Source organism: Myotis nattereri (genome assembly GCF_964212035.1).
Source record: "Myotis nattereri genome assembly, chromosome: 1".
Classification (NCBI taxonomy): domain Eukaryota; kingdom Metazoa; phylum Chordata; class Mammalia; order Chiroptera; family Vespertilionidae; genus Myotis; species Myotis nattereri.
The window spans coordinates 167,278,206-167,566,563 of record NC_138075.1 but is presented as its reverse complement, the minus strand read 5'-3'; the positions used below and the strand labels follow the sequence as shown (position 1 = coordinate 167,566,563).

The window sequence follows — 288,358 nt, the reverse complement described above, 5'->3', positions numbered from 1 at the left end:
TGTTCCTTTGGACATTCCACCTCAGTTTGTCTTGAAGTTTATCTTGCTCTTTGAATGTTGGTCTCCTTCATGTTTCAAGCCTATTCTTGTAGTCACTTACATTCACCACAGATAGTTTCATGCATGCTCAGGGTTTTAATTACAGTATATGCTGATGACTCTCAAATCTTTATCTGGAACCTGAATTCTCTCCATATCCACATATATAACTATTAATATGCCTGCCATTCACCTGTTGTCCTGCTTAGAATTATAAACATCATCTTTTAATCTCTCTCTCTCTCTCTCTCTCTCTCTCTCTCTCTCTCATCATTACCAAATCTTTTAGAATCCACTTCTTAAATCTCTTTCATATCTGTCAACTTCTCTCCATCCCTTGATTTAAATCTTCATCATTCTTGCTTGGACCACTGCAATAGCTTCTTTTTAAAAATATATATTTTTATTGATTTCAGAGAGGAAGCGAGGGGGAGAGAGAGATGGAAACTGTGGGGCGCGGGTACAGTGTTTTGGCCGGGTTCAAGCCTCAGACTAATGAAAGGACAGGGTCCTCTCATTGACACGTGCAAGTCCCAGCTGGAGGGCAGGGCCCTCCCAGCACAATCATAGCCAACGGCTGTGGTTGTAAGCTTGACCCTATGGTCCGAACACGTAGCCCCACGTGCCTTGTGCTAGAGTTCAGGTGCATATAGTTGAATGAGGTTGAAACATGAGAATGCTGTAAACAACGTGATCACACCCCTACTTTGCCTCGTGGCATCTGCTATAAAATAAAGACACGGCTTGTGGGCGCTGTCGTTGTCTCCTCATCAGGGAGCAGCGTCCCACCGTCCCACCGAGACCCAGCTATTATTCTCTTATCTGTCTTTCCTTAAATCCTTTCACCCCCCCACTCGGGAATCACCCTTGGTCCTGCTGGCGTGGCACAGGAAACATCAATGACGAGAGAGAATCATTGACCGGCTGCTTCCTGCATGCCCCCTACTGGAGATGGAGCCTGCAACCTGGGCATGTGCCCTTGACCAGAATTGAACCTGAGACCCTTCAGTCCACAAGCTGACGCTCTATGCACTGAGCCAAACCCGCTAGGGCAATAGCTTCCTAACTATACAGCTGACCCTTGAACAGCAGGGGCTTGAACTCCATTGGTATGTGGATTTTTTTTTTCCAATAAATATACAGCCAACCCTCCATACATCCAGGTTTCACATCTTCCCAATTCAGCCAGCCGCAGATGGAGAACAGTAGTTTTGACCTGCGGTTGGGAACCCACGATGGGGAGGAGCGATTGTATGCATTGTGCCACACCATTTTACAGACGAGACCTGAGCATCTGTGGAGTTTGGTACCCGTGTGGGTCCTGGAGCCAACCCCTTGCAGGAACAGTTAAGTTTTCAGGGAGGCAAAAGTTATATGTGGATTTTCCACTGCGGGGGTGGAGCGGTTGGCGCCCCCAACCCGTGCTGTTCAAGGGCCAACTGTATTTCCAACAATACTTCATTGCTCCGATCCATTTCCAAATGCAGACAGGGTGATTTCAATTTTGCCTGCCCCTACTTATAAAAATATATAATGGCTCCCCATTGCCTTCAGCATAACGCTCCAAATTCTAACAAGGATGGGAGCTGCCTTCAGTATTTGACATGGGCAAGCTCATCTCTTCTCCCTCCACCCTAGTGTCTAGGCCAGCCGTGGGCAAACTACGGCCCGTTTGAAATGAATAAAACTAAAAAAAAAAAAAAAAAAAAAAAAAGACCGTACCCTTTATGTAATGATGTTTACTTTGAATTTATATTAGTTCACACAAACACTCCATCCATGCTTTTGTTCCGGCCCTCCGGTCCAGTTTAAGAACCCATTGTGGCCCTCGAGTCAAAAAGTTTGCCCACCCCTGGTCTAGGCTCACATCAGGCTGTCTCTAATTTTTGGGGTCTTGCTCATGCTGGTACCTCTCACTGAAATATTTTTCCGTCTTTTCCTTGCCCCTTCTTCCCCCCTCATTCCTGGTTTTCAGTGCTTTATTCCTACTGTTCTTCAGTTCTTAGCTCAGATATTACTTTCTCTGGGAAATTTCCTTGTTCCAAAGGTTAGGTTGTGTGGCTCTTCTATATGCTTTTATAGCACTTGGTACTTAATCTTGACCTTTATAAAATTTAACCTGTTGAGATTAATAGAACTCATATTCTTTCATTTAAAGGGTAGTATATCTATAAGATGTGAACAAATGTAAATGGGATAATGAATCGCTTCTTTCTTCTTAAGTAAATATAAAATATTAAAACAATGTTTCAGGCTGCATAGGGGGAAAAATCTCCCTAATAGATACAAGGATATATTAAGCTTCATTTATAGAGGTTTATAATTATTTAGAAGTTCTTATTTAGTAGGTAAGAGAATTTGCCTTTTCCAGTTCCTAAGTAAATACATACTAGAGGCCTGATGCACGAAATTCATGTAAGAGTAGGCCTTCCTTCCCCCTCCTGCTGGCATCGGCTTCCCTCTGGCTCCCGGAACCCAGGCTTCCCTCACAGCCCTGGCTTCATCTGGAAGGTTTTCCGGAAGGATGTCCGGTCTAATTAGCATATTATGCTTTTATTATTATAGATTGTTATAGATGGTTGATTAATAGAAATTGATTAGCAAAGGAGAAGGGGATGCTAATGCAAGCTTGAAGTTTAAGACTTTCACTTAAAACCTAATTAGTATAAGCCCCATCTGTCGTTTTTGGTCATCACCTCTGCTCTATAAATAGGAAGAAACCAAGACATACTTCATCACTTCCAACCAGTGACAGTCTGGAGTGCTAAGGAATGGAGCTGACCCAGGGACAGTTCATTGCAAGGCATCTGGGCTCAGTCAGAAAGGGTAAAACGTATTTTAAAATAAGAATCATTATGACTCAGTTATCTCATTTATACAAGAAAAAAATCACAGAAACACAAAAAAATCAGATTTTTGAGAATTTCAAGAGAAACATTTCCTCCCTCCACCCAAGTTTAAATTACAGTATAAATATTTTAAAATCTAATTCAGGAATTTTATTTGTTTCTTAAGAGAGCATTCCTCTTTGTGTACTTTCTATAATAGCTCTATGTTATAGTTACTAGAGCTACGTGCTTTGCACTTGTTTTTGGTAAGAGAGTTCTCACGCAAATGTGCTCTGATCATGATTTTGTTAACTGAAGCTGAGTAACAGTCCTGGTGCTTTGAGAGCTGTTTGCCTGGATAGTAGGAGAAGGCAAAGGAAGACTTTATCTTATCTGTGGCCAAGTTTTCCATCCGCAATGGAAAGCACAGCATATCTTTAAAGAAGAAAGTCCTATTTCAACCAGAATTGATCTTTATTTTATTTGATCTTTATTTAACCAATCATTTTATTAGCAAAGCTTTACATCTCTATCTTTGAATTCAATGCTTTCATTTAAGAATATCTAGGAAGAGAGCCACGATTTTAACTGAGTCCAATCTATCATGTAGATTAAAATTACATAAAATTAATTCACCTTGTAAAGCTGCACCAAAATCAATACTTTGAAAAAAGATGTTAAAGTCAATACCAAAACTGCCTAAAATACTTATCCTCTTACAGTATTTGGAACTAAACATTTGGAGTTTTTCAGACTGTTTTGCTTGTTTTAGTTGTGCATTTTAAGTGAAATCGTATCTTTAACATCTTGTAACTAATGATTAAATTGCCTGCTGTGAAAAAATTTTTCTGAAATAGTAAATATCTCACATTTTTTTGTAGCAATCGTTTTTCCAGAAATTGCTGGTTTTGCCTATTTGTACACATTACAGTGGTAAAGAAGTCGGGGAGCCTGGCTGATGTGGCTCAGTGGTTGAGTGTCCACCCATGAGCCTGAGATCACAGTTCAATTCTCAGTCAGGGCACAAGTCCAGGTTACAGGCTTGATCCCCAGTGGCGGGTGTGCAGGAGGCAGCAGATGGATGATTCTTTCTCATCATTGATGTTTCTATCTCTCTCTCTCCCTCTCTGAAATAAAAAAAAAAAACATACTTAAAAGAAAAAAATAGAAATCAGAGAATTTCAGAGAAATTTTAACTGGGGTCACTGTGCTGAATCCCTGAGGATGCCATAGCTCAGTCTGCAGAATAAAGTACTCCGAACGATGTACGTTTCAGTTCTGGGTCTCTCTCCTAAAGGAAAGAATAGCAGTGCAACCTCTCTCCTCTTTCATCAGTTCCTACTTGCAAAGTAAACCGCTCTCCACCACAGTGAGGCTCTGAGGGTGGGATCACAGGTCAGCGCTACACTATTTTTAGGAACAATATTGGGAGTAATTTGTTCTTGTAAATTTTGTATACATTAGAAGAACTGGCAAGCCTGAAGGTTCCCAAGTATTTTTTCTGGCCCCTCGGTCTACCACACACACTGAACACTTCCCGTCTTCCCTCCCCGGTCCTTCGTCATGGACTAGAGAGCAAATTCCTGAAGAAAATGAATGATGACAGCAGAGTTGATAGAGTAGCTGGAAGCTCATTCTTAGTGTCCAACAGACCTTCCATTTTAAACAAGCGACCTACACCTTTTATAAATTAAAATGTTTAATTGCTTGGTGAGTAGTGGCTCTTACATCTTTTTTTCTTACTTTCTATTTTGAACAAAAATTCCAAATATATTAAAAAAGTACAAGGATAGTATAATGAGTCCCCTATTACCGTTCACCTAGGAGTCACCAGATTCCTAGCCTTTTGCCATACCTGTTCTCTTTCTATCTCTTCCCCCATCCCCTCTCACTATACACTTATTAGTCGTAATTGTATTACTACATATATGTAGATATGAACTTATTAGTAGTAAATTTAGTACTAGTATTTTTGTTCAATTATTCTTCTATATAACCCCAATATAATTATAAAATTTAGGAAATTTTACATTGATAAATTACTGTTTTCTAATATTCAGTCCAAATTTAGATCTTGCCAATTGTCTCAGTATCATTCTTTATAGAATTTTTAAAAAAATCTAATGTCTGTAGAAAAAAATAGTGTTTTTCTTTAAAAAATAAATAAATGAGTAAGAATAAAATAAAATTGGTACTTTAAATAAAAAATCTAAAGTCCAATCCAAGATTAAACTTATCATGAATTCTATATATATATTTTTTAATCTATCTTATTGATTTTTTACAGAGAGGAAGGGAGAGAGATAGAGAGCTAGAAACATCGATGAGAGAGAAACGTCGATCAGCTGCCTCCTGCACATCTCCACTGGGGATGTGCCCGCAACCCAGGTACATGCCCTTGACCGGAATCAAACCTGGGACCTTTCAGTCCCCAGGCTGACGCTCTATCCACTGAGCCAAACCAGTTTCGGCATGAATTCTATATTTTAAAAATTATTTTATTCTGCCTAAAATTAGAAAATGCAAGTTATGTCATTGTGTGGAAAGATTAGTAATTTAATCCTTATGGTATCAATGAAATAATATTAAAATTATTAGAGGAAATTTTAAATCAAATTTTCAATGCAATGTCAGTTAGTATCTACGCTGTCTAAAATCCTGAAGATTTCACAAAAGATTTTATGGTTCTTGCTCTCAAGTAACTCATAGTGTAGATGCTTAAACAGATGTAATACCCAACTAAAAACTGGCTAATAAAAGCCATTATATCATTTAGTTTTTGTTACACAACAAACCACTCTTAAATGCAGTGACTTAAAACAACAATCTTTCCTTAAATTTTTATTTTTCAATTACAGTTTGCATTCAATATTATTTTATATTAGTTTCAGGTGTACAGCATAATGGTTAGACAATCATATACTTTACAAAGTGGTCTTCCTGATATTTCAAATACCCACCTGGCACCATACGCCATTATTACAATACTATTAACCACAATCTTTTATTTCCGTTTAGCTAGCAACTCTGTGAGTTGGCAGTGCCAGCTGGTAATGTCAGTTGGCCAGTTCTGTTGGTCTTGCCTAGGCTCAGTGATACAACTGCACTGTGTTGGTGGGGTTGTCTGGGGGCTAGTGGTTCTAGGATAGCCACACTCATGTGCCTGGCAGTTAGTACTGGCTGCTGGTTGGTAATGACCCTGAATTAGGGAAGAGGGTTGAGTGGGCCACATGTCTCCATCAGGATAGCCTAAGCTCCCTCACATGGTTGGTCTTAGGGTTCCCAAGATCAGCAAAAGTGCATAAGCCCTAGAGCACAACATTTTTCAAGTCTCTTTCGCATTGCATTTGCTTGTTACCTCTTTGGCTAAATTATGTCAAATGGCCTAGTCCACAGTCATTATATGAGAATCTTTTGAAGACATATAAGGACGCAGAGATAAATTGGGGTCATCACTGTAACAATCTAACCCAATAGTATAAAATTTTCCTAGAATGAGATCCACGTGCAATACCATGGAATAAGTATTATTTTCTAACTACACCTTACTAAAAAAATCAGGTACTAAAGCATAGTTAAAATATGCTTTGAGAATCCTATATAATAAAAGCCTAATATGCAAATTGACCAAACAGAACGACTGGAAGAATGACCAGTCACTATGACTCACACTGACCACCAGGGGGCAGATGCTCAACGCAGGAGCTGCCCCTAGCTCGCAGGCCCCAGGCCACCCAAGACTGGTGTGAGCGGGGACCCCCGATCACACCACCAGTTGCCTCACAGATTGGCCCTGATCGCCAGTCAGGCCTAGGGACCCTACCGTGCACAAATTTTGGGTACCAGGCCTCTAGTTATGATATAAAATTATTGTGCTAGAATAGTTTAAGAATACCTTCAAGAAAAGAATGGCATGTAAGGTTCTCAAAGAATGGATAGGAGTTCAATGCATCTGGTTACAAATAAAGGGTTAGGAGTGGGTAACTGAGAAATATAACTCAAGAAAAGGCATGGAACTGACAAAGAATATGACATATATGTTGGATAGTGAAGAAACAACTTAAATTGAGTAGATGGCCCATCAGAAATAGTAGCATATAATATTAAAGGGTAAAATAGGCATAAATTATAAATGGGAGCACTAAAGGTCAGCCATATTCAGAACTGTTGTATCTCCATGACATCAACAATATTTTAAATAGAATCATTTAGTAACAGCATTAAGATAGTTGAGGTCAGGGGTGAGCAGTAAAAACAAAATAAATATTTATTAGAATAATCCAAAATAAACTACTAACATTGAGAATACAGCATCTGGAACAAATCTAGGAGACATTAAATGAAAAGAAAGGAAGATACAAATTTGAGATATAATTATATAGAAAATAGTGGAATTTTAATTTGTTGATATCATTAAATTCTGATACCCACACTAGAATGCGATACCTCATATGTGCCTGACCGGGACAGAGTGCAGTATGATCTCAATATTATACTTATATTAATGCAGTTGATGTCTATATTACATATTTTTTCTGAGATATCACATGATCAGTTCATATTTATCCTGTAAAATCAACTAAATTTTCCATGAGGTTATTCAAAGTCAGACTATCTTCAGAATAATTTTCATTCAAATGTTTTTACACATTATGCTCCAAAAATATTTTAAAATTATAGCTATTCAAAATTTAAAGGAAACTCATAGACATGGTCAAACTTTTAAAAATACTTAAGGTTATTTTTTAATCTGTAAAAGTGCCTTTTTAAAGTATTACTTGACTGCCATTACATGGTCCTATAATCCAGCAATTTTCAACTGGACTGGTGTGCTACAAGAATTTTTAAAACATGCAATCTCTGACTAGTCAGGGGCACTGACTCCTTTTCTCTTAGATTGTAAAAAAAAAAAAAAAAAAAAAAAAAAAAGACAACAATTCACACAACAATAGCCGTCCGGTATGAATGAATCAAAATCATGCCTATTTTTTTTTTCAGATCAGCTAAAGAGTTTTAGAAATTAGTTTATGTATGTCATGAGATGGAAAATTAATGTGTGGGCCCACATTAAAATGTATGATTTAGTACAAATTATATTCTTTTATTTGTATGGTAAGAATTTACTGAACATGGTTATAGAAACAATTCTAAATCCTCTATCCCGGTTCCTAACATACAACTTTATCCCTAGAGAGCAAGGAATCTGAAGTCATGAGGTATAATTTCACTGGGAGGCCAGACATTTTCTAGAAACTCATGTGTGAGACAATGTGCTAAATGTGGCATTACAATGACAATTTGGCCTTTAATGTTCTCTTAATGGCCTGGGAAAGGAAACCATCAGGAATGGCTTACCAGCCTTTCATCTTCTACCAAGACAGGAAACAAGTAAATATGACAGTTTAAGGTCAGGAATAAATACAAGACACAACCAAGACAAGGATATATTCCTTCCCCTGCTTCATCATCCCCCGTCATACACCTATTCTAATTTTATTTAACATTGTAACTCTTCTAGCATTATAATCTTGTTTTTAATAAATTTGCTAAACACTGAAAATCATCTCATTTCAATGACCAATGAATGAGTCAAGCACATAAGATCAAATAATTATTTTTCTAATAAATAAAACATTATTAAATGTTCTGTATGGTAAAAAGTTTTTACTATAAATTTAATTTTAGTACATATCCTCTTTTGTATTAAAAATTTCTTCAGGAGTAAGAATGATCTTGTAGCCCTAGCTGGTTTAGCTCAGTGTCTAGAGCATCAGCCTGCAGACTGAAGGGTCCTGGGTTTGATTCCAGTCAAGGATACATGCCTGGGTTTTGGTCTCCATCCCCAGTAGGGGGCGTGCAGGAGGCAGCCGGTCAATGATTCTCTTTCATCATTGATGTTTCTCTCTCTCTCCCTCTCTCTTCCTCTCTAAAATCCATAAAAATATATTTTAAGAAAAAAGAATGATCTTGTACTTGTTTTGTGGATAGTTGCATTTGGTGGTTTCATAACAGATATTCAACAAATATTTTTTGTTAAATGTCAAAATCTACGATAGCAACAAAACCCACTATTATATAAAAATATGTATGAGTGTGTGCCTTTCAGCAAGGGAGATGAAACCTTTTAGAATATGAAAATTATATTGGGAGACTTCCAGTCAAGGTGGTGAACCAGGCAAGTGCTGTGCTCGCCTGCTCCTAACACCACATCAAAATTACAAATTATATCTTGGGGTCCAGCCCTAGCAGGTCCAGGGGTTCCCAGAGGTGTGGACAGAGTCGGCAAAGAAGGAATGACATGAAGACAGTGTTCAGTTGATCAGCAGCCTAGCCAGGTTCTCTAGCCAGGTTCTATCCAGGTTCTCCAGCCAGGTTCGGTCTTTATTGTCCTGTTACATCTGTATTTATACCAGTTGATTTTAATCATATCCATTCTATTCCAAAGGTTAGGGCGTTTGTTAATCTAGTTCTGTTGAGTTTAATCCTGTCTAGGTTAATCTCTGTGTTCCATTATAAGGGCTATTCCAAGGTTACTGCTCTACTGATAGGCTACAAGGAAGTGACTGAAGGAGATTATCCTACCCAGTAAAGGTTATGTCCTCCCAGCCTCACTGCTTGCCTTCCCTGGGACTGCCCTGTGTCGGTGGGTCTCTGGGGGTATAGGCTTTGGTGCTTTCCCTGGTGGGCAGACCCCTGGGGATGTGGGCCCAACAAGTCCCACATTTATTGCCAACAGTCTTAGTCCAAGTTCTTCATAAGTAGCACATGATATTTCTGTAACAATAAGGCGTTTCACTGCTTTATTATCTTCCTTAGTCCTGTTAATCCCTAACTCCAGGGAAAAATCCTCACCTGGGGAAACAACCTTTCTCAGGGAGGTGGTCCTGTTTAAAACACATAGTGCTAAGAGAGGGAGCAAACATATGCCATATACGCAAGGTCCCTTGAAACATAAGCTGTGCAGATGTTTCTTCCCTGCAGCGACTGTGTCAAGCAGCAAGGATGGACCGGCTTCTGGCAATTATAGAGCAACCATCACTGAGAACCACCTGAAGTCTAGCTGAACAGGACTCCTATAACTAAGGATATACAGAGGAAGCCACATTGAGTCTGCTAGGCGGGTCAGAGACACAGAACAGACAGGCCCCACACTCGTAATGGAATATTACTCAGCCATAAAAAAGAATAAAATCTTGCCATTTGTGCAACATCGATTGACCTAGACCAGCCGTGGGCAAACTATGGCCCGTGGGCCAGATCCGGCCCCTTCGGCTGTTCTATCCGGCCCGCGGAGCCGAATGAGCGGAGGGTTCTCTTGCTCTCCCCTCCGCTCCTTCACCAGCAGCAGTGTTAACATGGCAACGTCGGGAAACACGGCCGCAGCTCCTTCTTCTGAGTCAGTTTAAGAACCCATTGTGGCCCTCGAGTCAAAAAGTTTGCCCACCCCTGCTATGCTTATGTATACCTGAAACTAAGATATTGTGCATCTGTTGTATTTGTAAAATAAAAATTATTTTAAAAACAAGATTATATTGGCAAGCCTTTGGTTTCTTTGTTTTGTTTTGTTTTAATGATTGTACTCTGAATAAGTGGAAGCTTCCCAGAGAAGGCTAAGGTGCTTGAGGTGAGAGAGAGGGCACCACTAGAGGGCAGTAGTCCCCTCACTTGCATAACTAAAGTTTCATTTAAGAATAACTTAGCTGTTTAATATTTCTTCCAGCTAATACTTGACAATTTTCTTCCTCTCACAGTAATATCTGTTATGTAGTTTCAGTAACTGAAATCCTAGTAATTTAGAGGTGTAAGATCAAATAAAACATCTAAAATATGTTGTTTTTATCGTTATTTTGGTCTAGTAACTCAAAAATAAGGTGACACCTTGAATTTGGTAGAAAAATAATTTTTCACACCAAACACCATTCTTACAACTAAAATCTGGTCTGACCTTTTGAATGGTAATTAAGATTGCTTCTTCTCAAGGCACATTTTGTCTTTTATCACAGCACACAAGCAGCTGCAAGAGAGCCCCTTTGCCAAAAATAGCTCTCCACCAGGCTGTCACTCTACCTGAAATCCATTTAGATACTGGTTCCCAACCTTTCAAAGTGGGGGCCCTTTACAAACAAAATTTCATAGTCCATCTCCCATGTAATAACTCTTGAACTTTTAAGATCAGTATGTTAAAACATAAAAAGATACTGTGAAAAGATACCGTAACTTCACTGGCATGTTTTAATGAATTAATATTGTATTAGCCACAATAATGTATGTTTAAAAGATATCAGTATACTAGTAAATATACAAAGAATTTTATTCAGTAAGTCAACAGCTAAGGCTCTTTGCCTAAATAAGTTCATGAACCCCTTAATATAAACCTATAACATACCCCTTACCTACAACATCTGGTCTGGGACATGAAAGAAGAGAATCATTGAAATTGTGTGTTATACCACTCAACCTCCACTTTTGAGAGGGAAACATTATATTTTCTGGTTACATATTTTTTAAACTTCACCAACTCTTTCTGCATCCCACTAAGAAATGCCACAGTTCCTGTCATTCACCAAGCAATACACCTGACATCAGTGTGTGTATATAGTTCCCCATAGGTGTTCTACCTGTGATTTTTACCAAGGTTAAAGTTTTAAAAATATTAATGGAAGCTTGACCTCTCAAAGACGTCAATTCCAAATACAGTTTGTCTGTTTGACCTGAGCAACTTTCTGTGGTGCCCTGCTGAGTACATAACATACATTCTTAGCTCAAATGTTCTGCGAGTTTTGACATCATGGATGAAATATCTCCTGGCACTATTAAAAGAGTATCTGGCATCAGGTAGCTCTGGAGAGAGCCAGGATGTCACCGCTCATGTTAGATGACAGTGAAACTCCACCGCTCAATTCTGGAATAAGTCAAATCACATGTTTTACAAAAGTAAACTTATTGTACAGTTTGCTCCTGCTTCTCATTGGAATTGGTCAACCAAAGAACAACATTTCAATTAAATAAAATACATAATTATACATCCATGGTAGTTTACCTATTATCAGGGAAAGGTACCAAATATAATAAAAAGTATATATATATATATATTACTAAACTGAAGAAAACAGACTTACTCAAAAGATATAATTAAGAAGCCACTCTATAATATGAAGGAAATTAATTGATTATACTTTTCTAGGCCTCAGGGTTATATTAATGTAAAATAGAAGTGATTATTCTTTTCTTTTCTTTTTTTTGTTTGTTTTGTTAATCCTCACCCAAGGATATTTTTCCATTGAATTTTAGAGAAAGTGGAGGGAGAGGGAGCAATAGAGAGAAACATCCATGTGAGAGAGACACATTGGTTGCCTCCTGCACACACCCCAACCAGGGCTGGGGAATCTGCAATCAAGGTACATGCCCTTGACCAGAATCGAACCAATGCTCTAACCACTAAGCAAACCGGCTAGGGCGATTATTCTTGCTCTTGTCAAATATTCTTACTTTTGTCAAATGTAGATGAAGGGTCTATGAGTCAAAAGATAAGAGAGACATAGAAGCTTACCCATAACCTGTGCCAGAGTTTCTCTCCTTTATCAACAGTCCTCTTTGGAACATTATAACTCCACAATATCCCACCTGTAGTGGTAGCACACAGTCAGACAATTCTGGGTTGCATATGCATTTGTGGGCCCTTAGCAGTAGACAGGCCCCTCCAGAATTTGAGGGCTAACCTTCATTTTCTGAGGTCCATCGAGATGAAGCAATTTGTATAATTCACGAGGGTCAGCTAGAACTAAAATACAAGTCTCTTCATCTTTGTCTCATACAATTTCCACTATGTCAGCATAAAAGTACAGAGAGTCATTGAAAGAAGATTTCTATGCTAATTCAGAGTACTATATACCAGTATTCAGGCAAATCTATCAGCTAAGTGCTGAGAGCACTACACACTCCCCATCTGGAAGCACAGAAGGGCGCTCAGGAAATGAAAATAGAACGGTTACAAATGGTTTGATGTCAGACTCAAGACATAAATAATGTTTAGCAGGTGTCAGATCAAGGCCTGGTTCAGTTTGATATTCTCGTCAGTGACCTAGATAACACATTGGCAACCTAGAGTGTCCAAATCTCTCAAAAGAATTTTACATTTTAGGAAGCCTTCTAGTGTCTCCTGCCCAGATTCACTATTCCTCTTCTCCCATAAGCAAGTTTCATCCCCAGCGCTCCACTCATCTCACCTAGGAGTTACATTACTTAATTAATTACCACTAAACTGAGTGACTGATGTGACATCTTCCAAAAGTCTTAGCGACCTTTCACTTTTTAAAAATCTGTTTATTTATCCAAATGAATACTATTTAGTGGGTGGAGATATGCACCTCTGTGCAGCTTACCCTCTAGAACATTTCTTTTCGCCAAATATAACTGTAACTTCCCTAAATTCATTAACATTCAAAAAAATGCTTGAAGATTTCAAAATCAAACACTCTTTCTTGTGGAGCCATTAACCAAACCTCTGATGCCTTGTCAACGTGATTCTCTCTGCAGCCGCTAGCAGTTGAGCAATGAGAATTGATCGGCACATGCAATAAAACATATTTGTCATTCCTGATCTATATGATGTGAGTAGATTCCTGCCTGGAAGTAGAGAACAGTATTTTATATCCTCTCAAAACACCTCCTCCACTATTGCTCATTTTATGAAAATGGTATGGTTACATTTCTTTTCTTTGCTCTCCAGTTAAACATGCTGAAGCTTGGAGAAGAACATAGCAGCCCTGGTTTGTATGAAAGAGAAAGCAGATCCTTTTCCAAGATCACTTAGATCTGAAAATTATTTCTAGAAGTAACCAAAATGCCCGCAGAGACATGGAATTATGTAAAGTGGCATTTTAGCTATATGTAGTATATTTTAATACACACACTACTTCATTTAAAAAAAAAATAAAAATGATGCCAATTTTGAAGGGAAAAACCCAGAAGCAAGGGCTTACAAATGGGGCTACTTAGAAACAGAGCAGCCACAAGCGTCTGACAGGTCAAGAAAGTAGACGATCTCATCCAGGCTTTGCTGTTAAAAATACCCCAGTGATGTATTTTTACAGGCAGGCGAGGGAAAATGTCCATAAATAGTTCTATTAAGTTTAGCCAAAAACTTAAGTTGCCACTAAAAGTATATATTGACCATCATTAGAAATATTTCTAATTTAGTTAATACTCAAAAGGCAAAAATGAGAACTGAATTATAGCAATATTTGTTTGTAGAAATATTTTGTGTTGTGTTTTGTAGTTTTCTAATTTTTTTCCATTGTTTCTTTCCCATTTCCATAGTCTATGATTTTCTTTACCCCAAACTTTATTTTTATTCATCATGGTTTTAAGTATTTTATTTCTTTTCTGTTCCAAAGTGGGGGATATTTTCACCTTATTCTGGAAACATTCTCCTCTGCATTTCAAATGTTCACTGCCAATTTCTTATTAAGGAAGAGAACATTTAAATAGGTGACGTGGGTTGAGAGAGAGAACTTCACCTCCTGACACTGGTAATCCATCTCAATAAGATGTCCTTCATCCTGATATAGGCTCTCCTGAGTGTCGGCCATGAACTATGACTTGGCATCTGTGATGTCTAATCCTAACTCAGGTTTGTGAAGTTTCACAATTTTTTCCCTTGAGAACAGCCAGTACTGAGCTGACACAATACCACCAAGCACAGGTCTTTGAAGACTGCTCTCATCAAGTCCACATAAAAAATATGGTACTTGGGCTCGAGCTGGTTTGTCGTCCTGCAGACTGAAGGGTCCTGGGTTCGATTCAGGTCAAGGGCAGGTACCTCGGTTGCAGGCTCAATCCCTGGCCCTGGTCCAGGTTCATGTGGGAGGCAACCAATCGATGTGTCTCTTTTACATGGATGTTTCTCTCTCTCTGTCTCTCCCCCTCCCTTCCACTATCTCTAAAAATAAATGAAAAGTTATCCTCAGGTGAGGATTAACAAGGAAAAAAAAGAAGAAATATGGTACTTGGTCATGGCAGCTTTTCCTAATTCGATAGCATGCCTGATAGTGAGGAGGAGGCTTTGCAGCCGCTCTCAAATAGCCTTCTCCCGCATTAACTGGAGAAAGAACTAAAAAGAAACTATGACTTTAGTCGACAACATTTAATGGTAGTCTGATCATGGTGGCTCCTAACTTATTAAGAAAGACAAATATTTGTGAACATGAAAAAACAATTACTGGGACAACGACAGCTGATTACAAACTTACAAATTGAAAAGCTTCGCCCTAGCCAGTATTGCTCAGTGGGTAGAGCATCACCCTGCGGACTGCAGGGTCCTGGGTTCGATTCTAGCCAAGTGCACATGCCCAGATGGCAGGCTCCATCCCCAGGGTGGGGCGTGCAAGAGGCAGCCAATCAATGATTATCTCTCATCATTGATGTTTCTATCTCTCTCTCCCTCTCCCTTCCTTTCTGAAATCAATAAAAATATATTTTAAAAAAGAAAAGAAAAGCTTCTTTAACTCCCTCCTCTGATAAATTTAGAGGAGTGACTTCAGTCCTTCATTTATGCCTGAGTTCAGGAAAAAGCAAGGAGCAGGAAGAGGAAGAGGGCCAGAGCTCAGAAGCAGGATCAGGGACTCGCTTGAGTCATCTTTCCAGTCTTTTTGGGTTTTGAGAGCTACCTCATTTGTATTTTCTTTAGACACAGACAATATGCTCCCATGTCCTAAGGTGTACGTTCTTGTCCTGGCTAACAGAATATTTAATCTATTAAACTTGCAATTTCTCCTTATATTCCAATTGTCTTTAGGCCTCCACACTCACAGTTCTTTACTGTTTACTACAATAGAGCTCATGTTAACTAGCAATTTTAAAGAACACATTACATTTAAATGTAAAAACATCTTTCCCAAAAGTCTTCCAACAAATGACCCATGTCATGCCTTCTGATACTCAGCCACTGAAAGCGACAAAAGAGGTTAAGTGTCGACAAAAGGCTGCTTTTCCTGTTTTTCTCCCAGTTGCAGTGTCAAATTCTTACTGGGAATTTCAATGTAAACAAGGAAGAGATTGCATTGATTTTCACATGTTCTCTGAAACCTCTGAGCCTCATAGACATCCCTACGGTTATGGAGAGGTATGTAGCATGATCACAGCTGGATGTAATTTATTCTCCCCATTTTTTCTGTAGCCTAACTTAGTGAGATTGAGGTTCAGGCACATGGAAAATTGGCCTTCGGATTTGGAAACACTGCTCAAGTTACATGTGCTCAGTAGAAGAAGACCATTTCACAACTCGCTGCCAATTCCTCTGGGACACACTGGGTCCCTCAGAGGGAACTACGTTAGTCTTCGAGGCAGAATAAGGAAACGTTGGGTTGCCGGTTTGCTTTTGGCAAAACCTGTTCATTTGATACAGATGACAGGAGGGAGAAGAGGGAGGCTCTTCAGTGGGGTTTCTGCTCTTTCGGCAAGCATACCAAAGGCTAAGACAGCCCTTTGGGGGTTTAATTTCCAAAGCAATGTCATATAGAAATTGAAATGCACCACCAGTTGATTAGAAAAAAACACACGGAATTGTTGGGTGTGAACGCTGCTTAGTTCACACGCAAATTGTGTCCAGCAAACAATACTGGGAGCTGAGCCAAGAAATGTTATTTCTCTCACGTCGGCTTTCATAACAAGTCTCCATCCCCAAACGCTCGCCCTGTTGCATCCTCTGACTAATCCACCCACTCCAAATCCTTCCTGTTTACACTGCAGAAGAATGGCATTTTAAAAAAAACCATCCCCCTCAACCAGTCCCCAAAAGAGAGCCTTTCACATAGGAGCATGTCATAAATGTCACTTAGAAATCTTTAAAATAGATATATTTTTAAATGAATTTCTTTGATCATGAAAAGAAGTAACTTCCAGTTAAACCCAGCAAATGGCATTTCATTATAAAATTGCTGCTGTCGGACAGCCCTGGAACCTGAGAGCAATATTTAAACTCTTAAAGATTTTGCTTTAATTAGCATACAAGTTCCTCAGTCCTCTAATGCACTGAATCAATGTCAGCATTTCAGAAAAGTCAGTCCTGGCTTGGCAGAACCTCTGATTTTTCCTAGTTTGTGAAATCAATTCTCCCGTGACCTAGCTTATTGTACTTTGTAACAGGCATTCTTAGGCATGAGCTCACATGTACTCCTGCAACCTGAATACAAAACAAACATTGACGCGCACAGTAGGTGACGATCCAAAGTCATTTCCCTTATATAAACAAACTGTCCAGAAACATCTTTAAGTGATAGTATCTGCAAAAGGTCAACTTAGAATTTACTGTCTTCCCTTTGGGGGAATTTTAGAAACCAACATATATTTTTTAAAAAGTCAGGAATTGTTTGGATGACTCACTAGAGCAGCGGTTCTCAACCTGTGGGTCGCGACCCCTTTGTGGGTCAAAAGACCCTTTCACAGGGGTCGCCCAAGACCATCAGAAAAAACATATATAATTACATATTGTTTTTGTGATTAATCACTATGCTTTAATTATGTGCAGTTTGTAACAATGAAAATACATCCTGCATATCAAATATTTACATTACGATTCATAACAGTAGCAACATTACAGTTATGAAGTAGCAATGAAAATAATTTTATGGTTGGGGGTCACCACAACATGAGGAACTGTATGAAAGGGTCGCGGCATTAGGAAGGTTGAGAACCACTGCACTAGAGGCATTGCATCGATGCAGTAACATTGTTTTCACTTTCCCTCAATGGAGGGAGCTGTTCTCATCCTGTGGTATCAGCAAATGTTTAGAAAGATATTCAAATACGTCTGCTTGTCTTGTTTTCTATCTCCAACATAATCCCAATTCTGCCGTGGGGAGCACAAATTTTACTGCATCAGCTTTAGTCCCCATCACATGTGAACTGTTATAAAACGGTCCAGCCGTTACCTGTTATAAAACCTCAAAGTCACTTGACTGCCCCTAGTTATATTACCGTTGTCCGTTGTGGTTTCCAGAGCTTGCTGGTTCTCTTTATAGGCAACTCTCTGAGGCGCACCAATTTCCATTCAGACCAGTTCCTTTTACAAGCCTTAGTAATTCACCAATTGAGTATCATAATCTTTTGCCCTTTGGCTTCCTTCACCTTGAATCATCCTAAATTGCTATATGTCTTATCGTAATATATAAGAAAACAATTGTAGCTATGCTACAGTAACAATAAATGCAAGGTATCATTACTGTACAATATTAAGTAATTAACATTAACCTTTGTTCTTACTCTCTGACACCCGACACACCTGGGGCCAGGGCTCGGAAGGTAAAAGTCTGGGCACTTATCTTCCTGCCCAGCCTGGGCTGGCCCCCGTTGAGGAGCCCCATGAGGAAGGTCATTCCTGAGGTCAGACCAAAAACTCAGTCCATAACACAGATGAGTGACTGCACTGAGCCCGGAGGAAGTCAACCCAGGAGTCTGCTCAAAGAAGTGAGGGGACAAATACAAGTAGAGCGAGGCAGCAACAGGATCCAGCAAAATCAGAATAAGATGAAGCAAGGGTGAGCCATAAAACAGAAGAGATAGGAGGACTTGTAAAAGAATAGGGCAGCCCACCATTTGAATACCCTACACTTTTGTAGCTTCTCTGGACCTTTGTTTTACTACCACCCACTCAGCCTGGATGTTTAATTCAAAAAATTTTGTTTCCCCACCTCCTTTCTTCCTCTTTCTCTCCCTCTTTATTATGTTGATCTACCAGCGGGTCTGGCTTTGTAGTTATTGTTTTTAAGCTTGCGGTTTACTTTGCCGTTCTCCTAATTCAACAAAAACAAAACCCAACATCCAGTTTAACAAATCCTCAGCTCTGGAGAGTAGCAGGGAAGATCAGGAATTCGTGTCCCTACTGTACTTTACTGTCTTGAATTGTTTCTAATTCTTGTTTCAAGTCCTGGTATATTAATTTACTTCCTCAGTTGAACCAAACATTTTTGAGAAAGAAGATCGTCTAACTCTTCTTACTTTTGTTTGTTCCTCTTGTTGGCCGATAACAGCCACTTAAAGCTACTTGATCAATGCGCGTATAAGATATATTTGTGTTATAAATGTGTCAACATGTTTAGAGGGGTTTTACTATATGTGCTACTGAACACTTAGCAGAAAAAAGCGGTTGGAGCAAGTGAAAAATTGTGGACTATAGTATGAAACTTAAAAAGTCAGGTGTAAACCCTGACTGGTTTGGCTCAGTGGATAGAGTGCCGGCTTGCAGACTGAGGGGTCCTGGGTTCGATTCCGGTCAAGGGCATGTACCTTGGTTGCCCGCACATCCCCAGTAGGAGATGTATAGGAGGCAGATGATTGATGTTTCTTTCTCATTGATGTTTCTAACTCTCTATCCCTCTTCCTTCCTCTCTATAAAAAAATCAATAAAATATATATATTTTTAAAAAGTCAGGTGTAAAAGAAAAATATGTGAAACAATTATTTGTAAAAAAGAATTTTATTTCCAAGAATTTTATGTAATGTAGTACATTACTGGGGGTTCTTGCTCTGAGCTGGTTATTTTTCTAGCTGCTTTACATGTAATATCTCATTTATTCTTCACAACAATAACAACAGTATGAGGTAGGGACTGTTATTATTGCTAATTTACTACTCAAGAATCAAAGCATAGCAATAGCTTGTTCAGGGCCTACCCGGGAATAAGTTAGGGAGGCAGGATTCTAACACAGACATTTTCACGCTTAGCTCATGTTATAACTGCCCACGGCACTGCCACTTCAATGCAGGGACACTTGACTGGAGAAACTGTGACCAAAAACTCCATTTATTATTCTTATGATGCTTAATGTTATGTGTCAACTTGACTGGGCCAGAGTACCCAGATATGTGGTCAAACAATATTCTGGGTGTTTCTGTGAGGGTATTTTTGGATAAGTTTACCATTTAAATAGGTGGATTGAGTAAAGCAGCTCACCCTTCTTAATCTGAATGGGTTTTATCCAATCAAAGGCTTGAATAGGAAAAAAAAAATAGCTGATCCTCCCCCAAGTAAGAAAGAATTCCTGCTTCTCCAGCCTGCTCACCTCTGGACTGGAACGACACCACCAACACCCTGGGTCTCTAGCTATGGACTCACCCTGTAATATTAGGACTTAATCAGCCTCCAAAATCATGTAAATCAATTTCATATAATAAATCCAAACACACACACACACACACATTAGTTCTGTTTCTCTAGAGAACCCTAACTAATATAATACTTCATCTGTGTGATTCCATAAAAAAAAGGTTCTTTTTTGAGATCCTTGGATTTTCTCTTAAGGAAAATGAGAAAACTTTTCATTATTATTTCCATAATACATGAAGACATTGTTTACATTACCTTCTGTCATAACTTACTGCTTGAGATTAATGGTCTTAGATGTTCACATAAAAAATGACTTTGAACTTTAATTTTCAAGGGATCAACTTAAAAACTTAGGAGCTCAACAATGGATACTCATATCTCAGTTTAGTTACATAATAAATGTGACTCTAGAAACCCAATTTTAGTTCTGGCTTGTTGTGACCTGTTTAAAACCACTAAAATGTGGAAATAATTTAGGATTTTTAGCTGTCAATTTATAGCAGTTTCTTTTCATGGGAAAAGTTGTTGTTTTTATTCATTATGTTCTTCCTCTAAACCATTGAATCTACTTTTCTCTACTTTGATTTTGCTCTTAGTCCCAAATGGAAATATTACACTCATTTTTTTCTTCTTAAGCATGTATCAATTATTCCCACTTACTTTGCAGTTTTTAATTATAGGTTTGATCGCATATGAGTTTTTGTAGTTAATTTTTCAAGTTAGGAATCTTAAATGTGGGAGGTGTACATTCATGAAAACAATTAAGTATATAGTCTCGCATTGAAATAACACCTCCAGTTTCAACAACCTGTGATTTAGTTCCTTATGTAGCAATTTTAAGATAATCGGTTTCTCCTATTGATAAGTAAGTCTTAACATGGAACTTGTTTTTCATGGTTAGCCGTTTAAAGTCTACATTAGATAAAAGACCAGTTATTGCCTTTACTTTATGGCCCCTTAAAAATTGCTATTTGAAACATGAAAACTAGCTAAATCCCAATCAAAAGCATCAAAGTGGAACTCCTCAGGAATATAAACCAATATGTTTATGGTTTCCGAACGTTTTTATTTCTTGAACACAATAATATTTATGAACGGGAAGCCTCTCAGTTCTGATTACTCCCATTTTTGTGTTTTTAAAGTTAAATCAAATGAAAGTCTTCCTTATATTTTGAAACATTTAGATCACCACCTCCCCTAATAACAGAAGTAGTTCAAAGTGAAGGGTTTGCTTGACTGTATAAAGTCCATGTTAAAACAACTAGGGCCAGGCAGTGGAATTGCTTTAATCACCTTAATATTAGAAAAAGTAGAAAGAAAAACATCCTGCTTCTATGATAATAAACAGCAACCTTCTGTACAGTTGGTTGGCCTCACCCTGGATTTGTGAGTTTTTTACCTTATTTACCTGTCTGAACAACTTCATAAAATTATAAGCATATATAACTGATTAACTGATAGTTGAATATTTATGAGATCTAGTCTAAAAGAAAGTAATTATTAAAAGTAAAAAGTCTCCCTCCCACTTAACTGCTGAATTATTTGAATGACTCCCCAATTATTTGGAGGGAAGAATATCTACAGAAGTTAGGGTAGACTTTTATGAAACCTTTCTAATTACATAAAGAAATCCAAATTACATAAATGTTTATTGTTACTAGTTGATTACTTTAGTATTTCAGTCTCTCCATATAAAAGTTATAGAAAATGTGTGTTCAATAACAAGCATACAATCTTCAGTGTGCTCTTATTTTCTTTCAGTCACAATTTTTAAAGATTTGATTCCTTTATAATTCATTCATATTCTCTATCCCTCTCTCTTCCTCCAGCTCCCCACCCCCTTCCCCCCCCATACATGCAAACACCAAAAAAGCTACATCCTGAACTTTACCTTCTCTGAGGAGCATATCTTTTCATCATTTTCCTTCTGGTGCAATTTGTTTACTCCATAACCTATGTAACTAAGTTGTTTTTCATTTGCAGGTCCCATGTAATAGCTAGATAAAAACTTAATAGCAATATTAAAAACACTCATGTACATGTGTGCTAAGGATACAGCTGTAATTTTTCTTCTAAGTTGTTTTGTGTGGTGTTCAGTTTAAGAAAGTGGTCTGCAATAGCTAAGATCTGGAAACAGCCCAAGTGCCCATCAGCAGATGAGTGGATGAAAAAGCTGTGGCAGATTTACACCATGGTATACTATGCAGTTGTAAAAAAGAAAGATTTCTGAGCCTGCGCACCGCCATCGCTGTTATGCTGGGTGCCACCATTGTAGCAGTCGCTGCAGCCTCCTGAGCCAGCTCTTTAGGCACCCTGTACCTCCCCCCGCCCCCAACCCCCACCCCCACCCCCACCCCTGCCTCGGCCCGCCCGGGTATCCAGTCAGTTCGCTGCTACTCTGCTGGGTCACATGAGACAGATGAGGAATCGGATGCTTGCTGGGTGACATACTTCAACAAGCCAGATACTGATGCTCAGAAATTGTGTAAAGGGATGAACACGCTTGTTGGCTATGATCTGGTTCCAGAACCCAAAATCATTGATGCTGCTCGGTGGGCATGCATACGGTTAAAAGATTTCGCTAGTGCTGTTCGCATCCTAGAAGTTGTTAAGGACAAGCAGGACCGCATAAGGAAATCTACCCTATGTCATCCAGGAACTTAGACCAGCTTTAAATGAACTGGGAATCTCCACTCCAGAGGAACTGGGCCTTGACAGAGTATAAACCCCATCCATAGGCTTCCCAAGGATTTACTGATGATACTACTTGGGTGTAAACAATCACCTGGAAATACTGATGACAACATATTACCTTATTTGAACAAGTTTTCCTTTACTGAGTACCAAACCATGTAATGGTAACTTGAATGTTAATAAAAAGGAAATGAGTTTGAACTGAAATTAGGTTTTGTTCCATGTGTTTGCACTGAAGAACAGAAAATGAACTATTTACTATAGGTCCATTGTATCATAGTTCTGTTGTCACCTTACGTGCTGAGGAAACTTACATTTTCTGGAAGTCACGCTATGTAAACATATTTGGGTACGCTGGCTGGTAAAATAGCTAAAGGCTAAAAGTCATTTATGTAGCATTTCCTTGTTGATAGGGCCAGCAAACCCTGGGCTTAGGGAATTGGTTGTCTGGGGATAGATCAAATTGCGTACCTTCCCAAAACAGGTGAAATAAAGTTTAAAAGTGGTCACTGAGACAGTTTTGAGGATGTGCTGTAGGGTGGCCAGCCCTTTCTTAGTGCCCCTTCCCTTCCCTGCCGGGTCTTCCCTGACAGTGTGGTACTAACTTTAGACATCAAAGAATTTGCTCTTGTAGATTTGGAGGCTTTCAGAATTAATAAAATAAACAAATCCTGTCTTTAGAAGCCCCGTAATACTGGATATCAGCTGCTGGATAAAGAGGTTCTAGGCCTGACTGACTTCTACTACAGCCAGTTCAGACTGCAGCGTCCAGGAAATAGGGTTAATGTTCAGGTGAATTTTTTTTTTTTTATCATTTGTATCTTTACACTTTTATTTTGCTATATAGTTTATTTTAATCTGGAAAAGTGAAAATAAGATTTTTCTTTCAATATGTTCAAGTTTATGCCCCAATCTCATTATCACAGAATGTGCTGATACACAGTGTGGGGAGTATAAAAATGGGGAGAAAACCCATAATCACACCTGTAAATGTTAAATTATTTTTTTCCATTTTTTAAAATTTAAATTCTTTATTCTTTTTTATTTATTTATTTATTTATTTTTATTGCTTAAAGTATTACAAAGGGTATTACATATGTGTCCATTTTATCCCCCCGCCCTAGACAGTCCCCTAGCCTCCCCTATCCCCCAGTGTCTTATGTCCATTGGTTATGCTTATATGCATGCATACAAGTCCTTTAGTTGATCTCTTACCCCCCTACCTCCTGCCCCCCAACCCTCCCCGGCCTTCCCGCTGCAGTTTGACAATCTGTTTGAGGCAGCTCTGCCTCTGTATCTATTATTGTTCAAAAGTTTATAATGGTCTCTATTATCCATGAATGAGTGAGATTATGTGGTATGTTTCCTTCATTGACTGGCTTATTTCACTTAGCATAATGCTCTCCAGTTCCATCCATGCCATTGCAAATGGTAAGAGTTCCTTCCTTTTTAGAGCAGCATAGTATTCCATCGTGTAGATGTACCACAGTTTTCTAATCCATTCATCTACTGATGGACACTTAGGCTGTTTCCAGATCTTAGCTATGGTGAAATTCTTTATTCTTTAAAGTATTACATGGGGCTTCTTTTTCCCCTATTGACCTCTCCCGGGCCAACCCCACCCCGCAGCACATGCTCTTCCGCCTCCTCTCCCTCTCCCCCGATCTGTGTCCATTGGTTATGCCCATATGCATACATACAAGTCCTTTGGTTGATCTCTTACCCCCTCACCCCCCTGCCTTCCCTCATAGGTTGGAGAGTCTGTTCAATGCTTCTTTGACTCTGGTTCTATTTTTGTTCATCAGTTTATGTTGTTCATTATATTCCACAAATGAGTGAGATCATGTGATATTTATCTTTCTCTGACTGGTTTGTTTCACTTAGCATGATGCTCTCCAGTTCCATCCATGCTGTTGCAAAGGTAAGAATTCCTTATTTTTTACAGCAGCATACTAGTAGTATTCCATTGTGTAGGTGTAGCATAGTTTTCTAACAGTTGAAATTTTGATGTCTTTTCTCCTAAAACCATTGGAAGGGAATGTTAGTAAATGTTTGGGTATGATTTTAACAAATGCTGACTCCCTACCAAAAAGCTCCCTTTCCCCTATTTTAAGAAGTATAAATGTGAAATAAAGTAAAACAGCGTCATGCATCTAAAAAAAAAAAAAAAAAGAAAAGAAAGAAAGAGAGATTTCTCACCCTTTGAGATAGCGTGGACAGACCTGAAGAGTATTATGCTAAGTGAAATAAGCCAGTCAGAGAAAGACAAGTGTCACATGATCTCACTTGTATGTGGAATCTAATGAACAAAGTAAACTGATGAACAAAATAGATCCAGAGACATAGAAGCATAGGAAAGAATGCAGAATCTGAGAAGGAAGGCAGGGGTGAGTCAGTGGGAAGAGATTAACCAAGGAACTTACATGCATATATACTTAACCCAGGTAAAAGCCTGTGGGGGGATGGGGGAGAGGAGGGGAGAGTACGGGCTAGAAGGGGTCAGTGGGGAAAAAAAGAGTACAATAAAGATAAAATTTTTAAAAGAAAATGGGTTAAATAATTACTCTAGTTCATTAGCTTAGAATTGGATACCTTCTTACTAGTAAGTCACAGAGGAATGGATCCAGTATTGGAAATGAAATGAATGTTTTAATGTGATTAATAGGAACAGAGTGATAAGCTTGACTATTAAAAACACATTTTAAATGTAGGAATGGAGGCCTAGACTCAGTCCTGTAGAGCTCATGTAGAGATAGTTTAGAAAAATATTAGGGCAGTTTAACTATAACTATGGAGTTTTCAAACATTTCATAGGACTTTAATCTTAAGAACTTAGGCACTTTGTCAGACACTTTTTAAGATAAGACCCATTAATATTATTATAACTTGAAGGCAAGAGCACAGAAACACTTCTTCACTCTGGCTATCTCTTCTCTGACAAGATTAAGTGGGCCTTTGGGGGCCAAGTGATCCTTTGAATTGAAACACAACTCAGAGCGCTAACCACAGGGTTAATATTACATCGGAACTTCCCTCTTCATTTTAAAATGGATAATACCTAGGGATTTCTATGAAAGAGAGATTTATTCCTTTACTTTATTAGTGACTCATCTAAAATTAACCTTGTTACAATCTGTGTAGAAAATATTCTGGTATATTTTCACAAAGAAATGATTAATGAAAAGTTATAAACTATGATGAACTCTTTAGTGGTGGCATATCTGAGTTGTGATAGAACACTTTTTAAATGATTAAGTGGACTACATCAACAACATATAGAAGACAGAATGATAGCACATGCAACTTTTTATTCTTACTGTGTCAGACACTGAGCAAAGCGTTCTCTGTGTAGCACCGTACAGCAGCCTCATAAATACCCTCTAAGGTAGAGCTTATATTCTGATTGTACAGATTAGAAAATATCTGGTCACACAGTTAGTACGAGGTCAGTCAGGGACTCCCACTAAGGTCTGATTGACTCCCAAGCCTATGCTTGTAACTGTACCCTGCTCTGCCTTATCACATTAAATGTTCTCAACATCAGTCGTATAAATAAACAGATTTAACAGAAAGAATGCAAAACTTTGCAGTTTTGAAATACAGCTCATTTGTTTGAGTGGCTGTAAAGAAACGAGGAGTTGTTTGAGGGAAGAACAGTATACTAAGGTAGCACTAACTTAAGTACCGGACAAATCCCCACAAACCAGTGGCTTTCGCATAATGGTTTGTGTTCATTGTCTTGCTTACATAAAGTCAAAACAGGGATTCCTGACACCTGGACAGCTTGACTGCAAGTGGTCACTCAGTTCCTTCCTTCTCGTTACTTTGCCGTTTCCAATACGTGGTATTCAAGGGCACCTCGATGGATGGAAAAGCACAGGGGGTTGTGAATGGAGCTTTGCATGGTCCAGGCCTGATAGTGGCACATGTCTCTTCTGCTGATTTTCCACTGGCAAAAATTCAGTCTCTTTGTTACACATCACTCCAAGGACGGTTGACAAATAGTCTATTTATGTGGTCACAAAAATTTTTTAAAAGACCAAGTTTGGTGCTATGGCTTGCTGTTCTGGAATATAAGACGTAATTTGGGAGTAAAGAAAAACTATTGACCACTTGCAGAGTGAAACCACCCTTATCTTTAATTCTCTTTACTTATTCTTGTTAAAGTTCGCCTCTTTTTCAGTATTTAACTTTTACTTTTTAGGTACGGAGAGGGAGCCACAAACTAATTTCAAAATATCAAAATGCACAAGGGCTGTGTATATGAGTGCATGCTTGTGTATTTGAATTTGTCAGAGTTGCATTAATCAAATTAAGACCTGTTTGTGTTTTGGTTATTGCAGGTTTTTTCTTTTTCACATGGCGTACAAATGTGTTAATTGTAAATGTACTGAGTTATTTTATAGCAATAAAAGAATTAATGGAACTTATGCTTCCAAATAGGATAGAGCAACAGGGACAACATTTGCTTTTCTTCTTTTTTTTTTTTTTTTGCTTTTCTTCTTAACCTAAAACTGGACAATATATATATGAAACGATGCCTTTCAACACTGGACAACAACAACGTAGGACTGTCATTCCTGATAGAAGGAAATGAATAAGGTGAGCCTTATAATTGCCCCAGCTTAATGTCTGGAGGCATTTTTCAAGCCATGGCTCAGGGAAATGAAACCCAATAAGAGCTCAGAGTTGTCAGTGAATGAGGAGAGATCAATGTTCTGCGAGACCAAGGTAGTTAAATTTGTAAGGCAGGAGCCAGCTGCACAGAGAGAGCCCTAGAGATTCACAGAAGGCTCTCCTGAACGCTTTGGCTGAGAAGAAACTACTTACTCATGGCTTGGGAAAGGCCTATTAGAAAGCTGTAAACCAAATAATTCCTGTGGTTCAGACAGAGGTGGTAACAGTTTGTGTTCCCACCAGCCTGAATGGAACAACTTCTAATACATAGGCATTGGATAAACATCACCTTAATAGTGGAGATAACTTATACTTAGATGATAGACTGCTCTAAACACATGCTAACAAAGCTTTAAAAACAAGCTTGTGAGGATTAAGTGAATTCTAAGTAATTTAACTGTGTCTGAGAACAATTCCTATATTACTTAAAGGGATACAACAAAATACGGCACCCATCAGTGTAAAATCCACAGTGTTCATCAGTCAATCAACAATTACTAGTCATGCAAAGAAGCAGGAAGATATGACCCATAGCAGGAGAAATTTTCACTCAATAGAAACAGACCCATAAATGACAGAGATGATTAAAGAGATAAGAACATCAAAGAGCTATTATAAATATTTCTTTATCTGCTCAAGAAGGTAAAGGAAAACATGAACATGGTGCAAAGAGAAATTAGAGATATTTTAAAAGATCTACATGAAACTTCTAGAGATTAGATATATACTATCGGAAATAAAAAAATTATACTCCATGTGATTAAGAACAAATTAGACACCACAGAGAAGATAAGTAAACATAAAGATGTAATAATACACAAAATGATGATGAACAGGGGGGGAAACCAGAAAATAAGGAGCAGAGTGTCATGACATAAAGGACAGTATTTATTGAGTGTTCTGAATACATGGAAACACTGTACACATGAGTCTGAGAATATGGAGTGAAGCACAGGAAACTGAAGAAGCAATGGCTGAGAGATTTCCAAGTTCATTAAAATTATAAACCCATGGATCACAGAACATCAACAAACCCCAAGCAAAAGAAACACAAAGAAAACCACTCCACAGCATATCAAAACTGCCTTGCTTCAATGTCCTGATGAAGACAAAGATCTTGAAGGTTGCCTAAGGGAGAAATACAAAGAAAACACAGGGAAACAAAGATAAGGAGGACAACAGAAATTTGCCAGAAACTATGCAAACCAAAAGACATGAAACAACATCTTTAAAGTACTGGAAGGAAAAAAAGGCAAACAAACAAAACCTACCAACCTAAGACTGATACTTAGTGAAAATTTTCAAAATGAAAGCGAGACGAAGACATTTGCAAGCAAATAAAAGCCAAGAAAATTCATTGCAAGCATACCTAACACTACAAAAAAGGTCAAAATAAGAACAAAAGAAAAATAATACCAGATGGAAACTTGGATCCGGACAAAGAATAAAGATCCCCAGAAAGGGTTAAGAGATGAAAAATTACAGCAAGCATTTTTCTTCTATTTTAAATCTCTTTAAAAGAATATTTACTAATTAGAGCAAAAATAATGGTGTATTGTGAAGTGAAGATATAATATATGTAGAAATAAGAAATACGATAAATACAGCACAAAGGAGGAGACAAAATGGAAGAATACTATGTAAGTTTATTATGTGGCAAGCAGTATAATATTGTTTTCATAAATGCTGTGCTAAGTTTAAAAACATGTGTATAGTTGATCCTCTGAGAAACCATTAAAAAATAGCTGAAGCTAATAAACAAATATGAAGATAAAATGGAATGCTAAAAATGATTAATACAAAAGAATGCAGGAGAAGAGGGGGTGTGGGGGAAGAACAGGAAACAAATGGGACAAATAGAAAACAAATAGTAAAAGGGTAGATTAAACCCAACTTGGCCATCCTACTTCTTGGTATTTCCTCAAATTAAATGAAACATATGTTCGCACAAAAACTTATAACCAAGTTTAGAAACTTTTATTTTTTAAAATCTTTATTGTTGAAAGTATTACATATGTCCCCTTTTTTCTCCATTGACCCCTTATAGCCCACCACTGCCTCCCACCCCATATAAACTTTTTATAAGTTTATGTAAGCTATAAATTACTGAAATATCTGTCAACTACTGAATGAATAAGTAAAATCTGCTATCTATAATAATAAAAGCGTAATATGCTAATTAGGCCAGATGGCCGAACAGTGGAACGACTGTCTGGATGACCTTCTGGATGAAGCCAGGACTGCGAGGGCCGAGGCAGGTGGGGCTGCAAGTGCTGAGCACCATGCACGAATTTTGTGCATCAGGCCTCTAGTATTCATATAATAAACTACCTATACATCTGAAATGACATGGATGAATCTCAAAAGTATTATGCAAAGGGAATGAAGCCATCCAGGAAAAACTACATACTATATTATTCCATTTATAAAAATTTCTAGAAAAGACAAAACTACAGCAAAAGAAAGCAGGTCCATGGTCAAGGAGAGAATGGACTACAGAGGGGCAATGAAGGAACTTTCTATATCTTGATTGTCATTGTGGTTATACAACTGTATAGATTTGTAAGACTTGTTGAATTGTACATTTAAAATTACCCCCAATAAAGCTGACATTACATTGAATTAATGATTTGACAATCACATTTTAAAAATAGCAAGTTGATCTTATAAATGAGCTAGTGAATGCCCTTGAAATAAGACCCCAGTGTGGAGAGAAGGATAACTCATTGGAAGAATGTGAAGGGAAAAGTTCAGTAGAATGGCCCATGTTCCAAGAATCCTGGGACTGAGTGTATTAATAGAGATCCTAATCCCTTCTCCATAGGAGCCTATTAAAATATGCCTGGGAGCTTTAGCTACTCTCTTAAACAGAAAGAGTGACTTCATGACAGCTAGTATGCTAACTGATTTCATGTGGAAAGCATCAGGTAATATGGCAAGTCGGGATATACTTGTATTTGCTACCCAGTCCACAGAGCAAACAAACAGGGCTCGTTTAGCTAATTGAGGCCATTTGGTTTGGTCTTGAGCAGTCACTGGATTAGGACAAATGGCAAATGCTTTTGAGATAGATAGGCATAAACCATTTTAGAGCCGGAGGCAGGGCATATCATACTACAAATGCAGCAGCATAAGGCATCACTGGGGAAAGAAAGCAAACTTTAAACTAAGAAACAAGTTGATATCAGTGCCAAATGTAAAGCTAGAAGGGGGAGCTGAAGATGCACCTGTTGGCCGCTGAACCTCATTAAAGGTTTTAGAGGTTGGATAGATTTATAGCAGGTAAATTCAGTTCACTTTTTCTTCTGCCTGTTTACTATATAACCTCTAATTTAACGAATTACTTCTTATTAACTTATTGGTATATTAAAATTTTTTACAATAAAAGTAATATACAAACAAGATTTTTAAAAAAGCTTTGAACAAGCACAGGAATGTATAAAAAAGAAAACTGAAAGCATCTCTTCCCAATACCCTTGTCTATTTTCTTTTAGAAACATGTTACATTAAAAAGTCTCCAGACTTTTGAATAAATGTGATCTTTATGATGTAGTGCCTAAGATTTGGAGAATTCTTATTTCTAATTCTTTTACATATTTATATCATCAAGCATCACTCTGATTTTCCTTTAAAAACTTTTGCTCTCCCCTTTTCCTTGACCTCTCTTCACATCTCAGTAAATAGCACCCTCATTCATTCATATGCTCATGGCAAAATGTTGGAGTAAGTCTTGTTTCCTCTTTTTTATTAAAAAAAGATATTAAACTCCATATCTAAGTTGCCAGCAAATATTTTCAGATCCACTCCCAAAGTGTTTATAATATTCCACAACTTCTAAACATATCTACTCATATCTACTACTGTTGTGCCTACATTCAAGCTACCCTCCCTCTCCTAATGGTTTCCCTGATTCACTTTTACCTTTAAAAATCTGTGTTTGTGGAATTATGTCCTCTTCTAATTACTTTCTGGAAACTGGAATGAAATCCAGACTTTTTCATGGGTTACAAAGCCTGACATCTGGCCTTTGGCTACTTCTCTGATCTCCTATCAGGCATCTCTCCCTCAAGTTCTTTTTACTCCTGCAAAACTTGCCTCCTTGCTGTTCTGAAAGCCAAATGAATGCATTTCCTTCTCAAGATCTGTTTTTGTTTATTTTTTGCTTTTTATTCTACATGAAATGTTCTTTCTCAGTTATTGGTGTGGAACACAGTAGACTGCTTAAATATTACCTCTTCAAAAAGCTCTTGCCCTAATATATCACCCAATCCATCACACCATTTCTCACAGTCCCTTTATCCTGCTTTGTCAGTCTTTACAGCATTTATCACCACTTGAAAATAATGTCTTTACCTATTTTATTGCCTATCAGACACACTAAAACATTAACTCCGTGAGGGCACAAACTTAGTGTATTTATCTCAATAGTTACTGCCCTTAGAACACTGTCCTTAGAACAGTGCCTGTCATGGAGCATGCACTCAATAAATATTTTCTGAATGAATGAATGAACTTTCAGCATCGTTAGCTATCTAGATAGTTTAATGAAGTGCTTCCCACTTCATTTCACTGTGATCACCCAGCCCAGCCCAACTGGAAATATCTGTTATTTTTCTCCATCAGAGATGTAAAGAAAGAGTTAACCAAAAATAACTGAAGTTCAGCACTGATTTTTAATATATTATCAATAATTTAACACATTAGACTGGGTGATTAATTATAAGTTAGAATCTTTGCCTCAAAGTAGATAAAGAAAAAATAAGGAAAATACTATTAATTTTTGTATATTTCAGAAACTATTGATGTATTCTTTTTAGATGCACAATCTCTCATTCCTCGGGAAATCTCAACAGATGTCTCCCAGGGGAAGGTTGGGTTCATAAGCGATAATCACATTCCTTTGCTCCAGACATTATGGTGGATTTCACAATTCTTCAGGGCTGCCGTGTTCTCTAGTCAGCTGGATCGCTCTGATGCAGCTGGCTCTGGAACACTGCCAAAGCCATGGACACCTTCAAAGGCCTTCGTAAAATTGCAGGGTGAAACCTTGTTCTCTGAGAGCTTGTGTTCTTCATGATAGAGATGATGATTTTTCTTAACTTTGAACAGCATTGTTAATAGATGGATTTAATCTGTTTAGATGTACAGGAATAACTATATAATTAAAAAAGGAAAACTTTAAACACTTCTTATGTTCCCCAATTAAACCAATGAGATATGCGATTCAAAACTTATTAACAGCTTTCACAGAAAATAAAAGGTAAATTTACTCAATGAGTAGTGGAGTGGTGGAGTTACCATGAAAAGTTCTTAGCAATGTTATTTTGAAGAACAGAAAAAAATTCCATTAGAAAAAACCATCAATTTTGGCCAAATAAATAGTTATTTTCCACTATATAAAAGGTGACCTCTCTTTCAATAAGATTCTACTGTTCTTCTTATGTCAAGGTATTTCATGGTTTATAGAGATTAAGTAGTGGGTACCACTTGGAACTCTTGGGCAGGCCTCAAAATAAGGAATTATTCTGAAGGAAAAAGAGTTTAGTTTAGTTGATCCATGATTGTATTTTTTATTGTTTATTTAAGGACCTATGGGCAAATATGAAAATGGTTTCCTCCGCTATGTGAGTAAATGCAATTACTCTCTATACTAATTTTATAAACCAATCGTCACTGAGTTTTGAAAAAAATCATGACCTTAAATCATGATTCAATATAAAGATTTTTCAATTAAGTCAACATGTATTTATGGAGTACCCACCTACTTATATAGCAGATACCCTTTCAAGCCTTGTGGAGATTATATTTTGTGGGGAACAAGATTTATCTTGAGCCCTGCTTAAAAGGGATTAGTTGCATAACTACCTAAAGAATTTCTGTAAAAATGCCATCAACTAGCTTATTTTCTAGCAGAGCCTCTGAAAAATAGCAGTGCTACTTCAATATAATGTGCAGATATAGCATAATAAAGTGATTCAATGATATCATAGCTTGCTTAATAGTCTTAACCCCCTACAACAGATTTCAGAAAATAAAGGCTGAATAATATGAACGTTGCAGATCTTACTGAAGACTGTGATAATAAAGAATCAAAAGTATGAGATAAGCCTCTCCACAAAATGCATTATTAGTAAGAGAGTAACTTTATAGAGACAAAGTGATAGCTTCTCAGCCTGTAAAATATTTATGGGAGACCCCCGGCTTCCTAACCAAGATGATTTCAAATTAAACAGAAATAATATTTTCAAAACCATTTTTCAAAAATGATATAGGCACTATCTTCCTGAAGGGAATGCTGGTGTTCCAGAAATTACAGATTTTGACATACCTTGATATATTACTATTAAAAAATATACAGCACTTTCTTTGGTTGCATGGGGCCTTCTTGGCTCTTCCCTCTAACTTCTTGTGCTATTATTTCTGTTTTTCTTGGTACTCTTAGGAAAAAACAAAATAAATAAATAAATAAAAGCAAAAATATTATTTGTCTCTTTGAACCCATGGAAATTCGGATATCATTTTAAATAGCTATGTAGGTAACACATGGACATGGAAATAAAAAGTTTGAAATATTTTCATTTAACCCATAGACATAAAAGCCAAAACGTTATAATCAGGATCTGTTAAGCAGGAATCAAAGTGAAAGAATCTGACACTGAATTTTGACACTGAATTATTTTTTGTAAAAGTGGGGGTTTCCCTTTCCCACTTCTCCCAGTGTTGGTATAACATTAATTAATAAAAATCAGAAGAGATTACTCTTTGGGGAAAAAATGACATAAGATTTTCCTTGCGTTTTTTTTATTTCCTAAATTTCTGTAGCAACCAAATGTCAACCACTAACCAGGTAACCTTGGACAAGTTACTTAACCCTTCTAAACTTCAGTGTCCTCACTGCAGTGTGATTTAAAATTGTAGCCACCTCATAGGGTTGTTGTGAGAATATGCAGTAAATCACCTAACCTAGTACACTGTACGCAGTAGGCACACAATAAGGAGAGCCATTATTATTTGTGATTCTTCTTAAGCCAGATAAGCAAAAACTTACGTGGTCATCCTGAGAAACGTATCTATTTAACTATTAAATAAATAATTGTTGAACACCTAATATGGGCCAATCACTGTGGTAGGTGCTGGGGATATGTTAGTGAACACGGTAAACAAATTCTGCCCTTATGGTGCTTCTGGTCTGGAAGGCAACAGTGACATTCAACAGTCCAGGGTGGGGCAAAAGTAGGTTTGCAGTTGTGAGTACTCAAAATACAGTTTATTCTTGTATTATTATTTATTAATTATTGTATTATTTTCCATATGAGCAACTGTGAACGTACTGTTGCCCCACCCTGTAATTTACTCAAATTACTATATAATTACTATCATAACAAGGACTAGGAGGGAAAAGCGCAGGTGCTATGAAAGTATAAATACAGTGTGTGGGGGTGGATACCTTACTCTGAAGTCACAGAAGCCTGCCCTGGGGACATGACATTTAAACTGAGATCCAGAGTCAACAAGACACATTTGTAGAAGTGGCACTAAGGGAATATAGTGAAGTTAAGTCAAATGTATAAATAAAACCACAAAAATTCTCATTTCGAAGACTCTTTTTCTTAAAGATGATAGAAGAAAATGTTCTAAGGGATCATACCCTTTGAAATTGTTATTATAAGTCATTACTAGATTATTAGACTAACTATGAAAATTAAGGAAATTTTGTTTAGCAAAATACATGTAAATGGATCAATTTGTTCCAAACTCAGGTGTTGTATATTTTAAAAGCTAGAATTTAAAAAAATTAATCTTACTTAACTTTGGGCTTCCAAGATGTGGCTTACAACATGGAAATGGATAAGGTTTTATTTGCTTTAGGGAGTTTTTTATTTGTTTGTATTTTTAGGCATCGTGAAGTGGAAAGAACACTGAATCTGACGTCAGGAGGTCTGGGTTCTATTTCTGACTTTTATTCACTCACTGGGGAGCCGTAGGCAAGGCATTTAGACTACAGCTTCCTCTGTTGTGAAAGGGGACATTGCTTACAAACCCCTGCATTACAGAAGCTTAGCAGAGGAGTGCTGTTAACTCAGGAGACGACGTGATGGGTCAAAGGGTTCCTGAAACTTCATTATTCTTTCACCTAAACATCTGCTTGCTCCTCTTTCTGCCTTTATGACAGTAAAGGAACAGGAGTCTCATTACTTTAAGATTGAAAGGGAAGGCAGAGAAAAAAAAAAGAAAAAATGAACAGCTTTTGGTAACAGAAATAGAACAAATAACTAATAGGAGCCAAAGTTAACTTGAGCATAAAAAGTTCATGTTGAAAACTGAATATTTATCACTGCAGGACATGTGAGTCTTTTATCTGCAGAGTGCTGCTTGGGGTCCTGTTGCCATAAACAACCACACTGCTATGAGAACCAACCCAACTGTTCCTCTCAGAATTTCTCCTTCTCGGTCTCCCTCCTCCTCCTCCTCCTCCTCCTCCTCCTCCTCCTCCTCCTCCTCCTCCTCCTCCTCCTCCTCCTTCTCCTCTTCTTTCTTCTTCTGGAGACATATGTCTGTCTCCTTCTCACACCCAGAAACTGACAAGAGGACTAATTCACTCTTCTTTCTAAAGAACATTCTGCCTTCTCCTGTTCTATACTTTCTTTTTCAAATTCTTTGTCCTTTCTTCTTTGTGTTCCTTATCTTCTCTCTTGTATTCTTTCCCCCTGCTTTTTACTTCCTTTCTATTGCTTCATCCCAAAATAACACAATAATTAGTTAGCCCTTAGTAACTGCACTAGCTGGTTTGGCTTAGTTGTTGGAGTGTCCACCTGTGGACTGAAAGCTCATGGTTTCGATTTTGGTCAAGGGCATGTACCTGGATTGCAGGTTCAATCCCTGGCCTGGGTTGGGGCTCAAGCGGGAGGCAACAAATTGATGTGTCTCTCTCACATTGATGTTTCTCTCTCTCTCTCTGTCTCTCTCACTCCTTTCAACTCTAAAAATCAATGGAAAAAATAACCTTGGGTGAGGGTTAACAAACAAATACACACACACACACACACACACACACACACACACACTTAGTAATCAAAGCAGAGGTGCATATCAATAAAAGCCTGAAAAATTATTATCAGTTGTTATAATTCCATAGTATAATAAACTTGTCAACAAATTATATTTAAAGGTCATTCCTCATGTCACCCAGTTCTACTTGCAAGGTTCCATTTACAAGAAAGTCATATGCCACCACTCACAATGTGGCACTTACAGGTTTTCAAGGAAAAATGTGAAGAATGGAAAGCATTGTATTTATGCTCAATGAGTAGGCCATCTGAGCTAAAGCTATTATGTTCTTATATTGTCAGATAATTTTATTGTAATTTTACAGCTGAGGTCTTCAAAGAAATCACTTGTCAATCCATAATTGTTGCAATTAATAGATGAGCAAATAAAAACAGGTACATAAATCTGAAGGAAACAAATAAATTGTATTAGCTTTTGTGGAACTAATGAGGGAATTTAAAAAATATTTTTATTGAATTCAGAAAGGAAGGGAGAGGGAGAGAGAGACAGAAACATCAATGATGAGAGAGAATCATTGCCTGTCTCCTGCATGCCCCCCACTGGGGTCCAGCCCGCAACCTAGACAAGTGCCCTGACCAAGAACCAAACCTTGACCTCCTGGTTCACAGGTTGATGCTCAACCACTGAGCAACACCGGCAGGACATGGAATTTTTAAAAAACTTGAAACTGAAAGTAAATTGTTTTGATAAAGTGATTTATACCCAACATTATATTTGCATATAAAATAACTAAGTATCATTATTTCAGAGATGTTACTAATACCTAAATGCTACAGCAAGGAAATTCCTTAGCATCCCACTATTTATCACTGTAAGGTCTACTGGTCAACTGTCTTGGAACAAACTAACAGAGGAGGAAACTGCTCTTTACAAACCCCAGAATCAGAATGTGTTGGCAATCTTCAAGGGTACAATGGGTTTTCCATTAGTTTCTAGTGAACTTTATTATTATCAGGAGTCAACCGCCCTCCAATATAACTCTTTTGGTTGAAAATAATTTTTAAGAATTCATATCAGTAGACAGGCAGTTTGATTAAGTCAACTTCTTAATGACTGGCTAGGGTTGGGTTAAAAAGGAAGCCACTTAGAACAAATGAAGGAAATCATGAAACGTCTGGCTCTGTCGACTAAAGCGTCTCATGTACTCCTCTGTTACTTAGTAAGAGAGTGAGCTAATGAAACAACTTTTAATTCTATAATCTGAGAACTCTTGAAATTGTTGCAAACCTTTGATAAAAAAAAAAGCTAACAGTAATAATATATTGGTAGCAGGTGCATGGTGCACAAAGAAGAAAGACTGTGTTATTAATCTTACAGAGAAACAAATTTGAAAAGAATCAACAAGCTTGTAAAAAGATGGAAAAAAGTATTCTGATGTTCTAGTTGAAAATCTGAGAACTCTTACTTTTTAGAAGTCCTCCCATAGAGATTGGGTTATAGGCTAGTCTTTCTTAACAAACCCAGGAAAAAAAGTCAAAGTCCTTTCTCTGAAAGCTGTAAAAACAGGAAAAATCTGTACACAATTTGTTTGCCAGTATTCAAGTCTGCATGTCCTGTGGGGTGGTAGATAGCACATCCAGGAGTCAATAGTTTCTAAGTAGACTGCTTAGAAACTTCAGCAAGGGACCTAGGAGTTTTCCCCAAATGGAAGACAGTAATTTAAAATGGTACTCAGGTAGGTAAACTATAATCTTAGAAAGTATACATCTTCATGCTAAGTGTTTTAGAAATAGAAAAAAAAGGAGTTAAGGAACTTTAACAAGAAAGAGTTTGAAAGTGAGTCCTTATTAGTGCTCTCCAACACTGGTGTGGGGGAGGTGTGTTAGGAGCACCCTAAGTCACCTACTAAATAAAGTAAGCACCCAACAAAGGAAGGGCCACCTTAATATCCCAATAGGGTGAGGTTCTCCTTAACTTTATCCCCCTCTTTAGACTCTGGTTCTATTCTTAATAAGCAAACTTCTAACCTAAATTTTATTTTTCTATTAGACTTTTTCCAGAAATAAAATGAACTGAACATTCCAGATTGCTTTCTTTGTTATGAATTAACAATAACTTCTGGGTTTTCCATTAGCTTCTAGCAAGCTTTATTGTTAGCATGAATGCGTCTCCAAGAGTCTGTCTATTCTGTAGTTGAAATAATAAAAGTGGTTTTCTGAACATTCTCAGTTTTAATTGATGGAATCCTCATAAAAATGTATTTGCCCTGAGAGTTTCTATCTGAAAAATACACACACAAAACAGCAAAGTTCCCAACTGCTTTCTTTCTCTCTTACCATATCTTTTAAAAAATATATATTTTTATTGATTCAGAGAGTAAGGGAGAGGGAGAGAGAGATAGAAACATCAATGATGAGAATCATTGATCCGCCGCCTCCTGCACGCCCTGCACTGGGGATGAGCCCCCAACCCAGGTATGTGCCCTGACCAGGAATTGAACCATGACTTCCTGGGTCATAGGTCAATGACCAACCACTGAGCCAAGCTGGCCAGGCTCTTACCATATCCCTAAAGGCAACATGGATGAACAAAAGCCCATACCCCATATAACCTGAAAAATAGTTTGTGAAGTCATGCCATATATAAACTTTATCTTTGTTTAAAACCAGCGGTTCTCAACCTGTGGGTCGCGACCCCTTTGGGGTGGAACAACCCTTTCACAGGGGTGACCTAAGACCATCGGAAAACACATATATAATTACATATTGTTTTTGTGATTAATCACTATGCTTTAATTATGTTCCATTTGTAACAATGAAATTGGGGGTCACCACAACATGAGGAACTGTATTAAAGGGTCGTGGCATTAGGAAGGTTGAGAACCACTGGTTTAAAACTATGCATAAAACTTGAAAATTATATTAATGATGGTAATTGTTGAGACTGGGTGATGGATGCATTGGGAGTTCATTACATTATTCTTTCTCTTTTGCGAATGGTTGAAAATTCTACAATAAAAGGCAAAACAAAAAGCAAACAAAAAGACAAGTCAGGAGATTTAAAATCTATCTTCACGAACTTTCTAAAATTGAGGTAATGTGATGTCTTTGCTGCCTGGATTTTCAGTGTATTAGTCTCCACAACAAGCAAAACTCTAGCTCAGGTTACTCGGGCAATGCTATCAGGTGTCTCTCCACCAGCTTGCCTTTCGCTGTGTGCTCTTTCTTTGCCAGGAGGCACTATATTTGGATCTATGGGTAACAGTTGATACTTTGGCTCAAGTTGTAATGAATCAACTCATTTCTTTTTTAGGAGGGATTGATACTTGCTTATTTCAGTTGATCAAATTAAAATATACGTGAAATAGATAGGACTTTAGTTTTCCTAGGGGTGTTTCTGCTTTCTTGGTAAAAGCAGAAGTTCTCCTTGTTCTTCAAGGTCTCTGTCCTCTTATACAAGCAGGATCTCTTGGTTAAAATTTATATACATTCCTGTTTGGGGGCCAGAAACACTTTAGTGTTACAGAGGCTAAATTCTGAAATGATAATTCTTATATATAATTTATATAACTTATATTAAATTTAATAAATTTATCAAATGTTATATATTTAGTAAATAGTATAAGTAACTTATAAGTATTATAAAGTTATATTAAATATAACAAGACTATGGGAATTTTGTCAAGGAATCATACCGGATAGATATAAAGAAAAGTAAGGATGCCCTCAGTTTTTCCCCTAAAGATTAAATCCTTCATAGAAAGATTTAGCCTAATATATTTCCTTCAATGAGATGTTCAGGTGATTTTAGTTCGGAAAATGTGCCTCACTTACTTCACTGTAAGAAGTTGGTCTAATTTCATTTTTTGCTTGTATCTGTCTAATTTTTCCAAACCATTTATTTAATAGACTATTTTTATCCAATTGCCTCCTTTGTCATAAATTAATTGACTATATAGTGTGGGTTTATTTCTGAGCTCTCTATTCTGTTCTATTGAGCTATGTGTGTATTTTTATGCCAATACCATGCTGTTTTGATGACTATACCCTCATAGTATAGTTTGATAGCAGATAGGGTGATATCACCAACTTTGTTCTTCTTTCTCAAGATTACTGTGTCTTATTGTGGTCTTTTGTTGTTCCATATAAATTTTTGGATTATTTGTTCTAGTTCTGTGAAATAAGCCATACGTATTTTTTTAGGTGTTGCACTGAATCTATATATTGCTTTGGGTAGTATGGACATTTTAATGATGTTAATTCTTCCTATCCAAGAGCCCAGTATATGTTTTTCATTTTTTTTTATCTTCTTCAATTTTTTTTAATGCCTAATAATTTTCTGTGTATAGTTTTTTTTTTTTTTATCTCCTTGGTTAAATTTATCCTGGGTATTTTCTTTTCATATAATTGTAAGTGGAATTATGTCTTAGTTTCTCTTTCTGATATTTCATTATTGGATATTCATTTTGTATCCTGCTAATTTACTGAATTCACTTATCAGTTCTAATATCTTTTTTGTTTGATTTTTAATCCTCACCCGAGGATATTTTTTCCACTGATTTTAAAAAAATATATTTTATTGATTTTTTACAGAGAAGGGAGAGGAATAGAGAGTTAGAAACATTGATGAGAGAGAAACATCAATCAGCTGCCTCCTGCACACCCGCTACTGGGGATGTGCCTGCAACCAAGGTACATGCCCTTGACCGGAATCGAACCTGGGACTCTTCAGTCCCCAGGCCAATGCTCTATCCTGTGAGCCAAACAGGCTAGGGCTCCACTGATTTTTTTTAGAGAGAATGGAAGGTAGGGGGAGAGGCAGAGAGAGAAACATCAATGTGAGGGAGACACATCGATTGGTTGCCTTCTGTACATTCCAACCATGGCTGGCAATCGAACCTGCAAATAAGGTACATGCCTTTGACCAGAATTGATCCCAGGACCCTTCATTCAGTACATAGGCTGATGCTCTATCCACTGAGCCAAACTGGCTAGGGCTGTTTGATCTTTTTAATGTATTGTTGGATTCAGTTTGCTAATATTTTGTTGAGAATTTTTGGATCTATGTTCATCAGGGATATTGGCCTAGAATTTTCTTTCTTTGTAGTATCTTTATCTGGTTTTGGAATCAGGATAATGCTGTCCTCATAAAATAAACTTGGGAGTCTTCCCTTCTCTTGAATTTTTCGGGTTTGAGAAGAATAGGTTTCAATTCTTTGAATGTTTGGTCAAATTCACTTGTGAAGCCATCTATGCCAGGACTTTTGTTTCTTGGGAAATTTTTTATTATTCCTTCATTTTTATTGTTTGTAATCGGTCTGGTTTTCTGTGTCTTTGAGAGGGTTAACTTGAAATGCAGTCAGAAAAGGCAGGGGCCCGGTGGAAAACAAAGGCAGGTGGGACATAGGCAGAGGCAGACACCGAAGTCTGAGCCAGCCTGACCACAGGAACCAACCCAGCAGAAATAATAAGATGTTTCTGGACTCAAAGCAGGAGGCATGTGAAAAAAAGGGAGAGCCTGCAGTCACAAGGTGTACGAACACATAGAAACAGAGAAAGTTCAGCACAGGAACGGAGAAAGAACGCATAGAAACAGGGAAAGTTCAGGTCCGTTACTGAGCAAAAACAATTGAGGGAATCAATCAGGTGATGACACGGATAGACATAGAGCAGGCTTGTAGCAAATATATAACCCTGGACTACAAGGCTGAAGAGGGGGCAGCCCGAATCTTGCCTGCTTTTCACACTACTTTCCATCATATTACTTTTTTTTCCTTTTCAGTTTTTCAGGGTTTTTTTTTTTTTTTTAAAGTTTTTCCATCATATTACTTTAACCGGTGTGTTAAATGTATTTGGTTAAAAAATAATCAAAATTTTCTCTTAACATTTAATATAGTTTTTATTAAGATTGCTATACTAAGATTGATTAAGGCATATCTATATCAAGTTCCTTGTGAAAAGAAAAAAATACAATAAAATTAGATATTTATTACTGCTTGTAATAAATTTCCACACTTTTGCTTAAATCTTCTGGTCCTTGGAGCTCATTCTTCGGTGTCGAGGAACAGGACCCAGGGGAAAAACCTCCACTCACCACTCTGGTTATCAGCTTCTTGATTCAGTCTTATAAGGTTGTATGTTTCTATAAATGTATCAATTTCTTCCTGATTGCCCAACTTGTTGGCATATAATTGTTCACTATATTTTCTTATAACTCTTCTTTTGTAGTTCTGTGGTGTCAGTTGTCATTTATCCTCTTTTTTTATTTTATTTATTTGGATCCTCTCTCTTTTTCTCTGGATGAGTCTGGTTAAGTTTATCAGGCTTGTTTATCTTTTCACAAAACCAGCTCTTTCATCTTCATTTATCTTTTTGTATTGTTTATTTTTAGACTCTATTTCATTTATTTCTCCTCTCATCTTTATTATTTCCTTCCTTCTATTTACATTAGGCTTTGTTTGTTGTTATTTTTCTAGTTCCTATAAGTATAAGGCTGGATTATTGAGAGTTTTCTTGTCTCTTTAGGTTAGGCCTGTGTTGCTATGAATTTCCTTCTTAGCTTTTGCTATGACCCATAGAGAGTCTGTATTGTTGTGCGTTCATTTTCATTTGTCTCAAGGTAACTTTTGAGTTCTTCCTTGATCTCATTGTTAACCCACTCATTGTTTAGTAACATTTTAATTAGCCTCCATGTGTTTGTGTGTTTTTCATATTTCTAGTTTCATACCACTGTGATCATAGAAATTGCTTAATAGGATTTCAATCTTTTTAAATTTATTGAGACCTATTTTATGTCCTAACATGTTGTCTATCCTAGAAAATGTTCCATGTGCACTTATAAAGAACATATATTCTTCTGCTTTGGGGCGAAATGCTCTGAAAATATCAATTAAATCCATCTGTCTAGTGTGTTCTTTAAAGCTGATCTATTCTTGTTGATTTTTTTGTCTGGAAGGCCTAGCCACTGATGTCAATGGGATGTTAAGCTTCCCTACTATGACTGCATTACTGTTGATCTCTTCCTTTATGTCCATCAAAATTTGCTTTATGTATTTAGGTGCTCCTACGTTGGGTGCACAATTGTTTACAAGGGTTACATCCTCTTGTTAGTTTGATCCCTTTATGGTATTATTATGTAATGTCGTTCCTTGTCTCTTATTATAACATGTTTTAAAGTCTATCTTGTCTGATATAAGTATTGCTACCTCAGCTTTTTTTTTTTTTCATTTCCATGTGCATGAAATATCTTTTTTCATCTCTTTATTTTCAGTCTGTGTGTATCTAATTATGAGGTGGGTCTCTTGGAGACAGCATATGTGTGGGTCTTGTTTTCTTATCCACTTAGCTATACCATGAATTTTGATTGGAGCATTTAACCACTTACATTTAAAGTGATTATTGATAGGTATGTATTTATTGCTCCTTTATTCTTTATAACTATATTTCTCTTTTTAATCTTTCTTCTCTTTAAGGAAGACCCTTTAACATTTCTTGCAATGCTGGTTTGCTGGTAATGAACTCCTTTAGCCTTTCTTTGGTCTGGGAAGCTTTTTCTTTCACCTTCAATTAGCTTGGTGGATGAAGTAGTCTTGGTTTTAGGTCCTTGCTTCTCAATACTTTGAATACTTCAGGTCAATCCCTTCTGGCCTGAAGTGTTTCTATTGAAAAATTAGCGGACAGCCTTATGGTAATTCCATGTACGTAACTAACTGTTTCTTTCTCATGACCTTTAAGATTCTCCTTTTGTCTTTAACCTTTTGTTCTTGTTTTTTAATTAAAAATTTTTATTTTATTTTATTTTATAGAATGTTTATTAAAGCTGGGGACAATGAAAGGGGAAGGGCTGGGGAAATTGGCCTAGGCTGGTCTGCTTTGGCTCAGTAAGAAGTCAGAAAAAATGGAGTCTTGGGACAGGTTCAGGGGTTTGCTTGGGATGAACAGCCACTGACCATTGCTGCCCTGGTTGCAGCCTTGTGGGTCCCTGAGAGTTTAGAAGATGCATGCTTGTGGGAAAAGAAGGTTGGGGGGAAGATGCAGGCATGCTCCTGGGAGGAAGAGCGCACCATGCTGGGGCCTTTGTTTTGATAGCTTATTTTTAAAAATATTTTTTTATTTTTATTAAAAATAATTTCTTATTGATTTCAGGGAGGAAGGGAGAGGGAGAGAAAGATTTAAACATCAATAATGAGAGAGCATTATATACTGGGGACTGAGACCTCCTCATTCATAGGTTGATTCTCAACCAGTGAACCATGACAGGTGGGTCGTTTTGAGGGCTTTTAAAGGAGGACCAATGAATATTTATCAGTTTATGTTGATGTTCCAAAATAAGATTTACTCTCTTAACTACATCTGTCCTTGGGTGTGGTTAATGAATGGCACTATTTGGATTTCTGCTATCTGTCTTCTTGAGTGGGGTGATTTAAGCTTTTTACCCTCTGGCTGGGGAGGAGAAGTGCAACCATTTACTCTCAAGTGTCCTTGGCATAGTGTTTCAGTTATATTAGCTGTCCTTTCGTTTCCTCATCTGAAAACAATAGTACCTGGAGCCTAAGATTGCTGAGGATAATATATATAAATACATATAAAGGAGTCAGAAGAGTATCTAGTTATTAGTGGTTAATAAGTAATGATTATTATTTATAATTTCAATTTGTTCCAAAAGTATTTGTTGTGTGTATATGCCAACATATATATAATATTATGTGCATTAATATGTACTAAAAATGCTACTCCTGATTTTCAATTTATTATAAAAGTAAATTATAAAAATTCCACCAAGTTTCACTGCCCAGAAGCAACCATTAATAACATTTATACCTTAAAAAAAAAAATAACATTTATCCCTAGACTTTTTTCATGAATTTTAAAATGAAAATTTTAACATTTAAAGTACTAATATTTTAGTAAAAATAGAAGAATTTTGTTATTTATACATCACAAAACTGTAGTTATTTTGTTAAAGCTTTTAAATTCTGAGAAGATGCAGGCATAAAACATTGGCTAAAGTGTAGTATAAAAATATGCTGTTGTGTGAAATAATCAGATTATGAAAATATTTAAAAATTCCAGTTTCATATCTCATAGTTTTGGGTTTTTTTTTTTAAGTCTTGCTTACTTTCTTCATTAGTTAACCTTCCACAGCTGGCAGAAAGTGAATTTGAGGAATTTCCCATAATTAATTTTATGAAACTAAATACCAAAAGGTAGGTGCATATTACACACTGGCAGAATTGTATGTGGTGTGTAAAATTAAGTATAGTTTTGCTTTATGTTATTCATCTATATTCCTTTAAATCATTCCTTATCTTAAAAACAATTGTACACTTTAATCGGATATTTTATGAATTGATTTATCACTCTTCGTACTACATCCCTTACATTTTGGCTAGGAGTGCATTTTGGCCTTAATGCATTCCACTATGTCTACACATGTGGATAACTTCCAATGAAAATATTAGTTTCCTTGCTTTTCCCAGAGTACGTACAAAGATTTTATAAACACTTAGTAGAGGTACTGTCTTTTGGGTGGAGAGAGTTTATTGAAAATAAAGTATGTTAAGATTAGTTCCCCAAGGATCTTTCCAATCCAAAATACCACTTGTTTAAATGGCCTTATTTGTACACTTGTTTCATTAATAATTATGTCTTCATAGTTCCAGCACTGATGGGGAGATACATGAAAAAGTCATTAAAAATTCTAAACCCAGCCCAGCCAGTATGGCTCAGTGGTTGAGCATCAGCCTATGAAATAGGAGGTCACAGTTGACTCCTGGTCAGGGCACATGCCTGGGTTGTGGCCTTCATCCTCAGTGTTTCTATCCCTCTCTCCCTCTCTGTTCCTCTCTGAAATCAATAAAAAAAATATGTTTTAAAAATTCTAAACCCAGACAATGCAAAAGACCACCTAATGGATCAGTAGAGATTAATCAATCATTTGGGAGAAAACCATGCTTAAAGAAATTGAGATTTAAAAATCAATTAATTAAAAATTAATGTGAGACTAATATAAATTTATGTTACCATGATGAATGTAGTCAATTCATATAGTTGTGTTTTGTTTTGTTTTTAATCCTTATCTGAGGATATATTTATTGACTTGAGAGAGAAAGAGGAAGAAAGAGAGAGAGAGAGAGAGAGAGAGAGAGAGAGAGAGAGAGAGGAAGAAAGAGAGAGAGAAAGAGAGAAAGAGAAACATCAATCATCTGCCTCCTGTGCATCCTGACTGGGAATCAAACCTGCAACCTTTTTGTACTGGAGGATGCTTCAACCAACTGAGTCACCCAGTTAGGGTTCATACAGTTTTTTTAAAAAAAACACACACAAATGGTGTTGCTTTATTCTTATTATAGATATCATACACATTTTCTAAAATTAGAAATATGGAAAACTATAAAGTGAAAAATTAACAGCTTTATAATCCATCTCCCAGAGATAACTGCTACTAATACTTTACTAAAAAATAATTAAAAATTATCATCATTAATGTGTCTCTCTCTCTCCCTCTCCCTTCCTCTCTGAAATCAATGAAAATACATTTAAAAAAAGACTCTAATGATCTTTTAAAAAAATTTTGCTATATATACATAGACAAGGTCTTGATTTAAGACATTTTATTTGTGATTCAGAATAATCACAATTTTTACTAACTCCTTCATTGGTTATAAAGTAGGCAATATGAAAAGAAAACATTTGTTTCCAGGTTCTAAGAGATGGTGGTGATACTACACTTTAATCTGATGGAAATGCTTGTAAAAACCCTAAGATGCCTAGCTTAAAAAGTCATCAATTTTAGAAATTCAAAAAGCAAAAAATTCAATTTTTCCCCCAGAAAATGAATCTGCTTTTAAAATCACTCATATCAACAGAGTTGAGGCATGATAAGCACTCAGAAAAGAAGTGTGCATAGCATCTTAACGATTTATGCTGAGGTATTGATGATTCTAAGTGACCATTTTCACAGTGAACATTCTAAATCATCTTTTGTCCCATTACCCTTAACTCATCCTATCTAATAAAAGAGAAACATGGTCATTAGCATATGTCCGCTACCCTTCCCATTGGCTACTCAGGGCGATGTGCAAATTAACTGCCAGCCAAGATGGCGGCCAGCAGCCAGGCTGCTGGAAGCTAACATGAGGCTTGCTTGCTTCAGTGACGGAGGACTGCAACGTTCCCCGCCTGCCTTGCCGGGCTCTGAGCTTGCAGTTTGAAACATTGTTACAAATATAGAAGCTAAACAAAACCCCAGAAACCAGCTTTCAGCAAGCCGGGATCTCAGAGCAGGAGTTGATACAGAGTTTTGATTATAGAACACAAACAAACCAGATACCTGCTTTCAGCAGCTGAGGCCTCAGAGCTGGAGCCAAGCCTCAGAGCTAAAGCTGGCCCAGAATAAAAAAGAAAAAAGAAAAAAAGGAGCAGTTGGGAGCTTCAGTCCCAGCCTGAAAACAGCCCTCAGCCCCTCACCCAGACTGGCCAGGCACCCCAGTGGGGACCCCAACCCTGAAGGGTGTGTGACCAGCTGCAAACAGTCATCATCCCCTCATCCAGGCTGGCCAGGCACCCCAGTGGGGACCCCCACCATGATCCAGGACACCCTTTAGGGCAAACCAGCCAGCCCCCACCCATGCATCAGGCCTCTATTCTATATAGTAAAAGGGTAATATGCCTCCCAGCACCGGGATCAGTGTGACAGGGGGCAGCGCCCAAACTCCCTGATCGCCCTGCGGCTCTGTGTGTGACAGGGGGCAGGGCCACAACTTCCCTATCCACCCTGCCCTGAGTGTGAGAGTGGCGGCGCCCCAACCCCCTGATTGGCCCTGCTCTGTGCGTGACAGGGGGTGGCGCCGCAACCTCCCCATCAACCCTGCCTTGAGTGTGACAGGGGGCGGTGCCCCAACCCCCCAATCGGCCCTACCCTGAGCGTGACTGAGGGTGGCATCGCAACCTCCCAATCCGCCCTGCTCTGTGCATGACAGGGGGCCCTAATTCCCCAATCGGCCCTGCTCTGAGCCCGACCAGGGGCTGCACCTAGGGATTAAGCCTGCCCTCTGCCACCCAGGAGCAGGCCTAAGCCAGCAGGTCGTTATCTCCTGAGGGGTCCCAGACTGTGAGAGGGCACAGGCCGGGCTGAGTGAGCCCCTCCTCCCCCCTGAGTGCACAAATTTTTGTGCACCGGGCCTCTAGTCCTATATAATAAAAGGCTAATATGCAAATTGACCAAATGGAGGAATGCCCAGTCGCTATGATGCGCACTGACCACCAGGGGGCAGATGCTCAATGCAGGAGCTGCCCCCTGGTGGTTAGTGCACTCCCACAGGGGGAGCGCCACTCAGCCAGAAGCCAGTCTCACAGCTGGCGAGCTCAGTAGCTTGGCAGGAGCCCCTCCCGCCTCCACGGCAGTTGACATCCCCCAAGGGTTCCCAGACTGCGAAAGGGTAATACGGGTGCCCTAGCCGGTTTGTCTCAGTGTATAGAGTGCCAGCCTGTGGACTCAAGGGTCCCAGGTTCAATTCCGGTCAAGGGCACATGCCTGGGTTGTGGGCTCGGTCCCTAGTAGGGGGCGTGCAAGAGGTAGCCAATCAATGATTCCCTCTCATCATTGATGTTTCTCTCTCCCTCTCCCTTCCTCTCTGAAATCAATAAAAATATATTAAAAAAAGAAAGAAAGAAAGGGTGCAGGCTGGGCTGAGGGCCTCTAGTTTACTGTAAATGTGCGAGACATTATAATGAGTACATGAAAAGCTGACACTTTCTTACTTTATCTCTTTTTGGTTTCCTATCCCAGTGCTTCCCAACTCATTTTACATGAAGGCAAACTTGGAAACTGAAGAAAATGGAAAAAGCTTCTTTCCAGCCTGTCCTGAATCCCAGGCTGAGGAGATTAATTTCTTGGCCAAGTAATTGGGAAGCAGTGCCCAGGCCTATTTCTTACTTTCTTCACTTTCTTCAAATAACATCTTTCTTCATATACTAAACTTTTGCAATGGCTGACCTACATATTTGTTTCTATCTCATCTCTAAATTCACACAGTCTCTGTCCTAATAACTACCCACAATGATTCAATATAAGTAAAACATAAGTCTGGCAAAACCTGGATCTTATTATGGGTAATAGTCCTCCCTTCTGAAATCTCAAACTTGGAGCTTCCCCGTACTTTTCTCAGTTACTATCTACCTTTCCTATTCATACCCCTCACTTACCAATCAGCTTTTTTTTTTCTTACTAGAAACTGCCAGTGAAATGCATAGCCCAGCCGTGGGCAAACTATGGCCCGCGGGCTGGATCCGGCCTGTTCGGCTGTTCTATCCGCCCGCGGAGCCAAAAGAGCGGAGGGTTCTCTTGCTCTCCCCTCTGCTCCTTCACCAGCAGCAGTGTTAACATGTATTAGTTCACACAAACACTCCATCCATACTTTTGTTCCGGCCCTCCGGTCCAGTTTAAGAACCCACTGTGGCCCTCGAGTCAAAAAGTTTGCCCACCGCTGGCATAGCCCCTTCAAACATGCTCCTCTTCCTTCAGTTCCAGTCATTAATAGCACCCACAAAAACTGAAGTTGAAACTTTGAACATGATTGTATTTTCTTAAAATATATTTTTATTGATTTCAGAGAGGAAGGGAGAGGAAGAGACAGATAGAAACATGACTGATGGCAGAGAATCATTGATTCATCGGCTGCCTCCTGCATGCCCCCGTCTGGGGATCAAGCCCGCAACTTGGGCTTATGCCCTGACTGGGAATTGAACCGTGACCTTCTGGTTCACAGGTCAACGTTCAACCACTGAGCCATGCTGGCTGGGCTTGAATTTAATTTTAAAAAGTTTAGACTTCTTTTTAACTTCTTCCTCAATCACACATTTGGCTAGGCTTCATGGGTCTGTTCTTAGAGCCTTTCTCATCCATTTATTTCTTTGTAGTCTATGCCTGCTTTAGTTCTGGCCTCCTCCCAGAATTCTGTACTAACTTTAAAATGACACCATGCCTTCAGTCTCTTTCTCCCCAGATTAGCAAATGTTTCTTTAGGTGTGAGCATAGTTAATACTTCCTCTCCATTCTAGATTTGAAACATTAAATAATCATACCTATGAGTGGTTTATTTACTTTTTAGGATTAGGACTTAAAAGATAAATTGACTTAGAGTAATGTAGGGACTTTTTAAAGGCTGGTACTTTATAGTTTATTGGGTGAAACTGTAAAAACTTGTCACAGCATACCATTTTGCAATTAAAAGTTTCTGTTATTTTTGAAGTACTGCAAGAGGATTCTGAGTCATGCATTGGATAGTAAAATGTTAGAACAAACATTTATACACTTAGGTAAATACTGTTTAGGTGGATTATTCTTTAAAAATATTCCTGATGCCGAAACCGGTTTGGCTCAGTGGATGGAGTGTCGGCCTGCGGACTGAAGGGTCCCGGGTTCGATTCCGGTCAAGGGCATGTGCCTGGGTTGCGGGCGCATCCCCAGTGGGAGATGTGCAGGAGGCGGCTGTTCGATGTTTCTCTCTCATCGATGTTTCTGGCTCTCTATCTCTCTCCCTTCCTCTCTGTGAAAAATCAATAAAATATATTAAAAAAAAATATTCCTGCTAAATCAGTTAATATTTTGATGTATTTTTTCTTTTCTATTTTAGCTTTTTGTGCTCTGGTTATGATAAAGTGAAGACTTTAATATAATTTTCTTTATGGCAAGGCCTCATTGCCTAGCAGGCAGAGTTAACAAGGCTAAGGACATTGATCTGATTTCCCAATGGATCGGTTGTCTTCCTGTTAGTCTGTACTCACAGACTGTCCTTCAAAATATGGACAACCATTTCAAAGATGTGAGTCAAGAGTGAAACAGAGAAGGGGAGTCAGAATGGCTCAGTGGAGATTGATTCTAAACAAGTTAAGGCACATGCCCCTACAGCAGTGGCTGAGCAGTCTCATCCTTGCTCTTATACAAACAACTCAGCATTTATTGTATTTCTATAGTCTGCTATAGAGTCTACCTCTTTGGCCTTCAACAGTGTTGCTATAGCTTTCTCTGGTCTTTAAAGCTGGGTGGCTTATTGAATTTACTGAGAGGCAGTGTGTTGAAATGAAAAGGATATGGTTTTTGGAGTCAGACCCTCTGGTCTACTTCTATCACTAATCAGTTGTGTGGCCTTGGTTAAATTTCTTAATCTCCAAGTCTCTCTTCTTCCTTTGAAAACATACCTACTTTATATTGGTGTAAGCATTAAATAAGATAATGTACTTAAGTCACGAAGAACAAAGTGCATGCATAATGAATGTTAAAGTTGCGTACTTGTCTTTTGTGATACATGAATAAATCTAATCAATTGGTTAGTAAAGTTTCATTTGGATACCATTTATTTAACATCTACTCGGGGCCAAGTATGTTGTGTGGTACTTTACATATATTATCTCCACCCCTCATTTTAGCCTCAAAAGGTTATTTATAATTATCTTTTTTTTTTTTTTTAAGATGAAGAAACTGAAATAAGTTACTGCTATCTGGGATGCATGGTTCTCACCTAAGCACAATACACAGTAAACTTGGGACATAGAAATATTTATAGGAAACTGGTTTTTAAATATTGTAGTTTAATAGTTACCTAGGGGTGGAGTTGGGGAGTGGGGATGGAGTGTTTGTTACAAAGATCCTGGGTCTGGTTGGGGCCTGGAAAATGCAATTTTAACAAGCTGCCCATGTCCTTTTAATGCAGTTGGTTCTTTGGAGAATACTTGGGTAAATATTGGTCTATACATCACACCTTAATTTGATTCATTTATTCTATACCCCAAGCTTTAAACTGTAGTAGTAGGAGGAGTATTCAGAGGCAGGCTAGCATCTGTAGGTTAAAACTGAATTTGCCTAAGTAAGCAACACTTCCCTCACTCTTAACTCTTCTTCATCACCTCAAGATGCTTACCCTCTGGTAGAACCTTCACATCCCACCTGCGATGATTATTATTTTTTTAAAAAAATATTTTTATTGATTTCAGAGAGGAAGGAAGAGGGAGAGTGAGATAGAAACATCAATGATGAGAGAGCATCATTGATCAGCTGCCTCCTTGCACATCCCATACTGGGCTTTGCGCCCACAACCTGGGCATGTGCTCTGACTGAGAATTGAACCATGACCTCCTGGTTCATAGGTCAAAGCTCAACCACTGAGCCACACTGGTCGGGCCCACCTGATTATTGATGTAATTAGTCAACTTTTGTTGATACAGGCTCAAATTGACTGTATCAGCAGCGAACAGAGAAGGCGCAGAGAAGTAACTGTGACCATTGTCCTGCAAACATGGTAGGTATTTGTAAAAGGCAGCTACTGTTATTACTTATTTAATTTGGGTGAGATGTCAAACATGATGACATATATTAAAGCACTATGTAGTCCCCCACTCTCACACTAGGAAATCCTTCCCTCCAACATAATCTTTTGGAGAATGTGATGAAAGCTACGGACCAGCACGGTCCAATGAAAATATAATGCTAGTCACATATGTAATTTTAAATTTTTTAGTATTCACATTAAAAAAGGTGAAATTAACTTAATAATACATTCAACCAAGTATATGAATCTAATAATTTTAACATGTAATTAATGTAAAATATTATTGAAGTATTTTACATTATATTTTTCATACCAAGTCTTCAAAATCTAGTGTGCATTTTTACACTTCCATCACATGTCAGTTTAGGCACTAAATTTCAATGGTAAAGTGAAATGTAGTCCTACCCAGGCAATAAAGTTGTGTTTAATGGAAATAGATTACTCTGCTTCTGTTTTTAAATTCAAATTAATGGAAGTTATATAAAACAAAACATTCAGTGTCTCAGTTGCAGTAGCAACATTTGAAATGTTCAGTAGCCACATGTGGCTCATGGGCTACCATTTTGGACAGAGCAGTTTTGGACCTCCTCTAGAATTTTATTTGTACGTCTAAGGAACACACGGACCCCTTGAGGTTGACCTTGCTTTATGTGTGCCTTGGGTAGGAATTGTCCTTTTCACATCTTATAAGCTAACTCAGAGTTCAAAAAAGTCAAGTGACTTTCCATCCTATATAATTAAAGGCTAATATGCAAATTGTCCTCTTGGGAGTGCCACGGGCAGTTCAATCCCTCGCTATGACCTGTGCTGACCACAAGGGGGCAGCGCAGAACATGGGGGGGTGGCCAACTGTGGGAGGTGCTGAGGGAGGAGGGAAGGGGGAGGCAGGGAAGCAGAGAACCTGATGGTCCTGATCACTGGCCAGGCCTAGGGACCCTACCTGTGCACAAATTTCGTGCACCAGGCCTCTAGTATGTTCAATAAATATTATTTAAGTTTATTTATGAATAACTTCCTTATGTTAACTCAAGCAACTTTATAGAAACTGGACTATTAAAACTGTATTGAAAGTGGACTATTATTGATTTGGATTTAGAAAAATAAGTTAAGGCTATGGTAATTGAACTTTGATCACTGCCTTCTGGTGTGATCACAGGGTTAAACTTCTAGAGATCAAAGTGACTGATTTTCACTTTCCTGTCAAGCAAACTTGAGGGTTTGCGTTTCTCAGGGCATATAAAGCTCTTTCTCAGAACAACAACAAACAGGCAGTAGCCACTGAACTTGCACAGATAGGGATTTATCCAAAGTCCCCTTCTATTTTTAGCCAGAGCAACTGCTTGCCAATTCAGTTTCTGCGGAGAGAAATGCATCCAATGCAAAATAAACTCGCGGAGCAGACCTTTGCTGGGCACTGCCGAAACCCCAAGACTACTCTCACCAAAACTCGGTTCGCAGCGCAACTGTTTTCCGCGGAGGCTTCAGCTCGCCCCAGCAAGCCCGAGCGCTGGGCTCCGCGGGTCCTTCCCCGCCCGCGCGGCGCGGCGCGGCCCGGCCCAGCCCCAGGGCGAGGCCGCGGGAGAAGGTGGCGGGGCCTGAAGCGAAGGGGGCGTGCCCAGGAGCGGGGGCGGGGCCTGCAGCGCGAGGAGGCGGAAGTTCCCGCGGCTGGTGAGGGCGGCGCACGCACCGCGAATCATTTGTCAGCGCTCGTCTGAGGCGGAGGCAACGCCGCGCGGGACCCGAGGTGAGTGGCCACCCGCAGGGGATGCGCGGCTGTGATTCCCCGTCGGGAGGAGGGGAAGTGAGCGGCTGGCGGGCTCCGCCGGGCGCGAGGGAAGCCCAGCTGGGAAGGCAGAGGGGGCGCATCTCGCGCGGGGCGCTTTCTCAGGTGCTTTCTGGACGCGGAGCGGCGGAGGTGGCAGAGCGCCGGGGGGAGAGGAGCGCCCGGGAACGGGCGGCGCGGGAGTGGGCGCGGGGCCAGTGGACGAGCCTGGGGAGTCCCTGGAGTCCGGCCGGCCGGGACGAGCGCGGCAAAGGCGCGGACGCGGGAGCGGAGCGCCCTGGACGGCGAGGGTGGGCGCGGAGAGGCCCCCGCGCGCCCTGCACCGGCCCGCCGGCTGCTCCGGGCGTTTCCAGGCACCCGCCTGGGCGTCCGCGTCCACCCGCGTCCTGCGCGAACCTCTCTCGGGGGTGCGGAGAGGAAGCGGGATTCCCTGGGAATGGCGTGTTACTTTTTGTTTCCTCGCCCGCGACTGAGAAGCATTGATTTCCCCCGCAGATAATGTAGGCTATTTTGTAACCTGTTGGGGGAAAACTTCCCGAAATAAAGCTCGTTTAAAAAAACAGATCTGCCGCGAACGCCAGACTTGTGAACACTGGTGTGCTTGTTGGGGCTTTTCTATGACGGTGCCTTCGGGGCGTTGGACAATCAGTGGGGAAAGGAGGGGCAGAGCTTGGGAAGAGAATTCGTGGTGGCGCTGGGCAGGGCCGGTCCAGGGTGTGAGCGCCGGATCCTCTCCCGAGTCCGCCCTCCCGACCGCGGGGACGTCGGGACGCGCCCGCCGCGCAAGCAGCCGGCGCGCAGCCTTATTTGGCAGCGGGGCAGGGCGAGAACATCTGCCGGGACCCTGGCTCGCTGGCCGCTCTCATCCCTGCCCGTGGCCTCGGTTTGCAGCTCTGCCTCCACTGTCGCTCAGCCTGGGGGACAAGAGGATCTCAGGATAATACTGCTCTTTCATTTCAGACCCAGGAATTCTTGATACCCTGAGCAGTTGGCCAGGCATTCTCTTTCCCCCCATTCCCACCCGTCGGAGAGAGTATGATAGGAGTGTGGGAAATAACCAAGCCTCCCTCCCAGGGACCAGGGCGAGTACACGGTGTAGCCGTTCGTTCCCTAAGAGAAAATCCAGAGCTATACAGAAGTGCCAACATTTTCCCCGAGTTTGAAAGCAGAATAGGCTGCGATTTCCTGCCTGCTTGGTATTTTAGGAAGAGTTTGGGCACTCGGAGCCAGATGGAGGAGATCTGGAAAAGGCCAGAAATATTACCATTGCGTAGGGAAGCGGTTCTCAACCTGTGGGTCGCGACCCCTTTGGGGGTCGAGCGACCCTTTCACAGGGGTCACCTAAGACCATCGAAAAACACATAATTACATATTGTTTTGGTGATTAATCGCTATGCTTTCATTGTGTTCAATTTGTAACAAATGAAAATTCATCCTGCATATCAGATATTTACATTACGATTCATAACAGTAGCAACATTACAGTTATGAAGTAGCAACGAAAATAATTTTATGGTTGGGGGTCACCACAGCATGAGGAACATTAGGAAGGTTGAGAACCACTGGCTTAGGGGGTTAGACTATTTTAAGAAAAATGAAGGGAGCAGAGGGAGAATGCTGGAAACGACACTGACTAGAAACGTAGTGTGGTTATGACTTTGCCAGTGCTAGAAATTTTAATAACAAATGGGGTAAGTCGGGAAGGGAACTCCCAAATAAAAAAAAGGTTGCATGTACACGGGTGGATACATAAGTACATTTTCCTCTAGGGAACAGTGGGGCCAGGAGAAGTTGAGCCTGACTTAAACACTCTTCTCTTGACAAAGATTAAAGATTAAAAAAGAAGGAAGGACAGGCTGACCGTGAATACCTGTTGGCTTTATAAACCTCTGATTTGCATGATGGGTGTCTGTATCAAAAGAGTCTTTTCTAGTTCTATGAAAATCTTCTTTATTATAGGGGGAAGGATTTAAATTACAGGTGGCTCTTTATTATCCCCCTACTATTTGTTTTCATGTGTATTTAACCGTTTTGCTTCTGGTTTGGCCTTTGGCCTTTTTAATGCCCTGTCTATACATCAGTATTGAAGTAATATATTTTCACTTAGTACTTCAGTGTACTACTCATTTAGTTTCTGGGTAGATGCCACGTCGATTTTCACTAATTTAATTTTTCAAGAACCGGACTCATTTTAAAGTTTTGCCTCATTTTCTTCTTATGAAAAGATGGAATCTATTTGCTTTTAATATACCCAGTGGTTCTAATATCTACATCTGCCACTGTCAATTTGGTGTGATGGCATAGAAATTTTGAATGGGTTAAAGAAATATTGTAAGACAGGTAATACAAGGTGATGATTTGGTTAAACAGCATAGATTTTCTAAGTGTGTCTTAAAAGCTTTTTTGAAAATGTAGTTTTAAAATTATTAAATTATACATGTGTTATATTATTAATATTTTTAAATAAAGAGGGAAATATTATGTTTCTTAGTATTACATCTTAGAAAATCTCCATTTCTCCCATTTTCTCCCACCCACACATAACCACCATAACAACCAACCCCAGACTCCAACTCGTACTTTTTTACTTTAGTTTTTTGTTATGTGAAAGTGCTGCCATGCCTGGCCAGTGTGGTTCAGTAGTTGAGCATCGACCTATGACCCAGGAGGTCAGGGTTCGATTCCCGGTCAGGGCACATAACCAGGTTTCAGGCTGGATCCCAGTAGGGGATGTGCAGAAGGCAGCTGATCATGGCTTCTCTCTCATCATTGATGTTTCTATCTCTCCCTCTCTTTTCCTCTCTCAAATCAATAAAAATATATTTTAAAACCAGAGGCCCGGTGCACAAAATTCGTGCACTGGAGGGGTTTCCCTCAGCCCAGTCAGCACCCTCTCACGATCCGGGACTGCTGGCACCTAACCATTTCTGCCTGCCAGCGCGATCGCCCCCAACTGGCCTCCCCAGCCAGCCCGATCACCCCCAACTGCCCTCCCCAGCCAGCCCAATTGCCCCCAACTGCCCTCCCCCGCCGGCCCCATTGCCCCCAACTGCCCTCCCCAGCCAGCCCGATTGCCCCCAACTGCCCTCCCCAGCCGGCCCCATCGCCCCCAACTGCCCTCCCCAGCCGGCCCCATCGCTCCCAACTGCCCTCCCCCGCCAGCCCCATCGCCCCCAACTGCCCTCCCCAGCCGGCCCGATCGCCCACAACTGCCCTCCCCAGCCGGCCCGATCGCCCCCAACTGCCCTCCCCTGCTGGCCCGATCACCCACAACTGCCCTCCCCCGCCGGCCTGATCGCCCACAACTGCCCTCCCCCGCTGGCCCGATCGCCCCCAGCTGCCCTCCCCAGCCGGCCTGATCGCCCCCAACTGCCCTCCCCAGCCGGCCCGATCGCCCACAACTGCCCTCCCCAGCCGGCCCGATTGCCCACAGCTGCCCTCCCCAGTCGGCCCGATCGCCCACAACTGCCCTCCCCCGCTGGCCCGATCGCCCACAGCTGCCCTCTCCCCCGCTGGCCCAATCACCCACAACTGCCCTCCCCTGCCAGCCATCTTGTGGTGGCCATTTTGTTGTGGCCATCTTGTGACTACATGGGGGTGGCCATCTTGTGACGAGATGGGGGCCACCATCTTGTGATGAGGTGAGGGCGTGACGGTCACCTAGGCTTTTATTAGTATAGATCTGCTACCATGGGATTCCTTACAAGCGCACTTAGAGCAAAACACAAAAAAGAAGGCAATGAAGTTCTGTTTGTTTTCTAAAGCTCTTATTCCCTTTCGTTCATTAAGATTATACTCCTACCACATTTTGTCAGTCTGACTATGTGGTAAATGCTCACCCTCTACTTTGCCTGATGAGGTGTGTGTAGAAACAAAAAGGTTCTGATTAAAGTATCACTGTGCTAGAGTGTTGCCTATCATGGCCTTTCTGAAGAAAAAATAAATGCTACTCCAAGTGTGGAATATATCACATTCCTATAAGAGGAAATCCAAGTTATAGTTTATGATTGGGGAGAATAGTTTTGTACATGAAAAACACTAATTTTAAAGAATTTAGTAAGCATGAATGAGAGTCTGTGAATTAGCAGTCCTTTTCATATGTTAGAGTAATTTAGAATTTAAGTAAGTGAAATTGAAGATCTTTTGCCAAGTGCAGGCAAAAGAATGCATGAGGTAGAGGGAAGAGAAAATCATATTGAATTAAATATGAAATAAAATCTCGTTCTTTCTTCTATATATATAACAGTGTTGTAAAGTACTTGGAGTTAAAGTTTGTATGTAAGAAGCCACAGATTGTAGCAAGTTGTAAAACTGATCAAGTGTCTAGAAATATATTCTAATGTGGGATTTTTATACTATGGAAATTGGCGTGAGTTTAGAAATTGTATGTTAGGTCATATATTCCTTTTCTTAGACTGAAATGAGAACTTAATATAGACTTATGCTCTATAGTCCCTCAAACCCCCAAAACAAAATACTGAGCATAATTTAGTTGGGTTTATATTAAATACATTTAAATATGTAATAGGGCTTCAAGTAAATATTTTTTTAACTATCTGATTTTCTTTTCACAGTTTCACACTCTGGGATTGGACTCTGAACCACTAAAACCATGAGCAACTACAGTGTGTCCTTGGTTGGCCCAGCTCCTTGGGGTTTCCGGCTGCAAGGTGGCAAGGATTTCAACATGCCTCTGACAATCTCTAGTGTAAGCAAACTTTACAGATTTTATTACAGATGTTTATTCAATGCTTAATCCTGGAAACCTCAGGACTAAGTCTCTGGATGACCTGTTCTCTACTTACTACAATTGCATATGGGATTTGATCTCAACAGACTTAGTTACCTGAAATAAAGGATGTAGTGGGAGGGAAGTTAACAAGGATAATTGATTTCAATTTTTGTTTATTTTCAGTTTCCCTTCATCACCTTAAAGATAAAATGCAAAGCATTTATCTAGGGGGTAGACTTCAGATCTTTGAACTGTAACTAATTTGGGGAATTTTCTGGATCTTAGTTTCTTCAGATGTAATATTAGAAGGTTGTATTAATGGAATTTTTCATGTTCCTTTCAGTTCCAAAGCTATTTATTAAAAACTGTTGATCAGCATTAATGAAATGACTCTTTTTGGTGTTATTTCCTCAGCTTACTTTCTGGTGAAGGTGATGGCCAACAGTAAAATGGCCCAAAGCTACTTACCTTTGAAGAAGAAATGAAAGACTTGGATCTCCAACTAGATAGTCAGTCTATGAATATTTGAGACTTGGCTGCTTCCCTCAGTATGAATGAATTCTGTGTATACATTTTAAGGATACATTTCCTGATGATGATGATGAGGGGAGTAATTATAGCTTTCATTTATTAGGGCTTGACTGTGGCAGGTACTATTTCAATTACATCACATGTAGGTAATTATTGCTATTAATTATTTGTGTGAATTTCCAGGGGTTTTTTTTTGTATATTCAAATAAATGTGAACATCTACTCCCCTTTTACTTATATGTTAGCGTATTCCATACCTTGCTTTTTTTCTAAACAGTTTACCTTGAAGAACTTTCTCTATTAATATAGGATTTTCCCCTATTAATAGGGTTTTTTGTTGTGTGTGTTTTAAACAACTGTATAGAATTCTCTTGTAGAGGAGTAACATTTATTTAACCATCACCTGTGGAAGGGTATTTATATTGTTTCCAATATTGCTATCACAAACAGTGCTGCAGCAGATACCACATATGCGTAGTTTTGCATATATACGTATATAATTTTGATAGGTTGTTTAATTTACACTTGAAATAGTGGTATTATTTCCATTGTCCAGAACTGTCTATTAGTTCATATGACAAATAGACATGTGTGGAAGAGATGGCTTTCAAGCAATTATGTTATGCTTCTCCCTAATAATAAATTTTATCTTAAACTTAAGTAGATTGTTTCTATAATCAGATATTTAGGTTATTATTTTCTTTCATTACATATATAAGTATACATATATGTACATGCTGCTTCTTACAATATATATTCAACTTGACTTTTAAAGTTTTTTTCTCCTACTGAAGGAAGATCTATTATGAGGAAAGGAACAATATTTGAATACTGTGTGTTTTTATGTACTATTAACATTATATTAAGATTGAATATCCTACTTTATGATAATGGACTAAAAAAACCCATTTTTTAGTTAGCAATACTTCCATTTGTGCTGAAAAAAAAATCCAGAAATAATTGAAGCCTAAATGAAACAAACTTAATCATCACTTTGTTGTTTGGTAATGGAAATGCAAATAGGTATGTAAATATGTGGTACTGTGCCTTTTAAAAAGTTTTCTGTGCTTCAGTTCCCTGGCAGACAGTTTGAGGCGCTAGCTCCATTTGTGATGCTGATAAAACAGAACATGGTGTACATATATATGTGCCCTCCCCAGGCACAGAAGAAATGCTTTCCTTGTGTAGACAGAGTGCTAATTAAAGGATTTTGAACACACTGATTCAGAGAAAGCACGGTAACAAAGCTGCTGAGTTATTTCTGTTCTCTTACAAAAGTCTCTGCCATCTCCTGTGACCTTTTTGGGCCTTGTGCAGTGGGGCATGCAGTTCATTCTGGATTGGAGAGGATGGGGAGGGAGGGGGAGGAGAGAAGGGAATGTTGGCTCAACTGTGCTGCTAAGCTGTTGGCTTTTCATTGTAGTTATTTTTAACCCCTTGTGCGGTTCAAACATGCCTAGTAACATTGCCTAATAAAGATGTATGCCTAGGAACTAATTTATATTGTAGTAAGATTATTAATGTTACACCTCATCTTAATTACTTCTCTGGTTATATTTATTCTGCCTTTATGTAATATATTTCAGTGGTCACCAGATTAATAGTTATCAAGAAGCAATTAAAACCTGAACGCATGCTTTAAAACATGTAATTTAGTGATTTTTTATTTTAATAGTGTGTATGAAATTCTTCGCAAGTTCTGGAACATAGTATTCTCTCAGTTATCTGTTACCATAATATCATTATAAAATTAAAAAGAAAAAAATTATTTAGAGACTTGAAACATCAAATCTCCAATAATTGTAGGAAACATAGCAGTTACGATTTTTTACCTTATAGTCTGTTGGAACTGAAAAAAAAAATCACAAGTTTGTCCTTAGATAGGAAGCTGCATCTTTAGAGTTCAAAAGTATACAGCTTTTCCTTGGGTCAGGTATTATTATTTTGAACTACAAAGGGCTATTTATGTGCCCTTATAACATTTGAACTCTATGATATGGAATGTATTTGAGATAAACAAGCCATTGGCGGGGACTTGAGCATTCTGTTTTCTTGAGATTTTGTTGTTACCAGCATATGAATATGCTGAACATGACTTGTATCTTAAAGCATATGAACTGTAAAAATTTTAATATTTCACCCAAATTTGTTCATCACCTATATTATATGAATTATGCATTCCCTTTTAGTATGTTGATTTCTAAGATAAGATTGGTAATTTCTGCAAACTCTTAAGAGAGTCTCAGATTGCCATTAACTGCATCATCATGAGAGCCATTGTCTTCAGTTTCCTATTCTTGAAATGGAGTGCTGGCTACAGGAGTTTGCAGGCTCTTTTTATGACCCTGCATTTATGGAATTGCCTTGAAACCATGGAATGTGGGGATGGGTTTTATTGTAGCTGTGTGGGTTTGTTGGTCTTTGCCAGCATATTTTATAAGAAGAAATAGGAGACCTGTTTTACAATTCAAGACCATATTTTGGAAAATTGATGTTTCTCATGATGGAATTACAAGAAGAATAACATTTTTTGTGAATAACATCTTTTTAATACCGTATTGTAGACTTGAAGTACTCTGCTGCATGTTATTTTCTGATGTATGAAAATAACATGCAGTTATTTAAGTAAGAGTATTTAACTTAAATGCCAGTATTTGGATTTTCTGAGGATCTCCCATTTTTTCATAAAAACATCTACAATGTTTCTTTAGTAGATAAGAATGAGGTCATGCATTTTATTTATTTTTATTAATTATTTAAAAAATTTTTACTGTTGAAAGCATTACAGATGTCCCCTGTGGTGTTTTCCCCTCCCATGGACACCCGCCTCTCTGCAGCCACGTCTCACAAGCCTTTGCCACACTATTGTCTGTGTCCTTGTGCTCTGGGTATCCTATGAAATAAAGAGGGAATATGCTAATTGACCCTCATGCCATCACAAAAGATGGCGGTGCCCACAGCCAATAAGGAGGGAATATGCTAATTGACTGCCACGCCCTCAAAAATGGTGGCGCCCACAGCCAATAAGGAGGAAATATGCTAATTGACTGCCCCGTCCTCAAAAGATGGCAGTGCCCACAGCCAATATGGAGGGAATATGCTAATTGACTGCCACACCCTCAAAAATGGTGGTGCCCACAGCCAATGGAGGAATATGCAAATTGCCACACCCTCAAAGATGGCAGCACCCACAGCCACAAGATGGTGGCACCCAGTCCCCTCAGCCCCGCTGGGGCTCCTGCCTCTGGAGTCCCCCAGTCCCCTCAGCTCCCTACCACCCAGGGCCGCCCAAGGCTCAGGTAACCAGGGCCGGCTGAGGTTTGCGCTACCGGCAGTGGAAGCAGCAGAGGTGTGATGGGGGCGTCGCCTTCCCCTGATCACCAGGTTGCCTCCCACCCCTGAGGGCTTCTGGACTGTGAGAGGGGGCAGGTCGGGCTGAGGGACACCTTCCATCCCCCTCACCCCCCGTGCACGAATTTCGTGCACCAGGCTTCTAGTATGCATATAATATTCCTGGGTAATTTCTCCCTCCCCCTCTGAAATTCATCTGTCTGTTCATGGTTCTGTGTCTCTGGATCTATTTTGTTCATCAGTTTATTTTGTTCATTAGATTCCACATACGAGTGAGATCATGTTATATTTATCTTTCTCTGACTGGCTTATTTCGCTTACTGTAATACCCTCCAGTTCCATCCATGCTGTTGCAAATGGTAAGAATTCCTTCTTTTTTACAGCAGTGTAGTATTCCATTGTGTAGATGTACCACAATTTTTTTTATCCACTCATCTGCTGATGGGTACTTAGGCTGTTTCCAAATCTTAGCTATTGTAAATTGTGCTGCTATGAACACAGGGGTGCATATATCCTTTCTGATTGGTGTTTCTGTTTTCTTAGGATATATTCCTAGAAGTGGGATCGCTGGGTCAAATGGGAGTTCCATTTTTAATTTTTTGAGGAAACTTCATTCTGTTTTCCACAGTGGCTGCGTTCCCACCAGCAGTGCATGAGAGTTCCTTTTTCTCCACATCCTCTCCAGCACTTGTCATGTTTTGTTGATGGTAGCCATTCTGACAGGTGTGAGGTGATACCCCATTGTCGTTTTAATTTGCATCTCTTGGATGATTTGTGACTTTGAGCATTTTTTCACATGTCTCTTGGCCTCCTCCTTGTATGTCCACTTTGGAGAAGTGTTGGTTCAGGTTCTTTTCTCATTTTTTATTTGGATTGTTTATCTTCCTTTTGATAAGTTGTATGAATTCCTTATATATTTTGGAAATTTACCCCTTACTGGGTGTATCATTGGCAAATATGTTCTCCCATGCAATGGGCTCTCTTCACTTCGTTGATGGTTTCTTTTGCTGTACAGAGAGGTCAGGCATTTTAATACTCAAATAATAACTGATTCTCAAGAGTTAGGGGAGCATCAATTGTTACCAGCTTCGACTCGATTTTAGTTGGATTTGAACAGCAGGAGATATTTACTGTTTCCTGGAGTATGGATTCCTGTTTGGGAGTGTGACATAGAACAGAGAAAGACACACCCTGAAATATTTTGCTGGGAATTCATTTAACCAGCAGTTAAAGGAATACTTCCTAGAAGCCATTGAAGTAATGGAGCATACAAAGGTTGGAGAGAAAATAAATACGTACAGTACTAGACAGTGTCCTAAGACCTGTCACAAGACAGTGTTTGATGAAATGGCAAAGATACAGATAAGTGTTCCTCATTTTCTGTGAGCATAGATCTTTTGTATTTCTCCAGTTTACTGCAGGAGAAATGAATTGAACTGGTCCTTGAAGAATGAAATTTGAACACTTCGAAGTCAACATTTCTCTGTGTTGGTTCAGTGCAAATTGAAGAAGACCTTTCTTGCTATTCCTTGACTGAGTGAAGCTGTGAATATAGTCGAGTGATTCTCCAGCCGGGCCAGCTGCAGTTTCCCTCCTAGAGGAGGATAGAAAGAGATTTTCAGTCCTCTCACGCTGAAATGGGAGAACCATCCTACCTTGAATAAATGAGCCCATTGTTAATTTTAAGCTGTTGAGTATTTTCCTTCTCATTCCCTCCCAACTAATCTGTCATTATGCCAAGTTGGAAAGTTAATAATTTAGTTTGTGTAACTTCATAATATATATTTCACAAGTGTGCTCACTCTGCTTTTAAAATACCAATTACCTTTTGTGTGGCAGTTTTCTATCATTCTGATCAAAAGGGTCTGGAATGTCAAGATAATTCTGAAGATGTTTTTCTGGTCTCTTATTTGTAAAGAAATGAAAAATCTTCTCACTATGTTTTATTATAAATTAATAGTTTCAGGGAAAAGGACTTTTATAGAGTTTGATGAATTTTGAGCATTTTTTAAGTTATTTGTTAAAATGAGAGGAATTTTACTAGCATGCAGGACTTCTGAATCTGCTAAAGGAAACAATATTGTAGAGATTGGGTGAAGTAAGAATAGCACTTTAAAAAAGGGGACATATGCATTAGTTTCAACAATAAAGATAAAAAAAATAATAGCATTTTAGACCTAAGCAAAGGAGATTTTATTTATTTCAATTGTTCTTTTTGTTTTTAGCAAAGGAGAGTTTCATATACCCTATTCATCTACTTATGAATATTATTTAGTTACTATAATATTGAGTTACTAAAACTGAGAATACTGAAGCCTATGGACTTACTTTCTTATCAGTTATTTTTTAGAACTTTCAAGGCAAAGAGCTTTTTAAAATAATGGTTGTTGGTCAGGCTGCAGTGTGAATATACAGTTGAGGTGACTGTCCAGAACATCATGTTTGCAGTAGGTCTTACCCAGATTCCCATTTCTACAGGATCAGTCATGACCTTTTCCCCCAGTTACAACTGCATGGAGGAGAAATCTGATATGAGTTAGTTAATCCAGAGGCAAATATTGCTCTGGACAAGGAAGAGATGAGAAATAATGAGTACATAATATAAAGTGACAAAACAAAACTCTAGCATATTTAATATATAGAGGTTGGCAAAAGTAGGTAAACAGTTGTGAGTACATGAAACAGTTTAAACTTGTATTATTATTTATTGTATTATTTGTATTATAACTGTAAACCTACTTTTGCCCATCCCCTGTGTATACTTTGTAAACACGTGACATAATAATGGAAATGAAAAGAGAAAACATTGGTTTAAGCATCTAATGAGCTGTGACCATGATGACCCTTGATTTAGGTATTCTAGGTGCAGAGCCACTCTGTAGCCCTTCTGGGAGTGTAAGTTTAGATTTTAATTACAGAGTGGAAAAGTCACTTTTCATTAAGATTTTTTTAGGTAATATTTATGAGTGGACTTGATAATATTGAATGAGCGTTTAAAATTAGTTTGGAAGAATTTTTTATAATGTTGTTAAAACTAAATCTCTTAGCCCTAGTTGGTTTGGCTCAGTGGATAGAGTGTCGGCCTGCAGACTAAAGGATCCTAGGTTCGATTCTGGCCAAGAGCACATGCCGGGGTTGCGGGCTTCATCCCCAGTAGGGGTTGGGCAGGAGGCAGCCAATCAAAGATTCTCTCTCATCATTGATGTTTCTATCTCTCTATCCTTCTCCCTTTCTCTCTGAAATATATAAAATATATATATATATATATCTGAAAAAACTAAGTCTCTCAAATCTTAGTCACTTTCCCTTCTTCCCTCAGCTTATTTTCTTTCTTTCTGTTGCATAAGTGGAGTTATCTACCCTTCTGTAAATACTCAGATCTCTTTTACAGCTGATGTTGTTGCCCATTTTGTGTTAGAATTACTGGAACAAAGTTCATCAACCTTGTTGGCAAATAGTACTCCCAGCTGGGCTAAGCAGTGGCAGCAAATGTCCCTGATAGGTCTGAATGGAGAAGACTAAAATTACCTGGGACAGTTGACAGGAGGGAACGAAAAAGAACAAGTTAGACGGAAGGAGAAGAGAAAGGGGCAATTTAAAAATGGTCAAAATGGGAACAGTTATTTGCTGGGTCAGATTTATTACTTAAGAAATCTTAACCCTTCTCCCTTTTCCCTTTTAAAGTTTGATTAATTTATGTTTTTCTTTAGGTAAGACATTCATATGGTTTGAAATTTAAAAGATACAATATGGTTTACAGGAACAGGTCTCCTGTTGCCCTGCCATTCACTTCCTCTTCCTGGAAGCAACCAGTGTTATCAGCTTCTTGTGTGTACTTCCAGAAATAATTTGTATAGATATATGTAAATGCATATATATTCTCACAATCCAGCTTTTCAACAAAAATATACTTACATTTTTGCATTTTGCTTTTTTCATTAACTCAAAATCAGTAAATATATCTTTTTTTCGTACAGCTACATTGTATTTGGCTTTATCATGATTTATTTAACCAGTTTTTATTGATGAGCAATTATATATATATGTGTGTGTAATTTTTGCACATATATATATTTTGCATGTACATGAGATATCTGTCAGATATATTCCTAGAAATGGAATTGCTTAAAGGGCTGTTTGCATTTGTAATTTTGATTGATATTGCCAAATATCTCTATAGAGACACGCCTCCTCACAATATGAGAATGCTGGTTTCCTCATACCTGTGCTAGCACACATTTCAACAGACTTTGATCTTTTCCAATCAGATGGGCTTATTTCCATCTTTCTCCTTTTTGTAGGTCTTAGTTACAGGTAGTCTACCAAAGACTCTTATGTTTTTAAGTGGTTCATTGTTTTCCATTTTGCCTGAGAATACACAAAATAAAAGTGTAATGGCTTTTAAATGATTTTATTAATTTATAGGGTTGCTATTATTTGAACTTTTTCACCCGGAGCTTTGGTTAATAAATACCTCTATAATTTGTTTCTATTTCAAAATGGATTTTTTCTTTCTGTTAATATATTACTTTCAATAACATGGCGAAAGACTTTTTTGTGTTTTTTTTTGTAGAACAGTTTTTGGCATACTGCCCTGTTGTAGACTTTATGAAAAATTTAGCAAATTACATTTAATAAATTGATTTGTGTGTAACTTTGAATCCCACTCTTCTCTAGCTCCCTCTCAATGATGTGGTAAAGAGACTGGCTATGGTGAGGCATGGTCCTGAGACAGTGAAATTCACCCTTAGGAGCCTCACTGTGTTTTCATATCAACCTTTATTAGTCAGTGAAACTTAAATGAAATCACAAAGGTTTGTATAGTGTTCTGTAGCATAGTGAGTCACACATTTTGAAGGTGTGTACTAAAGTGTGGCACAGTATATTTCTTCATCTTACCTGGGTGTAAACAGCAGAGGTATATGTTGTTAACTTTGATGACAAAAAGAGTGAGAATACCAGGATGTTTATATATTATGTGCTTAAAAATGAAGGAGGCCCTAGCCGTTTGGCTCAGTGGATAGAGCGTCAGCCTGTGGACTGAAGGGTCCCTGGTTCAATTCTGGTCAAGGGCACCATGCCTGGGTTGTGCGCTCAATTCCCAATGGGGGACATGCAGGAGGCAGCTGATCAATGATTCTGTCTTATTGATGTTTCTATTTCTCTCCTTTCCTCTCTGGAATAAAAATACACACACACACACACACACACACACACACACACGCACTAGAGGCCCAGTTGCCCGAATTTGTGCATGGGGTGGCGAGGGGGGCGGACTGCAGGAGGTTGGCCGGCCAGCCCCAAGGAGGGAGCTGGCCCTCAGCCCCCCTGGGTAAGGGGCCGTGTCCACCACCACCCATCCCTGGTTCCTCGACCCAGCTGGGCCCGAGGGCCCCAGTTGGGTTGGGAGAGGAGGCAACAGTCGCCGGGCTGGGTGCGGGAGGAACGGACACTGTCGGCGCCCTGCCGCTGCACGATTCCCTGCCTCCCACCCTCCTCCTTCCCTTGCCGCCACTGTGGCGGATGGGTGGCCCCCAGGGAAGGGAGAGGACAGGAGTGAGACAAATCCTTGTGTTGAGGGCTGATTTTGAATAGATCTCAGTGAGGGAGCTGCTTTGCTACATATGAAACCCCGACCCAGAAGCAAGTCTCTACGAATGGTTTAGCACCAGGGGCCAATGGGGGCCGGCCAGCCGTAGGGAGGGGCCATGAGAGGTTGGCTGTGGGAGCTCACTGACCACCAGGGGGCAGCTCCTGCGTTGAGCATCTGCCCCCTGGTGGTCATTGTGCATCATAGCAACTGGTTGACCAGTTGTTCTGGTCGTTTGGTCATAATGGTTGCTTAGGCTTTTGTATATGGAGAGGTGTGTGTGTGTGTGTGTGTGTGTGTGTGTGTGTGTGTGTGTGTGGTGTGTGTGTATTTGTGTATATGTATATACTACAGGCCTGGTGTACAAAATTCGTGCACTGGGGGGGAGTGTCCCTCAGCTCAGCCTACACCCTATCTAATCTGGGACCCCTCAGGGGACGTCCGACTGCTGGTTTAGGCCTGATCCTACAGGGATCAGGCATCAGACATCCCTCACAATCAGACATCCCTTTCACAATCCAGGACTGCTGGCTCCTAACCACTCACCTGCCTGATTGCCCCTAACCGCTTCTGCCTGCCAGCCTGATCACCCCCTAACCCAGCTGTGGGCAAACTATGGCCCGCGGGCCAGATCCGGCCCGTTTGAAATGAATAAAACTAAAAAAAAAGAAAAAAGACCATGCCCTTTTATGTAATGATGTTTACTTTGAATTTATATTAGTTCACACAAACACTCCATCCATGCTTTTGTTCCAGCCCTCTGGTCCAGTTTAAGAACCCATTGTGGCCCTTGAGTCAAAAAGTTTGCCCACCCCTGCCCTAGCCGCTCCTCTGCCGGCCTGATTGACAATTAACTGTTCGCCTGCTGGCCCGATTGCCCCCAACTGCCCTCCCCTGCAGGCCTGGTCCCCCCCCCAACTGCCCTCCCCTACTGGCCATCTTGTGACAATGTGGGGGCAGCCATCTAGTGATGACGTGGGGCAGCCATCTTGTGATGATGTGGGGGTGGCCATCTTGTGATGATGTGGGGTGGTGATCTTTTTTTTTTTTTTAAATATATTTTATTGATTTTTTACAGAGAGAAAGGGAGAGGGATAGAGAGTTAGAAACATTGATGAGAGAGAAACATCGATCAGCTGCCTCCTGCACACCCCCCACTGCGGATGTGCCCGCAACCCAGGTACATGCCCTTGACCGGAAACGAACCCGGGACCTCTCAGTCCGCAGGCCGACGCTCCATCCACTGAGCCAGACTGGTTTTGGCGTGGGGCGGCCATCTTGTGATGACGTGGGGTGGCCATCTTGTGATGCAAGGGTGTGAGGGTCAATTTGCATATTACGTATTTATTATATAGGATATACTAGAGGTCCAGTGCACGAATTCATGCACAGGTGGGGTCTGGTTGGCCCGGCCCAATCAGCTGGGGGGAGGGGATGCGAGAAGTTGGCCAGCCAGCCCCACTCCCGGTTGGGGTGGGGGCCCCATTGGGGGTGGAGCCAGCTGAGGGGAGGGATCGAGGATGGTTGGCCGGCTGGCCCCCGCCCCCTGGTCAAACTCCTGGTTGAACTCCTGGTTGAGGGGGCAGTTTGCGTATTAAGCTTTTATTATACAGGATGAGCACATAATCTTAAAAAAAAAGATGGAGGAATTTTCCTGTAGTGTGTTGCTGTAAATTTTTAAATATGTGAAAAGAGTTTGGAACTAAATAAGAATTTTTACCTTATTTTACCAGTAGTCACTGTTCATGATAATTGTCTTGGGGAAATTTTAATTTATCAAAAGAAGTGGTTATTTTAATGAATTAACAATTGAATGCCATTTTGATTCCATCAGGGATTTAGCTGTGATTTGGTTCCATTGAAAAGCCAATTATTAGCACAGTATTTCTAAAATGATTTTTGAGATTATTAACATTTAGAGATGGTAAAAATAAAAATAAAATTAGTAAGGTTGTATAATGGTAGCTGGAAGAAATTATAGATGAGTTCTGAAAGTATTTTTCTTTTTGAGAAAAGGTGCTGGAGGGAAAATGTTCTTTAGGAAAAAAAATGCTTTATCTGTTAACTACGAATGCTTAGGGATGTTCTGGAGAGAAAAATTTATAAATACAAGTATTGTTACATATGTCATTTTCATGATTTTGGACATTCTCCTGAAATATCTCTACGTTGCTAACTTCCAGGTAGTCTACAGATGGTTCTTTTGATCTTTTTGTACTACGAATTTCTGTTTATATGTACCTTTATCTATTCTGAAAGATTCTAGTATGTTGGCATCCAATTCTCTGTGTGATACTTTGATATTTTAATAAGCAAAGGTGTCTTTAAACTTCCTCAATGGCTTATCTCCTCCTTAGGCTAATTCCTCATCCTCAAGCTGGCACCTTGCCCAGGCAGGGGTTATAAAATCCTACATTTAATACATTACTGCCCTATTTAAGAATTATAAGGGCTTCCTGTTATCTGTTGAGTTATTGCTTAACTTCTCAGTCTGGCATTTGGGCTGCATATAAATAGGCCTACTTAATACAACTGAATTTATCGTCTAAAATGCCCAATTTGAACCCTGAAGTTCTTGATCTCTTTATTCTTATGCATAGTACCTTTATTTCCTATCATCTCTACAGCCCTGTCCATCCTTCAAGGCACATTCATATACCAGGTGTTTTTTGTAATGTTTGACTGCTGTAGCTCACTTAGATGTCCTTTCTTTCCTATGTTAAATAATAAAAATGGAAATATGCTAACATTTATTGAGCCCTTATTATTTTCTAGGCTCTGCTCTAGGTATTTGTACATGTTTGAATCCTCATAACAACCCTCTGAGGGAGTAAGATTTTAAATCTCCGATTTACAGATGAGAATTGAGAAACAGAGAAGTTAAAAAACATGTCTGAAGTTGTACACAACTAGTAGTTGGTTAGGCTTAGGGTTCGAAACCAGTCAAACTGAGTAATCCTCCTATATAATATAAGGCTAATATGCAAATAGACTGAACGGCGGAACAACCGAACAACCACTCGCTATGACATGCGCTGACCACCAGGGGACGTGCGTGAAACATGGTGTGTGTCGGCCATGGTGGGATGGTGGAGTAGGTGAACGGGGACGCCAGACCAAGGCGAGGCACCAGTTGCTGTCATTGGGGTGAGCCTCTGGGGTTACTGAAAATTCTTTGCTCCTGTGCGCTGAGGTCCCGCCTGGTGCTGCACCTGCTGCCAGCACCGGCCCTGCTCACACCTGCTGCTGGCGCCAGAGCCGCCGCTCGCACCTACTGCCAGTGCTTGGCGCCGGCCCTGATTGCTCGGTGCTGTCAGCAGGTGCGAGTGGCGGCTGCCAGCCCCAATCGCCCCTCAGGGCTTCTCCACCTCCCACTGCTCCTGCGGGGAGATCGGGACCAGCAGCTGCCTCTTGCACCCGCCACCGGTACGGCCCTGCTCGTACCTGCTGCTGGTGCTGGAGCTGCCACTCACACTCACTGCCCGTGCTGGAGCCACTGCCGGTGCCCGGTACCAGTCCCGATCACTTGGCGCCATCAGCAGATATGAGTGATGGCTGCCAGCCTGACCACCCCTGAGGGCTTCCCAACCTCCCCCTGCTCCTGAGGGGCGATTGGGGCAGTAGCTGCCGCTCACACCCGCTGCTGGCACCGGCCCCAGTTGCTTCGCACTTTCAGTGGGTGCAAGCCGGGCTGCTGGCAGACAGGTGACTGGGGTTGTGTTGCAGGAGGGGCTGGGCAGGGGCATGGAGGATGGGCTGAGACCCGCCCCTGTGCCTACTGCAGCCTCGTGGCCCACGATTTCTTTCAAGGTGCACGAATTCGTTCACTGGACCCCTAATAATAAGTAATGCTCTTAACCAGTACACTCTGTTTTCTGGGAATAGATGGAAGTTTTCCCTACTGACAGTCAGGTTTGTGTGTATGTTTCTTAAAGAGAGAACACATGCTATGGAATCAAAGACTTGTATGTATGGAAATAACTGAAATTATTAAGAAAAAAATATGACTGGGTTTCAAGCTAATCATCAGAATCATCAATGAGATTTTTAAAAATGTAGATTCCAGGCTCCAGACTTTGAATTCAGTATGTTTAGGGATTCTCACATGCTTTCTAGATGTTTCTTATGTACCATTTTAGTTCCATTTGTAAACTAAGGTTTGGGAACCATATGTAGCTTTGATTCAAAAAAATATTTTTATTATGGATCTTTGTTACTTAGATCATTTCAGCAAAAAGATTAAGGCTAAGTTACAATGGAACTGTCATTGACTAAATGTGACAAATCTGCTTGCTCCAACCACCAATCTTTTCCTATTTCTCATTGTGCAGTCACTGTAGGTAGAATTCTTTAAGGAAATAAATGTCAGTTTTAATAATATGTGATATCAGACTTTAGTCTATTTACAGTGCTGTATTTTTGTGACAAAATTTAGAGGACTTTGAAGTTGGTGATACTATTATCATTTAATAATGAATGTTAAATTTACCAAAGACTTATGGAGAAATCTTTGACTATACTATGCTTTGTTTCACACCTCAGTATTATTGTTATTATTATTTAAAAAATATTTTTGCTGATTTCGGAGATGAAGGGAGAGGGAGAGGGAGATAGAAACATCAATGATGATAGAAAATCATTGATCGGCTGCCTCCTGCATGCCCCCTACTGGGGATCGAGCCCACAACCTGGGCATGTGCCCTTTACCGGAATCGAACTTGGGACCTATCAGTCCACAGACGGGCACTCTATCCATTGAGCTAAACCAGCTAGAGCTCACACCTCATTATTAGGCTAAATTGGTAACATTTAAGTTAAAAAGAACTAGTCAACAGTCTTTTTAAGTCCATGGACCAGGGATCAGTTAAAATGTTTGGTCTTCATATTAGCTTTCACAGCAGTGCAGCTTAACTACACATAGATACATATAAATAGGTTGTATACTTTGTTAAATCATGAATGTCTCACCAGGAAAAATAGACCCTACACCAGTGATGGCGAACCTTTTGAGCTCGGCGTGTCAGCATTTTGAAAAACCCTAACTTAACTCTGGTGCCGTGTCACATATAGAAATTTTTTGATATTTGCAACCATAGTAAAACAAAGACTTAGATTTTTGATATTTATTTTATATATTTAAATGCCATTTAACAAAGAAAAATCAACCAAAAAAATGAGTTCGCGTGTCTCCTCTGACACGCGTGTCATAGGTTCGCCATCACTGCCCTACACTGTGGGTCTTATTTACTCAAGATCATATTCGAATTCCCAGTAACTCTTCAGTAAGTGTTGACCGATTATCATAATAAAAACAGAGACTAAATGGTGGCAATTGCAGTCGAGTTTCTTCTACATTTGTTTTGTTAATTTACATGATTGATAGAATTAACTGATGAAACATTTTGGTTTTCTTTGTTTTTTAATTTCATTGAGAGTTTAAGTTTCTAGGAAAAATGCCCCAGAGGTTACATTGTGTGATAGCTCCCTGCTTCCAAGGTAGTCTTCCACAGGTCACCTAGAATTTGTTTTCTGTATATTTGACCCAAGGATCCTACTTCTGTCCTTTAGTGTCATGCACAACAAAGAATGACCCTGTCACATGATAGCTTTTCAAATAGGTGACTGAGCTATGTTTTCATTCAAGTCCTGTGGATATTCTGTTGGAAGCTATGTTTCAATCATGACACATTATATGAATGTGTCCCTTAGCATTTGCCTTTAAAAGTACCAAAGTCAGTTTTTAAATGTCTTTTTATAACTCCTAGAACTGAAATGTTAGACATATTAAGCCCAATGCAGAAATACAGTTTGTAGTAAGAAAACTAATTTTGTGTGTGACTGAAGTGCAGGATTTAGAATCTGCTCTGGGCAATGAGCTTGTTGGAACTTTCATTGTTTTCTCTGTCTACTTTTATACTGTTTGAAATTCTTGCAGTATGTATGTCTTCTATTTAAAAAGAGAAAGAAAACGAAAACTAGCCTATGCTTTATACATGTGCCAACTCAGGCTTGTCTGGACATATATGGTAGTAGAGCCTAAGAGGGGCAAGTGTGTGTGTGTGTGTGTGTGTGTGTGTGTGTGTGTGTGTGTTGCGCGCGTTGAGTTTGCATTGTATGCATGAAAGATAAGGAACCTCATGGGAAGAAATTCAAGGTTAGTTTTTGGAGATTTACTATCATTATTTTAGGAGAGATGGGTACATTCTTGGGACAGCTACCCTTCTGAATGACTTACGCCACAAATCTGAGAGGAGAAGGTGTTAGTCAACACATTTATTGATCTCTTACTGTGTGCTAGGCCTTGAGGGTGGTTCTCTATTTTCTGACCCAGAGGCACATGGGAAATGATCGGATATATAGGAAGGAGTTTGGTAGTGGGAGAGGACATTTAAGTATTCAGATACAGGAAAAGACGATAAGGTAATGTGTACTTAGATTATTCAGCCCCTTTAAGGATAGCAGGGAAATTCCAGACTAGCTCTGTAGAATCCATGGAGGAGACACAAGTAGCAGTGGCAGACAGAATTTTCTGTACTTAAACTGGGCATGGACTTATTTATTTAGTGTCATTATTGAGCACCTACCATATGCTCAGTATTGATTTAGGCACTGATATCAATATTGAGCTTATGGTAGGTGCTCAATAATGACACTAAATAAATAACAAGCTCTTAGTGTTAGGGACCTCATATTCTAGTAAGAAGGACTGATGCCTTACAAATCTATAATAATAAAAGCATAATATGCTAATTAGACCAGACAGCCAAACGACCTTCCGGATGTCCTTCCAGATGTCCTTCCGGACAAAGCCGCGGGGTCGGTCAGGCAGGAAGGTGAGCAGTTAGGGGCGATGAGGCAGGCAATTGAGCGGTTGGGGGGGTGATCAGGCAGGCAGGTGAGCAGTTAAGGGTGATCCGACAGGCAGGTGAGCAGTTAGGGGCGATCAGGCAGACAGGCAGGCGAGTGGTTAGGAGCCAGCAGTCCAGGATTGCGAGAAGGCACAGGCTGGGCTGAGGGACCTTCCCTACTCCTCCGTGCACAAATTTTGTGCACTGGGCCTCTAATTTATAAATAAATAAGCAATGCAGTTTTAATAAGGTAATGTGCAAGGAAATAATTGGAGTATCAGGATTAGTGTATTGGGGATATAGAGGTTTTAGTTAGATTGGTTGGTCCAGACAAGCTGTTTTGACTGAGGAGACAACATTGACTTAACAAGATTAAGAAACCTTGACTCCTTGGTCATGGAAAGAACAAGGAGAACAGCATTGCTGACATAATGAACAGTAAGTGCAAAGGCCTTGAGGTAGGTAAGAGTTTAGTGTGTTCAAGGAATAGAAGGGAGGCCATTGTGGCAGGAGTGCAGTGAGCAAGGAGGGAAACAGTGACATCAGGGAAGGGAAGTATATCTGGTTCCAGATGAGAGAAGGAGGTTCGAGGTAGTGAGGAAGATAACATTGGGGTGATGGTGGGAAAACTCTTGGGATTTGAGAGAGCTTTTGATTCCTCTAGAGCAGGCTTGGGGAAACTTTCTTCTGCTAAGGGCTGTTTGGATATTTATAACATCATTCTTGGGCCATACAAAATTATCAACTGAAAAATTAGCCTGAGATATTTGGTCAAACATTTAATTAACTCACCTCTAATGGCTTGGCAGGGCCAGACCACATGATTGCAGGCCTGCAGGCCGGACGTTACCCATCACTGCTCTAGAGAGAGTGGGTTGCTGTTGTGATTTTTACCATATCTGCAGACTGGTGTGTTTTTAAATTAGTTTTGGTAGGCATTTCAGTGGAAGAATTAAAAAAAATTAAAAAAATTTTTGAGCAAAAGAATAACCATATAGCCTTCCAATATGGCTACTTGGAAGTAATTTACCCATTTTAATATTGTTTGTTTGTTTTAAAAAGTTATATATAATTAAATCACACACATGATTATTTTTTATTGTTTATCCACTGATTACATTTTTTCTATTTTATTCTCCTCAAGATTTTTTTATTATCGCTCTATGAAGCAGCTTGTGTCCCAGATGGCTTCTGTTTTCATTTCCTTGTGATGTTATGACCTTTTCTACTTTAATAAAGAAATGTTGTGTACACATTCAGGAGTTGTTTACAAATTATGCTGGTAGCACTTTCGTTCGAGTCTGCCTCAAAGATGATGTAAGTGTTAGGATGTTTATTCTAGGTCAGATAAGTTGAGCTGAAAAAGGTTTTAAAATGTGTCTATTCTTAAAATGAATGTTCTTGCCTATTGGTTGGTTAATGCACCCACTGCCAAAAGTTATGTTTTCGACCCTCTTATTATTTCAAGTGGAGGGAATTTATGAGATTTAATGTTTTTCATTTCTGAACTTTTCAGAGAGGTCATTTGAGCAGATTAACATCTAATAAGGGAAGGCTGACAATTGACTCTGTATTATCAGATTTTCATGCCTAAACCTATTGTTAATGGATAAAAGTGTCATCAATATCTTATACAGCTGCAGGTCTGCTGTAATAAATCATAATGCCATAGCAAATGATGTAACTTCAGATTTAAGGTCAGCTTTTATAAATTCAGGGGGGAAAAAGAGTTTGCCTATGATTTTGGGGATATAGTTGCAAAATAATGCTTTATAACCAATTTAAGAATTATCTATATTAAATATTATAAAATAATATACTAGTATAAAAGTAATATTACTTTAGCTATGGTTTATTTCTTTTTTTGGATTAATTTTCTTTTTAAATTATCTTTTTTTTCATTTATAGTTTATGTATAATATTATATTGGTTTTAGGTGTACAACCTAGTGATTAGACATTTATATAACTTACGAAGTGATCATCTCGATAAATCTAGCCACCTATATGACACCATGAATAGTTATTACACAGATAGAGTTTTCTTAATGACTTTATCTTAAGATTTAAAGTATTCTAATGGCAATTAACATGTAGCCTTAAAAAAACTCTTCAGGCCCTTGTGATTATAAAATGATAAGTGGTCAAACATCTGTGAACACTGTATTATCAAAGCTAATATATTAGTATTCTTTTTATTTTTTAGTTTTTTACAGTGATTCTTTTAGGGTTATTTTCTCCCAACAAACTATTTTAAGATTATGATTTTAGTGGACACTATTCTATGTGCTGTTTTTGTAGTTATTATAAGTATAAGCTCTGGAGCTCAATATGTTGGTGTGAATCCTGGCTCTGTAATTTACTAGTTATTTGTATATTTAGACAAATTACTCAAATGTGCCCCAGGTTCTTCAACTGCCAAATGAAGGTAAAAATAATATTTACATCATAGTATTGTTGATTTAAATAAATTGATACATGTAAAGTATCTGGCACATAGAAGTACTCAGTGAAGTTTACCTAATAATAAAGATTACCTTATAGTAATAAATATTGTAAAAATATATTTTAAGATCTGTCCCTTGTTAGATAACTTCATCTTCAAAATCCATATCCTGGTTTTCATTTTGTAGGTTTTTATATAGGATTCTTTTGAAACATCCTTCAGTGTGTGCGTACACACATGCACGCACACGTAACATACACAGACCCTGTAGTTAGAATTATTTCACTAAGCATATTTTTTTTAATAGAAGATACATAATAAATATTTGTTGAATGAATGGGGCATTTTCTTCTTCCACCTGTCTTGACCTGGCATAAATTTGAAATGATTTGAAAGGAGGGTTGGTACCAGTAGTACCTCTAGTTGCTATTCACTATGTGTTTTTTTTTAAACTTTTTAAAAGTGACATGATAAACTGTATTGCTGGCGAGAGACACTTGCTCTAGGGAACAATTTTCTTCTCCGTTGAAGAGTACATGTGATTATAAGAGAAAATTTATAAGTGGGATGTAGAGGAGACAAGCCAAGCACTGTGTCTGTCATTTGAACTGTCTCTTTCTAGGAATTATTATAACATCAATAGCCTTTATGTGTAGGTCTGAGTGCTCCTTATCTTGCCCTCATGCTTCTCTGGCCATAGCAAACTAGACCTGGGAAGGCTGCCTGACCCAAATGTAGTCATTTGCATACAAAGTTAGCAGCAGATCTGTATGTGATCATACTATTTACAAGCTCTATAATTTTTATGAAATATAAAATTTAACTACTCAGAACTTGAGTGATACAAATAAATGTAAATTGTTGTTCACTCATTGATTTATTTGCTTATTCCACAAACATTTATTGAATATCTTTTATATGCCAGGCACTGTGCTAGGCACTGTGGATATAATGGTGTGATGAAACAAAGTCTATTCTCTCTCAGACCTGTATTTTAGGTGAGTGAAGAAGTAAACAAATAAAAATATCTAGTGATAAATAGTAAGGGGCAAAACAAAAAAGTACAGGGAAAGGGAGTGGTGGGTGGATAGGGGTTACCAACTTATAGAAGATGAGCAAACAAGGCATCGCAGATAAGGTGACATTTGAGCAGAGACTTGGATGAAGCGGGGGAAGAACTCTTGGTGCAGTGGGTGAAAACCCTAGGATGAGTATTTGTGTGGCATGTTTGAGGAAGAGCAAGTTTCAATGCCTAAGGAAGATGGAGGGGGAGAGTGGTGGAAGATGTTTTTAGAGAGTTAAGGGTAGTTATTTCCCAATATTGAAATTTACAGCAGATTAGTTGATAGGACAGAAACGTTTTGCCTTGAAATTAAAATAAGACCTTGTCAACTTAGATTTTTTTGTTGGTTTTTGGAACACAGTACCAGGGTACTGTGGTACAGGCCATTACTTTCTCTGAAGACTGAAAAGTCATTGCAGTGTTATTTCACTCAGGACCTTAGTAGTATTTAAGGTTTAACATGTAATAAATACTGGGTATTTGTATTCATACTATGGTTATTTTTGTAGGAAGAGTAACTGGTTATAATGAGAGGTGGGATCAGATTAAATATAATGTTCAGTGATGATAACTTTTATGGAGTAGTGACTACTTATTTAATTTCATTGCCATCACCCTTTCAATAATATTCACTTTCATGGTAAGGCGAAACAAAAATTATTTTTGCCCTTATTCTAAGATTTTGGCTTAACCCTTATTTTTCAGCTTTATAACAGAGATTGAAAAATTTTAGTATCTGCATAATCACTGAAGAAACGTGTACACTGTTGAGGCATATTAAAAGGTGAAATGATTAGTTATATTTAGGGATTTGTCAAATAATATTTGAAATAATCTTTTAAGGTTTGTTTTCAGAAACATTTTCTGGGAAGCTTTGGTCTCAATACAATGGATGATCATTAAAACATTTCATTTAAACTTGGCAGGAATGACCTTTTGAAGTCAGCTAACTTATCAGGTGATCTAGTAACCATGATCTAGTAACCATAGTTCAATCTTCTTGGCTTTTACAGTCGCTGGGATTGTGTTTCTGTTCAATTTTTAAATAAAAATAGCTAAATATTTTCTTGGGGAGGGGCAGTTTTTCAAAGTGTTTTTATTTTATCATCATCATTAATCTTCATTCTTTTTAAGGCTTAAGTTTTATTGTCACTAGACAGCTATCTAAATTATCCTAATTAAAAGTTTCATAATCAGCTGAATTACCTTCTTGTCAACGAAGCCCTACCCTTTTTATTTGCCTGAAGGAGAGGTAAGAAATATTATAAACAGCCGAAACTGGTTTGGCTCAGTGGATAGAGCGTCGGCCTGCGGACTGAAAGGTCCCGGGTTCGATTCCGGTCGGGGGCATGTGCCAGGGTTGCGGGCACATCCCCAGTGGGAGATGTGCAGGAGGCAGCTGATCGATGTTTCTCTCTCATCGATGTTTCCAACTCTCTATCTCTCTCCCTTCCTCTCTGTAAAAAAATCAATAAAATATATTTAAAAAAAAAAAAGAAATGTTATAAACAAATTTTCTCATCAAGGGAAATTGCTATGTAAAGGACAGACTTATTTAATGGAGAGCTTCTTTCTAAATTCAGTCTAATGATAAAGCTCTGTATGTAATATAGATGATATGCCCCTCTAGAGTTGCTTACAGTTTTAAAACTTATTTTTCAGTGATTTTGTGAAACAAGTAGTTTCTTCAACAAAATTCGGAAGTTGATTTAGGCTGGTTAAATAAGGTCTTGTGCTTGTTCAGTTTGTGATAATTCAGGTTTTTTTGCAAATGTATCTGGCTTGAGTTTCATGATCGAATTTGGCCTTCACTGGTAATGAGGATTATTTGCATTGGGGTTAATTTTTTTAACCTTAATAAAGTTAATAGTGTTTCTTTAAGAAGGAAAATAAAAATAACCAATAGGATAAAAGTAGAATGGTGGCAATGGGGCATTAGTGGGAGATGGATATGGGAAATTATTTAATAGGATTGGGTTTCAGTCTTGCAAGATGAAAAAGTTCTGCAGCTCTGTTGCCCAACAATGTGAATATATTTTACCAGTACTGAACTGCAGACTTAAGAATGGTTAAGATGGCTTAAAAAATTGGAGAAAAAATAGTGGCATATTGAGCTGCTATGATGATTTAAAAAATCATCATAAATATCACATACAGGACTACACAAGTTATGTGACTTTATTTTGGTCAACAGAACATTATCAGCTTATAAACCTTTGTTATTTCTTATAGACATTACAAATACACATTCTAGAAAAATATTTTTTCTTCAATTTGCCAAAGATTTTGATAGCATTTAGATAAGAATGAACAGAGAGCAAATTATTATTGACTTTGCAAAATATATTTTTATTGATTTTAGAGAGAGGGGAAAGGAGAGGGACAGAGATAGAAACATCGATGAGAGAGAAACATCAATTGGCTGCCTCCTGCACCACCCCCACTGGAGATGGAGTCTGCAATTCAGGCATGTGCACTGCTGGCCAGTAATGGAGCCTGTGACCTCCTGGCTCATGGGTTAACGCACAACCACTGCGCCACCCCAGCTAGGCTATTAATGACTTTTACTTGAAGTTGTAGGAACTAAAACTTAACTGCAGGGATTGGTGTAACTGTGGTAATGTAATTTCTTAACTAAATTGAACAGATTTACTAGGGAATATCCTCTAAAGACAGTGGAAAGTTTGGCAGAATTGGCAAACTGCCTCCCAGTTTAGTAACTTTAAGGCAATTCAATTCTGCCTTCTCTTTAAACACACATATGTACCACAAATGTTGCATATATATTGCTCCCAGATCTTTTAAACTATTAGGTAGCTCTTGAAGTTGTATGATATGTAAACTAAAAAAAAAAGTCATAATTATGGTCACATATTTCATGAGTGTGAACTTGGATATATACCTGACAATTTACTATACTGGTGAACACACTGAAAACCTGGTTTTTCACATATTTATAGTTCTTCACATAACATACACATATATGAGGAAGCCAGTGTTGTGTTTTACTTATAACCATCTGGAGTCATTCCCTTTGTTTCTTTTATAGTTTTATAGTATTATTTCTGATTGGATTTTTTTACAATTTCGATATTTTGAATGTTTTAGCTTAGGTGGATAAGATTTTTCACTTCATTTTTTACATAAGTCAATCTCTCTTTCCACCTAAAAGTACAGTCTGTAGAATTATGAAGAATTGCTGTATTTTAATTAAGCGTTGTTCGCTCTCTTTTTTTTGTAAGTAGTAATTGGTAACTATAAATTTCAAGAGGAAACAACTTACTTTGAGTATAAACATTTGAAAAATTTTATTAAAAAAATATATACACACATTCCATTTGAAACTGCGTAGGAACAATGACAATAAAAAGCTAAAACAAAACAAACATGAAATCCAGTTACCCAGAAAACTACCGTGGACATTTTCATGAATATCTTTAAGAACAGCCATGTCACTGACTTTAGGTAGCAATGCATCTTGGATCTTCTTGCATCATTAGTATAAAAATACTTTTATCATCTTTTTGTTTGTGTGTTTTATATTTTTTTACTCTTTTGGTTTCATACTTAAAATTTTTTTAGTTTATGTATTGATGATTTAGAAGCAGTGTAACAAATACAGAGGCAGGAGGATATCACAGTGCTTAGGAAGGAGTATGTACTTTGGAGCCAGCTGTCTATCAGGTGTTCAAATCCTAATACCAACACTTTATTTCTCTGTGACCTTGAGCAAGTTATAAAAACTCATCTGGGACTCTGCTTTCTTATCTGTAAAATGGAGTTATTAATAGTATACTTACATTATAGGATTGCTGTGAAGATTTAGTTTATATATTTTAAGTACTTGAAATACTTAAAAAAGAGTGCATGCAACATCAGTATAAACTAGGGGTCCTCAAACTACGGCCCGTGGGCCACATGCAAATACAAATATTGTATTTGTTCCTGTTTTGTTTTTTTTACTTAAAAATAAGATATGTGCAGTGTGCATAGGAATTTGTTCATAGTTTTTTTTAAACTATAGTCTGGCCCTCCAACGGTCTGAGGGACAGTGAACTGGCCCCCTGTTTAAAAAGTTTGAGGACCCCTGGTATAAACCATTTTTGTTGTTACTATGGAGTTGTGGTTGCTAATAGTTTAGGATAGAGGTGTGTTTCAAATGATCAGATTTTAGTCCAAGCATCCATGCATATTTCCTTGCAAGTTAGTTCCTTGTCTGTTCAAAATTTTCTGCACATTATTTTGTGTCTGTTGGATGGAGGTAGAGTGAGAGGAGGATGGTAGAAAGGAAGTTTTGGGTTTCAGAGCCCTGGATAGAGTTACTGTTGGCAATTATCCATGCTTTTCTGGCCATATCGCCTTTGGCATATCATGGGTGGCCTTTGACTAGAACTGTTCTAAGAACCAGCCCTGCTATATCCTAGAATCTAGGGAATTGCTATAAAAGTTCTCAACCCAGGGCCAGTAAAAGGCAGTTTAATATGCGTTACTGAATTTTGGCGTGTAGTCTAGCCTGGAGATGCACTCTGCAACCTTCCTGAACTTTACTTGATTTGTGTGTTTAAGCATTCTTAAAGCATTAATAGTGGGCTGTGTTATTTGAGAGACACTTCCTTTTTTGGAAATGGCCTTTTCGACTTCTCCATTTTTATAGTTGTTGTTTTTTTTTTTAAGTTGAAATTTAGAGGAAAGGAGAGAAGCTGTGACTTTTAGTTTTAAACTTTAAGGTGTTTTTTTAAAAAAATGGATTGGAATAGAATACATGCAATGAAACAAAATATTTGAGAATATTTGGCCTGTGCTTACATATATTTGTAACATTTTATTTTGGTATAGTTTTCTGTGAACCTCCTTAAAGTCAGTGAAAAGTTATTAATCAAATGAACTTATTTTCTACTTGTCATGGCTTCATTTTCTTGTAAGTATACATGTAAAACAATGTTTGATTTCTGATTACTAATTTTTATGTATATTCCACTTTTGATAATTAAGTCAGGCACATGGGAAGTTAAAGACCAGTAGAAAATGGTTTAGTGTACTATTACAACTAAAGCAGGTCATAGTGAAGTTCAGTCTGGCTGGGAGCGTTAGGCCACTTGTTGAAATTTATAGTGTTGGTGATTTCTGGAGAGATTGGTGTGTTTCATTTTATAAAACATACCAAACAAAAAGAAAGCATGCTTTTTTTTTTTACATTTTTCTTAATTATTTCCCAAAATGACTCTTTAAAGGAGTTTGATGAATAGATACACAAAGTATATTGGATTGTTTTCAAGGTAAACCATGATGAATAGCTAAATTATTATTAGATTATTCTGTCTTATATTAAGATAGAATAAAGATAAAATATTCTGTCTTATCTTGCGAAATCTTTCACATACATACTGTTTATTCCAATCCATGTTGTCATCATTTACGGTATTTGTCTTTGCTTTGGTTCTGATTTTTTAATCCTGGCAGAAATATATTGGCAAAGGTTGTTGTAAGTCTAAGTTTTAAGCTTCTGTTTAAAACTTTCCACTGCCTTTCACCAGCTTTTGAATTTTTCCTGTTCTTGGAGAAAATGTCACTGGGGCGAGGGGTGGGGAGGGGTAAGGGGGAAGAAGAAAAAAGTTGAGAGTTTTAGAGGAGGCTAGAGCTAGTTGGTCATTAAATCAGCAACCATCTTTTAATTTAATTTATTCTTTAAACATTTTTAAACACTACTTCTTTTACTCATCATGATGACTTTTTAGATAAACATGGGCCACAAAGAGTCATTAGTGTTAAGTAATTCTGGATCATGGATAATTTATACATCATAATTTTCTGTTTCAATGCACATAAAAAGTAAGATACAATAAGTTTTATTTTGAATTACCTACCTCCTTTGTTGAAATATCCCATCCTATGAAGGCCTTGATTTTAGGAACAGAATGACTTTAGGAACTAAATGAAACACTTTAGGTGTTATAAACAGGAAATTTTAATACAAGGAATTGGTGAACAAGTTTTGGTAGAGTAGAGAAGTCAAACTGGGTATGGCAGGACAGTCTAGAGGTGAGCAACAGCAGGAAACCATTGTCATCCTTAGGACCAAGAGACTGTAGGAAGATGTGTTACTAGAGCCTGGACAGAGGGAGGGGCTCTCTGACAAGAGCTAAAACCATAGAGAGGGTCCTGGTCTAGAATTGGGACCTTGGAGCACAGGGCCAACTCAATAGGTGTGAAATCACAGAGAAGATGTAGAAAGGGGGGAAATACCAAGTCTTTTCTCCTCTTTCTACCCCCCAGGCCTCTGCCATTGTGTCCCTTACTGCTGGAACCTATCCAGATAGCCAGAGCAAGGGAGCATGGGGAATATAGTTCCTTGCCATACCGAGAGGACAATGAAGGGCAGGGACTTGAACTGAGAGCAAATAGATAAATGACCCCCATAAACAATACAAAACATGCTGATTTTTTTCCTTCTGGAAACAGATATGATTAGTGCTTTCATATTTTATTCTAAGACACTCCTCTTTCTCCAGATCCCTTGTAAAATAATGGAAATAATTATGATGTATATGATCTCAAGTTTTCAGGAACCATTTATGTTTAATGGAATTAAACTGTTACTACATTTGCCGCATGCACTTTGCCAGTCTCTTTTCATTTTTGTTGTTTATTTTGGACAAAGTGTATCATTTTCATTTGTTCAAAAATTTTCCTTTATTTTTTAACATTTCCTCATAGATAAGAAAGTCAGTTCCCTTGAGATATTTAATAAGTATTCTATCCTGTCATCTGCTTTTTCTAGCATTTCAACATTTTAAACTCTTAATCCATCTGGAATTAATTTTGGTTTGGGTTGATATGTTATTTTAGAGACAGTTAATCAGTTTTTAATGATTACCGATGCTTTGAGAATCTTTATCTCTTCTTTTTCAATTGCCTTGTCTGTGTTGGATTTCTTTAAATTTAGTAGATAGTGATACATAGTAATATTTCAAATTTTACTTGAAGTATCATTTTTTGCTAATCCCTTAACTTATTGACTAAAATGTACTTCCATTTTTTTTTTTTTTTTTTTGCTTTTGTTTTTTGTTAATCCTCACCTGAGGATATTTTTTCATTGACTTTTAGGGAGAGTGGAAGAGAGAGAGAAAGACAGAGAGAAACATTGATGTGAGACGAACACATCGATTGGTTGCCTCCTGCATGAGACCTGACCAGGGACTGGGCAGGGGAGGAGCTTGCAACCAAGGTACATGCCCTTGACTGGAATCGAATCCAGGACCCTTTGGTCCACAGGCCAATGCTCTACCCACTGAGCCAAACTGGCTAGGGCTGTACTTCCATTTTTAAACATGTTCAAAGTGACAATCTAAAGGCATCTTACCTCCTTTTTTTCCCCATTTGCCATGATTCTAAGACAGCAAAACTATGCATTTTATTTTTTAATTTTTAAAAATTTATTCTGTTAAGCACACTTAACATAAGATCTACCTTCTTAAAAATTTTTTAAGTGTACAATACTGAGAGTTGTGAGCTCCTAGTCACCATGCCTTCTTAGACCATGGCTGATATACCAGGCCACCATGCTCAAGAAAAAGAAAAGAGTATATTTATTTTTTCTTTATTGGTTAAGGTATTACATATGTGTCCTTATCCCCCCCATTGCCCTCCCATCCTCCCACTTGGGCCCTTACCCCCCTGGTGTCTGTGTCCATTGGTTAGGCTTATATGCATGCATATAAGTCCTTTGGTTGATCTCTCCCCCTTACCCCGACCCCCCCTACCTTCCCTCTGAGGTTTGACGGTCTGATCGATGCTTCTGTGTCTCTGGACCTGTTTTTGTTCATCAGTTTATGTTATTTATTATATTCCACAAATGAGTGAGATGAAAATGTTTAGGATGTCATGTTGTGATTTGGGTTAATTTTAATACCTTTGGATATTAAGTAACAAATAGGTACAAATTCAGTATTGATGCATGCATCTCTGTTTATTGCTTTCTATGTGCAGGTCCAGAAAAGACTGCTGTGGCATCCTATTTTATGTTTTAAATTTACTTTAGTTGTGGGAGAGTAAGGTGACCATGTTGAGTAGTGATTGTCTAATGTATTTTGAACTTGGCCTTTTAAAATCAGTTGCTATAATCATATTAATTAGGTAATTGTGGTATGGAGCATTGTCTAACTTTAGTAGACAGGTAAAAGTCAAAATGTGAAGAGTAAGTGAGGCTAGATTACTTAATTCCTAACTCCTTACCTTTTTCCTTGGTGAATTTATTGACTTGTATTGAGGATATTGGAACACTGAAAATCTCTAAATAGAGAGGTCATCACTTTTTATTTATTTTATTTGCTTCTGAAATGTAGTGCATCATTATAAAGTATTTGTACAATGATAGATGGTTATTTTATTTTATTTGCTTCTGGAATGTAATGCATCATTATAAAGTATTTGTACAATGACAGAATGGTTATTTTATTTTATTGATTTGTTTGTAAGGGAGAGAGGGAAAGAGAAACAGTAGTTTGTTTTCTCATCTATCCATGTACTTGGTTGCCTCCTGCATGTGCCCTGACTGGGGAACTGAACCTGCAACGCAACCTTGGAATGTTGGGACGATGCTCCAACCAACTGAGCTACCCGGCCAGGGTCTATAAATTTCTTAAATCTGTAACTTCCTCTTCCACAGGCCTGTATTTCTTAAAATTTTATGTTAAAGAAACTAGATCATTTTTGTTATAAAAACCATTTTACTTGAAGGAAAACATTGCTAAGAAATATAGTTCAACATGTGTTTTCTAGATTTGTAATTTGTTTACTATGTTCATGATTTTTGCCATATCCTAGATTTGTTTTTTGCTTAATATTTGCATGGTTATTGTCCTGCTTTAAAACCAAAATTCATACTTTATTATCATTCTAATTATTTACATTAATGAAATCATGGATTTGTGTCTTTTTATATTTTAAACTGCATGTTAAAATGAATTTAACTATTAGGACAAACCTCTTTATTCGTGTACCATTTAAAATTATCTTGAATACCACATACTAGGAAAACACTGCTTTAATGTTAATGCTTCTTCTTATTCCCTCCACTCATCTTCTGTGTTGAAATTTAATGTTACCCCAAGAGGGACCAATTTGAAACCTTAGATGTATTTCCTGCATGTCTCCACAAACATAGTACATTCTGTGCACAGTATGGTTTTATTAGTACACTGCTAGTGAGGTGTGTTACCAATCTGAGATCATGGTCTAGCCAGCTCAGCATTCTTAATCTTTCAGGTTCAGATTCCATTACAAGTGACATGTAATTTTATAGAGGAAGGAAAAAACACACACGCTAGGAACCTGGTTCTGAATTGTCATTGAAATCTTCAGTTTATTGTTGATAAATGGCTGAAGATATTTCTCTTTCTATTGAATATGAATGAACTTTTAGGGAAAGTTTAATTTGAAGATTATAGATTAAGAAAACAATGATTTTACTTAAGTGTCTAAAAATTTGTGGAGAAGGCATTTCAGTAAAATAATTTGTTTAAAAATATGAATGGAGAAAATGGGATTTATTAATTTACTTTGTGTAGATTAATATGTTTAACTAGGTTTTATATGTAAGGAATATTCTTGTTCCTATATCTAAATAAATTTGCTGTAAATAACTTACAAAGCTCTTTTATATGCATTCTTAATTGTATCTTGTTATTCTATAAAGGAGTTATGATTCTTATTTTATAAACTAGGAAGCTCAGGGAAGTTCAAAGAAATCTTGTGACTTGCCCATAGACACACAGCTAGTCAAAGTTGATAAGGAGAACTATGTAGAGATTTGTTTTATACCATAGTGAAGACACTGGGCTTGAAGTCAGATGTTCTGGATCCATTGCTATTTATTAGCTAAGCTGTGTAAGCTTGGATAACTTATTTCAAGTAACTAAGGAGCAATCATTCTCATTGTAAGTTAGAATAATTTGCTACAGAACTTTCTTGAGAATGAAATTAGATGTGTTAGTAAAAGCAATGTGAAATTTAAAAAAATTACAAAATAAGTTCATATTAATATCATTTTATTCATTTTAGTAACATAATCCTATATAATAATAGACAAACATGGTAATCGACCATACCTCCGCTATGCCTCCCATTGGCTAATCAGCGCGATATGCAAATTAACCCAACCAAGATGGCGGCCGGCAGCCACGCAGCTGAAGTGAGCAAGAGGCTTGCTTGCTCCAGTAATGGAGGAAGCCAAGGTTCCCCGCCTGCTGTGGCCTGGCTCTGAGCTCCGAAAGCAACAACGTTTCAATTATAGAAGCTAAACAAGCCCCAGATACGTGCTTTCAGCAGGCCGTGGCCACAGAGCTGGAGCAAGCAGGAGCCTGGCTCTCAGCTCCAGTGACGGCAACAAAGTTTCAATTATAGAAGGTAAATAAATCCCAGAATAAAAAAGAAAAAAGAAAAAAAGGACAGGCTGGGAGCTTCAGTCGCCGGCCAGCCTGAAAACGGCCCTCAGCCCCTCGCCCAGAGTGGCCAGGCACCCCAGTGGGGACCCCCACCCTGAAGGGGGTGTGACCAGCTGCAAACAGCCATCAGCTCCTTACCCAGGCTGGCCAGGCACCCCAGCGGGACCCCCACCCTGATCCGGGACACCCTTCGGGGCAAACCAGCCGGCCCCCACCCATGCAACAGGCCTCTATCCTATATAATAAAAGGGTAATATGCAAACTGACCCTAACAACAGAAAGACTGGGAATGACTGGTCACTATGACACACACTGACCACCAGGAGGCAGATGCTCAATGCAGGAGCTGCCCTCTGGTGGTCAGTGTGCTCCCACATGGGGGAGCTCTGCTCAGCCACAAGCCAGGCTGATGGCTGCCAGTACAGCGGTGGTGGTGGCAGCCTCTCCTGCCTCCTCAGCAGTGCTAAGGATGTCCGACTGCAGCTTAGGTCTGCTCCCCGCTGGCAAGTGGACATCCCCTGAGGGCTGCCGGGCTGCCAGAGGGATGTCTGATTGCCAACTTAGGCCCAATCCCCTGGGGAGCGGGCCTAAGCCAGTAGGTGGTCATCTCCCGAGGGGTCCCAGACTGTGAGAGGGCACAGGCTGGGCTGAGGACCCCCCCCACCCCCCGGAGTGCACAAATTTCTGTGCACTGGGCCTCTAGTCTTTAATAAATACTTAGAAATAAAGATTCATTCATTGCCTTTTAAAAAAAAGTTTTCATAGGAATCTAATAAAACTAACTGGAAGGCATTGCTATATGTTTTCTATCATAATTTGCTTTCTGTGGAGCTCTTTTTCTATAATTGGGAAATTCAATGTGCATTTTATTCAGTTGGTGAATTTTGATAGGCTCTGGGAATGCAAAATGAATAAGATATACTTTATTTCCTTGAAGAGATCATAGTCATGTGGGAGATACAGACTTAAAGGAACAAGTGATTTTCAGCAGAGCACGCAAATGCTTTATTAGGGGATTGGAGTGTGCCATGAGAGTATTGGGGAGAGATCAGTTATGACTGTATGATATTATGTATAGGAGAAGACTCATATGCCTAATGTGTACCTAGACCAGGAGTTTATGCCCATGTGGGGCTGTTGGACAATGTGTTATCATGGGTGGCTTTGTTGAAGATAAAAGGGATAGATACGAGGGAGTTCACTTGAGTGCCAGGGGTCTTCCCCTACCAGATGTGTCTCAGCTATTAAGAGGAGGGTGCTTTGTGAAGTAAAGGAATGGAAGGGAAAGAAGCTAATGTTTTAAGAGTGGAGTCACAGGTGAATACGTAAATGGACATCTGTGACTTGATAGCAGGACAGAAGAAAGTATAAATCTGTACTTTTGCCTGTTTGACTCTAGCCAAATCCTATTTCTCTCCTGTTATCCATCTTTGCTAGTTTTCAAAGTTATTTCTCTTAGGCTTATTCACTTAGTCATGTTAGCACTCTAGGATTCTAACAGTAATATATCTCCCTTTGGTTACGTGTTATTGTACCAGAGCTATGTCATTAAGTGATATGATAAAAATGTTCTATAAAAAAAAGCATTTGTTTCACATACTGCCTGGCCAGTGTACAGGGTGGGACCAAAGTAGGTTAACAGTTGTGACTATGTGAAACACAAAATTTATTCTTATATTATTTATTAGTTACTGTCTTATTTTCCATATGAACAACTGTAAACTGACTTTTGCCCCACCCGTATAATGCAGTTGGGAAATTATGTGGTTGAAGTGAATTAGTACATTAGTCTTATGCTTAAGAAATATTGTTACCTCCAATGGCTCTTCTACCTCTTAAAAAAGAAATCATGTGACATCTGTGTGGTGAAAGGCCAAAAGGTTATTAATCCGGGCTAAGGATGTTTAGGAGGTCTCAAAGGTCCTCCTCAGGATCAGGAATGCAGAACTGGGGTGTCAATGTGTTTCTGTGAGATCTCTTAGATTCACCTCTCAAATCCTATACAACTAAATTGTATCACCATTATATTAGTTAGATTTTTTATGCTCTAGTCACTCATACAGATCTATAGATTACTGCCTGTAAATATCTAGCTTAGTGCAAGCATTTCTTTCCTTAAAATGGTCTTAATTTTTATTTCTTTTGTATTTTGAAACACATAATCAAATAATAAAGGATTCTATTAGATAAGGATCCTTTATTTTTAAATATATTTTTATTGATTTTCAGAGAGGAAGGGAAAGGGAGAGAGAGACAGAAACATTAATGATGAGAGAGAATCATTGATTGGCTGCCTCCTGCATGCCCCACACAGGGGATCAAGCCCACAATCCAGGCATGTGCCCTTGACCGGAATTGAACCTGGGACCCTTCAGTCTACAGGCCAATGCTCTATCCACTGAGCCAAACTGAGTCTAGGGCAGTTCTTTCAGCTTTTGATAAATTATGTAATGTTTTATATGTGGCCTGTAGATAAAAATGCTGTACTTGTTTATAGGGTTGAGGCTCTAGGAGATAAAAGGTAGCTCTTGTGAGTAGGATATATTGAATGTTAGACTGTAAGCTACCTAGACCAGTGGTTCTCAACCTTCCTAATGCCGCGACCCTTTAATACAGTTCCTCATGTTGTGGTGACCCCCAATTTCATTGTTACAAATTGAACATAATTAAAGCATAGTGATTAATCACAAAAACAATATGTAATTATATATGTGTTTTCCGATGGTCTTGGGCAACCCCTGTGAAAGGGCCATTCAACCCGCAAAGGGGTCGCGACCCACAGGTTGAGAACCACTGCTCTAGACTAAAGTGCTGAGATGACTTTTCTTATGAGAAAGTTTTGGGTGACAAACACTGCAATTGTCCTATTCAGTACTTTTCATGCTCCTTTTCTATTACTACCAGTACCATCTTTTTTGGAGGGGGAATAACAATGAGCCCAGCTAAGAGATTGCCTTTGTAGACTCATTGCAGTATAGTCTAAGTAATGCTTGCTAGGCTTTTTATCTATCTATCTATCTATCTATCTATCTATCTATCTATCTAGAAGCCTAAGTGACTGTTGCGACCGAACGACTGAAATGACCAGTTGCTATGACACGCACTGACCACCAGGGGGCAGATGCTCCATGCAGGAGCTGCCCCCTGGTAGTCAGTGTGCTCCCACAGCCAGCTGCCCGCGGTCCCCCCCCCCCCCCCCAAGCTGGCCAACCTCCCTTGGCCCCTCCCCCCTTCCTGCCCCTGGCCCGCAGGCCCTGATCGGCCTGGACCCAATGGGCCCTGATTGCTGGTCAGGCCTAGGGACCTCACCCATACACGAATTTGTGCACCGGCCTCTAGTATTTCTATATTTTCCTTGAGTCAGGAGCACCGCCCACCCTGCTCAACCCCATTCCCTATTAATTTCCTTTTTGTCCTTATCAGGAAAATGGATATGGTGCTTGGACTTTCTTGCTATCACTTGTGACAATTAAAAAGTAGAAGAAATCTATGTATATGGATGACTGAGGGTAAAGATTGAAGGAGCCTGGGGTAGTGATGTTACTGTGGAATGGCCTCAGACTGCCTGCCTATCTGTGCGCTTCTCTTTATGAAGAAAATAATTTCTTTTTCATTAAAACTACTGTAGAAGGGTTTTTTGGTATGTGCAGCTGAATACAGTCCAAACTTTGCTGCATAAGAATCATTTTGTTTTATCTCATTCAGAGCCTTGGTTACTAAAAGCTTTTAGTACCCCACAGATACTTTGTTAGTGAACTTGGAGCAGTGTAGAACCTGATCAGTTCAGGTGAAGAAGTTGTAAGAAAAAACACACACATATTGGCATGTAATTTGCACATATTTTATCACCAAGAACCATGATTCACGACTGTTCTCCTGAATAATAAATTGAAAACTTTGGATCCAGATTAAGTTCTTGTAGTTTGGTTTCTGTGAGTTGCTTGCAACTTTCTTACCTCTTGCAGCCTGACCATTTCTTAAAAGACATAGCAACTAAGACGGATGGTGAATGGCACACTTCCAAGCTAAAGACACAAGTAAACAGACCTTTCTATGAAAGTGAATTTAGACATCTTTAAAATAGAACAAGTGCACATTTTAAAGTGTTTGTTCATTTTCAGTCAGTTCTTTAGCAATGCCAATTTCAGTTTAGCTAGTAGCATTTTTGAGGCCTCCTGGTTAAGCATATGTTTTGCATTCTCTCTCTTTATTGGGCTGTTTCATTCGTCATAAAATACCTTGCCTTTTACTAATCCAAATGCCATAAAGAATTTGCCTTAAGGGCAGTTATCTCTCCATGAGTTAAGTTGTAAGAGTATAAGGAAGTGAAATAAACAGAGAATACAGCTCATCTCCTTTTATGGAAAACAATTTTGCAGGAAGAATTACTTTGTACACCTCCCATTGAGAGTCAGGCATTTCAGAAGATGTCACTTTTGGAGTGGTCATAAAGGTGTGTTTTCACCTGTTGAGGAAGTAAAAGTAATCCTAGAAGATTTGGCAGTTCTTTAGTCTCAGATAGTATGTGGACTCTTTTTAGTCATGGGGAAATAGGATAGATCAGAGGTCGGCAAACTCATTAGTCAACAGAGCCAAATATCAACAATACAATGATTGAAATTTCTTTTGAGAGCCAAATTTTTTAAACTTAAACCATATAGGTAGGTACATTGTTATTAACTTAATTAGGGTACTCCTAAGCTGGCCTTTGCTAAAAACGTCCTCAATCTGATTGAGGTACGTTCGCTGAGGTTGACCCCTTCCAACTTTCGCATCAACACTCGTCTTGTATACTTGTTTCGTCTATCTCCTTTCCGAAAACCGACTTCTGCGTATGGGCCACAAAGTTTCAGTCGCACTGTTACGTGTGGGCCCGCACGTGGTTTTTTGTGGAAGAGCCACACTCAAGGGGCCAAAGTGCCGCATGTGGCTTGCGAGCTGTGGTTTGCCGACCACTGGGATAGACAGTTGAGACAAGTGATGGTTCTAGCAGCTGTGAACCAGGCACAGATCAGTCTGGGACACCCTGTCCCAGGTTCTAGAACTTCTAGGCTGATTGGGAATGTTTGATCATCTTAGGTTATATAACATGCAGTTCCCATGAATGCATATGCATGTATATTATTTATACTCTGGACAGACATTTGTATATGAATGATAAATGTCATATAAATTATGAATTCATTCTTGAGTTTGGCTATCAAGTAGTTAAAATTTGTTGCTTTTATGGTTTTGGTCATAATATGAACCTTACTAGTTGTAGAATGCCAAAAATATTGACTAAGTATCTGTAACATCTTTTAAAACACCAATTTTTTAATCTAAAAATTAAAGCTTAATGATACTTGTCAAATATTCAAATAATATGAAAATGTACAAAAGATAAAATAAAATTCCCCAGCCCCTTCCAACCTCCTTTCTTTCCAGGTGTAATATTTTCAACTTTTACTCTTCCTTTCTGTGTTCTAAATAGGCATCAGTTTCCTCCCACAAATAAATGTTGTTCAGCAACTTTCCTTAAAAAAGAAAAAAACATATCATGAATACGTTTCCAGATTAATACATATAGACATTTATCATTGGTACATAATTTATGTATCAAAGTGTTTGATGTAATTATTTTTTAGGTCCAGAAGTTTTTTTTAAAACAAATGTTTGCTTATTTACTTCCCAATACATATGTTTATGTGGCTGTTAATAACAAAAAAGTAAAATACAGATTGTGGGTAATTTTATTAATGAGTGTTATGATGAGTTATATGCACATTTCAATTAAAGTTAATTAAGAATTTGAAAAATTACTTAAACATCTTTGTAAGTAATGATTAAAATATTATAAACTGTTTATGATATTTTTCTATGTACTTCATTCTGTGTAAAATAATATATGAAAGATTTAGATTATACTTTAAATATTTTAAAACTTTGACATATATACCTTCTATTCAGTTTTTTTCAAAATTAAAAATATGTAACTGATACAGTGTTATGTCAATTATACCTCAATAAAAATGTGTATTTAAAGATTTATAAGTATACTAGTGAGAATTGAAACCCCATATCCTATATATTATTTATTTATTGTACTTAAAATTCCTGACCATGTCCTTCCATATAACAGTAGATAAAGAATTGGTGAGATGACACGAAGGAGTAGATGATCAAAATTAATTTATTATGGACACATTATATTTTATCTTTCTAAAATTTCTCTTTATAATATTTTGATATTCATAATCCTGTTTTATGTAGGCTGATATTAAAATGTTAGTGTTTCTGGAAATTGTACAAATGGTAAATGGCAACCAATACTAAATTTTTAAGCCAGTTTAGATTAAAAAAAGTTGTGACTGGTCTGCTAATCATAATCCATATGTGAACGTTTGAAAGATGATTTTCAAGAAGTGATGACTCATGAAGGTAAATGATTCTTTTAGATTACCATTTTTTTTTAAATATATTTTATTGATTTTTTACAGAGAGGAAGGGAGAGAGATAGAGAGTTAGAAACATCGATGAGAGAGAAACATCGATCAGCTGCCTCCTGCACATCTCCTACTGGGGATGTGCCCGCAACCCAGGTACATGCCCTTGACCGGAATCGAACCTGGGACCCTTCAGTCCGCAAGCCGACGCTCTATCCACCGAGCCAAACCGGTTTCGGCTAGATTACCATTTTTATAAATTACAATGTTGTAGGGATAAGTAAGTGAGTAAATTAATTTAAATTCTACCCAGAAGAAGGTAGACCATTGGCATGGACCAATGTCTCTGTGGACATTTTGGACAGGACCAAATATCTGCTAATCATCCTGAGGTATACACATACATATTATAAAATGGTCACCAGAATAAGGTTAGTTAACACCTCTATCACCTCACATAATTATTTTTTTTTGTGTGGTGAGAATATTTAATATCTCTCTTAGCAACTTTCAAGTGTATAATATAGTATTGTTAACTATAGTCACCATGCTGTATATTAGGTCACCTGAATCTGTTCATCTTATAACTGGACTAGAGGCCCCGTGCACAAGTTTGTGCACCAGTGGGGGGTCCCTTGGCCTGGCCTGTGGGATCGGGCTGAAACTGGCTGAAACGGGCTCTCTGACATGCCCGAAGGGGTCCTGGATTGCGAGAGGGTGCAGGCCAGGCCGAGGAACCCCAGTGGTGTACAATCGGGCCGGGAAGGGATGCAGGAGGTTGGCCAGCCGGAGAGGGACTGTGGGAGGGCTCCAGGGTGTATTAGGCCCATCTTGCTCAGTCCCAATTGCCCGGACCCCACCAGCAAACTAACCTATCAGTCGGAGTGTCTGTCCCCTGGTGGTCAGTGCATATCATAGCAACTGGTCAATCAGTCAACTGTCTTCCCCCTGGTGGTCATTGTATGTCATAGCAAGCTGTTGAGCAGCCTCAGCGTATCATTAGCATGTTACACTTTGATTGGTTGAACGGATGACCGGATGACCAGACACTTAGCATATTAGGCTTTTATTATATAGGACTGAATATCTTCATTTGCTTTTTTGCTATTTGTATATTTTCTTTAGTGATGTGTCTTCTACTTTTTTCACCTAACAATATTCCATTAAGAATAAAGGTCATATATTTATTGACATTGAAAGAGATATAATTCCATAATTATTTTAATTATGGAATAGTATTTAATTTCATGAGGGTATTATAATTTTTCAAAAATCCAAACCTTAAAGATGGCCATTTACCATTATAAAAGCTGCTGTTCTAAAATAAACATCTTGCACTCTTTTTTTGAGTAAGTACTTAGAGATATTACTGTGGCCACAGTTTATGGAATTTTAAGGTTTTCAATAATTATTGACAAATTTTCCTCAAGAAAACTTTTACTCCAAAAGTGGAAGCATTTGAGAGGAACAGAAAAACCATTAGAAGCATGCATTGATCATAGAATATCGTAATCTACCTTCTCATTCTACACAATAGGTCTTGACTTTCTTGTCTGTAGGTCATTGAAACTTTTCTCCCTCTAATACATGTCTTTTTGTATATTATTAAGACTTTTAGCCCTAACTGGTTTGGCTCAGTGGATAGAGCGTTGGCCTTCAGACTAAAGGGTCCCAGGTTCGATTCCGGTCAAGGGCATGTACCTTGGTTGCGGGCACAACCCCAGTAGCGGATGTGCAGGAGGCAGCTGATCCATGTTTCTCTCTCATGGATGTTTCTAACTCTCTATTTCTCTCCCTTCCTCTCTGTAAAAAATCAGTAAAATATATATATATATATATTTAAAAAAAGACTTTTATAGCTACATCTCTGTGTGCTTTTCTGCTCTGTATGCCTAAATATTCCCACACATTTTTTAGAGCTGAAACTAATGTAGCCCTCCTCAGTGAATTCTTTCTCAATTTCAGTCCCATAGTGTAAGTTTATTCTAAGCATGCACTACATTTTAAATATTTGTTTTTGAATTCCAGAAGCTGCCATTATGCTTGGCATATAGAAATGGTTTTCCTCAATATACTGATTAGTTAAATTATGCCTGGATCAAATCGGGTTATTATCTGTATTATATTCTACAGTTTGTATTAATGCTATAGTCAAAGATAATTGATGTGATTATATCCCTAACTACTAACATACTAAAGATCCCACTTCGGTTTGAGAATGTAGATGACACCAACATATATATATATATATATATATATATATATATATATATATTTAAAATATATTTTATTGACTTTTTACAGAGAGGAAGGGAGAGAGATAGAGAGTTGGAAACATCGATGAGAGAGAAACATCGATCAGCTGCCTCCTGCACATCTCCTACTAGGGATGTGCCCGCAACCCAGGTACATGCCCTTGACCGGAATCGAACCTGGGACCTTTCAGTCCACAGGCCGACACTCTATCCACTGAGCCAAACCGGTTTCGGCAACACATATATTAAAGTATTTTATTATAATCTCAAGTGACCCAACTGTATAAACATAGTCTTATTTTACTATTTAGGATTTCAGAATAAAATATTTTGTTAAACTTTAAGCTTAAGGTTTTCTATTAAGTTATGGTAACCTATAATTATGGTTTAATTAAGGTTGTGTTATAAGTTGACCTTCACATCTTCTGTTAGGCAGCTTGGCAAACATTAAAATAGAACTTAGTTTTTTTGTGTGTGTTTTTTTTAAAGATTCAGCATTGTAGTTATTTGTCTATCTCCTCTAGGCTTATAGATTTGTCCATCAAGCAGTGAAAACATAATTTTCATATAATGAACCATCTAGGATATTTTTAAAAAATTAAAATCTTTTGACTATTAAGTGGAAATTACTAAGTAGTTGTATTACTTGCTGCGTAGGTAAAAACAGGAACGACTATTCTGTTGCCAGTAATAGAATTTTTGTGGTAGTCTTACTGAATTGAGGAATATGTAAGAGGACATTTTTATGAAGATCAGTACAAGCTGTTTTCCAGTAAAGTCTGGGGAAATGTTTTATTTTTGCAATTTGAACAATACTAATGCAGCAGTTGAAGTATTGTGGGGCTTCTTTGGCCAACACAGTGATGCCCAGAAAATGTCTGGACTGATGGCTTGCCAGATGCACATCTGACCTAATGAAGGTGAAACCAACCAACCACTCACTGCCAATTTCAGGTTCCATTTGACTTAATCCTAAACACTAGAGCAGCGTTTCTCAACCTGTGGGTCGCAACCCCTTTGGGGGTCGAACGACCCTTTCACAGGGGTCACCTAAGACCATCGGAAAACATATATATAATTACATATTGTTTTTGTGATTAATCACTATGCTTTAATTATGTTCAATTTGTAACAATGAAATTGGGGCTCACCACAACATGAGGAACTGTATTAAAGGGTCGCAGCATTAGGAAGGTTGAGAACCACTGCACTAGAGCATAAATAGGTAACAGCCTACAGATTCAGTTAGTTTCAGAAAAGTCAGATTTATCTAAAATTATATCTCATTGTAGTTCCTCTGTAAATGTTCACTGATGGTTAAATAATAAGCATTTACATTTACTTTCTGATTTCAGAAGCCTAGCAGGTTTGATACTTTCAAGCTCATACTAAATTAGTGAATTGTGATTTAATATTTGCTTAAGAATATGCACTGATGCAGGCCCACCCCCCCCCCCCAAAGACTAGTTTATGTATGATTCTTTGCCATAGGTATTATTTTTCCCAAAGGAAGGCATTGTCAATGGATTTAGTTGAATTAAATCCTGTGATGTTACTGTCTTTCTAGTGATATTGCTGAACATAGGTAGGCATGACTTAACAACAACATATTTAGTGTCAATAAAATCTCTTTGTATTTTAAAGTTGAGAAGATAATTGATTTTTTATCAATTGCCTTTTATTTAAAGAAGTGAAAATAATCTAGACATATAACATCAGTATCCTAATACTATAGGAAAAAAGGTAAAGGAACATCTGATACGAAGTGAACTGTATAAAACATGATATGATCATGATAGATAAATAGTTACCAGTTGCATGATACAAAATTCATTTTGGAAAGATAATGAATTTACCTACTGTGTTCATTTAAGGTGTGTTTGTGTGTGTGTGTGTGTGTGTGTGTGTGTGTGTGTTGGTTTTTTTTTGTGTTTTTTTTTGGCGATTACTTGGATGTTCCTCTCAAATAAAGTGGGAAAACACCTTTGTGAGTTATTTTGGAGTTCAGCTTAAAGCTTGCTTATAGTGTGGCTTCTCTGCTACATATCACAAGGACATGAAACAACTTCATTTAATAAAATGGAAATCTGTTTTGTGTTAACTATATATGTTATTGCCACATAGAAGAATGTGAATCTAGAGTGCTGGCCTTAAGTTTTAAATCATAGATTTTGGACCACTGTTAGCACCAGCACTTTTCTCTTTGAAGCTGCCAGACTAAGTGTGTAGCTACGTGCACTGAGGGAGTTTTAACTTGCTAGATAGCCTGAGAGGAAATTATTCAAGACTCCTTCTTGGAGAACTAAAATGGTTATTTTGCTACTGCTTAGCTAAACCTACATTTTCAGCCAGTAATCCAAATGAAGAGTGACCTGGGCTTTGAGATCAGGGCGCTAAGCATTGGGAAACCAAATGTGTGTCTTTTAAAAAGTAGGCTCATTTGGATTGTACCTGCAGAGAAATACTACTTTCACATTTATTCTCCACTCAAAATCAGTGGCTAAATCAACAGATACTTTTGTGTTTTCATATATTTCATTGACTTTTTATATATTTTGCTATTGTAATGATGTATTCCCAACTCAGAATCTTCATACTACTGATCTTTTTTTTTTAAAAAAGAACAGTTTATTGATTTTTAGAGAGAGAGGAAGGGCCAGAGAGAGAGAGAGAGAGAGAGAGAGAGAGAGACATTGATGTGAGAGCAGAACATCACCTCACTGCCTCCTGAATGCCCCCATACTCTCTGGGCATGTGCTCTGACCAGGAATCTGACTAGGAATCGGACCTGTAATCCTTGGTGCTCAGATAACGCCCAACCAACTGAACCACACTGGCCAGGGCCATACTGATCTTTTTGAAATTCTCTCTGCCTGGCTAACACCTGGACTTTGTCACCTGGTTGACATCTACAGTGGATGAGATATCCATATTATTTATTCTCATGATTCCTTACATTTAAGAAGGTAGTACATTTATGAGAGTTGTATTGCAGTACCATAATTTTGCTAATTATTATTTATTCTACTTTCTGTGCTACACAAAGATAGAAACTATATTTTTGTTATTGTTGTTCACGGCTGTATTGCCTGTTTCTCATTGCCTACTTATGCTTAATGGATACATATAGGATGAATGAATACATGCATGTATCCATTGTAAGATGAGGAAGGGGAAACTGAATTAGGAGGGAAGATCTCTGAATAATATATATATATATATATATATATATACTTTTGAGGTTCTTTTTATCTTATAGCTGTGTTTGGAAATAAGTTTTTAAATCCTTAATGTGTGACTTTTCACGAAGTAATTATGTGTTTTTGATTAAAGCTGTTTCTCTTCATTATGTGACTTCATAATTATAACTGTCTGATAGCTCAAACGATAGGTATAAAATCTGTTGGTGGTGTAAATACAGGGAGAAGAAACTTTACACAAAGGTTGTTTTTTTGTTTTTTTGTTTTGTTTTTTTTTTAAAAAAACTAAACAGTTTAGTTAAGCAAAGAAACAGTTCACTCATTTCTTCCACTCCACTCCCCACCCCCCTCCTCTGGAAAATCCAGTTTGTTCTCTCTCTATGAACTTTTTTTTTTTTTTCTTTTTCTTTAGATTCCATGAATAAATAAAGAGAGCATATGGTAATTGTCTTTCTCTGTCTGAGTTACACTCTTTTTGATTATTGATTCAACCTCCTTATTATTAACAGCCTGTTCAGATTTCCTATTTCATTATGAGTTAGTCTTGGTAAGTTGTATGTTTCTAGGAATTTATCCATTTCTTCTAGCTTGTTCAATTTGTTATATAATTGGTCACAGTAGTCTCTCATGATCCTTTGTGTTTCTGTGGTATCAGTTGTAACATCTCTTTTATTTCTGATTTTATTTATTTGAATCCGTAGGTTTTTATTGCAAATTATTTTTCATGGAATTGCTTAGGGCAGGGCATTGTGGTATACTTTAGTAAATGGACCATATATGAGTGAGTGCTTGAACACTTTAAAAATAATCTTGAACACTTTAAAAATAATTTGAAATAAGATTGATTAGACCAAGTGTTCACCACAATATACTTTGTGTTAATAGATGTTTCTGAAAAAAGTGAAGCCATCTCTGTAGAAGATTATTTTTATGGTCAAGAAGTATATAAATTATTATCTTTTTATATTGCTATGATCACAAGTCTTTTGTTGTTGTTGTTAATCCTCATCCAAGGATTTCCATTGATTTTTAGAGAGAGTGGGGGGGTGGGGGGGAGACGAGAGAAACATCGATGTGAAAGAGACACATCGACTGGTTGCCTCCCACATGAGCCCAGACCAGAGATCGAGCCTGCAACTGAGGTACATGCCCCTGATCGGAATCGAACCCAGGCCCCTTCCATCTATCCACTCGATCTACTGAGCCAAACCAGCTAGGGCAGCATAAGTCTTTATTCAGTTGTAGGAGATGAAACATAAAACAGAGGAAGAGCCGAAACCGGTTTGGCTCAGTGGATAGAGCGTCAGCCTGCGGACTGAGAGGTCCCGGGTTTGATTCCGGTCAAGGGCATGTACCTGGGTTGCGGGCACATCCCCGGTGGGGGATGTGCAAGAGGCAGCTGATCGATGTTTCTCTCTCATCGATGTTTCTAACTCTCTCTATCTCTCTCCCTTCCTCTCTGTGAAAAATCAATAAAATATATTAAAAAAAAAAAAAACAGAGGAAGAAAATAATTATTCATATATTTTCTTCCCCTTTCTTAACAGTAAACTTAAACTTTAATTCCTTTATTTGTTTATTGAATAAGTAATACATTTATGTGGTTTATATATAAAAAAACAGTATACAGACAGGTATGGTACATAATAATTTCTTTGTTACCACTGTCTGCTCTGCTCTGTTCCAAATGAGTGACTTCTTACCTCTCTCTCTGTCTCCTGTGTAGCCAGCCTCCAGATGAGTAACTGTGGTTAATAGTTTTTTGGGATTATTTCAGAAATATTTTTAGGTACAGATATGAATTTATGTTTATTTTCCATTTTTCTCATACAAATGGCAGCATTTTGCAGACACTGTTCTGTGCCTCATTTTTTAAAAATGTAATCTGTGCAATGTATAGATTCTGCTTTGTCATTACTTAAAGGCTTCCTAATTTTTCAGCTTTATTGAGGTATAATTGACAATTTCTCATTTTTCCCTACAATTGCAAAGAATCCCACTGTGTAGATGTCATATAACTTAACAATTATTACAGGCCGTTGGTTCTACTAACATGTTATTTTGAAAAACAAGAGTTTATCAACACAATTGACATATCAGGGAGCAATTTGAGCATAATGTTACTTTTGCATTGCTTATGTGTGATTTAGTCTGGGAGAAAGAAACACTAGGCGAACATAGAAACATGCTCCCAGTTGAACCGAACAACTTAGGAATACATAAAACACACACACCTCAAACATATACTGAGTTCATTGAATGGTTATGAGCTACCTCCATCAATATCTGCTGTTACAACTTTCCATCTGATTTCAGGCAATCCTCCTTCCATCACATCACATCACAATCACCAACTCCCAAGCTATAGCCCACTTATACTAGTAAACTCTGGTCTTTTTCAAGGTGCAGTCTCAGAGTGTTATGCCTTTAACCCTATTGCCTCATTAGCCATATTTCCCCCATAAAGTTCTTATAGCATGATTTTGCACAGTGACTTTTAGGAACACATATCTTGCATTATAGCAGAAATGATTATACATGATTTCACTCGTGTGAAGATATTTATAGTATAAACTAGAGGCCCGGTGCACAAAAATTTGTGCACTCCAGGGGGAGGGGGGTCCCTCAGCCCGGCCTGTGCCCTCTCGCAGTCTGGGACCCCTCAGGAGATAACGACCTGCTGGCTTAGGCCTGCTCCCGGGTGGCAGAGGGCAGGCCCAGTCCCTAGGTGCAGCCCCTGGTCGGGCTCAGAGCAGGGCCGATTGGGGAGTTGGGGTGCCGCCCCGTCATGCACAGAGCAGGGCAGATTGGGAGGTTGTGATGCCACCCTCAGTCACGCTCAGGGTAGGGCCAATTGGGGGGTTGGGGCACCATCCCCTGTCACACTCAAGGCAGGGTCGATGGGGAGGTTGCAGTGCCACCCCCTGTCACGCACAGAGCAGGGCCAATCCGGGGGTTGGGGCGCTGCCCCCATCACATACAGAGCAGAGCCCATCAGGGGGTTGGGGCACTGCCCTCTATCACCCACAGAGCAGGGCCGATCAGGGGGTTGGGGTGCCGCCACTCTCACACTCAGGGCAGGGCCGATGGGGAGGTTATGGCTCTACCCCATCACACACAGAGCAGGGCCCGTTGGGGGGGGGGGAGTTGGGGAGCTCCCCCCTATCAGGCACAGAGCCGGGCTGCTCAGGGGGTTTGGGCGCTGCCCCCTGTCACGCTGATCCTGGTGCCGGGAGGCATATTACCCTTTTACTATATAGGGTAGAGGCCTGGTGCATGGGTGGGGCTGGCTGGTTTGCCCTGAAGGGTGTCCTGGATCAGGGTGGGGGTCCCCACTGGGGTGCCTGGCCAGTCTGGGTGAGGGGCTGAGGGCTGTTTTCAGGCTGGGAGTGACTGAAGTTCCCAACCGCTCCTTTTTTTCTTTTCTTTTTTTTTTAATTCTGGGCCAGCTTTACCTTGAGGCTTGGCTCCAGCTCTTAGGCCTCCCTCCGGTGCTGAAAGTAGGTTTCTGGCCTTTGCTTACAATGTTGCGAATCTGCTGGCTGAAGTCCGGCAGTATTTGTTACAATGTTTCTTAAACTGCCCGCTCAGAGGCCTGCAGCTGCAGGTGGGGAACGTTGGTTTCCTCCAACGATCCTCCCCCACTGAGGCAAGCAAGCCTCATGTTAGTTTCAAGCTGCCTGGCTTCCGGCCGCCATCTTGGCTGACAGTTAATTTGCATATCTCGCTGATTAGCCAATGAAAAGGGTAGAGGTCGTACGCCAATTACCATGTTTCTCTTTTATTAGTGTAGATTCCCAGAGGTAGAATGGCTACATCGAAAAGTATATATACGCATTTGTAATTTTAACATGTTGCCAAATTGCCCACTTGTAATGTGTGAATGTGCCTGTTTCCTTATACCCTGGCAGCATGCAGTTACCACATTTATAGGTTAGCTTTCTGATAGGTGAAAAATATTCTTAGTTTTTACATACTTTTTATGTTTTAAGAACTATATATGTTTTCTTTTGTGGCGCAAAGTCTTTTAATATAAAAGACTTTTATACATAGTAGAGGATCTAAAACTATATTACTTTGACAGTGATGACTATTTGCATCTGAATAACTGAAAAGTATAATTTTTTTCTCTGAATAAGTTACTGTGCCTGTCAGCAAAAGTAACTCCTTTTAGAGTACTTAAAACCTTGAAAGACTATTTGAAGTCATGAATTTTTTTTTTAAAATATATTTTATTGATTTTTTACAGGAGGAAGGGAGAGGGATAGAGAGTTAGAAACATCGATGAGAGAGAAACATCAATCAGCTGCCTCCAGCACACTCCTCACTGGGGATGTGCCCACAACCAAGGCACATGCCCCTGACTGGAATCAAACCTGGGACCCTTGAGTCCGCAGGCTGACGCTCTATCCACTGAGCCAAACCGGCCAGGGCTGAAGTCATGAATTTTATTACCGTGAGAATTCTTTCATTAATTTTTAGCCAAAAGGACATGTGTAAACACAGTTAACTTTTTAATAGATCTTCCAAAGTTGGGGATTAATATCCAGCCTAAGGAAATTTTATATAAGTTATGCATATATATATATATATATATATATATACACACACATATATATACATATATATATGTTTACATTGGGGACTGAAGGCTGGGTAAAGAAAGGAAGGAGAATATTAAAAAAGATACAAAATAAAAAATGATGTTTTGCTATTCATGCTTTAATATGCTATAAATAAAATAAGTTGTAGCAACTGAAATATTGTAAAATTTTTATTTACTTCTCTTAATTTTTAAAATATAGAGGATAAAGAATAAAAATTTTAAATTTGCCCATAACTATATTACCCTTCTGTTAATTCCTATTAACAATGAGAAAAAAACATTATTTTGAAGTTTCTAAAAACATTTTAGCTCTTACAAAATGTATTTAGGGCATGGAAAGTGGTCTTTGATTTTTTTAAAAAAATATATTTTATTGATTTTTTACAGAGAGGAAAGGAGAGGGATAGAGAGTTAGAAACATCGATGAGAGAGAAACATCGATCAGCTGCCTCCTGCACACTCCCCACTGGGGATGTGCCCGCAACCAAGGAATCGAACCTGGCACCCTTGAGTCCGCAGGCCGATGCTCTATCCACTGAGCCAAACTGGTTAGGGCTGGTCTTTGATTTTTTTAATACAGTGTTAGTCAAAGTGTTGTCCATGGAGTTGTCAATTTGTGATAACATAAGTTCAGAAATTGAGAGTATTTACAAATTTTTATAGCAATTTGACCTAATAATTTCATGTCTCTGGAATCAGATAATAAAAATTGGGGCTTATATATATTTTTAAAATTAATTTTTTGAATAACATTTTTGTTGCTGTATATTTACTAAAATATTGTTCTGAAACAGATTTGACATTTTTTTTAAAAAAAATTAGTTCTTCTTAGATACTTTGAGAAGCCATACTCTATATTATGTCATTGATAAATTATATTGAGCTGGTCTTATTCCTCCACTCGACTCCTCAATGAGAGGCTTTCATCATCATTCAAGGACATGCTGCTCACCAACATAAAAATGCTAGGAGGTAATGCCCCATTCTGGGAGGTAGAACTGTGCAGGCTGACTTCTTCACCAGAGGAGCCTATCAATTAGATTTTGCAGTAAGGTTAATTCAGGGATTTTTAAATGAATAAAGATTTTGGGAGCTCCATTATTTTCTGCCACTTTTCCTCTCTTCCTTCACTTTCTCTTTTTTCTTTCTTCTCCTTCTTCCTCCTCCCTTTTCTTCTTCTTCTACTTACTCTATTTCTCTTTCTTTTTGGTTTGGGTGGTTAGAAATTTTGACTGAGGAACTCTTTTTTAAAAACTTGTGATGTTAAATACCTGTGTTCCTACGGGAAGCTAGATGAGGCTTAGAGAGAGTTAACCAGGGTAGCAATTTAGAGGTAAGCTTAAAGTGAGAGATATTTCCCTCTTGCTTTATCCAGTCTAGTTTATCTAAGTGGGAGGAACAGATTACTGGGATTTAGGGAATAAACTGTTCAAGGATAAACAGTGCATTTGGCTAGATGTGTGATGTGTTATCTCAGGAGGGAGAGTGTCAGGTGATGTGCCGTGTGGGAGGGCAGCCCATCTGGTGGTCATGAGATGGACTTTGGAATCATGCTTCCTGGATTCCAACCCCAGCACTATGACTTCTAACTCTGGGGCCTTAGGCTTGTAATATAAGCTCTCTCTGCCTTAGTTTCCTCACTTGTAAATTGGGAATGCTGGTACTTTGCAGTGTTTTGTTGAGGTTAAATGACTTAATACATGCAAAATATCGATACGCTGCAATGTTGTTTTCCCTTCCTTCCTCTACTTCCCTGTTATTGGTGTCAAGCCTGTCTGTACTAGCTATCATGTTGAAATAGATATCTTTGTGGGTGTTGCCACTGGTGTGGGTCCCAGCCAAATATATTACAGGATGGGCACATGGTGAGGTTTCTTCCTTTCTAGTTTGCCATTTTGGAAGTTAGGGCTGGGTCCTGTCTACCAGTTTTGGTTTTTTTGGTTTTTTTTTGTTCTTTTTATGTTTTATATTGCTTTAAGGGAAAAAGTTTTTGGTTTGCAAATCATTTTGGAAGGCAAAATGCCCAGTGTTCCTTCTTCCTTTCTTGTTTCTTCCAAACAAAATACATATAACAAAAGAAAAATAATACTTATTTGAAAAAATCTTTACTCTTGAAACTAGCTATATAACTCTTTAGAGAATTCTCAGTAAAAAAATTTATGTTTTTATTCCATTGGTTTAGTGCCAGAACAATTTATAGTTCACGAAGTGTGCCTGTGATTCAAGGATCTGTTGCAAGGAGTGTATTTCTTACCTGTTGCAAGGAATGTGTTTCTGAGAGATTAGACATTACATGTGAGCACATTGTTCTCTAGTTTATGGACGGTGTAACTGGAGAACTCATAGACTAATTAGAAGATTTTTCTCCTGGATTCAGAATTTTCTAACTCAAATAATATTGTATACTATTTTCCACCTTGCTTGGAAGTTGAGGAAATGGTTTATAATAATTGGCAGCAGAGAGTAATAGCTAAGCTAACAAGGGCTTGCTAGATTTTCTTGGTAATATATTCTTAATGTTTAACTTTTTGAATACATGTTTGCATACATCAAAATATCAAGGTGAAATGTTAACCTGTGAGATCGAAGAACAAAAGCAGCATTTTTATCTGTTATTTGACCTTTGTCATTTTACATGTAGAAATGGAAGGTTTTGTGAAAAGAAAAAGTAGAAAAGTATGTCTAGCATAGTGCCTGGTTTGTAGTGAGTACTCAATAAATTGTAGTTAGTCTTATAAATATTAGTGTTTTTTAAAAAAATATATATTTATTGATTTTAGAGAGGAAGGGAGAGGGAGAGAGAGATGGAAACACCGATGATGAGAGAGAATCATTGATTGGCTGCCTCCTGCATGCCCCACACTGGGGATTGAGTCTTAAACCTTGGCATGTGACCTGATTGGGAATCGAACCATGACCTCCTGGTTCATAGGATGACACTCAACCACTGAGCCATGCCAGCTGAGCTAAATATTAGTTTTTAATTACACATTTTTAACAATTAAAAAGTATAACACTATGTTACCTCCCCCTCCATGCCCCAAATCCCCAGAAGATACCTTATGTGCTGGTGTATACCATGTATTCATTAACCATTTTCTGAAAGACGGGATCTCATGTCAGCTACTCTAACATAATTCAAATACTTTAAGTAAAATTGAAGTATAGTTGTGCCGGGGTCCAACCCCAGCAGGTCCAGGGGTCCCCAAAGGTGTGGACGGAGTTGGCGAAGAAGGAAGGACATGGAGACAGTGTTCAGTTGATCAGCAGCCTAGCCAGGATGTCCAGCCAGGATCTCCAGCCAAGTTCTGGTCTGGATCTCCAGAGAGGTTCTGCTCTGGATCTCCAGCCAGGTTCTGTGTCCATGTTCTCTTGTTAGGTTCTCCAGGTTCTCCAGCCAGGCTCTGTAGCCATGTTCCCTCGCTAGGTTCTCCAGTCAGGTTCTGTCCAGGTTCTCCAGCCAGGTTCAGTCACCAGGTTCTAGTCAGGTTCTCTTGCCAATTTCTGTAGTCAGGTTCAGTCCAGGATCTTTTGCCAAGTCTGGTTCAGTCCAAGATCTTTTGCCATGTTCTCTCGCTAGGTTCTGTCTCTAGGTTCTGAGGCCAGTTTCTGTCCAGGATCTTTTGCCATGTTCTCTCCAGCGAAGTTCTTCTGTCCCTAGAGAACGTTCTGTGTAGGTTCTGTGCCTAGGTTCTGTCTCTCTCTCTGTCTCTTGCTGTCTTGTTACATCTGTATTTATACCAGTTGATTCAATCCTATCAATCTCTATTACAAAGGTTAGGGCGTTTCTTATCTTCATTCCAGGGAGTAAAGATTATGTAGCTTAAGCATGATTGTTCATAGTTAAAGTGATTAATTACCCACCTGGCACTTAGTTAAGAGGTTTTATTCCCTCCCTAACTTCAGGGGGAAATCCCTACCTGGGGAAACAACCTTTCTCGGAGAGGTGACCTTGGTTAAAACACAGCGCCAAGAAGGTGAGCAAACATATTAAGAACAGCATGCCATATATGCCAGGTCCCTTGAAACAGCAAGGATGGACCGGCTCCCGGCATAGTTGTAAACTGATCAGTATTGACAGGTTTTGATTGACACAAGAAAAGCTCTTTATAGATCCTAGACTACCTTCTGCTAGTAAATTCTTGTTTTCTCTAACAATAGTGGATTTAGTCTTCTCTTTATATATAAGTGACTCTGGGCTCTTACTCTGATGAGAAGAGATGGTTTGATTAATCAAAGGGGTAATGTCATGAGTGGATACAGAGTGAAATGAAACAGCAGACAGTATGCATCAGGCATATTCTACCAGGCAAATCAAAATTTTAGCCCCCTCCGCTGCCTCACTTCCACCCCTGTGCTGACTGGACAACTGGGAGCAGGGACATTGCTTGATATTTCCCTAGCTGCCATCAGCACCCTGCCCCCTGTCATGTCCCTGTTACCCTGAGTTCAGAAGCATATGGTGTACCAACTGCACCAGAACAAGGCTCATTAGTGTTGCTCCAGTCTCTTTTACGCTTAATTAAAAAAATGAAAAGGAACACCAAAACAGTGGCACTGACGTAAGAACATTTCCTTTCCATTTCTAGCTGCCTTTTTTGATTGTGCATTTGCTGTCTGTGGAGGAAGTGAAACATCTAGAATAAATCAGTGTTTTGTGACTAGAGACCAGAATGCTTGAAGTCATCTACTAGCATGTGGTGCTATCCTGATAAAAGCCAACTATGGCTAGAGCAGGGGTGGGGAACCTTTTTTCTGCTATGTTTCCAAGGGCCATTTGGATGTTTATAACATGATTCGTGGGCTATACAAAATTATCAACTTAAAAATTAGCCTGCTATATTTGATCAAACATTTAATTAACTCAGCCCTAATGCCTTGGCAGGGCCAGACATTCCCCACCCCTGGTTTAGAGTTTAAAGGGACCCTAGAACATTTGATCTAACTTCCTTGTATAGCTGAGCAGAATGAGGCCAGAGATGTACATAAGTTGCCCAGGGTCACAGGATTTATTAGTGGTAAAGCTAGAATTATCCTCAGGTTTTTTTTATAATACTAAGAGTTGCAAGGGTATGAATAACAGACACTTTCTTACACAGTTTGCAGAATTATTAATGGCCACAGATAGCCCTGTGGCAGTCTAGTGTCATGAATCAAAACTTAATGTGCATACCTTTTTAAAAACAACTTCCAAAAAAAAATCGGATAAGTGTGCCAAAATAAATTTATAATTAATCACGTTATGTTTAACATAAGAGTAAAACAAATTGGAAATGAGTTAAATTACTAAATAATAGCCTATGTATTAAATACCTTTCATTCCAGTGTGGTAATTAATCAATTGTTTATATTTTGTATTATGTTTCAGTCCATGTATAATGGACCTAAAGAGAAATATAGTCATTGCCTAGAAGGAGCATCCTTGCTGGTCTAATGGTTATAGTTTGAGATGAAATAAGGACAGAAGAAATGAAGAATAAGTATCTAGAAACTTTTGTAGTGTGACAGTAATTTTATGTCTACTGAATCTGATAATAAAAAATTTGATCTTATATTTTATCTGATTAATTTAAATTTTGTTTTTCCAGTAATTTATCATTATTATAGGTTACAGAACAATTGATATGTGGCAGAGTTGGGGGGGGGGTGACTTTCACCACAGATAGTGTCTTCCACCACAGATGGTTTGAGGAACCCCACTTTATGGAGAGTTGCATGCACATGTGAAAGGTTAAATAGTATAAAACAGTAGATGAGGAAAAGGGCCATGCCCATTCTTTTAGCCTTTTCTATGACTCAGTATTGAATCTAGTGGCTTATTGAAATAGGTCAGTGATTTTCAAACTTTTTCATCTCATGGCACACACAAACTAATTACTAAACTTCTGCCGTACACCAAAACCTATATTTTTTGCCTGCTGACCAAAAATAGGTATAATTTTGATCATTCACACCAGAGGGCTTTTATTATGTTGACTGTTGTCATTTTTTTATTTGACAAAGAGGTCAGTGCCCCTGACTTAATGGTCAGGTATGGCATGCTTTAAAAATACTTGTGGCATACCAGTTGAAAATCTCTACAATAGGCCTTATTAAATGTTAATAAATTACACTGAATATTTTGAAAGTTTCTTAAAAGCAAGTAAATTTTTTAAGCTACACTTATCTTCCACTAACATGTGAAATCATGATTTTGCGCCATTTTGAATAAATATTAATTCTGCTTTGAGTTCTTAAATTTTCTTGATGTTAATGGATTTTTGTTTGTTTTGAAACATCTTACTCTTGTGGATATTGAAGGGTTTGTGATTTTATTTTTATTTTATTATTTTATATTTTTGCTAGAAGTATGCTGCAATAGTGGTCTAGAAACCACATTTTGAGAAGCACTGGTCTAAGGTTTCATTAAATCATTAGTTCTTAATATTTTTTGGTCACAGATGCCTTTGGGAATTTGGGGAAAGCTATGCATACTTACACACAATTTCAAGGAATTCATCTCATCACTGAAATGTGTGGATTTCAGTTTTAATCTCTTTACAGGTAAACTAGAGTTCACCAATTCATTTTTAACCATTGTAGCTATCTAATTTTTTTCTTTACTGTTTTCCTTACAGAGAAACACTAATTTCTCTTTCATTAACAAGTTTGCTTGACTTTGAGATGTTTGTAGATATGTTTTTTTGTTTTGTTTTTAACTAACCACCATACTTTTTACTTTTTACATTTCTGGTAAAATTATAGTCAAACATTAACTGAAAAGCACATTAAATCTTTGGGCTTAAACACATGGATTAGCTATAAAATGAATGTGTTATGTGGCATCTTAATAGTGAATTATAGTTTAAGAAGGCATGTGTCAATTTTGGTAGGATGTTGGTAGAGAAAAATAAAGATGTTATTTCAAAAAAGAAGGGCTCATCTTGGGTAATGCATTTAGACAACTGGGACAAACTATGAGCAGAAGGCCTGTGTTTAAACTAGGTAGCCCAGTGGCTACATAGGGAAAGAGGCCTAATCATCGGCTTACTTCCTTTGGTTTTGTAAGGCACAATGACATATACTTTGAGGTATTTGCCCCATTGCTACCATATAAGGTATATGCTCAGACTTTTGGGTAAAACTGACTACAGTTTGACTCATAAGCCAAAAAATAAAGCCCTTAGTTAAAGTAACCAGTGCTTACATGAGTCAGGATTTTACAGATGCACTCACAAACAGACATCAGTAATTGCTTGTGCTATCTCACCATTCTAACCTACAAAATGCCAAATCATTTTATTTCACAGAAAAGGGTATTAAAATGAATGCAGAGTAGCCTCCAATTTTATTTTATTCATTTTTATCCTCACCCGAGGATATGTTTATTGATTTGAGAGAGAGAAACTGTGATGTGAGTGAGAAACATCTATCAGTTGCCTTCTGTATGCACCCTGAATGGGGATGTGCCCTGACCTGTAACTGAACCCATAACCTTTTGGGTGTACAGGACAGTGCTCCAACCAACTGAGCTACTGGCCAGGGCGTAGCCTCAAGTTTTTAAGGGGCATGTTCACATTAGGCATCCAAGCCAGAGATTGGCATTTTATATATAGTTGAGTAGCATTCACAGGCTGGTCAAGGCACCAACATTGTATAGCAATAAATAGCTCAAGAACAATTTTAAGAGCTAAATAATATTGTGGGGCTGATTAATAAGCACCAGAGTGATAGTAAATAAATTGGGATTTGAAGAAAGCTTTAAAGGGTATGTTTGGGGGCGGGGGGAATTCAGCACTTCTCAAATGTTTTTTACTTTTCTCTTTAGTGGCTAAAAACTTCACCACTTTTGTTCATTTGTGATACTTGGTAGTGAATGAGTAGCACTCATCATTCAGCAGGAAAGCAAGAGTTGTGAGTTCTCTATTTTGGTGTAATGCTCCTAAGTTCTTGCGTGTTTTGGGGGTGGAGGGTGTGTGCAAAAGTCACACTCATGGTTTTCTGGGAAGTATGTGGGAGATAAACACCTAGAGACTTTCAACCATAGGCTTATATGTCTGGATTCAAATTTTTATTCTTAAGTAGGTACTAGAAAATAACATTCTAAAACAAAATTAAAGATTGACCATTAATCAGGTGTTTTTTAAAATAAGACTTTTCTCAGTGCATCCTCTGTCTCAAGAAAATTCTGTTGGTCAGAGTGGTATAATTTAGTATATTTCTCCAAATTTTAGTAACATCACTGTTAGAAAAACAATAGCTTTTATTTTCCCATGGTTTAGTTCCCATGGTTTTCGGACATGGGAAATTTCTGTTAGTGTTTCCTTCTGTAGATGTCATATTTATATATTCCTTTTTCACATTTACTAAGTCTGAGAGCATTCCTGACATGCCCATGTTGTTAGGGTCATACATTTCCAAGCAGTCCATATTTGTTGAAAACATGCAGAAGGTTGAAAACTTGTACACTGGTAGTGGCTCATTTTATAGGTATTTGTCTCCAACTTGCTACCCATAGTATGTGATCAGATAAGTACTAAAGTCAATTTCTTTTCAACCAGCATAGATCATTCTTAGTGAACATCTAACTATTAAAATGGTGTTATCTACATTATAAAATGATCTCTGTAATATACTTGGGCATGTATATCTTCAATAAATCATTTCTATTGCTGATACCTACTTTTTGAAGTTTGTAACTGCTGGGTCATTTCCAAGGGAGGGAAAATAGAAGGTTTGGGGTGCATATTGAGAATTCTCTATGATTTGGAAGGATACAATTCATTAGAGAATTTTAAGACAGTGTTGGAATTGCTGCTATGGCTAAACATTTTGCCTTTTTTTGAAAAAGCTTAGGGCAATATAGCAGCTGTTTTAAATAGTTATTTTAAAGAGAAATATTAGGCAGCTTGAGTTATTTAAAATAATATCTGCTGCCGGAAGCCGGTCCATCCTTGCTGCTTGACACAGTCGCTGCAGGAAAGAAACGTCTGCACAGCATATGTTTCAAGGGACCTGGCGTATATAGCATACTGTTCTTAATATGTTTGCTGCCCTTAGCGCTGTGTGTTTTAACCAAGGTCACCTCTCCGAGAAAGGTTGTTTCCCCAGGTAGGAATTTTTCCCTGAAGTCAGGGAGGGGATGCCTCTCCTAGAAAGGTTGTTTCCCCAGGTAGGAATTTTTCCCTGAAGTCAAGGAGGGGATGAAACTCCTTAACTAAGTGCCAGGCGGGTAGTTAATCACTACAAACAATCATGCTTAAGCTACATAATCTTTACTCCCTGGAATGGAGATAAGAAACGCCCTAACCTTTGTAATAGAGATTGATAGGATTGAATCAACTGGGATAAATACGGACGTAACAAGACAATAAACAGCAGAACCTCTCTGGAGATCCAGACCAGAACTTGGCTGGAGATCCTGGCTAGGCTGCTGACCAACTGAACGCTGTCTCCGTGTCCTTCCTTCTTCGCCGACTCCGTCCACACCTTTGGGGACCCCTGGGCCCGCTGGGGCTGGACCCCGGCAGTCTGCCACACTGGGTTCTTTTAAAAATGAAAACTCCATAGTGCTTTCATTGATTTTATTGTTTGTTTGTTTTGCTATGAGTCCAGTGATTGGTTTGTTTCTGTGATGTGTTGTCAAGAGGTAATAGTTACAGGAAGGGTTAACCTAGTAGGTATATATCTAAGCCCTTACGAATCCAAATAGCATACTTTTTTGATGATAAGATACATTTTTTATTTAGTATAATTTTTAGATCTTTGTCTAAGAGGAATGCTATCTTGAGATACTAATATTTTATTTTCCGAGCAGTTTTATAAGTATGTAGTGCTACTTTTCTTTTCATTAAAAAGTTTTAAGAAGACCCCTAGCCGGATAGCTCAGTTGTTTGGAGCATTGCCCAGGTATGCCAAGATTGTGGGTTTGATCCCACAATCCAAGAATCCACCAATGAATGCATAAATAAGTAGAATAACAAACCGGAGTCTCTCTTTCTCTCATCAATAAATAACAACTAAAAAATATTTTTAACGGAATGCTGCTGGAACTACACATTTATATGCAGACTAAGCATTTGGGAAAAGTTTAATTATTAATTTTATTTAAGTACAGGGAAGTTACTGACCTGTTTAATGATACACATAAGTAATACTGTGAGTTAATTGGCTCTAAATTGTAGTTATTAATTATAGTCATTTAGATTATTTTAGTTAATTCAAATCAAAATGCAACATCTTTCTTTTATAATGAGTTATTGTTTTGATGTTCTGTTCAATTTAAATATATATATATATTTTTAAACATATTTTATTGATTTTTTACAGAGAGGAAGGGAGAGGGATAGAGAGTTAGAAACATCGATGAGAGAGAAACAACGATCAGCTGCCTCCTGCACATCTCCCACTGGGGATGTGCCCGCAACCCAGGTACATGCCCTTGACCGGAATCGAACCTGGGACCCTTCAGTCCGCAGGCAGACGCTCTATCCACTGAGCCAAACCGGCTCTGGCTCAATTTAAATATTATTTTGTGTATATGCACACAGATGGATAACACACCTAGAGATAAGGCCAGAATCTAGCTTACCAAGCCTGGGATACTCCTGACCCTTTCTGCCCTCATGGTCTTGTTCCCTGTTCCACTCCCTCCCTATACCAGTACCCTCCTGTGTTCCCCTTGTTGTGTGTTCTCTTGTTTTCTTTCCTTCCTGTCCTTCTCTGACCCCCAAATTCAAGTCTCTTCATGAATATCACCTTATTGATTCTTATCCTTTGGCTCTTAGTACAATGTCAACACCTAACTCCTGGGAAGTGGTGATATGAGGTCACCATTCTGTGGGAATGGAGTTTGGAAAATTCAGACTTAGATAGTGGTAGACAGAGGACACGATCAGCTGGTTTCCTAATTCTGTGGCATATTGAACTCTATTGCTGAGTGAGGGGAAGGTGTTTAGGCTTAGAGAGGCAGAGAGAAGAGAATGAAGAGGAATATTTGGTCTTCATTTAAGGAGAGAAGGGAAAAGCCAGAAGGTCTGGCTGGTCATTTTGAAAAACTGTCTTCCTGTCCCTAAGGTCCTTGAAGCAGGTGTCCAACCTGTGTGAATTGGTGGCATTCTATAATTAACTAGCGGCCCAGTGCATGAATTTGTTCACTGGTGGGGTCCAGCCGCCTGCCCCAATGAGAGCCGATCAGGGCTGGGGTGGGGGTGGGGGGAGGGGATGTGGGAGGTTGGCTGGCTGGCCCCACCCTCAATTGAAGTGTGGAGGGCCGATTGGGAGCAGGGCTGGTCAGGGGGAGGGGCTATGGGCAGTTGGCTGGCTGGCCCTTCCCCCTATCAGGGTGTGGGGGCCGGGGCTGCGGGAGGTTGGGGGGGGGGGGCAATCAGGGCCCCAATAAGGCTGATTGGCCGCTGCAGTGAGCATCATAGTGACTGGTCGTTTCGGTCGTTCCGTTGTTCCGGTCACTTGGCTTTTATATATATAGATAATAATAATAAAACAGTTACTGTGCATTGTATGATATGTGCTGTGCTGGTATTTTATTTAATCTGCTCAACAGCACTGTGAGGCAGGTGGGATTATAGTCCCCATTTTCAAGGAGAGATAGCTGAAATTTAGGCCTATTAAATTCACGTCACACAGTTAATAGATGGCAGAGCATGAATATGAACTCATGTTTGCCTAACTTTAAAGCCTCTGCTAAGTCCTGTGTTTTTACTTGCTATGTGGATGTAGGTAAGTCATTTAATCTCTTTGAAGCTCCCTTTCCCCATCTGTAAAAATTTTGACAGTGGTAGAAAGGATGATAAAGGGCCTCCAAAGTCCCTGACGCACTGTTGGTGCTCCGTAAATAGTCCAGTTTACTTTCTCTGGGTCATTTCTTTCTCAGGGCAGAAAAGACTATGTGAGAGGAGCTCCCCTCTAAAACGACTGAAGAAAATTTATCTTTGGGCATTTTCTAGTTAGAGTAAAGTGGGAGAAGCCTAAGTCTATGATGTATTTTTTCCCTTATAGTCTCCCCTGCATCCTCCCTCTCCCCCCCCCCCCCACCAACACACACACACACAGTCTACCCATCTGCATCAATAAACAGAAGCTCAGTGGTAGTTCCAACATGTGCCGCCATGTATGCCTGCAACTTAAGGGAGACCACAAAGCAGTGCTTTTAAAGAAGCATACAGCTATAGTTAAGTTTATGGAAAATTGGACAGCAGCACTGAAAAATGCATTTAAAGATCAAAAGAGAAGCATTTGCTTCTGATTAGTTTGATTTATACCGGGCTTGACCCAGGAGCTTCCCACAACTGTTTCCTTCCTACAAATTGTGCATTTATGAAATACACACACCCTTATGGCTGTCATATAACATGTACAAGATTTACTGATGACAGAAACTTGTTACTGCTTCAAACAAATGCAAGCTATTTAGACTTGTACAAACAAAGGAAAAATGAATTATGCAAATAATGAGTGACCTTGTCGTTTTTCCTTAGCCGCTCACAATTCATAAGAATGCTGCATAATACCCAATTAAGGGGGGGAATCTATCTTTGTAATGAGTTCATGGCTTGGGGAAATGGTTCTGAGGATAAGTGAAGCTTAGGAGTATTCAGTGATATGCGACCTATACAAGTCTTAAATTTGTCTCTAGGCATTGGTCCTTTCCCACTATACATACAGCATTAGTTCAGGCTCTTCATGATCTTTAGTTTTAATCATGTGCTACAAAGCCTGAGCATTGAATAATTTAGAGATTAACAAAAAAAATTAATGTAAAAAAGCCAAGATAATATTACTTAGTTAAAAAAACTGTAGGCAAAAATGAGTTTGACCGTTTAATAATAAAAGATGATACAGATGGTGGTGGGTATTTGTTTCCATGTCGATAATTTATTGAGAAAGGGTTGAGATTAAATATAATTAAACTCTTTCTAATACTCAATAAAGTTACCAAGGGGTATTGTGATCCTAGGAAAAATATGTTACTAACTATCCAAACTGGATTTACTTTGTCCTATTGGAAATGTGGTTTGATTTTTTACCTTACTTAAGTCAGTTCAGCCTAATGATTAATTGAAGATAATCATTTTCAGATTAGAATATATTTTTCTCTCTTTGGTGAATTAAGTATTCTTCTAGAATTGAGTATATTAAACTGATGTACTGATTTATTGATTTCTCCTTTATTATGATTTAATCAGATATTCTAATATCTGCAGTAATCAAGGCTCTTGGAGAAAAGCAAATTATTTTAAAACATGATTCCCGACCTTATGGTGCTTGTTTTAAAATTAGAAACCAGTGGTGACAAATTATAGATGGCATGTATTTCAGGGCTACGGCTTTATTCTGCATTGTAAGAAGAAGATATTTGGAGATTTTTCACCCTTATTTTAACATGATTGGAGTCCCAGTGTGAAATAGTAGTAGGGCCACCATTATGAAATGTGAAGATGGAGGAGTGGGGAGGAATATGGAGCTTCTTGCAATAGGCTTTAGGCAAGATCAGGGTGACAGATGATCATGGTGTGGACTAGCATGGGAGGGGAATGAAATTTAGTAGCTTCCCTAGATGTGGTACTTGGAAGAGGCATAATTCACAGGAGTTATAGGATTTCTGTGCTCCACTATCTGCAAATAAGAGGGTGGCAGAGTAAAAGCAGCCCTAAAAAGGTAACTTTGAGAAGTTGGTTTTGAACATCTTGAGGTCATAGGATCTTAGAATCTAGTGAGGCAACTAGAACAATGGGGTAAGAAAAATTTTATCTAGTAATGACACTGGATTTGATAATTTTCTTTCTACATTGTTCATTATCTTTATATTATTACAAGACTGGGAGTATTTAAATTGCTTTTGTTGGGTACATTTAGAAAAATGTTCCATAGGTTTCAGTGTTTCTATATTAAGGCTACTTTATGTTAAAAATGGTCATGTAATTTAGCTATGTTCTGTTTTTTATTTTTATTCTTTTTATGCTTGCCTTTCTTGGCTAAAGTAAAATCTAGGATAAATTATATTTATACTTTCTCTTTATTCAGTATTCAAACTTTAATTCATTTGTTGATTTTAATAGGGAGTAGATGTTCCTTTGTACTGTCATCAAAGTCTTCAGATTTGACTCCTATTTTGGGATTAGACCTATACACCCTTTGTGCATGCAGATAGCTGACAAATATGTAAACTTTTAAAACTGGAAGGGATCCTAGGAGGGCCTTTGAGATCATCTAGTACAGCACCCATGTTTCTCAGATTAATAATCTGAGCTCAAGAGAATAGTAATAATGCCAACATTTATTGAGTTGTAATCTCACATAGTCATTATAATAATCCTGTGAATAAGTCCCATAGAAAACTATTGACTTGAACTATTTTCTTTGCAAATGTCTTTTACAATTTAAACAATTTAGTTCTGTACATTAGAGAAGAGCAATTATTATTTCTGTGTTAAATTAAAATCGTATATCTGTTAGATTTTACATATTTTACATAATTTTAAGATATTTAAATTAATAAAAAGAAATGCTAATTATTAAATGATGGGCCACATCTATTATTTAATACAGCGGTTCTCAATCTGTGGGTCGCGACCCCTATGCTTTAATTATGTTCAATATGTAACAATGAAAATACATCCTGCATATCAAATATTTACATTACGATTCATAACAGTAGCAAAATTACAGTTATGAAGTAGCAATGAAAATAATTTTATGGTTGGGGGTCACCACAACATGAGGAACTGTATTAAAAGGTCGCGGCATTAGGAAGGTTGAGAACCACTGATTTAATATATAGCCATGCGCTGCTTAACAACTGGGATCCGTTTTAAAAAATGCTTTGTTAGGTGATTACATTGTTGGGGAGAATGCCATAGAGTGCACAAACCCATATGGTATAGCCTACCACACACCTAGGATGTGTGGTGTAACCTATTGCTCCCAGGCTACAAGCCTTTACAGCAGCAAGCATGTCAAACTCAAAGGCTAACACGGGCCAAATAAACAAGGTTTAAGTTTATGTGGACCACAAAAAAAAAAAAAGCTTCAATTTTCATAGAAATGTAGGTTTACTTCGATAGAGACATGCTGAATACAAAGGGCTGAAATAAATGAGTAATCGTTAAAATAATAGAACATTTTAATAAAAATTAATATTTTTCTTGCACATTAACTTACGAGACACTGAATAACTGCACAAATTAATAAGCGTAATGCAAATAAGCCTATTTTTCTTGTTCTCTGAAAGTGAAATATTTCCTGTTGGGCACATCAAACAAGTCAGCACAAGACTAATTAATTACTTGGCAATCGGCTGCTAAAATACTCACTGCTAGTATTAATGGAGAGAAATGGTGCACCTTCACGGAAGGTGCATAAGGGAAATGAATACAACACAATTATAGTAATCAGTCATTAGCGAACATTGTAGCTCGTTATTAATAATTATGCATAACAGGATATTGTAAAAATTAAGTTATGAAATTTTTATTGAAATGTTTCTTACATACCATTATTTTGGCTGGGCCACAAAAATATACGTTGTGGGCCACATGCGGCTGTGGGCCGCGAGTTTGACATGCTTGCTTTACAGCATGTTACTGTACAAAACTACACAAGGTTAAGTTAACCCTTTGAGTGCCAACCAATATCCTAGGAACTATGCTAAAATTGCCAAGGCATTTTTGCTAATTTTACAGCAGTTTAGGAAAAAAATTATGAATCGCAAGTAAATGAAGTTACATATTCAAAAACTTAAGGAAACCTTTACTACATTGACATATTTAGCAATATCATCATCACTAATAAAAGCAGACTTAGACCTGGACACCATTTCGAAGCTTTGATAGCGCTCCCAGCACTTTTGGCGAAAGACAGGAGGAGTGCGATTGCGCTCCCTGGCATTCTAGGGGTTAAATCAAGCACAAAAGAAAGAGATACATGCAGTCAAGACACTGGTAAACATGAGATACATGAAGCTGCTACTTCCCTAATCTGGCATAATATTTTACAACAAACTCTTTAGTATAAATAAAAAGAATAGAATCAAACAAAAAGTGTAGTACAGTAAATACATATGATTATCAAGTATTACATAGAGTACATAATTGTATGTGCTGTACTTTTATAAGACTGGCTGCACAGTAGGTTTGTTTTCACCAGCATCACCGCCAACACATGAATAATGGGTTGGGCTACAGTGTTACCACAGCAATGATGTTACTAGGCGATAGGAATTTTTTAGTTTCATTATAATCTTATAGGACCACTGCTGTATATACAGTCGTTGTTGACAGAAATATTCTTACGCAGTGCACGACTGTAGTAAAACCATGTCACTTAATGTACTTGTTAATAAAAGACTTTTTCCTAAATCCAAAATAGACATATTCCTTTTATATTTTAAAAATACTGCTGAAAAGGTATTTTTAAAAATATATAATAAAGTTCTATCTTAATTCTTTTATTCTTGATCCTGTGATCCTGAAATTCAATTCATTTAATTTTCATTAAATTTCGAAACTACTTCGACAGCCATACAATGTATGTAATAAATGGTGTGTATATGTATACATACATACATACATACATATATATATAATATAGTTATGTTGTTAAGTTGTATGTGAGTTAAATTTTGATCTGTTTTGTTAGTCTGGAAATTTTATTTCTCTAGTGTCAACATTTTATTAATTTTTCTTTACCTTCAAATATCTGGGCAGCTGAAAGGAATTGTTTTTTTCTATTAGTACTAAAAGGAAAACAAAATCACTATACTGTGTATATGAAAGAATGTTTCATTTGAGAAGTTTGAAATATTTTTTGTATCTTATAGCTGTTAGATTTTACATATCCTTGCTCAAATAGATATTTTTTCTAGTAGAATATTTTACAGAGAAGGGCAGAAAGATTGGAGATTAAAGACTGTAGTACACAAAAAAAAGTCTGACAGTCTCAAACACACTGGTTTCCTTCCCCGCCTAAGTGCCTGGAGCAGGAAACACATCAGTAGAAAAGATATTTGGGCCTGTGATCTAAAAGAATTCACCCCCCCCCCCCCCGCCCCCCCAGCACTGGATGTGATTTGGACTCAACAGGAAGGATTGTTCAGTAGATCCTCCACTTGTATTACTTTTTGTGCTCAAACAAAAATGCAGCTGTCTAAAGAATTTTAAAATTACTTTTAAAAGCTAATATTAAATACCGTATTAAGCTTACGGTCTTTTTCTTTTGCTAATATGTAGTTTTCTTCACTACTTCTCTTCTTCATTTGTAACAGTCACACATTACTGTTACACAATAAAGAAATGGAGAAATTATCAGGGAACCTTTCTCATAAAATGATTTTAGTTATATAGAGCAGATAAGAATTTAAGAACATAAACATGAGTGTTATTTAATTTTTAACTTTACCTGTTAAACAAGATAATTTTTACTTTATTAGTTTATTAATATATATTTCTTTTGATGTAAGCAAAAGTATAATTTTCATCTGTGTATATTATTTATTTCTTAACAAGTGACACTCCTAATTAAATTTATTTATTACAGTTAAAAGATGGTGGCAAAGCATCTCAGGCAAATGTGAGAATAGGCGACGTGCTTCTTAGCATTGATGGAATAAGTGCCCATGGAATGACTCACCTTGAAGCCCAGAACAAGATTAAGGGTTGTACAGGCTCTTTGAATATGACTCTGCAAAGGTAAGTTGCTTTTTGTTTGGTTCTGAGACAGAAAGCAACTCAGGAATGTGTGTTCATGTATCTGACTCATGGTGTTAATTAAAAAGCACTTTTTACTAGCCTTTTTTCAGGTAAATAAAAAATATGATGGCTCAAATTGAGTTATCGAGCAGTATAAGAATTAGTAAAAGCTTTGGATTATTTCTCCATAAGAAGGCATGTATTCTTTTTTTTTTTTTTTTAAATATATTTTATTGGTTTTTCAGAGAGGAAGGGAGAGGGATAGAGAGCCAGAAACATCGATGAGAGAGAAACATCGATCAGCTGCCTCCTGCACATCTCCCACTGGGGATGTGCCCGCAAACCAGGTACATGCCCTTGACCGGAATCGAACCTGGGACCCCTCAGTCCGCAGGCCGACGCTCATCCACTGAGCCAAACCGGTCTCGGCAGAAGGCATGTATTCTTATAGTGACAAAAATTGTGTATAGCTCAGTAAGTTTAAGAAGTCCTGACATTTCAATGGAGTGCAGGCTAAGAATCCTTATTATATTTGAGAGTATTCTTTTAAGCTATGATTTGACTTTTCTTAGTATGTCTTTTTTCTTTGTTTCCTGGGTGCAAAGTAAATTTTTAATATACTCTTATGAAGTTCAGATTTTCTGAACTTCCTTTTGTTTTTTAAAGTTACCTGTCCTTAAGTATAAAATAGCTAATCACTCTTTGATGATGATGTGTGAGGCATTTTGAATATCTCAACATTTGACCTACATTGAAATCACCTGGATTGCTTGTTAAAAATACTGATAGGATTCAGAATATCTGCAAGAAAGAACCAAGAATTTTATATATATTTATTAAATTTTATCAATCCTCACCCGAGAAAGAAAGAGAAAGAGAAACATTGATGTGAGAGAGAACATCTATTGGTTGCCTTCCGTATGCTCCCCAACTGGGACCAAACGCACAACCTAGGTATGTGCCCTACCTGGGAATCGAACCTGCAACCTTTCAGTATACAGGATGTTGCTCCAACTAACTAAGCCACACCATCCGGGGACAAGAACTATCTATCCTATCTAATAAAAGAGAAACATGGTAATTAGCATATGACCGCTCCCCTTCCCATTGGCTAATCAGGGCGATATGCAAATTAACTGCCAGCCAAGATGGCGGCCAGCAGCCAGGCAGCTTGAAACTAACATGAGGCTTGCTTGCTTCAGTGACGGAGGAAACCAACGTTCCCCGCCTGCCTTGCCGGCCTCTGAGCTTGCAGTTTGAAACATTGTTACAAATATAGAAGCTAAACAAAACCCCAGAAACCTGCTTTTAGCAAGCCGGGATCTCAGAGCTGGAGTTGATACAGTGTTTCGATTATAGAACACAAACAAACCAGATACCTGCTTTCAGCAGCAGAGGCCTCAGAGCTGGAGTCAGAGCTAAAGCTGGCCCAGAATAAAAAAAGAAAAAAAAGAGCAGTTGGGAGCTTCAGTCACCCGCCAGCCTGAAAACAGCCCTCAGCCCCTCACCCAGACTGGCCAGGCAGCCCAGTGGGGACCCTCACCCTGAAGGGTGTGTGACCAGCTGCAAACAGCCATCATCCCCTCATCCAGGCTGGCCGGGCACCCCAGTGGGGACCCCCACCATGATCGGGGACACCCTTCAGGGCAAACCAGCTGGCCCCCACCCATGCACCAGGCCTCTATCCTATATAGTAAAAGGGTAATATGCCTCCCAGCACCAGGATCAGTGGAGCCGCGAGGCCTCCTGGCACCGGGATCAGCGTGACAGGGGGCAGTGCCCAAACCCCCTGATCGCCCTGCGGCTCTGTGTGTGACAGGGGGCGGGGCCACAACCTCCCTATCCATCCTGCTCTGTTCATGACAGGGGAAGGCGCTCCAACCCCCTGATCAGCCCTGCTCTGTGCCTGATAGGGGGGAGCTCCCCAACCCCCTGATCGCCCTGCAGCTCTGTGTGTGACAGCGTGCGGCGCCCCAACCCCCTGATAGGCCCTGCTCTGTGTGTGACAGGGTAGAGCCATAACCTCCCCATCGGCCCTGCCCTGAGTGTGACAGTGGCGGTGCCCCAACCCCCAGATTGGCCCTGCTCTGTGGGTGATAGAGGGCGGTGCCCCAACCCCCTGATCCGCCCTGCTCTGTGTGTGACAGGGGTGGTGCCCCAACTCCCCTATTAGCCCTACTCTGTGAGTGACGGGGGGAGCTCCCCAACCCCCTGATTGACCCTGCTCTGTGTGTGACAGGGTACGGAGCCCCAACCCCCCTGATGGGCCCTGCTCTGTGCGTGACAGGGGGTGGCGCTGCAACCTCCCCATCGAACCTGCCTTGAGTGTGACAGGGGGCGGTGCCCCAACCCCCCAATTGGCCCTACCCTGAGCATGACTGAGGGTGGCATCACAACCTCCCAATCCGCCCTGCTCTGTGCATGACGGGGCGGCGCCCCAACTCCCCAATCGGCCCTGCTCTGAGCCCGACCAGGGGCTGCACCTAGGGATTGGGCCTGCCCTCTGCCACCCGGGAGCAGGCCTAAGCCAGCAGGTCGTTATCTCCCGAGGGGTCCCAGACTGCGAGAGGGCACAGGCCGGGCTGAGGGACCCTTCTCCCCCGCCCCCCCCCCCCGAGTGCACAAATTTTTGTGCACCGGGCCTCTAGTATATATATAAAAGCCTAAGCGACCGCCTGGCCATTTGACTGTATGCTATGATGTGCAATGACCACCAGGGGGCAGACAATCAATTCAGAGGCATGGAAACTTGGAACAGATTGATGAATCTCATAGGCAAGGGGGTCAGGGGGAAGGCCAGAAAAGATTAACCAAAAATCTTATATGCATACTAGAGGCCCTGGTGTACGGATTCGTGCACAGGTGGGGTCCCTCGGTCTGGCCTGCGGGGATCGGGCTGTGACTGGCAGTCTGAATCCCCTGATGGGTCCCGGATTCCCAGAGGGTGCAGGCCAGGCCGAGGGACCCCACCAGTGCACGAATCCGTGCACCAGGCCTCCTCTAGTACTTTAATAAATTCCTTGTGATTATTATGAATTGTAAAGTTAGAAGCACTGCAGTATCTTGGCTATGGGAAGGAGAAAGAAGGAATGAAGAGAGGGTGATTGAGTGTAGCTTTGAACCTTTAGGTTTATAAGGAAGGTGGCTGTCATTTACCATGTGGCTATGGAAAGTTTTAAACAAGTCTTGTTTTTAATGATTCCAAAAGTGTTTCTAATCTATAAAATTTGGAAAACACCTTTACTCCCCCTAACATCTCAAAGTCTCCCATAAATTATCTTGTGTATTGTAAATCTTTTAAGAGGGGAATAACATGTGGTGCCTTCCAAACGTATTTAGCTGTGGCCGCTTTTTTGAGTCTCTCCTGGGACTATTTAAAGGATATATACAGGGTAAATTATATGTACTTGTCTGGAGTATCGATTTGGTCTTAAAACTAAATAGTAAAATTTTTTATGAACTTAGACTTACAGATTTACTTTGATGTATCATGATTTTCTAACCAGTTTCTTTTTCCCCCCCTTGAGATAAATTCCTTTCAGTAGGACTGTTGAGTCAAAGGTTGTGCGAATTTAAATTTTGATAACTATTAGTTATACATTTCAATGCGTATAAAAGTAGTCAATGTGAAGTACAACCTTGCTAAAAAGTTCTGTTTTGATAGTATCCTTTCTGCCCATAAATGAAAGTACTCATTTTTATTTATGGGCATTTTTACTAAGTATGATTTTGAAAGGGAATCAAGAAGTCAAGAAGCTTAACTTGCGTGAGATATTAACAAAGCAAAACAAATACAGATGAAGGTGGTTTGTTTCTCAAATTCTAAAGCTGAAAGTTTATGTAGAATATAAGCTCTTTTCTTGGGCTGTATATCATTTCTTTCAAACCAGCCTACTTGTTTTCATATTGTGCTCCCTATTTTATGTCTCAGGACCTAGTATTTATTTTCTACTAGAGGCCTGGTGCACGAAATTCGTGCACTTGGCGGAGGGGGGGCAGGTCCCCTCAGCCTTCCCTGCACCCTCTCGCTGTCTGGGAGCCTTTGGGGGATGTTAGACTGCCGGCAGTCAGACAGTCAGACATCCTTAGTGCTGCCGTGGAGGCAGGAGAGGCTTACACCACTGCTACTGTGCTCTTCAGCCATGAGCCTGGCTTCTGACTGAGTGGTGTGCCCCCTGTAGGAGAACACTGACCACCAGGGAGCAGCTCCTGCATTGAGCGTCTGCCTCCTGGTGGTCAGTGCGCATCATAACGACCGGTTGTTCAGCCGTTCGGTCAATTTGCATATTAGCCTTTTATTATATAGGATTGAAACCATTTCTAGGTCCCATAAGAACAGATGAAAACCAGAGGTTATCCTGTTTGGATACCTTTCCAGTTTGAGTAGTAATCTGCTGTTGCCTCTAATAAAGATTCTTTTAAGCTACTTAAATACATTAATTTTGTCTTCATATTTCTGAATATCCAGGGACCCAAAATACGAGAGAGAATTTTAGGGTGCTGTTGTAACTCATTGTAATTCTTCTCAAGTTTTTGAGTGCTTCTTGTGTTAGGTAATGTCAGCTTCAGTTATTTTTTTGCCTCTGAACTCCTATGACAAGTTTATACCATTTCATTCAGTATTTAAATATGCACTAGGCATAACAAGTCAGATTCCATGATCTATATACAAATAAACCTAATTAGTTAATAGTCATACCTAATATTGCCTATGTAATTAACTAATTACTCCCTGTGTATTAGTTCTATTTCTCCAGCCAGGCTTCTTGAAAGCAAAGACCATGCTTTTTGCATTATTTGTATTTGTTTAGTTTTGTATTTTTAATGTCTAATAAATATTTGATGGGTTTTCCCCCCAAACTGGAATCATTTATTTATTCCACAAATATTTTTTGAGCTCTTGCTTAGTGCCAGGCATTGTTACAGATCCTGGGGACCACCATTGGACAGAACAGATAAAAATTTCTGCCTTCTTGGTGCTGACTTTTATATTGCAGAGGCATACAAGAAGTAGAAATGTGTAGTAAATCACGTGGAGATAAGTGCCATGGGGAAAAATGAAGCCCATAATGGAGATAGGAAATGCAAGGGTAGGGAATTGCAATGGAAAACAGAGTGGTCAGGAAAGCCTCAGTGAGAAGGTGATTGGATATCTGGGTCCTGAGTGTCCCAGGCAGATGGAAGAGCCTGTGCAGCAGTGGCCCTGCCAGGGAGGCTGGTGTGCCTGGAGTGAAGCAAGTGAAGGCAGACTGGTAAGAAGTGAGGCCAGAGAGGTAGCAGGAAATGGGTGGGATGTTGTGTAGGGCCTCTGGGTTATTGTAATATTTATAATCAAATTTCAGTGTTCCTGGGCTTATAAAACAATTGTGAGAAAGACTTGGAGAGTTCCAGCTGCTTGGACAGGGTTTGGAAGAGAAATGACTTCATTATTGGAAAGAGGGGCTCAAAGAAGGAGCAGACTAAGCCTGTCCCAGTCTTTTTTTTTTTTTTTTTTGTTCCAGTCTTAATAGTGGCAGCTCTGCCTTTTCCTGTAGAAACACTGGCTGCTTACCACTTCTGTGGCATTCCTGCTCACCTCCACCAAAGAATTCCAAGGGGAGAATATAAGAGAGAAAACCCATTTTTGTTTTTCAAAATGAACACTGCTGGCAATTTTGTTTTGTGAATTTTTTGCATAAATATTGTTATCTATCTATTAATTTACAAAAATCATGGTGATTACCAGAGGGAAAAGGGGTGGAGTGAGGTAGAAAAGGGTAAAGGGGTAATAAATGGTGATGGAAGGAGACTTGACTTGGGGTGGTGAACACACAACATAAAAACAGATAATGTATTATAGAATTGTACACCTGAAATCTATATTATTTTATGAACCAACTAGAGGCCCGGTGCACGAAATTCGTGCACTGGGGGAGGGGGGTGTCCCTCAGCTCGGCCTGCGCCCTCTTGCAGTCCGGGAGCCCTCAGGGGTTGTCTGACCTAAGCCGGCAGTCAGACATCCTTAGCGCTGCCACGGAGGCGGGAGAGGCTCCTGCCACCACCTCTGCACTCGCCAGCCGTGAGGGCTTCTGGCTGAGTGGCCACCAGTGGGCAGCTCCTGCATTGAGCATCTACTCCCTGGTGGTCAGTGCCTATCATAGCAACTGGTCGTTCTGCCATTCAGTTGATTTGCATATTAGCCTTTTATTATATAGGATGTCACCCCAATAAATTCAATAAAAATTAAAAATCTATCTCTGCTTTAGGTCCAATCTCAGTATCCTAAATAGAATTTAAGAGGGAAAAAGTAAAATGAAGATACTTGATTAAGGTTATTTATAACATTTTTTTCTATCTAGGGATATGTAATAAACCAAACATTATCTCTCTTTGATATCCTAAAACAATAAGACTTGACTCACTACACTCTGGATAGCTAATGAATGCAGAGGTTTAGAAGTTTTCATTTTGATTTGTCTTTTATCCTTGAAAAGGATTTGGGGGAAAAAATTTCTGCAACTGGTACTGATTCTTTTTATTTTTTTTTAGTCCTCACCTGAGGACATGCTAGGGGAGAGAGAGATAGGGAGGGAAAGGGATAGAGAGAGAGGGGAACATTGAACAGTTGCCTTCTGTATGTGCCCTGACCCAGGGTTGGACCTGCAACCCAGGTATGTGCTTCTGATCAGGGACGATGCTTCAACCAACTGAGCCACTCCAGCCAGGCTGGAACTGATTCTTGAGTACTATAGTTTACAATGAAAAATTCTATTTGGAATTATTTGTCCTCTTGTGCAAATTAGGCAAATAGCAATGTGCTTATTTTTAAATATCGAAACTCATTTTACCTATGCTTTTGATCTGAGTCAAGGTGGATCATTTAAAAAACTATATTATTTTAGCTAATAAAAGAAGAAAATACCTTTTTAAAGCTTTTCTTTCTTTCCCCCTCTTTCTCTGTTTCTCTGCCTCTCTCCTTCCTTCTTTCGTTTGTTTGTTTGTTTGTTTTGTTAATCCTCACCCAGGGATATTTTTCCATTGCTTTTTAGAGAGAGTGGAAGGTAGGAGGAGAGACAGAGAGAGAGAGAGAGAGAGAAATCTATACGAGAGAGACATCGATTGGTTGCCTCCCCCACACCCTGACCAGGGCTGGGGATCAAGCCTGCAACTGAGGTATGTGCCCTTGACTAGAATCAAACCCAGGACCCTTCAGTCCATAGGCCAACATTCTATCCTCTGAGCCAAATCAGCTAGGGCACCTTTTTAAAACTTTGATGTCCAACAACTCTGTTAACTATATATTAGAGTTTGAGTCTATGAGTAAGATTTTTTACTATTTCAATCTATTTCCATAATTCTCCACATGACAGAAAAACTTGCTAGTAGCTTACTGTATGAATTGGGGCAAGATGCTAAACATCAGGGCCTTAATTTTCTTGACCATAAAATGAGGTCATGGGTGATTTCTAACTTCCTTTAAATTCGGATTCTTGTTCTGGTTTTTTAGCTGTAAAATGATAAGTTCCCTAGAGCTTGGTATTAGATCAAACCAACTTAAGTTTGCTTATTTTGGCTGAGAGAATCAGGAAATTGGACTTTCTTCATTGTAGTTATCTTAAACTGTGCCAGGTTAGCAAAGTGACTTGTACTATTCTGCTGACTTTAAGATGAAAGCTTGGTCATATGGATATTCAAAAAGCATGAAATCATTTAAAAATACTTTATATATTTGTTCTTATTTTATATTTTTAAATTAATTCTGTTAGAATCACAGAGAATGAATATAGCTTTACTAATCTTCCTTGTTTTTTACATTATTGGTATTGGCATATCCGTGTTTTGTTTTGTTTTTGTTCCTTAGAATTCATTTAGTGTGTACCTTGTTATGATTGGAAATGAAAGATGTAGAAGGATTGAGTTTTGCAAAATATTGATGTACTCCCCCTTCTCCCTTATCCTTCAAACAACAACAGAGAAAATTGTCAGAGGTCCAGTAACTACTACTAATGAATGACAGCTTGGAATAATTTAATAGGTACATTTTGTTACGATAAAAAAGAAAAAGTAGCCCTTGTACAGTCTGAGGCTCTTAGCCGTCTTTTGTTTCATTTTAATGATTGCTTAACATTCTATTGCTGTTAGCTTTATGAGTTCAACTGTGCTCTTTCACTAATAGCATAGAGGCCAGACTTCAGAAAGTATTCTTTTTTAAAATCAAAATTTTCAGTTATATCTGGGATATTTCAATTCATACGAATTAAAAGATGTTTAGTTCAGTTTTCTTTTCATTGGAGTTGGATGTTATTCCATTTCAGGTTACTTTTTCCCCTGGGTATTTTACATGGTTTCCTAAATGTCTGCTCTACAGTTTAGGTTTTACTGTTTTTTGTTTGCTTGTTTTTTGTTTATTTTTGGTCTTAGTTTTAGTTTTGGTTTTTAATTCTTTGGTTGGAGGATGACTATTTTTCAGTAGGATTGAGTTTGATTGCATCCTCCCCCATTATTAAAATTAGAAGTGCTACTTAGGAAAGGAGAAGACAAGCACACACTGACATCTCTTTGTGCAAGACTTTTAACATATATCATGTAATTCTTATATCAGTTCATTGAGGAAGGAGTTAACATGCCCATTTTCCAGATGAGTACATTATGGCTTTGAGAATTTATGTTACTTGCCTAACAAACCCAAAACAGTTCAAAGCCTATGCCCTTCCTACTTTCTCTGTGTAGCAAGGGGCTTAGTGACTGTAGTTTCTTAATAAAATTTGGTAAGATAGACTCTTTGACTCTTGTACTTGTAAACAACAGCATGCCTGTCCAAAATGTACTTTACATTTTCAGTCTTACCTGTCAGTATTCTATAATAAATATTATACCTAAATTATTTTCTATGTGCTTCATAGACCCTATATATTAGAATGAAAGTAAGAGAAAAAAAGGAGGTTTAATAGGCTTGTGGGCCACCAGATAGGAACATTCATTTGGATACTGACTTATGTATATGGCTGCTGACCTTTATCATAATGTACTTTTTTATTTTTCCCTCCCAAATTTATAAGCCTATTGACTATATTTGCTAATTTATTTTCAAATTTAAAGTTTAAAGACTTAGTTTTTCAGTAGGCTTCTGTCATTGGGTTCCATGAGTAATTAAGGATAGAGGCAGGAATTTTTGCTCAATAATGACACTCTAGAAAAGAGACTGTCGATCAACAAATCAATCAGCATGTGTAGAAGTATTTATCTGATATCTCTTTTTCTTTTATTCAGTGTGGATAAAAATTTTTAAAAAGAACTTGAAGGCTCATGCTAGTTCATCTTTTTTGATAATCTGTAGTAATTTGAACATAGCAGATTTGGCAAACATAGGTTTGTCAAGGTGGACTTTACATTTTGAAATTTTTTCTTTTGAACTTTGCATCTTGAAAGTGTTTGGTTATTTTTTAACATAAAAGTCTTATCCTCTGAAGGAAAAATTATTTCAATGTGTAATCTTTGGGGAAACAATCCTAGGAAGCATTAAAAAATCTGTTTAATTTTAAAGCTTTATTGTAAAATTTTAACCTGCACAATTTTTTTCGTATGTGAAGAATTTTTAAGTAAGTTCCCAAAATGGAAATATAAGGAAGGAGAATGGTAATAACACTGGCTTTGAAATAAGGCAAACTTGGTGCAAACCTTGGTTCCACCACTGTTTAGCTGTGTGACCTTAGGCAAGTTATGTAGCTGACCTTCAGTTAGCCATTTGTATAGTAATAACTACCTTAAAGGGCTATTATAAAGATAAAGTGAAATAGCACATGTAAAGAACCTAGGACATAATAAAGATAAGTTTTCTCTCCTTTCCTCCTACTTCTCTCCTCAGTTGACATGTGAGTTTTAATAAGAATATGCATCGTAAAGTTACTTCCGGAAAACCATATTTATTTTATTTCTTAGCAACAAAATGGGTGTGACTAGAGAAAATGAGAGGGCAGTGTGGTAAGTAGTTATCTGAGAAAGTCAGATGATGATCAAGTGTTAGAAGAAAGGCTTGTTTAGTCGAGTGAGTGATTTTGATCATACAATTGTAATTAAAGCTTTTTAAAAGAGTGGTTACAAACATTATGTTTACTGCCTGCTAACTGTACTTTCATTTAAAATTACTGTCTTATCCTGTGATTTATGGCAGCAAAGAGAAACCAGGACACACCTAGTCTTGTTTGTTCTGCTGATTCCTCTTGTTCTCAGAGGAACCAGGCAGATGTAATTCTCTTAAACTGAGATTAGTTAAGTTAGAATGCCCCCCTCCCCCCAAAAAACGTTTTCTCTTACTCTCTCATCCAAATTCATGTCTATTCCCTTTAATTCCCAGAGTAACATTAAAATCAAGTTAAAATATTGACTTTTGGACTGTTTTTAATACTTTTAGAAATTTTTCTTTACATTTCATCAGTACTTTCAGTAATTCCAAAATTTTTAAAGTTGGACTTTTCCTCTAGATTTACCTTATGACTAGCAGTCATAAGGGGTAGATATAATGAGTATGATTTATGATTTTTGCCTTTTAGGAATTTATATCTTTTCATTGGGATTAGCACAGACAGAAAGCACTACAGGCTGTCCAGGAGGGCAACACTCCATTCCAATGGAAAGGTTTCCTGTGGGTGCTGAAACTTGGGCTCATCTTTGAAAGATGAGGAGGACATCTCAGGTGGAGAATACCCCTGAGGGAGTGTGGAGGTGGCCATTCCCCAGCATATGTTGGATTGAGCATGTTGATATTGACCAATTGGGAACAGAGACAAGAATAAACGGAAAGTTAGGTTAGAATAGTGCTTTGCAGGATCTTGGACACTGAGTAATAAAAGTTTTGATCAGAAAAGTGGCATTTTAAGGATGATATTTAGAGAGACTTTGGAAGAAGGTAGAGAGACCCTAGAGACAGGGAGGCTGGTGAGGCAAGTATTCCAGCGACTTGGCTTAGTGTGGGCTTGAAATGGAAAACAGGAGAAATGAGAAAAATTAGAACGTGTGAACAGTAATTCTACAAGCCACAGTAATGGTGTGGATATGAGGAAAGAGGGAAGAGCCAAAGATCGTTCAGGTTTTAGCTGCTAGACTCAGGCCTCTGCTCTTTCACTCTCTCCCTGCTCTTCTACTTACTAGTGTCTGGCTTCTCCTCCTGTCTTGTCACTGGAACTACTTCACACTTGCATGTCTCACAAATTCTTCAAACTCAACAAGGTCAAAACTGAGCTCAACACCTTGAATCACCAATTTGCACCTCCTGCTGAATTTATCTTGGTGAATGGCCCACCAGCCGCCCCATTAACCAAGATCAGAAACACCAATTCCTTGCCTGAACCTCCCACGTTCATCTCTAACCACCTGTTAGGTAGCTTGTATATGTCTTAAAACAGAGAATAGAATAGAATAAATTAGCATGGCTTCAGGCTGTGGTGGTGGGAAGAGACACAGCTCCTAGTCATAATGCCTATATCTTAAACAGAAATGTTTAAGATTCATTTGTTAGCATCTACTAATTGAATACTTGCTGAACTGATTGATCCCTGGGGATAGAAAGGAAGTCCTCACTCCTGCCCTCAAAGAGCTCACAGGGTGGACCCCTCATTTCTAACCTTCAATAAGGGCCTTAAAAAAAAAATCAAATATTTCTTGGGCAAGCCTTCCCCCACCACATTAATAATTGCAATTTTAGTAACTGCAGATTTTACAAATATTATATTGCCATTTTAAATGAAGAGGAAGATTTTTTACATCTGTGTACAGGAATCTGCTTTTATTTAAAAATCCAAATTAAATGCATGATTTAAGCAGATTTTAAACAGAGTTTGCTACATAGATGAATTTGTGGATCACTTGTGAAAACTTAAAACTATGTTACCTGCTTCAGGTATGGTTCACAGATTGGGAACCACTGGCCAAAAACATTTTAAGCCATCTGAAAGTAGACAGGGAAGCAGAGACATCCACAGGGAAGGTGAGACTGAGGAGAGACAGCCTGAGGGTGTGGAGGGAACTGGAGCCGGACATAGACAGCAGGACAGCTGGAGGAGTAGAGTAACATGAGAAGATTCTCCTGGTCATGCCTGTTTAATAGATTAAAAGGACCATGATTCCACAGCATTGAATTATACCAAATTAACCTTCATTATCATTTTAAGAAAGAAAAAAAAAAATTCAGAGATTTAAAATGAGAAGCATGCAGTGTGTCCTTGTATGAAAAGGAATAGCTGAGTAAGATGTAATGTGAACACTGATTAAATGGCAAGAAGGTCACGCCTGACTCCTGAAGGGTAGAAATAACGTTCTATTTATTACATTCTCCAGTGCCTACCACCATGTTTTGGACATAGAAGATAATAAATATTCATTACCTTGAGTTGTAGAGCATTTAAAAACCAAGTATATCTGCTACTTTTGCCTGAGAAATTTAGAAATAATTCACAAGCAGTTTATTAGTGAGATAGAGTGACAAACTGGTCATTCTTGTGTATTTAATGACAGCAGTCTCCTTGGAGTTCCAAATAAAAAATTTTGTTCAGAGCTTTTGAAAGGATTGAAATTCAAGTCACTCCCAACTGTTCCCAGTGGCTGTTGTTGCTATTAAGGGTTTCAGAGACTGAAATAGCTTAGGCTTTATATGAGTTTAAAAGTAAATGGGAGTGGTTGACTGTGTAAAGCACAGATGTGGCAGAGTATTTACACTGTCAAACTTTGCAGCTTACTTTTTCTTTAATGTATTGTAAAGCCTGCATTTTCATAGTAAGACAGCTTTATGAACAGTTTTCTCAGTGTCTCTAGTCCCAATAATTTCTTTTACCAGCCATGAACAGTTTTTCTTTGAATTTAAATGGATACAAAAAACAGTCTTTTGTTCATCTGTTTTTTGGGTGTGTATGAATTTTAGTTTCTTGGGTAGTACAGCAAGGCTTCATTTCTGCATTACAACAAAAATCTATGATAATCCTGAATTCAGTGACCTCCCTTACAGTTGAGTCTACCTTTGTCTTGATTGTTTTGGCTGAAGTGTATACTACTGTTTTCCCATGTAATTCCTCCTGTTACAATGAACATGAGGGACTTTCCAGATTCTTTTGTTTTACTGGAATTATGTTATATAGATTGTGCTTGGAAACAATGGATTATTCATTAGTTCAGAATATTTTTATTATCCTGAAAATATGTTTGGTTACCAAATTATCCTTAAAAGTAAGAAAATATTTTTGTATTTGAAAAATAAGCAAGTTAACTGCTTTTTTCAAAGTAGCATTTTAAGCTCTTGACACCTTGGATTATAGAGCAATATCTCTTTTCCAGATTCATAAATTCTCTAATGTTCATTTAGATTTCATTTTCTAATGAGAAGCCTATTCACTCTAGTGAGGCAAAGAATTTTCTCCAAGGGGTCAAAGTGAATTGTTCCTTTATTGAAATTTGCTGTGATGTTTTTAATTTTTGCTGTTGTTATATATTTACAGTGAGATTATTTTAGTAATTGCAGAAAAGAGGTCCTTTTTATTTATTCAAAGAAGCTTATATTGGTTATAAAAATACTGATGTTTCCAAGAAATTTAGATAATAGTTTTTCTTCTGAGATATCTGATGGAAAAAGTGTTACAGTTACTAGGGAAGCAATTTTTGTCTTGTTTCTTCGTACACACAGTAGGAATTCAGTAAATAAAACATATTAAAAATAAATTAGCATTTTAAATTCTTACTCTAACAAGTTACTGAGCTAGGAACTTTATATTCTTTAGTCATTTAATCTTCATAGCAATTATTGTGGCAGAAATTATCACCCCACTTTACAAAGAGGTCAAGTAAGTACTTCAGAGTCATACAACTTGTAAGTAAGCGAGCCAGAATTCAAGCTCAGGTCTGCTTCCCTCCTAACATAATGGTTTTTCTACAATATCACATTGTCTCTTTAAATAAAGGAATTAAAAATATTTTTATTGTGTAGTCATTGTAATGCCTTGGTCTAAAAGTTCATTTTGCTCTTCCTAATACACCACAAAAGAATTTTTACCATTAAATTTGTTCCATAGGAGGCAGAGCAAGAGGCAATTATGGAGACATTTGTTTGCTATTCCAGTAATTTCAAATGCCATGGAAAATACTAGCAAGAAGGCAATGAATGCTCTTTGAAAAATTTGATGTTTTCAAAGCTCACAAAATATTCCAGGAGTAATATTACCTCATTCATTCCTTTAGCAGCGCCAATGTATGCATTCTCTGGATAAATTAAAGCAGCTTTAAAAGTAACTTCATCTGTAAAACTGTTTTGCAGTTGAATTAAAATGCATGGCCAAATTCAAATATAGAGAACAGACTTGATATTTTCATAGCATTTTAGAGTTTGAAGCAACTCCAACTATCAACCAGTAGAGCTCTTAGTCCATCCATCTATGCCATTTGTCTGTATTTATACTTGGAAATTTCTTCTTGACCTGTGTAAAAATATACTGACAGTGACAACTCTGTGACAGTAGTGACACTGGGACTGGAGTTGTGCAGCAGAGGAGAAAAGGAAGAACAGACAGGTGTTAGCCTACAAGTTCATTAACCTTCTCACCTGACATGCCTGTTTCCTGCTGTATTCTCTCTCTCTCTCTCTCTCTCTCTCTCTCTCTCTCTCTCTCTCTTTCTCTCTCTCTGAAGGAAATATTTTTTTTTGGATATATTTTTTATTGATTTCAGAGAGGGAGAGAGAGATAGAAACATCAGTGATCAGAGAGAATCATTGATCGGCTGTCTCCTGCACTCCCTACACTGGGGATCGAGCCCACAACCCGGGCATGTGCCCTGACTGAGAATCTAACCAATACCTCCTGGTCCATAGATGGACGCTCAACCACTGAGCCATGCCAGCCTACTCCTACATGTGGCCTGTACTCTTCTCCATCTATTGGTGGCCTAATTACAATGTTCTTTTAGGTATCTTATGCTGAGAGTGGGAAATATGCTGGACTTAGTGGTAAATTGGTTCTAGCAAATACTGTGAATGTTAAACCAATATGTTTTCTCTTACCTTCTACTTTCTTTAAGTTGCTCATTTTCCTTCATTCCTTGCTTCCTTGCTTCCTTCCTTCCTTCCTCTCTCTCTCTCTCTCTCTCTCTCTCTCGCCCTCCCTCCCTCCCTCCCTCCCTCCCTTCTTTCTTTTCTTGCAGTGGTTCTCAACCTTCCTAATGCCGCGACCCTTTAATGCAGTTCCTCATGTTGTGGTGACCCCCAACCATAAAATTATTTTCGTTGCTACTTCATAACTGTAATTTGCTACTGTTATGAATCGTAATGTAAATATTTGATATGCAGGATGTATTTTCATTGTTACAAATTGAACATATAAAGCATAGTGATTAATCACAAAGACAATATGTAATTATATATGTGTTTTCCAACGGTCTTAGGCGACCCCTGTGAAAGGGTCGTTCGACCCCCAAAGGGGTCGTGACCCACTGGTTGAGAACCGCTGCTTTAGAGCATTGAAACCCTTCCACTTTAAAGTATCAAAAATGTCTTCTCCAAATGATACATGTCTAGAGCTTGAATAAACCATATGTAATTGAATTACATATAATAGAAAAAATATTTGTTAATTTCAGTGGACAGAGAGACCTAGAGACCTTAAAAATATGAAGTACAGCCACCTCTCCTCTCACTTCCCCCAAACATACACAGGTGGGATGAATGTGATGGCAGGAAGGAGTAGAGTAGCATTGTTCAGTCACCTGAAGTTTGAAGTTCTAAAAAGGAAGACCTATTTAGACTAAGGACAGTGAGAAAGTTTGCCAGGATCTGAGAGAAGAGAGGGCCTAGTTCAGAGTGATCCCATGCTTACATCCATAGCAAGTTAAAAGTTAGTACAGAAAGTACTCAGTTTTTCCAAGAATCAAAAGAGATGAGCTGGGCTGGAGGTTGGGATAAAGCACAAATTAAGAAGCTTGAAAGTATTGTAAAAACCTTGGCAATATATAAATGAGTCACAAGAGGTACAAAGTTTTCTGTGAAAATATATATATTTTCACAAGTGACCGCTTGACCAATTACTATGAGGTGCACTGACCACCTCTTGGTCCCTTTCCCCAGCCAGCAGGCTCCTATTGCCTGATGGCGAACAGGGACCCAGGGGTGGGGCCGGCAAGTGGGCGGGACTGGCCGACCTCTTGGTCTCTCCCCTCAGCCGTCAGGCTCTGATCGCCCAATGGCGCATGGGGAACCGGGGTGGGTGGCGGCGGGGCGGGTTGGGGGGGAGCTGGACTGGCGAGCGGGCAGAACAGCCGACCTCTCAGTCCCTCCCTCTGGCGTGCAGGCTCCGATCTCCTGATGGTGCACAGGGACCCGGGGTGGGTCACAGGGGATGCGGGTGGTGCCAGGCCAAGGCCCCTGCCCCACCGGTCGCCCCCCACACAGAGGGTGATCCGCGATGGGGGCGGGACCCCTCTTGGTCTCCCCCCCCCACCCTTCGGCCATCAGGCTCCAATTGCCTGATGGCAAGGTGGGAACCCGGGTGGGTGGCAGTGGGGGGTGGGATCAGCAGCTGGGAAAGATGACCCTGATCGCAGGCTAGGCCTAGGGATCGTACCTGTGCATGAATTTCGTGTGCTGGGCCTCTAGTTTAACTATAATGGGGTGCCAGTAACTATGCTAGGACCAGGGAATAAGCACCTAATGGGAAGAAACAGACATTTTCATTTATTTATTTATATTTACTTTTTTTTTTTTTAATCCTCACCTGAGGATAGTTTTTCCATTGATTTTTAGAGAGAGTAGAAGGGAGGGAGGAAAAGAGAGAGAGAGAAACATTGATGTGAGAGAGACACATCTATTGGTTGCTTCCTGCACTTGTCCCAAATGAGGCTGGGGATAAAACATGCAACCCAGTTTTGTTCCTTTGACTGAGAATCAAACCCAAGAACCTTTGGTGCGCAGGTTGATGCTCTGTCCACTGAGCCACACCGGCCAGGGCAGAAACATACATTTTTATAATACAGGTTGATGATTATTAGAATATGGGTATGCATCTAGAGCAGGGGTGGGCAAACTTTTTGACTTGAGGGCCACAATGGGTTCTTAAACTGGACCGGAGGGCCGGAACAAAAGCATGGATGGAGTGTTTGTGTGAACTAATATAAATTCAAAGTAAACATCATTACATAAAAGGGTACGGTCTTTTTTATTTTTAGTTTTATTCATTTCAAATGGGCTGGATCTGGCCCGCGGGCCGTAGTTTGCCCATGGCTGGTGTAGACGAAGGAGGCAAAAAAGATGTCCCACAAGGGGAAGCTTAAATATTGAATGGGAGTTTGCCAGGTGCTCAAAAGTATGAGTTAAGAGGGTATTCTAGGCAGAGGGACAGATTAGTGAAAGCACAAATCTGTTCTGAGAACCTGTCAGTAGTTCACTGTGGCTGAACTGTAGTTTTTGAGAGAACAGGACAGTGAGAGATGATTCAGATTATTATAAAGCATCTCAGCTACTGTAAATAGAAATTTGAATTTTGGTTCTTAGTTGATGGGAAACTACTGAAGAGCTGTTTTATAATAACACTAGTGACCCGGTACAAGGATTCATGCACATTGAAAGGAAATTAATTTGAAGGTGGCCGGCTGGGCAGGACTGGACACACCCTTGAGCCAACCTTCCTCATCCCTCCAGCAGGTGGGGTGCCTCCACCTGGACTGCAGGGATCGGGCTGAAACTGGCTCTCTGACATCCCCAAGTGGTCCCGGAGTGCGAGAGGGCACTCTGCAAAGTTGCTGTCGTACAGGATGTGGAACGCAAGTGTGCAGTAAACCAGATTCAGGGCCGACAGTGCCCCAGCCACAACATAACCCACGGCCGAAGGTGGAATCGTGTGGGCCCACAAGAATCATGCTCCTTCCTCTCTGGTTTCGGGGTGCATCACTCAAAAACCGCTGCTGCCAAGTCACTGCAGCTCGGCAGCTCCTGTATTGAGTCTGCCCCTTAGTGGTAAGTGTGTGTCATAGCGACCGGTCCGATGGTCAGACACTTAGCACATAGTATATATATATATATATATATATATATATATATATATATAGATATAGATATATATAGATATATATAGATACACACACACACACACACACACACACACACATATATACATACACACACACATATACAGATATAATAATAGTTAACATGTATTGAACAGGTAGTATGTGTCACACATTCTTTTAAATGCTTTACATATGACTCATGTAATCCTTTCAAGAACTCTGTGAAGTATGGATGCTTTTACGAGTCTCCTATGAAAGATAAAGATAAGGAAGTGAAGGGAAACAATACCTAAGGTCAACCACCTGGATGACAAGCCCAGGTATTCTGGCTGAGCTACTGTGTGTAGGGCGGAGACAGGAGACCAGGTAGGAGACTATTTCACAACTCTTTGTGGGAACTGATGTAGCCCTGGGCTAGGACAGAGGTGGGGTGGAGTAGTGAGAGTTCTGATGAAGGCTGAAGGTTCCAAAACTGGTTGAGTAACTTTCTGTTGAGCAGCTGTGCTGATCCATGTCCTACTGCCTCCTTTCTATTGCTTATCTCCATTGAAAACTCTGTCCTTTCCTTCCATTTAGTTTTTCTCTCTCCCATTAGTAACACTTACTTACTCATTCTCTTAACAAATGTGTATCTGGTTTTTAGTTGGTGTGAGTCTGCATTAGTGTAATTACAGAAAAGACATAGTTCTTGCCTTAAAGGGGAGATTTGATGTAGTATGACCAGTAAGATTAAATATAGAACCTGTAATTCAAGTCAGCGTGAGAGAGGTCAGAGAAATGATACAAGCTTCTGGGAGAGCTGTGTTCCCCATTTGTATTTCTAAAGCTTTTTGAGGTATTCAGCTGGGCCGGTGAGGCTTACCGCTCCTAAAGGTGGGAGCTGGGTCCCTCAGTGTTCTCTACACACACCCCACATACCCCTTCCATATTCCCCAACATGGTGGCCTTAAGAGAAGAAAATCTCATTAATGTAAAGTGTCACTCACATTTGCTGCTGGACTGTAAATTCCTAAGGGCAAAGGCCTTACCTATCCATGTATCAGTAGTATGTCCTGACCTTTTTTATAGCCTTGCCTCAGGGTGTGTGCAAAACTATTTGTTGAGAACTGCATCTGAGAGTGAAAGTTTACTTAAATATTTTACCAATAATTAGCACATGAAAGCACACAAAAGTTCAGAAATGAGTTAGGCTTTGAACACAAGTTTGTGATGCCAAATAATAAATACTGCACTAAGTCGTAGCTGCTGATTGGTAAGAACAGCTTTGTGGGGCAGCCCCACATGCCGTGTCCCTCTCTGGGGAGCCGTACTTTAATGTCTACCTTTTTAGATCTTGATTATATATTCAGTCCCTCTTTAGTCCATTACTAGCTGGGGAGTGAGGTAATTTATTCTCCTTCCTACTGCCTCTGTGTATTGTGAGAACAGAACTTCCATTCACATCTTATCTGCCCACCTGAGAGGGGCTGATGTACAATGCAACTTCTGCCCATCCAGATCAGCTCCTCTCCTGGGAGTTGGAGTCTGTGCCTCATTGGTCCTAATATGATAGTCAGTTGGCCACATTTACCAACAAGGGAATAAACTGTCCCATAGGAGGGTTATAGCTCTGAGTTCCACTTCTTCACCTTCTCACCTCAGGTGTGGCAGGTGCCTGGACAGGGGAGAGGCCTGCTGTTCTCTCTCACTTCCTGTTTCTTTTTTATCTATTGTTTTGATAATGGAGTCAAGGAGATGGAATTTAAAATAAGAGAGTCCCCTCTTTGCTCCAACACAAAACAGAAGCCCTGCATTTTGGGCCTTAAAGGGGGCTTGCACTTATAAAGGTCTTACCTTTACTTCCCACTTACCAACCAGTCTTTGGTAGGTCGTAGCCCTTCAGAGGAGATTGCAGTAACACACCTACTTTCTAGGTGAGAGGAGGTTTGGGGCTGGTGTGTCTCTTTGGGTCAGGAGAAGAAATCGTTGTGCTTCAGTAGTTATACACTGACTAAAGCAATATTTCACTTGTTGGGTAATGAGTCTTTTTCCTTTCTTTTGTTAAATCATTCAGCCTAATTTTATAATTCCAACTATTTCCAATGGTATAAAATAACTTTATTTCATCTACTTAATAGGTTAAGAGTAATGGTACTTTTTCTAAGGCTACTGTAATTTTAACTTTAGCCTAAGTTAGTGAAATAAATGAGAAAAATCATTAAAGGAGGAAAAACTATTTGTCTTTCCTAGAAACAAAGCTTAATGGTGTCAAGTTCTAATTTTTAAAATGTATTTACTGGGGCACAAGGTACATTTTGGCAGTTCATTTCACTATGAAGAAAGAAATAGGTGATATTTTCCACATTGGGAAAATGCAAAAACAGATATTTGCTTGTAAAATGGCCGCCCCACATATATTCATTAATAGTAATTGCTAATACAGACAGTCCTCGGGTTACGTCAGACTCCACATGCGTCGTGTTTGCGTCGCCATCTCCTATTTATTTATAAAGAAAAAAAAAAGTTCCGTCATTTTGACGTATGTACATATGTGGTTTATGTTTTTTATTATTTACCACAAGTAAAGGTCAGGAATTGTTATCTTTCTTTCAATCTTTTACTGCTTCACTTCATTACTGCTGTGTATGTGCTCCATGTGAGTGACGTAGGTGCTTATGTAAGTGGATTCCAACTTATGGCGAAAATTGCATTACTTCGCACCGTAGGAACGGATCTCCGAGGACATCTGCCTCTATACTAGAGGCCCGATGCACAAAATTCATGCAAGAGGCTCGGTCCTCGCAACTGCGGCTTCATCCAGAAGGTCGTCCGAAAGGTTGTTCGGCTGTCTGGTCTAATTAGCATATTATGCTTTTATTATTATAGGTAGATATCAAAGTGCTTTGCATACACTCCTGAAATCCTTTCAACACTGTTTTGTTACTTAAGCATTTCCTGTGGCAGATGTAACAAACTAACGGCAAACTGTGTTACTTAAAACAACGGAAATTTATTCTCTCTCAGTTTGGGAGACCAGAAGTCTGAACTCAAGGTGGCAGAAAGGCTGCACTCCTTTGGAAGCTCTAAGGAATAATCCTTCCTTTCCCCTTCCAGCTTCCGGTGGCTGTGGGCATTCCTCACTCCAGGATTAGTCTTCATAGTCACTTTATCTCCTCCTCTTCATGCGTGTCTGTGTCTTCTCCACTTCTGTCTCTTTTCAGGAGATTAGTCCTTGGCTTTATGGTCTACTCTACGTCCAGGATGATCTCATCTCAAGATCTTTAATTAATAGATAATATTCACAGGATTTGGGTATTGGGTCATGAACATATCTTTTTGGGGACCACTATCCAACCCCCTACAAGTACATACTCTTGTTATCCCCATTTTCCAGGGAGACATTAAGTGGTGAATCTTAAGTACAGGAGCTGTGCCTCTCTACTACCGCACTAGTAGTAGAGATGCCATGCTGATTTATTCAGCTCTATTTGTAAATGATCTGTTTTGAGGAATTACTTGTATATTTAGTCCTTTTAACTAGGAATGGACTCATACCTGCTAAGTTTTTTCTACTTACTGCATAGTGTGTGTTTTGGAAAGGATATGCATAAGATTCATTGATGAATTTTCTTGGTGCACACACAGGCGTTACTTGGCTGTGGTTAACTCCAGCAGAAGAAAAGTCAGCTCACTACTTTGACAGCAGGGTGATCTTGTTTTCTGGTACAGGAAAAACAACCAGAAATATCAAGAGTTCTAATCCTCACTTCATCACTTACTGACTCTAGGCGTATGAGCAAGTTATTTCAATTCTTAGAACTTCAGTTTACTTACTGATACATTAGGGATCCCTATTTTGTAGAGCAGTTAGATTACTTGAAAATGTTAAATATGAGCATTTAATAAGTAAGTTGCTTAAATTATGCATATAAATGCTTTTAAAAATAATTCCAATGTCTATGAATTTCTTCAGGCTTATTTTGGCATCTTTAACTAGTAATAAAGTTATACCTTTAAAACAGTTCTCTATATCACAAATGATGAAGCTTGTTCCTTTAAAAAATTTATCGGTCAGCATCTTGCATTATCCATGTACATATATGGTATCTTTTTTAAAGCCCAAATAATATTTACTTTGTCTGTCTGTGTTATCTCCTTCAACACATGTTGCTTTTATTGTTTGTGTATGTTTAAGAAAAAAGAAAAAAAAGGATCACTCCTTTTACCAAGTGCCAGACACATATACCAAACAAGGAAAAATTATCAGAAAGAATGTTATATCTCATCATCATAGTTTCAGAATTTGTCAGTGACAGCTCCTTTCTAAAGAGACATTCTAATTAAGGTTGGTCACTGTTTCTTTTTAAGAGCACTGTGTTCCATTTCTGAATAATATTTTCTAGACAGGAAACATGACCATCCTTTATTTTATTGTCCTTTATAGCAGATGTTTGTAGAGAGAACTGGATGTTGATAAAACAAATTGCCCCAGTCTAGTTGTTCTTACTTGTTCTTGTTTGTCTTTCGTGGTTGCATACGCCTATTGGATAAGGTGATGGTAGTTGGATATAGTTTCACTTTTTTTTTTTTTGACATTTGAATATATTTTTATTAGGAAGTGAATTTGACATTATTGAGAAACCTTCCATCTTTTAAAATTTTTATCTTTATTGTTGAAAGCATTACATACATTCCCCCACTCTTGCCACCTTCCCTTTGTGATTCAATAGTCTGTTGCATGCTTCTATGTCTCTGGATCTGTTTTGTTCATAAGTTTATTTTGTTAATTGGATTCCACACATGTGTGAGATCATGTGATACCTGTCTTTCTCTGACTGGCTTATTTTGCAAGACTCATCTTAATGTAATTTATTTTATTTTGAGTACATGGAACATAGAATTCATTCTTGTATTATTATTCATTGTACTAGAGGCCTGGTGCGTGGATTCGTGCACTGGTGGGGTCCCTCGGCCTGGCCTGTGGGGATCGGGCAAAAACCGGCTCTCTGACATCCCTTGAGGAATCCCGGATTGTGAGAGGGCACAGGCCAGGCCGAGGGACCCCACCGGTGCATGATCTGGGCCAGGGAGGGACTGTGGGAGGGCTCCAGGGCGTGTCTGGCTCATCTCGCCCCTCCCGATCAGCCGGACCCCAGCAGCAAGCTAACCTAACAGTTGGAGCATCTGCTCCCTGGTGGTCAGTGCGCGTCATAGCGACTGGTCAAATGGTCAAATGAATGTTGGACACTTAGCATATTTGGCTTTTATTAATTAGGATTAGAAGCCCGATGCACGAAATTCATGCAAGAGTAGGCCTTTCTTCCCCTGGCTGCTGGCACCTGCTGAAGGCAGGCACCTGGGACCTGGGCTTTCCTTGCATCCCCGGCTTTTATTATTATAGATTATTTCCTTTTTTTGTCTCACTTTTTTTAAAATTTAAATTCTTTATTGTTTAAAGTATTACATATGTCTCCTTTTTACCCCATTGACCTTTCCTTGGCCACTTCCACCCCCCAGCACATGCCCTCACCTCCCTACTGTCTGTGTCCATTGGTTATGCTTATATGCATGCATATAAGTCTCTTTGTTGATCTCTTACCCTCCCTCCCCCCCACCTTCCCTCTGAGGTTTGATGGTCTGTTAGATGCTTCTATGTCTCTGGATCTATTTTTGTCCATCAGTTTATGTTGTTCATTATATTCCACAAATGAGTGAGATCATGTGATATTTTTCTTTCTCCGACTGGCTTTTTTTGCTTAGCATTATGCTCTCTGGGTCCATCCATGCTGTTGTGAATGGTAAGAATTCTTTTTTACAGCAGCATAGTATTCCATTGTATAGATGTACTACTGTTTTTTAATCCACTCATCTGCTGATGGGCACTTAGGCTGTTTCCAAATCTTAGCTATGATGAATTGTGCTGCTATGAACATAGGGGTTCATATATCTTTTGTGACTGGTGTTTCTTGTTTCTTGGTATATAGTCCTAGAAGTGGGATTACTGGGTCAAATGGAAGTTCCATTTTTAATTTTCTGAGGAAATTCTATACTGTTTCCACAGTGGCTGCACCAGTCTGTATTCCCACCAGTAGTGCACGAGGGTTCCTTTTCCTCTGCATCCTTGCCAACACTGTCGTTTGTTGATTTGCATTCTGACAGGTGTGAAATGGTACATCATTGTTGTTTTGATTTGCATCTCTCAGATGATTAGTGACTTTGAGCATGTTTTCATATGTCTCTTGGCCTTCTGTATGTCCACTTCAAAAAGTGTCTATTTAGGTCCTTTGCCCATTTTTTTGATTGGGTTGTTTATTTTCCTTTTTATAAGTTGTATGAGTTCCCTGTAAATTTTGGAGTTAATGTAATTTATTTTAAACTAGAGGCCCGATGCACACATTCTTGCATGGGTGGGGTCCCTCTGAGTGGCCTGCAGGGATTGGGGCGAAATCCACAGTCCAACGCCACCTGCAGCTCCTACCTGCCACTCTACTATTTACTTCCTCCTGGAGTAGAAAATGACTTATTCCTACAACAACCCATTTAAACATAAGGACCTCCACATCCATGTGCATATACTCACATTTCTATTCAAAGCATAATAGTTTCAAATTGAAAATAATAATGTAGAAAAAAGAAGATAAACTTTACCTAGAGAAGTATATATAAGTGGTATTTTTCCTCTTTGTATTTACTTTTTTTTTAATATCAAACCAAAGCTATTTGGAAATCTTTGGAAGGCTCTGTGAAAAGGTCTGTTCTGTTTCCTGATACTTTTACTCTTTAGGGAAATACTGTGTTTGTTTATATTATACTAAATATAAACAATTAATAGATAATTGATGGATGCTTTGAGACATATGTATATGTAGGTGTTCTTGATTTTTATAATATCTCAGGTAAAATTTGAAGTCACTTTTAAAATATAAAGCTAATTTTAATCTATAGTAAAAGGTATGAAAACATCAGCCATGTCAAATTTTTAAACTTTAATATGTTAGTGTACATATTATAATTTTTACTTGATATATTCAACTCTAATATTCCTTTGGCAACAGGCCATTGTTTTAAAAAATTTTTAGTGGATTTAAGTTATTAGAAATCACATCTGGGTTATGCTGTTTTTATCTCAATTAGCATAATACCATCTAGGTATATAGTAAACTGTTAGCGATTTTAGGCTTAAGAAGTAAAAGCATTTATCTAAAGTCGGTGGTAAAGCTTGTTATCCCGAAAACTTCAGGGCATGGCTAATTCTGAATACCTGAAATTTCTAGTTAAATAATCATTGAATACCTCAATTCTTTAAAATTATTACTATAACATTTTCATAAAAGTCTTTCAAAAATTATTTTTTTGTATTAGTTTCCCATTGCTGCTATAACAAATTACTGCACATGTAGTAGCAGAAAACCCCTCACAAATGTATTATCCTATAATTCTGGAGGTCAGAAGTCCAAAATGGATCTCAGTGGGCTGAACTTAAGGTGTCTGCAGGGTTGTCTTCCTTTCTGGAGGCTCCCTGGGAGAATCTGTTCTGCCTTTTTCACCTTCCAGAGACTGTCTGCCTTCTTTGGCTCCCCTTCTTTTCACCTTCAAAGGTGGCAAATGCTATTGAGTCTGTTACATCACATCATTCTAACATTTTAGGACCCTTGTCATTACATTGGGCCCACTGGATAACCCAGGATAACCTCCGTATTTTAAGGTCATCTGAGTAGTAGTTTAAATTCCATTTTAAAGTACCTTAATTTCGAGCTGCCATGTAATTTAGCATTATTTACAAATCTGGAGATTAGGACAGGGACATCTTTGGGAGGCCATTGTTCTGCCTACCACACTTTGCCTTTATAAAAGGGTTGAATTATGTATTCTGAACTGACTGAAGCTATGTAGATTGCATGAGATAGTAGGACTTATTTTATCACCATCTATTACCCAGGAGTGAAATTAAATATCCCTTTAGGGTTTCCCCTCAGCTGTGTTTGGTGGGCTTCTTTGTGGTTCTCTGGTATTTTTTGTAGGTTACTATACTTCGACAAACACAGTAGAGATTTTCTAAACCAGAATCATTAAGGGCTATTGTTGGGATGAAGATCAGTGTTTAACACCCCTTCTCCCTCCTGAGAAGTAATCTTTTATTTGTTTACTCTCTTTATTACCTAAAAAAAGTCTCTTCCCATCTTACATCTCTCACTATTACCACAGTTGATATGTCTGCCTCCTGGTCACTTAGGGTGACAAGTTTTTTGAAACATCTGATCTTGATTAGATTCTAGTCTTGCCCTAGTCTTTTTAATGTCTGCTGCCCCACCCTTTGTTCTTTCACACTTTTTTCTTTATACAAGAGTACTTTTTTTTTTTTTTTTTAAGATGAAGAAATGGAAGTTTGAGTAACTACACAAGGTTATTCATCAATGGCTGTTTCAGGAGTTGAACCCAGGTTACTTAATCCAGGAGAGCCCATGCTTATCACGCGACTGAATTGCTATCCAACATTCATTCCAGGCCCTGAGCCTTTTCTTTTGAAATCCATTTATCTTAACATTTTATTTTATTTATTTATTTATTTTTCTAAATATATTTTATTGATTTTTTACAGAGAGGAAGGGAGAGAGATAGAGAGTTAGAAACATCGATGAGAGAGAAACATCGATCAGCTGCCTCCTGCACATCTCCTACTGGGAATATGCCCACAACCCAGGTACATGCCCTTGACCGGAATCGAACCTGGGACCTTTCAGTCCGCAGGCCGACGCTCTATCCACTGAGCCAAACCGGTTTCGGCTATCTTAACATTTTAATAAAGAGGCCTTTGCAACTAGAAGGGAGACCCTTACATTGAATGTAAATTACATTAATGCCAGGAAGATAGTAAAATGGAATACTTTTCACTCTGCAGGACCCCTGTAGAGGGAGTCCAAGGTATAATGCCTATGTTTTAGTAGATGCAGTAGAAACAGTTCATATACTGGTACACCCAATTTTCATTTTAGGAGGAGATAAGGAATTGGGCTGTTTTCATGACCTTTTAAAGGGAAGATAAGAGAGGAAATGGAAGGGTGAACCAAAGACATCAGGATTTAAAGTGCCTGTTTACTCCCTGTGAGTCACTCACATTATTCTGCTTTAAAAACATGTTAGGAATTCATCTAATCTTCTTCATGGCACACCCACTTCCCTGTAAGCCCAGTATAGTTCATGGATAAAGTGGTCTTACTCCTCTCACCACTTTTGCTATGCAGTCACCTTGCCAGCGGTGATTTGATGTCCTGCCACTGGCCAAATTCTTCCTGTTCTCAGTTTCTTCCTTACACAGATGAGTGCCTGACTAACAAATATTCCACCAAATCCTAAACTTTCCATTGGCTTGGCAATGCTTCTCGGAGCTGGAAAAAAAAATCTAAGGTTCTAAGTACATAATGATACTCATTTTTTCCTTTAATTCATGTTTTGCTTTCATTGGCTACTCTTCTTAGTTTTCTACATTCTTGGTTTTCACAAATAATTATTTGCAGAAAACATACCTTTTATACATATTTGTTCTGTCCTAAAGTTTAGGACACTTCATTTATACCAGTATGACAGTACTCTGGGGCATTGTGCCTGCAAGCTTCATATTCTTATGTACATACAGTGCAGGGATTTTTTACTGAGTAATATATGGTTAGTTGCTAAATCATTTCTATACTCTTTTATCTCTATCTGACTACTAGAGGCCCCGTGTAAGAAATTCGTGCACTGGGTGGGGGGTGTCCCTCAGCCCAGCCTGCACCCTCTCCAATCTGGGACCCCTTGGGCAGTCGGACATCCCTTTTACAATCCAGGGCTGCTGGCTCCCAACTGCTCGCCTGCCTGCCTGCCTGATTGCCCCTAACTGCTTCTGCCTGCTCGCCTGATCACCCCCTAAGCACTCCTCTGCCAGCCTGATCGATGCCTAACTGTTCCCCTGCTGGCCCGATCGCCTCTACCTGCCCTCCCCTGCAGGCCCAATCACCCCCAACTGCCCTCCCCTGCTGGCCTGATCCCCCCAAACTGCCCTCCTCTGCCTGCCTGATTACCCCTAACTGCCCTCTCCTGCACACCGAGTCGCCCCCAACTGCCCTTCCCTGCAGGCCCTGTTGCCCCTAACTGCCCTCCCCTACAGGCCTGATTGCCCCCAACTGCCCTCCCCTGCAGGCCATCTTGTGGCCACATTGGTGCAGCCATCTTGTGTGTTGGAGTGATGGTTAATTTGCACACTGGTTGTGACTAATTAGCATATCAGGGCTAATTAGCATATCCCTCTCATTTTGTGTTGGAGTGGTGGTCAATTTGCATACTGAATGTGGCTAATTAGCATATTTGGTCATGCCTAATTAGCATATCTGGTCGTGACTGAGGGCATCGTGACTAATTTGCATATTACCCTTTTATTAGTATAGATATGCATTTTCATTCTCCTATTTGTATATATTCTTAGAAAAGGCACTTGATGGATATGAGCTTAGACAATGGGAATTTATATTTTAACATATTTACATTACTTTAGAATTTTTCTTTTTGTAGAAGAGAATATGTAAAAAAATATTCTCGCCCAGCTGGTGTGGTGAGGTTATAGTTCAGTTCCTGGTCAGGGCACACTCCGGGTTGTGGGCTTGATCCCCAGTAGGAGTGTGCAGAAGGCAGCCAATCAGTGATTCTCTCTCATCATTGATGTTTCTCTCTCTCTCCTTCTCTCTTCTTTGAAATCAATAAAAAAAAAAAAATCTTAAATTAGAAAATCCTGTATTAGAAATCAGGATTCTTGTTCTTTGCTTTTTTGTCAACTCTTTCAGAGAGATCTAGAAATCTTTTATGCCTCATTGGTTAAACCACAACAGTGACTGAAGTTACAGAGGTTTGGCATCTATCTGACTGGTCTGAACTGTTCAAATCAATATCCTACAAGCAGCTACTGCCTCTATCAAAAGTGTTTTGAAAAAATATATATGCTAATTTGGGGCTTAGAAAATTCAATTAAAATCTAAGAAAATTTCTTGGCTATAGCAAATTATTACTATCAGAGTCTCCTGGATAAATGAATTATTCTTTTTAGCTGAAGGAGAACACATGATACAATAGAAAGAACATGGGCTTCAGTGTCAGGCAGAGCTGTAAGTATATTCTGGTAACATTGACTTGGTTTCTATATTAGAACGTGCATGGTTTAACATTTCTGACAGAAGATTATATAAGTAACATTTATTATAAGGTGCCAGAGATATAGTTGTAGAAGGCAGCATGGTGTAATGAAAAATTTTCATCTGGCTGTAAGTCCAAGATTTAGTTCTCTGTTCTGTCCTTTACTAGCTGTGGGACAGTGGTTCTCAACCTTCCTAATGCCGCGACACTTTAATACAGTTCCTCATGTTGTGGTGACCCCATTTCATTGTTACAAATTGAACATAATTAAAGCATAGTGATTAATCACAAAACATATGTAATTATATTCGTGTTTTCCTATGGTCTTAGGCGACCCCTGTGAAAGGGTCATTCGACCCCCAAAGGGGTCGCGACCCACAGGTTGAGAACCGCTGCTGTGGGACTTTAGGAAAAATTTTTTTCTTCTTTTTTTAAAAGGCAAAATTTTGTTAATTAATTTTTGAATGAGTAATATGTTCATACTCTTCAAAACCCAAAAGATACAAAGCTTCTTAAATGAAAATTCTTCTCCCTCTTGTCCCATAGTCATTCATTTCTTATCTTTAGAGCATCCAATAGGAGACAGTTAAGTATATTTTGATACAACCATATATTGAAACACTATGCAGCTATCTCTTCACAAATATTTTATGCATATAAGAATAAGACATATGTATATTTCCTCTTTTTCTACAAATGGTAGATTCTGTGCATACTGTCTCATCTTTTTTAAAAAATATATATTTTATTGATTTTTTACAGAGAGGAAGGGAGAGGGATAGAGAGTTAGAAACATTGATGAGCGAGAAACATTGATCAGCTGCCTCCTGCACACTCCCCACTGGGGATGTGCCTGCAACCAAGGCACATGCCCTTGACCAGAATCAAACCTGGGACCCTTCAGTCCGAAGACCGACGCTCTATCCACTGAGCCAAACCGGTTAGGGCTGTCTCATATCTTTTTAAACTTTTTAAACATAGCTTATCTTGGGGCTCTTTCTATATCAATAATAAAAACTTGCTCACTTAAAAAATAGGTACATAATGTTCTGTTATATGGATCTACCAACATACATTGAACTGGTTTCCTATTATAAACATTCATTTTGCTTTGAACAGTACTTTAATGGTTTACTTTATGCGTCATTTCATACATGTGCAAGTATATCAGTGGGGTAAATATCTAGAAATGGAATTGGTAGGTCAGAGGGTATGTCCATCCTTCATCTTTAGAAGGGAACAGACCCTGCAGACATCAGAGTGCTGTCTGGATAGTGTTTTTTTTGTTCTCAAATAACGTTGCTTCTCTGTTGTCCCTCCTGTAGCAAGCACAGGATATTGTGGGGCATGGGTCAGCCGAATGCAAGTTGTGTCTAGCTTTTTGAGATGTCATGAATGTCAGCATTATTGTTGCTTTTAATATGCCTCTACTCATAGAATAAGCCCTTTGGATTTTGTTATGTGGTTGCCCTCCCCTAGAAGTAGTTGGTGTTTCAGAGATAGAAGCAAACATTTCCAAAATATCTTTCTCCTTAAAAATAATTAATTCTTTAAAGTTACATTATGTTCTTTGACATGTCATCATATCATGCCAAGACTGAAAACACTATCTTTGATGTTTTTAAAATCTCACTATCACAGTGGAAAACAGGCACTTTCTTATAAGCTTTACTTGCAATGTGAGTTTTGTTGGAGTGCATTCTTGATGAGCATAAGAATTTAGGCTCACCTTTATTTATTCAAGTGCTTGCAAATTTTCCTCAGGCTTCAGAAGATGCACTTCTTCTGCTTTTGACATGTAACCATATCACAAAAATCTTGAGCATTTGCAAAAATTTTATTTTCTTGTTTGAATTGAATTCTTGATATTAGGCCCATTAACATTTTATAATAGTCTGAGAGTTTTGCATTTCACCTGTATGAATGAACTTTTCTGATAACATTCATTGTCTGAGGCACACCTTGCTGCTGGGTTTAGAGGAAGATGGTAAAAACGAAAACAAGAACCGTGTCCTGGAATGCCTGTCACATAATTAATAATAGCTAAATGATTGTTCTAACTAATTTATATAGAGAAATTCATATAATACAGCATCTTCCCTCTCCCCTTAATATATGAGCATAGTAAAGTACAGAAAGATTAGGTAACTTGGCTGAGGTTACCCCTGTAGTAGATGGCAGCAACCTACCTTGAACCCAGGCAGCCTGGCTACAGAGTCCATAGTCCCTATAGTATACTACCTTTATTTAGCAGATGCATCTGTAATGTGGTAGTTTGGTGCTCTTAAGGACTCCTGAAATCTAAATGGCTATCAGCTTCCTCCTATTGCCTATCTCTACCTGCGTGCTCTCCCCTCACGCTGTCTTGCGCAAACACAGGTGCTGCACAAATGCCCTATGGCCAAAGTGCTATTGTGGTACTAAATTTAGATTTGTACTTTCACTCACATTTTTATTCTCTGTTATTTTTTCTGAAGTGAATGCCTGGTGGTGGTGGTGTTTTTGCCACCCTGTCTCTTGTCACTGTTAATGTGGCTTATTACCCTCCAGTATTGTTCTTCTTTTTGAATTCTTTCTTAAATCTTTAACACCTGTTACTAACCAGTTTTGTGCAGGAGCTGTAAATCCATTAGAGCACTTCTCTCTTTTGGCTCAGTCACTTTTCTCAGCTATATTTAATAGCTCTGGTTATCAGAGGAGGAGTTTTATTATTAAAACTTGGAGGAGGAGTTTTTGCTAGTTACTTTACACATTAACTCTTAAATACTTATTAAGTATCTCTTGGGCCACTTTCTTTACAATTGCTAGGAAAATTGAGTTTGGTAAATTGTACCATGAACAGAAGGTTTGGAGTCTTGAGAGGTCTTATACATATCTTGATTCTAAATTTTTCAGTAAATCTTCAGGAATATAAATCGCCAGTGAAATGATAATGATACCATTAGCTTCTATTTGCATGATAATTTGTAGATAAAGCTTCTTTTTATGTGTTTCCTTGTTGAAGTCAGTGGTACAATATCCAACATACATAAAATATATACACACATATTAATTATATGGGAATTATATTATCATGTAGTATACTTAATTATATAATGATTCAATAGAATTGTAAACTGATACATTTTCTGTTTGCTTTTTTTATAAAGTTTGATTTAAGATATCTCTGTAGTGTTAAATTTATCATTCTTGTCCTAATCAATGATTGCATATGAATTATTTTTCTATATAAAAATCCATTTTATTCTCACTTTTTGTATTCAAAATTAAGTTGTTTCAGAAAAATATCTGCATTATTTAGTAGAAACCTTTCAGTTACTTTCTAATATGTAAAAACTAAATGAATCACGAAGATGAGGAATTTAAGACTTGTTAGCAAGTGTTTAACATGTGCTATTGTCCTTGTAAAGCTATTTTAAGCTCTATCTGTTGTCACACACTGGAAGATGCAGGAAACAATGTGACTTTGGCTAGAGCTTATCACTTCTCAGAATAACTTTCGTGTATTATCTTCAGTGGTGTTTTAGCTTAGTTGGCCCACTTCAAAATATCCATCAGACACACAGCAGATTGACTTAAGCTTTGACTTGCAGTTCCATAAATGTCCACTTCTGGAAAAGAGTTTGAATGCTAAAGCTCTACTTTTGATATTTTAAAGTGTTTGATAGCAGTTCTCTCATTTAAGAAGAAAAGGGAATAGTTCTGATATTTATAATTAATGCTTTTATTGTTTCTCTTATTAAAAATTACCCATCTTATTTGCACAAGTATTACTAGCAAGAAATCTATGAAAATAGTGTGTAACCTTTCTTAGAAGTACACACCACCTGAGCTATGAGGTTGAAGTCCTTGTTGGAATAAAATTAGATACAGAAAGAAGAGAATGAGAAATACCAAAGGAAAAGAAAAAAAAAAAGAATAAAAGCTTGAACTTAACACACAAATTTAAAAATCCAAATGGAAGAGCAGATACTCAAGAAGAGTTTAGAAAATTTTGAAGAACAAGGTGAGAGGATTACTGTACCATGTATCACAATGTAAAGCTAAGAGCAGTGCAGACTTGGTGATATGAAACTGTAAAATCATTTTAATACTTCCACTAGAAAAGATCATTCCCATCTCAGAGCTTTCTAGCTAGTCTGTTTCCAGCTTAGGTAAGCCCACAGTCTTTTTAAAATTACAATTATTTAATTTATTAACCAGCATTTATTTAGTAAACTGTTGTGCACCTGTTTTATGCCAACAATTCTGCCAAATGCTAAGGATAGAAAAATTAGTGATCTGACTGGAGAGTGTTGGATTTACTGTTTGCAAGGGGTTCCGTAAACTACTTGTGTTAAAGCTGGATCCTAATGAACTTATGAGTGTTCAGTAAATCCAAGGGTTTCCCTTAGATTCTCTAAAATCAAGGCCCTGAAACTTTATTGAATTTAAAAATGCTTGAAGCAGATTACTGGGTACCATCCCCAGAGATTTTGATTCTAAGACTCAAGTCTTTCTCATTCCACAGCCCAAATATTTAACCATTGGCCCTTACTGTTTGTTTCTATTTCATCTCCCCAAATAAATGTTAAGATCTTTGAAGGAAAGATTAATTTTTTATTCAGCTATGTGATATCTCCTACAATACCCATAATGTTCTTACCACACTGAAATATGCATAAACAAGAATTAAATCCAGGCAACATAGTGATTTACCTATGTAGCCACTATATCCAGTATCTGACTCATAAAGGAAAAAATGATAACAATTGAGGTTAGCTCAGAAAGGGAAGTCTTCCTGGACAGCTGAGTGAGTATAAATTGTTCTCCAACAGGAAATGCAGTTGTGGAAGAAGTGTCCTTTCTTTTCACTTTAGAAAATAATGTTATTCCTTCTCTACAGAAGGACTGGTTGACTTTTTCCTTACATAAGGACTGATTATTTTTTATACATTAAATAGGCAAAGATATTGTAAAGTTTGCTTAATTAAGGTAAGACTTTTAACCCTGCCCAACAATTTGAAAGTTGACTTAATCACTGTTCTGGTAGCTATTTAATGCCTAGCGAGAGTTTGCTTCTCTAGCTGAGATGACCTGTAGATAATATGTCCATGTGTTTTCCTGCAGTTGTAAAACAAACACTTTGATGATTAATTTTTATGCATCATTAAAGTTAGCTATTTTCAGAATTTGAGGTGTTTAATCTCCATTACAAGTCATTTATTCCATTTAGCACCAACTGTTCCTTGACAGTGTAATATATACTGTAGTATAATTTTAAAATATATCCACAAGTTGTCAGGTTGAGTGGCTGAGAGATTTGTTTAAAGAATAGTGGGCAACATTCTTGTGGTTGGGAAAAATAGGGAGAAAATGAAAGTATTGTTTAAAAGATTTTTTAAAAGCTTGTATTATGAAATGGCTTATAGCTAAGATTTAGAGTCTGTTTTTAAAAATGAAAACAGTCTAAATTCTAATTCTGTAAATATTGTTTAAATAGAAGTCTCTTAAAGAGACAGTATTAAAATTAATTTCTGATACTGCTTTCTGTGCTCAGTTAGACTGTTGACTGAATAAAAAATAGATATAAAAATCTCTTAAGTATATCAAAGTTTACTCTAGATAAAATTTTGTCTTAGTATATACTACTAATATTATATGAATATGTCAGAATATGACATTTTCCATAAGAAAAAATTTAAGAAAGAATAGAATCACAGAGGAGGAAAAGATAAAACAAAACAAAATAAAATCTAAGGGAAAAATATTTTAGAGGTCTTATTTTTAAAAATATATATTTTTATTGATTTCAAAGAAGAAGGGAGAGGGAGAGGGAGATAGAAAGAATACAGAGGTGAACCAGCTAGTCATGTGTATAGACGTAGATATGAACAAGACCAACTCCATTTCTGTCCTGGATTTAAGTTTCATGCTGTGACCTTTGGCCAACTTCACTGTTCTTAGCAAGCATATCAAAGATTTCTAGTTCATAATTATCTGTGTTCCTTAAAATGTAGCCATAAATATTTTTGTTAGTAGCAGCCAGAATGGCATGACAACCCAGGTAAATATCAAACTAGTGATAGTATTTATTACAAATAATTGTCTATCATAAAACCACCAGGAGGTATGGCCCCTGGCACTATTGCATTCTTTGTTCCTTTGCTCTGTCGGTCATTGGTCATTAGTATCTAGGTACACTATTTAAAACGTTCTATAACAGGGGCGGGCAACCTTTTTGTGAGTGCGTGCCAAAACCAGCAAAATCTCTGACTCAAAATTCTTCTGTGTGCCAATCCTAATTTTTTGAGAACATGTTATGCCTACTTGATATCTCTTAAGGTGTATGTATGTGAAGAACCTGAAGAAATAATAAAATTCATTTGAGTGACAAAAACACAGTATATGATGATGAAAAATACATTTATTTTTTAATGTATACATGTACACTGATAGTCCGACAGAAAACTTTATGACTCTGTTTGATATTATCAGTGGGACTTTTGCTGCTGCATCATTGATAACAGAGATTTTACATCAGGTTGATATTTCGTGACCTTCAGAGATATGCACGAGCTACTACTTCCATCTGTCAGGCTACTCCTATTACGAGACTTAACAAAATTCATCACTGAGAACAAAGATTCACAAGTGTATGTGGATGAAACCAAAACACTGTTCGGATCTAGGAAGGCATGGAGAGTTAAGGCTGAGGCATAGAAATTGCTCTTCCCCTCTCTCATCAATCCATGTCTATGGTCTTCAAGATAACTTGTTATGTAAAATTATTTATTTATCTAAGATGCACCTACACTGAATTTATCTGAAAAATAAAAAAGTCGATATTGAGAAAAAAATTGTAAATGGAAGATTATAAGAGAGGGTTTCGCGTGCCAGCAAAAGTTACTGGCGTGCCATGTTTGGCACACGTGCCAGGGGTTGCCCACCCCTGTTCTATAACAAGGGTCTGTTAGCAGATAATAATTTGCACCAAAACTGCTGGGCCACCTGTCCACTTAGCCAAATCTTCTAAAACCAATCAGTTTAGCTGCCACAATGAAAGCCAGACTTGTGAAACAGGTGCTGGTGCTAAAGAAAAGAGGTTTATTTAGGTGAGGTGACTTGGGAGAATGGTGGACTCCCTTCTCAAAGACCATCTCCCCTTCCTGCTCAAGCCCATGGCTCTTACAGGAATAGGGAGAGAGCGGCTTTCTTTTTTCTTCCCTCTCCCCTCCCCTCCTCTCCCCTCCTTTCCCCTCTCCTCTTACAGATGAGAAAACTAATTCAGAGAAGTTAATTAACTTAGACGAACTGACTGTTGTGAAGATAGTATGAAATGGTTTTTTGTTTTTTTCGAGGGGAGGGGGCTGGCTCCAAATAAAATTCATGCTTTTAATTTTTTTGATATTATCCTCCCTTCTTGTAATGATGAGATAGATGATGGGAATTATTTCACCCATTTACCAAATGAGAAAAATGAGGCATAGAAAAGACAAAGGTTTCATGTAGTAGAAAAGACAGTGAAATAGTAGTCAGCCTATTCTTTCAGAACTTCAGTTTTCCTGTCTATCAAACTCTCTCCTGAAGTGTCCTAGAGTGGTGAGACAGGAGACCAGTGGAGTGCGTTCTGAGTTCCTGCCTATATTTGTACTTCAACTAGAGAAGCTGCATTTTATTTGGTTTTATATATTGGACTTTGAAATATATTCAAGTGTAACCAGTAATTTTAATACTAATCTAGTTTGGGAATAAAAATCTCGATGAGTGTTTTTAATAGAACCATGTGTTGGGTTTTCTCTGCAAGTAGTTATGATGAATTTTTTTTGGTCTAGAGCAATGATATTTGAGCTATATATAGATAGATTTTCATGCTCACTATTTTTGATAAACTAAATAAAATAAATTTATATTATAGAAAGGGATTTTGATTAGACTAGCAGGAAATTGTGATAGTTTGACATAGACTAAGTTATTATTATTTGCCTGTCAGGAAACCTGAAAAACTAAAAAAAAAAATTTGTTATGATTTTGATGTTGATATTGTGTAAAATTAGATGATCTGTGAAGATCTATGTGACTGATTCCTCAAGCCTTAAATGAGAATCATGTCAATTTTCAGAAACTGTTCTAATTTTCTTAGTATTCAACTTTATTGAGCATAGGCTACAGCAGATATCTAGGTTACAGCAAATATTTTGGGTGACTCTGAAAATGAGAGCTGTAATTATCTGAACCACACCTTCTATCTAGTGCTATTTTTACAAGGCTGCTCTATCTCTACAAATGTTCCTTTTAAATAACTGGTTTCTCATAGCCACGCTCATCAATATTTCAGCATATTTAATTGCCGGTCTTTTTCTCAGAACTCACATAAACACAATTCAACAGGAAGAGCAGTGAGTTGTGCCACATCTTGCTTTTACAGGAGTACCAAAGCAGAAGCATATGCCAGTGTTTGCTTTGGGGTAGGCTTCCCGAGGAAACAGGAGATCAGTGAGATGCTAAATGGCAGTTTTATGTGACAGACAGCCGAAAATAAGTCATTGTGTGAAATCAGCCAAACTCTTAAATCTTGTGCATGTCAAAATGAGAACAAAAGTTCTAATGCAAGTTTAATTTCCTCAAATATGGATCCCAACATTAACTGAAGTATGCTGCTCCCCCACAGCCTTGGGTGTGGCCCGTGAACACAGCTGCTAACTGATTTGTAATTATTATATTTTATTGCCGTGTATAACTGGGCCTTTGGTTTATAACCATTGATGCAAAATGAGAGAGAAGGAAACATGTTGGATTATGGTAACATACATGTTTATAGCTTTGACTATTTGTGCCATCATACCCCTTTTTTTCCCCCCCATAATACTTAGAAGTACTTTTGGAGAAAGTTTTAATATGCTGGATTTTTGCATAGGGATTAGGAACAGAGCTAGTTCTCTGGCCAGTTTCTGATAGTTTCTTATCCTTGTAGACTGTCATCGATCACTGGGATGGTTTCAGAGGCATCCAAGACTCACACTGTTCTTTAATTGTTACCTCTGAGTGAAAGTGCCCATAATTGCATGCCATGGTGAGCCTAGGTATTGTCTCTGTAACTTAGATTCAGTGAAGTGCTTGAGGGAAATTCAGAAGAAGAGAGTCATTGACTTTACCTTGTGATTCAATACATACTGCTTTTTCCTCCATCTCAGTTTTTAGAAATCAACGTAGCCATCACGAAGCCCCGGACTGCTGTTTGAAAGCCTGTTTAAAACAAAGTCAAGTCAAGTTTAGTTTCACTCTGGGGACTTAGGGGTGATTTTGTATATTATGGATGATTTGGAACTGGGTTATCTCTCCCATTTCCCATCTTCCCCATTTCTCCCCTATTTATTATGGTACCTAAGAACTGCATTTTCTGAAATGAGACTGCTGAGGTGGCTTTCACAAAACTACATCTTGTTTAATGCTAGAGCCTGGAAGATTACAACTGCCATTTATGTTCGTTTTTTATGTCATGGAAGATGACAGACAATAGGTACTGTTTATTTATATGGCAAGCACCCAAGGATTTTTTTTCATCTAGTTTCACAGTAACCCAATAAGATAGATAAGTATTGTTATTCTTACCTTACAGGTTAAGAAACTAAGGGAGAGAGCTTAAGTCACTTGCCCTAAGTCACTTGCCCTACATTGAATAACTAATAGAGGAGCTAGGATAGAATCTGGACAATCTACTCTTAACTCTGTAGGACACTGAACATTCCAGTGGCTGCACTGCTTATCAGAGTGACCAGACTAAGACTTAGGTGAATTTTTAAAATTTACTATGTGTTCCTTGTCCCTGTGGTCAATGTTAGTACCTGGCTTATTTGCCAGTCTGTTCTGACTCTCTTCTACCTTGCTATAGGTAATACAGTCCTAAGAGAAATGAAAGAATTCACTGATATAGACAGATTTTGAGAATGAGAAAGAATACTGCATGATATGATATAAAATGTTATAGAGGTGTATATGTTCCCTTGAGCTTGAAGGGACCTTATAAGCCAATTAGTCTAGCCTTCTCCTTTGAAAAAAAATCCCTGAAACACTGATATAGCTCCTGTGTGAACATTTTCCTGGACCACCCATTCCAAGGAGCCAACTCTAATTAAGAGAAGATCCTTTTAATTAAGATGTCACTGTTGGTATTCAGCAAGAACATTTTAGAAAAGCAGCCGAAAGCGCTAAATATCAGAATAGTTACGAAAGAAACAAATTGCAGTTTTCTTGAAAGGAATCAGGAACTTTGATATCAAAGTTACATAAATACTTTTTCATTTAAATAGTTGGTATTTCTGTTTTTGTTTGTTGGTTTTTTAAGATCACAGTATAGAGCACATTGTGTGTTTTTCTATGAAATAGTTCTAATTCTTTGTGAGTTCTCAGATCCTTCTTTGAATCCAATAAAAAAGAAAATAAATGTGATAAGAATCTTCTATTCCCATTCTCAAGAGATCTCTTAGGGGATGCTTAGCACTAACATAAGGGAGCCATCAGATCAAAGGATGTGTTTTTCTCCCACTAAAGAATCTAATACCTTTCAGATTATTTGTCTTAAGAGTTAGTAACTAGTGCAGGGGTCCTCAAACTTTATTTAAACAGGGGGCCAGTTCACTGTCCCTTAGACCGTTGGAGGGCCGGACTATAGTTTAAAAAAAAAACTATGAACAAATTCCTATGCACACCGCACATATCTTATTTTGAAGTAAAAAAAACAAAACGGATGCCGAAACCGGTTTGGCTCAGTGGATAGAGCGTCGGCCTGCGGACTGAAAGGTCCCAGGTTCGATTCCGGTCAAGGGCACGTACCTGGGTTGCGGGCACATCCCCAGTAGGAGATGTGCAGGAGGCAGCTGATCGATGTTTCTCTCTCATCGATGTTTCTAACTCTCTATCTCTCTCCCTTCTTCTCTGTAAAAAATCAATAAAATATATTAAAAAAAAAAAAAAAAAAAAAAAAAAAAAACAAAACGGGAACAAATACAATATTTGTATTTGCATGTGGCCCGCGGGCCGTAGTTTGAGGACCCCTGAACTAGTGTTTTGCTTCTCTAATTTTCACACATTATCAAATAGGGAAAATCTCTGTCAGTTTGTAAGTATTTGTCTAGAGGATATCATGGTTAGAATCATGCTAATAGTAACCTATGATGAGCACTTTTGTTCTTGTCAGTGATGATAATTCTGTCAAAAGCAAATTTGGTGAGGTTGAGCTTTACTAATGTGTCCTAGACAAAACACCATGTTAACTGTTATTGTTGCTAGGTCTCTTTATTTTGTGCCTTTGAGAATGTTATCGAATGCAATACTTTTCAAAAGTTAAAGCTAGTTTATATTTTATGAGTGGGCTGTTTCAGTTTAATGAGCATTTATTATAGGACCACTCTTAGCCAGCCATCATGTTTATTATGGACCTATTAGGCTTCCAGACCCTTCTTATCTCTGCCTTTATGTCAAGGTCAGTGTGTATCAAACTGAGGCTTATTGTACATTCAGTTTGAGTCAGGAGATCATCCCCCTCTTTTTTGTTTTGTAAATGAAGTGGGCTAGAACAGAATATATTTTAATAGATTGTGCATGAAAAGAATGGTTTATTAGTTCATATTTGTACTACATAGGTCATGATATCCTATATAATAAAAGGCTAATATGCTGTCGACTGAACGGCAGAACGACTGGTCGCTATGATGCACACTGACCAATAGGGGGCAGATGCTCAGTGTAGGAGCTGCCCCCTGGTGGTGAGTATGCTCCCACAGTGGGAGCGCTGCTCAGCCGGAAGCCAGGCTCACGGCTGGCAAGCGAAGCAGCAGGGGTGGGAGCCTCTTCTGTCTTTGAGGCAGTGCTAAGGATGTCCAACTGACAGCTCAGTGGTTCTCAACCTTCCTAATGCCGCGACCCTTTAATACAGTTCCTCATGTTGTGGTGACCCCCAACCATAAAATTATTTTCGTTGCTACTTCATAACTGTAATTTGCTACTGTTATGAATTGTAATGTAAATATCTGATATGCTGCTATATGTGTTTTCTGATGGTCGCGACCCACAGGTTGAGAACCGCTGGCTCAGGCCCTGTGGGGAGCGGGCCTAAGCTATCAGTTGGACATCTCCCAAGGGCTCCTGGACTGCGGGAGGGTGCAGGCCGGGCTGAGGGAACCACCCCCCCACCCCTCACCACCACCACCTCGCGTGCACGAATTTCATGCACCGGGCCTGTAGTAAAATATATTTCTGACTATATATTGTGATAAAAAGTTTGAAAACAGGGGTCTATGTCAGTGTTACACAATTTGTTGTCCCTGGACACTGATGCCAGTTTGAACTGTTTATTCCTGAGATAAGTGCTGAAATTGAGAATAAGCATTTAGAAATTTTTGTAGCAACTTGACATAGCCACAATTTTCAAGCATCTAATCAGTGTGTTTGTCCCATTGAGAGGTGTTGTAGACCAGTTTGGGTGGTGTGAACTTGTGTGATGAGTCACATATGTTGTGAGTTGTGTACTGTTAAGAAGCACTATTCCAAGGTCATTTTCTAATATATTAGATTCAAACAGTGGTGGAGAGAATTAGTTCTCTTAGGATAATAAGCTTACCTTTTGGTAAAATAGCTGGAATGTGTTGCTAATTTGCTGCAGTTCAGATTTTCTTCCTGAGATGACAGAGGTAATAGAGGACATAATTTATCTTTTAAAAAGCCATACTTTTTAAACATCGAAACACTATGGAATTCTAATGTAGCTTAAATTTTACAACAGAATCCATGAAATTAGCAATCAGCAATATAAACAGTACTGTTTTAGAAACAAAATTTAGTTTCTATAAACAAAAATAAAGATTCTTAATGAATAAAAGAAACAATTGAATGTGTTTCAGTCCTTTCTCTGTGATAGTATAAATGTGAAGTTAATCACAAATAATGAAAACTTTTAAAAATGAATAAATATTTGAACATTTGCTGACTTTAAATTTTCCTTCCTTGATTTAGATACTACTATCATACTGAATACTTTGAACAGATTAGTTCAAATTAGTTCTCATTAAATTAAATGAGATTCAGAATTGAGGATGATTCTCAGGATTATACTTCTAAACGTTAAATGTGAATTCAGGGGCTCATTAAGCAAAGGTAGATCTGGCTTTATCTATGGCTAATATAGCCTTATTTGATTATTAATTTTTACATTCCTTGACTCTGAGTGTCCAAATTTTAAGAAAAACATAAACCCACCCAAAAGTTAAATAAATGGAAAGACCTAAGTTGAGACTATGAATAATGAAAAGTTTTTCATTTCTGTGCTCTCCTTAAGACAACAGACTGACTTGAGTTTCCTAATAAGGCTGTGCTAAATGCTGGAATGCCTGACTTGAAATACCTAAAAATACCCACTTTACAAAAAATGTTTCCAATTTAATGTGTTTAGCCTAGGCTAGAATAGAAAAAGAGATGTATTTGGAAACAGTAGCAAAGTTTGCCTACAACATTAGCAAGAGAGCATTAATAATGTGAAACTCAAAAGAGCATTATCTTACACTTTGGATATATGAAGAACAAACTAGACAGACATTTTGCTTTTTTCATACATAGCTGTCTGTCTTTATACATATTTAAGGTTTGGGGCCAGTTTTCATCCTTCTCTTCCCCTTCTTAATTATTAAATAGGCTTATACAGTTCAAACAGTATACAGGCCAGTTTATTGCTCAACACTGCATTTAGATTTTATCTTCTTTAATTTGATATTTGGATTTAACTTTCTTTCAAAATGAAAAACTGTGTTTAGGAATACTTTTCCATCTCACTTAGGAGTAAAAGACGAGGTCTTTCTGTGGCATAATGTAGCTTATGTGTTCTGGCTCCATTTATCTCTCTGGCTTCATCTCTCAGTGTGCCCCCAGCTTTTACTCCCATTCTAGCCCAATTGGCACATTCCTGTCTTGGAGATTTTACACTTGCTGTGGTCGGCCTGAAATTCTCTACTTCAGATCTCTGCTCCGATTTCATCTTACTATGGAGGCTTCTCTGATTCCTTTATATAAAATAACATATTCCTGCCTGTGTCCTGCTTTATTATACTCATTGTACTTATTACCATGTGACATACTTTGAGTGCCCTTGAACTTGAAGTGACCTTGGGTATAACAGATATTGGTCAGAGCCTTGGCAAGGTAACTCAGTTGGTTACAGCATCGTCCTTGATATGCCAAGGTTATAGGTTTGGTCCCCACTCAGGGCACATACAAGAATCAACCAAAGAATGCATAAAGTGGAATTACAAAGTGATGTTTCTCTCTCCCTTCCTCTCTCTCTCTCTCTAAAGAACACACCAATCAATAAAAAAATACATATTGGTCAGAATGAGAAGGTACTTGGATAAAATAATTTATGGTAATAGAGAAAGCCAAGTCGTAACAAATTTGGTGATTAACAGTAGCTAGATTCTGACCATAACTTAAAGGTGTATGATTGTTTATAAAGTACAGAGTGATTAAAAATGAATTGAATATTATAAAAATGTATTATTCAATGACCAGGTACATATGTATGTATATTTATGTATGTAGATATATATTCAGTGACTAGGTATATGTGAATATATAGCCAAAACCAAATAGAAAAGGTGCCATCACAGATACTTCTGTAATCTTACATGCTCAGTATAACCCCTGTATCACAGGGCATTCATCAGACCTGCAGTCTGATTTGGTCTGGCCTATTGGTAGCACATCCCATCAGTAGTTGTAATAGGGGACTATGATTACAGTTTCTTTATTTTCCTTAAGACCTCAAGGAAGAGGAAATATAAATATGAGGTTCTTGACATATACCCGCAGTAATATCCTGTGACATGGTATCTTGGGATCTGCATTGCCACTAATATCAGAAGCTGGTTGTTATTTTGTACAGAACATCCAGTTTCACACACAGATGATGTTCCTTAAGGAACCACAAGCCCCATTCTGCTGGGAAGTGAAGTTATTAGAGAATTCCTATTGCTATGGGGAAAAATCCTCCTCTTTGGAAAAACAAAGAAGGATGGATTGAAGGTTCTTGTTTTTGTGTGTTTTTTCATGTGTATTAAGCTTTAATTGGAAATTTTCTGAAGAGCTTAAACTTATTTATGTATATATCACTCAAGCAGTAAAATATGCCTTTCTATGGCTAAAGAAACAGGTAGACAGATATCTACATATGTTATCTAACTCTATATATCTGTATTAACTACATACATACCTGTATGTATGAATTACACTAACTTATGTGTTTACAGGAATTAAATCTAAGATGGCATTCTATAAATAATGTGATAGAAAACAAATAATTATTAGTTAATAGACAGTTAATTAGTTATTAACTGTTTGAAACCATTTCTCTCTGAAGTTTCTTACCAAAGTTACTTTTGTGACTCTCAGTTTGATATTATTCATAGAAGGCAGAGTTTATGTAAAGTATCTGAGGGGCTTGGGTTTAAATCCTGGTTCTGCCATTTTCAGATTTTAAGTTGTGGTCAAATTATTTGACCTATTTTAGCTTTCCTTTCCTATATATAACATGACAACAATACTACATTCTCAGGAAGAATAAATGAGATAATTTATGTGATGGGCAAATGAAATTATTGGCAGTTGTTAGGTACTCAGGTATATTTTCTCATCGATTTCGAGTTTGTTGTTATTTTCTCTTGAAACTTAGCTTGATGGATAATTTGGTTTGAATATAACAGTATATAATCAGAAACAGAATAATTTCCAGAACTCCAGGGCCAAATCTACATAAGGGGTCGGAAGATAATGTCTGCCATTGCTTACTTTGTGCCTGTCACTCTGCTACGTGTATTGCATCCAAGACCTCATTGCATCCTCAAAACAATTCTGCAAGAGAGGGAATACTATTGTCATTGTAACAACAAAGAAAACTTTAGAGTAGCTAAGTTATTTTGTTGTTAACCTAGACTTGCAACCTCCAAATAGCTATTTCTCCTATTTCTTAAGAATTACTCTATCAACAAAAGGCAGGATAAGAAAAAGCCTGAGTATGAAAGGTAGGCTCTGTTCTTTAAGACTCTATGCTTTTCCTAACATGAAGAAGAAAAAAGTAGACAGACATCAGGTTATGAATTGTGCCTGCATATACTACTACTTTGCATATACTACTTTTATCCTATTCTCTAGCATCTGACCCTTATCAAGGTTTTCCTGAAGCAGTTAGTTTTATATGCATTGCTAGAAGTCGGTGAAAATCCAGTTATGGATTTGGTTTGTTATTGATGCCTGCTCTCCTAATATGAATCTATACCATATTTGTTGCTCAATGGCATTTTAATAGTGTCATGAAAGAGCCAGAAAAAAAGTATATCTATAACTGGAACTCTTAATTTTTCACAGGTAGATTATTTGCTTTGCAAGCTATTATTTTCATATTAGTAATGAAGTACTATTCAGAAAATGCAATTCAAGTATTATAACCCATGTCTAATGTGAACTAAAGTATATAGTTTTGGTCAAAAAGAATGGGAAAGGCATTATTATACTTTACAGCTTCTTTTACAGAATGTATGTGCATCCCTTTTAGTTGTTATTTTAGAATTTAAAAAAACCCAGTTACATAACTAATAGTTCCATTTCTAATACATAAAAGCAGAAGATGTGAAGGTTTTGAGTAGACTTTATCATTATTAGGAAATGAAGTGAGGTGCTGAGTAAAAGAGTTAAAAAATAGTGCTTAAATGTCATCCTTAATCCAATAATATTAAGTCTCTCCCTTCACCAAGTTTTGGTATCAGTGCTGGGTAGTTTGGAAGTTTAGATGGATCATTCACTTGCAAGTAGTAGGAAAGTCTGAGGTAGAGGAGTTAAGAGGAATTGAAAGGTTCTGTCATGCAACCACAGAAAGAATAATGGGAAGCTAAACTCATTTCTGAACAAATTATAATTAGGGGTTTTTCATTATGCAGAATGATTATGAGGTTTAGAGTTCAAAAGAGCTATGGTCATGTTGGACTATTTCCCAGAAAGTTTGTTATAATCAACACTATAAAATGACCTACACCAGGGGTTGGCAAATTAGGACCTACAGGACAAACCTAGCCTCCCGACTATTTTTATAAATAAGGTTTATAACCACGCTCTCCTATTTAGAGTTTGTCTGTTATTTTTCTAGTTAGAATGGCAGAGCTGACTAGTTGAATCAAGATTCTGAGACCCACAAAGCCTAATATAATGACTATCTGGACCTCTACAGTAAAGTTAGCCATTTTTTAATAACGCGGCATATAAAATAGATTCCTTATAAAACCCTTTATTAAAATAGTATTTTCATTGTAGAGGAACTTTACCCATGATAAGAATGAATTATTTAGAACTTTGAATTTCCTTTTACTTAATCTTGAACACATCTAAAATATTACCTAATTGCTTCAACATTTTTTATAGAAATTATTTTATAAATACTAGTTCTAAAAATGCTTTCCCCACCCTCTTAAATGATTCTGAGCTTATTTTGAATGTGGACATGAGACATAATGGACAGATGAAACTTTTTTCCCTGATAAAAATGTTCTTGTGGACATAAATGTTGAGTAAAAATAAAGTTCTCAAATCAAGTAGAATAATGTGAAACTTTGCATTTATCACTATTGAAACTATTTTACTTATTGGTTTATTATCTGTCTCCTCCATTAGAATACAGTTTCAGGCAGGGACCTTCTTTGACTTGTCTACCACTGTATTCCTAAACCCTGGAACAGTGCCCATGGATCAACAAATACTGATGACTGTACAGATAGAAGGAAGGATGATCTCAAGTGAAGGATGCCAAGTAATATATAAAACTGTCACCAAAACTAGTTATTTAAATTGACAAGTATTCAGTGTACATTTCTGAAGATCTTAATAGCATTGAATTGGTGAATTTCAACCATAGAAAAGAAAACAGTATATCATGAGAGGAAGAAACGTTTTTTAATGTGTTGGCTCTGGTTGGGTGGGATGGATGTGTTAGACCTGTGCGTCACGACCCCTTTTGGGGTCGAACGACACTTTCACAGGGGTCGCCTAAGACCATCGGAAAACACATATATAATTACATATTGTTTTTGTGATTAATCACTATGCTTTAATTATGTTCAATTTGTAAAAATGAAAATACATCCTGAATATCAGATTCATAACAGTAGCAAAATTACAGTTATGAAGTAGCAACAAAAATAATTTTATGGTTGGGGGTCACCACAACATGAGGAACTGTATTAAAGGGTCGAGGCATTAGGAAGGTTGAGAACCACTGTGTTAGAGGGAGGATTATATAGACATTAGTGTTAAACTTTTTAGTGATCAAGTTGTTTAACACTTCTAGCCTTTATTTCTGAAACGTAAGTGATATATTATGCATAAGGCCTTTAATTCAATATTGAGCCTCTAGTAAGACCACAGTAAATGGTAGCTGTAATGCTGAGTCTCTCATTATTTGTATAATGGGAAATGCTTTATTTTAAATTTAGTCTAATGTTTCCTTATCTACTCCCCCTTCCTCCCCTCTGCTTTTTTTTTTTTTTTTCCTCCTTGAAAATAGTGTAACCATGTGGATTAGGGAAGCTCATAGATGTCTTTCTTCTTTCTTCCCTCTCACCCTCTCTGGCTTTTAGAATTGGTTGATGAAAATTTCTCCTTAAACCCCATTAACCTGAAAAGGATCTTTATAACAGAAGCCCTTGCCCTTAACAAGGGAAGTGATTATCAAGTAGCAACTGCCTGCTCTGGATATAGCAGATCCACACGCAGTTTCCAGCCAAGCCCAAGAAGAGAATGTCCCAGATAGTAATTCCCTTGCTCTGTTCTCTTACAGTCTTTATATCCCATTCTTCAAAGTCTGTCCAGTTTGGCTTATTTCTTTCTCTCTGTAGGGAAAAATGTACTTCATTAGTTCCCATTGTAAGACAGGAAAGATGCAAACAGTGAAAGAGAAAGAGAGATTCTGTGTATGAGTGCATGTGTATGTGATGAGTACAATTTTTTATAAGCTGAAAGGTGCTGATACATAGCTATTTTGTACTTTTGTTTATAGAAAATATAATCTTCACATATTCTCAAGTTATATAGGAAAAAATCCCACTGATACTTTGCCATGTGATTTAAATGTTTAAGGTTTGAGTTTTTAGGAAAGTAGACTGACTGGAAGTACAATAAAATATGGGAAAATTGTATAAAGAGACATCCTTCTGCACACTTGAGTGCTCACTTTTTTCCCCTCTGGAGTTGCTTTGTTATTGCAAATTGACAACTTTGCAATTAAAGTGATGAATGATGTACCCTAGTGTTTATGGGTCCTGAGGTCACCGAGCCCAAAGATGGCCGTACTGTGGGAAACTTAGATAGAGCTCATCTCACAGAAGATGAACAAAAATCCTCCTCTTTTCTGTACAATTGTTTAGGAGTTAAGTATATTAGATATGGTTGAAGGGAGTTACGAAGACATAATGAGCAATGTGAATAACCTTTATCAGTCTACTTCTGTTGCTTAATTCCTCATTCTGAAAGACTAATGTGACCATCCATTGGCTACTTTATTAACTAAAACATGTTACTTTTTAAGGCAGTATTAAAATGCACTTATTAATGAAAAATATAACAAATATAACACCATTCATTGGGTGTTCATATGATGTTTGGTTCCTTTGAATCTTGTCCTTGATAAAACTATTGCTTATTTATGGCATCATTTTTCCTATACATTATTCTAACCAGGGCATCACAATTCTAGTTTTTAATATGATCTTTTATAACTTAGAACTCCTTTCAAATGTTCAGCCCGAAGTTCTGGAACTGGTTGTAATGTATCAGGGATTTTTATTTTGGATACCATTCTTATAAAAATCAATCAACTCTTAAAATAGATTGTTCTAGCCACAGTGACGTCTTTGTTCTTTGAATTCCATGAGCTGAGGATAGTCCTGAGCCAAGGCAGTAGGCTCTCACCATTATGGCTTACTCCTGTACAGTGGCTTCACACTAAGGAAGAGAGAACAATGAACAAATTGTTGAGTCCATGGCACTAAGCCATGGCCAGGATCTCTGCTGGTTTGAAACACACATTACACAAAAGTGACTTGTGATGATCACTGTGGTTGAAAGGAAGATATATTATCCCATTACATATTTCCCAGGATTTGAAAAGAAAAATGTAGGAAAAATTTTTAACAATTATACCTTAATTTTTAAACTTTATTTCAAAGTCCTTATTAAATGTGGACCCTAAGAAAGAAGACAACTACTAAGAAGGGCTCCTGGTGGCTAACTGGGCTCAAATTAAAAAAAAAAACCCAGAGCTTAGCAGCCATTTCTACACAGTGGCCTCTCACACAAACTGCACTTCAGAGAGAAGTCTGCATTGAACTGCTTGCCTCTGCACTGCACTGCCTGCCTGCACTGTGTTTCTGCCATCTGAGCCAGTCCTTACAAAGGAGTTCCTAGGATCCTATTTCAACCAGTAGGACTGAGGCTTTCCGCATCCAGTCGGAGCTGCTTAACTATGTCCCCCATCAGCATCTTCGCTGGCCAACGAGAGTGGCTCTATTATGACCAATCAGGACAGTGCCTTTTGGACCAATCAAATGGCAAGGATTTGGAGCCCTCATTTTCCTATACATTATGGCATCATTTAGCCACACACAATGACAGACCAAGCAGGGACCAGGGGTGGGGACTTCTATGTTAAGTCAGTGCCCCTCTGGGTTTGAGAGTGCACTTTCTCTTTCCACTGAAGACTGTGTTTCCCAGGCTGGAGCTGAAACACCCAACATGTCTCGCTGGGACAGAGCAGAGCAGACCAGTACAAGCCAGAGTAGACTGGCACAGAATGGAGCAGAACAGAGCAAAGTGGAGCAGACCAGTGCACAACCAGGCAGACCTGTGAGGAGCAGAGCAGAGTTGTCTAGCCAGAGAGGGGCATCAGAGCTACAACCGTGCTATACCACAATTGAGCTGTTTTGCACTGAATAAAATTTCATTCTTCACCACACCCCAAATTGGAGATTCCTGTTGGTGTTGAATTGGCAAAATTATCATAAAATCAAGTGACAAAAATTGTTTGCTTTTAAGTAATCTATGACATTTCTAAAGTAAAGGGGCATATGCTCAATATATTTTTCTAAAAATAAAGACAACTATAAAAATTTTAATTTTGAGAAATAGTTTTCTTTATTCATCCATTAGGATTTTCTCAGGGACTATAGAAAGTATGTATTTTAGTTTGATGAAGGAAGTGGGATTTTCCTCCTTAAACATTGATTAAATTATGCACATAGTCTTTGGGTATCTTATTAAAGTTCATGAAAGTACTAGTTGGATAAGAATGATATTCTAGGATTTTATGGGTTGTAATATTTCTTTCCTTTAATTTTAGCCCCTGATAGAAGACCTGAGTAAACATATCAGACTTACATAGATTTATTTTCTTTTAACTAACATTTCCTAGAGAGTTTTTTTTACTTCCTAACTTCATTCTTGTAAAGAGTTTCTTAAATGAGTATTCTAAATAAATAAGCATTCCATACTTCAAATGGGTATGCACAACAATCCACAGTATTTTCTTCTGTAGGCATTTAAAGGCTCTGAGAAGTCATGTTGCTTAGATGCTTTTCTAACTTTAACTTCAACTTTTCCAGACATCTTTGAAAACAGAACCTTTTTGTTTATTTCGTGTTTTGGAAAGTAGTTTTCTGCTAAGCATGCTTAGAGAAATAGTCTTACTTATAAAAAGTAGCACATGTGTATTGTATAAAATATGGAAAACATAACACAAAAGAGAAAAAACAAATATTATTCATAGGGAGCCTCAATTAAAATGTTGATGTGCTTCCATCCCCTTTTTCCCATGCACTGTTCATGCTGTATGTGTTCTATCTTCCTTTTTCACTTGACATTATAAAGAAAGCATGTTATCATCATTCAGAATTCTTTCTTAGAATGACTCTAGTCATTGCATACTGATTCATGATGTGTTTTTATTAAGTTAACCATTTTCTCATTGTGTATTTAATCAGTTGTTTTCAATTTTTCACTCTTAAACGTTACACTGTAGGGATCAAATATCTTTATACATAAGTATTTTCCATATTTCAGATTATTTCCTTATGATAGATTCCAAGAAGTTGATTATTATATCAAAAGTCATGAGCTTCCTTCAAGGCTTTTTGTAAATAAATGCCAAATTATTTTCCAAAAGAACCATAAGATACATAGTTCTTCTAGCAACTTACAGTGTTATTCACACAAGCATTGTGTATTAACACTAAAGCCAATCTATAATAATAAAAGCATAATGTGCTAATTAGACCGGACATCCTTCCGGATGACCTGGACGAAACCGGGGCTGCGAGGGAAGCCCGGGTCCTGGGTGCCTGCTGTTGGCCAGAAGGAAGCCCGGGTCTCAGGTGCCAGAGGGAAGCCGGTGCTGGCAGTTGGGGGAAGGAAGGCCTACACTTGCACGAATTTTGTGCATTGGGCTTCTAGTCTTTACATATTTGAAAGTAAAAATCTTTTTATTTTTTTATTCTGTGATAATTAGTAACTTTTTTTAAAAAAAATACTACTGTTGTTATTATTTATTAATTTTGCAGATTTCACTTGTCCTGTAATCTTAATTTCCTTAACCACAATAGTTTGTGTCATAAGAGTATGTAAATACATTTATAAGATTTTTGTAGCCTACTGATATTTTAAAATATAATTAATGTACGTTATAGATTTTATGTACATATGCTGTGTGTAAAAAATGTTTTTCCAAATATTTTTAATGTGGACAGATTGACTTATTCTGTTTACTCCAAGAAGCAAAATAACACACAAAAATGAAGGCCAGTTTAAACAGAAGTGTTGAGAAAGTACATGGCTTAAATTGTGAACTCCTGTAAACGTTCAAGCTGAGGTCAGATGAGTACCTGATTGGCATGTGATAAAGTAGCACTAAAGAACCTTCCAGGTTTCAATGATTCTATGACTAATTTGGTGGTTATTTAAATATTTGAACCAACAGAACTAATTTTTATTGCATCTGATGTCAACCATTTTATTTGACATTTAATTATAAGTCAGTTTATGTTTTTTCTATTAAATGGTTGTGTTTTTATTGTGTGATGGACTCAATCCTTTCCAGGGCATGTTGCCCTTCTTATCTCTGATGACTTGTCTTAGTTCATGTCACTACACTAGTAAAACCTTATTAGAAGGCAAGAAGGGAAAACAGATTTAAGCATCTGATTTATAAATTTTTTTGTGAATTTAAAATTTCAAACAGTATTTTTGTAGAACTTTCAATGCATAAAGTATATCAGGACTTACTATATGCTTTTTCAAAAAAATTAATTGAAAACTAACCATTATGTGGCTTTTGCTGTTGTTGCTAACACTGTTTAAACATGGTTCAGTGGTTGAGCGTGGACCTATGAACCCCGGAAAACAGTTCAATTTCTGGTCAGGGCAGATGCCTGGGTTGTGGGCTTGATCCCCAGTACGGGGCATACAGGAGGCAGCCAATCAATGAGTCTTTCCCATCATTGATGTTTCTATCTCTTCCTCTCACTTCCTCTCTGAAATCAAACATATATATTTTAAAGAAACATCTGGAAAAAACTAAGGTTTTGGTTTTCATATATATATAATTTTTTTCTGTGCATTTTATTCTATTTGTGAACATGTTCTTTTTCATAAATAGTTTTTATGTTGCTAGAAGAGTTTAAGGGTCCAGATGTAAAAATGGGATACCATCTTGTCTATTATAGCAAACTGTTGGTAATGCCTTGGGTGTTTTTAATATAGATCCTTTGTGATTTGCAGCCTATTGTGAAATTTCAATGAAAGGAAGATTCCACTGTTCTGTTCTGAACTTGTTTCCTTTGCTTGTTATAATAACCCTATGAGCTAAAAGAGAAACTTGAGAGTACGAATGGAAAGTCTGTCTGAGAGTACACATGGAAAGTTATGCAATTGTATAATTCTATATAACAGTAACCAAGTGTTAGCATCTATTCTGGCCTCTCATTAGGTTAGCCAGTTATTCAGTCAGTGCTTGCCCTAGCTAACCAAATTAGATATTGGAAAAGTCAGTTGCTGCTAAAAATGTTTGGAGTTCGTTACTAGGTTAAACTCACAGAGACCAAATATCCTTTGCTGGTATCTTCTTTCTCTATAAGTAAAGCAATCTCATAGTTTGTAGTTTAAAATGATCACTCATTTACTTACTATGGTTACTTTTCTTGAATTTTGCACTTCATGACTTGTCCTCAGGCTTGTGTGATATAGAGGAGCCCAAGTGCTTCTGGCATTATTAAACATAACATGTACCTTTATACTGGGTAAATAGCCTTTAAATCATTAAAACCCCCAATCATTGAGTTACTATCCTTGACTACAGCCAGTGTATTGTAATATATAAGAACTGGTGGCCTCGGCTCCATCCTAGTAAGTAATTTATTCACTCTAACTTTGAAGTCCCTCATCTAAAATATCAGGATAATAACTTTGGTTATTTTTTATGATTGTATGAGATAACTCCTATAAATCAATTATTGCTACTATTAATCCACACTAACCAAAGGAACAGTAATAATACAAAAAGCATATATTAAAAATAAACTAATTTGGATTTAGAAATAGTCAAGTCTATAGTGTACATGGGTTTTTGTCCTGCTTTCTTGCTCTCTCTTTTTAACACTCATTCATGGCAGGCACAATACTGATAGAAACAAATGGTACATGGTCATCACCTTCATTGAAATTATAGGTTAAAGGAAGAACTTACAGTTTAGTTTCAGCATAACAAGTAAACTTGCATAAGCAGATAAGAATCTGAATACAAAATAAATATTCATTTGGTGACTCAGTTCAACCTGAGTTTATTCAGTATCTTCACAAAGAGGCCAATATCCTGTGGATGGTTCATGGATGTGAGGGGAAAAGGCAGATACTATTGGATATTATTGAGATAAGATGTTTTAGAAGCCACTCAAGGGTCAAAAAGTTACGTTTATTATCCTTGCCCTTTAAAGATAAAACATAAGTGCAGTAGTAAACATGATTGGTGTTTGTCTTTCCTCATTTGAGTGTGTAGAGAACTAATGAGTGTAGGGATATTATTGGATCTTGCAGCATTTGAGTTCCATAAACTAATTAGTAGACTGTGAATAGTCAAAAATAATAAGTTATAAAACTCTAAATTCTGATGATTTAGTATATTAAGGTATATAATAATATGAATCCCATTAATAAGTTTGCAAGTTTGTAAAAGTTCATGTTTTTTATTTTTTCTCTCCTTTTCTCCCCCAGAGCATCTGCTACATCCAGGCCGGAACCAGTACCTGTTCAAAAGGTGTGTTTCTAACCTACTATCACTAGGGTACCATTTTGATAGTCCCTCCTGAACTACTATAATTTCCATTCCTTTCTCAGGCCATACTGACAATGTACAGTTTCAGTACAGTTTTCCTTACAGTTCTTTTCCTTTAAGGATGACGGGAAAATGGAAATCAACACATACAGATTTACCATCTTTCTAATTATACTTATATTTTTAAACATTTTCCAGTATCAGATATTATTAATAATTTATATACAAAATTTTTACATTACTTTTAACTTGCCTGTTTTTATTCACATATTCTAAAGATAATAAATGTTTACTAAAAATGAATATTATAAGTCCTTAATCTTATTTTATTCATACTATTAATAAGTTTTAAATTACATTTGCTGAGTATTCTTGAATTAGGTTGTTGGCAAATGCCTTTTTTCTCTCATCTGTATCCTCAAATTGTCCCAGACTATTATTCACATACATCTGCTTTATGCTGTTTGGGGATTTCTCTTAATTTTACTTGTTCCTTTCTATCAAATTACCTACTGTATTGATTTACTGAGGTAATAAGCTACTTTTTCCCATCAGTTAGATTTATAATTTTTATAAGATTTATTTAGATTACCTTTGCTTTCTTAAAATTAAGTATAATAGACTTGCCTTTGTATGCTTTTAAAAATTTTTATTGTTTTTGTTTCAGGATGGTAGGATGAGTAGGGATTTCTTTAATTTTTTTTAACTTTATACTTGCTTTGGAATAGGGATTTGTAAGCACAAATTCTGTTAATTTTAGGGAGAATTGATCTTTCTTACTAGTTATTTTTTTTCTTTGGCTGATAGCAGTGAAGAAACATCTAAGATCATTTTTTTCCCTCATATAACTATTAAATATTTATTTTGGAAAAGGGAAAGAATTTTACTCCTTTTTATTTCCTGAATGATATCTCAAACATTCCAGAGAGAGAAACTGGTGGATTACAGGTCAAGAAAAGGATTGGTTTTGTTTATTTACTTGTTTGTTTTATGTTGACTTTTAAAAAGCAGTTTCTTGATTCAAAATAATTAATTAGAATGTGCACATTTCTGAGTTAGTTGAAAACAGTCTTATTCCTTTTTTGTACATGAAGAGTTAGAAATGTGCTGCTGCTTCTGCATGAATCAAATGATTGTACTCTGGAGAGTAATTAAACATGTTTGAAAGATGGAATTATAATTGAGACTATGGATATTTTAAGATAAACATTTCGGTTAGCAATGTATTATTTATTGTGAGGAATTTGAAATTTTTTCCTTTGGACTATGTCTAAATTGACATTTATGATGGCCTTTAGGCTTTTTGATAGCTTTCCTGCTCCATTTTCTAAATATTTTGAAACTCCTTTCATTTTTATTTTAAAAAATGTACTCAATGTGTGCATCTGTGTTATGCATGTTGGGAACAGTTAGCATGCATGTTATGCTATATCAGCTTAATTGGTTTTATCTGGAAACCTATAAAGTTTGAGCTGCTAACCTATTGTGTTTGTCTTTTTAAAAACAAGCTGTGTTCTTTTAAGAGAATCTGGTTTGCATGTATCTGGTGTGTTTTTGTATATGTTTATTTTTATTTTACATAGGGAGAACCTAAAGAAGTAGTTAAACCTGTGCCCATTACATCTCCTGCTGTGTCCAAAGTCACTTCCACCACCAACATGGCCTACAATAAGGCACCACGGCCCTTTGGTTCTGTGTCTTCACCAAAAGTCACATCCATCCCATCACCATCGTCTGCCTTCACCCCAGCCCACGCCACCACTTCATCACATGCTTCCCCTCCACCTGTGGCTGCTGTCACTTCTCCCCCATTCGCTGCGTCTGGACTGCATGCTAATGCCAATCTTAGTGCTGGCCAGCGTTCACCTGCATTGAGCGCTGGTAAACCTGCAGTTAATGTCCCACGGCAGCCCACAGTCACCAGCGTGTGTTCCGAGACTGCTCAGGAGCTAGCAGAGGGACAGAGAAGAGGATCCCAGGGTGACAGTAAACAGCAAAATGGGTAGGTGGCCAAGGGTGCTTTCTGGTCTTATCAAAACTCTTCTTTCAGGCAATTTCCAGGAAACAATCTAACCAACCCCCTCCCCCCCCTCCCAAAATCAGCTGTTCTTTGAAAGAAGGGAGATGAGGTTTTATTTGCTTCATTAGCATGTAGCTTTATATTATATACATACTGCAGTTTCTGCAAAGCAATGATAGGTTAATCAAAACCTAATTATGCATTTTGACATGTTATGAACCACGTAACATATGCTGTAACTCTTTTTGTCCAAGTCCTGGCACAGCATTGAGCAGCTGGCACTTATAATGCAAGGCAAATCTTATATCTTTCTTCCTCAAAATTTCCATCCCTTTATTAGTCACCAAAAGTTTAAAGAGAGTGGTTGCAGTTCTGTCAGTTTATCAGCTTATGTATCATACCCTAAGTAGAAAGGAAATGAGGAGTTTGTAAGAAGCTTTTTTCCTAGGAATTAAGTCTTACAAAGACAGAAATCAAAGTTTTGACTCATGTCTGTGCCTGATGCATTAGCTTAGGTTAAAATGCAAGCAATGTTCTTTTCAGGTAAGTTCATGCTAGAATTTAGTCTTTAAAAGCAAACAGTAATGACAAAACAGTAATGTCCAGGGATGCATGTAAAACTTTAGAAGCAAATTAGAAGGTATTTTCATTGTAAAGGTTTTTCTAAAATGAATGGATTTAAATGAATGGGCACTAAATATATGTTAGATGTTTTTGAAAATCTATTCCTTATAATATTTCCCTTTTGAAGTTTGTTTTCAACAGTCTTTATTTATAGATGGTCATTTTATTCTTTGAATTCAGTGATCATACTTTAAGCCAATAATTTATTTGATCAGATTTATTGTGGCAAAAATTTACTTTAAAAGGAAAACAAAGGGAAATAATCTGCATGCCTGTTCCCAGGAAAATATAATTAAAATAATTGAGTGGATAGGTTCTTTCTGAGATAATCCCTTCCGAATGGTAATTCATGTAATGAAGGGACTGTGCTTTGGGTAGCACTGCCACCATGGCAACCGTGGGGCTTTGAGAAAGAGGTGGCAGGTTTCCAGGCTGCTGCTGAGAGAAAGAGCAGGAGGAGGTCTGGAGGAACAGCTACCGGGCCCTACATGCAGTTCTGTGGTTGTGGGTGGCTTTTTAAAGTTTTGATGTATATTTTGCGGAAAATTAGTGTTCTTCAAAGAATGTTATTCTTTCATGTGAGGAAGAAAAATAGTATGTAGTGTTGAGGTGTGTTTGGTTGTCTTTTTTTTTTTCTGTTTGTTTTAAGGCTATAGATTTTAGAGTCATCAAAGTACATATTCTGAAAAGACAGATGCTGCCTTTCAAATGCTGGCCCCTCAGAAAACGAAAAGCAGAAATTTACTACGTTTATTAAATTCCAGGTTCACTAGGAAAAAGTCTACTGTAGGAAATGTTTGAACTAAAATCTTTTCTCCTTATTATCTTGAAATTTTATATGAAAGTCTTCCTAATGGAAGATTGTAGAGGTAAAAGCAAATTGAAGTTATGGAAAAATACTAACTTTAAAGTATATGAAAATACCAAGGTTTAAATTTTGTGGTTTATAAGTATAGCTTTGATGATTAAACTTGAAATGATTGAAAGCGTATTATTTTCAAACTGAAACTGTAGGCAGTAGTATAGTTCTAGGACCTTTATGGTGGCTTCTTAGTCAATCGCCATGTGATTACTGAGCACAGGCCTGGTGTCCAGCACTGTGCAAGATTCTGGAGAAAAGAGATCATTATGCATTTTGCATCTTTAACAAGCATCATTTGCAAATGGGTATATTTAAAAATAGCTTGATTTCACATGTTGTCCAGATGTTAGGGCAATGAAAAGTTGATTATTCTGAATACAAAGTGTGGTGTTTGAAATTCTAAGATAAATTTGTAGTGCCCTTTCTCTTACTACATTTCGATTAAAGAAATAAAAAATAAATCACACACTTGTCAGTGATGTGTCATTTTGAAGGGTAGATGTTTTGTGATATTGATCAATGCATTTCTACATCAGGTGCCAAACTGTCTGTTTTTTAAATTACTGTCAAACATTTTACTAATTATGTGATTATTAAACTTTCCATATTTTTATAACGTTACAAGAGATTTGCAACAAAACATTTTCAAAGTTGAGAATTGTTACTTTCTTTTTATTTAAAAGATACTATAGACCAATAATAAAAAATTTAAGAGTTTATAAGGATGTAAAGCTCAATTCATGTTATCTTTTTCCTCAAAGCAAGAGGTCTTAATTCTTAAGTGATTTGAAAAAACTAGCTAATTTGCCAGTTTGATAGACATCTCATCCAAATTTATATAGGATTAGTAAACATCAGGTACTAACAAGCGCTTATTAATTATGTACCACTACTGAGAAATAGTTACTCATCCTATCTAATAATATGAAATCTATGATTATGTTGATAGTTTCAGGGCATTTCTTAATAATATGATGTAAACATTCCTGTTTCTTATAAATAATAGTGAACAAGGCACTTAAAGAAATGTTTAATCTTTCTTTAACATATAAGAATTATTGGACTTGGCTTGCTGCATTTTTTTTTTTTTTTTACCACTCTCTGTACTCTACTTAGTACTCTACTGTTTTGCATCAAGTAGTTTAAGTGATTTACTTTTTCTCCTTCCATATGCCCTTGCATTATAATGGCCGCTGCTTTCAAGGTAAGTCTTTCATGTATCCTTATTAATTTCAATTTCTTTGGGCTGTAATTTTTCCTAACAGTTCCTATGTGGTATTTTGAAGAACCTGGCCTTGAGAGACACAACATATAATGACATGGTAGTAATATTTTAAAATTCTTTTCTCTTTGCAGAAAACACAAGTGACAAAGTTAGTATCTACATTACTGGAGAGGAAATATGGTGATTTATATATGAGTAAACAGCATGAATGCCCAATTTTTGCAAAATTAAGTTAAATTTTGCAAAAGAGCTATACTTTAGAATAACCACATTTGATCTTTTCAATGAGTATGGTTTGCATTGCTATGTGATGGTGACTTGTTTTATAGTAATAAATATTAGTGTTTGACTTTTGTTTTAAAATATATGTGGGGTTTGCTGTGTAATGGCTAAAAAAAAATGCTTTGAGGAATGGAATGTAGATCAGTCTAGACCAGGGGTCCTCAAACTACGGCCCGCGGGCCACATGCAAATACAAATATTGTATTTGTTCCCGTTTTGTTTTTTTACTTCAAAATAAGATATGTGCAGTGTGCATAGGAATTTGTTCATAGTTTTTTTTTAAACTATAGTCCGGCCCTCCAACGGTCTAAGGGACAGTGAACTGGCCCCCTGTTTAAAAAGTTTGAGGACCCCTGGTCTAGAATGCTAGAGGACAAAGTAAAGGTAGGAGAGAAAGCAGAAAACATATAGCACTAGTACTGGCATATGTAATACTGAGTTGATCTCCAAATTCATATAACAAAACAAGTGATTTCCAGGTAAAGTCTCTTAAGAACATTTTTGATTTTTCAAACAATGATGCTGGGAGGTTTAAATCTCTCTCTGTGCAGTTATGTGTCCCTGGATGATAGAGAGTCTATACACCTTTTAAATTAGTTAAGAGAGATAATTATCAACTTATTAAATGTCATAAGTAGTGGGCATAGACATTGGAAATCACTGTAGTATAACTTAAAAACCTTGCTGTTGTTTGTTGGTATTGACAGTAAACTGGCTGTGATTACTAACTTTAAAATAGATTCAAATCACATTAGATTAGAATTTAAAATATTTTCTTGTTAAGTTATAACTATTCTGAGTTGTGCTGAAATTTCTTTATCATTACTCTAAGAGAGTAGAATTGGAAATATGGGATATCTTAGCCACACTCGAGAATTAACTATTGAATTATTAGAGCAACTATATTCCAGTGTAGCTTTGGTCTTGCTAACTGAATAGTTTCACATTATATACACAAGAAATAAAAATCCCCGAACCCTGGTTTATTTTTTGTCAATTTAAAGTTAAATTCTTATGCATAAAGACTTTGATTAGTTACTAGATTTCAATGGAACAGTTTGACTTTAAAGGGGTAAAATGGGACTTGGAAAAAGAAATTTAAGCATTTAGGTTAAATATGTATTTAATATTCAGATTTAGATGAATTAATTTATTAGGTATTATTGTGCATTGTGCTAGGTGTTTCTAAATGAATATGTGATTTAATTCTCATTTAAACTGAATGCTGAGAAGTTACTCAAGTTTCTCAAATCTGGCAGCTTGTAAGTGATAGAGCAAAGATTGGAGCCTACTTCTTTTGAAGTCAAATTTTGGTGTAAATTCCTCTATATCACCTGTTTGTGAACTGGGCTTATTTCTGTTACTTTGAATTCATATTTGTTTTTAATGATTATAGACTTGAGGATAAATTGACTGAATTGAGGCTATATGAGTACCTAATATGCATAAACTACAGTTGGGTTTGATATCACTTTTTTAAAATAATGAGCATTTGAGGGCTCTATCCTAAGAACACACTTGTATTTGTATAGTTTCAGAGTGCCTTCAAATAAATATGTTAACCATATGCCCTTACAACGAGACTGAGATAGAGAGAACTTGCAGTCCATTTCACTGTTAAGGAAAAAGGCTTCTATCTGTAGATTGCAGCTTGCCCAGGGCAGAGGGGAAGTGGGCAGCACAGCCAAGGTAAAAAGCCAAGTCATCTGACTGCCACATTGGCACTGTGGTGTATGATGGGCTCTTCTACTTGGGCAACTTTTCTAAAATGCATGAAAATACTTGGCATATTCAAGTTGGCATCTTTACATTGAAAGCAATCAACCCTCCATTTGCTGCTCCTCACCACACAGAACATCCTCCCCAACTTCATGTTGGCATACAACTGTTTCCCGGAACTTTATAATGTTTAGTTATATATCTAAAATTCTACTCTGTTGAGGGGAGGTTATTTTGAAAAACTATTTCCCTACTACTTAATACAGTAAGGCAGAGGAGGGAATGCTTTGCATTGGGGCTAGAGAAGAATAAATATTGATAAACTATTGAGATCAACTTACTCCTGCATCCCACCCCATTCAGTGAAACTCAGCCTCTTTTGAATTTATAAAACTGACTTTGATGTTTGGAAATATAGCCACATTCACAGTCTTAGTATTAAAACTGGTAGGAAGTTATTCTCACTATGTTTACACTGAATTATTAGTTACTCTGACTAAAACTCTATTGTGGAACGATTCATTAAACAGTGTGTTGAAAAGCTAGAGTTTAGACTTTATCTTCTCTGTCCTTAATGGAATATATGAATATACAGTTCACCCTTGAACAACATGGGTGTGAACTGCACAGATCCACCTATGTGCAAATTTTTTTCAATAAATTTATTCAGTTGACTCTCCTTATCCTTGATCCACGGTTGGGAACGACGGATGCGGAAGGATGACTGCATGTATTGTTCCACACATTTTATATTAGGAACTTGAACACCTGTGGGTTTGGGTACCCAAAGGGGTCCTGGAACCAATCCCTGGAGGATACCAGGGAACAACACAATTCTGGGGACTCAAAACTTATACTCGTATTTTTGACTGCAGCGGGGGGGGGGGGGGGGGGGGTGGCGAGGGGCAGGGGAGATGGTCAGCACATCTAACCCTCACATTGTTCAAGGGTTATATTTTTTAAATGATTCTGTTACTTAATAGGCTATGTGAGTGAATTATGTCTTGAGGTTTTCCCTCTTTAGATGTTATTAATCTAGGTCAGTGGTCAGCAAACCGTGGCTCACGAGCCACATGTGTCTCTTTGGCCCCTTGAGTGTGGCTCTTCCACAAAATACCACGTGCGGGCGCACACGTGCAGTGCGACTGAAACTTCGTGGCCCACGCGCAGAAGTCGGTTTTCGGCCTGGGCGAGTCTATTTTCAAGAAGTGGCGGTAGAAGAAGCTGGGGTGGGGTGGGGGGGTGGTGTCGGTTGTTCGGGCAACGGAGTCGCAGAGCAGGCGGGCCTCGGGGAAGTACGTTGTTTTGAGGTACATTCACTGAAGTTGACCCCTTCCAACTCTCCCATCCACACTCGTCTATCTGAAACAAGTATACAAGACGAGTGTGGATGGGAGAGTTGGAAGGGGTCGACCTCAGCGAACGTACCTCAATCAGTTTGAAGATGTTTTTAGCAAAGGCCAGCTTAGGAGTACCCTAATTAAGTTAACAATGTACCTATCTATATAGTTTAAGTTTAAAAAATTTGGCTCTCAAAAGAAATTTCAATCGTTGTACAGTTGATATTTGGCTCTTAGTTTGCCGACCACTGATCTAGGTCCTTTACTATATAATATCAGACATGCTTTCCTGGGTAAATTAGGTTGTTGGTAAAACAGAGCTATGGAGTTCCTGAAATTCAGTTCTAAACTCACTGGGATTTGCTTGTGAGTGAGGGTAGTAGTAGTGATGGACAGGGGAGAGTATGAAGATTGAATAATAGCCCATTATTTATGACCTTCTGCGCTTTCTGTATTTTTCATCATAATTACCACATTAAAAAAGTTAAGAAAATGTTCAAATAGTGCATAATTCCTAATTCAGGATAATTTATGTGTGATTACACTTGCTATTACTATATACTACTTATATTATGTAAAAGTGATCTTTCTCCTAATCTCTTCGATTTAAAAAATGATTCTAAAACAATTTGTTTTCACATCTTACATCTAGTAATTGTTTTATTCTGTGCCTTTTGTTAGGAATATAATAGGAATTTGGATTCATAATGAAATGAAATTTATAAAAACCTAGACATTTTAAAAAAAATAATGTATCTTTCTCTCTTGGTATTAGTAACTTGAGACTTGAATTAGCAATGATATATAAAGTATTTTTCAGTATTTTGGGAAACAAACAAAAACGCAGATAAGACTGTTGTCCCAATAATAACAGTGTAACAAAAAGTTAGTTTTTACTAACATTTGTTTGTGCTTACGTGGTTATTTTGAAGCATGATGCTTGTGTAACATCTTTATGTAAATTCATTGTTTTGAATTTTGTTATTTCATTTTTCCCTTTTCTTCTTTTTCTGGCCTCATCTTTGTCGATTTTACATCATCCTGGGAACATCAATGTCTTCTGTATCACATTTGTATGTGTGTGTGCATTATTTCTCTTTCAGTAACCCTGGCACCGTGTAAGTACCTAATCAGTGGTTCCTTTTGTCATTTTCATCATTGTCTCTCTGTGACTTTCCATCTTGCTTTCACCTTAACACCACCAGCACATTTTGATAATATCTTTTCATTGCAAGAATTTTCAAATATGTTAAGGAGCTCAGGAACATGTTTTTCATGCTAGAAAACTTCATATGAATCAGTGGGTATGTTTACAGCACCCACACTTCAGTTAACCCTTAGGGAGATAGATAAGTATTATACACCATGTATATTGTTGTGAGAGTTGTATTTCCAGCCTCTGCCATTTAGTATTTTGAAAAAAGATTTGAGTAAACTTGCTGATTTTTAATGTTTGTATTTTGAAATAGTTTGCTCTTGCTAGTTAAGTTTATATTCTATCCCAAATACTTAAAAAAAATAAAATCATTGAGATTATTCTCTTTTTTAATCATAGTGATCAGAGTTCTAGAGCAGGGATCCTCAAACTACGGCCCGCGGGCCACATGCAAATACAAATATTGTATTTGTTCCCATTTTGTTTTTTTACTTCAAAATAAGATATGTGCAGTGTGCATAGGAATTTGTTCATAGTTTGTTTTTTTTTAAAACTATAGTCCGGCCCTCCAACGGTCTAAGGGACAGTGAACTGGCCCCCTGTTTAAAAAGTTTGAGGACCCCTGTTCTAGAGTTTCAAAGTTTGAAAAAAACTAAATGAATGTTTAGAAACTTCATATCATTTTAACACAAGATCTTTTCTGTGGTGAATGTCACAAAGTATCCAGTTGAGTCACAGCTAAAAAAATATTCTTAAGTGGTGTTATTTACTATTCTTGTTGTCTTAATTTTACACTCTTGTTTTATATTTTTATAGAACAAACCTTTTATAGATTATATAATAATCTTATACCTGAAATTGGTGCCATTTAAGCATAAACTGCAATCACTAATTATAGAGAAATTTAAAGCTATAAGTTTAATACTAAAATAAAATTATTCAGGTAATTGCATAAGATAAAGTATTGTTTGCTTAGGAATTTATATCTGCCAAAGACTGTGGTTATGAAGTAATCTATGCCTATTATTTTTTAAATTTTGTTTGTTTTAAAAAGGATTAGGTTTTGTTCAATATTAGTAAAAGGTGTTTTAGAGATTTCACTTCTGGTATCTTAAAAATTTACCATAAATTTTAGTAGGTATTACTAGTTTTGTATATAAATACTTTTGATGCTGTTCTTTGTATATGCAGATGACCCATAGTTTTAGAGCATGCATAACAAACAATTATTTCAGTAATAATAAAAGAAAATAGTATGAGATAATTACTATTAGGCACTGTGGAAAACACTTTACATACATTATTTATTCCTCAAAACAACCCATTAAGATAGGTATAGTCCCCATTTCTCAGATGGGAAAAATCTAGACTTGGGGAAATTAAATGATTTGCATTAAACACACACTGAGTGGAGGATGTAGTACCTGTACTTTTATCTTCCTGATTCTAAAGCTAGTGTTAACATTACTTCTATCATGTTCTTCACTGGACAGAAACACTTCTAGTGTACTGAGACAGTTTTGATAAGGTTCCTTAGGGTAAAGTGGTAAAGTGTACTTTGTAAATTCCCCAATATTTATGCTTTATTACAAGAAAAATTAATGTTCTTAGCAAATTCTGTAGTTTACAGATCCCTTTCACATATATTATTTCATGTAAGCCTCCGAACAATGTGACTTTGTATGTGATATTCTTATTTATAAATGAAAACAGTGAGTCCTAGTGAGATTGACTTGTCCAAAATCCCACCTCTGAAAAATCATAGAGCCAAGATTTACATGAGGGTCCTTTGATAAATATTTTGTTGGTTTATCATATACCATAGCTCTTTTTCACTATGCTGATTCTGCACACAGTCTTATTAGGGATGAGGGATATCTATCTGTACACAAGAATGAGAAAATAACACTTCTGTCCCTTTCCAAAATTGTGTTTGGAATTGCTGGTTTAGCCTGTACTAAACCATTCTTGTTTCGTAGGCCTATTGAAGACACGATCATTTAATTTTGTGAAAGCTAATACATTTAAGCAGCATATCAGTGTTTATGTGAATGTAGTGCATATCTGTGTGTTTTCAGGCATTACATGAACAATATAAGTACATAATTTTAAATTGTTTTATTTTTACTTCTGTGGATATTTAAATTTCTCTTTGTTTCCTTCTTTTCTTAATCTTCTCTTTTCCTTTTCATGTTGGAACTCTCTCTTCTGCTGCCTTCTTCTATCACTTAAAAAGGAAAACCCCACCTAAACGGTAACCTTCCTGTTGAATAGTTACTTATACTATTATTTTATATTGGCATATACGTACCTTTTTTTTCTATTTAAAAAACAATTCCATCTACTTTATTTTAGAGGGTACTCTTTAAAAAAGTTAAAGCTGTGTAGGCTTGCAAAAGCAAAATATGTAAAAGGAACACTAAGAATTAAATGTATGCATTATAAATAATTTGGCAGAGAATATTTATCCTTGATATAATTATAAATTTTTCATTCATTTTTTCCTTCCTAATCCTAGCCCACCGAGAAAACACATTGTGGAGCGTAATACAGAGTTTTATCATGTACCTACTCACAGTGATGCCAGCAAGAAGAGACTGATTGAGGATACTGAAGACTGGCACCCGAGGACGGGCACGACTCAGTCTCGCTCGTTCCGAATCCTGGCCCAGATCACGGGGACTGAACATAGTAAGTGAATGCCTAGATGAATTTTCTTTTCTACAGAGAAGTAGCATTTAGACAGATAAACAGTTATTAGAAAGCAGTAATTTTCCTGAGGCAGTTTGCTTTTAAATTATGCCATACATAATATGGCTACTGTAAATAAGAAATCAGCCCAGGAGAGTTTCATTGAAAAGTGTAGAAGCAGCAATAATAGTAGTACTGGTTGTAGTATATGACCAGTGACAAGATGATACAGAAATATTTTTTTAGTGGCTCTGTGCAACTTGACCATTTGGTATTGATTGGTGCATGTAATTGCTTAAATCAGCAATTTCAACCCTTTTCATCTGATGACACCCATAAACTAATTACTAAAATTCTGTGGCACACCAAAAAGTATGTTTTTTGCTGACCTGACAAAAATAATAGGTATAATTTTGATTCATTTACACCTGATGGCTATTTATTGTGTTGGCTGTCATCATTTTTTTATTTGACAATCTAGGTCAGTGCCCCTGTCTAAATAGTCAGGTATTTCATGTATTAAAAATTCTGTGGCACACGGGTTGAAGATCAGTGGCTTAAGAGATTTTAAAGTTTAAAAGACAAACTAATATTGCATATTGCTTATTATATTTCAGTGAAAGAAGCTGAAACTGATAATACAAAGAAGGCAAAGTAAGTTGTCCATTTTTTTGGTAAATTGAATGAATGCTTTCCTTTCACGAATTGTCTCAGTTTGTCATTTGCATTTGCAAGTGTAATGGTATGGCATTTTGTTTTTGCAACCAAAAGCTAAGCATTTCACTGTGGTGCCTTTGTGGAACTTAAATATACAACTTACAGATTTCATAATTAGTAGATATTATCTGGATTTTATGTCTAAAGTTTATTTAGTATTGAAATAAGTAGGCGGAAGGGTGTGTTTGGAGTGCTTTTTTAACACTGTAGTCTGAATGAATTCATGTGATCTTGCAGTCACTTTATTTTGGGCATAAAAATGGATGTTTCCAAGAGAGGGCTCTAATGGTTAATTTTTGTATTTAAAAAATGCTCTCTACCCTTAAAATCTTTTGCTCTTAAATAACACAGCTTTGTGAAATTTAGCTTTAGAAGGCATGTTTTCTGCATGATGAACAAAGTGTAGAAACTTTTTCTTGCTCTTTCTTACGACTCTTCTATCACTTTTCTTTTTTTCTTTCTTCTTTTTTTTCTATTTCCACAGGGAAAAGATACCCCTTCACGTGTTTAGTCCCAAATACACAAAATTACGTGACTGGCACCATGAAGTTTCAGCACGTGCTCTTAATGTACAGTGATTTATGAGCTTTGCCCCCTCAAGCAGCCAGCACATACCTTTTCATTCACTTTTTCTTTTCTCCAACTTCAGAACAAAATCTGTATTAAATTTGCCATAAGAAAACAATAGGACCTTTTCTATACTTTTCTAACCATTTCCTGCTGTTGTGAAAATAAGGAGGATGAACATGTATTGTGCTAGTCGGTAGCTCACAGATGTTAAACCAACAGAGTCTATTAAAGGACTAGAGCCGTTTAGTGGATTTACCTGTTTCCATTGTTATCAGAGTAGTAACCTTGGAAAAAGAGTTATTTTCGTAAGTTGAATTGGGTCAGTCATTTGAAGCAGAGGTGGGTGAGCAAATAATGTCCTTGTCTAATTTGGAAAATAGTTCCTTATGGTACTACCTTTCCTCAGATTACTTTTAAGTTAATTCTTACATAATGTTCAGAGTGGATTGTGAGTTAAAACTAGAATTTATTAGAATAGATTTCATTATAGATTTAGGTATCTTTTAAAGCAGGTAATTATAATATAGGATGGCTACATGAAGAGGAGGAAGCCCAGATTTGGCTCCCCAAAAAAGGAAAGAAGAGATTTCTGCCCCTCTCTGCAATGGGGAAATATACACTGTTTGTTTGGTTTGGTTAATTTAAAAAAATCATATTTTCTACCAAAGGAAATATTTCTAAGCTGGTGGATATAATTAGGATATAGACAACTTCTAGGTATTATCTAGTAAGTGATAGAAAATATAGCTTTGCTTTGTTTCTAAATCAGAGGAGTAAACATAAAATGAATTGAAATATGAATGATTCTTTCTGAGATATCTGAGAAACATTTTACTTAGTGATATGAACTATTGTGTATTGCTGCCATTCCTAGTAAGCTCTGTTTTGCAGTACATTTAAGCTAAATATCTGACCAGAAATGCTTTCTGTCTTGTAATATAATGTATAATATTATTAGGTCTAAATGCAATACTAAATGCATTTTGAAGTTTGGAAAAGTATTGTAATAAAGTTGCTTTTAACTTAGCTTTGTACCTTGTTTTCTGTTTCCTTGAAGCTGATAACAATGCCAACCAATATTTGTTATAATGTTACTTGGGTAAAATAAAAAATTATCATGACGTTTCATTTGGGAAACCTTTTTAATTCTGTGAGGTTAATAAAAGGTGAGTGTGGAATATGATAAAGGCCTCTATTTAAACACCCCCCCCCCCGAATTGTTACATTATTTAGCATATCTTAAATATCATAGACTATGGCACAACCTAGATTTACTCTTTGTGTGAAAATGATTACTGAAGGATCTTGCCTGAATTCAAGGTTCTATTTTAATTTTTTCATTTACTTTAATGTTACCACTGACTAGGACAACTGTCTGATAATTTAGAGAAACTAACATTAATTTCAGTTAGTGATTGATTACTATCTAAAATTTGGCCTGCTCAATGCATTTAAAAAATAATTCTAGGATTTATGTATGCTCATTTCCGCTCTACTTCATAAGATATTAAAATGTCTTTCTTTTACTGATTCAGTTCTTCTTCATATACTTCGGTGATTTTATCATCCTGACATCAATCCCATTTATGACTGCGTGTCTGGCCTCTATAAGAAATTAGGTGTAGGTTTTCCTATACCTAATAATGCCTTATTGATCTCAAAAGATGACGTTTGAGAAAAGATAGAATCAAATTCTCATGAAAATTAATTGTGTGGGTAGAGTGAACATAGTATTTTTCAGTAAGAACCAAACTTCTAGAATAACTACAGAATTGAGAGAAAGAAGTATTAGGGGAGTTTTTAGGTAAATAAAAAGAAAGTTTCCCTAATCAAGAGAAGAGAATTGTGTATAGAACTTTATAACTTGAAATAGGTGCAGATGAAAATAAGAATGTAATACCTTGTCTAGCTAAAAACTAAGTATTTTTAATGTCGCACTGAAAGTATAAACTTAGATAAATGGAATGGTCTGTATTGGAGTGTTAGGATAAATGTTTAGCCAAGATCACAAAGGACATTCCACTTGACCCTGTCAGAGGTTGAATTCTGAAACTCACTTAATCTTCTGGGACATCTTATATTCCTAGCTTAGAAACTAGCCAACAATTATAAAAGCTTCTTGCAAAAATATTATTGTAAGACTAGTGGACTAATTTATAGCTTGTTTTTGTTTGTCTCTCTTGTACAGACTTTCTTTATCATAGGCTTGTTTTTTAATGTAAAATTGGGAAGTTACTCTTAAGAATTTTCAACATATTTTTCTTAAAAATTTTTAACAGTCAGAAGATGGAATGTCTCCCATACAGTAGTGTTATTACCTCAAAAAATACGTTATTTGTGGAAACAGAAACATTCATTTTGTGCAACATTATGTCCTTTAAGAAGATTCAGATTAAAAATAACTAAGCTTGTTTAAGGAAATACTATTATAATACTAGCAGTCCCTGTTTTTATTCAAATTTATTCAGAAATATAGAATGAATTGATTTCCTCCAGACAAATAATTTTGCAGTTGTTGTGTTTCTAATGTGTATTTAAAATTCTGTAAATCATAAACATTCATTTATGAGGTGTCTGCATTCATTTTTCCACATGAGTAATTATTAAATATTTAAATACCAAGCACTGATATGTGCCTGGGATTCAGTAGTGAATAATAGATAAATATATGAACAAAATAATACAAGATAATTGTGCTACCAAGACAATAAAATAACATAAGAGAAATTTGGTTTAGGCAGGGAGGGAGTACTTAGATTGTATGGGCCTCTGAGGAGATCACCTTAGTGCCATCACCTGAGACAGAAAAAGGGGTCAGTCATGTGATGTCTTGGGGGTCAATGTATAAAACATAAAGAACAGTGTGCCCAAAATGTGGCATATGAGAGGAAGCATGATATGAAAACATGATATTTACGCACATAAGAAAAGAATTTGTATTCTTATTCCTAACCATGGCATTTTATTTTTACTTATTTTTAAATTGGAAGTTGTCTTATTATCATATCCAGGCACTTTCAAGTAAAATTAGAAAATGAAGAATCAAGCAGATCAACCAATTTGCCAAATAAACTATATACACTCACCTTGGTAGTGTCAGCCCTGAACATAGTAATCATTTTAATGCTTTTCCCATTGAGATCCATTGAAGACCTAGAAAAATCAGGCATTTAATACAGTATATGTTGGTAACATGTATGTAGGGAACAGAAGTGTACAAAAAGCCATTCGAAAAAACAAAACATTCATATATAGAAATTTGATGTATAATGCTATATTCATAATTAAATGATGAACTTGACAATTAGTACTCTCTTTTTTTATTTTATGCTCACCTGAGGATATTTTTCCATTGATTTTTAGAGAGATTGGAAGAGAGAGAGAGAGAGACAGAGAGAAATATCGATGTGAGAGAAACCCACCAATTGGTTGCCTCCTGCATAAGCCCCAACCAGGGCCTGGGCTGGGGAGGAGCCAGCAACTGAGGTATGTGCCCTTGACTGGAATCAAACCTGGGACCCTTGGGTCTACAGGCCAGCACTCTATCCACCAAGCCAAACCGGTTAGGGCATACAATTAATACTTTTTATAAACTTTCCTACAATTGTTTGGACTCATACATTTTGTTTGTGCCATTAAAGAATATTCCTTAAACCAAATAAATACTTCCTTTCCAAAATAGACAGTCACATTTTATTTTATATTTTTCTGGTTAGAATAGTGGGGAAAAAAACCCCAAAAAACAGGGAGTGATAAGTTCAGGGTTTTAGACTCAGATTTGTAACTGACTGACTCCTTTCTGCCCCTGAGTTTCCACTTTAAAATATGAGGTTAGAATCAGTGGTGGACACTGTGATGCAGATACTGCTTCAGTTGAGGATTTGACACCACTCCTGCTGGGTGAGTAAGGGGCATGATAGTCTTCCAGGGTCAGCACCTTCACATAGCACCTCCTGCAATACTGGAGCCTTCATGGAGCTGTCCAACAGCAGTGACCTGATTGGAGAGAGAAGGAGGTTAAAAGCCTGGTCATTTCCACCCAGGTGGGGACAAATGAGAAGGGTCATTCTATCAGTGGTTCTTAACCTTCCTAATGCCACGACCCTTTAATACAGTTCCTCATGTTGTGGTGACCCTCAATTTCATTGTTACAAATTGAACATAATTAAAGCATAGTGATTAATCACAAAAACAATATGTAATTATATATATGTTTTCCGATGGTCTTAGGTGACCCCTGTGAAAGGGTCGTTTGACCCTCAAAGGGGTCGCGACCCACAGATTGAGAACCGCTGTATCCAACGTTTTCTCTTTTCCATTCCCTACGGGCATTTAATAAGCACCCTCCATGCTGAACTCTGTCCTGATTTTGCTTTCTGGAGAACCTGATCTGCAACAGAATCATAACCTTTTAGATCCCCATTGGGACCTGGATTGCGTGGGTTCTCTTCAGTGTGGTTCTTGTCTTCATCTTCTCATCATTCACTCTGTCTTGGTTACCTGTTCCTTCTCCTTAAATCTTCAACTCAGATCGCAAACACCATTTAGGGAAATAAGTGAAAGAGATGATACCAGGTAAGTCAGCCTAAAAGTTATATGAAGTCAAAAGGAAAACATATTTGTTGATTGCATCAGAAGTATCCTGGAGTAATGAGTATGTAAAGGTATTTAGAAATCAAATAGAGTCAGGGCTATATGAATGAGTCAGTGAAATGGGAAGCTTTAAAATAGAACATTAGGATTTACTCTGAGTAAATGTAATGATCACTTGTAACTGGAAGGCAGCACCTAATAAATTATTTTAATTTTGTATGTTATAATTTTCCATATGCAGCATTTTAGAATCAAGTGTATTAGTCATTTAATCGTCACTTAATACATTTTATTTGAGCATCTCTGCTGTTTTCTTCACATCCTTTAAAGTTTACCTCTAGTTGTCTGGGAAGAGATGCTGATGCTGAGTAGGCGTTGAGAACGTGTAGATAACACAGATATGATGAGGCCAGGAGAGTGCTCCTGAGGGACTAGGGATGCTAAATATAATGCTCTGAATCAAATGCCAGTGGTGTGCCACTGAGAACGGCACTGAGAGTGAGTGCTCCCTCTTCCAAAGGTTTCCTTGTTCCTTCCTAAAATGCCAACCACACACTGTCACCCACAGTGCACCACCCTCAACAGTAGAAATCTTTTCACTTCTGAGGTTACATACTATATTATTTTCACCCTTTTTTGGCACCTCCTTTTCTAATTTGTTTATGGATATTTGTCTAATAGTATAAACTGGGAAGAAAAGGCATTCTAATATGCATGGTATTTCTTCCTGGATGCAACTATAGTTATGCAAGTAAAGCTCTGTACATTGAATATATAATTCCATGTATATAAATGGAAATATATTAGAAATGTATATATAAATACTAGAGGTCCGGTGCATGAAATTCGTGCACGTGGCGGGGCGGGTGTGTCCCTCAGCTTAGCCTGTGCCTTCTCACAGTCTGGGAGCCCTCAGGGGATGTCCAACCGATGGCTTAGGCTGTGGGGAGCCTAAGCCGTCAGTCAAACATCCTTAGCGCTACTGCGGAGGTGGGAGAGGCTTCTGCCATCGCTGCTATGCTCACCAGCCATGATCCCAGCTTCTGGCTGAACGGTGCTCCCCCTGTGGGAGCATACTGACCACCAGCGGGGAGCTCCTGCATTGAATGTCTGCCCCCTGGAGGTCAGTGCGCATCATAGCAACCGGTCATTCTGCCGGTTGGTCAATTTGCATATTAGCCTTTTATTATATAGGATAATATGTGAATATATAAAAATATAAATTCAGTTTGAAAGTGGGTGTTAGGATTGTAAGAGTCATCTCTGGTGAACTACTTAAGTTAGAAATGTACTGTATAAGCTCAGGCTGCCATAACAAGACACCACAGATTTGGTGGCTTACACAACAGAAATTCATTTTCTCACAGTTCTAGAAGGTAGAAGTCCAAGATTAAGATGTTAGCAGAGGTGCTGTGTGAGGCCTGTCTGGCTTGCAGATGGCCACCTTCCCTCTCCGTGTCCTCACGTGGCCTTTCCTCTGTGCACACAGAAGAGCTCTGGTGTCTGCGTTTTTGTACAAGGACAGCAGCCTTACTGGATTAGAGGCCTACTGCTATGACCTCAGTTACCTTTAATTACCTCCTTTGAGGCCCTCTCTCAACATACTGTCACTTTGGGGTTAGGCTTTCAGCATATGAATTGAGAGGTGGGGCATTGCACACAATTTAGTTCATAACTCCAGCTGCCTTTCCATACTAATACTCCGTTTGGTGTATTAGCATGTAAAACAAGTTTTCCTTAAGTAGAATCACTGACTTGGACTTAGTTGGAAGCATTGTTCCTCTGCTCTGGTGCCTCTTTTCTTACTTTGGGGGCAGGTATTTGTCTCCCTAACCTGAGTATATAAGCTCTTTGAACACAAGGATTTTAGTTATCCCACCATATTGGGCACTAGCTAGCACTAAAAAAAGGCTCTACTGGTGCATAATTGCATATTTCTCCAATCCCTTAATTGTTGAATTTTAAGGAACTTGTTTACAGCACAGTATACACAACTTTTAGTTGAATATAAATTCCGTATAAAGTCAAATTTTCATTAAAATGCCAACACATTAATATCTACACTGAAAGTAAAGTGGAATAATACCTACGTTGTTTAAAAGGAGAATTGTTGTGCTTTGTGCAACCTAATTGCCAAACGTTGACACATTTCCCCTGATGGTATCTGTTTGTTAAATAGTCATGGAAGACTTTTTAAAAAATTAAATGAAATTTTGTTTTTGGATTCATCTTTCTTTGTGTTTTTTGTCTCTTTCAACATGAATAGCCCAGTGACTCCTGAGAGGAGACAATACATGACTCATTTTAGAAACAAGTATATGAGAAGTTTAGTGCTCTGATTGGATAAACCAATACAAATAATTTTATCATTTCAAGGAAATGTTTGAAATTGAGTCTATTTTACAACAGCCATATTATTAGTAACCTACTAATAATGGAAAGCTAATTAATAATATATGGCACACCAGCATAGAGAATTATGGGAGGCCTTAAAAAAATTCATTAAAAGATAATTCTTTTAAAAACATATACTTCGACCCTGTTCAGTCTCCAGTCAGGGTGTGTAAAGGAGGCAACTGATGGATATTTCTCTCTCATATCGATGTTTTCCTTTCTCCCTCTGTCTTTAAAAAAATCAATAAAATAAAAAATAAAACATATTCTCAGGTAAGGGTTAAAAAAACATGTTTGTAAAATACATTATGCCCTAGCCAGTGGGTAGAGCGTCAGCCTGGGGACTGAAGGGTCCCAGGTTTGATTCCGGTCAAGGGCACATGCCCGGGTTGCAGGCTCGATCCCGAATAGGGGGTGTGTAGGAGGCAGACGATTAATGATTCACTCTCATCATTGATGTTTCTCTCCCTCTTTCTTCCTCTCTGAAATAAATAAAAATATATTTAAAGTAAAATAAAATACATCATTGTCAAGCATCATACAATTTATTTTAAATTAAATGGTGATTTTTTTTTATCTCACCCTTTTAAGAGTTTTTACTACATAGGAAAATATTTATCTAATAAGCAGATTAGATTAAATTTTTTCATGCTTAGATAGGTCTATATAAATAAGTATATGGTAGAATTTTTATTTAGCAAAAATGTATATTATCATGATGAAAACATACTTTTTATGTCTTTTAAATCTTGTTTAAGAAATGATAGGTTCTACATCTATTGTGAAAGAAAAAATGATAGTTTCTGATTTTTTATATGATACGGATTTGCAATTTTCAAAGATTTAAAATACTCATCAAGGGAGAAGTGACTGCCTATCCTTTCAGTAGAAAAATGGTTCTAATCCAGTCACCAGTTACATTACACAAAACTGAAACAGTTATGGGGAAAAAATATCCTCTTACAGGCTGTCCCATAGCACTAAATAATGCCCGCATGATTTCTAACTGAAGGCTATCAGAACAGATCTTAAGTGACTTCTTGAACAGAAACTACATAAATATTTCTAAACATACTCTTTTTACAGTAAGTTTTTAAAAATTTGTGGCTTTTCACAAATAACATACAACCCACATAAGATAAGTGAATGAAGACACAGTTTGCTGACCTGTGCCATGTCGTTGTTATTGCTGTGTTTTACAAATGTATTGCGCTCTTGTTGCATACCCTAATTAAGACTCATGCCATTTGAGTAAGTTACCTAAAATTACTATCCTTTATAAGCTATGCAAAGAAATCACAAATCATTCCCTAGTCTCATATTCTTACGTATTTTCATGAGGTAAGAATTTAACAATTGAATTTGTCCCAAAACAAAGAACACCAATCCTTTCACAGAATAGTCTAATTTTACTTTATTTATTTTTGTTAATCCTCACCTGAGGATATTTTCCCGTTGATTTTTAGACAGCGTGGAAGGGAGGGGGAGAGACAGAGAGAAACATTAATGTAAGAGAGAGACATGGTTGCCTTCCCCACGTTCTCCAACCAGAGCCGGGGATCAAGTCTGCAGCCGAGGTATGTGCCTTTGACTGGAATCGAACTCGGAACCCTTTAGTCCATGGGCCGATGTTCTATCCACTGAGCCAAACTGTCCAGGGTGCATAGTCTAATTTTTAAAAATAAAACAATATCAGCCAAATAGAATCTCTTAGCTGATATTATATAGCACAATCCTGCATAGTATGTTCACAAACCTGGAAAAAAACCCACAAGCCAAAATAAAAATGGGTATATAACCAAGTAATAATTTTGTCTATTGTAAAATATGGAATATTTGTAATTTACCTCCTTTCATTTTTTTTCTGGTAGATTATACTATGCAAAAGCTGGTTTTGTGACTATAATGTAGAGGTCGCCATCTACTGAACATAAATAATTACTACACTTTACTTCCTTATGAGAGTAGTACTTTAAAATTATTGAAGCAAGAAACATAGTTCCTATTTACCATATATATTTTCATGCAGCAGTTGTTTAATTCTCTGCTTAATTATGTAAATACTCATGTATGTTTCTCAAATTAAACTGGGAATACTATCACATAAAGATTTTTTCACAAAGATCTGTGTTTGTAATATGCAAAAATTGACTTTCATAGTCCAGAATAGGCACTAAGTTTCCTAGAAGTTTTTCTTATCAGATCAGTAACACTTCTTTTATAATGCTGTTTGGATAAATTCTGTCCACTTTACCTCTAGAGAGAGAAATAACACAACAAAATTATTTTATTGAATTAAACCAGAAAATAAAAGGAACTCTCCTTCTTGACTAGAACTCAATATTGAAGGCACCTCCTGCAGTTTACTTTTTTAAATTCAAAAGAAAATCACAACTTAAGATGAATTAGGAACACTGATATTAGGCAATTTTTACCATGATGGAAGGCTTACTTTTCTACTTTTTGCCACTATTCAATTTTACTACTTCAACCACATTGAAAGTTTCAGAAACTCAAGTTTTTCTACCTTTATATTTGTGAAAATGTGTTCTAATAATGTTAAGATTTTTATAAAAAAATTGAAATTATATTACATAATATAGTATAAAACCTATGACAGGTATGTATATTTTGGCATCTTCATTTTTCTTAGTCAAATTAAAGAACTACTTCAAATTACATTAATCTTAAAAGCATTCTCAGCTGTCCATGTCTCCTCTTTTGTATTTCTCTCTTTTTATATCTATTAACAGCTGTATGCTGGGTGCCTCTTCTATGACCAGTTTTATTGATGGGTGTTCATTTCCCAATGCACCTAATTAATTACTCCTGAAATGTCTGTATTTATTTCTTTAACCAGAAGACTGTTAAAGCTAGGATGATACTTCAGCAATTTTTGAGTTAGTGGCACACATTTATTTTGTCTTGACATACTTTAATTTTTTATCCCAATATCCTAAGTAGTTCATAAGAAAAAAAGTGTTTGAGAATATTTCTGAAAGATTTTAATGGCTTCAAGTAGTTGTATATCACTGCTTAGATAATGGATAAATTTGAGAGTTTTTTAAAAATATGTATATTTTATTAATTTTTTTACAGAGAGGAAGGGAGAGCGATAGAGAGTTAGAAACATCAATCAGCTGCCCCCTGCACACCCCCTACTATAGATGTGCCTGCAACCAAGGTATATATATGCCCTTGACCGGAATCGAACCTGGGACTCTTCAGTCTGCAGGCTGACGCTCTATCCACTGAGCCAAACCGGTTAGGGCTGAATTTGAGGTTTTAATACAAATAAGCAACACTTTTAGACTCAAACTGAGCATTTGCCTAGAGCACTGTAGTCAAACATCTCATTAAAATCGGCAAATCTCTTAGCAGGGATATTGAAGTAATACCCATGAATGTTAGAAAATGTACATCCACACATGCAAAAAAAACCAAAAACCAAAACACATTTAAATGTGAAAAATAAAACAACCAGATAACATTAATTTAAGAGATAAAAAGTAATACGCTAAAGTGATATCCGGGGTTGTTATGAAATTGATAAATGTTCATTGTTGAAAGCTCTAACTAAGCAAATAAAAATCACCCCAAACTGAAAAGACTTTGCTTTATTTACATTCTGGAGGGAATTGAAGCCCCAGATAGAAAGCTTTTTGAAATTAACTCTCCATAGTCTGTTTTTCTCAATGATTTAGAGAACTTACAAGTGAGATTTGCTAAGTAACATTATGTGCATTTAAAGAGAGAGAGAGAGAGAGAGAGAGAGAGAGAGAGAGAGAGAGAGAGAGAAAGAAAGAGAGGAGAGAGAGAAACAATCCCGGAGAATGGGAAAGAAAATAGAAGACTGGGAACAGGTAAATATAATACTGGTTTTCAAAGAAAGAAAAAGTTTAACTTGAATTTGAGGTCACCTGGAAAAAAGTTTAGAAGGCATTCTTAGAAGCACGGCTAGGGAGCACTAAGAACAGATGGCAGAATGACCAAGACCTAGAAACAGAAACAAATCACATCCAACTTTATTAACACATTTTGGATAGGTTGGGGGAAGTGCTAATTTCAGCAAGTTACCAAAGAAAGGCTCTTAAGTCTAATCGAATTTATAAATGAAATGAGGCTAATGACGGCAGGTGTAGATTCATATCAGGTTGAGGAAATGTAGCCAAAGGATATTGTTTAAAGGTTCAGTCAGTGACTTGGATGAGGAGCCCTGGCGCTTACTGCCTACATTTGTGGGTATCCTGAAGCAGGAAGGAATAGCATACATATTCCATTACCAGTATATTGGAAGTCTAGGACAATGGACCAGATCTAGTTTTTAAAAACAGAGAAAGTGAAAGAAAAAGAAAAGTTTGATATGGTTATATGTAGTTTGTATCAAATCATTCTAACTTTTGTGGGACATAAGGGGAGGGGGAGATAAAGTTAGCAAAAACAATTTTTTTAAAAAAAATTATGGATTTTAGAAGAAAATAAACCCAATATGAGTTAGTTGTATAATATGGCTCCTAAAATTATAAGGCAAGCCATAGTTCTATTCCACACTAGCTCTAGGAAAATCTCATCTGGCACATATTATGTTTAATCCTTGGCATTAATCTCTGGCAATTACATAAATAATCCTAATAAAATCAACTGAAAAACCATGGAATAATTAAGCTATTTCTGGTCAGAGAAGTTATATGAGTAATTGATTTTAGCTGTTAATATTAATATGGGCTAGTTCCTGGACCTAAATTCATAGCCATGTCTTCTTCTTCCCCAAACATTCTCCTTTTGTCTCTGGCCTCATAGATTAGCAGTGGTCTCTGTTCCTGTTTATTACATATTGACATATTATACATAATACATAAAAATAAATCCAATAATTGCCTTGTAGGTTGTTTTAAGGGATTCAGATTCTTGTCCCAATTAAATAGGAAGCCAAATATAGGATTTTAATAATGGGAAATAATATCTGGTGTATGTTTTTAAAACATCACTCTGAATACTATGGAAAATTGATGTATGGGAGAAATAATGAAAGCAGGAAAGTAGTTCTATGTATTCCCTTAGTTCAGGCAAGAAAAAATAGTGGGTTAGGCGGGGGAGGTACTAATGGAGATGTAGAGATTTGGATGGGTTTGTATTTTGCAGGAGTGTGGAAATACCGGGGGTTGTGAGGTAGATAACGGAATATTGCTGAGTCGGCGAATTTGGTAAGACTTAATCCAGTCCATAAAATTGGTAAAATTCAATTCATTATAGTAAAAAAACTAAGATTCAAGAGGCAGAGGAATTAGAAATAAAAAGAAGGTTCTTAAAATCCAGATCTTAGACATGTTATACTTGTTGATAAGAAAGTAAAGGTTATGAATTCGGGAGTTCGTGGCTGAGGAATTGCAGAATTAAGATAACCTAGGAATTATGGTTGAGGTGAAGAAGTCAAGTAATTTAGTAGTCGGGCTATTCAGTGATACAACGTGATAACATCAAAGTCATCAAGATAGATGATTGGAATTGAGTAAAGAGAAAGGCAGTGAGCCGGGAGCTAAAGCAAATAGGTGAGGTAGAGGCAAGAAAATGCATGCATATGTAGCTAGTGAGTGGGATAGTCTGATGACAGAAGCCTCAATGGACTTGGGATTTTAAAGAGTCAAAGATGACTCATAACGTTAGAAACCTCCGGGTTTATAAATGTGTGTGATGTGGGAGAAAAGGAATCTTTGAAGGAACTGCAAGGAAGATGTAGAATGATAGAGAGTTTTTGAGGGCTAAGAGGAATGGGAAATTGATCCGATTAGGAGATGCACAAAACAGTGAAGAAATTAGAGTCCAGGAATGATGGGTCACTCAAGGGGATTGCATTTCTGGTTGTGATGGGTAAGCAGGATGGAAACTATGATGGGCTCATGGTCTGTTCGAAGAAAGCGGGCACTAGGCTGTAAGCTCCATGAGGGCAGGGAGTTAAAGTGGGCATAGAGTATGTGAGAATGCCTGGTATGAAGGGGCAGTTCAACTAATATTGTTGAATGAATCAGTGAATGCAGGGTGTGACTGAACGGCAGAACTCAGGATACATGACCCAAAATATTCAGTTAAAGAGTATGTATGTAGCCTTTGGCTTTTCTTCTTTAACATTGGCAGGACACTCTTGCTATTGCATGAGGTGCTATGGTGGCTTTAAGACACTTGGACTCACAGTGGCATTCAGACAGATTCATTTATATTTTCAAATAGGTAACAGATTGACTCAATATTGTTTATTGAATAATACATCCTTTTATTCTGAATCTGAAAATCTACCTTTATCATACATAAATTCTTTGGATAACATTAGGCTTATGGTAATACTATAAAATGGCAGATTTTTGCCCATAGAAGAGGCTCTTCCTAATTGCTAGAAATAGCTGAAATCACTTACAGGAATGATCCAGGGAAAAAATTGGTGATGCAAAGTGAGGGCCACTAGGGTTAGTGGGAAGTACCCTGCGAAGTTACTGAGGGTGTCAGGCTATTATCAAGGCATTGTTCCATGTGATTTTTAAGTTGATATACCTTAAAATCTTTACATTAGATAGGTATTTTAGATAGGCATAGTATAATATATGCTTATTTTTTTATCTTTAGAACCCATATTACATTTTTCCTGAAGAGATCAAGGAATAGTATAGATGACTTAAGAGTTCACATAATGTTAAGACTGGACAGTTAATAATGGTGAAATAATTAGGGAAAGCAGCATCCGAAAAGCATGTCAGAGTTAAGGCAGCATTTGATAGTGAAGAAAATGGGATATATCAACCAGGAACAAACTCTTACTCCAGCACAAATACTAAGTTCCACTTCCTTCAGAAATCTCACTTTTGTTTCCCTCTTTTCCTTGCTTCAGTAAAGTGGAAAACTCCAAGAAAAAGAATCCCTTTGAGTCAGTCCTTTTTCTTTAATCTCACAAAAGATAAACCTCATTTTGGGTGGTATTTTCCTGTTTGATAATTTACTTCATGATCTTTAACCTCTGCCAGTCAGCGTTCTCTGCTCCCATCTGTACAGAGCAAGGATGCCCCTGCTTGCTGATTTTTAAATTCTCTTCAAGATGCCATGCATAATAAATGTAGAACTAACAGGTTCAAATAATTTTAGACTGCTAAATAAACAAAAGCTATTGAAATCAATTAGCTTGTGATTAAGAGTGCCATAAATTTACAGCTACTGTTTCGTTCAGTTTATTTTCTAGAAGGGAAATTATAGTTGCAGGTGAACACACTCACTGTATTTATTGTCAGGAAGCCAGTGGAAGATACTCATTTTTCCAGATGATTAGAGGTTTCCTTGGCTGAAATAAATAGCTTTGCTGTGCCAATGACTCCCAAAAGTTTAGAATGCAGCTATGACCCTGCTATATTCCACTCTCTGTTGAGCAGGGTTACTGTATGAATGTTTGCTTTGTGGAAGAGTGAAAACACCAAGGACAGTTTTATTGTTTTTCTGCTTTACCTACTATAAAAGACATTTTTTAAGGTTTCTGAATTTCTCCTCTAATGGAAAACTTGCCATGTGGGGATGTAATAAGTCACACTGTTTGATTGTTTTATGATGTTTACTAGAGGCCCAGTGCAAGAAATTCATGCAAGTGGCGGGGAGTCCCCTCAGCCCAGCCTGCACCCTCTCCAATCTGGGACCCCTCGGGGGATGTCCGACTGCCGGAGATGAGGCCTAAACCGGCAGTCAGACATCTCTCTCACAATCTGGGACTGCTGACTCCTAACTGCTCGCCTGCCAGCCTGATCACCCCCAACTGCCCCCCCTCCCCGCCAGCCTGGTCACCCCCAACTGCCTCCATTCCCTCCCCCTCCCCCATCGGCCTGGTTGTTTAATGGGTATAGAGTTTTAGATTTGCAAGATGAAAAAGTTCTGGAGATTTGTTGTACAACAATGTGAATACTACTAATAATAATGGTTAAGATGGAACATTTTTGTTGTATGTATTTTTTTACCACAATAAAATGAAAATGCCATTGAATTTAGCCACAAAGAAGCCATTAGTGACCTCAGCAAGAATATGGTTTTTTAGAGGTTGGGGAATGAAGTTGAAGAGTGGCACACAGGTGAGGAAATGGAGACTACATGAGTAAACTACTCTTTAATGGAGTTTGGATGTTAGGCAGAATAGGGAAGTAGAAGGCAATGGCAGTTCTGCTCTTTTTGTTTTTAAGAGAAACTAGAGCATTTTTGAATAGAGAGGCAAAGCATGCAGTGGAGAAAGAGAGATGGAAAATGCAAGGGAAATGGAGATAGACTAATTGAGGCCTCTGAGAAAAAGGGAGGAGATGGAGTACACAGCATAAGGATGTTGCTATCTGACTGTTGTTGGGACTGTGGAGCTGAAGGGAAGGACAGTTCCTCTCGCTGGCCCTGCAGAGTGGTCAGAACAGTAAGGTAGTGAGATGGGCAACTTCATGCTGCTTTTAACCTGGACAGATTGCTCACATGGTTCTCCACTGAAAAGCAAAGAAAGACACAGTTGTAGTGAAAGATAATGCAAAAATAGTTCTTTGTTAATTTTTCCTGAGAAGCACAGGCCAAAAGGCTGCAAGCCCAAATCTCCAGATGTATCTGGGAAGGAGAAAGCCTGCATACTTCTCTGGTGAGAAATGAAAGCTCACTTATGTAATAGACAAAGCAAAAAGTCTGCCTGCTGCAGAGGTGCTACTTATCAGAGCTTCCTCGAACCCTAAAAAGAATAAATGTTAGGGAATGGGAGTCGATATTAATGTCTGTTCCATATTAAATGAGGTAAGATTTTCTTAAGCCTAGTATTTTTAAAGATTGGCTAAGCAAAGGAATAGGTGATAAGTGTGTCACATGTGGGAAATCTCCCAAGTGTATTTGTTTAGAAATTGGAAATCTGGCTTTTGAAGGAGTTTCATGAGTTACATGAGCTTTATTCTCAAGTAGCTCTCATTTTTTCAGTCAACATAGTTCCTGGAGGAGTTAGCAGACTCAACTTCAACTCCCTTTTCTTACCTGTTCTTATCTATCTATCTATATAAAAGCCTAAGTGACCGTCGCAACTGAATGGATGACCAAACAGGCTGCGTGGGATGACCAGGCTGGCAGAGGAGTTAGTGAGGGACGACCAAACAACCGAGCAGCAGGCTGTGTGGGGTGACCAGGCCGGCAGGTGGGGCAGTGAGGGGCGACCAAATGATCGAGCAGAAGGCTGCTTGGGGCGACCAGGCTGGCGGGGGGTGCAGTTGGGGGCAACCAGGTTGGCAAGGGCGGAAGTTGGGGGCAATTTGGCTGGCAGGCAGAAGCAGTTAGGGGTGATCAGGCTGGCAGGGGGGCAGTTAGGGGCGACCAGAACAGCAGGCAGGTGAGTAGTTAGGCGTCAGTGGTCCAGGATTGTGAGAGGGATGTCCGACTGCCGGTTTAGGATTGGACCTAAACTGGCAGTCAGAGTTCCCTCGAGGGGTCCTGGATTGGAGAGGGTGCAGGCTGGGCTGAGGGGACCCTCCCCCCCATCCCGCGCACGAATTTCGTGCATCGGGCCTCTAGTCCTATATAGTAAAAGAGCAATATGCAAATTAGCCATCACTCTGCAACAAAGATGGTGACGCCCACAGCCAATAAGGAGGGCATATGCAAATTGATTGTCACTCCTTGACAAAGATGGCGGCGGCTGGGCTGGGATGCTTGTGTCGTTGCCATGGTGACAACACAGGTGTTCCACCCATCCTGCCCACGGAGGGCCTCTGGGCCTGCTTCGTTGCTGCTGCAGTTAGCTGGAGGAGCAGAGACACAAGCCTGCAGTGGGGCCTGGCACCCAGCAGCCCCAAGCCCCACGGTCACGGCAGTGCTGGGTCCACCAGGGCCACAGCAGAGACACAAACCCACAGGAAACCCGTGGAAAGGGAGATAAACTATCATAACTTTATCTCCCTTTCCACAAGATGAGAAAACTGACCCTGATTTATTTAGTGGTATGGCCCACACCTTTATACAAGCACAGGATATGTTATGACCACTCCCAGGAAGGTCTGGTCAGAATACTGTCTCCAGAATAACGCTACTGTGGCAAATCATCTAAGAGAGGAAACAAGCTTTTGTTGGTTTATTCTGAAGGTCAGAGAACATGCCATCCCAACATATGCTGTGTTATTATATTGATGATCTTCAGCTGCAGATGCTTGAAAAACAGCAAATGCAAGGAGAGGTTTTCACTGAAGTCTCCTGATCTGCCTAAAATTGGACCCCCAAAAAGGAGCTTAAATGTCATAGGTTCCCTCGATGGGAAAAGTTTCATCAGCCAGTGAAGACTGGCTCCTGTCACAGGACAGGAGACTAGAAGTTGACATCACACCCAAACTTTGTTACAAACTATCCCTCCCCACCCCCATTCATCTTTCCAAAAAATCATGTACTCTCCTCTAAGAGGCCTCCATATCCCGTCCCCTTTCCCTAGGAAGAAGGTATTTAAATCTGGATTCTAAGCCACCTTGGGGAGTTATTCATTTTTCCCTGGGATCTCCCACATATGCATGAGGTACACATGTTAATTAACTTTTGTTTTCCTCTTGGTAATCTGTCTTTCATTACAAGGGCCTCCTCTAAGAACTCAGAAGGGTAGAGGAAAACTATTTTTCCTCCTCCATAATTCTCTCTTGGGAAATCAATTCCCGGGCTGAACAGTGAGGTTGGTTCAAGTGCCAAGCAGTCCCGACTGAGGGGAGGGAAGCTTTTAGGGGGAATGATATTGGCATCAAAGTAGGACAGAGGGCACATGAATGGTTGCTGATGGGAGTTTAAAGTAGTTCAACATTTTTGGAGGATGATTTGACAAAATCGGTAGAAATATTCAAGGTACATTCAAGAGTCTTCTAGGAATCTCATCTGCTGAGATAAAGCACGAGTGCATAAGCCCTGGTCAGAACCCAGGATGCTACTGTGGGCTCCCTTTCCACTATAGGAAAACCTGCTAACAACCTGCATTTTTAGGACAAGGTGGCATCTATACTAATAAAAGGGTAATGTGCTAATTAGATTGAACATCTTCCAGACGTCCTTCCGGACAAAGCCATGGTGGCAGGGCTGAGGCAGAGGTGGTTAGAGGCGATCAGGTAGGCAGGGGAGAGCAGTTAGGAGGATCAGGCTGGCAGGGGAGAGCAGTTAGGAGGATCAGGCTGGCAGGGGAGAGCAGTTAGGGGATCAGACCATCAGGGGAGAACAGTTAGGGGGATCAGGCCGGCAGGCAGGTGAGCGGTTAGGAGCCAGCAGCCCCGAGGGGTCCCGGATTGGAGAGGGTACAGGCCAGGCTGAGGGACGCCCCCTCCCCCTCCCGTGCACAAATTTCATGCACCGGGCCTCTAGTTGTGTAATAATAATGTAGACATTGATAATTCTTTATAACTGCATTTTCTTTTTCCTAGATTATTGATAATTCTTTATATCATACAGGACATTTTAGTGGTGTTTTTGGAATTCTGGTTGTTTCCTTGAGGTCGATGATGTATCCCTTCTTAGGCAGCAAACCATTTAACCTGAATTGTGATACAGTCTCTAGAACAGCAGTTCTCAACCTGTGGGTCGCGACCCCTTTGGGGGTCGAACGACCCTTTCACAGGGGTCGCCTAAGACCATCAGAAAAAACATATATATTTACATACTGTTTTTGTGATTAATCACTATGCTTTAATTATGTTCAATTTGTAATAATGAAAATACATCCTGCATATCAGATATTTACATTACGATTCATAACAGTAGCAAAATTACAGTTATGAAGTAGCAACGAAAATAATTTTATGGTTGGGGGTCGCAGCATTAGGAAGGTTGAGAACCACTGCTCTAGAAGGTACAAATAGGTGAAAGGATTAAGCAAAACAAAATCCTATCTAATAAAAGAGTAATATCCAAATTAACCATTACTCCATCACTTGGTCACAAAGATGGCAGCGGCCACGGAGCTGGAGCGAGCAGGAGGCTTGGGTTGCCCCCGGCGATGGAGGAAGCCAAGCTTCCTGCCTGCCCTGGCCGGCACTGGGCTCTGCTCAAGGCTACAAAGTTTCAATTATAGAAGATAAATAAATCCCAAAAAAAGAAAAAAAGGAGAGGCTGGGAGCTTGGGTCGCCGGAGGGCATGGCCAGCCTGAAAACGGCCCTCAGCACCTCACCCAGGCTGGCCAGGCACCCCAACAGGGACCCCCACTCTGAAGGGGGGGTGACTAGCCTGAAAACAGCCCTCAGCCCCTCACCCAGGCTGGCCACACCCCCATGGGTGAGGATCCCCACTGGGGGGCTTGACCAGCCCGAAAACAGCCATCAACTCCTCACCTAGGCTGGCCATCACCCCAATGGGGACCCCCACCCTGATGGGGGTGTGGCCAGCCTGAAAACGGCCATCAGCCCCTCACTCAGGCTGGCCAGGAACCCCAGCGGTACCCCCCCAACCTGAAGGGGCTGTGGCCAGCCTGCAAACAGCCATCAGCCCCTCACTCAGGCTGGCCAGGCACCCCAGTGGAGTCCTCCACCCTGAAGGAGGTGTGGCAAGCCTGAAAATGGCTCTCAGCCCCTCACCCAGGCTGGCCAGGCACTGACCCCCACCCTGATCCAGGACACCCTTCAGGGCAAACCAGCCGGTCCCCACCTATGCACCAGGCCTCTATCCTATATAGTACAAAGGTAATATGCAAACTGACCCTAACAGCAGAATGACTGGGAATGACTGGTCACTATGATGCACACTTACCACCAGGGGGCAGACGCTCAATGCAGGAGCTGCCCCTTGGTGGTCAGTGCGCTCCCACAGGGAGAGCTCTGCTCAGCCACAAGCCAGGCTGACGGCTGCCAGTACAGCAGTGGTTGCGGGAGCCTCTTCCGCCTCCTCAGCAGCACTAAGGACGTCCGACTGCAGCTTAGGCCTGCTTCCCGCTGGCAAGTGGACATCCCTCAAGGGCTCCCGGGCTGCCAGAGGGATGTCTGACTGCCAGCTTAGGCCCAATCCCCCAGGGAGTGGGCCTAAGTCAGCAGGTGGACATCCCCCGAGGGGGTCCCTTACTGCAAGAGTTCATAGGCCGGGCTGAGGGACCCCCCCGAGTGCACAAAGTTTTTTTCACCGCACTCTAGTATATATATAAAGCACATAGACACAGACAACAGTGTGGTGATATGAGAGGGTAGGGAGTTGGAGTAGGTGGAGGTGGGCAAAGTGGGAGGGGGGGAAATGGGGATGTAAAAAGACTTTGCTGGGGGCATTGGATGCACGATGCAGTGTGCAGATGATGTTTCACTGAGTTGCCTGTATAGTTTCGGGAACTAATGTCACCCCAGTAAGTTTAAATAAATAAATACGTAAGTAAGTAAGCAAGCAAATCCACCTAAAAAAAAAAAAGAAAAAAAGATATATGTATATGCTAAGTTCTGTACTTAAAAATAATAAATTTCATTCATGCATTGATTCAAAAGACACTTCTTTATCGTTTGCTTTGTGGTAAGCACTTTGTAACACTTAGTTTATACTGTAGACATGGTGGTCCCTGACCTCAGAGAGCTTCTGGTCTAGTGAGGGAGTCCAGTTTGAAACAGATAACCACACAAGTTGTATAATTACAAGCATAACATTCGGGGGCGGGGGGGCGGGGGGGGGGATGTACAGGGTTGTCTGAAAGTGTATGACATGGGCAACCTACGGGGATTTGGGGAAATGGGAAGGCCTTTCTGAGGTGACATTTAAACTGAGGCCAGAAGGACACTTGGGAATTAGCCCAGTGAAGGTGTGGCAGAGATGGGTGTAGAAAGCGAGATGTAGTAGACTGTGCAGAGGCTTCACGTGGGAAGAGGCTTGGCCTGCTTAAGAAGAAATGGAGACCAGGTGGAAGGAGCAGGCCAGAGGGAGAGGCAGAGCTCTGTAAGATGTGGCTGGAGACAATAACAGGTAACCCACAATCACAGTTGTCCTCGGACCTGTGTAAGCAGCAGACAAGATCAGATTTGTATTGTTAAAAGTGTACTCTGCTAGCTGTGTGGAGATGTTATTCCCTAGGGCAGAGGTCAGCACACTTTTTCTGTGAAGATCCAGATAGTAAATTTATTAGGTTTTGGGAACCATAAATTCTATCGCAATTCCTCAGCTCTGCGCATGGCGTGAAAGTAGCTATAGACATAGGAGCATGAATGAACTTGACTGTGTTCCATAAAACTTTACTTATGGATGCTGACATTTGAATTTCATATATTTTCATGTGCCATGAAATCTTTTTATTTAAACCATCTTAAAATATGAAAATCACTCCTAGATCCCAGGACATGCAAAGCCAGGTGGCAGCTGAATTTGGCCTGAGAGCCAGGTTTTCTGATCCCTTTTAACTTTTTCTGCTGTGCCTCTTAAGTGATATTTTAGTTCTACCACAACATTTTACTTAAGTTGTCTACATTTTTTTCAACACTGGTAAAGGTCTGATCGTTGCCAAATAAAAATGGGAACATAACCTCTCCTTTTTTATTTCTTTATATAATTGTCACATTTTTCATTTGACATGACTGACCCATTCTATTTTTTATCCACAGGTTTTTTATTTGTTAATAATGGGTAATATTGTATATTTCCAGTTCATTTTTTTCTTCCCAAAGTGCTTTCTTCTTTCAAACCTCACACTGAATTTTCATATTTTTCATACTTGATAATAGTTCTCCTAAAATTTAATTCTGGCATTCAAAAGAAAAACAAAGTGAAAAATACTAAGAGTAACACAATTGCAGGCAAACAATTTGTGTGACTTGATAAAATACTTTATTTACAGCAAAACAAACAACATCCATATAATTCCAATTCTACAAACACAGCATTCTGACTTGGAAGGAAATCTGTAGTTGCTTTTAGTGGTGCACTATTCAGGCAGCTGCCCCAAAATGCTGGCGAGTTTTTTGGGGTATAAATGGTACAGATAGGTCGGGTACAAATTCCATCTGACTCAAATTCCATCTGACCCTATTAAGTATATGATATTGGACAACCTAATTTCTTAGAGTCGGAGTTTCCCTGATGGATGGAAAATACATAGTGTATGGGAATTCCCATCCACCTTTCTTCCCCTGTAGTCATAATCTTTTATCATATGGAAGTAACCATGTTAAAAAATTGTGGGGGAAAACAGTTTGTATTTGGTAGTGGTGAGGGTGTTAGTTTTGGTTTTAACATTATACAGATATGAAGTTAAAAAAGAAAAACTAGCAGTTTCCAAAAACAAAGGCAATGTACATTTAAAAGGTAGTATAAATGATAAATACCTGCACTGTTCATTAATATTTCCTTTGCCTTGTTTATTTTACTTCTGAAAACTTAGGTTTGACAGTTCTCTGAAAGAACCATCTAAGAGTGGACCTCACCCACCTGCAACCCCTCAGGTTTTACTAGTACATAGTGGTAGCCATGTAGCCACACTTTCTAAAGTGACTACGTATTCTAGGTAGAGTTTTTTTCTTCCTGGTGTGTCTAAATTTTAATCCTGGTGGTGAAAGAAAACGCTAAAACTCTTTGACTAAAAAGCAAAAGAGATCGTAGATTACAGAACTGGCATCATTCTTATGTGGACAAGGAAGCTTGGCGCTCAGCCCTGGAACACCGCTTTACACCGCATTTATATTTTTCACTTTTTGTTTAGATTTAAATTCTAATGTGGAGTCAGGAAAGCTGTGCCTTTTATTTATTCACTGTGATTTAGAAAGTCAACTTTATTGAGTTTGTCATAAGTCTACTTTAACTCATGAATGCATTCACCTCTAAAAAAGGAATGAGAGAGTTCCAGATACCCAGACATATTCTAAAGGTATTCACGTTAATTCTTCTTATGAGATTTTGTTGGACTCTGGGGATACTAAGTCCTTTTATATTATTATTGTGATACAGTATGACGAAAGAAATTCCTTTTCTTCTTAACGGAGAAGGATAATTTAGTTGATTTGTGTTTTAGCTGATTTTTAAAAATAGATTTGTGTTTCTGGTTATTATTCACCATTACCTCCCCCAAATAGTAACCATTGCTTCAAAGATGCAGTGTAATTGAGAAACTCAAAGTTGAATCACTTGGTAACTTTATTCTTCCACTTTGTGTGACATGCATGCTACCCTGCTCTGCCTCTCATAGCCTCTTTCTTTCCTCTTTCCAGCCCCCGTTCCTCCTTTCCTCACCATGCATAGCAGTTATTAAAACATGGCCATACACTTCAATTAAAGTACAGACTTGCCAAAAAGCTTATACCTACACTTTTCTTTGTAACTTTAAAAAATACGACTTACCACCATTTCTTTAATTTGGCTTCTAATGGCTTATAAAGTTACTACAGACCCGGTGCACAGAATTCGTGCAGGGGTTGGGGGTAGTCCCTCAGCCTGGTCTGCGTCCTCTCACAATCTGGGACCCCTCAGGAGATGTCGGGCATAAACCAGCAGCAGTTGGACATCTCTCTCGCAATCCGAGACGCTGCATGCACCAGTAATCATGCTTTCCATACAGGTGAAAGGCATCTTGCTGTTGTATGGGCAGCTACATTTTTTTTTGCCCTGATTATAAAAAGTAGTACATAACATGATCCTCTGAGGCGGTAGTACCATTTTCCCCATCTTATGGGCCGAAAATCTGAAGCAGAGAGAAGTTCAGTAATTGACTTTGTCACACAGTTATAAGTGTCAGAATCAGGGCTGACCACAAAATATGCAAGCCAGAGTCCATGCATGTCATCGCTGCATCATCCTGTTTTTTCAGTGTTAGAGTAGCCTTGCCAGGTTTTAATTTTTAAATCTAAGAGACTGTTCCCAGTATATAGGGGATAGGGTCCCTAGGCCTAGCCGGCGATCAGGGCCGATCTTTGGGGTGACCTGCAGGCAAGAACAGCAAGAAAAGCAGACACATGAGCGGCTGTGCTGCTCAGAACCGTGGGGTGAATGCCCCCCCCGCCCCCCGCGCTGGCGGCCTGGCGCCATCCCCAGGCCAGCCCCCTGCCCCCACCCCCATCACAAACGCCAGTTGTCTCTTGCTGCAGGAGGTGACAGGCAGGGTGCTCGCTGGCCAGCCCCGCCCCCTGAGTGTGCTGCCACCACCACTGGTCGCCTCCCTCTGGAAAGGGGGGGCAGGCACTCAACGCTCAACCAGTTGTTCCACTGGTCATTCCACCATTCTGTCAGTTTGCATATTAGGGTTTTATTATACAGGATAGCCAATGGAACAAGGAATAATGGATTATCAAATCCTTCCAACAGGGAGAAGAGACTTACGTCAACCTCACAGTTTTCTACATCTGAGCTCTCATTAACCTGGAATGAGTTTGGCACATAATTACTTGGTGTTGGAAGTGGCCACTGTCATGAATTTTGACAAAAATAGTCATAGTGTAGTGAGGATATTCATTAATAACTTGTAGACATAAATGAAGAAGAAAAGAGGTTACAGGTTTTACACTATGCACTTTAGATTTTCTTAATAAAAAAGAAATTCTCAATTCCAATTGGATAATCAAATTTGGAAATCATTACAGTCCTAATGATGGAATGTTAACTCCTGTCCAGGTGTTTGACCTTTTTTCAAAGACCAAAGGAAAATAATTACTATTTTAAGTAATAAATGTTCTGAAGATAAAATTTCATACCAGCATTTTAATCTTTGCAGAGCAAATTGAAAATAAAGTATAGAACATCAACACAGACAGTGCTGCTTTAGTCATCACTACTTTTTATTTTACAAAGGTGCTTGCCCTTCCCAAACTGCTTTACTCTCAACATTTTAAACAGCTATTTCTTGTTCATATTCATATGCATTACTGCTTCTGAGTAAGAGCTGTGGTACCTCTTCTCCTGAAAACACACGTCTCATTAAAATGTCAGGCTTTGGGAGTGTATCATCTCTGAGGTTAAACCCTTTCTGTAGAGACAGTTTGGAATAGTCGACATAGCCTTTTTTCTTTCTCTGCTTATAGAAATTCACACTTGATATTTAGGTTTATTTTCTGTTTAGTTGACAACTCAGTCTTCAAATGTTTGCTGTTATGTGATATTGATTTAATTTTAAGTAGGATTAGAGACAGTGAAAAATCCTATCTAATAAAAGAGAAACATGGTAATTGGTGTACAACCGCTACCCTTCCCATTGGCTAATCAGGGAGATATGCAAATTAACTGCCAGCCAAGATGGCGGCCGGCAGCCAGGCAACTGACGCGAACAGGGAGGCTTGCTTGCTTCAGTGACTGAGGGAGCCAAGCTTCCCCGCCTGCCTTGCCGGCCTCTCAGCTGCACTCTAAGCAACATTGTAACAAATATAGAAGCTAAACAAACCCCCGGGCTTCAGCCAGCAGGACCGCAACATTGTTTCAAATACAGAAGGGTAAACAAAGTCCAGAAACCTGCTTTCAGCAGCGGAGGTCTCATAGCTGGAGCTGAGCCTCAGAGCTAAAGCTGGCCCAGAATTAAAAAAAAGGAAAAGAGGACAGGTTGGGAGCTTCAGTCACCTGCCAGCCTGAAAATGGCCCTCAGCCCCTCACCCAGGCTGGCCAGGCACCCCAGTTGGGACCCCCACCCTAAAGGGTGTGTGACCAGCTGCAAACAGCCATCATCCCCTCACCCAGGCTGGCCAGGCACCCCAGTGGGGACCCCCACCCTGAAGGGTGTGTGACCGGTTGCAAACAGCCCTCATTCCCTCACCTAAGCTGGCCAGGCACCCAAGCGGGACCCCCACCCTGATCCAGGATACCCTTCAGGGCAAACCAGCCGGTCCCCACCCATGCATGCACCAGGCCTCTATCCTATATAGTAAAAGGGTAATATGCCTCCCAGCACTGGGATCAGCGGAGCCACGAGGCCTCCCAGCACTGGTATCAGCGGAGCCACGAGGCCTCCCAGAACCGGGATCAGCATGACAGGGGGCAGCGACCAAACCCCCTGATTGCCCTGCAGCTCTGTGTGAGACAGGGGAGGGGGCCACAACCTCCCGATCCACCCTGTTCTGTTCCTGACAGGGGGGAGCTCCTCAACTCCCTGGTCGGCCCTGCTCTATGCATGACAGGAGGGAGCACCCCAACCCCCTGATTGGCCCTGCTCTGTGCGTAAAGGGGATGGTGCTGCAACCTCCCCATTGACCCTACCTTGAGTGTGACAGGGGGCAGTGCCCAACCCCCCAATCGGCCCTACCCTGAGCGTGACTGAGGGTGGCATCACAACCTCCTGATCGCCCTGCTCTGTGCATGACAGGGGGCGGTGCCCCAACTCCCCAATCGGCCCTGCTCTGAGCCCGACCAGGGGCTGCACCTAGGGATTGGGCCTGCCCTCTGCCACCCGGGAGCAGGCCTAAGCCAGCAGGTCGTTATCTCCCGAGAGGTCCCAGACTGCAAGAGGGCACAGGCCGGGCTGAGGGACCCCCTCTCCCCACCGAGTGCACAAATTTTTGTGCACCGGGCCTCTAGTACATTCATAAATGCTTGTACCTCAAAAACAAGTTTTATGGAGGATTACAGTATATCAAATTTTAATTTCTGAAAAAAAAAATCAGCAACAATAAATGACCTGAACTCCTATTACCTTCCTGACATGTCACACTGTGTATGTCTAATTATTAATATAGTATGGTTGCTCTCATCTTCATTATGCTACCTCTTCTCACTTTCCTTTTTGTGTCTCTTCTCTGTTTTTCTTTCCTTACCTATCAATTTAAGCAGCTCTACAAGAAATGTGGTGACAAGTTCCTTGGAAGCTTTTCAAAACTTTTCTCCCTTATCCTCTCCTGCTAGATACAGTGCGGCGGTTCTGAGCAGCACAGCGCTCATGTGTCTGCTGTTCTTGCTGCAAACACCAGGTAGAGCTACATGTACAGTGTGTGTCTGTTGCAATGCCAACACTTTTCACTGCCTTACACGTCACATCAAAGAAAACACTCCCTTTGTTATGAGATCACCATCATATTGTCTAGGTTGTAGATACATTCTACAATGTGTATTACCGATTTTGCTTTAAATCATCCTTGTATCTTTTTACTTCCATCTGTCTATGATACTTCTCAGTTATGTAGGTTATTGCATGTTGTGTGCCTGTCGACTTTGGGGATTTTATAATTTTAGTTTTTATATCTTAAGCAGAATCAGGTATAAATAGGTATTTGAAGTTTTTACTGGTTTTATCTTGTCCCACAAACTGATTATATTTGAGAGTGATCACTATTCTTTGTAATACCCCTTCCTCCCAGTAAAAGAATAAAAGCTTTTTATTTTTGTGGGGTTTTGTTTATACATAATTTCTAGTGTCTTTTTATAGCATCAAATGCTTTTAAGATTGCATTGATAAATGGTGAAAATTTATTCAACTCTATATTAATGAGTAAAATAATATAATACACTACTAGCCCTCTTTCCACCTCTTTCTACTGTTTAGTTCTGTCTGTCTGTCTGTCTCTATCTCTCACTGCTTTCTGCTATTGGTAGTGTGATTTTCCAACTTAAAACTCTTTCTAACTGCTCACCAAGCTCTCCAGTCCTGAAAAGTATCACTCACTCCTGGATGCACTTTGCATCAGCCCTGCTTCCAAGCTTTTACCTTTTTTGTATCTCCAACCCTCGAGGAAATTGACTGACTCTATCCAGGTTAAGAAAACAAGATACTGTGGGAGCAGATGTCACAGTGGTGGTTTGCTGTAAAAGACACTTTCTGTAACACTTAACCACCATATTAACAGGCCAGATGTGAAATTCCTAGAACTGATTCATGTCCAGTTTTCACTTAACTACTTCCAATGCACTGCTAATGCACAGCATGCTGTTTTGTATGATTATTAACTTGCCTTTTAACGCTTTGTGACATCTTTTGTTAGCACAGTTGGTGTTTGGTATGAAGTTACGAGTCATTGTGCAAGTATTTAAATTACAGTAGAACCCTGTCTCTTATTTCATGGATACAGCTATACTAGACTATTTAAATGTTTAGTAAAACATACCTTTACACCTTCTGAAAAAATGGTAAAGAATAATAGAATAATTGGTTTTGTTTGTCTATTGTCTTGCAGTTCTCAAATATGAAGGTTGTACTTGGGCCATATCTGGGAAATACTGAAACAAAAAAATTAATTTTCTCCTAAACTTAACAAATATGGCAAAAAAATATTGTGTATAATCAAAAATAAATATATCCCAAGTATTCATTACAAATGGTATAATTTTAGTGAAATAACGATTTCTGACAGAACATAAATTAATGTCAGTGTATACAACTGTGACTATAGTTAGTAAAAGCCTGATATCACACAGGATCATGTGTGTATATCCTGCCCACTGTTATGGAGATTTTCGATATACTTAATTATAATCCTGGGTAACTTTAAGGGAGGTATTTAAACAAGGAGAGAGATCATTGTCCATATGCTCTAAGAAGAAACATCTGAAGTTATGTTATATTTGTGGAGTTGTGAGTAATAAAGGAGCAGTCCTCTTTCATTATCAGGGCTAAGTCTGCACAGTGATAGGTTACTGACCACATTTGGAATAGTCTTTCCAGAAAAGCACCTGATGCATTAAAAAAAGACACACAAACACACACACTAAATGGCCAGTGGTATGTTTTGATTAACAACAAATGGAGATGGGATAGGGAAAAATACTGGTTCTGTGAACATATTCCCTTTGTACACTTCTGGCATTCCAGTGAGTTATTTTGCTCTCACTGTTTAACAAAAAAAGAACAACATAAAAATTCTTACATACCTTGTTCAATTGGATAATTTTAATGCTTTTCACTTATTATTGTAAAACTAAGAACAGTTTTATAACTTCTTTGTATATAGCTACTACACATAGGGCAATCTTTCTTTAAGCAGCAATGAATTACTCTAAAAGAAATAAATCCTAGATACTTTCCCTTCAAGTCAAGCATCTTGTTGCTTAAATAAACTTTTTGTTTTAAAAAAAATGGTGTTATGGACTGATTGAGCTAGTGTTTGTAGTCATTATCACCACTTTTTACTAACAGCAATTGGCACAAACTTAAATGTATTTTGATATTTGGGAAAGGAAAGTGGTCCCGTACTAGGTTAGCCAGTTGGCATTCTGAAAAACAGGAGCACAGGATACCCTGAGGAGACCTTGCTACCGCAGTGAGAAGGGACTGAAAAGCAGCTGGGAGGGACGTGTCAGAGATGTTTTATCTTGGATGTTTACTTTTGTGTTACAGTAATCTTTAAAATTATAATAAAGTATCATAGAATACCAAACTTGTTTCTTCCCACTATAGTGTGTTTAACACTTTGAATTTTGGTACAAAAGTCTAAGTCAATGATGGCGAACCTATGACACGTGTGTTAGAGGTGACACGTGAATTCATTTTTTTGATTGATTTTTCTTTGTTAAATGGCATTTAAATATATAAAATAAATATCAAAAATATAAGTCTTTGTTTTACTATGGTTGCAAATATCAAAAAATGTCTATATGTAACACGGCACCAGAGTTAAGTTAGGGTTTTTCAAAATGCTGACACGCCGCGCTCAAAAGGTTCGCCATCTAAGCTAAAGAATTTTGCTTAGAAAAATACAAAAAAAAATTGTAAACAGAATTCTGGAAGGCTGGAGACTCATGACTCCTATATATGTCCCGGTTCATTTACAGAATTCTGATGGAGAAAACTATAAAATAAAAAGTTGCTTATAATTATGACTCTTTTAGAAATATTCCTTTCCTACCACTTCAGAGTCTGTGTATTAGTATATAAATTTTATAAGATTTAGTAAAAACTGTTTAATCTAAACATTGATAATTAAACCCATGCTATACAATTGGCCCTTTAAAAAAATTTAAATATGTAATTAGAGTAAAGTCACCTCAAGAGTATTCTTCAAACAGAGTTTTTCTTTGAAAATAGACTTAAAATTTCCAACTGTTCTTGATCTGCAGCTGAAATTTATTTGTTTTAATAGTTAAACAAATGTGGGAAAGGAATGTAAACTCAAGATAAATCAGGTTGCTGACACTGAAAGTAAACTTTTCTCCCTTTTTCTGTTTTTCCTCATTAGCTCAGTTTTAAAAAGAAATCTTTGCTTTATTAGTATACTAGAGGCCCAGTGCACAAAAATTCGTGCACTTGGGGGTGTCCCTCAGCCCAGCCTGTGCCCTCTCGCAGTCTGGGACCCCTCGCGGATCAGGCCTAAGCTGGCAGTCAAGACATCCCTCTGGCAGCCTGGGATCCCTCAGGGGGTATCTGACTGACAGCTTAGGCCCACTCCCTGCTGCACTTGCAGCCGTCAACCCAGCTTGTGGCTGAGTGAGCTCCCCGTGTGGGAGCGCACTGACCACCAGGGGGAAGCTCCTGCATTGAGCGTGTTCCCTCTATTGGTCAGTGTGCATCATAGCAACTGGTCATTCCACCGTTAGGGTCAATTTGCATATTACCCTTTTATTATATAGGATTTTTCTCCATTTTCAGTTTTTGAAATATGAAACATAAACTTTGGTATTCTTGAGATGGAAATAATATTAATTTAACATTTCATTTCAATGTTTGTTTATCTGTCAAACTAGTGAACATGACCATATTTGATTCTTACCTTCTGTGGCATGAATCAAGGGTGTTCGTGGATTTACTCTGGTTTCCTCATTAGAATCTTTTAGAAGCATTTTAATTTTTTTAGAATTTAGGTATACCTTAAAACAATTTAAATTTCGAAAAAAATATGAGTCTTTACTTTAGAAATAAGATACCAATCTAATTTAGGTAATTATGACATACCATATTAATAAATTAGTCATTAATTTAAAAGTATTTTGCTGTTTCCCTCACCAGTGTGGCTCAGTTGGTTGAGCATTGTCTCCTGCACCGAAAGGTCACCAGTTTGATTTCTGGTCAGGGCACGTGCCCAGGTTGCGGGTTCTGTCCCATCAGGGTGTGTATGGGAGGTAACCGATCAAATTTTATCCCCACTTAAAGTTTAGTAACTGAGGCGTAGAGATGTAAAATAATTTGAACATCACACAGCTTTTAAAAGCTGCTCATAGCATTTATAATAATAAATTAGACCGGATATCCCTCTGGACGACTTTCCGGACGAAGCCGGGGCCGCAAGGGAAGCCCGGGTCTGGGTGCCTGCCAGCAGCTGGAGGGAAGTCCAGGTCCTGGGTGCCAGAGGGAAGCCAGTGCTGGCAGCCGGGGGAAGGAAGGCCTACTCTTGCACGAATTTCGTGCATCAGGCCTCTAGTTATACTATACTGCTTAAGCTGTTTCTGTTAATATTATTTATTCTGTCATCTTTATTGGTTATTATGTCCAGCATTGCCATTAAGTAAGCAGTCTTTCACTTTTTATTTATAATGAAAATTATCAGAGTGCTTAAAATTTTCATTGTATAGTATGCTCTAACATCAAGCAGGTTTGAGTTTTTCATTAAACTGATTAGATGCCCCGCCAGTGTGGCTCAGTGGTTGAGCATGGACCTATGAATCAGGAGGTCACAGTTCAATTCCCAGTCGGGGCGCATGCCTGGGTTGCAGGCTCAATCCTCAGTAGGGGTCATGCAGGAGGCAGCCGATCGAGGATTCTCTCTCATAATTGATGTTTCTCTCCCTCTCCCTTCCTCTCTGAAATCAATAAAAAAATATATTTTAAAAACTGATTAGAACTTATAACAGAAGGTAGTGGCTCTATTATACCTGAATTTAGGGAACACTATTTTAAGAAAGTTAAAATAGCATTAGTATGATTTTTCAAAACTGTTCAGGTGCCCCAAGACCACCCCCAGATTTGACAATTCACTAGAGAGATTCCAGAACTCTTGTACTCATGACTAAGATTTATAACAGTGAAAAAATACAAAGCAAAATCAGCAATTGGAAAAGTTGTGAGATCAAGTCTGGAAGAAATGAGACTCAAGTTTTCAAAAGCCTTCTCTCAGTGAAGCCACACAGGATGTGCTTGATTCCTCAGCCATGAGTTACAACAAAACGTGCAAAGTGTTGTCAACCAGAAGCTCATTAGAAACTACCTAAGACAAGGATTTTATAATGAGGCTCGTTATGTAGGCACGCTGTGCCTAATTCATACTGAAATTCCAGACTCTCAGAAGGAAAGCAGGTATTCAGCATAAGCAATATTGTTTATATAGTTTGGGCACAGTGAGCAGCTCTTATCTTTTAGAGAAAGTTTTATATGACTGTGGGGAACCATTTACGAGCCAACTCCCAAATGCCAGTCAAAGGCCAGCCTTGCAAGTGGGCCTTCCTAAGGGAAGGCAGCCTCGAGCTTGCTTAGTTAGGTGTTATCCAAGTTTCAAGAGGCATGGGGGAAATCAGGCATTCCTGTTCATTTGTAAGCATAGTGGACATGACTGAATTTGAAATTTACTTCCCTTGAAATAATCTCAACCAAACTAAATAATTAAACAGTATTTATTTTATTGAAGTCATTAATATAGTATCCTATCTTTGTCCATGTGTTGCTCTAGCTCAGATGGCGAACCTTTTGAGCTCGGCGTTCTGAGCTCAGCATTTTGAAAAACCCTAACTTAACTCTGGTGCAGTGTCACATATAGACATTTTTTGATATTTGCGACCATAGTAAAACAAAGACTTATATTTTTGATATTTATTTTATATATTTAAATGCCATTTAATAAAGAAAAATCAACCAAAAAAATGAGTTCGCATGTCACCTCTGACACGCGTGTCATAGGTTCGCCATCACTGCAGCTGTTGCTTTCAGGTAGTGAAGAAATTGAGTTTCTATGCATGAAGTTATCTGAGTAACCAGGACTTTATTGAATTTTTATTGAAAAGTTAGGATTTATTGTTGTTATAACAACTCTTATTATTTCAATTGAGAAAAACTGTTATTGTATTGTGTCATTCCAAAGTGCATATTTTATCATCTGAGCTAAATTTTTTTTGGAAATGACATATGATCATAAATAATAAATAACTGAATGGTGAAAGCCACATAATCCTCTGAATCAAGCACAGGTAAGGCCTCCTGTTAAGCAAATAACTCTGAGAGCGGACAGTGGCGGTCTTGCCTCTTGTTTTCCTGTGCTATGAACATAGGACAGTGGATGTTCTATTAGATGAGAGATGTTCTCTCTGTTTACCACTGTGTGAACAGTGTGAAGCACAATGTCTGGCAGATCGCAAGTGCTTAAATATTTATTGAATGAAAGAGTGACCGAGTCTGTGAGCAAAAGAGTGACTCGTGAGATGTCAGAGAAACTTAGTTCATAAAGTACCAGAAGAATGTGGGAAACGGTAAAGAAACATCTGTGCTATTTCATAGAGATTTTTCAGGGATTCTTTAATAATTGCTTATTTTATTCTAGATGATTGAATGTTGAGATAGAGAGGAATAGGAAATCAAAGGATTGGCTGTGTGAGTTTTTTAATAGCCTCGTTTCTCAAGGTAGACCCTTTTCTTTTTTTAGAGAGGCAATCCCTGAGTCATGGTTTTAGAGTATTTTATTTTTAAATATCAATTAAGTGATGATTATTTTTGTTTTCCTTAGAGATTTAATAGGCTGAGAAAATCAAACAATCAGTGCTAGGTTAGCTTGCTACCACTTCACCAAAAATGTTTTCTTATTTTCTTTCCAGCAGCACCCAGGAGCCTTCTCCGCACTTGGCGCCATCAGCAGCATCCGCACCGAGTATGCCTGAGAGGCCAGAGAGCCCAGCCTTCGCCAGACCAGGGGTGGCCGGGCTCACAACTGCTGCTGCCTTCAAGCCTCTGGGGTCCACCAGCGTTATCAAGTCACCCAGCTGGCAGCGGCCAAGCCAAGCAGGTACGCCAAGGGAATCACCAGCTTTTTGCTTTCCTTAAGTGTAATTATGAAAATGTGTTCTGGGATATATGATAGATTCCATTGGTGAAACCCATTCTCGACTATCTAAAGGGACTGCAGAGAACAGCTACAGCTGTTTTCCTCTCTGAAGTGTTCCATAAACATTTTCTCTGTGTGTTTGGTATTATTGCCATTTGCTATGCGTAACTGCAGAATTGGGCAATTACTTGTTTCCCATGTTACTCAGGAAGCTTTTGTAGAATTGGAAATTTGGGGTCTTATTAACAAACTATATTGTTGGGAGGTTACCTTGAAAATGTAACATTTTAGTTTCGATGATAAGTGAAACATAACAACAGAAGCATTTGTTGCCATCAGACAATATTGAAGGAAGGCGCATTGACTTCTTGTCCTCTGAAGATTCACAAGGCAGAGTGGAAGGAGGACCCCGTACTAGAAAGGGAGCATTGGAGCAGCATAGGGCCAGTCTGGAAACCTGAGCTTTCAGTCTCTTCTGTAGATAAGTAGCTTTACATAAAGTCACTTAACCCCTTTGATCCTGTTTTCCAACCTGTAGGATGTAGGAAGACTAAATGATCTCTTGTTCCAACGTGAACAAAGTTTCTGACTGTTGGACTAAAGTAACTGTTTCAACAGGAAGATGGGACTGTACTTAAAGGTTGCCAGTCCCACACTTAGCTTTCATCTCTTTCCATTCTTTGCACTCTCCCTGGACGATTTTCCATCCAGATTTCTATTAGTCGCTGATGATTTATACAGTCCTCTCTCCTGGGCTTCATTTCCTCAAACCGTGTTGACCTACTTGCTGTTTCCAGGTAGCCCCTCAAATGCAGCATGGCCGAAAATGTCACTACCTATCTCTTACTGGTACACCCACCCAGTCACCAAAGCTGGGATGTGAACTTACCACCTCCCACTCCCTACCCCTGTCCTTAAAGAAATTAACACCTAATGATTCCACTTCTTAGTATTTCTCAAATTTATTTTCTTCTCTCCACTCTGTTGGTTCAGGCCTTGTCCTTCAAACAACTAACTTGTAACTAATTTCCCTGCCCCCTTCTGTCTGTCTGTAGCCAGTGATCTTTCTGCAGCTCTGACTTACCCGTCACTGTCCTGCTACAGGTGCTTTGCTTAACCTGCCATTTAAGACCTTGTTTACTCTGGCCTAGTTATCTCCTCAAGCTCGTCTCCTGCTGCTCCCAATTGGGTATGATCTAAACTATTTGAAAGAAAACACAATTTTATTACTTTTTAAAACTTAAATATTTAGACTAAAATCATCAGCCTCTGAAATTTCTGGACTATTAATTAACTTAGCAAGACCTTTACCCTTGGCGAAAAATGCTGACAGCTCAGCCCATGCATTTTTTAATTATTTCCATTTACTTAAAGCTTATCCATGACCATGGAGATTTGCTGTAAATATTTCGCATGTGCATTAAAATACAGAAAATACCTCAAAGATTTATTTGGTATGGTAATTGGAAGGGGACAGAGAATATTTCCTAAAAGAGCAAGGACAAGACCAAATTTCTGAGATAGAAACTGAAGTAGGGTACAAAGTATATGAACCATGGAGGGCAGAAAATATATGTAATCTGGAAATTCAGAAATTGTGGTCAAAATAACACTTCACCTATTAAAGTGAAAAGGAAAAATTTCACTTGATGTGGAAATTTTGGAGAATACACTACAGCAAAATTACCACAAGAGGGCGACAGAATCCTTTCTTTGAATAATCAAGGCAGGCAGTATAATTACAGTCATGATTCACATGGTCAGTATTTAAAGTGTTACACATTTTTAGGAACATATAAGTGAATTTAATTTGAACAAAACTATAATAATATCAAACATTAAACATTCTATCACATTATAAAGCATTAATATTATAAAAAGAAAATGTTTTGCCATTGTGAAGTTTGTTGAATTTCATCATGATGCTTACTTAGCTCAAATCAGAAAATATTCGCAGAACACCTGCTGTTTTTCTTGCTCTAGGTGCTTCATACTGACCTTTAATGAGTTATTATGTTATATGTAAACTAGAGGCCCTATGCACAAAATTTGTGCAAGGGGCTCGGCCCTCACAGCTGAGTCAGCCATGGCTCGGTCCGGAAGGTCGTCCAGAAGGACATCCAGAAGGTCATTCAGCTGTGTGGTCTAATTAGCATATTAGGCTTTTATTATTATAGATGTTACTTATTTTACACTATTTTGTAAAAGTTGTGAAATAAGTAAAAAATTCCCAGCTCCTCAGATTCTTTTATTCTATTCTGCCTAACAGAGTACCATATTTTAAAACAAAACAAAACAAAACACCTCAGAATCTACACTGAGTCTTATAAACAGTTTCAAGAGCTTCCTAATGCAAATGAAAAGTTCTTTTGATTTAGAAGGTGATAGGTGCCTCATGGGTTCTTGTGTTCCTCACAATTCACCTGTGAAAACTGCACTGTCATCTAAAGGGAAGCAAGAACTACAAAGGCAGGTTGCTAGGGTAGGAGGACTTAGGTAAAGCATCAAGGCAGGTGGCCTTACTCCTCTCACATGGGAATTTCAGGCTCTTTCTCTTGATAATTCACAGCTGTGCACTAGTGTGAGCGAATAAAGGGAAAGTAAATTTTTTTATCCTCCTCTCCCCCCATCACCAAAGAGTGACTGTTACCAGTGATGTCATTTACAAATAATTCCTACAGAAGGATGGTATCAAAATCACAGAATTGCAGCCTGTGACCACTTAGTTGATCCTGAAATCAGTTTAATGGATCATAGATAGTATTTTCATTAAAAAATGAAATAGAATAGAAAATATAAGAATATTTTAATATATTAAGGGAGGTATCAGGTTGTGAAGATGTGGTTTTAGTTAACATGGGTATATAGCAGGTCCTCGGCTTACATGGGAGATGTGTTCCTACGGCGCCACGTAACGCGATTTTCGCCGTAAATAGGAACCCACCTACATAAGCACCTACGTCACTCACATGGAGCACACACACCGCAGTAATGAAGTGAAACAGTAAAAGAAATTTAAAAGAAAGATAACAATTTCTGACCTTTACTTGTGGTAAAAAAATTGTAGAAAACATAAAGCACATATGTACATATGTCGAAATGATGGAACTTTTTTTTATCCTATATAATAAAAGGCTAATATGCAAATAGCCTGAACAGCGGAACAACTGAACAACCTGTTGCTATGACATGTGCTGACCACCAGGGGGCATGTGCAGAACATGGTGGGATGGTGGAGCAGGTGATTGGGGGCGCCAGACCAAGGTGGGGCGCTGGTCACTGTGATCAGGGCGAGCCTCTGGTGGTTACTGAAAATTATTTGCTCCTGCACACCATGGTCCTGCTGGGTGCTCACACCTGCAGCCAGTGCCAGAGCCACCGCTGGTACCCACTGCCAGTGCCCGGTGCCAGTCCCGCTCACTCGGCGCCATCAGTGGGTGCAAGTGGCGGCTGCCAGCCCTGATTGCCCCTGAGGGCTTCTCCACATCCCCTTGCTCCTAAAAGGTGATCGGGGCAGCAGCTGCTGATTGCACCTGCTGATGATGCTGGCCCCGCTCGCACCCGCTGCTGCCGCCCCAATCGCTCCACGCCACCATCAGCAAGTGCAAGTGGGGCCAGCACCGTCAGCGCATGGGAGCAGCAGCGGAAGCGGGGCTGCTAGCAGACGGGACTGGGGGCCACAGCAGGAGGCGCTGGTAGGGGGCACAGAGGATGGGCCGAGACCCTCCCTTGTGCCTGCTGCAGCCTTGTGGCCCATAGTTCCTTTCAAGGTGCACGAATCCGTTCACTGGGCCCCTAGTTATAAATAAATGGGAGATGGCAACGTAACCACAAAACGACGTACGTCGAGTCCGATGTAACCCGAAGACTGCCTGTATAAGTGACTGTATATATATACATACAAACATTTATTTTAGGTCAGCAGATAAAGTATACTTAAATACTGTGTTTTATAGTTTAAAAGTTTGGGAGTCATTTATTCAAATATTATTTTAGTCATACTCTGTCTGTTGGGTGATGATTAATGTAATTGTGAAATGATAGCTTGAAGAAAAAAAAAAGACTGCATTGAAAGGGCTAATTGGAATTTGAAGACCTACTAGTATATTCTGAACCTGTCATGGGTTTACCTCCTCTGAAGTTCTGACTTTAAATCTTCGATCATTTCACTTGTGGTGTTACATAGCCTGTGTACCAGAAGTCTTTCAGAACACAGCATTGCTATACTAGCTGATAACTAGGAACCAAGTTTGTGTATACCAGTAACAGCATTATAACTCAGATTGGACCTTCTTTTCCTCAGGCATGTAGTTCAGTATACACCACCGCACATACACAAGCTTGCCAGTGACTGACAAAAAGCTAAATATTTTTCCTGGCCAGTGTGGCTCAGTGGTTGAGTGTTGACCCCATGAACCAGGAGACTGTTATTCAATCCCTGGTCAAGGCACATGCCCAGGTTGCAGTTGCTCAATCCCAGTAGGAAGTGTGCAGGAGGCAGCCCATCAATGATTCTTTCTAATCATTGATGTTCCTATCTCTCCCTCTCCCTTCCTCTCTCTGAAATCAATTATATATATAAAAAAAGCGCTAAATATTTTAGGATGCAAAATGTTCAAAAGTTCATAGTATGCACAAAAGAATTAAGATACAAAAGAAGTTAGAATCCAAGCTTGAATTTTACATAAGCGAGCAAAACTACTTTTGACTCACCTGTATCTTTGGTTAGACTTCCATAATTCAGAAGCAATAGTCCCTTTAGAAATTTGACTTGATCTAGAAAAATAGGCGAGATTCTTCTTGTCATTTTTCAGAATTGGGGATATATACTTTTTTAAACTTATATTTTAGTTCACTATGTTTGTATGTCTAATAGATTTTGTAATGTTTGAAAACTTCTTCTTATATATAATTTTAAGTGGTTAGATAGATATTTTCAAGACCTTTGTAAATGTAGTGGTATAAGTTTAAAAATATGTTCTTGTATTTATGTAGGTGACCTAATCTGCTATGTAATGTTTTTCCTAGATTCTGTTTAGGTTATGGGTACCAGATTAGTTCATTCAATGCAAGTATATGTATAAAATATTACTGTCTTACCCAATCTAGTCAGGTGTTTTTCCCAAACCCAGTATTAGAGCCATAAAGAGCTATTATATATTGGAAGCACATCAGTTTTCCAACTTTAGTTTAATTGTATACAAAATGAGGATGCCTGATTTGTTAGAATATAAGTGCTTTGCTAGCTCAGGCCTATTGTCCATTGAGCCCATCTAGGTTGTCCCCTGCTAGGTTCTGAAGAATAGGAATGCCCACCCCCTGGAGTTCAATTTCAGAAGGCCAGGGATGTTACCCAAGTGGAGCATTTTAAGCCTTCAATTTGTTTATCTGTTAAAATAAAGGTAACAAAGTCCCTTAGAGCTTTCTTGTGAAGTTCACGTGGTAGAACAAAGTGCTTGATACATAGAGAATACTCAAAAAAGGTTAAGTTTTCACCCCTTTATTCTTTTTCAGAATAGCATCAATAATTTATACTGTTACCACCCAACAAAACAGTTCTCATGTGACTTCCTGCTTGAAAATGTTTGGGGTCCATGCTGCCCGCACATTAATTGTTTGGCTTCTTAACAAGGCATACGGTCCCTTTACAACCTGTGCCAGCCTTCTTCAGCTTCATCAGGTCTTACCATTCCTTGGGCACATACCTCTGTTCTTTGCACAAGCGGCTCCTTTTCTTTGGCATGCTTTTGCATTTTATACCCTTCTCCTCCTGAACATTTCTGTTAACTCTTTATGACCAGACTAGAGGCCCGGTGCACAAAAATTTGTGCACTCGGGGGCGGGGGGTGGGGGTCCCTTCAGCCCGGCCTGTGCCCTCTCGCAGTCTGGGACCCCTTGGGGGATGTTCACCCGCTTCCCGGGGGGGGACTGGGCCTAAGCTGGCAGTCAGACATCCCTCTGGCAGCCCGGGAGCCCTCGGGGGATGTCCACTTGCCAGCAGGGAGCAGGCCTAAGCTGCAATCGGACATCCTTAGCGCTGCTGAGGAGGCAGAAGAGGCTCCCACCACCACCACTGTGCTGGCAGCTAGCAGCCTGGCTGTGGCTGAGCAGAGCTCCCCCTAGTGGTCAGTGTGTGTCATAGTGACCAGTCATTCCCAGTCGTTCTACTGTTAGGGTCAATTTGCATATTACCCTTTTATTATATAGGATAGAGGCCTGTTGCATGGGTGGGGGCTGGCTGGTTTGCCCTGAAGGGTCTCCTGGATCAGGCTGGGGGTCCCCACTGGGGTGCCTGGCTAGCCTGGGTGAGGGGCTGATGGCCGTTTTCAGGCTGGCCATGCCCATTGGCTGGAAGCAGGTATCTGGGATTTATTTAACTTCTATAATTGAAGCTTTGTAGCCTTGGCCCCGCTCGAAGCCTGGGTTGCCCCTGGCAACGGAGGCTCCCAGCAGTTCCTTGAGCAGAGGCCACGGCGGTTGGAAGCAGGTATCTAGGGTTTATTTATCTTCTATAATTGAAACTTTGTAGCCTTGAGTGGAGCTCAGGGCTGGCCAGGGCAGGCGGGAAGCTTGGCTTCCTCCATTGCCGGGGGCAACCCAAGCCTCTTTCTCGCTCCAGCTCCGTGGCCACTGCCATCTTTGTGACAGAGTGAGGGTTAATTTGCATATTACTCTTTTATTATATAGGATGTTATCTCCTTTGTAAACCTTTCTTGAGCCCTATAAATAGTTGCTGGTCCTTTCTGTTTGATGATGGCCTTATTATGGCATTCATCATGATGACTTTAATTATTTACAAATGTGTCTTCTACTGCTGTGTTTAGACTCCCTTAAGGACAGGGACCATAGTCTTACTAGTCTTTGTCATACTGCAGCAAAACAATACCTGGCTCAGTTTATAGGCCCTAAGTAAGTGTCAAAGAGGGAATAAATGAATGGGTGGGCAGGTCAGTTTGTCTTGTTTTGTACATCTTCATATAATTTGAGGGATTCCCAAAATATTGTTCTTTTTTTCCTACCAGACTTGAAATTGCCACAACAGTCATTGAACGAAGGTGGACGTGCTGTCTGCCAAAAGCTGCCATTAAAAATACACAGATTGCTTAAGGGCAAGGGGACCTCACTCTCCTTGAAGCACTAAACTCCTGTAAGACTTAATAGTTGTGACTATAGGCAGTACTAGAACTCTATTAATTTTCACTAATTAAAAAAATTAATAATAGATCTGAAGCTCTATGGTAGCATCTTTCCCCCCTCAAAAATGTGGAAATTTATGGCATATAAGGAACCAAGCAGTGGAGTGCAGAGGAAATATTAAGGAATGTTCACCCATTTTGTCGCTGTGGGAAAATTAACTTGAATACAAAGCATCAGTAAATAACAGAAATTCACAAAAAGGATGCAGTGAGTTAAATCAGATTATAAGGCCCAGGTCAGAAGGCGTGGAGGTCTGGATCAATCTAAAGGACCAGTAATATTAAGTGATACAATCTTGAGGTAGAATATGTCCCTCAAATTTTATGCAGGAATAAAGTGTTAATGGTTGTGTCTGAAGTAAAATCACATGTAGTCAATGCTCCATGAATATATTTAGGAAGAGGCCAAGGTGGAAGAGGGAACAGCATATGCAAAAGCTCACAGAGAACCTGGCTTCTGAAAAAGGGCAAGTAGTTTGGTATGTTCAGTAGTGCCTGGTAGCCAAAAGGAAGGTTGGACGGGTTACTGGGAGCCTGGTCAGAAAGGGCTTTGAAAGTCAGCAGTATGGATTAATGTGGAAAGGAAGCTATTAAAAGATTTGTAAACTGGAGAGTGACACAATCAGATTTTCATTGTTAAAAGATCATTATGATCTCTGTGTAAAAGATTAAGATTGGTGCCCTGGAGACTCTCTAAGACAAGCATATCAAACTCAAAGGCTAACACGGGCCAAATAAACAAGGTTTAAGTTTATGTGGGCTGCAAAAAAACCAAAAGCTTCAATTTTCATAGAAACGTAGGTTTATTTCGATGGAGACATGCTGAATACAAAAGGCTGAAATAAATGAGTAATCATTAAACATAAAATAATAGAAAACTTTAATAAAAATTAATATTTTTCTTGAACAATCTGGGACCCCTCGGGGGATGTCCGACTGCCGGTTTAGGCCTGTTCCCTGTGGGACATCCCAGCAGTGAGACATCCCTCTCACAGTCCAGGACTGTTGGCTCCCAACTGCTTGCCTGCCTGCCTGATTGCCCCTAACCCAGGGGTGGGCAAACTTTTTGACTCAAGGGCTACAATGTGTTCTTAAACTGGACCGGAGGGCCGGAACAAAAGCATGGATGGAGTGTTTGTGTGAACTAATATAAATTCAAAGTAAACATCATTACATAAAAGGGTACAGTCTTTTTTTTTTTTTAGTTTTATTCATTTCAAACGGGCCGGATCTGGCCCGCAGGCCATAGTTTGCCCACAGCTGCCCTAACTGCTTCTGCCTGCCAGCCTGATCACCCCCTAACCACTCCCCTGCCATCCTGATTGATGCCTAACTGCTCCCCTGCTGGCCAATTGCCCCCAACTTCCCTCCCCTGCTGACCTGGTCACTCCCAACTGCCCTCCCCTGCCGGCCTGGTCGCCCCTAACTGCCCTCCCCTGCCAGCCATCTTGTGATGACATGGGGGCGGCCATGTTGTGACCACATGGGGTGGCCATGTTGTGAGGGTGTGACGGTCAGTTTGCTTATTACCTCTTATTATATAGGATAATGTATAACAGGATATTATAAAAATTAAGTTACGAAATTTTTATTAAAACGTTTCTTACATACTGTTATATTGGCTGGGCCACAAAAATGTTCGTTGTGGGCCACATGCGGCCCAAGTTTGACGTGCTTGCTCTAAGAGGTGCTGAGGTAATCCAGCATAGACAGGATGATAAGGAGTATTACCCTGGGCAATGACAATGGCAGTGAAGTGCAATCTAGGGGCAAGAGTATGCCAAGTGCTTACACTCTCACTTGACTGGGATGCACGTTCTAGCCATTGCTCTTCCAGGGAGCCTTATTCCCTATAGAGCAGCTGTGGGCAAACTACAGCCCGCAGGCCGGATCCGGCCCATTTGAAATGAATAAAACTAAAAAAAAAAAAAAAGACCGTACCCTTTTATGTAATGATGTTTACTTTGAATTTATATTAGTTCACACAAACACTCCATCCATGCTTTTGTTCCAGCCCTCCGGTCCAGTTTAAGAACCCATTGTGGCCCTCGAGTCAAAAAGTTTGCCCACCCCTGCTGTAGAGTATAATGTATCTTCTATTAAAACAGTAGAGAATATATTCAGTTTGAAGAAACTATACTTCATTCTAAGTAAGTCTGATTATGGCAGGAAAACTGGTTGAATGTATCTTTAGTTTTTTAAATGTAATGTGTCTAGTTACAAAATATAAGTCTGAGTGGATTGCATCTTGTACTGGAGAAATAAGTTAAAGTTTACTTTTATAACATAACTATTTTTATAGCATTTCCTAAGGGGAGTGCATTTATTTCCTTGAAATTAGCGTTTTCTAAATATTGACTCTTTTCATTCTTTATATCTGCAAATATGAGATTGGTAACTTTGGCATGATCCTCCTTGTACTGCTTGTCTTTGCACGAAGCACTTACACTACATGTTGTACATGTTGCCATGGAAACAAAGACGAGATAGAAAAAGGATTGATTCTTCCAAGAAAAAAGAAGAAAAATTCTGTAGAACCGTGTTGGTCAAAAATTAAATGCTTATCATTTGTATGTAGTACAGAAAGTTTTATCTGTAGATAGGCCTTACATTTCTTTTCATTAATTACAGGGTTTTTCTTTTTTTCCACTTTCAAAATATGTTGATTTTGAGAGCATTTGTAATAATACTTAAATGTATTGCCATTATAAATGTTTAGTATACAACATACGATTTTTTACTCAAAAACTCATTGAGCAATCTTTACAATATTGGCTAATACTTTAATCTCAGTTTTCTGTAAAGAAATGTGACTATTTCATAGAGCCATTGGAAAACACACACACAACTTTGTTGTTTTCTTTCACTGTAGTTAGTGTCACCTAGCTGTGCTGAAATATTTTCTTTTTTAGCTGTTTTCATTAGCTGTACTTATAGCATGATAAAATAATGCTACCTTCATGTTTTCTTTAACCATATATACACATAACTCCCTGTTTATTCTTATGTCCTGCGATGTTGGCAAGAAAGTAGTGGATTTATTTTATTTTATTTTACTTTTATTGTTAAATGTGTCCATGGAGGCAGACATTCCACTGAGAAAATTACAGGCGCATTTAGCTGATATGGTGACATACTCAGTACACTCATAGTATTTTAACATTTATTAGTAGTCATGCTTAACCTCTGATACTCCATATTGAACAAATATTAATTTCCCTATATTCTACGTAGGGCATTATTCCCTTTATATGTATCATGTAATAGGTATATAAACTTTTTATTAGTGAATTGCTTTTTTCTGTATGAAATAGTTTTAATATATGTAGTAAAGGCAGGAGCTCTTAATTGACAGATTTGTAAAAATCGGTGATTCTTTTGTAAAATATAAATTGTGATTTGAAGAAGCACAGTACAAGTAATTTGTCAACAGAAAAGTTGAGATCATTTGTAGGTATTTTAGGGACCCAACTTTTTTGGGGTGAAATAAAAAATGGCAAAAGACGCAAAATTACTTTTCAAAATGAATAGTTAACTTTACTTACCATCCTTATTTGGGCATTTGGAACTCAGGAATATAATGGGTAGCCTTGAAGGGGGCAACCAATCTCATTTAACAGTAAAATGGTAGGTAGTAATAATTGGTTTTATAATTCTTTCAATATTTTTTATGTTTTTATTGATTTTTAGAGAGAGAGGGATAGAGAGATAGAAACATTGATGAGAAAGAAACATCATTATTTGACTGCCTCCTACACACACCCTACTGGGGATGGAGTCTGCAACTCAGGCATGTGCCCTGACCAGGAATCGAACTGGTGACCTCTTGATTCCTGGGTTGACACTCAATCACTGAGCCATACCGGCTGGGCATATAATTCTTTCGCTATTTAAAAGTATCTTTTTTATTTGGAGTGTACAATCAGATAAGACTATGAAAAATTTAAAAGGACATCATTATACCAATGAGGCTAACAGAGTCTTAGAGAAGTCAAAGAGTTGTCCAGGGTCCTTTAGTGATTTGAACCCAGTTATTCTGACTAAGTAGAGCATTCTCCTGTGTCAGAAGATAACATCAATGAATATATTTAAGGGGAACTGAATCTCTTAGTGGTAGTGTAGAAAGGATTATTGCCTTACATAGGGAGGATAAACTAGTGACTAACAACTATTAAGATGTTTCAATTAACATTTTCTTTGCATCTAAAGTCAATTCTTTAAATTTAGCTAAGATTCTAGTTAGCAGGTCCCTTTATTATACTCTGCCTCTGCTGTGTGCTACATTTTAGAAATAAAGAAAAGCTTATTTATTCATTACGGAAAGAGCTTTGGAGAGATCTTATATTCTTTGTAGGGATTTTTTTCAAGGAAGACTCAGATATATTTGTGAGATCTGATTAGATCAAAAACTGAATGATGTGCATCTCAGTTGTAAGTGGATATAAATTCTATCTTTTATTTGAAGTCTAAAGGAGATAGGGGTGAGAAAGGAAATTACTGTTTCTCCAACCATCCCAAATTTCATTGTAGGCTTTACACTGCAGTAATAAATCGAGATAACTAGATTTGCTTAGCTAAGATGGATAGATTTATTGGTTCCATTTTTAAATTTTTATATGAATAAGTAAACTGCTACCAGTTGCTTATGTTTCATCTCTTCTAATAATGTTTTATTGCCATCTGCTCCCCTGCTTTTTGACATCATTAAACTAAACAGTCCACTGGCCACAAAGGCCTGGCTGGAGCTGTCCATTGTCAAAACCTTGGTGTGAAGCATGTAGATATGCTGTATCTCTTTATATAGCAAGTAGATTTTTGTTTAGAATCATGACTCTCAGGAGAAAAAAGTAACAGCCATGAGCTGCCTCCTTTCTTTTCTTCTAAATGTTGTCTTATTGGAATTTATTTCCATGTTGGAAGCTTTCCAGTGCACATTGTAAAAGCTCGTCTTTCTCCCCATTTTCTTTTCAACCTGAGATTAAAATGTTACATCTTTTGTAAGGAAAAATACCTGGATTTACTCATATATGCTTTTAACAAAGAATTAATACTTTTTATTAATTGATGCATCTGGTTTATACCAGAGGTTAGCAAACTGGCCCTTCGTCACATCTGGGCCACCACCTGGTTTTGTAAATAAAGCTTTATTGAAGCACAGCCATACTCATTTGTTTGCATGTTGTATAAGGCTCCTTTGTGCTACAATAACAGAACTGAGTAGTTTCAACATAAATCATATGGCCCACAAAATCTAAAATATTTATTTTCTGGTCATTTTCAGAAAAAACATTGCCAACCATAGGTTTAAACTATAGGAATAAGAAAAATTATGCTTGACAATTCTGCACAGTAGATGCAAACTGTATTGGGTGTCATGGGCACTCTGGATAATACTAATGAGCAGTAAGGCACTTTGTTGTCTCTTTAAACTCTTCTGGGACAGGTATCTTATTCTTGGGTGTATCATTCATACCAGACGGGTTCCTATATCTAAATTACTGTTTGTATCCTCTGAGTAGTTGTTGAATGAGTGCATGGACACTTTACTTTTTTTACCCAGGTAAGAGAGTGTAGTAATAATAGACATTTATGCAGCAAATCTTACACATTCAAGGAACTGTAAGTCCTTCCTTTACTCCTTTACTTATATTACCTCATTTAACTCTCTAACACTTGGAGGGAGTTGTTATGATTGCTGTTTTACAGTTGGGGAAACTAAGACCCAGGATGATGACATTTCTAAGTTCACACAGCCAGCAATGATCAGAACAAGGTAGCTTAACATCAATGTTTCACTATATATACTGCTTCCTCCAGTAAAAAATAGCTCAGCAATGTTCTCTGCTTTCTTAAAAGATGTGAAATTCAAACATAACTTTGGATAATGATAATAAAATTGTATTTATTTCAGGGATCTAATGACTTTAATTAAGAGAGATAGATATCTTAGGGAATTAGTAGTGGTAATAGAAATGTAAAAAGTAACCCAGGTTTTAAATTTTACAGTTATTGATATTGCTTGACATGAGGAAATCTTAAGTATTCTTCCCTTTTCTGCTTCAGTTTCTTGTTGTTGCTCAAATTAAAAGAATTTTATGTATGAGCAGTTCAAACCTGAGGGACTTTTCTTCTTTATTTATGAGGTTAGGCTACTTTCTCACTTATGTAGATGAACATCAGTAGGACAATGGTAAAAGCCAAGCCCAATTTGGGTTTCATACTCTTTTGGAAATAAGATATATCAGAACTCCAAATACAAGCAAAATTCTAGAAATGTTATATCCTATATAATAAAAGCCTAATGTGCAAATTGTCCCCTCGACTGGGAGTTTGACCAGGAGTTCGACCAGGGAGCGGAGCCGGCCAGCCGGCCAACCATGGGAAGGGAGGACCCCGGCCGGCAGCCGCTAGGGACCATATCCATGCACGAATTTCATGCACTGGGCCTCTAGTGTTAAATAACTTCTTAGATTACACAGTCTTCATGCAGTCACCAGTGATTCTCTTCAGCATTCCTGAGGTCATGAACCATGCCTCATATTTGTTTTAGTTTTTAAAATATTTTATCTGAGTTTTTTTTTTTTCTGTTTTATTTTTTTGAAATTTTTTTCCCCATATTACCCATTACTGAGATCTCGCCCTACTCTTTCATAGGAGCATATTGTCTGCTGCTGGTTAGAGCATGGATTTGTCTTCCTATTACAAAAATTGAAGTTGGGACAGTGATATTGAGATTATTTAGAAACTACTATAAGTGATAAATAATTTGTTGATTTTTAAATGAACAGTGGTAAACCAGATATTTTATTACCAGTATTTCATCTCTTTTCAACAGGGGTCCTCAAACTACGGCCCGCGGGCCACATGCAAATACAAATATTGTATTTGTTCCCATTTTGTTTTTTTTACTTCAAAATAAGATATGTGCAGTGTGCATAGGAATTTGTTCATAGTTTTTTTTTTAAACTATAGTCCGGCCCTCCAACAGTCTGAGGGACAGTGAACTGGCCCCCTGTTTAAAAAGTTTGAGGACCCCTGCTTTACAAGATACAGACTGGGCTTCATTTAGTTGTAACTAACCGCATGAAAGTTTTATTGCTCAGGTCAGTTAAGAAGAGAAAAAGGCAAGTCTGTATTTCCCAAATGTTGATGATGTGTAATGCAACAAATTAAAAAAGAAGAGAATGGAACCTTATCCAAGTCCCCACACTCACTTTAATTAAGACATTCTAGATCCAATTTAATCTGAGTTCTTAGAGTTGAAAGGCTGGTTGCTAATGGAAGAAACTAACCTCCTGAAGTTGCGGAAATATTTGATACTTAGTCTTGGGCGCACCTGTTCCAATTCTTTATGGCATACATACCAGCATTCTCCACTGCTTAGAGAAATGATAATAGTTTAATCTGTCCAGTTTTGCTTTTAATCATTGAATTAAAAACTCCTTGATTCCATTTAATAAAATTTGCAGAAACCTCTCCAGAATGTACTTCCCTCTGATCCTAGATCTTGGCTTAACTTTAAACCTTTTCTATTTGTACTGGATACAGTTTCATGCCTGGGTTATGGAGAGTAGACTGTTGTTTATACTTTCAACATAAGGAGCTTGACAGAAAAAATGCGCAGATTCTATGCCTCCCTGGCCACCATCTGTTGGAGCTGGCTGGGCATGGGAGGAAGAAGAAAGTACTGGCTGAGCACGGTGGTGTGCAAGTGTGTTGCCATCGCTGCTACCCAATTTAGTATGTGTCAAATTTCTCCCGTGCCTTTGTGCACATACTCTCTGAGATGCTGATTTACAGCACTTTATCTCCCCAAGAGTGCCAGAATGTCACTTTGATGTAGCCCAGTTATTGCTCTGAGGACAGCATTAGCTTCCGTTTATCACAGGAGCGCCCCTTGCAGTTGAACAGTTGTTTTTCACACCATAAAACTTCACAGGTGACCTCTGTCTTGTCAGGGCTGTCAGTATTTGTCTCTCTTCTTTTTGGGGGTGGAGGGGCATTAATATTCTTGATAGCCTCATTTCAGACTTAATAAGAATGAAATCTAGGATTTTTAAAAGCATATAGTATGGTTATCCCTAAATTTACATTTTCTGCTGCTGAATCTTAATTCAAACGTAGTAGTTGAAATATTTAGGCCAATATAGAGTGTGCAACCTAATGGATACAGGATTCTAATGTTTCAAGTCCGTTTGTCCTCAGTAAAAGTAGTATTAGATCTATAATTATATTATCATTTCTGAAGCAGTTTATATAAAGCCTCTTAAATGTTCTCAAAATGTGAAATATCTAGCTTTATATTTTTTATGTTTTAGTTCAAGAACTTTGCAGCCATTGATTATAATGGCTGAAAAATATCAGCAGCCAGGTTTAAGGAAAGAAAGAAAGATCTCTTTCAGAAATTAATATCTTACCAAATACAGGAAAGTTTTAAAAGTGATAATCTAAGCATGTTAGGCATCAGGGCAAATGAAAAACAGTTTTTTCATCTATTATTCCTTAATCTATCCTACCAAGTTCATTAAAGAAATTCAAATAGGAGAAATTAATCATCTCAATTACCATTATCCCCTCCTTCTAAACTGGTCCAGAAGTTAGTACTTCCTGGGTTAGATCACATTTATGGCGATCTGCCTTCATATTTCGATTGACTCACAATAGGCACATGATAAGTATTTGATGGATGATTGCATAGGGACATAGGCTTAGGAGTCAGGCAGATGTGGTCCTGGATCCCAAACCGTCCAATTGTCCACTCTCCTCCTTTGCCTTCCATGATGCTCTCTGCTGGTTTTTCTCAAACTGCCTCTCTCTTTGTATTGTTACTTGCCTTATGCCTTGGAAGCTCTTCTATTTTCATGTTACTCTTTCCTAGAGCAATTTCATTAACTCCCACAGCCTCAAATGTTAGCAATATGCTGACGACTCTGGAATCAGTTCTTTTAGCTAAATCCAGTAGAAAACTAATACAGAGGGCAATCTGAAAAAAGTTGAAAATTGATTGGTTATTTGAGGTTGTTATTTTAGGTGCAATAATGGTATTATGGTTCTGTATGATCATAGAGATCATACAGAAATAGCCTGTATTAGATGATAAATCTTGAATTTGCTTCAAAATAGTTCAGAGATGCAAGGGAGTGTGAGGGATATAGATGACACATGATCAGTGATGAGGCAATACTTTGTTAAAGCTTGGTTCTTTCCCTGTATTACATTTTGCTGGTTTTTAAAATTAAGATTTGGTTCCTTAGCATCCTCTAAAGCTGACCAATGCAATTTAAAGAAAATCCAGAATTGTGAGCTCCTGGGTTTGAACATATTGGAAGCATTTAGATCTTTTGGAGTTGTTATTGTTATTAATGCAGAAACTGTCTTATCTGCTTTGCCAAGTCCATTTGATGCAACTGTAGTACTCCCTGATAGCTTTCTAATTTGACAAGATATTCTAGACATTCCTTGTTCATTTTTTGTCCCAGTCCTCAAGTCAACAGTTTCTCTAAAAAGTCTAGTTTCTTTTAGTGGGAAGACAATTATTTTGGGCTAGAGTCATTCATTCTCTAAACAAAGATTTATTAAGCAATATGCCAAAGACTGCTATGCAACAAATAAAATACAGTGTCCTTGGCCTCAAAGTGTGAAGAGATAGATAGTAAAAAGCCTGTAAAATAGGTTAGATAAATGCTAAGGAGGAAGGTAATCCAGTTAAGGAGTATAGGGGATGTGGTTTATGGGGAGGGGATGCTGTTTATATAGGATGGTCAGAGAAAGCCATATTGATAAAATGGTCTTTGAGCAGAGACCTGAAGGTAGTGTGGGAACAAGCCATGCAAAAGTTTGGGAAATATTTCCAGATAGAGGAATGGAAAGGAAAAAAGCCCTGAGCCAGGAGTATGCTGGCCATTGAGAGGAATAGTAGGGAAGCCAGTGTGGATCATATGTAGTAGGCAGAGAGGAGAGGGGCAGATCAGGGCAGGGAGATAGCAGGAGTCATATTCTATAGGAGCTTTGGTTTTATTTCTAACTTGGGAGGGAAAAATTGGAGGGTTTTGAGCAGAGTAGCTGCGTAATCTGACTTAGTTTTTACTGGCCTCTGTGTTATTGGCAAGTGTGGAAGTAAAAATCTAGAGGCAGTAACTGTAATACGTCAAACAAGAGATGATAATGGCTTGGACCAGGATGTACTGTGGAGCTGGTAAGAAGTCATCAAGTTATGCATTTTTTGCATTGTGAGCAGTTCACGTTCCAGCACCAAACTTGTTCTACTAAATGATATGTTCAGCAATTAAAAAGCACTGCATCTAGTAAGAGCAATATCTGTTGTTGCGTAAGTTATGTTTTTTTTTAGGGGTATATTTTACCAATTAATTTGACAACTTTACATCTTACTGTATATACTAAGAAAGTAGTCTGTTATGCTTCTGGGTATTCCCACTAATCTATGTTTACTTATTTAATGATAATCTTTGTAAATTTAGGTTTCACTGTCAGTGCTAAAAAACAAAGGCATAGAATAATTAGGAATGCATCTCATTGAAAACTTTAGACTCACATACCGTTCTAAAGTGAATAGAAGGTATTCTTACCAGTACTGGGTTTGGAAAGTAGTTAGTAACTCTCAATTTCTAGATGAGCTTTGTGGTGCTGAAATGTATCTGCTACAAGAGGAAAAAAATATTTTTAAAACAAGAACCTAATGGGGTAGAGATTAGCCATAAAAGAAGGCAGATTTAATAAAAGTATCTCAAGGGTAAGGTTAAAAAGGAAAACTTGAGTCAAGAACTTCCCAAGGTTCCCATTGTGACCCTTTATGGACTCATTCATTATTCAGTTAGCATAAGTCACTTAAATTTTTTGTGACTAAGAACCTTAGCTTATGAAATGGGCTAATTCCATGTTCTTATTTAATAGTTCTACTAGTATTTAAGAGAAAAAAAAAACCCTTTTATTAAAAATACATAGATTGTCATTTTTAAGCTGCTATCTCTAAAGAAATGTATTTTTTTTTCTACCTTAAAGAGGTTGATTTTTAGAACAGGTTCAATAAATTTGAAGTAGTTTTATCACTGTTACCCATGGAAGACTGTTTGCTCTATATGGTAGCTCAGTGCTCTACAAATTCTAAAGGAAGCAGGGCTCCTTTTGTGCTGTTTGCCCACGCCCAAGACCTCACCTTTTTACACCTCCCTGTCCCCAGGAAGCCAAGCGAGCAGAGGCCGGGCTGGCACTGGATGGCTCAAAAGTTGCCCATTCCTGTGCTAGGGTAGTGAGAAATTCAATCTGAAGAAATGAAACATCATCACTTTATTCATATGGGAAATAACTGGGGCTTGGATGTGTTCAGGGCCTGGCAATTAACAGGTTTGGGTAGCTTTGTGTGCGGGCCAGTGTGCTAGCAACACGGCAACAAAACGGAGGTGTGAGAACTTCGATCTTATCCAACATGGCGAAAATGGGGCAGTCACAGAAAGCAAAGCTTTCTTCACAAGCAGGGAACAGCAGTGAGCTTAGAGCCTTTTAATATGTGTTTAAGATGGTTTCAAGTTTAAGAACGGCTTCCCATGTTAAATAAGTTTGTTCCCCATGTACCTTCTCCTTGAGGCATGGGCCAGATGGGTTATGTCCCACTTTACAATGACTGATGCAGAATTACTACACGCTTTCATTGCTAAAACTGTCTCAGTGACTCGGGACTTTAGGGCTTATGCATAGATAATGTGATAAAATAAAGGCATATGGTAGATGAAAGGATTGGACTCTCTTTGAGGTCTCATTTTCAGATTTTTCAATTGGTAGCTTTCCCACTGTTTGAAATCCTGAACCCAATACACATTTTAAAAGCCTCTATCTTTATAGTTTCCTTTTAAAAAGGCAAAATGAAAGTGATTCAGAACCTTCCCTTTTTCATTTACTTGATTAAGCAGTAATTTTTTGACTTCTGTTTTTAAGGCAGTTTTCTGGTAGTGGCTAGAAAGGAATATATAGTTTGTCCTCATAATTTTAAGAGTTTGTAATTGACTTAATAAAGAAAAGGCATTATAGGACCTACTGATTAATAACAAATAAGTTATACAGGCGGGGGTGTTAATAAATATTAAGGGGAGCAAGAGAGCACTTCTAGCTGGAGTGTTCAGGGAATACTAGGACAAAAATGGAACATCCGTGGCCTCACAGAATGGAAAAACTGAGTATCATAGGAGAAAGGGCCCTTTCATTGGCTGAGGATCATAGAGGCAGGAGATGACATGGCAAGTTCAAGGGACAGTGTCTAGACTACAGCACAGTGGTTAAGAGCACAAACCGCCTGGATTCAGGACTGCCTTTTATTCTGTGTTTGAACTCAGAGTAAAAGAGTGGTGCTGATCGTGCCCAAATCGTAGGGCTGTTGTAAGGATTTGAGAACAGTGCCAGCACAAGTTAAATATTAAATAAATAAAATCAAGTATGATGATGATGGCAAGGATGCAGGTGATCATAAAAGACCAGGTTGTTAGAAAGATTGGAGCTCGCTCACTAAGGGGCTGGACTGTTAGGACAGCAAATAGTTCATTTCGGGGAATTACCGAAAGCTTTCTAAAAAAGAATATATGGCCAGACTAGTGTATTTGGGGAAAGAACTTAGCAGAAGAGGTTGAAGAAGAGAGTGCAGCAGAGAGACTGCTGAGGAGACTTGTAATGGTCCAGGCTGCCGGGATTCAAACCAGGACTCGAGGGATACAGGATGGGTTCGGATTAGCAAGAAAGGACAGACCTTGCAGACTGTTATAATGAAACCCTTGTTAGCATGTGGGGACCGTGTCAGGGAGGCAGAGGGCCATGTCTGAGTAAGTGGGAAAATTCAACCGTCGGAGTTCTTAGGGAAGAGCTGGCAATGTGTGCAAGAAAGTGAAATACACTGTATGTCCTGAACGTACAGGCAGGATCAGTCATTGAAGTGCTTATCTGGTGCTCCAAGAGAAATCAGACCTGATACAGAAATGGAGGACCCCCAGTTGCACTGTGTGAGTAAATGAGGTGACAAGGAAGAGAGTGTTCACAGTGAATGTTATAGTAATCTTCTTTCCCATTGCTAGAAGAGAAAGTGTGAGTTTAAGAGAATGAACACATATTCCTAGTCCAGTGGACTCATTTAAAACATGGGCAAGAGTCGAGTTCCCTGGCCTGTAAAGTGCCATTTCACAGCTCGAGTGCCAGGCGGAGCTCCAAAGGAGACGTGCGAAGTGTTTATAAATGCATGGTTTCCGGCTCTGTACTTGCATGTCATTGCTGACAGGCTCTATTCTAGGAGGGAGAATTGTCCTTTCCATTATCCTAATTAGTCTCATCCAGTTTTGACCACACCTTTAATATAGATCCTGTCAATAGACACACTTGTATATATACATACACTACTTTGTTAATTTGTACTGTACGTGCTTCTTTTTTTCTTATTTTTTGTTAATCCTCACCTGAGGATATTTTCCCATTGATTTTTAGAGAGAGTGGAAGGGAGCGGGAGAGACAAAGAGAGAAACATTGATGTGAGAGAGACACATAGATTGGTTGACTTCTGTACATGCCCTGACTGGGACCGGGATTGAGCCTGCAGCTGAGGTACATGCCCTTGACCAGAATTGAATCCCAGACCCTTCAGTCTCAGCTGACACTCCAACCACTGAGGCAAACCAGCTAGGGCTCTGCATGCTTTTCTTAAAAGTTGTTCCCTTTAAACCTTTTTAATATGTTTTTTTTCTCTTCCATTGCATTTTAATTGCCTGTGGGTAAGGAGCTATAGCCTTCTGTTGGTTTCAGTCTTTACAGTTTTGCATTCATTCACTTATGTATTGGTTCCAGTTTATTCATTCATTCATTCATTCATTCATTTGTTTATTTATTCCAGGCACTGTATTAGATGTGAGGGTAATGAATAAGACAGTCACTGCCCTCAGGGAGCTTATTAGCTGGTTGGAGAACAAAAGACACAGATATGTGTAGTAGAAGCAATAATAAAATCATTCACAGAAAACTATGCGAACATGGAAGAGAAACATGGAAGGGGCAGCAGGGAGAGGTAATTCAAGGAGACTTTTTGGAGCAGTTGGCTTTTGGGCTGAATCTTAATAAGTAGTTGTTACTAGGTAAAGAGGAAGAAGCATAGAGAAATGACAGTGAAGACCTGTTCACAAGAAAAAGTGAGGCAGTTAGGTGTTTGCTGTAGCACAAAGTGAAAGGCAGTAGTGAAAGATGACGTGGCGGACCCGGCGGAGACCGCTGGTGAACCTGCATGCGGTGATTAGAAGTTTATACTACATTCAGTGCTCAAAGAGCGGGGAAATCCTACAAGTGGGTCTGTGATCAGGCCAGACTGCAGTCTTCGGTGGCAGTTGGGAGGATGCATTTGTGGAGGACAACAGTTTGGTATAGTTAGTCCTGGTGGCAGACATTGAGGATCTAAACCAGGACAGTGTTGTAGGAATGGAGATGAGAGGGCAAAACTAAGAATTATTGTGAAATAAAATTAACAGAACCCATTACAACCACAGATGAGGGAGAAGAAGGTCCTAGGATGATTTTTTCATAGCTACCTTATATGACTGGGTGACTGACTGCACAGTCTCCTTAGAGAATATAGGAGGAGAATATAGATAACAATATAAAATTGTTATTTTCAACCCACTGAGAGTTTTAATGTACCTGTGATATAGTTCAAGTGAAATCTAATTAACACTTAGCAGAGATGTCTATATGACTAGAAATACCTCGTTGTCAATACTTTAACTGTCTCCCCCTGGATGCAGAAGTATTTATGTTTCCTGCAACATGCTATGCATGCATCTGTCATAACTCTTTGTGTTGTAACCCTTGATTTTCATTTCTATTAACCTCTGTAATCACAGTCCAGGGTTTGGTACATAACCTCTCCTTAAATGTGAGTGAGTGTGAGAGTGAATAAGACAGTGAGTAGATTATTTTTTAAAGTACTATTATTATTTATTAGAGAAAGTTTATATTTGGCTTATTCTCATTCTGATTTTTCTGTGTTTTAATCCCTAGCACCTTCCACTGGAAGAATCTCAAATAGTTCCACTTCCTCAGGAGCAGTGGCCTCAGCCAACTCCGCTGGGGGGCAGCCCCAGCCAAGCGACCAGGACACCTTCGTGCAAAGGGCAGAGCACATCCCAGCAGGGAAACGGACTCCCATGTGTGCTCACTGCAACCAGGTCATCAGGTTGGTTGGCTTTGGAATTTCTCGGGAGAACTTAATAAGAATGTTGATTTTTACTTATATTTTATTTTCTGAAAGATTCATAATATTATGCTTGCCACATTTCTATGTAAATGTTATTATTGAAGTAGATAAATATGAATATATTTGTTAGAATTTATTATAGTGAAAAGTAATTCTGGACCCTTGAAATTAAAACTAAAAATACCTTTTTTTTTCAGTTATTTATTCCTAAGGAAAAATAATGACTAATGTGGCCTTTCAAAGAATAATAAAATGTTAAGACTCAAAGGGACCCTGAAGATCATTTAGCTGAACTTCATTACTTTGCAAATTACAAAAGTGAGGACTTCCATTTAGATGAAAAATAGCTGGTGACATAAAATAAAGAACTTTGAGTCCTATAGGAAAAAAGATTGGGTTTTTGAAGACCTAAGCACTGAAAGATATAATTACCTCCAGGTCTATATATGCATATAAATGCTTTAAATTTTAGATTACATCACAACTTGCTTCTTTATAATATTTTTATCCAAATCTTACTTTATTGTCTTTTAAATTCCACATAGGAAAAGGCAAAGGCCCAGTGATCTTAAGTGAGTGCACTGCACTGGCACTTATTAACCCTCAGGGCATTTCTTAATAAGTGGCTTTTAAAATGTGCTGAGGTTTAGGTGTGAGTGTTGACTGCAGGGATCCCACCAGCAGGACCTGTTTGTTGCCTTCGTGAGTTGCCTTGTTGGCAGTAGCAAATGATCAGTTGAAATGACTGCTCATGCTCTCCCCTTGTTTTTAATTTATCCTGTTTTGACATAGTGCAAACAATGGTTTCTCTAAGGTTGAGACTTAACTTGTATTTTCCCTTCTTCTATTACATAATTATTGCTTAGGATAATGTGTCTAGTTACAATGGAGCCCAAGAAGCCTCAATACTTTATTTAAGAATCAAATATAAATACGCTTCTCCTGAACCCACTATTAAATAATAAGTGATTAAAAATAAAATAGCTTTTATATTTTAAAGGTAGTCTGTGTTCATTGTGACATATCAAAAATATAGAAAAACTGAAAGCAAAAATTCACCCATAATTCCACTTCCTAAGCTAGCCACTGTTAGTATTTTAATTCACACTTTTAAAACAAACACAGGACCGATGTTGTTTACAGAAATGGAATCATAATACGATATTTTGTAAGCTGTTTGTATTTTCCATGGAGAGTAGTGCCTGCTACTAGGAATTTGCCAGGAGCAGTGGTAGCAGTGGCACTGGTTATGGGAAGAGGAGAAATCAGAGGTTCCCACAGTCCTGCGCAGTATCAGGCACTCGGTGAATGTTTGACTGGAATAGGGCACGCAGGACTCCAGACCCACTCATCGTTCAGGCTGCAGTATTAATTTGGATAGAGTCATTTTTCTGAAAGTACTACTTACAGGGTTATTGCCTTGCAGAAATATTTAAACTATTACAAAATCTGGTTTGGTACTGCTTTACTCCAGTAAATGAAACACTGTTTTTAGTTATATTAGGTTTAATATGAATGAAATGAAAATTCCAACTTGGCACATTGCTTTGTTAAGTATGGTGCTTTGGTTATGGAGACTGGTATTTAGGGATACTACATGGTGGGCAGACACACACCCTCTGTGGAGATAGGAGTTGATGCGATTTGTGTGTTGCTGTAAGCATGTCATTGGGTGGGTTAACGAAAAGTCACACTAGATCAGTTGCTGATTCATGCTGTCTGATTATCAGATTCTGTGACAGCCTGTAATCACCACCATCAGCACATCTGAAAAACTTAGTTCAGAGAGAAATTACATTCCCCACCCTTCCTACCTTGGTTTCAGTTTTAATGCTCGATCAGGATGTGATTTTAATGCACAATCTTATTGTCATGTGAAATAAATATATATTATGTTAATAACATGAATAGCCATTGCTTATTGCTCCCCCATCTGTTAAATTTTATATGGCTCTGAATTATCCCAGCACTTGTTATTAGTTCAACTTTAAAGCTTCATCTATAGGGAAGTTAATAGGACCTGGGATTAGTTCATGTCAAGATCTTCTAACAGTAATTAACATAGCACATTTGCTTGGTGCTCAAATGCTGAAGCAGCTTGAATGGACTGTGTGAGTTCATAGGCCCAGTCAAAGCATAATTCTAGTTCTTGGCCTCAATGCCAGTATCACTTACCAAAGCAAGGAGGCATTGGATCAAGTGACATTCTCTTGTACACCTGTTGCAAAAATAAGCTGCAGTTACAGGCCTGATACTTTCAATACAGGATATTGCAACCTGGCAAACTCTAAGAAGTTTAAAATTTCAGAATTTATATTGTTTGTTTACAATATATAATTTTGTTCACCACAGTGTAATTTATTTTGTTTTAAATTTATATTGTTTATTTTATATTTCTTTTCTAAATATTTGACATTTTGAAAAACTTTTTTTAATGAAACCAATTTGAGGCAAATTTTGTGTTCTATTTTTTTATTTATATATTGATTTCAGAGAGGAAGGGAGAAAGAGAGAGAGGTAGAAACATCAATGATGAGAGAGAATCATTGATTGGCTGCCTCCTGCATGCCCCCTACTGGGGATCGAGCCCGCAACCTGGGCATGTGCCCCTGACTGGAATCAAACCCAGGACCCTTCGGTCTGCAGGCTGGTGCTCTAGCCACTGACCCAAACCAGCTAGGGCTGTTTTGTTTTGTTTTTAACAAAGTTAATTGTTTTTAAAACCTCAGAAACCTGAATCACTAAATGTTAGTGCTGAATTGGTTATCTTTTTGTTAATCTTTTTCCATTGAGTTTTAGATAGAGGGGAATGGGGGGCGGGGGGGGGGAGAGAGAGAGAGAGAGAGGGAGAGAGAGAGAGAGAGAGAGAGAGAGAGAGAGAGAGAGAGAGAGAGAGAGAGAGAAACACTTTGATGTGAGAGAGGCACATTGATTGGTTGCCTTTCACACTTGCCCTGACCAGGCCAAGATTGAACCTGCAGTATGTTCTAACCACTGAGAACAGTGGCCAGGGCTGAACTGTTATCTCTGATAGTCCATATTTAGCTTAAATTCCATAAATAATTTTATTTGTATCTAATATTTAAAATTTTGTTTTATTTGAATCTTGAAAAGATTATGAATCTTTTGCCTAAATTGTTTTATTTCAGCATTACTTTAATTAGTTAGTTGCTTTTTACAGATGGATAGGGTGTTACATTTTAGGAAATTTTATTGAAACTTTGAGTTTGCTATGGAACAGTTCTAATACATTTGTGATAGGAGTACCATTTCTTCCACTCTTACCTCATGAATAGATTGACTGTTGGAGTGCTGGTGTAATAGGGAAACAGAAAATCAGACTAATGTAGCCAAAACCGCATTTTAGTTTCCCTGGTCGAAAGGGCTTATGAAAACTCTAGCTTATTCCTTGCCTGTCACATCTAGTGGCATTAAAATCTGTTGACCACTTTCATGCATTACATAGTGTTAAATGGGCGGTTCATATTAGCCTCTTAGCATCTTTCTGAAAGAAGTAAGGGATTTATGGTGCTTGATTTTTTTTTCTTAAATATGGAATGCTTAAAAAAAATAGCTCCAATATTATCGTTCTGTGTTTACCTGCACCAGAACAATCACATTCAGTCAACCCATTGTTGATTGAAATGAGAAAAGAGAATTTTAAATTACTGAATTGTTTCTCGCTCGGTAATTTTCATAAGGAGAGCCATCCCAGTTATCCAAGGAGAGGCCACCAGAGTGTTTTGGCTGCCTCACCATCCATTCCGATCTCTGGGCACTCCTTTATTAGTAGGCTTTGTTTATTTTCTCTTCCGGTTAAGATTTTACTTGAAGATAAAAGGTTTTTGGCTTAATGTGTTCGTCCCTGAATTTAAGGAAACAACCAAAGACACAGACCAAGATTTATGAGCAAAACATAGACCAAAATTTCAGAGTTACTATAGTGAAAAATTGCTGTTTCCTTTGCCTAAATTCTCACCCCGGGGATATTTGCATAGCTCACTTTCTCCCTCAGGTCTTTACTCAGTTATCAGAGTATTCCTGGCCTACCCCTCCCCTCACACACGCATGCACAGTCTCCCTATCTCCCTTCCCTCTTCATTTGTATCTTCAGCATTTAAAATCTAACAACCGTATATTTATCCTTTTTGTTGTCTCCCTCTCTCATACTAGAATGTAAGTCCATGCAAGTAGGGCTTTTTCTGGCTTTGTTTCTTGAAATACTCTCTGCTCCCAGAACAGGGCCTGGCACATATCACTGCATTTAGTAAATACTTGTTCAGTTGATGAATGAACTTTTTAAAAATATTTGGAGGGATGAATGATATTAGTGTTGCCAAATTGAAATTATATTCCACTTGTCTTATATAGAATCACACATTTCTCCTGCTTTTCTGATTTTATAATAACCTCAATATAAAGAATTGACTTTAATTTGCCTCCAGTAAACTTGTTTTTAACTTATTAATTGATATTACCATTTTTGAGAAATTGTTCTTTTTATTCATTATTATATTTGGGCTCATTTTACCTATGCATTTATTCTCAACAAGCATGTCTTTTCAAAATAAAAAGGCCTTATAACCTTTTAAATGCAGTATTTTAAAGGACTATTAAGTTAAAGATGGTACTCGATGAAAGAAGAACTATATATTTTTTGTGTTCCAAATTGGAAAGTTTGGGCATACCCCACTGAGAATGAAGAATTAAGGGTGTAAAATACAATGTTTCTAAATTTTTGGAAGGATTGTTAGAATTTCTACTTTGAAGTATTATAAATCTTGAAAGATAATCTCTGTGTTTCATTTTCTTTTACTCTTTTCTCTTCCTGCATGTGCGTGTGTGTGTATTTATGACTTTGTATGTATGTGCTATGCATTTTCTCCCAATAATCTTTTTTATTTCATTCTGTTTTTCTAGATTTGTTTTTTCTTAGATTGTTTGCTCATGGTAGGCCCTCCCTAAAAGTTGAACATAATAAATACTGGCTTATACATTTTTATTATTTATTGTATCTAGTTAAGTAGAACATCAGATTCCATATTTAGTGTGGAGCATGTGAGTTCTTTTTTATGTGCTTTGTTTTAAACTTTTGTTGATTAACTTTTCATTTTTTTAAAACTTTTTTTTTGTTTTTAACATTTATTGATGCAGAAAGTTTTAGTCAAATAAAATGTTTAATCTATGGTGGCTGGGCCTTGGAGGGTCCAGCTTTACGGTATCATCCACCGGGATCTTAGGAAAGTTAGCTAACTTCTAAGATGTTAGCTTCATCTCTTCACAGAGTTAATGTCTATCACTGGGAGTTATTGTGAAAGTTAAATAACAAAGGGAAGCATGAAGTAAGCATTCGATTTCACAGTTAAATCCCTGTTAGATTGTGCCTATTTGGTGTGTCTCAGTTGGTTGGGTGTCATCCTGTGCAACGAAAGGTTGCCGGTTTGATTCCTGGTCAAGGTGGCTGATCTATGTTTGTCTCTCTCTCTAAAAATTAATTTTAAAAAATCTTTTTAAAAAATGAATTTGCAATTCTTTTCACCTATTTGTAATCTTTTCCTTTCCTCTGACCTCTTCTCTTAGCTTTCTTCCCTAGCTCTTTATTTTTTTCTTTTTGGTGTCTCACAGAAGAGAAACAGGGAAAATAGTTTCATGCCATAGTTCTTCTCTCTCAGCCAATCAGTGCTTTAACTCGTTCCCCTCCCTTCCTTCCTCTGTCAACAAGTATTTAGTAAGGGCTCAAGAGGTGCGGAGTATCATAAGAGGTAGCTGAATGCTTAATTCCACTTTGCGGTTATCCAAGCCTGTCATTCCAGTTTACAGATGGAAACCCAGTTCTACCCGGAACTAGAAGAACTGCTAGAGTGCTAATCCTGTGTTAATAACGAATTTGTTAAATTAGTCTCTGCTGACACAGAGAAGAGAGTACTTTGTTACAAGCAGAAGATGTTATTGTTTAGTCTCTACATAACTTTAAGGGCATTGATGGAAGATACTCTCAGTGCAGCCAAGGAGTATTAGGTTAGGTCAGTATCTGCACAGAGCGTGTTTGTTTAAGAAAGGAGATTTGGCAGGAGGAAGGGTCATTTTCAACTCACTTTTTAAAGGTGCAGAGGGAGTTTCTTTATTGTTAAGATCATTCACTATTCAAATATGGTAAAGAAACTAAGGAAATACCTTAAAATTACCCTTTCAATGGACAGTATTATTTATCTACTAGAAGCCTGGTGCAAGAAATTCGTGTACTTATGGGGAGGCGGGGGGCGTCCCTCAGCCCAGCCTGAACCATCTCACAGTCTGGGAGCCTGCTCCTGTGGGGAGCAGGCCTAAGTCATCAGTCGGACATCCTTAGCACTGTGCGGAGGCCGGAGAGACTCCTGCTGCTGCTGCTGTGCTTGCTAGCTATGAGCCCGGCTTCTGGCTGAGCGGCGCTCCCCCTGTGGGAGCACACTGTCCACCAGGGGGCAGCTCCTGCATTGAGCATCTGCCCCCTGGTGGTCAGTGAGCATCATAGTGACCGGTCATTCTGCTGTTTGGTCAATTTGCATATTAGCCTTTTATTATATAGGATTTTTTGTAGTGGACTCTAGTCCAGAAAGCTTTTAAAAAATGCATGTAATAAAGAAAACCTTCTAAATCGCAAAAGGGATCAAGAGAAGAATAAAAATCTTGAATGGGACTATTAAAAATGAACACTGGACAGTAATTTGACTTTGAGATTGGATAAGACCTACAACAATGACACACAGACTTGCTATGGTTAGACTAAATTTGGCTTCAAGCCTTCTAGCAGTCAACAAAAAAGGAGTTAATTTTGCAAATTACTGTACTAGTACAGTGGGGTAAATACTTCTTTTACTCAGAAGAAGCAAAACTGTTCTTATTGCAAAAATCTGAAAGGAATTTCTTCAAGGAAGCCTGTGAATATGGCCTGTGTGGCCTAACGAAGAACACTTTGAACAGTAGGAAGAGCAGAGGTGGATTCCATGGAGCTGTATTCTGTAGCAGGTGTCAGTGCAGACGGATGGCATCACACTGAACACTGGCCGTTAAAGGAATAATTCTGTGGAATGGTCTCTCTGATTTGCAGGACCCGTTTCTCTGATGGACTTGAGTAATCTCAACACATATTTTAGAAAATGGATTTTATTGTTCTTAATCAATTGTTCTTAAATATCTTTTTTTTTTTTCTAAGATGAACGTTGTTAACTGTTTGGTAACACTGATAGATGTGTTCCAGAAGTAGAACTCTTTATTCCAAGTGCATACCAACCCTTTGCTTTAACAGAACTCAGAGTTTGAGGTTGGTTGACTTCTTTTACAAACTGAGGAGCCTAAGGATACTGGCCTCATGGGGCCATCCAGTCTTGTGGATGAGCTGAAGATGTACTCTTATATTTAAAAAAAAAAAAAAAATCACCCTGGTAAATTGTTTTGAATTACTTTAATTAATATCCAAACCAATGGCGGCATAAAACCCTGAAGTTCTACCATATCTTATGTTACAGTCAGAGCAAATTAAGCCTGGCAGATTTTTCAGGCATATATAACCAGATACCCACCTGGTGGAAAAGCTTAGGCTTCTTATAAAACTATGTCTAACTTTGAGCACTATGACTTCTTGGTTTATCTTTGAAGGAAAACTACTTGCCAAATATATACTGAAAAAATGAAAGAAGGAAGTTGTTGAGCAGGACTGTTACTTATACACCGGTTCAAAATTGAGAGGCAACCTACCAAAAGTAACATAGTTGGTTACAGAGTAGGTGATCTGTGGCCCTTTCCCCCCACCCCCCACCCCCGCCAGGAGTTAGTTAACAAAGGCATTCCTTGTTAGTGCTAACAAAACGATAGTACCCTAAAGTTTTTTTTAAAAAACAATAAACGACTAGTCTCAAGTGCTAAGAGAGCTGCATGCACTAGCTTATACAAAATTGCACATTAATAAGAAAAAAGGTGAAGGGATTAAGAAGTACAAATTGGTAGCTACAATATAGTCACAGGGATGTAAAGTGCAGCCTAGGGAATATAGTCAATAATAATATTTTAATAATTATGTATGGTGCCAGGTGCATACTAGAAATATTCAGAGGGGGGATGCTTTGTAAAGTATATGATTGTCCTAATCACTATGTTGTGCACCTGAAACTAATACAAAAAATATTGAATGTAAACTGTAATTGAAAAATAAAAATTTAAGTTCTTTTTTAAAAAAGATACAAGGCAACAAAAAGTGGGGCGAGAAAACAGTCTCTTATTTCCCACAGAACACATTTTAATCATTATCAAGAGCCCTTCTACTTTCTTGACTCTTGCAGAATTAAGTGCTGGTTCTTTGTAAAAACAGTGTATTTGCAAAGAATTCCTAATGGGAGACAGTTACTGTATATCCAGGTTTATATTATTGCCTAACTCAGTGATGGCGAACCTATGACACGCATGTCAGAGGTGACACGCGAACTCAATTTTTTGGTTGATTTTTCTTTGTTAAATGGCATTTAAATATACAAAATAAATATCAAAAATATAAATCTTTGTTTTACTATGGTTGCAAATTGACACTGCACCAGAGTTAAGTTAGGGTTTTTCAAAATGCTGACACGCCGAGCTCAAAAGGTTCGCCATCACTGGCCTAACTAATAAGGCTAAAACTAAAAACAACAACAGCAACAACAACGTGACTTTATGATGCTTATTTCTGTGACTTTCCTATTAATCTGCCCAGAAGGCAGGTATTTGACCTTAATAACAACTGCCCCATGGTGGCTCAGTGACGGTAACCGGCGGTGAGGATATCAGAGGCAGAGTCTCAGTTGACTAGAGCAGTATACTCGGAATCAGGAAATTCAGCTTCTGGCCTTCACTCAATCAGCGATTTTACGGAATTTGTAATATATTTTGAACATTCTGTATCTCAGCTTTTCCATCTGTTAAACTGAGTTCGTAATAACCGCCCTGGACTATCTCACAGGAATGCTGTGCGGACAAATTAGATAAATGTGAAAGTGCCTTGGAGGTAAAGCTGCTCTGTGAATAAAAATTAGTGTGATGTAGCTCCTGAAAAGAATGTTGCAGAGGCTGGAATGGTTCATCTCTGCAGGCTTTGTGACTAGATAAGGCTTCATAACGGATTCCTGTCAAGCAAACGAAATCCATCTTATCAGTTCATGACTGTATGGCATTTTGTAGGGGAAAAATCTCTTTACAAACGTTTGTTACCTTGATATACATGTGCATTGAAAATAAGTCATGTTTCAATTAAGTAAAACCTTTCCAAGTAGCTTCAAACCATCTCCGATACAAGTTTACAATTTCTGCAGTCATTTTGGAGGGTGAGGATTTGATGCGTTTAATAAAGTTGAGAAATAATATGAAATATGTGTGGGGAAGAGAAATTGACTGGGATGTCTTATCGGGTAGTATAATTCTTAAGACCCTAACATTACCAAATTGAGAATTTTATTTTGTTTATTTTGTAGAAATGCCAAACTCTCATCTCTGCCTAAACCACATTTTTTTCTAGTTACTTTATTTTCTATCACAGTTAACATCCTCCTCCTTAATCATAATCATGACACAGACAGACTCACTCATTATAAACAACCTAACTACCAAATCTCTTGAAGATAGAATAAAGGGGCAGGAGTATGGCCTTTCAGTGTTCTTACTCCTTCCCTCTTTTCACATAAATGCACAGAGTTCCTCTGTAACTTTACAACACCCATGCATTGGGTCCTTGAGAAGGAGAGGTGAGCAAGTATTTCATTGTTTAGACATTTGTATAGAAGAGGTCCGATCCAGGCAAACTTGAGAAACTTTGATTTTCTGAGCCAACTTGACCTCTGTACTTCTGGCAGGGGTCCATTCCTAGTGGCCCTGGGGAAATCTTGGCACCCAGAAGAATTTAACTGTGCTCACTGCAAAAATACAATGGCCTACATCGGATTTGTGGAGGAAAAGGGAGCCCTGTATTGTGAGCTGTGCTATGAGAAATTCTTTGCTCCGGAATGTGGTCGATGCCAAAGGAAGATCCTTGGAGTAAGTATTGGAAATCTTTTCATTCTGAGTGAATTTTAAAAAAGAATAATTTTTATTATGAACCCTTCCTATCATTTTGACATTTTTTTTCTTCTTGCTGGATACCCTCTCTATTTTCATCACTATTTATTATTGTAAAGCAACACTAAACAGACCTCTGTAGATAGGACTTATGGGGGGTAAGTTGTCTTTGGTTTTGTCTTACTGAGTGCTGGCTTGCCTGGTGAAAGGCTAGCCATTGTGAGGAAACGTCATTTACTGTGGGTGTGCTACCTCAACGGGACCCTGTTTGCTCAGGAATGAAGAGGTCGTACAGGACCACACACGTATCAGAGTTCTCAGAGCTGACACCTTCACTGTTTTAAATTAAATTCCATGGCTTTTATAAGAGCAGCATTTCCCTATTTGTCAGGTTCAAGCACAGGGCACAGATTTCATGAAGTATATAAAACAGGCTTATAAATGATATATTTTTCTTGAATGCATATAATGTTTAAAAATATAACCTCAGTTTTATGAGAGTATAGAAAAATAATAAAACCACACCTTTTTAATTTTTTGAGGGAAAAAAAGGAGTAATTTAGGTGTCAGGTACATAATGAATAATAATGAATGAATGAATTTCCTACCCTGGAATACCCAGTTTCCAATTACAAAGTAAGAGTCAGGCATTTCCTCTGGGCAGCCAGGAGTTGGAATGTTACTTTAGAAGCAGCCAAGTTGCCTGGTCTCATACGAAACTCATACCAGCAACACAAAATTTGTAAATGGAATTGCTGAATGTTGCTATTCTCAATATGAAAATATAATAATGAAACTCTAAATTCATATCAAGAGAAAAGCGAGCATGAATTATAGAGTAGTATTAGTGTTAGAATATATCTTTAAGTATGCATAAAACTTTGAGGACACTTAGAAATCAGTATGCCACATGAAATATTTCTATATTATTAGTTTATACAATATTTTTGGAACAAAAGGATAGAATGATTCAGGCTATACCTTCCCAAATGAAAATTAATTAGTAGAATACATTAATACTGTATTAGCATATAAATCTATTCTAAGGATTCTAGAATAATTAATAAAACAAAGTCAAGTAACGGTCTTAGAACCAAATGATGTTTTAGGAAATGGAAGCTTTACACTCATTTCTTCAGAGGTGGGCCAGCCCTTCACTAAAAGGACAGAGCCTCTGGATTGCGTTTACTTATTGGAATGTCACCGAAACCAAAATTCAACTGCCTGCCACTCGAAAGCCAATCTTGCATGACAAATGCTGGTAAAAAGGAAAGAAGTTTATTCAAGTGCCAATCACCTGAGAAGATGGGGGACTCCTGTTGCAAATCCCATTTCCCCACCTCAGTGAAAGCAGAGGTTTTTATGAGCAGGGAGAGGGCAAGCAGAACAAAGAAATCAAGGGGATTGGGTTGAAAAGTTCTCTACGTGCAGACCAGCACAGTCCATTTCAATGAGGATCTTGAGCTGGTCGAGTGATGGTCTGGTGTCATCCAGTTCTGCATTATCCTGGTTGTGTGGTTGAAGGCCATCAAATCTCCCGGAACTGGGATGACCGAGTCTGTATTTTCTGAAGTTAGTTCCTAGGATTCTTATACAAACATGTTGTTTATCTATAAGCTACATATTAATCAGAGTCAGCATTGACAGAAACAATGTCAAAAGAATGGTGGGGCGGGTTACAATCTCCACTGTTACATGAATAGCTACTAAAGAAGGAGTAGTAACCTGTCTCAAGTATACTAGTATAAAGGGAAGGATATACTTGAAGCCTTGGGAAATGATTTGGTTGATTGCACATTTGTTGTACAAGTTCATGGCAATCTTTTGAGATCTAAATAACTCATTTCTTTCCATTGTCCTTCAATAGTGAACTATGGCATTTTCTATGGCTAATGTATTCTATGTCATTTTCTTTTATTTGCATAATATTTTTATTAAAAGAGAAAATATTTCACTCTATAACAATTAAAAAATACTAACAAATGTAAAGAATGAAATTAAAATGACATATATTTACCAATCACAGAATTCCTGTTAACCTTAGGATGGATTTTCTTCCAGTTTACTCCTTACAAATACGTCACTTACAAAATAATAACCATACTTTATGTATAGCATCCTCTTTTTGTGAAAAATATTATGGAAAGAGTAAATTCCCATGTTATTAACTATTCTTCAAAAATGATTTTTTTTAATGGCTCCATCTCTCTCTCAATCAAAAAACATGATTCCTTGCAAAACCAACTGCCCAAGACTTTTACTAATTAAAAATGTTGATACTTGGTATATTTAATCATAGGGCCATTGTTGGCTAGAATCCATGCTTTATGGTTCAAATTTTAGATACTCTTTTGAGTATGCTTCATACAGTCACAGCTGATTCTCGAAATACTAAACAGGTGTTAAACTGATTGGATTACACTGATTAGGTTATTTTTTTCATAATGCACCAAAGTATAGGTTTGTTTTAGTTTTTAAACGTTTGCCCTTCATCCATGAGATTTTCAAGATCATCTTATGAAACCTTTATAAGTTAATGTTTCCTGACACCCTTTGAGAGAAAGCAGAATGTATTGTAGCAAGCGTTTATGAAATGCTTACTTAATTTACCACTTGTATAATGTTTAACACACCAATCATTCTTTAAATAAGTTTATTGGCAGTATTTGTGAAAAATTCACAAAAAGTGCATCAGTTGAGATGATTTTCAAGTCTGTGCTTATGTATCTCCTGTTAGGAGGAAAGCTCAAGACAAAGATGACACATACATGTCTACTTCGGGTCAGTTTAGAATGGCTATTGGTTTAGCTAGTAGAATAAGTATTTGTATATTGTCATCTTTTTTTCACATCCAGTTATTTTTCTGTAACAGGAAGTCATCAATGCTTTGAAACAAACTTGGCATGTCTCCTGCTTTGTGTGTGTGGCCTGTGGAAAGCCCATTCGTAATAATGTTTTCCACCTGGAGGATGGTGAGCCTTACTGTGAGACGGGTAAGCTTCTGAAGCCGTTAGTTCCTTAAGTTTTGAATGAAGGTAAAACATTAACTCTTATATTGCTATAAAGTTGAAAGGAAATATTAGGCAAAATAATTTTCCTAATTATTTTAGGAACATTTAATGTTACCCTAAATATATAGCAAAAATCTATATATAATTTTATCCGACTCTATCAAAACAGATATTCCCAACCTAACTAAGAGATGTGAGCATATAAGCATTACTTAGGAGAAAACTATTTTGCTTGAATCTTCAATAACTTATGGTTATAAATTCTAACAAATCATGTTAGCTTACAGCCACATCTTCAACTTCAGTAAGTAAATTTTGAATGGTTGTAAGCATGACAAATGTTCAACTTTTGAATATGATACTGATTTCCTCTTTAAGACAATTACCTTGACAATAAGTTGGAAGTCCTTTGTTACTTTTACTGAATGGGAGGGTAATCCTGGCTTGGATTACTCCCTTGATAAAGTTATTTTTAATAAACTAGGCTCTAAGGACCAATCTACTAACTCTGGACACTTCCTTTTCCTTCCCAAAGGCTGTAAGTGGGCGTTCATAATGCTCATTTATTAGCATTACCCTTACCTAGATATTACTACTACATAGACATTTTTTTCAAAAATAAAATATTTTTCCTTTATCATGCCTTCACTCACTATACTGCATTCCCACTGTGGAGTTTTATTGTTGTTCTGCCTTGAATATCAAGGTGTGGTGCTAGTAGAACTTAACGCCACAGAGGCAAGTTAAAGGAGCAGTCAGCTTCTCATTGAGGCTGGTCAACACCACTGCCTCCATTTCTGCTCACTCAATGTCCTCTTGTTTTCACCTTTCTCTAAGTTTTCTAGTGAGGATCAATCTCGATCTATGTCAGACCAGAAGCCCTGGGAAATTCCAGTGAACTACCTACCTCATGAGCTTTTGGGGGACAGGTTTGGCTATAAGCTGTCTGCCCCTGCTTCCACCAGAATATTTCACATTTTGTAATGCCACTTAATTCTTCTGAAGAAAGAGCTGTTTATTTGTTTGTTTTAAAAGCTTTGCAAGACATTTTGACTGTCAGGTAATTCCTATCTAGTCAAAACATATATAAACCTAGCCTTAATATAATATTTAATGTAGTCTAAGAAGTCATATTTTTAAAACCTTGAAATTGCTTGCAGGAAGGGAAAAACATTATTAAAGTCTTATTTAAATGTCACTTCTAATCATCTTGCTCTATTTTTTTTCTTTTTCTTTAACCTCCCAGACTTAACCCAGTCCACTATTCCAACACCTAGGAGCCATCTGGGATTCAGCTCTTCCCCGTCTTCTCCCTATGTCCAATTTAATTAGCAAATTCTAACATATACCCCCAATCTGTATACTGAATTCATTCCTTTCTCTTCATCTCAGCCATCACACTAAATCCAACTCACATTCACCCTTTGCCTGGGCATTGGAATTGCCAACTAAATGGTATATCTTCTGTTCCCCAGTCCTCAAATAGCAGTTACGGTAACATTTGTTTAAATGTGAATCCGATAGTGCTTAATACCTTCGTGGCTTCCATTAGAGTAAAAACTATATTCCTTCCCAGGGCTGGCTTTGCCAGCCTTACTCCTGCCACCTTCTTTCCAGTCACTGGCTTCTAGCCTCCAGCCATACCTGCCCTTGTGTTGCTTCTGAGCATGTTAAGGTTCTTCCCACCTCAGAGCTTTTGTATTGCTCTTTCTTCTAACTGGATGTTCTTCCCCAGCTTTTCTCTGGTGGTGCCTCCTTCCCTTTTCAAGTTTCAACATAACTATTACCTCCTCAGAGAGCCTTCTCTAACCCACCTATAATGTTATATTATATCACAGTTATTTTATATCCCTCATTTTATATCACATCACCATTTTCTTTTCCTAGGTGGTACTTTTTAGAACCTGAAATTATTTGTTATTTATTTTAAAAATACAATAAGTTAGGACATTCTGCTCCCAAGGAGAATATAAGCCCCATGCGGAAAGCAATCACACCTGTCTTCTTCACCACCATACCCCTGACCAGAGCCTAGAACAGTGCCTGGCACACAGTAGAACTCTGTGACTGTGTTGAACAAATAGTGCTAAGGAATATTGAAGATTGCTAAGAAAGGTGAATCAAGTTGCACAAGATAGCCTACATCCTCTTCCAACCCAGATTGGATTAAGAACATCAAAGACCAAAAAGTGAACCACGAGTAAACACGCGTATAAAAGAAAATTAAAATGCTAATAAATGCTAATCCTATATAATAAAAGCCTAAATGCAAGTTGTCCCCTTGACTGGGAGTTCAACCAGGGGGTGGGGCTGGCTGACCAACCACAGGAAGGGAGGCCCTGGGGGTTGGAAGGCAGCTGTGGGAAGGGAGGTCCCGGCTGGCAGCCACTAGGGATCCTACCCGTGCATGAATTTCGTGCACTGAGCCTCTAGTTTGGTAATAATGAAGAAACATCTTGTCAAAACTGCTTTCTTCAGGAGGAAGTCCTCTTAATATTTTATAATTAACCTCTGTCAAGTAAATGGTATTCTCTAGCTAATGAATTTAAGCATGATGTCATAAAATTGAAAGGAAAATATAGCAAAAAAACACAAACTTTAGTGGCTAATATTGTAATGTAGTCCAGCTAGAAACTCAGTTGTGGCATTTATTCATGGAAGTCTCCTGTGACTTTTTTTCCTTCCTTACCAAGTCAGATATACTATAAAATTTGTTAATACCAGATATTTCTTCTTGATTTAAGTTCATTAGTCTTATTATTGCTAGTTATTAGAAGTTCTGTTGTATTATCTTGAGATAGCCATGTCTATTGATAACTTATGTGTTCTTTTTTATACATATTTGGGCATTGAAATAATTGGAGAGAAATGAAAGATATTACATGGAAAAATAGAATAAAGGATGTTAAGTTGTATAAATGATGTTTATCAAGTGTATCAAATATGCCATCTGAAAGTTTTCCAGTTACTAGTGACTTTATCTTCATCATCTCATTCAATTTAAATTTTGCTGCTTTCTAGGAACTGTCATTCTACAGCTGTCATATTAAATTATGTCTCCTCCTCCCCCATACAGATTATTATGCCCTCTTTGGTACTATCTGCCGTGGATGTGAATTTCCCATAGAAGCTGGCGACATGTTCCTGGAAGCCCTGGGCTATACCTGGCATGACACTTGCTTTGTGTGCTCAGTAAGTGACCTCATTTCCACAATAAAGGAGCACAGTATGGCCAATTAAGCATAAACACTAACTGGAAATAACAGTGATTGTATCTTTCAATCCTTCAAACCTAAAAATATTTTTACAGTGATTTTGAAAGTTGTTTATTAAAATTTTTTGGCACTTTTAAAAATTATTTGGCATAGAATAAGATGCTTACCTATTAGAGAAAATTCTATTTTTAATACATTTTTGTTTATAAGGAGAAGCTATATGTTTTTTGAAACAGTTACAAGTTCTTTACTTAAAAAACCAACCTCTTAATGGAATGTTTTTAGTAATTTTTGGAAACACAGGTACTTCTTAAAATAGAAATAAATAATTATAAAAAATGTATTGAATTAACATTGGCAGTAAAGTATATGGTGATTTTTTTTCCTTAGCAATAGTCCATGAATATTTTTTTGAGACTACAATAAACATGTAGTAATATGTTTACCTATTGAATTTGATATTTTAATATTTTTTATTTTATTTTTTGAGAATAGTTCAGAGATTAACATTAACGTAAGATATATTTTTGAAATTTAGCAAGTAAATATCAATACTTTATTCAGATGTTTGATTTTTTAAAATTAGTTTTAATATATCTAATAGCTTTTATTACCAGTTGTGAAGGGAAAAAAGTCATGTTAATTGAAGTCAAATGATTATTTCAAATGTTACCATTGAACTCTCTAGTTTACTTCGTTTGTCTCTTAGATATTATAAAATTTATGTAAAGAACAACTTTTAGCCTGGCAGATGTGGTTCAGTGGTTGAGCATCAACCCATGAACCAGGAAGTCATGCTCGTCCTGGTCAGGGCACATGCCCAGGTTATGGGCTTGATCACCAGTAGGGGACGTACAGGAGGCTGCAAATCAATGATTCCCTCCCACTCCCTCTTTCTGAAATCAGTAAAAACATATTTTAAAAAAAATTAATGAAAACTTTTAGCAGATTTGTCTTCATGAGCATTATAATTAACAAAGGCATTAGGAAAGACAAGAAGACATAAGTGGATAGTTAACTGACTGCATAATCATCCAGCAGTGAGACGTTGACCAGGGTTTTCACTATAAAAAAAACAAAGGAATGTGTTAAAAAGAACTCTCAAGTATTCTATGCCTGTGTGTTTGGGGCTTGGGAATGTTTGGTAAAACAATTGTGTTTTCTGTTTGAATGCTTTGGTTCTCTACAACAGGAGGCAGATTAAAAGCATTGATTAGAATTTGGGAAGAGGAATTATATTTAGTGTGACCTCTTTAGGTGTTAGTTTTTCTTTAGGACCAATTGCTTCACCCCCAATAAAGAGAAATAATGATAAATAAATAAATTAGAACGCATTTTAGAAAAAGTCATTCTTCATTATTCTTGAAAGATTACATGAAATATAGTCATTGTGAATGTCAGGATGTCTAACAACCAACTAAAGTGCTTTTACTAACTATTGGGTGAAAAATCACTTTCTTCTTCATGCACACTTGATAAAATATTGATATTCTCTTATATAATGCTTTCCTCCCCAGGTATGCTGTGAAAGTTTGGAAGGTCAGACCTTTTTCTCCAAGAAGGACAAGCCACTTTGCAAGAAACATGCTCATTCTGTGAATTTTTGAAAGTCGACAGTTCAGGAGAAGAGAAAGAAATTTGAAGAGAAAGAGAAGAATTAAAATTACCAATTAATTTTTAGATTTAATATTTATGTATTTTTGAAAAATAATAGTAACCCTGAAGGGATAAATTCCAGCTTTAAAAACCAAATCTATGAGGAAATATTTGGCTTCGTAATGTAAGGAGACAGTTTGACATTTGTTATTACTTTTTCCTTGTATTTTCGGCCCATAAAGTAACTTTTATAAAAACCAATTTCCTGGTTGACTATTAAATTCATCTTAGAATAAATTAGCGAAGAATTGAATTTTAGAATAAAAACTACAACTTCTATGCCGAAATAATTATGCTTTCTTTTCGTCTTAGGTAGTTAAAAGTAAATCTGTAAAAGGCAATGAAAATGCCTTATACTTTATCAATAAGCAAAACATTATATTTTTTAAAAACTAGTGTTCATCTTTATAACAGTAAATAGGAGTTTAAACAGAATTTTATCAGTAGTAGTAGATGTCCCTTTTTAAAAACAATGTGCATTTTTTAATTTTACATTTGATCATTCTAGTAGGAAAGGTCAATGAGATTTTGATCAAATGTGTCATGCCAATAAGAGATGCCACCATACAACGTATAAGTCTCAAATTTTTGCCTTTTATTAAAAATTTGACCATTTTTATTCATTGTTTTATTACTTATAGTAGTCAAACTCTTTTTTTCTCTCTTCCTTCAGGCTCTGGTAAAGAGCTAATTGAGTAACTTAGTGGACTATGAGAGTTTTCTCTCTCAAAGAGAATGAATAGAAAGAATGCAATTGGGAATTATGGGATACTCCCCTCCCAAAATTACCCCTTTTTTGACAATGAATTAGTTTTAGAGTTGTACTACTGACTGATGAAGGTTTGAGAACTCTCTTTGCAGAATAATTTTTTTCTTGAATTCTCTATTAGAAAAATAAAAGATTGGTTTGAGCATGTGATAAAATCTAGATTGTTTTTTTATTTTGATGGTTCTCTTTCAATAATAAATGAACCACTTCCAGATGTGATCACAAAGTTTGAAAACTTTTATGCACAGAGATATGGTGGTAGAGAGGAACATGGGTAATTATTCAGACTGGCCCATTATTTGTTTTCTTTATTTGGGGAAAAAACATATGTAGATACCATATGAAGACAGAGAAACAACCGTGGAAAAATAAGAAAAGAAATTACAGCGTTTGATAGTTTTTCTCTTTGTTTCCAGAATGGATGAAAGCTCACTAAGTTATAATTTAATTTGTTTGGAGCAAGGTGATTTTAAATTTGAGATTGAGCCTCAAGTCCTTCCTCCCCTATCACTTACTAATGACTTCACTTCCATTTTGTGCATGTTTGTTTTAGAGGGGAGTTTTAGGCTACAATATTTGTTTAACCTCCCTAAGAACTTTTTAAGGCATCTGTCCTGAAAGCTGTTAATTTATGGTTTAGCAGATTTAAATTATATGCAGATAATTATTAACTGGGGATAAAAGAATGAGAAGAGTGACACAAAATGGCAAACAGAACGCTTCACCAGTAGCAACCCCAAATCATCTCCTCACCTTGCATCTCGTAGGGAAGCAGGAAGTTTGTGTGTGTGTTTTTTAAGTGCTGGAACTGAATTCTGTATTATTTCTTGTTGCTGCTGAAACAACCTATAGAAGACATACTGGCTAATATGCGTTGTCATATCTTAATGCCAGTCTTTTGCTTTACACACTATAAAGTAGTTGGTGGTTTTGTTGTGTGGTAGAAGTTTCTCTTTGTTATTTAGTTTTGCCTTTATAGATTCTATGCCAAGATAGTATTTGATAAGTTAATGGCATTTGGATATCTCCTTCAAAAAATTTTATTTGACCTGGATTGCTTATAAAATGACCTTACATTAATATATCATTTTTATTATACTTTTCTTTCTGCATGTTATTCATAGAGCATAATGTTGCATTTCTCTAAATTTTATTCCTAAGAGTATATAACAGTACTTCCTAATTTATCATCATCATTGTGCTTTGTCCTTCTCTTCTGTCAGTTCCTAAAGTAGTTAACCCTATGAAATAAATACTGATTGTAATCCAGAAGGATCTCTGTTTTCCAGTGGGGAATGCCATATTTAACACCCCAGCGTTAATCTCTTAATAACTCAGGCAGAGCACTTTATTATTCTGGTGAGCTCCCTGAATATTTATTTTTCTGATTATAAATGTTCCATGTCAGTAGCATTTTTAAATTATTACCTCTTTATTGTAGAGCATTTACTTTTAATCTCTCTAGATGTATATTTTGGAAATCTGTACTTAGGACAATACAGATTAAATTCATACTACCTGTCTTTAAAACATCCCCTATCTGGACTTCCCAGTTTGAATAACAAGGACAGAACGTTGCCCCTGAAGGAGCAGCCTAGAAAGAATCCCTTGTGCTTAATGCTTATAGCAGCTCACATACTTCCTAGTGATTCAGGTTACATTTAGAGTCTAAAGCTAAAACCTAACTTGATCAGGATTAAGACAGAAAAAAGAGTTTAAATCTTCAAAATATCAGTCCAGCATTATGTCTAAAAAATACCTACAACAAAAATGTCTTTGTAGTACCATTTTCAAGGGCCACTATATTCGGGTCACTTTTATAGAAAATCCTGCCTTCCTGTCCCTGTTCAAGTGTGAACATGGTAGTGGCATGTTAACCTGCCAGTGATGTTTGCAGTCTAGCTGTCAGGCAGGGCGGGGAACACGCTGAGTAATTTTACGCACATCCAACGTGACTTCCATTTGTCACTCTTCATCCCCCAGATATTTTAAGGTTTTGGGTTTGGATTCTCAATGTATCATTTGCCTTATCTATTAATCTCTATTTTCTGTTTCTTTACATTTTTAAGTTTATATACTAGTATATGTCTGTGCTGTTTTGCTTTTGGATGTATTTTCTAATTAAAAATCACGAGAAATTAATCAGTATATTAATACCTTAATGAGCACATAACAAATAAATGGCTGCAATGATGTAGACAAGCTCTCCTGGTCTTTCTTTTGGGGTGGCAAGTAGTTTCTATTACGTTATTATGAGGAAAAATCATGTTCAAAGGACAAGAAGAGATGTAAAAATTCTCAGGAGAATCCCCTTATGACATTTGCTTATCACATTTCCCAGAAACAAACATTTGAAAATATTGTCACATTTATTTTACTTTAACCCTTTTTTTAAAAAAAAAAAAAAGTATTTTTATTGATTTCAGAGAGGAAAGAAGATGGAGAGAGAAAGAGAAACATCAATGATGAGAATCATTGATCAGCTGCCCCCTACTGGGGATCAAGCCTGAAACCCAGCATGTGCCCTGATTGGGAATCGAGCTGTGACCTCCTGGTTTATAGGTCTATGCTCAATCACTGAGTAACACTGGCTGGACACTTCAACCTTTTTTATGCTCTACATGTAACACATATACACAAATATTTGTGAACTTATTGTTAAATAAGCTCTTTGTCCTTTAAAAATGTTTATTACTGAAATTATTTATTGGAGCAACATGTCCTATCAAGCATTCTGTTGTATCATATATCACATTCAAACAACATAAGTCCACATTTTCACATTTTTCATTGACTAGGGTCCTTTACTTCATGCTTAACTCATCCCGCTCTCACTAGCTAACTTTTCTATCACTAGATAGGCTCACCTACTCCTCATTTGTTTATTGGTTTGAGTAAGAATTTTTCCCCCAACTGTGTAAATTTAAGAGGAATGTTTCTGTCGCAGGCTGTATATTGGGAATAAAAGACAAATTCAAGTCTATTTGCTCACAGTATATTAAACTCCAGAAGCCAAACTTATAAGGGCATCAAGTCTGCATCTGACATTTTAATAGCTGCTGTTTGGTTTCTATCAATCACGTCATTGCACATTAAAATGCACCGACAAAATAAGAGATCTGTCATTCCTTCGTTAAGAAACAGTAATCCAGTACAAGATTTATAGGCTTAAGACTCAACAGTGTGTGTTCACAATAAATCCCCATTCAGTGCTCAAACCAGAACAAGCCTGCCTGTCGTTCAATGTTTGCTGGTCAAATGTCCCCAATATAAGATTATCAAAGGCTTTCTTACAGAACTACATATAAAATCCTTTTTGCCTGCAAAAGCTTAATTTAGGTTGGCGGTTTCCCTTTTTGAGTAGTCTCAGACAAGATCTTGGTTATATCAGAAACACATAGGTACTGATGTATTATTAGCGGGCCTGGTGTTAATTAGGGAGAATTACCAGAAATAGTTTGCTTTGTGGGAATTTATTACAGAATCACACTTGACTGATGGCAGAATAGGAGTTGCTGAGAGAGAGCAGCTCCCACTCATAACCGCTAATTAATAGGGTGCCAAAATTCCGCAGAGGAGGTTTCATCCCGAGTGTGGGAGCCTCGCAGGGAAAATGGTTCCTTTGCACTATTTAAAATTTAAAAGAGGAAAGGGGCTAGGACACATGGCTACCCAGCAGGACGCCCAGACTGATACCGTTCTGTGGTGTTCTTATGAATGAGAGCGTTGAACTCGGGAAGCACCAAGCCCAGAAGTTTGTGAAAGCACCCGTTTCCCCCCAAAAGTCAGTAGTGGGCTGTGTAGTGATCATACCCGGGAGATATGCGTAGTATTTTGAATGTGGCAAGTGTCTGATTCGCTCAACTCTTTGTTTTGTGAAGAGAATTCAAAACACACCATTTGCGTGTTGTATTTCTGAAGTTTGACTCTTTAGTCCATGAGTTACTAGTAGACGCTGTAGGTGGCAAGGCCACAGCAATGCTTAAAGGGAAAGGTGTGGCTTCCACACCCTGAATGCCGCACTGGTGGGGGGGCCGGGGGGAGCAAGGTGTGTTTAGTGATTGGCACCAATGGCAGAGCACTGGGGGGAGCCCTAGTAAATGAGTTTGCCAAGAAGGCAATTTCCCCCTGTGTGTGTAACTGTGTGATCACATACAATAAAGCTGGGAGCCGGTGCTTAGCATAGAAGAATAAGAACAAAACATTTCCTTGTCAGAAAACCACTGATCGCTGACCACAGGGAGAAAAGTAAAACAACTCAGCATTCACGGAGAGTATGGTTTTTCAATTTCTCTTCAGGCAAATATAGTTCCCAAGGAACATGACTTCTGTGCCCGGTCCCTGAACCGATTGACATGGTCCCCAATGCATCCAGTGTTTCAAGGGACAAGGTTTCTGTTGAATACCTGGGTTCCCAATGAGTTTTTCATCATCAGGCTCTCAATTGTCATATTTGCTCTCTAGTTCAAATACACTTAGGTTTGTTTTTTCTCCTTTTTTTCTCTTGCTTGTAAAGCACACACAGCTGGTGCTGTTCTAAGCACTTACTCAAAAATGCCATTGTTTAAAGTGTTTCAATAGACGATAATGTCCTCAGAGGTGTCTTGATTTTTTTCCCTAGTGTATCACTGATGTGGCAAACTGTTCCCTTGGTAAATAAGACGGTAAATTGAACTCCAGTGGCTTACCACACAAGTATGAATTTCTATGGAAATAAAAGTCTTTGCTTCGGTGACGCGACATTGATGTCATGTCACCCTGGAAGCCTGCTCTGTCCCGTGTGCTTGCGAATCCTGAAGCTCTCGGGCCTCCTTCGTTGAATGAAATGGAGAGCAGAAGAAAGCATGGAGCTTTTCAAGTATAAACTTGGAAATATAAGTCGAAGTAATTCTGGCTTTACACACTGAAACTCGCCATCCATTTTGCTCTGTATAAATGATTTTGCTGCTGCTGAATAATTTTTCTTTCCTGACACCATTATCAGTGCTTCAAATGAAGCATGAACTTAATAAGCACTAAAGTGAACCCAGTGCTTCTGCCCCAAGAAAAGATAGAAGTCAATATTGTGACTCTATTATAATTTGCTTACTCATGAATATCCAGGAGGTTCAATCTAGATGATCTTTAACAATATCCACATGGTATAGATGTGAGAGTAAATCAGAGCTTAGCGGGGAAATGTGTTTGATTACTCCTGGGGATCAGACAGGGTCCAGTCAGGAGGCAGAAATCACACAGTAACTTAGGAGAAGTTTAATGTGAAGAATTACTAAGCTGTATAAGAAAATAACTGAAAATAGAGGACTCCAAAGGTAACGTAGGGCTGAGAGAGAGGACCCAGGAAAGGACAATCTTCAGAGGAGTTCCTTGTTGGAGAGTGCGGCTGTGGTTTCCTGAACTGAAGGGCAGAGTGCTGTGTTTGCCGAGACTGGGCCTGGGAATAAGGCAGCAGCCCTCCAGAATGCAGGTGAGCCAAGGTGGGTGGGTGTGCAAAGGGAGTTGGGGTGCTGCTGTGGGTCTGAGGCCTGGAACACAGGGTATCTGCATCCAGAGGGCTGTAGCAAGGTGGCCACCGGCCCCGGCCAGGGATGTGAAGTCACCGATGTGTGCACTCTGCGTGCACTCTGGGGCAGAGCTCCACCAGATGTCCCCACACACACACCATGGATGGACCACGCAGCCAGAGCAAGAAAAAGCCAAGTGCAGCACCTGGGACCAGGAGAAGGCCTTTCCTTCTGAAATATTGCCTCAACCCCCTCGGCTGATGGCCGACAAGCTTCACACACTTTCAAGGAGAAATGCTTGGGGTCCAGTTTATTGTCACAGAGCAGGTAATGAGGGTAAACTTGGAACTGAAAATCAATAAATTGACAATTGGCATATCTGGGTGCAAAATAAGATTTTCAACTATATTGAAAGCTTCATAATCCAGGACACCTATGCATATTTTTAGGGAAATGGAAAGTCAACACTCAATTCTTCTTTTATAAAAAAATCTCTGATATTATGTCTTCAGTATGAAAAGTAAACATCATGTTTCATGGACTGTGTTTTTCAAGCTCTATCCTCTAAACATCCAGTATAATTGAACAGTTCTAAATATTTCAGAGATTTATTTAGATCTGTGCTAATAAATAAGCAATGGGTTTTAATGGGTTAATTTTATTATATACTCTAATGCTTTTCCTATAGTTAAAACTAATAAAACCTTCTTAGTTGAAGGTTTGGGTTTGTTAATTGAGATTTCAGAAGTTTTTATGTATCAACCTAAACCCTTATCATATAAAAATGATTATTTTCATATTCAGTAATAGAAAGAAACATATTTACAATTTCCCTTTCTCAATAAACTAAACCATGAAGGATGAAGCCCCATGGGTCTATAAGAATGCCATATTTTTTCTATACTCTTTATAATTCATGTGGTATATTATCTGTTACACTAGTATACTGCAAGGTTATAAATTTGGAAAAACTCCAAGAGGCAAGTATTTTTTTTTTAAATATATTTTATTGAGTTTTTACAGAGAGGAAGGGAGAGAGATAGTCAGAAACATCGATGAGAGAGAAACATCGACCAGCCGCCTCCTGCACACTCCCCACCGGGGATGTGCCCGCAACCAAGGTACATGCCCCTGACCGGAATCGAGCCCGGGACCCTTCAGTCCGCAGGTCAACGCTCTATCCACTGAGCCAAACCGGTCTCGGCGAGGCAAGTATTTTTAACACACATATTAGACATGAGAAAATTAAAACTCAAATAATACTATGAAAACATAGTTATAAACTGGCAAATCCAAGACTTAACCTTTCTAATAGATTCTAATAGATTAGAAAGAAAATTAACTATAGCATCCACATTCTCTTAGAGTCCCTCTTATTAATAAGGGACAATCCCAAGTTTTCAGTTAGTAAAGAACAGGTTTAAGAGTTACTTAATTTTGATAGAGTATATAAAACTTAAAAGCTGTATCTCTGACTGATGCAGTTGCCTGCAACACAGATGTCAATATTTGGGAAGTTTGCAATCGGACCATCTGTTCTGCAAGGGTATGTGTGATGTGGTCGGCCTCTCTGCAATGCACCATTTGCTGTTCTTTGTGCTTTTGCTACATTTCAAAGAAGTACAGGAATCAGAGTAAGTTGGTTTGAAGTGTAGGTAGCACCAAATGTGATACCACGCAAATGTTGGGAAGGCTGTAGGAAATGCAATAAAAATTACTTCCACATCCAGAGCTCAGTAATAGCTCTTTATAAGAAGTTGGAAAACAGTCTAGAATGGGTGCCACCTAGCTCAGTGTTACTTTGCAGTGTGATAAAGTTAGTTCCAGGCTGTGAATCTGAAGAATGGAAGATGGCAAAGGTGTGTGACCTCAGTGAGAAACTGCATATACGTCCAATTACACTGACAAGGTTGCCCAAGGTTTTTTTTTGTTTTTTTTTTTGTTTTGTTTTGTTTTTTTTTTTTTTTTTACTCAATTGAAATAAAATCTCTCTGCAATTTGGTAATGGCAGGCACCGCTGCTAGGGCTGCTGAAGCATAGCTGGAAAATCCAGCCGCCCTCACATCTGTTTTGCATGACCTTTCAATCATCAGCAAATACTTGTGCCACTAGGAATGGAAGTCTGGGTAGGTTATGGCTATGTGACTTTCTAAGCTATCGCTATGGAAAACATATTGAAACAGAATTCACGCATGCCATGTATTGTGCCCAGAAATTATAGACTTGTCTGGGTGGTGTTAAGGCTTTGACCTACCAAGAGTGCTCACACCTGCTTCTTACATTCAAGTTGTTAATCCTTTGTTCAGAAAATGAGACATATTGTGAAATATGTGAATGGACTGCTATGGCTGAAGTCTTAAATGTTTAGGATCTGAAAGTGGTTCCCAGTAAAATAACCTTGATGAAATATTGTCGTTTAGCCTTTGAAAGCTTACGTTTACTATACATCAGAAACCTGTGTGGCTTGACTTGGCTCCCAGCTTCTTTGAAAGCCAGGACTGCGTTATGCAATGCTTGCTTGAGTTCCAGGTTGGAGTGAAATGTTCTGAAAATAAAAGAAGAATCTCCTGAAAAGATTGTAATGAAGTTTACTCTCACGTGAATAAATCTCCTTCTCCCACTATTGGGCTGGGGTGGGGGCGGGGAGCCACTGGAGTATGTTCAAGAACACAGTTCAGTTTATCTCAAGATCAGCGCAAGCTGTTGTGCAAGCAGAGCTTCTCCAGTTACACTGAGCATGGGGGACTGTGTGTAAACGCACGAGTCAGGTGCTCACAGAGAGGACTTTGCTTTGAAGAACACGGAAGGGCACTGGCATTTGACAGACCTCTCTGAGTGTGAGTCTTGACTGCACTCAGTTGAACGTGTATGTAGGGTTGCCACAGGCAGGCTGATTTGGATCACCTCCAAATCACTGGTGTCACTTGTTTTGCTTTTAATTCGACATTTAAGCAGAGGGATGGCTGAGCACTTTGTGGAGAGAAGGAGGAGGTGGGGGAATCCCTGGAAGCAGAGAGAACCTCCTAGAAAGCTCTGGCCCACTTCGCTCTGCCCCATCCTTGTCCACCCCACTCAGCAAAGCAGCCCTTAGTCAGGGGTGAGCCGGTGTTGCTCCACGATCTCCCTTAAGAGTGTCGGTGCCTGACTCTCCACAGCTTATCAACCCCATCCAACCCCGTGGAGTTCTCTCTCCAAGGATCACCCTCGTCAGTTACAATGTTTTCCATCTTATAAAGTTCCCAGCGATGATTTTAGAGCTTCTTGTGGATTGGCACCCTGGGCAGTCCACCAACTTCTTTAAGTGGTATTCCCTCACTCATGAACCTCTGACTTTGGAAAAGCTACAGAACATGTCGCACCTTTTTGTCGTTGTTGTTCTACTAGTGCAGTGATGGCGAACCTATGACACGCGTGTCAGAGGTGACACGTGAACTCATTTGTTTGGTTGATTTTTCTTTGTTAAATGGCATTTAAATATATAAAATAAATATCAAAAATATAAGTCTTTGTTTTACTATGATTGCAAATATCAAAAAATTTCTATATGTGACACAGCACCAGAGTTAAGTTAGGGTTTTTCAAAATGCTGACACACCAAGCTCAAAAGGTTCGCCATCACTGTTCTAGTGTGTCCCCTCACCACCTTGAAGGACACTTCTCTAACGTCTTGGAGATTTGTTGCAACACTTAAGTGAGGTAGTGTGTGCACATACCAGAGCCACAAAGAACCTCTTTTTGAGGAGATAGTAAGATGAACCACCAAAAAAACCTAATTAAAGTTGTCAATCTTTTGTTCATAAAATGAGACATAGTATGTAATATGCAAATGACTGCTATAGCTTAAATCTTGTGTTGCCATGTAAATTTGGAAATTGCCATCAACTATCTCAAGAGATTGACAATGTGCATGTAAGCTGAAGAGTCTCGCCATGAAAAATTTAGATAGGTGCTTCCCAAATATATTTGACCACAAACCCCTTTATTTATAGAGGATCTGGTATTACCTTATTCGACATAATACAATTTGGAAAATACTGGCTCATGCTTTCCCATTTTCAGGGTGAATGCCCTGAGTCATGCCTCTCTTCACATTTTAAACTAGTGGTTCGCAAACTCTGGTGTGCGTCAGAATATTCTGGAAAGCTTGTTAAAACCACCTTGTTAAGCCCGGCTGGTGTAACTTAGTGGTTGAGTGTCGACCCATGAACCAGCAGGTCAGGGTGTGATTCCCGGTCAGGGCACATGCCGGGGTTGCGGGCTAGATCCCCAGCAGGGGGCGTGCAGGAGACAGCCAATGGGTGATTCTCTCTCATCATCGATGTTTCTCCCTCTCCCTCACCCTTCCTCTCTCTCTCAAATCAATAAAAATATATAGTATACTTTTTAAAACCACCTTGTTGGGCCCCACTCCCAGAGCGTCTGGAGCCGGGTGAAAGTCTGCATTTCGACCATGTTCCCAGGTGCCGCTGATCCTGCTGGTCTAGGGAAGCCTAGCGAAGCACCTGTTCCAGATCCACACCAATGCTGCCACGTCAATATGCTGAGCGGCACCCCCAGGCCCACCCCAGAGACGCTGACCTCCTCAGGGTGGGATGGGCCCAGGCCCTGCCTTTCCGAGGCGCTGGGTGACGCCACTGGCGACCCACAGGCCACCGAAACACAATGGTGAGGGGCCTCCGGAGACTCCAGGTACAAACCAGCATTTTCTCTCTTCTTCTTGTGTCTAAAACCAGAGGCTCACTCTCCTGTTTCCGAAAATTAGATGCATAGAAAACGTGATCTGCTGGGGAGTTTGGCAAGTTTATTTGAGAGTCTTTCCTTCCCAGACGCCGGTGGCACTCCTGGGAGCAGGTCCCCCGCAGGTCAGGCCGGCTGTGCCCGCGCTGGGCTGGGCCACCAGACGCCTGCAGTGGGCTGCAGCCTGCAAATGGCAGCTTTGGTTTTGATTTCATCATTTCAGATCAGGCACATTCATTTTCCTGACCTTTAACGATGAACTTTAAGCGCAGGGGGAGGAGCAGTGAGTTACGGAAGAGCCAGGAGTAATGGATTTGAGCGTTGGCCCAGTTTGATCACTAATTCTTTCTCTGGTCCTGGAAATGGTACTTATCCAATCCTGGCCAGACCTTTCTTTCCTATAAAAAGTAACTGGATCAGTGGTTTCTACACTTTGTTTGTAACTCTCTTTTGAAACATCTTCAAAACCTAACAGAAAACAGGCAAGGGGTGAGCACTTGGCACTTTCATTTCTCAATCTTTTAGCCGAAGAAACTTCTAATCAGCAAAAACAGTAAAGGAACCCTGGATTCCTCAGGTTCTCAGGAACGGGATTTGCACATGACTTACCGGAAGGCCGCCGAAATTGCTTCCAGGCCAGCGTGAAGCCACCGGTGGGGGGGTGGCCTGTGCTTAGGCCACCTTCCCCGCGGTGACCCTGGCTTCTCCTAAGGCGTTGTGCTGTTTCTGTTTTTAATCGAAATCTATTTCTTCAATGCTTTCCCCCCTAAAACCAACAAGCAGGGACTTTGTTTTTTTCCCCCCAAACTATTGAAAAAGACTGCAGTCTGGGCGGGTGAGGTAAGAAGAAAGGTTGTCTGCAGCCGCGCAGGGAGGTCTGGGACTTGCCTTGTTTTCTTAGCTGTGCTGTGCACATGAACTGAAGGTTTAACACGTAGGTGCTGTTTGAAGCTCTAATACAACAGGGCCTGGAGGTGGGAGCCCAGCCACACGGTTGCCGGCCCTGCCCAAGGCCCCTCGCACAGCTGTTCTGGGAGCTGAGGCTGAAATTTGTTGCCATGGCTTAGACCTAAACAAACCCGCGTCTGTTCTGGTACGTAGGCCCTGCTCTTCGAGGACAGCGCTGCTCGCTCACTCTACCTCCATCTGTGGGACACACGGGTTTCAGTCATTTCTCTACCGGTCCCGTTCTCAAGGGGCAGTCTGTTATATGATATAGTGCCTTGTCACTTAGCCACCGACGCCGTGGGGTTGGAATCCGCCCATTCCCTGGCTTTTCCCGGCTACACTGCAAGCTCTGTCCTCGGGGACCTTGCTGTGGGACCACCTTGCAGGCGTTAATACTTTTCCCACTAAACCTGCTTGGACACAGGCCAACCTGAGTGCTGTGCTCGGCGGAGTAATGGAGATTCCAGGGCACCCTTGGTTCGTTTGGAGGCAACGGAGCACAGTATTCCCCTCCTCCATCAGATCTCAGAGCCGCCCTCTTAAAAAAATAATGATTTAAATATATATATATTTGAAAGTATTACAGATGTCTCCCATTCCCCCCACCCCCTTTAGCCTCCTCCTCTCAGCCACCCCCTCCCTCCGCCAGATCTTCGCTACCCTATTGCCCATGTCCATGGGCTATGCATGTAAGTAAGTAAGTTCTTTGGTTGATCTCTTCTCGTCCCCACATCGAAGTATGCCAGCCTGCTCCATGCAGGGCCATCCTCTTTTAATTCTCTCTCTCTCTCCACACTGCCCGCCCCCACCGCCCCCACTGCTGCAAAAACACACACTCTCTGGACATGACCCTCCTTTTGGATTATAGTACAATGATATTTGGCCCTGGTTTTGAGTTTTCTCCATCTCAAAGAACTTAGAAGCAATTTCAAGGAGTAGAAAGTTTCCTAAGAAACAGTAAAATCATATTACTTCTAATTCCAGGCAACGTAGTGAGGAGCTAGAAAATGCACACGCAATCTTGTAGCAACATAAAGTAGAAACACAGCAAAGGAAAACTATAGCACAGACACAAAGCACAGGCCATTTTAATTAGGACAGCCTCTTTACGTGCGTGCGTGCGCGCACACACACTCCACGTATTAGTAACAACAATGGCATTAAGTTCTTTTCCTGGCAGCTGAAAGAAAGGCGCTATGTGGTCTGCACAGTCAGGTTTAAAAGATGCAAACAAGCGTCATTCCGGGGAAACCTCCTGGCCCTGGATTCTGGAAGGAATGTATTGTGCGGGTCCTTGTGTGAGAGACCTGGGGTAACAAAACGGCCCATGTTTTCAGAGGCTGAATGGCTAGGAAAAAACCATCCTTTGTGTGAAGTCGTGTTTCATATCAGCGGCTTCTGAGAGCAAAATAGTAAATCTCGGCTCAAAACACAGATGTGCGAGGGAGTGAAGGGAACATGGCCCACATATGTTGGTGCCTCATCCAGTCTTTCACACATTCATTTATTGACCAAATAGGTATTGGAGCACCTAAGAATTTACATTGTACCATTTGGGCCACCAGGGATTTAACACAAGTCCCTTCCCTCCAGCAGCTTACATTCCAGTCAGGAGAGACACAATCAACACTGATGGTGCAGAATATCAGACGGCAAATGAGAACTGAAGAAGGGGGAGGGAAATGTAAGTGTGGGCTAACCAGACAGCAAGGAAGGGAGGGAGGGAGGGAGGGGAGGAAACACGTGGATATTTGAGAGAAGGTTGTTCCAGGCAAAGGAAAAATCTTGGCATGTTCAAGGAACAGCAAAGAGCCAACGGGGTTGGAGTGAGTGGGGGAGAGAGAGAGGAGACTGGGGAGGGGGGGAGGGAGGGGATGGGGAAGGCCCCGGGTGCCTGGTGGGCCATTTTAAGGACTTTGGCTTTTACTTTAATGATAAATAGTTAACAAGTCCTTTAGGTTGGTATATGTTATTCATTCTCTCTCCCCCCCTCAATCCCCACTTGTGAGGCAGGTCTTTGGCAACTGGAGGGCCACATTCCACTGTCGGAATGAATGAAGGCCTGAGTGTGTCTGTACCATTACTAACCACCTTTGACTTTTACTGTGATTTGCTCACAGGGCAGGGCTTCCTGAGCACTCTATTTTTGGCTTGTAAGAGAAATTATGTAGTTCTCATCTTGATGAAATTTCACAAGTCTGGACTCCCTCTCATTTCCGTAATACAAAATTTAGTAGTCTCCAATTTTCCCTTTCTTGTTTCTTGCTGTTTCTGGGGCTGGAGGAAGTTCATTCTCACAGGACCACCACGCTCTGAGGTGGCCTCTGACGATCCCTTGTTCAGATCAGCCCTGAGGTCCTGGGAAGGGGCCCCCCATGGAATTCTTAAGGCCCAGGTTGCGTGGGAAGTAGGTGAGGTGACCAGCTGTTAAGTGGCTGGCAGCCCAGGAGGTGAAGTCGATGTGCCCGCGTCCACAGGTGAAGGGAATGGCGTCTGCCTTCTCCCCAGGAGCCCCCGAAGGAGCGGTTGTGGAACTCCACTGGACATTTAAAATGAGACTCTTGTCTTTTTTCCAATTTCATCGGCCCATAGTCTTAAAGCGATTCTAACCACTGTCCTAGAGACCCGCAAAGCTTTTGGGGAATCGCAGTGTGATCCCCACCCCAAACATTTTTGTCCAGAAAAAAGAACTATCAGGAGCAGTTCAGAGGTAGAAGGGGTCCATAAAACATATCATGAATGTCTGCGTGTTAAGAGAGTATCTGAACATGTGAAGACTTTGGTGTTGGGGACTGGCTCGGTGGTGGAGGGTATGGATTTAGGTGTGGCTGGGCGCCTCAGACCCTGTACAATACAATGGCTTCCTCCCTCCTGCCCTTCGCTCGTCTTCTTGAGTGTCCGTCCAGCTGGACAACATTCACCTTGTTCTTCAAACTGCTTTCTGGCCAGGGAACAGAGTGCTCAAAGCTCTACACACAATCGCCTCTAAGCACATGCAAGAATGTCTTATACGCACAACACTATTTGTGCCTGCTGGACTCCAAGCGCACCGTGAGCATTTGCCAATGTGTGTGGCTAGTTATTAGGAGCTTCAGGATGTTATGAACATTTGACAGCTGATCTTTTATCCTGTGTAAGAAGGGCTCGTGTGTGTTGTGTCTTCCATGACCACCCGCCTGGGCCCATCCTTCATCAGAATAACCCCCAAACACGTCTCTCCAATTCTGCCTCCAGATCACCACCTCTGTGTGACATCATGGAAACTCGGTGCGCACAGATCTCCAGCGAGATCTGTGCTGGACAGATATTGAAATGGATTGCTGCAGGAGGGCCTTGCTTATCTCCCTCCAGAGCGGGGCTTATCGCCCCAGCGAGGCTTTGATGAAAAACACTCCCCGGGCTTCCGCGTACCTTGGTGCATCCAAAGCATTTCACCATCAAGTCTGAACACAGCCCAGAGCAAAATGAGAGCCGGATCTTGTTAGCAGCTCAGAACGAGGGCCATGTTTTGGGGATAGATGAGGAAGCAGCTGTGACAATACATTCTAGGTGTTTCTGTTATCAATGCTGTTATTGTCCTTTAACTTGCAGGGTAGAAGTAGTTCCTGGTCGTGGCTGTTGCAGTTGGTCCCCGTTGGTTTTGAAAAAGCAACCACCAGAAAGACATCTCTTTTCCAAGTCAGAATCGGCCTGCACGGGAGGTTGCTATGACTGTAGGGTTTATGTGTGGGATGATGCTTACGACCAAATCAGAATTGGAAACCTATGCAATGTCTGAGTGTTTACTTTTCAAGTAATTACACTCCTTCCGAGGTTAGAATTTGGTAATGTGAGGTGATCATTTTCAGCACGTTCTCTGAAGTCCAGAAGGAGACAAAGGAATGTTAGACAAAAAGAAAGATTTTGGGTGATGGTGAAAACAAGTAGTTGTGGGGGATTTCACGAGGTAGCCTATGGCAGAATTAGACCTTCTCTTGAAAGCCCATGTTCTATGCCCTCATCCATAAATCAGGAGGGTTGGACTCAATTGCTGATTTCAAGAACATAATGAAAAGAAAAGGTAGTTTGGGGCCTTACATAAGTCAGGGCAACATGATAGTCTTTTTTTCTTGTTGTTAATCCTCTCCTGAGAGTATTTCCTCCATGGGTTTTCAGAGAGTGGAAGGGAAGGCAAGAGACGGAGAGAGAGAAACATCCATGTCAGAGAGACACATGGATTGGCTGCCTCCTGCGGGTACTCGGGGATCGAGCCCACAGCCCAAGTATGTGCCCTTGACCAGAATCAAACCCAAGACCCCTCAGTCTGCGGACTGGCGCTCTAACCACTGAGAAACCAGCTAAGGTGACAGTCATGATGATCATAATTTTTATCTTTTATCACCGAAACTGGAAACAAACATGTCCACTGCCAGTTTCGACCTTTATCTGGCCATCAGGTTCTAAATGTTTTAAACATAGTTCCAACCATACAAATTCTGAAGATTGTACATCCAAAACGTCAGATTTCTGTTCTGATCTCAGAAAAGAGAGCCTGGGGCTTCCTGCCGTGCTGGAGCCAAGTGGCTGCTTGCCCTGGTCCTGACACGACTTCCCTGTGCTTCTGTGAGGCGCCGAGCCCTTCGCTCATCCTTGCTCTCCGCCTGGCCCAGCAGACACTGAGCATGAGGCCCCTGCCCTCATAATGAAGAGTTCCGGAGGGCGCTCAGGAGAGTAACATAGTTAAAGGCTGAAGAAGCAAGGAAAGGGACCAAGCGATACGTGAAAACAGATCTTTAAATCTGCAGCGTATGGCTGTTCATAACGTGGCTGGGAATCCTTCATGTTCACTGACCTTCGTTCAGCTCTTCCCAGGGAACAGGCTGTGCTGGGGAGTGAAGCGCTGTGTGTCGGCTCAGGGGCCGGCGAGTGCACCGTGCTACTGGGGGAGGCGCTTTCCCGAGGGTCTGACCCTGGTTTGGCTGCCGTTGAAGGCCCATCTAGGAAAAGCAATTGTGCCCAAGATTACATGACGGGAGAACTGCTCTCTGTAGACTGTGGGTAAGGAAGTTCATTCCTGATGGTGTAAAGTGATGCAAAGTACCAGGTTCTGAGTAAAGTTCCTAAGGGAACTATACACCACGTAATGAGTCTGATTTTTTTTTCATGTTTTATGAACAGAAAGTAATGTTAACCCTCCTCAGTAGACGTCCTGGGTTACGGTGTGGAGGAGGCGGTGGGCGGTGGCTCTCCTGTTAGCCCTGAGACTGGGCCTGAGAGTGTGTTAAAGGTCTGGGTCCCACGTCCCTCTCCTACCCTCCCAGTCTTTGGCAGAGGATAGGAGCCAGTCCACCTGAGAGCACATTGGTGGCCTGAAAAATAGAAAACATAGTCCAGTTTTGGTTCTGGGGCTTTGGGGTTTTATGTAGCATTTACGTTTCCAAAAGCAGCAAAATTCAGAGGTTGTCAATTTTTAAATTTTCTGCAGATTGACAACTATCATTTGCTATGCAAATCATTGCATTGAAAAAAAAAAGACTATTTTAATATCAAAGAAGTTGTAAGGACATAATCTCAGAATAATTGACAATTGTTCCCAAATATAGATTGTTGGCAATCTAGCCCTGATGTACATAAACGCATTTGTTTTTACAGATACAAATTTGCCTGATCTTGCTCTGAATGAGTGAATGTTTTAACATAATCTGGTATTTGGGAACATTTGTTCTTAACAGCACCCCTTTACAAATTGAAATATTTTTATTGCCACTGTGATTGAATTTTGATTATTGCTTTGTTTTCATGTTAAACATCTGCCAAGTTTTGTTTTTTAACTTCACATTATCCATCTGCCAAGATTTTTTCCCAACTTTTAGTTACAAAAGCCATTATCACAACATCTTCCTGTGCTTGTAGAAATGACTTACAGATATTTATAGTCTGAGTTCTGTGTCACTTCTGAGCACATTCCTGAAACCTTGCAGAAAAGGGCCTGTCTGCCCTATGTTCTCGAATTCGCAGTTCTGCCTGTGGTTGCAGTTTGATTCCTTTTAATATAAGCCGTGCAGTGGAGGTGAGTGCTGCTTGCTGGTGGTCATGGGTAAGGCAATTATGAAGTCTGACATTATTCTTGGAATGATTTTAAGCAAAATATCATAGTTCATCAAAATCTGTCTGCAAAAACGCCAACAAGTTAATAGTCATTTATGTACAGAAGGAAAAAATTATGGCTGCCAGACCACCTTCATGTGGGAGATTTGGTCATAAATTTTAAATATCCATTGTGAGAATTATATTATGTGTAAGGAAATCAGCATCCTGCAGTTTTACAAGTGGGCCTAGAAGGGCATAATGCACAAAGAAAGATTTAACAAGAAATGTGAGCAGAACAGGCAAGTCAGCCATCTCTAAGCCTTCTGGTGCCTGCTAGAACACTTTTGCATAAGGGCATCATTCCTAAGGTATTTTTTTTTTTTTTAAGTCAAAAGCATGGCATGGAGTCCTGAATGTTTTAAACACAATCTTGCTACCAGTTTTGAATGCTTTCTAGGTGCTAAGTGTCTGACATAGATCACCTAACATACGCTTTGGAAGAGCCAACGAGTTGTAGATAGTGATGAAGCTCAAGTCTACTAAGAGATTGGTAACTTGCCCAAGATCTCAACCTGGTAGGCTAGCCTGTACCTGGCCCTGGTACCATATTTTTTTTTTTAAAAGGCCCTAAGGTTAGGCAAATCACAGAAGTTTGCCCCACTGGACAAAGGAGTTATAAAAAAGTGTCAGCTGCCTATGTCCATATAACCCCCTCTCCTAAAAAAAGGGGGGGGGGGATTCAGCCAAGACATCGTGGGCATAGATATCATCTTTATTAAAAACGAAGTGTCCCCAGAGCAGACACAGTGCTGCACCAGGGCATAAGGCTTGGTGGGCAGTAGGCTGAGATTTAACTCCAATTCTTGCCTTACTCCCTCTGTAGCTTTGATGCATTACATCAACTGCCCTAGGCAGACCACATAGCAAATAGAGCTCCTGGGAGCCAAACCCAGGCTGTGTGAGCCTGGAAGTACATGCATGATCTCCCTAACCTTCCTTACTCACCTTTAACCCCTGGGTCAGTCCAATGGGCGGGTATCTCTATCATCCATGCACAGGGCAGCCCTGTTTCTTCCTTTCTTCCCCTTTCCGCCAGCATTCTGTTCCCATACCAGTGGTCGTCAAACTCATTAGTCAACAGAGCCAAATATCAACAGTACAACGATTGAAATTTCTTTTGAGAGCCAAATTTTTTAAACTTAAACTATATAGGTAGGTACATTGTTATTAACTTAATTGGGGTACTCCTAAGGCTTAGGAAGAGCCACACTCAAGAGGCCAAAGAGCCGCATGTGGCTCGCGAGCCACAGTTTGCCGACCACGGTCATAGGCCATCTTTGCCTTTACATCCCCAGTGAATGAGGCAGCATGGACCCTGCACTCACAGAACTCGTGGTCTAGAGACATCACAGTTTCATAAGCAGTTAAACAAGCAACTGATGCCCATGCTGGTGAGTGCCAGCAGAGGGGACATGGAAGGAGCCCAGGAGGTTAGGGAGGGGCACCTCACGTAGACTGGGCATCAAAGGAGACTTCCAGGGCAGCCGGGGCTAAGTTGGTAACTGCAGAAGCAAGAACAGGAGCTCACCATGAGAAGGGGGGCGGGGGGGGGGCACGAGATGTGGGCCGCGGAGAGAAGCAGGGCGAGGATCATGAAGGACCTCCCTGGCCACTACGAGGAGTTTGGAAGTTACCGTGGGGCTAAGGGAAACCATGGAATGTTTTTAAGCAGAAACATGATGTCTTCTAAAATAATCCTGCGTGCTCATGTTTCCCTATGACTTTAGAAGTTTGCCTTTACTTTACACTCATATTGCATAACATGTTATCTGTTTTTTAAAAAGAATTTGGAACCATTTTTAACAACATTTCTAATCGTCCCCCAAAAGGTTACTCTGGTCTGCAGACCAGACTTGGCTCCCCCCTTCTCGCCCCCGGCGCCCCGTCCTCCATCACAGCATTTAGCGCAGTTCTCTGCAGGCTCATTTCTGCAAGGCTTTGTTTGCTGCTTCCCCGATCTGAATATAAGCTCTATGTACTTAGCACAGTAAATACTCAATAAATATTTGTTAAATAAATATCCAGTGACTCCCCAATAGATGATCCTTGGGAGCTGGAGCCCGAGGCATGATTTGGAAACTCCCTGCCACTGAAGGGGAGTTTAGAACAGGCTCTCAGGTTGTGCACAGTTAACACTGTGTTCCATGCAACCCTCCCTGGGTTGACATTACGCTGCCATTGTGTCTCCTCTGGGGGAGGCCATGGCGCTCATGCTCTCATTATGAACAGACATAACTTACTAGAGACATTTGCCAGCCTCTGAAGAAAGTAGGGCTTTGGCTGCTGGAGCAGAGGGATGCCCAGTATCTCCCTCAGTTTGGAGGCCTCGGAACTGAAGACTTTACAAACTCGTATCTTCACATCTACTTACATCTCTTGTTTTGGACTGCAAACCGGATTACACAGTGGCCCTCATCAATTCAACAAACAGTTATTAAGTACTTGTGTTTCTCGACATGAATCTGGTTCTAAAGTAATCAGGAGTAGACACTCTCTTTGGCCACTGGGCTAGTTTCCTATTTGTGCTATAACATTTTTCACAAACTTAATTGCTTAGAACAACAAAATTGTACCTTACAGTGCTAGGGGTTCAGAAGATGCTATATTGTGATTTAGAATAAATATGTATTTAGCCTTTGTCCCCATTCCTGGCCCAGAGGTCCTAAATCCCTTGAAATTTCCTACATGATGAGAGCAACAGAGGTGTCTTTTGTTACGTTAATGAGATAACTTTTGAAAGCACCTAAGGATGGGGGCTGGTTGCCAGGGAACCAATCTAGTGATTGAAGGTTGACCCCAATGGCCAATGATTCAATCATGCATATGCAATGAAGCCTCCCCCAAGACCCCCAAAGGATGGGGTCAGGAGAGCTTCTGGGCTGGTGAACCTGAGGAGGCGTTTGGACAATGGAGCGCCTAGGACAGTGATGGCGAACCTATGACATGCGTGTCAGAGGTGACACGCGAACTCATTTTTTTGGTTGATTTTTCTTTGTTAAATGGCATTTAAATATATAAAATAAATATCAAAAATAATAAGTCTTTGTTTTACTATGGTTACAAATGTCAAAAAATTTCTATATGTGACACAGCACCAGAGCTAAGTTAGGGTTTTTCAAAATGCTGACATGCCGAGCTCAAAAGGTTCGCCATCACTGGCCTAGGAAGTAAACTGTTTATGTGAGTTCTGTGAGCCCCTGTAGCAAATTAATTGAATCTGATCTGTAGCCAGTTGGTCAGATGCACGGGTGACAGCCTGGACTTGCGATTGGCCTCTGAAGCGTGTGGAACTGAGCCCTGTGGGGTCTGACAGTCTCTCCAGGTGGATGGTGTCAGAATTTAGTTGAACTGTAGGACACCCAGCCGGTGTCTGCGCGTGACTTAGGGGTGTGGGAAAACATACACACTGGAGTTGAAATTGGTACCGCACTGTAGAGGTCCAAAATGGATCTTGGAGGGCTCAAAACAAGGGCTTGACCGGGCTCTGTTACACTTCTGGAGGCTCTAGGGACACATTTATTTCTTGCCTTTCCCAGCTTCTGGAGGCTGCCTGTATTCCTTGGCTCTCAGCCTCTTCCAACAATTGCATCACTGTGACATCTGCTCCCAGACCCGCGCCTCCTTCTCTCACTCCCCTCTTTCATGTATAAGAACCCCGGTGATTACATTGGCGCATCTTCATAATCCAGGATCATCTCTCCATCTGTCTCCTTAATTTAATCACATCTTCAAAGTCCCTTTTGCCATGTAGGTACCATGTTCCCAGGTTCTGAGGGTTAGGATATGGGCCCTTGGGGGCTGTTATCTGCCTACCTCAGCTGCTACATGGTGCTTCTATCTAATTGGTTTTTTAAAAGTGATGTGGATTTTAGAATCAAATTAGTCAAAATCCTGATTCATCCCCCCTACTTCCTAGAAATACAACTTTAGGAATGTTATTTATCTAAGCCTCGCTTTTCTAATCTGTCAAATGGGGAGAATATTACCTTACTTCATAACGTTATGAAGTTAATAGATAATAGTACATGTCACTGCCTGCACCTAGTAAACACTTTAAAATGTTAGATATTATCATTGTTAATTCCTTCTTCTTGAGCATCATCTCTGATAGCACATGATTCTCTTTGAACTGGGGAGATTTCCCAAGGTTTGCCATATTTCACTATTTTCTTCCCTAAGATTTTGGTTAACTTAAAGTTTTATAGTTTTCATAAAAGGGACCTATAAAATACTCAATAAAAGTAAGTTCAGAAATAGTCACTGAGCGCAATACCAGTTTTTAAAAATGGCTTTCAATTCCACAAAGAATTTTATGTAATTTAGAAACTGAGTATGCCCTCAGAAATGTTTTAAAAGTGCATCGCTGCCATTTCAGTAGGTTCAAAATTCCCCTCCGCCTTGGGTGCTTGCGGTCTTTATTAGCACCTACTTTCCTCTCTTGAGATTTGGCCAAAATTGCTTCTGGACTCTTTACTAGAATCATCATGACATATTTAGGGCTTGCACTGTAAATTAGGCCGTGCACACCCCTACCCTCCTCTCTAAAGCTAAATTCCCATAGAATAAGGCTCATTTCCTGCTGCTTCTTTTCCAGCTGACTTTTGGATAATCAATTTCCTATAAATTCAAAATGAGATGCCAGTTTGCCATAAAAAATTTAGAAAGATCCTCAGCAGCTGCCTGACGCTGCCTTAAGGCAAGGTTCTGCTAGCCTCTTTCATTTCCTTTCTCCTGCTGGAGAGCAGGCT

At 38.6% G+C, this 288,358-nt stretch overlaps 1 protein-coding gene across 6 annotated transcripts; it reads left to right on the top strand.

The window, feature by feature from the left end:
• Nucleotides 1-54,316: 54,316 nt before the first annotated feature.
• Nucleotides 54,317-266,656, top strand: PDLIM5 (PDZ and LIM domain 5; the record flags this gene model as incomplete). 6 transcript variants are annotated; one of them, XM_081109306.1, is made up of 13 exons in its annotated part: nucleotides 54,358-54,422; nucleotides 59,036-59,169; nucleotides 123,482-123,633; nucleotides 178,105-178,147; nucleotides 179,749-180,167; nucleotides 189,912-190,084; nucleotides 190,702-190,738; nucleotides 224,934-225,121; nucleotides 247,390-247,564; nucleotides 257,440-257,620; nucleotides 260,514-260,634; nucleotides 263,729-263,844; nucleotides 265,385-266,656. In XM_081109306.1, 12 exons carry the CDS (start codon nucleotides 59,074-59,076, stop codon nucleotides 265,472-265,474), a joined length of 1,791 nt encoding a protein of 596 aa, XP_080965432.1. In that variant the 3' UTR covers nucleotides 265,475-266,656. The 6 variants fall into 6 exon arrangements, with proteins under 6 accessions (XP_080965436.1, XP_080965432.1, XP_080965433.1 ...); XM_081109307.1 differs by lacking the exon at nucleotides 54,358-54,422 and adding an exon at nucleotides 189,630-189,647 and having other exon boundaries at nucleotides 180,076-180,167; XM_081109305.1 differs by lacking the exon at nucleotides 54,358-54,422 and adding an exon at nucleotides 189,630-189,647 and having other exon boundaries at nucleotides 59,074-59,169.
• Between the last annotated feature and the right edge of the window lie 21,702 nt (nucleotides 266,657-288,358).